Genomic DNA, 277,654 nt, shown 5'->3' on the forward strand with positions numbered 1-277,654 from the left:
TACAGAGCTTGGGGCTGCCTTCATGCGGAAGCTGATATGGTGCTGTGTTTGGGTGTTGGCAAAAGAAGGCCGAGGCGCCCCACCAAGGCAGAGGAAATAATGAATGGGACACTGGGACCCCGTCTGCGGGAGCTGCGGGCCAGAACTCTGGGCATCCTGCACAAAGCTGCAGCTTCCTGCTTGCTGTTCGGTGCTCGCGCTGGGAGGCGGCAGGTCGCAGCCTGCCCGGTGCTAAGCTACACATACCTCCTCGGAGCAGGGGCTGGTTCCCCTGCGCTGACTGCCTGCAGCTTCGCACAACAGCAGCACCCACAACCCCCCCCTCTTCCGCGCGGGAGGGGGGAGAGGTCATGGGCACTGGGCACTGTGTGTGGGGAGAACAGATAGATGCTTATGCCAATAGCCCAAGGGCCGGGCTTAACTCTCTTCAGAGTTGTTTGCTTAGCCACTAGGCACCACTCCCCTGCCAGGGAATCCAGGAGCCCAAGCCTCGCCCTGCTCTAAGCCAGAGAACACTGGCTCCCAGAGTCCTTTCCCCAGGCTGCCTGCCCAGCCTAACCCTGCGACGAAACAACACCGTCCTCCCCCACCCCAAGGGGGCTCGATCCCCGATCCCTCTGCCCTGCCCTGTTTGAATTCCAGATTGTTCCTGGAGACCCTTGAGCTTGCAGCCCCTTCTTTTTCTTCCTTCCCCTTTGGTAGGGAAGGCTGGAGTTCTATAATCATAGAATTATAGGGTTGGAAGGGACCCCGAGGGTCATCTAGTCCAACCCCCTGCAATGCAGGAATCTCAGCTAAGGCATCCATGGCAGATGGCCATCCAACCTCTGCTTAAAAACCTCCAAGGGAGGAGGGTCCACAACCTCCTGAGGGAGTCCATTCCACTGTCAGAACAGCTCTTGCCATCAGAAAGGTCTTCCTGATCTTGAGTTGGAATCTCCTTTCTTGTGACTTGAAGCCATGGGTTGAAGTCCTGAGTTCTGGAGCAGCAGAAAACAAGCTTGCTTCATCTTCCACATGGCAGCTCTTCCTCCTTGCTGAGTTTATAGATTGTAGAATTGTTGAGTTGGCAGGGACCCTGAGCTGGATCATCTCGTTCAACCCTCTGTAACGCAGGAATATGGCAGATGTCCCATACAGGGATCGAACCTGCCACCTTGGCATTATCGACACTGTGCTCTAACCAACTGAGCTATCCAGGGTGAGCTCTACCATGGCAACACTAAGGCTGAGGAGGAAGAAGGTGGCAGCTGGTGCCACCCCGTGGACAGGGTGTAAGAAGGCCAGTCAGGTAGACGCTGGCTGAGGTTGTGGGTCATCATTGTCCCATCTGCCCTAATGGACAAACTTCCACTGTAAGGGGCCCTAACTACGTCCCAATTCCTTCCTTGCTCCCCTTAGTCTGCCCATGCCTTTCTCTGGATGTGGGAGTTCAGGAGATGCCAGTGCAGTAAGTGGAAACCCACGTCCCGTGTGAACGTGTGCTCACACGCTTTGTGCCTCACACAGCCTGATCCCCGTAACCCCCTTCCATGCAGTCCCTCCCAGTCCTTCACGTGCAAAGAGATGACTTATTCCACCGGACGCCTCCTAGTCCCTAGCCCTCCCCCCCCCGCTCCACCCCATTCTCCTGAGTTCCCCCCAGGATGAATGGCAGGGGTGAGGAAGGTAAAGGGATATAGATTCAGCTCAGCCCAGATTGGCTGCTGAATGATGGCAGGGGGTGGGGGGAGGAAAGGGAGAGTGCGGGGGGGGGAGTTAGAGCTCCATCAGTGTCAGTTTCAAAGGCGAGAGGGATTAGCTACCCTCCCAACCCCATCCCCCACGTGGCTGTCCTCCCCAGATGTTGCTACATCTGGATCCCATTCCCCTGGCTCCCGGCAGCAGCTGCAGGATTCACAGGCGTCACCTGATGTATCCCAGCTGCCCCTGGGGTGGGATGGGGCAGCAGGGAGCGTTTGAGCTAAAAAGGTGTTTCGTAAGCCTCTATCTCCACCCGGGAAGTGGCTTAAGACAGAATCAGGCCATTGGTCTGGCTGGCTGCAAGGGTTCCAGACAGGGGTTCCCTCAGTCTAAACCACTGAGCCTCTTGGGCTTGCTGATCAGAAGGTCAACGGTTTGAATCCCCGTGACGAGGTGAGCTCCCGTTGCTCTGTCCCACCTCCTGCCAACCTAGCACTTTGAAAGCACACCAGTGCAAGTAGATAAATAGGTACCGCTGCAGCGGGAAGGTAATCAGCGTTTCCATGCGCTCTGGCTTCCGTCATGGTGTTCCTTTGTGAGAAACACTTTAGTCCTGCTGGCCACATGACCCAGAAAACCGTCTGTGGATAAAAGCCAGCTCCCTCGTCCTGAAAGCGAGATGAGCGTTGCAACCCCATAGTCGCCTTTGACTGGACTTAATCGTCCAGGGGTCCTTTACTTTTTTCTCTCGCAGCCTTATGCCGAAGACGCCTGGGATCAAACCTGCAACCTTCTGCATGTGAAGCAGAGGCTCTACCACTGAGCCAGTCTTTGGGTGGAAGTGGATTGCTTGTGGCATGAGCTTAGACTTCAGCGCCAGCTCAGCATCACAGCATTTCACTTCCAGGAGGTGGAAATGAATTTCAGTTCTCTCGCTGCCTCCATTTCTTCCCCTTCTTTTTGCCAGGAGGTGATGGGCCCAGTGGCCATGATCTTAGTTTTTTTCCATGTTGAGCTTCAGACCATATTTTGCGCTCTCCTCTTTCGCCCTCATTAAGAGGTTCTTTAATTCCTCCTCACTTTCTGCCATCAAGGTTGTGTCATCTGCATATCTGAGGTTGTTGATATTTCTTCCGGCAATCTTGGGATTCATCCAGTCCAGCCGTTCGCATGGTGAATTCTACATGTAAGTTAAATAAGCAGGGAGATGATATGGCAACCAGACCTTCTGTTTTGGTGACTGTAACCCTGCTTTAAGGAGCCACTTGGCACCTAGCTTATATATCTGAGTTTCTAGCACTGCTTCTACCGTATGTCATATTGTGGTGCTCCTTTCCATTGTCTGGGAGGGGAATTGTGATCAACAAACGTAACCCAGATAGTTTTGCGATGGTCTGACGATTATCAGCTTGCGGTAACACAGAGGCAGGATATATCCCTCGTGGCACCAGCGTTGTGAGTTGCTCTCCCTGCCGAAGTACAAGAGACCCCCGTCGGTATTGGCAACCTGCCAGCTCTTGACAAAAGACCTGTTTAGACAAGCGTTTCCCCGATCTCCTAACCCGAACCTCCTGTTTTAACTGCTTTAATGGACTGGTTTCCTCACACATTTTAATTGCGGATGTTTATTTTAATGTTTTGGCAGGATCGTTTTATTGTGTCTTTTAATTACGCGTGCTTTTGTAGTTTCCGTAATTGGTTTTATACTTGTAAACTGCTGGGTAGCCACTTTGGCAATTACAAGCGGTATATAAATTAATTAAATCGTCATAAATGAGGGGTATGTTCTGCACGGTCTCTTGGGTGTCTTCCAGCGCCATTGGAACATAAAAGAATGGTTCTTGATGTTATCATGTGGATTAGAGCGGAGGTCGCCAATGCGCTGCATTCCAGATGTTTTGGCCTCAGGCAGCATGGCTAATTATAGAGGATGATTGGCAGCTGTAGTCCAGAACATCTGCATGGCACCATATTGGCTGCTGATGGATTAGGAACAAGAGCTGGGAAGGGCACTTGCATTCTTATGTTCTTTGCAAGCTGGGTGGGATCCAGAGCAGGTGTTATGTAGAGCCATCCTGAGTTCTTGGGGAGGAGAAAGATTGAGTGAGCTTTAGCCATGGGACAGAGATCCAGAACCTTCTGGATTCAGCAAAAAGGCAAGAGATACCGCAAGGTTCTCTGAAAACACAGAACACCTGTTGCACTGTATCCTTACCTCCTAGTAGTTCTCCTGTTCAGTATTCCTGTCAGCCAGCCATACCCTCCCTGAGGTAACTGGGATAACCAGCCTCAGACAACCAACATGCTTAATTCTATTTGATGCTTTGTTGTTGTTGTTGTTTAGTCGTTTAGTCGTGTCCGACTCTTTGTGACCCCATGGACGCCAGGCACTCCTGTCTTGCACTGCCTCCCGCAGTTTGGTCAAACTCATGTTCGTAGCTTCGAGAACACTGCCCAACCATCTTGTCCTCTGTCGTCCCCTTCTCCTAGTGCCCTCAATCTTTCCCAACATCAGGGTCTTTTCCAAGGATTCTTCTCTTCTCATGAGGTGGCCAAAGTATTGGAGCCTCAGCTTCACGATCTGTCCTTCCAGGGAGCACTCAGGGCTGATTTCCTTAAGAATGGATAGGTTTGATCTTCTAGCAGTCCATGGGACTCTCAAGAGTCTCCTCCAGCACCATAATTCAAAAGCATCAATTCTTCGGCAATCAGCCTTCTTGATGGTCCAGCTCTCACTTCCATACATCACTACTGGGAAAACCATAGCTTTAACTATACAGACCTTTGTCGGCAAGGTGATGTCTCTGCTTTTTAAGATGCTGTCTAGGTTTGTCATTGCTTTTCTCCGAAGAAGCAGGCGTCTTTTAATTTCGTGACTGCTGTCACCATCTGCAGTGATCAAGGAGCCCAAGAAAGTAAAATCTCTCACTGCCTCCATTTCTTCCCCTTCTATTTGCCAGGAGGTGATGGGACCAGTGGCCATGATCTTGGGTTTTTTGATGTTGAGCTTCAGACCATATTTTGTGCTCTCCTCTTTCACCCTCATTAAAAGGTTCTTTAATTCCTCCTCACTTTCTGCCATCAAGGTTGTGTCATCTGCATTTCTGAGGTTGTTGATATTTCTTCCGGCAATCTTAATTCTGGCTTGGGATTCATCTAGTCCAGCCTTTCGCATGATGAATTCTGCATATAAGTTAAATAAGCAGGGAGACAATATACAACCTTGTCGTACTCCTTTCCCAATTTTGAACCAATCAGTTGTTCCATATCCAGTTCTAACTGTAGCTTCTTGTCCCACATAGAGATTTCTCAGGAGACAGATGAGGTGATCAGGCACTCCCATTTCTTTAAGAACTTGCCATAGTTTGCTGTGGTCGACACAGTCAAAGGCTTTTGCATAGTCAATAAAGCAGAAGTAGACGTTTTTCTGGAACTCTCTAGCTTTCTCCATAATCCAGCGCATGTTTGCTATTTGGTCTCTGGTCTCTATTTGATGCATGAAGGGGTTAAGACCATAGAGCAGAGCTTTCCAGACTTGTCATGCTGGTGACACACTTTTTAGATATGCATCATTTCATGACACAGTTTTATTAGGAAACCAGAGGTTAAGCTAACCATTTTCCAGCCACGGGAGGAGCACAGGGAGCGTTTGCATGACACACCTACACACTGCAGCCGACGCACTAATGTGTCATGACACACAGTTTGGAAAAGCTCTGCCATACAGTAAGTTGGCCTGCCAGGCTTAACTCGCCTTGATAGGGACTAGATAATCAACGTGTGAGGTCTGAGCTGCTTGCTCCAGCTTAGACCGCATGGCTCTCACAAGCCAATAATTTAGGAGCTTTCATCACTTTGGAACTAAACTAACAGTTCCCAGGATTCTTTGGGGTGGAAGTAAAGTGTGTTAAATGTATGGTGTGCCTCCCTCTTCTTATTTGGCAATCACTTGTAGCCAAATAAGATTGTCTTCCATGAATATGGTCTTAACAGTGTGTCCGTAAGTGATTGTGGAGGCCAAGTCTGGATCTCCACACGTCCTTCCACAGTGGGGACATAGATTTCCGGGCAGGAGTTGATCACGGTGAGGATTTGCCAAACATGCCTTCCTCTTAGCATGTTTCGTCCTGAGTTCATGTTTATGGTGTGTACACAGCCACTGAAACAATGGTAGGTTGGAATATGTCACAGAGGGGATTTTATATAAAGGAGAAGGTACTAAACCCCCTGAGTATTTTTGCAAGGAAACTTGGGACTCCTCAATCTTGTGACCAGGGGTCGGCAAGGTTTACCTCGCCTGAGCCGGTTCACTCCAGCGGAGATCCCTCTGTGGGCCGGACTGCATGTGTGTGTGAGCACACCTGTCCGCGGTTTCCAGCTTTTGCGTCTGCGCAGATGCGATTTCCGGCGCCGCGGAAGCGAGTCCCAGGTTTACAACAGCGCGTGGGGACTCGCCGAGCGGGCGGCTCGGTCAGGGCCAGCACGTCCATTTAGGCGAACTAGGCAGTTGCCTAGGGCGCCAAAATGGAGGGGGCGCTGGCCAGCCTGCCAGGGGGGTGGGAAGGAAGCCTACTCTTGCGAGAGGCAGCGGCGGGATGAGTGCCCCGAAAGGAGTGCTTTCGGGGTGCTGATCCTGTCGGCACCTCTCGCAGGGGCGGGCGGCCACGTCTCCCTTCTCCCCGGCTCACTGTGGGGCGGGGGAAGGGAAAGTGGCCCAGACGGGTCTGGGAGCCCTCCCTCACCGCTCGCTGCCACCTCTCGCAACAGCAGCCTTCCTCCCCCCCTTTTCTCTCTCCCTTCTCTCTCTCTCTCTTATCCACCCCTTCCTTCTCTCTCTCTTCCCTTCCTCCCTCCCTCCCTCTCACTATTTCCCTCTCCCCCCTCCTCCCTCCCCCCTTTCTCTCTCTCTCTCTTTCCCTCTCACCGCCAGGGGGGTGCCAGAAGGTGATCTGCCTAGGGCGCAAAACCCTAGCACAGCCCTGGGCTCGTTTCGGGGGCGGCTCGTGGGCCGGTTAAATGGCCCCAGTGGACCGCTTGTGGCCCATGGGCCTTAGGTTGCCTACCCCGATCTTGTCCATTGAAGAGTTTGTTTTTTGGTCTCCTCTGCCAGATGCTGTGATTGGCACCAAGCCCTCAACTGAATGACACCCCCGAGCACCTTCCTGTCCTCTGAGACGGAGACGAAAGACTTGCTTCCATGAGAAAGGTGCCTTCTCCTTGCTCATTCCGTGGAGAAGCAAAGATGCAGCGTGAGATCTGCAGACGCCCCAAGGAGCCTAGACTTCTCGGCACGTGAGCTGCGAGGAAGCGTCAGTGCCCGTTAAGGGACAGGGCGGCAGAAAGCAGCTCCCGCTCAGGATCCCCTCCTTCCCAGGCTGGCTTACATCAAGGAGCATCGCAGCAGGACGGCAGCCTGGAAGGTCATGATTAAAACCTGGAATCTGCTTGGTTGTGATTGAAGAAAGCATTGAACCCACAGGTAACCGTCCCATCCCCCCCATCTACTCCCATCACCATCTATTGAATTTACCATACTTTTCCATGTATAAGACGAGGTTTTCTTCTTTAAAAGTTATGTCCCAAAACTGGGGTCATCTTATACTCAGATAGCGCATAGGGTGGGACGTCAGCAGCTATTGGGCGTGTTGTGACAAGGGCTGGGGTTGATTGGCTGCCGCTGTGCCAATTGGGCGGCAATTTGCGGCTTTCTGTGTCAGGCAGACGGGTGAGCAATTTTCGGCAATCTCTGAAAAAAAGCTCAATAACTTTATGCCGCCACCCCCTCCCAAAAAAAGCTCAAAAACTATGGCAATCCTCGCCCAAAGAAGCTCAACAACTCTTGCCAATATCCCCTCATTTTCTTAATTTTGAGTCCCCCAAAATAGGGGGCGTGTTATACAAGGTCTTATACAAGGGGGGTGTTATACATGGGAAAGTATGGTATATGTCACTCTCTGCCCAAATAGGCTTCTGGCAGTGCAGTTTCTAACCATGTCTGTCCAGAAGGAAGTCCTGTTGTGGTGCAGCAATAAAACTGCAAGTACATTTGCAAAGCTAAGCAGGGTCTGGTATGGTTTCAAATTGGATGGGGAACTACATGTTGAAATTCCTGCATCGCCGCGGCCCTTGAGGTTCTCATCCAATGAATACAGACATCCTATTCAATAATAATAATAATAATAATAATAATAAAATTCCTTCAGTAGCACCTTAAAGACCAACCAAGTTTTTATTTTGGTTTGCATGCACACGAAAGCTCATACCAAAATAAAAACTTAGTTGGTCTTTAAGGTGCTACTGAAGGAATTTTTTTATTTTGTTTCGACTCAGACCAACACGGCTACCTACCTGTAATAATAATAATAATAATAATAATAATAATAATAATAATAATATGTACACCCTGTCCATATGATTGGATTGCCCCAGCCACTCTGGGTGGCTTCCAACAGATATAAATTCATAATAAAAAAATTAAACATTAAAAAACTTCCCTATACAGGGCTGCCTTCAGATTTCTTTTAAAGGTTGTATAGGTACTTATCTCCTCGGCTCGGGCGTCGCATGACTCCCTACCCTCCAACATTTCCCGGATGAAAATAGGGACATCGTAAGGAAAAGAGGGACATTCCGGTATCAAATCAGAGAAGGAGAACAGCTTCTGTAAATCTGGGTCTGTCCCTGGAAAATAGGGACACTTGGAGCATCTCGCATATACAATGTCTATCCTAGCTTCTAGTTCTGGTTGATATCCATGGTCATTCCTGACCCAACTCCTTGAAGCTCCTTAGCTGGAGATGAATGTGCTCCACTTAGCCTTCTTTGCCCCAAGTTGGCCTTGGCTGCTTTTAATAGGTCGAATCCAGCCTGCCCCGTGGCAGATGCCCACCAGCGTCTGCACTCTGGGCACCTAGTAGCTGCAGTTGCAAATGTCCAGGACATTCTGTTGTTCTGTGGCATTGTGGGTAAAACAACATGGCTGCCGACACGCTTCTGTGGTGGCTGGGCTTGTGCGCTTTTTGTTTTACCCACGGTGCCAAGGAATAGTGGACCTTCTGGGACTTGTAAAATGATCAAAAATGTATTAGGAAATTATCCATAATCAATTGAAAAAAAATGTTTAAAAGTACTTTCCCCGAAAAACCAGAGTCCTTTCTGTTGGGGAGAACTTAGACGGAAATTCCCAGGTGTCAAAAAAGGTTATTTATGTATGCTACTATTGCAGTGTTTTGTTAGTTGAAAAATGGAAAACGAGCAATGTCCCAACCAAAGAAGAATGGCAACTTAAGTTGACAGAATATGCACAACTCACAGTCTTAACATATAGAATAAGTGAACAAGAAGAACATTCGTTTAAAAAAGATTGGAAAACGTTTATTGAATATATGGGAAATAATTGTGCACAGCTGAAAACGCTGGCAGCATTAAGACAAACTGGCAGCATTAAGACAAAGTGTAAACATGTTTTGATGGATGTAATGAGGGAATACTGAATGGTATAGTTTTTTTGGAATATATGCAGAGATTTATGATATGTAAAATGAACCATGGAAAGAGAAGAAGGGAGGTCGTTGATATCTTAAGGATGTAAAATGAGTATTTTAAATGGTAAAACAGAAAATTTACTTTATATATATACAAAATTTACATCCTTAAGGTATCAGCGACTTCCCTTCTCTTTCCATGGTTCATTTTACATACATACCGGTACGTACATGAATAGTGGAACTTCTGGTGTACTGCATTTTGGGAAAACTAAGATGGCAGCTGCACCTGCTGTGGGACCCTCAGGCAAGCCCCTCCTCAACCCTGGAGTTGGCCCTGGCTAACCCCCCCCCCCCGCCACTGAGGCCCTGAGGTAAATGAAGTGACAGTGCAAGGAAGTGATGGGGTGGAATGACGGGGATCCACTGATCTGTTACGTTTTCCGTGCAGCTTTTCTGGAGACTCATTTCTCTCCCTGTCTTCCCAGGTCCCCGCCGCGCAGAGAGTGATGCTTGTTCTGTTCCATGCCATGGTCACGCCACTGCTCTGCGTCATCCGTGCTGCCCCCCTTCCCAGCGCCAGTACCCAGTCCAACGCCACTGATGTCCTCTGGGCCGAGACCCCCCTGAGGGACTGGGACCTCTTCTCTCCGCGCGTCACTCTTTCCAACAGCGAACCCGCAGAGCCGCCCTTGCTTTTCCTCACGGAGGACTCCAGCACCCAGCCGGCGCAGGCCGCAAACCGGACTCTCAAGTCCAAGCGGTCGTTGGACGGATCCCTCCGCCGGGGAGAAATGTCGGTGTGTGACAGCGTCAACGTCTGGGTGACGAACAAGCGGACAGCCGTCGACATCCGGGCCAAAACCGTGACGGTGCTTTCCGAGGTCCAGACGCTGACTGGCCCGCTGAAACAATATTTCTTCGAGACCAAGTGCAACCCGGCTGGGGGCACAGCGAGTGGCTGCCGGGGTGTGGACCGCCGCCACTGGATCTCCGAGTGCAAGGCCAAGCAGTCGTACGTGAGGGCCCTCACCATGGATTCTGACAAGATCGTGACCTGGCGCTGGATCCGCATCGACACCGCGTGCGTCTGCACCCTGCTCACTCGTACTGGCCGGACGTAGGGAGTGCCGGGAGGCAGGCGACTGGTAATCGACCTTTGCCACTTTGGCTACTGAAGAGATGGAGATGGAGCAATGGGACCCCTAGGCCCAAGATGGCCGCCCTTTGGCCAAGGGGCATGTGCATGGTTCCCATTGGACAGGAAGAAGGGTGTGTGGTCCTGGCTTGATTGGCAGGCCCCAGGGTGCCTTGTCCGGCTCTCCTTGCACCCCCTTGAAGTCGGGGTTCCCTGTCAACAAGGCGCATCGTCGCAAACGTGTCCATTTGCTGGACGGGAGACACATTGCTGCTGCACTTCTACACAGAGGCGGAGAAGTGAACTTTAAGCACTATTGAGATGCAGCCAGGCAGATTTTGTGGACTCGAAGGGCCATGAAGTGGTCCCTAGTGGTCAAAACTTCATATCTACCACATATGACAGGGCACTGGGTGCTGCTTTAGAGTCACTCAAACCTGCCTTTGACTGCCTCTCACACACACCCCAATGCTCCCATTGCACCCTTGCGGTGCACAGCGGACTCCGGAGTCCTTCCCTCGGCGCAGTCTGCGAGATCAGGGCTTTTCCGGCTGCCTACCCTCGGGGGAACCTTTTCCATCTCGGCGCATTTGCCAAGGATTCCCTGCGTGTGCGCGGCGGGTGGATCCTAGGGAATGTTTCAGGGTGTGTTGTCTGTACACGCGTGGCCACCAACCACGGAGCCTCCTCGATGCAGGCGCTGAATCTGCAGCTTTGCATGCGCCCCACTTTCCCTTTCAGCTGCCGATTGGCATCGGAGATCCATTGAATCTGAAGTTGCATCACGACTGATATATTAATCGAGGAGCCTGGGATAAGTGTCTGAGGGATCCCTAGAGTTCTTTTGGAACATACTTTCTGGAGAAGGGGGGGGGGAATTGCTAGGTGTAAGTTTCCCTCTGGAATCCCCCTTCCCTCGTTCTCTTTCCTCTCTTCATATTTATTACCTCCCTTCCCTCCAGCTACAGTCTTTGTATGACCTGATCCTGTTGTCTTAATTATTAACTTATTTGCGTTCATTACTCGCGGGGGGGGGGTGATTTCTAGGAAAGTGTGTGTGGAGGTGGGTGGGGAGGATTAAAAAACAAAAAGACATGTCTGCCTGCTGCTTGGATTTCCTGTGTCCTGAATGTCTTCCTTTTGGCTGGGGGGGGGGCAGGCGTCGGGGGGGGGAGAGGAGCGTGTGGAAAGCAAGACTCATGGAAAAGAAATGTGGGTGGCGGACAGCTCCCCCCGACAGCCCAAGCCTTCCTAGCACCTCTCTCAGGCTGCGTATGCAGCATACATCTGAAGCAGGCATAGGCAACCTTGGCTCTCCGGAATGTTTTGGAACTATAACTCCCATGACCCCTGACCCTGTTAGCTAGGGATCATGGGAGTTGTAGTTCCAAAACATCTGGAGAGCCAAGCTTGCCTATGCCTGATCTAAAGGCACCTTTTGCAAAGCCCCCAAAGAATCCTGGGAACTGTAGTTCGCACCATGCAGAGCTACAATTCCCAGCACTCTTAACCAAGTACAGTTCCTGGTATTCTCTTTTTCCCTTTCAAATAATATTTATTGATTTTCTAACATTCCAAATTACAAAAATTCACAAAAAGAAGGAAAAAAACGTAAAGAAAAAACCCAGGAATAAAAACATGACAGGGGAAAAAAACATATCAAATCTAACATTTTAATTAACATTGTAGACTTCCTCGATTCCCCTCACACCGGGTCCATTTTTAACTCCAAATTAAGCAATTTTCATATTTTTTTTTTAAATTTTAAATCATTCTAACACATTTCTTTTTGGGTGGGGAGCCTTTAAAAATATGGTGTATTATCTTCGAAAGCTGTGTTTCGCACATCCACACTATAGTCCTCACCTGCTGCGGCCTTGGACTTTGGAAGGGGAAAGTGTCCTTTGGCCCTCAGCGCCACCTGATGGCTTGATGTGGAGTTGCAAGGTCTTATGTAGAGGTGGATTGCCTTTGGGCAATGGTCCCCAACTGTTTTAGACCTGTGGGCACATCAGTAAACCAGAGAAACCACTGTGGGCACCACACGCATGCCTGCAGTACCTGCCAGCCTCCCCAGCTGTAATCTCCATGAAATGCCCGAGCTGTCATTCAACAGAGGCAAGTGCCTCCATTATAGCCCAGCTGCCATGCCATAAACCCCTATACCAGGCATCCCCAAACTTCGGCCCTCCAGATGTTTTGGACTACAATTCCCATCTTCCCCGACCACTGGTCCTGTTAGCTAGGGATCATGGGAGTTGTAGGCCAAAACATCTGGAGGGCCGCAGTTTGGGGGTGCCTGCCCTATACAGTCGTACCTTAGAAGTCGAACAGAGACCGTAGGACTTCCAAAACATTCAGAAACCAAAGCACGGCTTCTGATTGGCTGCAGGAAGCTCCTGCAGCCAATCGGAAGCCGCGGAAGCCCCCGTCGGATGTTCGGCTTCCAAAAATAGTTTGCAAACCGGAACTGTCACTTCTGAGTTTGCGGCGTTCAGGAACCAAAATGTTCGAGAACTAAGCTGTTTGAAAACCAAGCGATGACTGTACAGTATGCATCTAATACGTTCCGTCAGATTCTAGTTTAGTGGAGCCAAATAACTTCAGGCCCCCTAGCCTTGAGGAATTCTTGAAACTACCCAAATGTTCTCTTTGGAGATGCTATTCAGCCACAGAGGACAAAGTCCTAAAAGACACCATATCTGGGTACTTTGACCTCTTGTTTGCTGTAGCCAAAAGAGAGAGAGCTCTGTTGACTTACGGTGGTTCTGCAACGGCAGCACTGTGAATGTCATCAGAACAGAAAGGGGAGAGAGTGATAGAGCAAGAAAGGGAGAGGAAAGAAGCGTGAACAAGAAGTAGAGAACAGATCCCAGTAAGTAAAGGTTTAAAAAAAATGATTTGCAAAATTCAAAAGAAAATTTCCCCCAGTGCAGGTTGCTGTTGTTAACAATTGGGCCCTGGGTCTGGCAGAAAGGTTGGGAAAATCACTGTTATAACAGGTGGGAGGGATGGATACAGTCTGCACCGTCATTCCCTCTATTTGTGAAATTCAGGAGGATGTAGTGCTGGAGTACAGGATTAGGATCTGGGAGGCTGGGCTTCAAATCCCTGCTCAGCCATAAAATTCCCCAGGTTCCCTCGGGACAGCCGCAATCTTTCAACCTAACCTACCTCAAGGGTTGTTGAGAGCCTAGGAGCCAATTCCTAGGGGGCCAATATATCTTTGTCTCTCTCCCCACCCATAAAATATTTGAGGGGGCTGCTCATCCCCCAAGTTGGCACCTTGGTTAAGATGGGGAGGGAGAGAACCATGTATACATTACCTTGAGCTCTTTGATGGAAAAGTGAGATATAAATGTAATTCGAAATTATTTAAAAAAGAGGTATCAGCAGGTTTAGGGGAGCTCCAAGGTTTGCGAAAGTACGAAAATTATTGGGGGGGCAGGGAAACAAGGAATTTCCATAAATGCATGGGGTGGATGCGGCCTTTGTGGGGAACCATGTGCTGGCAACCTGTGTTGTGGATGGGACCTTTTATTGGCGGACGCATTTTCCCAGGCTTGCCTTTTCCCACTTCCTGCACAGGTTCCCCATCATAGAGGAAGCCATGCTGGTTACTGTGGTCACTGCATGGCTTTGCGTCGTCTCTCATGCCACTCCGCTCCCCAACGCCGCCGATGTCCTCGGCACTCATGCTCCTCCAGTCAGGGATGAGGAGTTCCTGTCTCCCCATGTCGTGCTTTCTAGAACCGAGCCGACCGTCCAACCCTTGTTGGACGCCGCCGAGGTGACGTTGGCCGTGTGTGACAGCACGAGCAATTGGGTGGCAGACAAAGAAACAGCTGTGGACATCCGTGGCAGGAACGTGACGCTGCTCTCTGAACTGCAGACGCCTCGCGGACGGCTGAAGCAGTACTTCTTCGAGACCAAGTGCACACCCAGAAGGGGAATTGCGGGCGGTTGCCGCGGGGTGGATCGAAACTACTGGATCTCTGAGTGCCAGACGACGAAGAGCTATGTGAGGGCCTTCACTATGGATTCCAAGAAGACTGTTGCCTGGCGCTTTGTCAGGATAGACGCAGGGTGTGTCTGCAAAATACGACCGCAGCAGCAGCAGCAGCAAGATGCAGCGGAATATAGCGGGCAGGAGATATCGTAACAGGCTTTGCTGGGGCAGCGGGCGACCCTAGGAGGCCTTAGCCACAGGTCTTTGGGGATAGGGCCCCACATCCCCTGCCCCTTTTGAAACAAATAAACAAATGGGGCCACCCCCACCCCCATCTGTGCCAAGCGGTAGCCAGATTCCAGAGTCATGCTTCCATTGGGAATCGAGACGTGTCATGTTTTAAGAAAAATGGCTTCTTAACACCTATTCAAGCCCGGGTCTCCTTTGGAGAGCATTAGATCTCAAGAGGGGCTTGTTTCCCCAGCAACACAGCGATGGATTCCCAAGGCCTCATGGACCCCATCTCCCTGCCTCCGTCCCAAGCTGCCAAGATGGCCTTCATTCCCGCCCTCACAAAGTTCTACCTATTTCCTCCTCCTTGTTCCCAGAACACCTCTTGCCCCAAGCAACTCCTTCTCACCTATCTGCTCCCCCCCAATTCCAAGCCTAGTTTTTCAAAAGGGCATGTTTTTCCTGTGTGACATCACACCACAGGAGCCAACTCTTAGGGGCCGAGGGGGTCTTTGCCCACTAATAAAATATTTGAGGGGGGGGGGCAAAGTTGACGGACATTGCCATGAAAATAGTGCACATGCACCGTGTCAATTATGTGGGGTGGGGCTTACCTGCCCCCCCCCCCCGGTTTTAATTCAAGTTGGCCCTCACTGGCAGAGAATCTCTTGCACTGGTTCTCATGCTAGGAATATGCATGAGACCCCCTGGGTATAGGGCGGTATATAAATAAATCAATAAAATGCACCCCACCCTTTCAAAATCCATCCCACCCACATGGAACTCCAAAAGTGAAAGTGTGCAATGGCCCTGAGTGCCATTGGATGGCTGAGAGTAAAATGGCAAGTCTTTCTTTTTGGGGGTGTGGGTTGCAGTTGATTGGTGCTCCTGCACATGAGGCTTGGGCGCCAATCAGCAGGCTTGGGGGAGTCCCTCGGCTTGCAGAAGTAGAAAAGCCCTCTAGAGCAAGGGTCAGCAAACTATTTCAGCAGGGGGCCGGTCCACTGTCCCTCAGACATTGTGGGGGGCCAGACTATATTTTGGAAAAAAAATATGAATGAATTCCTAAGCCCCACAAATAACCCAGAGATGCATTTTAAATAAAAGGACACATTCTACTCATGTAAAAACACCAGGCAGGCCCCACAAATAACCCAGAGATGCGTTTTAAATAACAGGACACACTCTATTCATGTAAAAACATGCTGATTCCAGGACTGTCCACGGGCCGGATTTAGAAGGCGATTGGGCCGCATCCGGCCTCTGGGCCTTAGTTTGGGGACCCTGCTCTAGAGTAACATCATAAGGAACCCTGCCTCCAAGTAGCCTGCATGTTCACTGACCATTGTTGTTGTTGTTTAGTCGTGTCCGACTCTTCGTGACCCCATGGACCAGAGCACGCCAGGCACTCCTGTCTTCCACTGTCTCCTGCAGTTTGGTCAGACTCATGTTCGTAGCTTTGAGAACACTGTCCAACCATCTCACCCTCTGTAGTCCCCTTCTCCTTGTGCCCTCCATCTTTCCCAACATCAGGGTCTTTTCCAGGGAGTCTTCTCTTCTCTAGAAGTGGCCAAAGTATTGGAGCCTCAACTTCTGGATCTGTCCTTCCAGTGAGCACTCAGGGCTGATTTCCTTCAGAATGGATAGGTTTGATCTTCTTGCAGTCCATGGGACTCTCAAGAGTCTCCTCCAGCACCATAATTCAAAAGCACTGACCGTACGGACGATTGATTGATTGATCAATCATATTCATATCCCACCCTTTTTCTCCAAGGAGCTCACGGTTTCGTCCCCCCCCTCACTTGATCCCCACAACAACCCTGTGAGGCAGTGACTGGCCCAAGGTCACCCCCGTGAACTTCATGACTGAGTAGGGAGAGCCAGTGCGGTGTAGTGGTTAAGAGCAGTAGACTCGTAATCTGGGGAACTGGGTTCGCGTCTCCGCTCCTCCACATGCCGCTGCTGGGTGACCTTGGGCTAGTCCATAGCTGCCAAGTTTTCCCTTTTCTCGTGAGGAAGCCTATTCAGCATAAGGGAAAATCCCTTTAAAAAAGGGATAACTTGGCAGCTATGGGCTAGTCACACTTCTCTGAAGTCTCTCAGCCTCACTCACCTCACAGAGTGTTTGTTGTAGGGGAGGAAGGGAAAGGAGAATGTTAGCCACTTTGAGACTCCTTAGGGTAGTGATAAAGCGGGATATCAAATCCAAACTCTTCTTCTTGTCTTCTAGGGATATGAACCCTGCGCTCCCAGGTCCTAGTCTGATGCTCCAACTGCTACAGCACACTGGGAAAAGCAGGGAGGAAGGGGAAATGGAATGGAGCGGATGGGATTCTGAAATTCAGCTCTCTACCCTGCAAAGTCCCCACTTCCCACAACATCTTCCACTCGTTAAAAGATATTCCTTTCACTGGCCCCAGCAGCTCAGCAACATCTGGAAGGACCAAGGTTCCCCGCCACACCTGTGATAGCTGGAAAACACACTATTTGAAGAAAGCACCCAACTAGAAAATTGCCAAAGGTTCTCCTTTTTTCTAGGAAGGATTAACTGCAATGCTCTTTATTGCAAGGCTGCCCTTTTAAAAGAGTCCAGAAACTTCAATTAGTACAAAGCGGCAGATTGTTATCCGGCGCTTCAAGATCAAAACTGATTCCATCTGTACTGATTGCCTGTTTGTTTCCGGGCTCCGTTTAGAAGTGCCAGCAATGACCTTTGAAGCCCTAAGAAATGGCTTAGGACCAGGTTACCCCAGAAACCATTTCCTCCCTGTAATGAACGTGTCCTGGCTTTTAAGATCCGTGCAAGAGGCTCTGCTCTCTTAAGCCGTCCATACCTGAGGTGGCTCTCTTGCAGCCCTAGCAGACGCATTGTTTAAACTGTTCTTGCTTCTTTTGTTGCATTAAAGAGCTTTCTCCTATCGAGTTTCTTTGAGCAGGGCTGTCTCTGCCGGCTGCCCCTTGGAAGGCCTACACAAGAGTATCCATAGTGCATGGCGTCCTGCTGACGCATCTCCCCAGGAGCTAACAAAGCTTGGGGAAGGTTGGAAGAGCTGACTCATCTAGGTTTCCACCCACATACCCTCCAACACTTCTCCAGTGAAAATAGGGAAGTCCTCCCTAATGATAATAGTAATAACATTATTATTTATACCCTTCCCATCTGACTGGGTTGCACCATCCACTCTGGGCGGCTTCCAACATGGTTAGAGAAGTTTAAAAATGTTTAATGTTTCATTACCGGTATTTATATATATATACAGTAGTACCTCGGGTTACGAACACGATCCGTTCCGGATCGCGGTTCGTAACCCGAAAAGGTCGCAAACTGAGCGCCATTTCTGCGCATGCACGAGACGTGCGTGCGCCGAAAACACTTCCGGGGTTGTGGAGTTCGTAACCCGAACTGTTCGCAACCCGAGCGGGTCGTAAACCGAGGTACGACTGTATATAATAATAAAACATTAAACATTTTTAAACTTCTCTACACAGGGCTGCCTTCAGGTGTTTTCTAAAGATTGTATAGTTACTTATCTCCTTGGCTTGGGGGGTTATGCATAACTCCACACCCTCCAGCATTTCACTGATGAAAATAGAGACATCCTAAGGAAAGGTGGGACATTCTGGGATCAAATCGGAAACTGGGAAGGCTTCTGTAAATCCAAGACTGTCCCTGGAAAATAGGGACACTTGGAGGGGCTGTCACACCCTCCAACATTTCTCCAGTGAAAATAGGGATGTCTTACTCACAAGGGACCCAGGTGGCGCTGTGGTTAAACCACTGAGCCTAGGGCTTGCTGATCAGAAGGTCGGCGGTTCGAATCCCCGCGACGGGGTGAGCTCCCGTTGCTTGGTCCTAGCTCCTGCCAACCTAGCAGTTCGAAAGCACGTCAAAATGCAAGTAGATAAATAGGAACCGCTACAGCGGGAAGGTAAACGGCGTTTCCATGTGCTGCTCTGGTTTGCCAGAAGCGGCATTGTCATGCTGGCCACATGACCTGGAAGCTGTACGCCGGCTCCCTCGGCCAATAATGCGAGATGAGCGCCGCAACCCCAGAGTCGGTCACGACTGGACCGAATGGTCAGGGGTCCCTTTACCTTTACTCACAACAACAAAAACAACAACAACAACAACGGGCTTGCCGATCATAAGATCAGTAGTTCGAATCCAAGCGATGGGGCAAGCTCCTGTTTCTTTGTCCAAGCTCCTGCCAACCATACCAGCATGAGTAGATAAATAGGTACTGCTGCGGCAGGAAGGTAAACAGCGTTTCCATGCACTCTGGTACTCTTCTCTGTGTCCCGTGTGCCACAAGTGGTTTAATCATGCTGGCCACATGACCTGGAAAATCTGTCTCTGGACAAACACCAGCTCCCTCGGCCTAAAGGTGGAGATGAGCACCGCACCTCATAGTCAAATTTGACTGGACATAACTGTCCAGGGGTCCTTTACCATTACCTTTCAATAATAATATTAACAACAAGAAGAAGAATGTCAATAATAAATAATAAAACTTCCCTATACAGAGCAGCCTTTGAATGTCTTCTAAAGGCCTTTGGAACTACAATAACCGATTGCTTTGATCAGTGGCTATGGGAGGCAGGCGGTGGTGCATGGGGCTTCTGGAGACAGAAAACGGAGGCGGGACGAGACCGGATGTCCTAGAAGAGGCTGATGAGAGTTGGCGTCCAACACCAATGGGGCAGGCACAGGTTCTCTGCCCCTGCCATACAGCAACATTTTGTTGCAGCTCCCATTTATGCACGCATGCATGCGTGAATGAAGGATGATAAGAACCACCATCCTCCGACTGAAGTTACAGTCCCGATGCACGCTTACCTGGGAGCAAGGTGGAAAGGTCTTAGGGACCGGGTAAACACGAATAGGGTGGGCTGCACACAACAAGAGCTTGCACCCCAACCGTTCAGCCACGGTCTTTAGCACTCAGTAGCAACGATCCTTAGCAGGCCTTCCGGCTCCCAGGAAATCCAGGTGCAGTCCTGGCTCCCCCTCCCACAACGGTCCAGCATCCCATTGGGACTCGTTAGGACCGGACCGGATGGAATCCAGGGCTCGATCAAAGGGGGCGCTAGAACGCCCGGCTGCCGAGCGTTCCATCTCCATGGCGACGTTTGTCGCTAACGTTCTGGGGGCCCCGCCTCTTTCCTGGTGCCCAGGGTACCAGCCGCCGCCTCCTCCTCTGCCCGGCCGCCCGGCAACCATGTCCAAAAGGCGGAGGCGGACATGGCGGGCACTTTCTCCGCCTTCCCCTTCGACTGGGAGGTGGATTCCCCGACGCTGGTGCCCCGGCAGGGACGCAGGCGTGACTGGAGGCTGACCAGCAGCGGAGTGGGGCTCAACTACATCCCCCCACTGCCCTTCCCGCCGCCCTATGCACGAGTGAGCCAAAGCTGGTGACTTTAAGGGGGGTGGCTGGCTGGTGCAATTCGGATTAGTGGAAGCGATGTGGTTTGCAGCGGGGGACTGACACTCCCTCCCGCTACTTCTAGGTACCCTGCAGGCGGGCTAATGCTGCCTGGAACCAGAACTCCTGGGGAATAAATGGGTCTTGCGGGGGGAGGAGTCTTGGTTCTGTTTTTCATCCATGCACCCACTTTTCCGTTTCCTGATGGTTTGTCCCATTGTTGCCCTTTATGCTCTTTCCCCCACCTCCTCCCTCGCACCCCCCACTTCGCTCATCGCCAGTCTACGATCTATGAGCCACTGCCCCCAGCATCTGAGAAAGTCTTCCAAGATGAGGTCATCCCACGCTTGACAACCACCTCACAACTCGCGTATGGCCCGAAAATCCACGGGGGAGTCCTGGCTCACCCCCGCTACTCTGTTGCCTATCCGCACTGGGACGTCCTCTACAACAAAGATCTGAGAGAGAAGGTAAAGACAAGCAGGAAGCTCTGAGATCTGGGAACGGGAATAGAAGCTTGAACGCTGGTCAAGGGTCACATCCAGATGGCCAGTGTATTGAGGATTTGTCCGCATTTGTTTGCAGGGGGATTAGACAAAGTTGGCAATTTAATCTGCTTTTGTCATGATTTGCTTTCAGGTAGGTCAGATGATGTTGTGCCAACCCAAATGTTATGGGAACTCCCAGTGTATTTTCCCCTGTCACTTTCCTTCTTGCAAAAAGTCCAATCTTTTGCAAAAGCAGGTTTATTGCACAAGAGTTTCCAGCCAACTAAGCTGTACAACCTGAATTTGTGATTGAATCCACCCCCAAATAGTGACAGTTCTTGAAGTTCCCTAGGAATAAGGCTTGGTGGTTTTACTGAGGAGGGAATGGGTGGAGTGAATCCAGTCTATAAATTACAGCCTGGTTCTGTGTGAGCTTACTCAGAAGTAAGTTTGACTGAGGATTTACCGTATATTCCAGCATATAAAACGACTGGGAGTATAAGACGACCCCCAACTTTTCAGGTTAAAATATAGAGTTTGGAATATACTCGCCGTATAAGAAATACAACCCGGCGTATAAGACGACCCCCAACTTTTGACAAAATTTTCCTGGATTAAAAAGTAGTCTTATATGCAGGAATATACAGTATGTTGGGGGGGGGGGGCAGGACTGAGCTACCTGCACTGCAATTGGCCAGTTCGTGGAAGCCATGCCTATTGCTTAGGTTGCCAGTTGCATCGCTAGAACGTGTCACGACATCACCCAAGTGACCTCAGCGAGAATTTCAGTTTCAAATATTCTGATTATTTCTACTTTCAGCTAAGTATTTTTATTTATTTACTTGCAACCTACCTGCTCTGAAAAATCGCAAGCCCCCCTTTCTGTTCATTCCGAAACATGACAATAATAAGATTAGAAGCATTTGCTCTTGTATGCTTTTCTCGGGTTCCTTTATTTTAATTTAAAGATGTATGCAAATGGGTACAGAAGTATTCGCATGCATGCCCAGTAAAGTTAAAGGCAGGGGAGGGGGAGGGGAGAAGTGACACACACACACTTAAAAATCCCCACATGAAAAAACCCAATTGGACACATTCTGTCAAACTCCACCCGCTAGTGTCAATGAGCAAGCACTGGTGGAATAGCAGTGAATACCTGTGCCTGAAAAAATGGGTATGTGTGCCAAATACAAAACACACAAAAAAAATCAGACCTGAGGAACAGGTTTGCCGTATAAAGCCCCCATCTAGAAACACACTGAATCAGCTGAAAATTCAGGGAGTAATCTCGAACTATCATCGATGGAGCCCCACACACCCCTCACTCAGTGACTGCAATTTAGGCAGGAGAACGGGATGGGGGGGGTGAGGATTCTGCAGATAAGTTCCCAGAAGCCCCTGTTCAAGGAGAAGAACAAAGGGCCCCAAGTGACAAGGTGATGGCGAGACAAATAATCTTTCCTCCATGGCTCTGTTTGAAAACACTTGGCTGAAGGAGGCAAACCCCCCCAAGGCAAATGAAGAAACATTTGCACGAGAGCGTGTCCTCGTGCAGTCATGGTGACCGTTCCCCCAACCCCTTCTTCTCTGTAGCCCTGTTTCTGCTCTTCTCCCCGACAGTTGAAGCTGAGAGCATGGAGGTTCCCGCTGACCATGGGCAACCAGAAGAGCGAGACGAGGGAACGCTACCCTGGCTGGCCCAATCTCCCACAAGAGCCCACTTTCCATGCTGGGCCTCAGCCTTTTGGCTTGGCTGATCATCACCTGAATGGACCATCCAAGGTATCTGGTGTTTCCGGGGCAGGGAGAGGATATCCCAACTATGCTGCACATCTTCTTCCTTCTGGCCAAGGCATCTTTGTGTTCTGTTTTAGGTTAACCAGTGTGACAATCTCTATGTAAAGGATGCTTGGTTTTGCATATCTTACAAACGATTGCTTGCATATACAGGTGAAACTCGGAAAATTAGAATATCATCGAAAAGTGCATTTATTTATTTCAGTAATGCAACTTAAAAGGTGAAACCAATATGTGAGATAGTTGCATGACATGCAAAGCAAGATACGTCAAGGTGTTATTTGTTGTAATTGTAATTATTTGTCGTTAGGCAGGTCAATTATAAATGGAATGTAATCAATGAAATGTAATAGCGATGTTTATTTTTATTTTTGTATTATTGTAACTACAGTGGTATCTCAGTTTAAGTACAAAATTGGTTCCGGAAGTCTGTACTTAACCTGAAGCATACTTAACCTGAAGCAAACTTTCCCATTGAAAGTAATGGAAAGTGGATTAATCCGTTCCAGATGGTCCGTGGAGTACTTAACCTGAAACGTACTTAACCTGAAGCAAACTTTCCCATTGAAAGTAATGGAAAGTGGATTAATCCTTTCCAGACGGGTCCGCAGAGTACTTAAACTGAAAGTACTCAAACCGAAGCGTACTTAAACCGAGGTATGACTGTATTTGTTTTATTACTGTGGAATTTCTAAAAGAAAGCATTTGTAAATAAATAAAAATAAAAAATAATAAGTTGCATTACTGAAATAAATGCACTTTTCGACGATATTCTAATTTTCCAAGTTTCACCTGTATATTTAGGGTGTTAGGGGAAGGGGTAGTGCCTTTGGTGGGGGACACGTCATGCTACTTCTGGGGTAGTTTGTCCACCTTTGGCCCCCACCTGCGCTCAGCTCTTACCTGTGGCTCCTAGAAGCTTACAGTATACAACAGTGGCCACGCCCCAGGAACGCCTTTGACTGGCCGGCTAAACCAGGTGAGGGTTGGCTGATGGGTCTCAAAGCCCCAGTGTGTTAGGGACTTTCCATGCATGCCAAGACAGGCTCTGGCAGATTGAAGAGATGTGACCAATCGTGGGTCCAGCGGTCAAGAAGGTAGTTTCTGCACAATCTGTAGAAGGAAGTGAGAGGCAGATGGGACTTGTCAGACTGGGAAGGCAGCCCTTTCTAGGAGAAGGAAAACTGATCCAAACCTCTGCTGCCTTGTGGGATATCTTCAAGAGGAGAAAAGGCTAAGGAGTAAACTCTACACAAATCCAGAGTGGAGTCCTTAAGACACCTTGTGCACCTCCTTCCGGCAACTTCCGGCCAAATGTCTTGCTCTGCTGTCCATCAGCGAGGCTGGGGTGTGTGTGTCTTGTCATCTGGGCAGCCCAGGACCTCCATACGCACTGCCCAGGCTTGTGCCCCAGGGAAGCCATTTTGGCTTCAGCCCCAGAGGTGCACTCCATTGTCTCTTGAGACAGATGGATTCCAACAAAAGCTTGCGCATCTTTGCATGCTACCCAGTGGCGGAGCTTCATGCTCTGGCACCGGGGGGTGGAGAGCAGGCGGGGGCAAGGATGACGCTCGTCCTGGGGGCGTGGCGTGCTGCCCGTAGGGTGCGATGGCACCCCGCCGGGATCGCGCTGCCGGGGGCGGTGCGCTCCCCTCGCACTCCTCTTCCTCCGCCAGTGATGCTACCCATGGAATCATTGGACCAATCAGTATTCATTATTTCCTTCCGTGTGGGGAGTGTTTGTGCTGCCTGCTTTTAGTGGGAAGGAAAACCTGTGTCCCTCCAGATATTGTGGGACCCCCCAACTCCCATCAGCCCCTGCCAATGCAGTCAAAGATGTAAGAGGTGGTGGGAGCTGTTGTAGTCCAACAACATCTGCAGTTCCTTCTCCATCCCTGGCCTAAACTGGGTTATCCTCGGTGCCTCTGCAGCAAGTTCGAGGTGGGATTCTGATCTTGGTATTGGGCCTCATATTGGGCCTTCCCTATCCCTTCCCCACCATGCCTGGTCTTTCCTTTGACATCCTTCTTTATTTTGCTGGCCTGCCCATCAAAGAAAGCAGGTCATGTGCTTGAGACCCAAGAGCTCTAACTAAGGCTGGGGTCAAGGATCTGAGGGAGTTTCCTCCTGATTCTGGCAGGTTTACTTGGCAGTGGCAGCAGCTACGAGGAGCCACCGCGTTTCCTTGCCCCCCCCCCAATGTCCTTGACATAGCATTGCTCCAGGAGCATTGTGGGAAATTAAAATGGTGGCTCAGTCATTGCTGGGCCCTGGGAGGCACTCAAAAGAGTGTCATGTGGTAATACCTGTGGTGGGCTGTGGTGGGCTGAGGAGTTCAAGACTTCCATGCACAACAGTGGCTTCGTTACTTTGTTCTTCGCAGTCCGTTGTGGCCAGCACACGGAATGAAGAGATGGCAGGCAAACCCTTCTACATCCGGGACAAGGCAGTTCTGCGACTTAATGACCCCTATATCTCAGTCACCAGCCGGGACTTCCATCCCTTCACAGAGTAAGTAGCATTTCCAAGGTTCTCTCCCCATCCCTTCACCCAACCCAGACACCTCTGCCACTGCCTACACTCCCTTCCCATAATCCTCTGGGGGTGCAACTGCGAGAAGTGAGGTTACAGGGAACCAAGCAGAAGGCCTTCTCGGTAGTGGCGCCCGCCCTGTGGAACACTCTCCCATCAGATGTCAAGGCAATAAACAACTATTTGACTTTTAGAAGTCCTGTTTAGGGATGTTTTTAATGTTTGATCTTTTATCGTGTTTTTAATACTCTGTTGGGAGTCGCCCGGAGTGGCTGGGGAAACCCAGCCAGATGGGTAGGGTATAATTTTTATTGATTGATTGATTGTCTCTGAACCCACATTCTACTCTTTGACCCTTGTTTGCTACTGCTTGTTTACAATGGCACAGAACTTGTATTTTTTTAGGTTGGCAACCATACTTAACATGTCTTGACAGCTGGATGTCTTAGCTGGCTGGAGCATTGTGCTGATAATGGCAAGGTTGCAGGTTCGATCCTCATAAGGGACAGCTTGTATCTTCCTGCATTGCAGGGGGTTGGACTAGAAAATCCTCAGGGTCCCTTCCAGCTCTATGATATGATACAGAATTCTATGATATGGCAGATGTTGGCTATTGCCTGATTTATATATGGCAGGGTGGCCAACTTCCAAGAGACTGTGATCTACTCACAGAGTTAACAACTGGCAGTGACCTACCCCTTTGGTGGGGTTCAGGTCAAAGTTGTTGAGCTTTTTTTACGAAGGAAAGCCCTGTTTTTTGGAGTTCATGTAAAAGTTGTTGAACTTCTTTAGTCATGAAGCGATATTGAGCTTTTTTTAGGAAGGAAAGCCCTGTTTTTGGTGGTTCAGGTCATTTTAGGGGTGCAGGGCAAAGGTGTTGAGGGTTTTTTTAGGGGAGCCAAAGTTTTTTAGCTTCTTTGGGGGGGGGGAGCCACTGATCTACCGGTGATCTACCACAGACATCCAGTGATCTACTGGTAGATCACGATCTACCTGTTGAATATGCCTGATATATGGTATCCCTTTTGCTGTTGAAATGTATTTTTACTGATTTTAACGAAATACCAATGATAAAATGGCTGTGTGCTACCTGAGCGCAGGCATGCAAAGAAAGTATGGCATATCACAGGATCAAGAAAAAGGTCCTTCTTCTTTGGCGATCACTCGTAGCCGAGTAAGATTGTCTTCCATAAACACGGTTTTAACAATGGGTCCGTAAGTGACTGTGGAGGCCAATTCTGGATCCACACATCCTTCCACAGTGGGGACACTGGTTTCCAGGCGGGAGTTGATCACGGTGTGGATTTGCCAAGAGTGCCTTCCTCTTAGCACGTTTCTCCCTCGCGTCCTGAGAGTTCGAGTTTCTTCAAAGCCCATGGCACCTTTGGTAAAGGCTGTTCTCCAACTGGAGTGCTCGCTCCAGTTATTCCCAAACAATACCATATTCTGCAGCGCCAAGAGTAGCAGTGTGTACACAGGGAGCCCCTTCCAGACAGTATTCTCTCCTTTAAACTGTGGGTAAATGCCAGGATCTGTCCAGGTCTTCTTAGGCCCCTATGCCTGGGCAGGACGTCTGGAACACCTTCAGCATACACCCGGGAATCATGGACTCATAACTGGGCTTTATGAGCACCAAATCAGCAGTGAACAGCAGAAGCATTTGTAGAGGTTTCAAAACATTCCTCATTTATTTCTATTAACTACTGCATATTTACAGATCTGGCTTTGTGAGTGTTACAGCCTCTCACTTAGCCATCTTGTCTACAGAAGATATTAAACTGCACACAGCACACAGCAGAGAGCAGAGTCAGGAATGAAAAACAACAAAGTAACAATTCCTAACTGTTCCCTCCCAACAGCAGATATCACCAGATTTTCAGAATGGGAGGGGTGAAAATGCTCACAACCTCCCCCTTTTCATTCTGACCATTATGAAAATCTAGCACAAAAGCAATTTCTTTACATATATACCAAGTTGTTCCTTATTAACAGCTTTAGTCAAAGCATCAGCAGGTATTTCTTTCCCTGGCATATATGAGACTTTTACAACTCCTTTCTGAATGCATTCTCTGGCACGGTGCAATTTGATTAGCAAATGTTTTGTTCTTTGCTTGCACCCTTCTGAATGGATTAGTTCTATGCAGGCTTTGTTGTCCTGATAAACTTGAACTGGACAACAAATTTTTACTCTCATATCCTCACATAGTTGCAACAACCACTCTACATTCATGAGGGAAAAATTTAAAGCGTTGAGTTCTGCTTCACATGAACTCATGCTTATTGTTGCCTGTTTCTTACAAGACCAATCAAATAGGCACTGATTGTACAAATAACACACACCTGAGGTGCTCTTGCCATCAGTTGTATCACTACCAAAACTGGCATCGGCATAGATCTCAAGACCTCCAGATTTTTGGCTAGTAAGCTTCAACCTGTAATGCATAGTGCCTTTTAAATACCTAACTATGCGTTTCAGTGCCTTCCAGTCTTGCACTGTAGGTTGATTTACATATCTGCTGAGCAAATTTACGCTAACAGCAATGTCTGGTCTTGTGCACCTTGCTATAAAACTAAGTTTACCCAAAACACTTCTGAACAATGTAGTGTCAGGAAAAACATTAGCATTAGTATCATGTTGGTACCCTGTGACCATGGGGGTGTCTACAGAATTGGCATCTGTCAGATTTAATTTTTCAATCACATCATTGATCTTACGTGATTGATGCAGCAAAACATCACCTTGCTTATTTCTCTCTACTTCCAGTGAGAGATAATTGCTGACTTCCCCTAGGTCTTTCATATCAAAATGCTTTTGCAGTTTTGCAAGAGTGGTTTTGTAAATATTTGCATCCTTCCAGAAAAACAAAATATCATCCACAAAACAAATGCAGTACAATTTGTGCTGGTTAGATTCTTTAACAAAAACACAAGAATCAGCCTTTCCTTGCTTGAAACCTAAGGAAAACAGCACTTCTGTCAGTTTAGTGTGCCAGCATCGAGCGCTTTGTTTTAGACCATACAAGGATTTTTTTAATTTACACACCATTCCTTTTTTTATCTGCACTCCATCTGGCGGTGACATGTAAATACTCTCATTGAGAACTCCGTACAAAAACGCAGTATTTACGTCGTGATGAGATATGGTCATGCCCTCTTCTGCAGCAATTTTCATCAACAGCCTAACTGTCTCAAATTTGACTGTCGGTGAATATGTCTCATGATAGTCCTGATCAGGAACTTGAGAAAAACCACGTGCAACTAATCTGGCTTTATATCTGACCACTTTACCAGTCTGATCAGTCTTGGTTTTGTAAATCCACCTGCTGTCTACAAGTTTCATGCCTGGTTCTGCTGGAACCAATTCCCACGTGTCATTTTGCTTTAGGGAATTCAATTCAGCTTTCATGGCGTTAAGCCAAGGTTCGGCATCTTTTTCAGGTAAATTTTGAACCTCTTTGTAGTTAGTTGGTTCAAAAACTGAGTTTGTGTTGCTAGTGGCAGCCATATCTGAAATAGCAGCTTTAGCAAATTCTTTAGAAAATCGTTTAGGTGCTTGTCCCTTGGTAGTTCTCTCAGATCTACGCAATACTCTGGGATCCTCTGGGTCTGGTTCCTCCTCCTTGGGAGAATGGTGACCTGTATCTGGCAAAGATTCTACCTCTAGATCAGTGTCAGACCCATCTGATTTCTTAAAAGAGGTCTTTTCATTCTGATCATCTGTATCAGTGTCAGAATCTGTGCTACCATCAGCATCAATTACAGGTTTTGCCTCTTTGTTAATTGGTTTAACCACCTCATCATCTGAAATGGGATGACATTGAAAAATGCCAACTTTGTCCCATTTTGGATTACAATCCATGCTTCTGGTCAGCCTAATTGTGTTTGTGTCTGTCATCAGCACACGATAGGAACCTTTTTCATAACCTAGAAAAATGCCATGTTGACCAGATTTGCTCAATTTGTCACCTTGCAGAGTATGCACCCAAACTTCAGAACCGAAAATTTTTAAATGTTTTACAAACGGTTTCCTTTTGAACAGCATTTCGTATGGGGTGCAATCAATGGCTGATTGATATCTGCGGTTGTAAATATAGGTGAAACACGATAGAGCTTCAGCCCAAAAGGGGTTGGGTAGGCCTGAATCATGCAACAGAGTTTTAATTCCTTGTTGCAAGGTCTGGTTTACTCTTTCACATAAACCATTCTGCCATGGAGATCTGGGCGTGGCAGTCATGTGCTCTATGCCCTGTTCTGCAGTAAAGTTTTCAAACTGTTCTGAACAAAATTCTCCACCCCTGTCAGTGAAAAGACAACGTACATGCTCATCGTGAACATTCCTGAGCCATGCACAAAATTTTTGAAACTTAGAGAAGGCTTCAGACTTCTTTTGTAACATATAGACCCAAACATATCTAGAATAGGCATCTATCAGAACCAAAAAATAACATGAGTTTCCTCTAGAGAGCGCTAGAGGTCCAACCAAGTCTGCATGCACAATCTCATAAGGTTTCTTAACCTCCCTCCCAGATTTTGTACCTTTGGGAGCTTGCTTAATTTTGTTCTCTGCACATGAGACACATTTCATATGATAAGGACACTTTTGAACTTTCATGCCCTCAACCATATTTTGCATTTTACCTACTGCCTGGAAATGCAAATGACCAAACAAACGATGATAATCATGAATACAATGGTTATGCAATTTCTCATTCTTATCTACTGATATATTACAGCACGCCTTTTCAGTTTCTTTAGTTGCTCCAGCAGCTGTACCTGTAACAAAAGGCAATACATATAAACCATCAACACACTTAGCATAAAGAATGAGTTTGTTGTCTCGAAGAATTTCACACCGAGAGTTTGCAAACACCACTTTAAATCCTTGAGCGTCTAGCTGAGAAACACTCAAGAGATTATCCTGCAAATGAGGAGCATACATAACATTTTTAACTGTTGCATTAAGGCTCTGCAAAGAAACCGTTCCCTGAGCCAAACTTTTAATAGTCGTTCCATCCGCTTGATGAATTGCTCCTCCCTGTTTCTCAAGATGAAGAAAGAGATTTTTATCATTGGCCACGTGCCTTGTGGCTCCTGAGTCGACAACAAAAACAGAACGTGTGAGTTGATTAGAACTGCGTGAAATCAAAGCCTTTGATGCAGCTGGCCCTTGGGGTTTTCGGCCTCCTCCCCCTTTGCCTTTGAAGTTGCCCTTCTTCTTTGAAGAGTTTTTACACTGATTTTTAAAATGGCCGACCTCTCCGCAAGAAAAACAGCGGCGCATTTTAAGAGCTTTTGCAACACTTTCACTTTCCCCTGTTGAAGGCTTGTAGGCATTTCCAACAGCCTTGTCCCTGCTTTCTCTAGCAGTCTGTCTGCGATCCCACTCATTCAAGAGCACGCTAGACACATAATCTTCTGTTAGACGGTCATTGGGCAAAGACGACAATTGAGCAGCTACAGCATCATAAGATTCATCCAAACTGTTTATGATAAGCATTGCAAAAACAGCTTCTGAAATATTTAAGTCTCGCTGGACAAGATCCTGTCTGAGACGTTTTAATTGGGCTAGATGGCTGGGCAAATCACCATCTTTCTGCAATTCCAGCCTACACAGCTTTTTAAAGAAAAGCACACTGGATCCTGCATTTTGTCTTAGATGCATATCTCGAAGTTTATTCCAAACAGCCCGTGCAGTCTGCTGGTTCTCCAAGTTGACCAACAACTGGTCCTGGACACTCAGAATAATTGTCCCCCTGGCTCTCATGTCTGCCTCATGCCACGCTGGCCATCCATCATCATCCTCATTAGGGGGGTCATCTTCTATAATATGGTAAAGCTTTTCCCTTTGTAAAAGTGCTTTCATTTTGACCTGCCATGTAGGATAGGTCTCTGGTGTAAGGAGAGGAAAAGATAGAGACATCTGGCCAGAATGTGCAGAAGCCATGCCTGTGTTTAGTTAACAGCAAGACACTTCCCTTCATGCACCCCAAATACTCTTGACTCTCTCAGCAACTTCTCTCCCCACTCAGCACAATTAACAGGCAAACTGGAAAAGCGTCTCTGCTGTCTTCCTGGCAGCCAGCAACATACCTTTCTGTAAATCAAACAGCAGCTTGAAAAACAGCTTCAGCTCACAGCTCAACTCCGATGTGCAGCATCAGATGGAAATGGATCAGAAACATCCAATTATCCAACCATCAATAGCCATCTGCAACCACCAGTCTGCTACCAGCAACCATCCGCCTGCTACCATATGTGGGTAAATGCCAGGATCTGTCCAGGTCTTCTTAGGCCCCTATGCCTGGGCAGGACGTCTGGAACACCTTCAGCATACACCCGGGAATCATGGACTCATAACTGGGCTTTATGAGCACCAAATCAGCAGTGAACAGCAGAAGCATTTGTAGAGGTTTCAAAACATTCCTCATTTATTTCTATTAACTACTGCATATTTACAGATCTGGCTTTGTGAGTGTTACAGCCTCTCACTTAGCCATCTTGTCTACAGAAGATATTAAACTGCACACAGCACACAGCAGAGAGCAGAGTCAGGAATGAAAAACAACAAAGTAACAATTCCTAACTGTTCCCTCCCAACAGCAGATATCACCAGATTTTCAGAATGGGAGGGGTGAAAATGCTCACATAAACTGCTTGGTTTCACCCCACTTACAGAGAAATGGACGCTTTTTGATCCCTCCCTCCCTCCCTCCCTCCTCTCTCTCATGCAGCAAGGAACGACAAGGCTATGCCAGGAAGGATGTTCTCTCGCTCCAGCCGGGTGGTCCTGTGATCCGTGATCCTGAACCAATGCGGGACATCAGCCTGTTCTTCAACGCAACCCGAGTACCCCGTCTGGGGCCACACATTCCTGCCGTTCCCCACCGGGGTCTCCTTCCCCTGACCCGAGAATCCTACCAGCCTCCTCACGACTACAAACGCACCTGGGACCGCTTCTGCCCGGTAGAGAAGCCTCCCACCGTCTCCTGCCGGGTGCCTGTGGTGGAGATCCTGTGCGTTCCTCGCATGTACGAAACAGAGTATAAAAACTACGGCAGTGGCAAGCCCATGCCAGTGTGAGAGGCCAGGGGCAGCGAGCCATTTTGCAAGGATCAGGCAGGGCAAACCTATAGAATCTATCTCACCTAGCATTTGCTTCTGTGTTCATTTTGCAGAGATGACCACAAAGTCTGTATTGATATTTTGTTAACACGTATGGGCAACAATTGGGATGAATTAAAAATGAACTCTTCTTTGAAATAAAAATTATCCAGTCCAAAAATATGGTTCGGAAAGCTTTACTTACAGAACTTAAACTCCAATCGACTTAAAGCAATAAATTTACATTCAGTTAGATCAGGCATCCCCAAACTGCGGCCCTCCAGATGTTTTGGCCTACAACTCCCATGATCCCTAGCTAACAGGATCAGTGATCAGGGATGATGGGGATTGTAGTCCAAAACATCTGGAGGGCCGAAGTTTGGGGATGCCTGAGTTAGACGCATTATATACTGATGCCGGCATAGGTGAAATGTCTTAGACTATGAATATCTTCCGGAACTAAAAATCAAAGCTCTGTCTCTTCTCCACTAACCTGTGGCTGTTCTCCCAGAGGGAGAGAGCAAAACATCCATTCTCTCCAGTAGCTTGAGAACAAAGACACACTCCTCCCAAGATGGACGCCCACAGATTAGCATATGCATAGACCGTGTAACACTATATATTTCAGGTGTTTTAAACACCATGTGACAGAGCCCCATAGATATACAGTAGTCCCACTAATGATTAACTTGTTAGGCTCTCATCACAGTTTTCTTTAGCTTCAATGGAAATTTTCATGCCATGCTTCACAGTATACATGCAGACACATTTTCCATTTCAATATTAATTCAACAATTATGCTTAGCAGTCTGGCATTTAGAAGCATTCAGAAAACACCACATTTTGGGCTGTGCCTTGCAGTGGTCTTTCCCAGATGATCTGAGATAGAAATATTCAGTTGTTGTTGTTGTTGTTGTTGTTGTTGTTGTTGTTGTTGTTGTTTTCCATTTTGTAATTTATACTTTTAGCTTTAGGAGGGCTGTCCTTGCCTTGCTTATTCACCTGCCCATTTGAACTCACACAGGTGGGAGTGGAAGGAGGGATGGATTTGACAAACGAGCAAATCATGCTCAAATCCATCATTCCAGAGCCAATATGAGGTTGTGGGCGCAAGTATTGGATAAGGGCTGGTGTGGTCCATGTTTACATCTTGACTGCTGTGGATCTGATTGGTTGACCGTGATCCAATCACATGCACTCACACACCCTTTCACCTTCTTCACGGGGTTGTTATGACGACAGTGTGAGAGGAAGAACTATGTATGCTGCTCCCTTGAACTCCTTGGAAGAACACCCATCAGCCTCGGCTGGCAGGGGCTGATGGGAATTGTAGTCCAAAACACCAGAAGTGAGTTAATAAATATTTTATGGAAAAATGATTTGAAATTCACGGCATGCGTGAAAGAAAATTATATGGAAATGATGTACCATTGGTATTTAACACCAAATATGCTAGCAAAAAGGGACGTGGGTGGCGCTGTGGTCTAAACCACTGAGCCTAGGGCTTGCCAATCTGAAGGTCGGCGGTTCGAATCCCCGCGACGGGGTGAGCTCCCGTTGTTCGGTCCCAGCTCCTGCCAACCTAGCAGTTCGAAAGCATGTAGATAAGTGCAAGTAGATAAATAGGTACCGCTCTGGCGGGAAGGTAAACGGCGTTTCTGTGTGCTGCTCTGGTTCACCGGAAGCGGCTTAGTCAGGCATCCCCAAACTGCGGCCTTTCAGATGTTTTGGCCTACAGCTTCCATGATCCCTAGCTAACAGGATCAGTGATCAGGGATGATGGGAATTGTAGTCCGAAACATCTGGAGGGCCGAAGTTTGGGGATGCCTGGGCTTAGTCATGCTGGCCACATGACCTGGAAAGCTGTACGCTGGCTCCCTCAGCTAATAAAGCGAGATGAGCGCCACAACCCCAGAGTCGTCCGCGACTGGACCTAACGGTCAGGGGTACCTTTACCTATGTTAGCAAAAATATATGACAGGTACCTGCTGAAGATGTAAAGAAAAAGAAGGCACCTTTTACCATATGTGGTGGACGTCACATGCAAGTTAATAAAAACATTCTGGGAAATGATGTATAATGAATTGGAAAAAGAATTTAAAATACCCTTTATATAAAAAAGAGGCTTTTCTATTAGGAATTATAAGTGCCGAAATTCCAAGAGAGCAGAAAATACTTTTTATGTATGCGATGACAGCTGCGCGGATGCTGTTAGAGATGGAAACAAGATAAAGCCCCTACCAGAGAAGAATGGCAAATGAAGCTGTCAAACGATGCTGGAATGGCAAAACTGACCGAAAAGCTCAGGAACTAGGACAGGCACCCTCAAACTTCGGCCCTCCAGATGTTTTCGACTACAATTCCCATCATCCCTGATCACTGGTCCTGTTAGCTAGGGATCATGGGAGTTGTAGGCCAAAACATCTGGAGGGCTACAGTTTGGGGATGCCTGAACTAGGAAGACCAAAACTTTAATAAGGAATGGGGGGAAATTACAATTTACCTTAAAGACCACGAAAGCAGTTGAAAACATTAGCAGGACTGCAATAACACTAGTAATGTAACGAGAGCTGTGGACACAATGGAGTTACAAAAAAATTGGATTATTTTTTAAAAAGGTGCAGTAGAAAAGGTTTATTAACAGAACCCATGGAAGGGAAGGTGGGAAGTCCAGAGATTCGGGAGATCCTTGTAACTTTGGATGCATTGTGGTATGATTGTAAACTTGAAACGTAAAACCAAATAAATATATATATATAAAGGTAAAGGTAAAGGGACCCCTGACCATTAGGTCCAGTCGTGACCGACTCTGGGGTTGCGCGCTCATCTCGCATTATTGGCCGAGGGAGCCGGCGTATAGCTTCCAGGTCATGTGGCCAGCATGACAAAGCCGCTTCTGGCAAACCAGAGCAGCACATGGAAACGCCGTTTACCTTCCCGCTGTAGCGGTTCCTATTTATCTACTTGCATTTTGACGTGCTTTCGAACTGCTAGGTTGGCAGGAGCTGGGACCAAGCAACGGGAGCTCACCCCGTCACAGGGATTCGAACCGCCGACCTTCTGATCAGCAAGCTCTAGGCTCTGTGATTTAACCACAGCGCCACCTGGGTCCCATATATATAAAAGAAGTGAGTTAATAAATACATTTTAGCTACTACATCACTTTGGCATTCATTGCTTCGGTGTGTTTTTGAAGTACTGCTTCGGCAGGTACCAGCTGGTGGCCCGGGGGGGGGGGAATCTCTTAAAAAGCATCCAGCACAAACTCTTCCATACTGCTATGAATGTGTAGTTTAACTGTTTCCAGACACAAGCTATAGCGCCGGCTCTAATCAACAGCGTGTGTTTTGAAACGACCTTTCAAAAGGTATGTGTGCGTGGTAGATAGACAGCTATAAAGGCATCCAACGGCACTTTGCACAAGCTTGCTCCGGATCCCTTTGGGGACTGGGATTTAGTTAAGCGCTAAAATAATATATGTGTAACTGTGATTTAACAAAATCGGGGTTTTATTGATGTGGCAAACTCTTTCAGCTTCAGCCTTTGTCAGACACGTTCTTCCAAAACCATTTGTGTTTTGTTAATCACATGTGTTTTGAGTGCAAACAAACATATACAGACAAGTTTCATTGCATTTTTAGAGCTAGCTAGGCCCAGCGTTCACTTTGGCTCTCTGGGAATGTAGCTGTGTAAGAAAGCTACTATAATAAACCGAAAAGGAAGACAGGGAAGACTGGTGGGATATCGGTAAGACAGCAACAGTTTCCATTGTCCATTCCTTGTTACTTTCCCATCAGAATTTGAGTGCCCTCTTTCAGGGTCATTTTTTGCCCATCATTGTTCCATCCTGTTTTATTTGCACTCTACCCATCTGCCAAAAAAAAAACCTCACAACAGCATACACAGGGTAATCCAATTTTAGGCTGAGAGGAAGAGAGAAGCTTGCCCCAAGGACATATACTAAGCTCATTGCTGATAAACAGCCCACTGAAGAGGTGCCTGTTCCAGAGGGGTGACCCTGAACCAGCTCAAAGTCTACTTTTCTTTCTTTCTTTCTTTCTTTCTTTCTTTCTTTCTTTCTTTCTTTCTTTCTTTCTTTCTTTCTCCATCTTTTTTTGTAATATTGAATTTATTCTATGTTTGTTAAATTTATCTCGGTCATTTTTAAGAATTTACTGACGTGCTCTGTGTTTCTTATATTTGTATTTCGATGTTTTGAATGTTTGCTGTAAGCTGATTTGGGCACGGTGGAAAAGCAGCAAATCAGACCCTCCAAGTATCCCTATTTTCCAGGGATGTCCTTGATTTAGAGAAGCCGCACCAGTTTCTGATTTGATCCCAGAACGTCCCACTTTTCCGTAGGTCGGATGTCTTTATTTTCATTGGAGAAATGTTGGAGGGTATGCAGTTATCCGGCCCCTGAGCCGTCCAAAGGCAAACCTGTATAGGGATTTTTTAAATAATAATATTTATTATATGTTGGAAGCTGCCCAGAGTAGGGTATCGTGGAATGGGACGTCCCTATTTTCATCAGAGAAATGTTGATCCCATCCTTGTCGCCAGTGAAATATACTCGGAGTCGAGAGTGAATTTCATGCTCTTTATTCAGCTCATAGTCATCAAGGAGAAGAAGAGGAGAAGAATGCCCTTTTCCCAAAACCATTTGCTTATATACATTATTTACACAATGGGCTTTGTGTGATTGGCTACTTCAGGGCTACACCTGTGGGCCAATCAGTTTGTGGATTGACTTCTGCCAGCCTCCTGATTGGCTGCTCCTGCAGGCCAATCACGTTGCGGATTCACTTCCACCTGGAGTTGGATTGGGTGGCTCCTGAGGACCAATCAGACTGCTGATTCTGGATCCTATTGTTCTATGATTCAGCTCAGTACATAACATGGCGTATAAGTAAACTCACTCAATATATTTTATCCTTAAAATTCGTGATCGCTTTCCCATCTGGCATTGCCAACTTACTTTGATCTCTTCGTGGAAAAAGCCCATCGTCAACCATCATCAGTTCATCTCTGTTAAGGGGGTCTCAGCCCAGCACCGAGCAAGATTGAACTGTTTGCATCCCAATGGGCTCATGTCTCTTAGGAAGCCAAGCTCAAGATTAGTTGGCACTTGGCTGCTTTTCAAGGCAAGCTGCTCTCCCGCTGCTCTTTCCACCATGGCAAGGACATGGCTCAGGGACACCACTCAGGTAGAAGGGATGTGTCAAAGGAAGCAGGGATTTGTCACCTAGCAACACACCTGGTGTAGCCCAGAGCTAATGGCCTTGGACAAGAAATAGGAACCCACGGCCTAGGAAAAAAATCTCTAGCCACTTCATTTGTTTTTTGTTACTGCTGCTACCAAGCTGGCAGCACGAGGTGGAAGCTGGTTGACTTCATCTTGAAATGCAGATTACATTGTCTCCAACATGTTCTGAACACTTGTGGGGTATGAAATTAGTTTTATTATTATTATTATTATTATTATTATCCACCAGCACTGCCGGGATTAATTTGATCCCTAGCTAAGGGATCAGACCAAACTGCATAAGGGAGTGGAAGACAGGAGTGCCCGGCATGCTCTGGTCCATGGGGTCACAAAGAGTCGGATACAACTAAACGACTAAACACAACATCTCAGGCCTAAACAGGGCTGGCCCCACCATTAGGCAGAGTGAGGTGGCTGCCTCAGGCACCTGATTTTGGGTGCCCTGAAGGGACAAGAAGGTGGGGTTTTTTTGCAATTTAACTTATTGTAACTTTATAAATTAATATTTTATTAAGAAGGTTTCAAATATGAAGAAATAAAGTGATGCAAAGGAAAAGAGGGGAGAAATAAAAATAAAAAGCCTTAAAAATGTGTAGAAAGAAGAAACACACTGATATATACAATATATGAGAAATGTCCTAACCCATATGTTCTTATATAAATTTGATATTATTCTCCTAATACATATGTAAATATCAAAAGCCTACATTTTGCATAAACTCGTTCCATATATTGTCATATTTATCCAAACGAAGTCTACGTCTCTAAGCAGTCTATTCATTAGTGGCAAGTGTTATCATGTTGTCAATCCGTTTATTAAAGGGGATCATATATTTATCCTTCCATTTCATCAATATCAGTCTCTTGGCTACCATTAGAGCACATAGAATCCATTTTTGTTGTCCCACACAATAGGTATATAGTTCAGAAGATTGTTCTCTGCTGAAAATTCCAGCTTTTTCTGGACAGTCATAATTATACAAACCAGCACTTTATCCCAAATTTAGAGCACGGTACAAACATATGTTTCAGGGAAAATGTGGGGTGTTTTTTGGGGGGGGTATTCTGTTGTTGTTGTTGTTGTGTTGTTGTTTTTTATTATGTATTTTGTGGTTTTATATTTTGATTGAATTCTGTGAACTGCCCTGAGACCTCCGGGTATAGGGCGGTATATAAATTCAATAAACAATAATAAATAATAAGGGAGACATTATTATAACTGTATATTTATTGCCAGAGAGCGGGGAGGGGGATTGTGGGATTCGCTTCCTCAGACGCCAATAAAACGTGGCTGTGTCAGCAGTATGGGCAGGAGTCAGGCTCTGGGGCCTGTAGTGCTTTGCAGGACTGGGGCCTGCCTCAGCTTGTGCTGGACAAGCAAGGAGTGGCCACACAGGTGAAGACCTCAGCTTGTGCTGGAGAGGCAAGGAGTGGTCACTCAGGTGAGGCCACTTGATACCTCACTGCACCTGGTAGCAGGAGCTGGGAGGGATAAAAGCTCAGCATTTCCCTTCAGCTCTTTGCCGCAGCAACGCTATCCCTGCCTGGTCGCCTCTGGCCTCTTGCTCCTTGACCCTTGGACCCTCGCCTTGCCAACACCTTGTTCCTTGGACCCTCGCGTTGCCGACGCCTTGATCCTCGACCCTTGGACCTCTGCCTTGCTGACACCTTGATCCTCGACCCTTGGACCTTTGCCTTGCCGACGCCTTGCTCCTTGACTCCCAGACCTTCGCCTCTGCCTTGCTCCTTGACCCTGACACTGCCTGCTGCTGGACCCTCAGCCCTGCACCTGCTCCTGCTTCTACACCACCATCTTGCCTCTGGTCCTGACGTCCTCAGCCAGGGCTTCAACCGCCTGCCGACCAGACCGTGACAGGCTGGCCTTAGGTACCAAATGCATTGTAGGACAGATGGCATTTGTGGCACTGCTACAGGCAGCTAAATGTTTTGAACTGGCCCTGGTCCCAGAACCTGCTGTTAACCTGCTGAGCCTTTCTGTCATGAGCAGTGGTGTAGCAAGGTCAGGGGGTACCCGGTGCAAAAAATTTATTGACACACACACACACACACTGAAATCTAGTTGGACTCCCAAGAGTTTCCTGCTTGGCAAGGGGTTGGACTGGATGGCCCTTGTGGCCTCTTCCAACTCTATGATCCTATGATTCTATGAGACTGCAATCTGCTCAAAGTATAAAAAATACAGGCTGTGATCCATTGTCATTGCCAGGAGTTGTTGAACTTTTTTAAGGGAAGGATTGACCAAAGTTGTTGAGCTTTTTGAGGGAGCTTCTGCTTCTCTTCTTCTCTCCACCCTCCACATGTTTGTTTGCTCGCCAGCCTCCTTCCCGTCATCTCCCTGCCTGCCTGCCTCCTCCATGTCAAAATGAAGGGGGAAATGTCACCCCCCTCAGTGATGACACCCAGCCAGGGCGGTCCACCACCACCTGCTCCCACCTTGCTCCACCCCTGGTCATGAGCCCTGTGGAGACACCTTGGTGGGACCAGTTAGAGAGGGAGGAGGAATGAGCAGGAAGTGGCTGGGATTAGACTCTGGAGATGCCCCCAGCAGGCGGGGGAAGTTAACTCGGACCCTGGGGAATGGGCAAAAGGACTGTCAGGGCCGAAGCCCACCTTGGGGCCTTCATGCACCTTGGGCATCATATCACATTGCCATGGCCTTTAAGGCTCTGAGACCCTCCAAGTTAAGGTTGCCATATTTTAAAATGTAAAAACCAGGACAGCCTGGGCTTTTTTAAGGAAGAGCTTTATTATTATTATTATTTATTATTAGCCGCCGAAATTGTTGAGCTGCTTAAAAGAAAACCCGAAAATTGTTTAGCTTTCCCACTACAAAAACGCCACCCAAAAAACGGTGATTTTTTCTATTGCCTTGCCTAAGATGCAGGACAAAGCGCCACATTTTGGAAATTCTCTTTGGCCTTTGAAATCCCGGAGGTATGGCAGACCTACTCCAAGTGTCCCTATTTTCCAGGGATTTACAGAAGCCAGCCTGGTTTCTGATTTGATCCCGGAATACCCCACCTTTCCTTAGGATGTCCCTATTTTTCATTGGAGAAGTGTTGGAGGATATGGTAGGACACCCCTTATTTTCATCGGATAAATGTTGGAGGGTGTTGTTATCGGCTGAATGGAAAGGAAGAGCCGAAAAAAGCCGCTTCCCAGGAGAATAGTGAAAGTGCCTTTTTAGCTTCGTTTGATGCTGCAGCCTGCAGCTTTGTCCTTGAGGCTTCTGTGGGTTGGGTGATGGGAGGGGGAAGACCTTATAAAAGGATGTGCAAGGTAGGGGGCGGAGGTACTCCGATCCAGGCCAGCCCAGGAGACGTGATGAAGTTGATACAGGTAGGTGTAAATGAAAAAGGCGCCTGCTGAAGCAGAAGAACACGGGATCAGTGTGCGATTCTTGCTCATTCACTGCTGAGGGAAGCAACTGGAGAATAGCATGAACTGTTTATTGAGGTTGCAATGCAATGGTTACTGCTTGGGTCTTTCGAATGCAAAGTGGGTTAAGCATTTCAGGGAGAGCGACGGCAGCAAGGGTACCATGCAAGCTACAGGCAAATCAAATCCTCCAAGTGTCTCTATATTTATTTCCCAGGGACGGTCCCAGGTTTGCAGAAGCCGTCCTGGTGTCTGATTTGATCCCGGCATGTCCCGCTTTTCCTTGGGACGTCCCTATTTTCATTGGAGAAATATTGTAGGGTATGGAGTTATGTGACCCCCCCCCCCAACAGGCCAAGGAGATAAGTAACTAGACAACTTTTAGAAGATATCTGAAGGCAGCCCTGTGTAGGAAAGTTTTAAAATGTTTATTTTCAAAAAAATGTTTTCATATGTGTTGGAAGCCACTCAGAGTGGCTGGGCAGGGTATAAACAAATAATAATGATACAGTGGTACCTCGGTTTATGAACACAATTGGTTCCGGAAGTCTGTTCATAAACTGAAGTGTTCATAAACTGAAGCGAACTTTCCCATTGAAAGTAATGGAAAGTGGATTAATCTGTTCCAGACGGTCCGCAGAGTACTTAAACTGAAGCGTTCATAAACTGAAGCGAACTTTCCCATTGAAAGTAATGGAAAGTGGATTAATCCGTTCCAGACGGGTCCGCGGAGTACTCAACCTGAGGCGTACTTAACCCGAAGCATGGGTGTAATTGGTTCCGGAAGTCTGTTCATAAACTGAAGCATTCATAAACTGAAGTGAACTTTCCCATTGAAAGTAATGGAAAGTGAATTACTGTAATCCGTTCCAGATGGGTCCGCGGCGTTCGTAAACCGAAAATTCGTAAACCGAGGTGTTCATAAACCAAGGTCCCACTGTAATAATAATAATAATAATAATAATAATAATAATAATAATAATAATAATGACGTTCCTATTTTAATTGGAGAAATATTGGAGGGCATAGTGAAAAAGACACTAAGGGAATCTTAAGGTTTACAGAATTACAATTTTTTGTTGAGGAAAAACCCTCAGGAGGCAATTCCCTGCTCCAATCTCAGTGCCCTAAAGCATGGCTGGCGCGCCATTGAGGCAGTGTGAGGCATGCTCTGAGGGGGCGAGAGATCGCAATCCAGACTCGGTTTCGGGTAAGCCAAAGGAGGCAGCTGAAAACCGAAGAACAGCGGTAACAGCTAGTGGAATGGCCCCTTTCTGCCCAGAGTCAGTGGCTGCTTTGATCCTGGTCTCCTCCCATGCTGCAGGAGTGTGAGCCTGGATCTGGGCTTGGGCATCCATGGCATGCCTTGCCGCGGGCGTCTAAATGTGTTGGACCAGCCTTAGAGTGGGAATAATTCCTGTTCGCAGTGGTATGCTGCTGCTGCTGCTGAAATGGTGCCTCATTTTTGCCCTTGTAGAACTCGGCAGTGAGGAGAGCCCAACACCACTCTAGGTAATTGGTTGTGTTATAAGAAAAACTGCTCCCTTTCCTTTATGGCAGGGCTTCCCAAACTTGGGTCGCCATTTATTGTTGAACAACAACTCCCATCATCCCTAGCTAGCAAGACCAGTGGTGAGGGATGATGGGAATTGTAGTCCAAAAACAGATGGAGACCTAAGTTTGGACAACACTGCCTTATGGGGTATTCCAGAGCCCGTACAGAGATCTTAAGTGGGTTCCCTATCGGTAGGAGAAAATCGGTAGCCTGGCCATTCCTTTATGATGGTAAATACTTAGTTCCTGAATCTCTTACGCATCTTGATAGTGTGTTCAGCTTAACAGATACTTCCCAAACTGTATTGGAAAAGGGAGTTGTAAGCCCCTACAGTCAAAAGACAATTGGAAAGCTTTCCCCATTTCCTTCCTCTTTGCAGAGAAATATTTGAGGTCGATTTGGGAGGGTCAAAATGGCTTCAGGATTGTTCTCCTGTACTAGTTCTGACATGTGGTTTATATCCTTACATATGTACATATACATGTTTGCCTTGTATATTTATGAACATTTGTTTTACAGGTGAAACTCGGAAAATTAGAATATCGTCGAAAAGTGCATTTATTTCAGTAACGCAACTTAAAAGGTGAAACCAATATGAGATAGATGCATGACATGCAGAGCAAGATATGTCAAGCCTTTATTTGTTGTAATTGTAATTATTTGTCGTTAGGCGGGTCAATTATAAATGGAAGGTAATTAATGAAATGTAATAGCGATGTTTATTTTTGTGTTATTGTAACTATTTGTTTTATTACTGTGGAATTTCCAAAAGAAAGCATTTGTAAAAATAAATAAAAAAACAATAAGTTGCATTACTGAAATAAATGCACTTTTTGACGATATTATAATTTTCCGAGTTTCACCTATATATCTGAGACCTTAGAATTCTTATAACAGCTGTGTTGTCGCGCCTGCTGTCAAGACTTTTCTCCTGATGCTCAAGCACTTCCTGCCTCATTAGCTCTAACCTTGCCTCCTTCTGGTACCGCCACCCACCCACCCAACCCTTTAAAACCACCATGGCAACAATTTCACCAACACCTGGTATAGACGTCAGGCGTCACTAGCCTCGCTCTCAGACTCCTCAATCCCTGCTTCTCACCTCTCCCTCCTTTTACAACCAGGGAAAGATCCGCTTGCTGGCAGCATTCTTACTGTTGGTGGCTACCCCCACCGCCAGCCGCAGCAGGAGCAACGCGGGCAGCGCCAGCGACACCCCCATATGCCGCCCCATCAATGCCACCATCGCGGCAGAGAAAGAAGACTGCCTCGTCTGCATGCCCATCACCACCACCATCTGCAGCGGCTACTGTGAGACCAGGGTGAGTGCGTGTGCGTGGTCGTGTGCATATGTGGGGTGTTGTGAAGCGAGGGAATGGGAAATGACATCCTAGGAAGCCAGCAATATCAAAAGCAACACAATGGCCGGAAACAATGACAATGTTTAAAAACTTTATGGAATGATTCAAAACATCAAAACGCACAAACTGAAGTCTCTGAAGGTCCTTAAATGAATCACGGTGCCAGACAAGCTGCGAAGCTTCATATAATCGGCAAATGTCCAATTCTGATGTCCAACTCTGACCTCTGCTGAACAGTGTTCCCGGATAACAACTACTGTTTCGCTGAATTCTTCATCAGCCAATTAGTTCAACACTCGTAAGTAGAAAGATATGTAATTTCTTCATGTGACTACATAATCGCATGAGCACTGTTCCAGAGTATTTTTCATTCGCATGTATATTACAGTATATCTATTCGAGAAAAGATTGGTTAATGAAGAAATCACATATCTTTCTACTTACAACTGTTGAACTAATTGGGTGATGAAGAATTCAACGAAACAGTACAGTGGTACCTCGGTTTACAAACAGTCCCGTTTACGAACGCCTCCGTTTACGAACACCACAGACCCGGAAGTGTTTACATCTGGGTTCCGCGGCATCGGATGCGCAGATGCGATTTGCGCAGCTCACGCATGCGCAGAAGCGATCTGCACAGTGCGCACATAGAAGCACTCTGTCGGCGCTTCGCACATGTGCAGAAGCCTGCCTTCGGGGAGCGAATGCCTCCGTTTACGAACACCTCTGTGGAACAGATCGTGTTCGTAAACCGAGGTTCCACTGTAGTTGTTATCCAGAAACACTGTTCAGCAGAGTTCAGAATTGGACATTTGCTGATTATACGAAGCTTTACAGCTTGTTCTCCTTTTGGGGGGGCTTTAGCACTGAACCCCAAAGTGCGTGAGCATGTCACTGTGCCTTCCAAAAAGCAGTGCTAAGAAAAGGGCAGGTGAGATCTTTGTGCTGGCACTACGCCTCAAAAAAAAACAAAAACAAAAAAGGTAAAAGGACGCGGGTGGCATTGTGGTCTAAACCAGTGTTTCTCAACCAGTGTGCCTCCAGATGTTTTGGGACTACAACTCCCATCATTCCTGACCACTGGTCTTGCTAGCTAGGGATGATGGGAGTTTTAGTCCCAAAACATCTGGAGGCACACTGGTTGAGAAACACTGGTCTAAACCACTGAGCCTCTTGGGCTTGCCAATCAGGTCGGCAGTTCGAATCCCTGCGGTGAAGTGAGCTCCCATTGCACTGTCCCAGCTCCTGCCAAATGAGCAGTTTGAAAGCACGCCAGTGCAAGTAGATAAATAGGTACCGCTGCGGCGGGAAGGTAAACGGCGTTTCCATGCGCTCTGGTTTCCGTCACAGTGTCCCATTGTGAAGCGGTTTAGTCTTGCTGCCCACATGGACCGGAAAGCTGTCTGTGGACAAACGCCAGCTCCCTTGGCCTGAAAGTGAGATGAGCGCCGTAACCCCATAGTCGCCTTTGACTGGACTTAGCCGTCCAGGGGTCCATTACCTTTACCTTACTATGTCTCACCATCTGTGTTTGGGGTTGCTACTTAAATCTGGCTCAGCCACGGCCAATAGCCAGGGCTGAAGGGAGCCACAATCCAAAACTTCTGGAATGAAGTTGGGAAAGGCTGACTTATAGGGGAAAGAACACACCTGTCTCTAAGAATGGCTTGCACTGAGGATCTCTGTACCTGCAGGATGTAGCAGGCATTGGGAGCCCATCCCTGTGCCAACCTGTTCCATGCCGGCTCTGCTCAGTGAGGAGAGAGGCTAAACAGGATGGAATTCAAATGTGCACTCAAGGCCAGGCCCGTATATGACAAGGTGCTAACAGCGGGCAGAAGAAGGCCGAGCCAGTGCAGTACTGGTAGTTAAGGGTGCTGTATAGGGGAAACCTGGGTTCAAATCCCCACTCGGTCTTGAAGCTCACTGTGTGGCATCAGGCCAGGCACTTGCTCTCAGCCTGTCCTACCTCACCGAGTTGTGAGGGGGGAAAGGGGAGAACCACGTAAGCCACCTTGACTGCCTTGGAAGATGGGAGGGATAGAAATATGTTAAGTGTGGCAATGTTAAAGGCCGGTTTATTTCATAAAATTCGATGGTAGAAAAGAACTTGTTTACGAAGTTCCCTGTAAGGTTTTCCTTTTGGTTGCTGCCCTGCTACTCCTATGTTAGCAAGGGCGAGTCAGCAATGTCTGTAACTTCCCTTTATTGTCCTCCCTGCCCGGCGACTTCCTTTACAGGAGATGTCGCTGAAGGACGAGCGAATAGTCTTCAACCAGAGAGTCTGCACCTACAGGGAGGTCCGCTATGAGACCATGCTGCTGCGCGGATGCCCAGCAGGTGTCGACCCGATCTTCACATACCCTGTGGCTGTCAGCTGCCACTGCGACCTCTGCAAAGTGGCCTCCAGCGATTGCACTGTTCAGGGCACTGGGCCCAACTCCTGTAGCAACTCAAACCCCTTTGTCTAAATTGGGGGGGGGCAGTTATAATAAACACCATCCAGGACCAACAGCAGCACATGCGTCTCTGTGAGTGATTCAGTCAAGAGGTACAAAGAACCCAGGAGTCCTGACTTCTAGTCTGTTTCACTTGTTCTCTGCCCATTCTGTTTCCCTTTCCACTCCTCTCTAACAGGGCACACCTTAGCTTTCCTAAAGAGCTCAGGAAACTCTGAGCTCCAACCTCCTCCTCTCTCTTAGTTTTCACCCACAATGAAAACTAAATTAACTCCTTAAAAAATGGTGGTTCTTAACCTCCTTTCTCAATCTACTGTTATCCACAGAACTAGATTTCTACACTAAGAAACCTCAACATTTCAGAAAATGGGCAACACGACCCAGTTAGGCAGTCTGAAAACTGGCTTGAATGCATATTGCGATGTTTTGTGCAGTGATAGTGGAGAATGAAAGTTAGGGACACAGGATAGTTCCGTTTTTGGAGGGATAGTCAGGCTAGTAACTTGAAGGAAAAACAAGAAGTATTGCAGCACCTTAAATACTTAACAGAATTATTAAAGTGTAAGCGAACTGCCATCTATTTCATGCATGTATTCAAATTTGAAATCCCTGCCTGAGTAACTTCAGGTCATGGATTCGAATACAAAACACTAAAACCGGCCAGCAGAATTGCACAACAGCAACCATTTAAAACTCTTTATTTTACAGGTAAGGAACACTGAGGCTGAGAGATAAATGATCATCACAAGTCTAGCAGTGGCACAGAATACAGATCCCGATTTATCACCCCTGCTCTTACTCATTCAATCCCACTTCTCGCTCTGGGAGCCTCACAATTCTGCGGCGCAGACCCTCAGCAAAGCTGGCATGGGAACTGCTTCTTATCTGCCCCCTCCATCTTCACCCTCCCAAATTCTGCGAAGGGCCGGCTGCTGAGTTAATGCTCAGGGTCCCTGAGTCCACTCCTCAGCTCTGAGCCTGGTTGGAGGAGCAAGGGAGGGGCAGGCAGGCAGAGGAACTGGCAGAGATGCTGTGGGCATGAACCTGTCTCAGAAAAGACCAAGACATAAAGGGAAGAGGATAACATTAACAAACCGGGGGGGGGGGAATATTACACACAAAGAAAGGAAGATGGCAATGTTGTCCGGAAGAGCGGCACTGTCCACAACGCAGAAACAATCTTCCACCCCAGGTGGTGTTGGAGCAGGACCCTCCGCCATCAGATGAGGTCCCGGAGGATGTCGTCCTCCATGATGCTGGGGGCAGGAACCTGCTGCAAACCTGGCTGGGAGACTGGGCCCCGGGGACCAGCGTTCATCAGCATTTGACCTGGGGGGGGGGGAGATACAGCAGGGAAGGCCATTATAGACGAGGAGGGAGGAAGCAGATTATCTAGACCTACTTCAGCCTGGTTTTGCCACCGAGAAAAGCTTTGGTTGCCCTGACTTGAGAGGAACAAGGGGAGCGTAACTCTTGCCGATTCTTTCTGACCAACCGTGGGGGGTATCCTCCTGTATTGGCTCTGTGGTTTGGGGTGGGGTGGGGGCAGTGCTTCTGCTTGCGGGAGCAGACTCCGTCCCCCGGCAACTGTGTCGTGGAGTTCTGCAAATATCAGCTCCTTATCCTATAAGAAGTTGCTGAGTGCCAACATTGGGGAAGTTGGGGTGAGGTGTGTCATCAAGATGCTGGTGATCTCCCGGTCTCTCCCCTGCCCCTCTCTGGGCCAAAGCCTTTGAAAACAAAGACCCTCCCCCCCCCAGCTCTTAGATACAGCTGCTTCCGGAGTGGGAAAGGCACCTGGCTGTTTGGTTCTAGGCAGATTTCGCACACCCTACCTGGCAGTGCCGCCCGCGGCCCCATCTGGCCTGGCCACGCTTGCCCTGGAGCTTGGTGCATGAGGCCCTGTCCAGCGAGCTGGAGCTGCTGCTGCCCGGGAGGCTGATGCCCCAGAGCTGTTCCCATGGGCTGGTGCGGCAACATTCCCGGAGAACCTTGCTGGAGGTGGTGGAGGGGCTGCTGGGATTGAGGAACTCCTGCCTGGGGCTGCATAGGAGGGAAGGTAGAGGAGATCAGAGGGCAGGAGAGGATTCGTTCACAGGGGAAAGAGGAGACGAGTCTTCGAACAGGTACACCTTCTTAGCAACGCTACAGGGGCGACAGTGCAAAGCGATTGCTCCTTTCAGTCTCGCCCCCAGCACCCCACCTTCCGTCTGTAGAAGTCTCCCTCTCTGTCTCCAATATTCTCCTAGGTATCAGGGTCTGCCCTGAGTGGCTAAAACAGGGCTCTCTCTCCACATATGAGAGGCTGTGGGGCTATTTTCTCCCTCCACTAGAAGGTGATTCCATTCCCATCACCTACCTGGCCAGCACCTCAGGTGTGTTGCAGTGTGTACCTGCTCAGAATAGGCTTTAGATCCGGGGTCAGCAACCTTTTTCGGCCATGGGCTGGTCCACCGTCCCTCGGACGATGTGGTGGGCCGGACTATATTTTTTTTTGGGGGGGGGATGAACGAATTTCTATGCCCCACAAATAACCTAGAGGTGCATTTTAAATAAAAGCACACATTTTACTAATGTAAAAAACACCAGGCAGGCCACACAAATAACACAGAGGTGCATTTTAAATAAAAGGACACATTCTACTCATGTAAAAACACACTGATTCCCGGACCGTCCGTGGGCCGGATTTAGAAGGCAATTGGGCCGCATCTGGCCCACGGGCCTTAGGATGCCTACCCCTGCTTTTGACCCTGGTTCCTAAAAGAAGCAGGGGTGGGGTGGCCCTAGATGAATATACATCTAGGTTAAGAGTAAAAGCTTCGTGGCCGATTATACAAAATCTGGAGATTATACAAAAGCTCTCAGTTTCCTCTGCCAGTGAAGACAGGACAGAACCCAACAGGGAGATGGTGGTGGACTGACCTCTACTGGAGAGCAGTATAGCAGTTTACTTGGCCCTGCTTTGGATATTGCTAAGGAGGAGTCACCCTGTCCAGCAGGCTTCCTCCACTGAGAGAGAACGCTTGGTTAGCATACGGTGCTGGTAACAGGTTCGATGCCCGTATGGGGACAGGTGCCTATTCTTGCATTGCAGGGGGTTAGACTAGATCAGGCATGTCAAACCTGCGGCCCTCCAGATGTTTTGGACTACAATTCCCATCTTCCCCAACCACTGGTCCTGCTAGCTAGGGATCATGGGAGTTGTAGGCCAAAACATCTGGAGGGCCGCAGGTTTGACATGCCTGGACTAGATGATCCTCAGGGTCCCTTCCAACTCTATGATTCTATATCCAAGAGGATTATGGTATACCCTCCTATCGTCAGAGCTAAATGGGGGAATCTTGCCATTCCCATAACAGAAGGATCCAGCTCTTGCACGGTTCCAGATCAATCCAGATCCTTGGTGAAATTGCCTGGAAACAGCTCAAACGCTGTTGTGCAGAAGATTGAACCGACTCATTCTCTTGCACCAAAATCACAGGGCTTCAACTGAGCAGGGTTGGCTATTATTATTATCATCATCATTATTTACTAAATTTGTAGGCCACCCTTCATCCATAGATCTCAGTGCAGTTCACAACATAAAATGAACAATATATATATATAAAACCCAAAATACACAATAAAAATAAGAACACAAGCAAACCAATAATCCCCACTCCCACAACACATTTATTACTATTATTATTTATTAAATTTGTACACCGCCCTGCACCTGCAGGTCTCGGCAGGTCACAAGATAAAAACATATAAGTACATAATAAAAACAAAAACAAGAGCAACCCAATAATTGCCCACCCCCCAACACATTTTAAAAGAGCATTGGCTGTCAATCAGCCAAAGGCCTGGCTAAAGAGGAACATTTTCGCCTAGCGCTAATGACCCCAATTCGAAAGTTCTATGGTTCTAAGTAAATGAATGGACTTTTTTAGAAGCAGGATGCCACGGTGGAGAGGAGGGAGATCGCTCTTACCGGCTGCTGGCTCAGGAGGAGGCTGCGGAGCTGAGGATTGGCTCCAGGGTTTTGGGGTCGAAGCATGGCGCCTGCTTGAGTGGCCTGGGGCCCGGACTGTGGGGGGCCTTGTGCTTGTGGAGGCTGGTTGGTGGCTGGAGCTGCTGGCTGAGGCTGCTGCACTCGGAGCTGCAACTGGGGGGGGGAGAGAAGGAAACATGGTCAAGCTTGCCGTTCTGGCCTCCCAGGGGTGAAGAATCCCCTTTTGGCGCTTGAGGTGAATCAGGCCGTGCCCTGCCATTCCCACCCACTGAAGTGGTGCTGTTGGCTTCACCACCCCACCTCAGGGTTAGGTTGGGCCTGCATCCTCCACATAAAATCTAGCAGTGCCTGGCGAATGAGAGACACGTGAAAGGGCAACGCAGAGATTGACCCACAAGACTGGTTGACACCCAGAGCAGGTGTGCGAATTATTTGCAATGCTTCTGCAGCGGCCAGATTGCAAAAGGGTATTATAGGTCAAGGTAAAGGACCCCTGGATGGTTAAGTCCAGTCAAAGGCATCTATGGGGTTGCGGCGCTCATCTCGCTTTCAGGCCGAGGGAGCCGGCGTTTGTCCACAGACAGCTTTCCGGGTCATGTGGCCAGCAGGACTAAACCGCTTCTGGCACAACGGAACATTGTGACAGAAACCAGAGCTCACGGAAAGGCCGTTTACCTTCCCGTCGCAGCGGTACCTATTTATCTACTTGCACTGGCGTGCTTTCGAACTGCTCGTTTGGCAGGAGCTGGGACAGAGCAATGGGAGCTCACCCCGTCGCTGGGATCCGAACTGCCGACCTTCCAATCGGCAAGCCCAAGAGGCCCAGTGGTTTAGACTACAGAGGTTTGCATGAAGGGAAGACAGGCTGTTGCAAAAAAGTACTCATGGGTAAAGGAACGGTCTTATTATCTCACACTTAGCCTGTTTCTGCCAGCTTGAGACAGCAAGAGGAAAACAAATGTGGCAGAGATAAAATTTAGGCCTGTTGGTGTTGCTAGAGTCCTGAAGCACCACATCAGTTGGATATTCGGCAGCTGGGTTAAACTCCAGAGGTTTCCCCCTTACCCTATACATCTCCCCCTTGGGTTTTAGGACTCGGCCCCATGGGGTGAGGTTGAGCTGCATGAAAGGGCTGGGGCTCTGAGGGTGGCCTGAGCCACCCCTCTCAAGACATTTCTGCAAGCTGACTCACCAGGCCCTGTTGCCGTTGCTGCTCTTCCATAATCCCCACCTGAGGCATGCCAGGGCTCAACTGCTGCCCACCAATCTGCAATAAAAAGGGGTGGGCATTACGCAGAGAGGTGGCCAATGAGAAAGGAGCGCAGGCAATGCGATGCCAAGGTCAGGTTGCCAACGGATAGCCTCTCCTCATTGCTCCTCATTACGTTTGCTTCCCGCCCTCGCCGAGCAAACAACTAGAGCAAACTCTCTTTTTAATTTTTTTCTCCCTTTAAGATTTTTTATTAAGATTATCCCATAATACAATAAAAACACAACTGCAGAAAATACAAATCGAATAAGTAAAAACAGAAAAGTAAGGGGGAATAGAAATAAAGAAAGGAAAGAGAGGGGGAAAGAAAAAGAAGAAAAAATTAACAAAAAAAGGATTTTCCAGCTGCTGGTTACATTAAAAAAACCCAGAAAATATGATTACAGTACTTAAAACTTTCGATCCATACATCCACTTTCTGTTAAACAATATTTCTTTTAAGCCAAGGTGTCTCATAATCATTCATTTCTTTTTCCTACGAAAAGTCTAATATAGGTTCCCTAATTATATCATCATCGTTATTGATAAATGTTAACTTTTTTTCTCTTTTAACTTTAACTTCCCACCACCATTGCTCCATATTGAATAATACTACATTCTTCTACAGCAGGCATCCCCAAACTTCGGCCCTCCAGATGTTTTGGACTACAATTCCCATCATCCCTGACCACTGGTCCTCTTAGCTAGGGATCATGGGAGTTGTAGGCCAAAACATCTGGAGGGCCGCAGTTTGGGGATGCCTGTTCTACAGCCTCTCTCTCTCTCTCATATCCCCCTTCTTACCTGCTGCTGGACCCCCTGTGTCACTGGCAAAGCGCCAGGCTGCTTTGCCAGGAAAGGCTGTGCGCCGGCCGTGGAACCCAAGGGCTGGGACCCCCCCATTTGCTGCAAAGAGAGGAAGAGACAGGAGAAGGATGAGCACTTGAGGAGAGGGGTGGGACATGCAATGGGAACGAAGAGACCGGGGAGATTCCAAAGCCAGGAGAGAAGACCACCTAAGTTGGCCGGGCACCACCTAAGCAAAAATAAAGAAATAAAATAATAGCCTGTATCTTTCTGTCACTAAACGCTTATGGAGATCAAATGGGCATTTGAGCAAATGCCTGTGCAGAGAGGCATGAATCTCCACCTCTGCACAAGGAAGTACGCATTTCATTAGCAAACATAAAAGCCATGCAACAAATAGTTGGAGGGAGGCTAGAAACTCCAACTGATGTGCCCACAAGTCATTTCCATGGCCAACGTTGGAGGGACTTCTCCCCAGGCTTACAGGTCAGAGGCAGATGTGGAAACACTACTAGAAATGGCCTGTGATGTTGGGGCTTTTGGGGGGGCTGTGGCCCCCAACTTCAGCTGGAAGACAGTGCGTGATGAGGTTAGAGAGAGTTATACAGATTTCAACCTGTGGCAATCCAATGTGCCTTTGGGTGGGGGGAAAGAGAGAGACACGGAGAGAGAGGCTGTAATACACACTATACCAGGCATCCCCAAACTGCGGCCCTCCAGATGTTTTGGCCTACAACTCCCATGATCCCTAGCTAAGAGGACCAGTGGTCAGGGATGATGGGAGTTGTAGTCCAAAACATCTGGGGGGGGCGAAGTTTGGGGATGCCTGCACTATACCTTTAAAGTCCATTTGAACTTGTGGACTTTTTGTACGAAAGAGAAAATGAACTTGTAATATCTGGATTTGAAGATCGAAAAAATACTGGCTTATAGATGATAGAATGGTTGGATCCTAATGAGTGAATTCTACATTTGGCTGCTGGACAGAGAGCCGGAGGAAGTCCTTTTATCTTTCTTTCTTTATCTTTCTCTAAGCTTCTCTCTCTCTCTTTCTTCTCTCGCTTAGGGCTGGGTGCTATATCATCCAAAACCAGTTTGAAATCCAAACCATGATATCGGTTTCATAGTTTTTGACCTGGCAATATACAGTCATACCTCAGTTTAAGTACGCCTCGGTTTGAGTACTTTCAGTTTAAGTACTCCGCGGAACCGTCTGGAACGGATTAATCCACTTTCCATTACTTTCAATGGGAAAGCTTGCTTCAGGTTAAGTACGCTTCAGGTTAAGTACAGACTTCCGAAACCAATTGCATACTTAAATCGAGGTACCACTGTATTGTGAATTATTATGTGTGCATGTGCTTTGCAAAAATCACAATGTGGGGAAAACAGTGAAGCCAGCCAATGCCTCTGCATAGCTCCATCCTTATTTCAGACACAGTGATATATCAATATATCACAATGGTTAGCTGGTGATATACTGCCATGTTGAAAACCAGAAATCGCCCAGCCCTACTGTCTCTGTACAGTTATACCTCGTGTTGCATCCACTTCATGTTGCATCTTTCCGTGTTACGTCCCGCGGCAACCCAGAAATACTGGAATGGGTTACTTCCAGGTTTTGCTGCTCATGGATGCGCAGAAGCGCCAAATCGCGCCGCATGCCTGCGCAGACACAGTGCTTCGAGTTGCGGGCATTTCACATTACGGGCGGGCCTCCGGAACGGATCCCGTCCATAACACGAGGTACCACTGTATCTCTTTAGGTTATTCTTTTCCTTTTCTCCTTTCTGCCCTTGTTCTTTCTTTATATTAAGCAGCTGTTTTGTTTCTGTGTGTTATAAAGAAGATACTTTTGCAATATGTATTCATTTCTGTATATCTTTGAACAAGTATCAATAAATAACTATTAAAAAGCACATTTGAAGCATGTTTTTCCGCTCAAAGAATTCTGGGCCTTGCGGTTTCCTCCTCACCTCGCTACAGTTTCCAGAAATCGCTTCTGAACCAATCGCCGCACCCAGAATTCTCCGAGGAGAAAAATGCGCTCTGAACGTATCGTGCGCATGCAGCCAAAGAGAACAGAGCAGTGCCTTGAGGGGAACAAAAACTGAAATAATGGGCTAATGCTGCCAATTTCTTCAAAAGTCCAATACTGTACAATACAAGCAGCACGCAAGGGCACAAGATTCAATCAAGTTTCAATCAAGTATTATTAGTACAAAAAGAAAACAATTAAGAGAACCATATACAAACGCTGACACAGAAGCCAAAACCAAACGTCAGGCAGATAGCATATACAAATAAATACCGAAAGGCAAACCAGTCTTTATGGTCTTTGAGGCTATGTAGCGGTCAGCAAAGTGGCAGCAGGTCGAACGAAGTGTCAATAATAGACAGGCTGCCGGCGTTTTTCGCCTGTTTCGCTCATATGACGGGCTTCTTCAGTAGTTTCTCCTTCTGCTTTCAGTTATGTTTAATGCATTCAAATTCGCATGAAACCACTTATCTTGGCTTAGGCCACAATGCTCAAGTTCTTATTTCAAAAGGTTCTCTCATGCGGCTTTGATACATTTACATATTCACTGGTGATATAAATACCTTTCGGTATTTATTTGTATATGCTATCTGCCTGACGTTTGGTCTTGGCTTCTGTGTCAGCGTTTGTATATGGTTCTCTTATTGTTTTCTTTTTGCACTAATAATACTCGATTGAAACCTGATTGGATCTTGTGCCCTTGTGCGCTGCTTGTATTGTATTGTATTGTGCCTTGAGGGGAAGCATCAGGCCGTACCTTTTGCTGCTGGACTTGCTTGTGGTTCGTGATGACCTGCCGAATGCCGTTGACAAAACCACTCTGGTCGTAGGGGATGAGGCCCATGAAGATCTTCTTCTTGGAGGAGTAGAGCAACATCAGCACCCGCACCTCGCAGGGCGTCGTGTGAGGGAAGTGGACGCAGCCCGCCTGCTCATGTGACGACGAGAAGAATGCATCTGCTAAAGCAGGGGTGGCTAACCTGCGGCCCTCTGGGCGCAGCTGAGGCGCCAATTCCCAGCAGCCCCCGGGGCCAGCAGGGCCAATCGTCGGGGCGGTGGGAGATGGAGCTCAGCAACGCCTGCTGGGAAGCCGCAGGTTAGCCACCCCTGTGCTACAGAATCTGGCCCACAGAGAAAATTATCTCCCCCCCCCCAAATCTCCTCCTCTCCACCCCCATCGTTCAGCCTGGACACTGAAATCCAGCTCCGAGGGTCTTCTGGCAGCTCCCTCACTGCGAGAAGTGAAGTTACAGGGAACCAGGGAGAGAGCCTTCTTGATAGCGGCACCCACCCTGCGGAACGGCATCTCGTCAGATGTCAAGGAAATAAGTAACCATGCAACCTTTAGAAGACCATCTGAAGGCAGCCGTGTATAGGGAAGTTTTTAACGTTTAATGTTTTGTAAGGGATGTTCAAAACTGAACAGCCACTCCGGCAAGTAAGAAGTGTGGTGGGGGCAACTGTGCATCAACCCTGCATTTACCTTGTGTTCTGTGTATCCTCAAAGTTTGGTCACAGAACCACAGAATGGGAAGGGAATCCCAAGGGTCATCTAGCCCAACCCCCTGCCATGCAGAAATCCTGCCCGCAGCCATCCCTGGGTGGGCTCCTACCAGCAACCTTCTGGTTAACAGCCAGATGCACTGGTTTGCAGAGAGAGATGGGAGGCTTGTATAATAATGTTGACTGGCCTGAATTGACCGGCCTACCCTGAGATGCCACCCAAATCACTTGAGTTACGCCCCACCCCCTGTAGTGCCTTACAAATCCGTTGCCCATGATGCGGTAGAGGCCCTTGAGTGATTCCAAGTCCTTGTTGGTGAAGTGGAATTGCACCATGCGCGAGTTGCGGAAGAGGTGGCCCAGAGTTGTCTGCAGGCGAAGAGGAAAAGGGCAGTTAGGAGCCTGAGCTTGTGCATGCAACCAAACGTTTTTGGGCTCGGCGAGCCCCTCCACTATCTGTCCCCGCTTTGACAACCATGGGCGTACCCAGGATCAAAACTGGAGGGGAGGGGCACGCCAGCCACGCCCCCCACCCCAGCCACCCGATTGGCTGGCTGGCGATGACATGGCCAGGATCCCCCCAGGAGGCATGGTCAATGCCCACGCCCCCCCAGAGGGGAGGGGGCCGTTTCCATTGTGGGGCAGCACTTTCTGTGCTGTGCTCGCTGTGACTTGAAGGAGTGTGGGCTGAAGTTAGCCCAGGTCTAGGTTTCCCTCGACGGAGGCAACTTTGCTGCAGCTGCTGCCGTTTCGCTTCAGACGAGCAGGCTGAGGCGGAGCACAGCTGGCAGCGTCCCTGCCTGTAGTGCTGTGCTCTCCCTTTTTTTGCTTCTGGGGGGGCAGCTGCCCCCCTGCCCCGTGCTGGGTACGCCCATGTTGACAACCCACCTGTGTCCCATCGTCTGACATCACTACATTGCAGGATAACTGGCAGGTGGGCTGTAAGTCTCTTGCATGGTGCTTCCCAAGCACCTGGCAGCCAGCTCGTTGTTGGGTGCCTGGGAACTGCAGTGCAAAAGACCTAGGACTCGCCAAGCAAGAGGGGTGGCCTGGCTGTTTTCTGCAGGGATTGGCTGCACAAGGGAGTTCCAAAGTCAGCCGTGCAGCCGATCGAGCCTCGCACCTGATGAGGCATAGGTGCAACATTTGTTGCTCCTGTTTGATCTCTCAGTAGCTTAAAGATACCGCTGACCTAGATGGAACTGGCTGAACTGATCGGGAGAATCCGTGACCAGAGAGAAGAGTCAGTGGAGGAAGACTGGAAGAAATTTAAAGAATATCTAGGGCTTCTGGTTCGCCGCGCGAGCGAGAAGGCGCAGAAGCCTCGAGTTCCGAGGCTTCTGGCTACTGTGGAGGGGGGGAAATCCGCGGGGGCGCGCGGATCCCCGTTAAACCCCGGGTTGAGCTTCCCGGGGGCTTTTTGCCCGGCGCTGCTCCTCAACGCGACTCCTTCGCTGCCCAGGGAGCTCGGCAGAGTCCCTGAGAGTCAGCGGGGTGGCAGTCGCGGGAGCCATTTTGGGCATAGTCACCACCTCCAGCAGCGAAGCCCTGAGCCTTCAGCCAGTTAGCGGCGGATGCCTTCCGAAAAACATTGGATTGGGACAAGAACTCCACGTGAGTGAAAATTTTGATTGGCATTAATGATTAATTGGACACGGTGGGAGACTCCAAAATTCGGAAGTCGGTCTCCTGCATTGCTTTGCAACAACGCAGTAATTTGATCTCCAACAGGAGGAGTGAGAGGAAGTAACTAATTTGCCAGAAATTTGACCTCCAGGAGATTGGATCCCGGTCCCTGGAGTGATCAGCAAATGGATTTATAATTATTGTTGAAATCATGATTGGACGACGTTATGTATTTGGATTAAGGATTTAACCAGAACTGGACTTAAAATGGCTTTCATTGTGGAAATTGACTCCTGCCATATCCGGTCTTCCTATCTTCTGCTTTCCCACGGGGTCTGAGAAGCAAGGACAATGGCAGCCACAACATCAACACAAGACTTTTACTATCAACAGATTTACTCGGTACTTTTGAACATTAAAGACACGTTGGACAAGAACAATTTGCAATTGAAACAAACTAGTAAAAGATTGGATGACTTAAGCGGTGATACAAAAAGTGACAAGGAAAGAGAAGAGCCTAGTTCCGAGGATCCAGAGGAAGAATTTCAAACATTCGACAATAAAGTCAATTTTGAAGCATTTCAAGACTGCAAAGAAGAGGAGAAAGAGGGAGGGCTAAATGCTCCGCAAGTGAGAGATGTGGGGCAAATTCAGGACTTGAAAAAAGAACTCCTCAAGGGAGACCCAGGGGGTTCTCCTGACCACCCAGTGAGAGAGGGGGGGCAGGGAAATCGCTGGGAAAAAAGGATGGAAGAAGGGTGTTGGGAAGTAACAAGAGGGGGGAAACAACAGGTTGGTTTTAAAAAACACGACTGGAAGTTTGCGGAAAGGGTAGGTGTGGGATAAAAAGATAAAAGCATGTGTTTATAGGCTGGATTACACGGAAAGTCCGACACTGGTATGAATTATGGAATTTGCTGAGACACCTGGGTAACTGGGGTCCAGGGGAAGGGGGGAGAATAAGGTAATAAAAGGGAATTTCATTTCTGGTAAAAACTTAAGTTTGGGGAATTATTAATTAGATTTGTATGTATATTAAAATTGAGATATTAGAAAACCTTAAAGGTGATAAGTAGAAAGGAAATTCAATTAGATTTTAAAAGAATTGTTATTTTGTGAAAACTGCTCTGTAAGGAATGGAAAGAAGGAACCAATGAGGGGGGAACCGGGGGAGTCCAAATGAATTGATGAAGATATAAGATTATTGGATATTATTATATTTTTTTTCTTTTTCTTTTTGCTGTTGATGTTTTTTGTTTGTTTGTTGCGCTTTTTTCTTTTTCTTTTTTGTGCTTATTTTTTTTTGCTTTTTGTATTTCATGTGTAAAATGAATAAAGATGATTTAAAAAAAAAAGAAATTTAAAGAATATCTAAAGAAATATTGCAATGTTTGAGTGTTTGAGATAGATTTGGAAGTATTATAGGTTGTAGTTTTAGAAATTATGGTTTAAGATAAAAATAATATGAGTTGATGATATAAAGGATGAATTTATAGAAATAAGGTTAAGTAAAATAGATAGCATTGGAATAGAGTTAAAGTATAGAAGTTACTAAAGATGAATTAAAATGAAACACAGATGGGAGTGATCAGAGGAAGTCATGTTAAAATGGTTAGAAAATAATAAGAATTGGAAAGTATAGATTTTTTCTGTTTGTATCGATGTGTGTATTGTATTGTATTGTATTGTATTGTCTTTATTGTTTTTTATGTGTTGTTATAAAATGAATTAAAAAATTTTGGGGGGGGAAAAGATACCACTGACCAAATTGAACAAACAAAAAACAAAAATGATAAGTCTGCAAAAACACAGATGGTCAACATATGAAAGATTTATGGAAAACAGATAATGGAAAACTGATAAAGGTGCCAACAAAAACGAATGGCATATTACATTGTTAGAATATGTGGAATTAGCAAGAATGCCCACTAGAATAAGAAATCAAAATGATAAAAAGATACAAGGAGGATTGGATCTTTTTTTTATTGTGTATATATGAAAAAGTATTGTAAGCAGACAATTAACCTAGCAGGGTGGTCATATTCTCAGAAGTCTGAGAAATAACCAGAGTTAACATGAGGAGCTGTGATAGACGGGGCGAACCAAGGAAACGCGAGAAAAAGAGGAGATCTCAAGGAATGTTTTCTGGATTTCTGTTCTTCCGTCATTTCTAAATCTTCATTTTATTCACTATTTCAGAGATTCTTTTATTTTTGTTTACACTTTGCCTGTATTGAAATGTATTAGAAATGCTAAAAGAGAGAGAGAAGATACCGCTGGCCATGGTATCCTCCGGGTCTGTCTCCGTGAGCTGGGGGTTGGCAGCAGTGTTGCAGTGATTCTGCTCCTACCTACAGGGTTCCAAGAACAGCACTGGGGGATAATAGGTTTCTCCCCTGGGAAGGTGTGCTGAAGAGTGCCATGGGGCGCTACCTTCTCCCCAATGCTGCTCAGGAGTGGCCATTAGGAGATTGGGGGCATGATGTCATCAGTGTGCTCATGGCACCAAGCTCTCTCTCTCTCTGTGTATGTGTGATTTGAATCAGGAGAGGAGGCCGTAACAGTTTTAAACCGGTGCTTGGATGCATTGGTGGGCCTTTCTCTTGCACAAATGAATGACAGGGAGGGATGCGCAGCTGTGTGTTGAAACCAGCATACCTGAAGAAGCGTCTCCACCCCCATCGTTCAGCCCGGACACTGAGGTCCAGCTCCGAGGGCCTTCTGGTAGTTCCCTCACTGCGAGAAGCGAGGTTACAGGGAACCAGGCAGAGGGCCTTCTTGGTAGTGGCGCCTGCCCTCTGGAACACCCTCCCATCAGATGTCAAAGAAATAATCAACTATCTGACCTTTAGAAGGCATCTGAAGGCAGCCCTGTTTAGGGAAGTTTTTAAAGTGTGGTGTTTTATCAAGTTTTTAATATTCTGTTGGGAGCTGCCCAGAGTGGCTGGGGAAACCCAGCCAGATGGGCGTGGCATGAGCAAATTATTATTATGTACAATGGCAAGGTTTAGTAGTTGCACTGGCTATTTTTTTCCCTGTGACCTCGCCCACCTCTGGCATGCGGCCCCTGAAAGGCTGCACAGAAAGCAATGTGGCCCTTGAGCTGGAAAAAGTCCCCCGCCCCTGAGTTATAGCCTAATACTATGACAACCTCCGCCTACAACCACCTCAATCTCGTCCCTTACCAGGAGCTGCTGGGGGATCAGCTGCATGATGAGCTTTTGGGGCCACTGTTCCGCCTTCCTGGAACGGAGCAAAAAAGAGGCAAGTCAGCAGTGTGCCCCCCCCACAGCGACGCCACATTGTATTAACCTGGTGTACTAATTGCCCCTTAAAATAAGGCTATGCCGGGCCGCAAAATATCTAACACGTTTAGTAAGCAATTAGAAATGATAAAAATCCAACGAGGAAACACACCGATGGGAGATATCACAAAGCCACCAAATTCAGCTTAAAACTCCTGGGGAGTTTGGAAGGGGGACGACTCCTCCTTGGGATTCCTTAAGGAGGCCACTCGGCAGCTGCAACCACCGAGAAGGCCCCGCTCCAAGCACCCTGATGAGATCTACCGTATTTTTCCGTGTATAAGACTAGGTTTTTTCCCTCTAAAAAATAATGTCCAAAATTTGGGGACGTCTTATACATGGGGGCCATCTCCCCCCATTTTCTTAAATCTGAGTCCCCCAAAACAGGGGGCATCGTATACATGGGGGCGTCTTATAGACAGAAAAATATGGGTAATTTCTCCAAAAAAGGAAAGGAGCCTTATCCAGCGGCTCTCAAGACTGATAGCGTTAGTGGCGAACTTGTGGAACGTCCAGATTTTTGAAAAAAGACTCTGTCTCCCATCAGCCCCAACCAGCATGGCCAAATAGTCAGGGATGGTGGGATCAGGACTTATATTGCCACCCCTGATTTAGAAGCTCCCCACCTCGGGTTACAACAAATGTACCCTTCCCCCATTAATTTTCACAAACCAGGGAGGCTGCTATTCTTTTGGAATTTAAAGACAGGTGCACCCGTTCTTGCCCCCAGATCCTTCCCAAGCACCCTTAAGAAACAAAACAAGAGCATGGCTGAGGTGGCATCAGATGCTTCTTGCCAACTTGCATTGCTGGCATGCTTTTCCAAAAACCTACCGTAACTCTGAACCGTGCCCCCATGCCCATTCCTCCAGCATCTTAAGTCTGTCTTTACTCCAGCTTGGCTGTCTCACCACAAACAATGCCTCTCAAACTTAGCATTCGGAAAAGCCCCGCTAGATCGGGCCAAATGCTCATCTGGTCTCCTCACAGCGGCCAACAGAAGGGCAGAGCATTTGACCGCAGATCGAGAGGCCCCTGGTTCAAATCCGGGTGCCTTTGAGAGGCAGTGCAGTACAGTGGTTAGAATGCTGGACTAGGGCCTGGGAGATCCTTAGAGAGGAAGGTGGGATATAAATGCAACCCATCAATCAATCATATAATTAAACAATACAGTCATACCTTGGTTTAAGTACGCGTCGGTTTGAGTACTTTCAGTTTAAGTACTCCACGGACCCATCTGGAACGGATTAATCCACTTTCCATTACTTTCAATGGGAAAGTTCGCTTCAGGTTAAGTATGCTTCAGGTTAAGTACAGACTTCTGGAACCAATTGTGTCCTTAAACCGAGGTACCACTATATGCCTATGGGAAACCTTGCAAGCAGCCCGATCACAGCTGCGTTCTCCCTACTTCCGGCGCCCAGAAACTCGGTGCCTCTTGACAGTGGAGGCAGAATATCGCTGTTGTGCCCCGTAGCCATTGACAACCACACTCTTCCCCCTCCTTTGGTGACACGCAGACAGGCACTCACAGGTTCTCTCCTTGATTGACGTACACCTGGCAGGGCAGCGAACGAGTCAGCTTGGTGTTGGAATCCACTGAAGCTGGCTTGGGCTTCTGGGGGAAGAGGGATGGGGCACACTGTCAAAACATGCCAGGCAACACCGGTTCTGTGTTCTTGGCTCACCCTTCCCCCCGTGCCACGAGTCAGCTCTCACCTCCTGCCACTCCAACACGCCGCTCCACGCTATCACCTTGTTCGTGACCGACTGCTGCGTGGCCCCGATTTGTGCCTGCGCTGGCTGAGCCACGTTCATGCTGTTGGGAGGGACGCCACTTGGCTGTGGGGTGGGGGAAGAAGAGAAGAAGAAGAAGAAGAGTTTGGATTTGATATCCCGCTTTATCACTACCCGAAGGAGTCTCAAAGCGGATAACATTCTCCTTTCCCTTCCTCCCCCACAACAAACACTCTGTGAGGTGAGTGGGGCTGGGAGACTTCAGAGACGTGTGACTAGTCCAAGGTCACCCAGCAGCTGCATGTGGAGGAGCGGAGATGCGAACCCGGTTCCCCAGATTACGAGTCTACTGCTCTTAACCACTATACCACACTGGCTCTCGCCAGTGGGAGAGCGAGAGAAGGGAGAGAGAGACATAATGTTTGGGAGCCCAGGCTGTGTTTTATCAGGGTCTGGAGCCCAACGCTCTAGAGACCAGGCCCTGAGGCCGCTGATTTCCGTAGGGCTGTCGCTCACGTCTGTAAACTTTTGTTCTCTTTTTATAATGATTTCCTCACCCCCCGCCAATTTGTTACTCAATGATTATACAGTTGTACTTTGGCTCCCGAACGCCTTGCGAGTCGAACGCTTTGGCTCCCGAACGCTGCAAACCTGGAAGTGAGCGTTGCGGTTTACGAATGTTCTTTGGAAACTGAACCTCCGACAGGGCTTGCTGCAGCTAATTGGAAGCCGTGCCTTGGTTTCTGAATGTTTTGGAAGTGGAACGGACTTCCGTAACGGATTCCGTTCGACTTCCGAGGTACCACTGTCCTCCAGTTCAACAAAACAAGTGACTTCCAGCTCACCCAACATCAATGTCTATAACCCAAATTACATACAATTGTGTCTTAAGGTTCCACCTTATTTCATTTCATCCTTCTTTATCGTGTTTCTTAATATGGGTTTCTGCTGTTTTCTAACACTTCAATCCCCGCTATGGTCTTCGAATGTGGTCTTTTTACATAGGCTAGAAAGGATTTCCAGTCTTCTTTAAAAAATTCTAAATTTGTATCTCTTATCAACGCCATCAATTTTGCCATCTCTGTGTATTCCAAGATTTTCATCAAACATTCTTCCTTTGAGGGTGTTCTCTGGTCCTGCCATTTGTGAGCAGGTGTAGTCTCAGACATAAATACTGTCGAGGCTTCCTTTGGGACTTCGCTGTCTAGTATCCCCAGCTGCAAGGATCCTGGCCTCTTGGGAAAGTCACTTTAAGATTGTCCTTAATTTCATTATACAGTGGTGCCTCGCTAGACGAATTTAATTCGTTCCACGGGTCTTTTCTTATAACGAAAAATTCGTCTAGCGAATCCCATAGGAATGCATTGAATTTTTTTGAATTTTTTTTTGCCCATAGGAACGCATTAATTGAATTTCAATGCATTCCTATGGGAAACCGCGATTCGCTAGACGAATTTTCCGTAAAACGAATTCGTCTAGCGAGGCAACCTCCGCTCGAAAAATCCTTTCGTTAAGCGGAAATTTCGTTAAGCAGGGCATTCGTTAAGCGAGGCACCACTGTATATGCCTTCCTGCAAGTCCACCACATATGACCGAACGACCCCTCACAGTGCTTAAATTTGAGGTAGCTTCTTTAGGGTTAAATACCATCTATATATCAGCTTGTAAGTAAACATCTGTTCTCAATGAAGTTTTATTATTAATTTATTATTATTATTATTATTATTATTATTATTATTATTAGAAATTATATACTGACCCATACCTGGAGGTCTCAGGGAAGTTCACAGAATAAAATCAAAATGTAAAACCACAAAATACATAATCAAAATAAAAACGACAACCCTATAACCCCCTTTGGACCGTCTCCCTCTTTTGTCTCAGCTTCAATATTTCATACCTGGTTTCTGCGATTTTGTTCTATTCTTGATTTTGCATTTTAATTAAGAATCAACAAAGAAAAGAAAATGGATCTCTTGGCATTATGTCCTGTGCACAGGCAAGTGTGGGTAGGCGGAATAAAGCAACGGCAAAATGAACCAGTTGCTTGCAACCAGTTTGAGAGCCAAGAGAAGAATTTGGCACACTCCCTTCCCAAAGCATTCCCTGCAAATTGAGTGTTCTGATAATGTTTTGCCTGTCACCCTTTGCACGAAGCATGCATCTCACAACCACTTCTCGAAGGACAAGGCGGCCTCCCCCCCCCCCAAGATACACACACCTCTCCCCTCCACACGCATCTCAGGCAAAGACCCCCGGGGGCCTACCGTACATACCATGGCCGAGGCCCCAGATGGTGGCGGAGCCTGTACCGGTTGTGGGACCAGGAGGCCGGACCCTGTGGTTACCGTGGAGACCAGACTGGCCTGCGAAGAAGCAGGAAGCTTGGGAGGCAGGGCTGGCACAGAACCTGCGGGGAGGGTCTGTGCAGGGGCTTGGCTGAAGGCGGGCTGCATGGGGTTCAAGGAGGCAACTATGGAAGAGGAAATACAGTCTCGGGAAATACAGTCTCGGGACCAGCCGTCATGAACCCCAACATCAGGACATTTCCTCTCCCTACCCCAATGGCCCTTGCAAGCCGACACCTCTGGCCCACCACGAAAAATTCCGCTGCCTCACCCTTCTTTAGCCTGCACCCTCCTCCCCTCCGCAAGAAACCCCAATCCTGGGGGGCAGATGAGGGACTCACAGCGGTTGCTCAAGCTGGCTTTCTGGTTCTTGGCAGCCTCCACGGCAGACTGAGCTGCGGCTTGGGCCGCAGTGAGCGTAGCCGATGGCGTCACCTAAAAAGAAGAGGTGGGCAAGGTTATGAACTTTCAGGAGGCGGCATCCCGCCACCGCCCCCTACCGGGGCAAAGGATGTACCTGGTATGGCTGAGAAACTGCCGGCAGGGCCTGAGGTGGCGTGGGAGGGAGCTGGGGTGGAACTGTGGGGAGCTGAGGCTGGGGCACGGCTTGCTTGGCCTGCAGCGCATTGGCGGCTGCTCCTCCGCCTACTGCAAATGGAAAAGATAGGGGAGATATTAGTCATCAGCAGGAAGTGAGCAACAGACACTTCTCTCCACCCCACCCCCATACACCAGGAAGTGCGCACTGACTCAACCCTCCTGCTGGCCCGGGAACCCTTCTGCTGCCGGTAACAGAAGAGGGACTAACATTCCCCTGCGCCAGTTTCTTTTTTTGAATTCCTTTCTAAAATAAATTAAAAAAATAATTACTGTATACTTTTCAAATTTATACATTTCATTAGTTTTACAATCAATTTAACATTTCAAAATCTGACTTCCTCACCCCTCTTTCTGCGGTTTCTTAAATTTATTTTTTAATATCTTCTGCATATCCAAATTCCCTTAGCTTGCTCATTTAATTATCTACTACTGTAGATATATACTCTTATGAAACTGCAGGTTACTACAATAATCCTGCTAATGTTTTTATCTGTTTACAATTTATCTGTAAATATTCGATAAACCATTTCCATTTCTTAAGTTTTGCCATCTCTGCATAAGTTTTTGTATCCATTCTTCCTTTACTGGGACCTCTGCTTCTTCCACTTTTGGGCAAGTAACATTCTTGCTGCTGCAGTAGCATACATAAATAAATTTCTATACAATTTAGGTAGTTCTGTCCCTATAATTCCCCGCCCCATTTTCTACTGTTAGAATTACTGTATATTCCTGTGTATAAGACTACTTTTTAACCCAGGAAAATCTTCTCAAAAGTCGGGGGTCGTCTTATACGCCGGGTCGTATTTCATACACGGCGAGTATATCCCAAACACTATATTTTAACTGGAAAAGTTGGGGGTCGTCTTATACGCCCAGTCGTCTTATACGCTAGAATATACGGTATCTTGATCTTCGTTTAGGTTTAACCCAACTACTCTAGTCCAAGTACAGTGGTACCTCGACTTACGAAGACAATCCATTCCGCGGCTGTCTTCGTAAGTTGAGGTTTTCGGATGTCGAAGTGCCGCTACGGCGCATGCGCGAAGCACGATTTTGTGCTTCCGCGCATGCGCCAACCGCACACGCCACTCTGCGCAGGCGTAGAACGCACGCGCCCAGCGCGCGCGCACAAAAGGACTTCTGGGGGTTGTCGACTTCGGAAGTCGAGGTATGACTGTACTGCTTGACACCCCGAGTGCTGGGGATGTTTGAGTCCTTAGTTCCTTCTGATAGGGACGGAGCTGACACACACGTCCCAGGCCCGTGTGCGGATCAGAACAGTTATCCAAATGTTGCAATGCAGTTCTCTGCTCAAGAAACGTACCAAAATGCATACTAGAATGGCTGTTGTAGGGTAAAGTATGTTCAAAAGCTGCGTTTAAATACGCGTTTTGGTGCCGATTAGACGGTTTGTGGCCGATCACTGCAGAAATGAGTAAGAGCAGAGTTCTGAATTGACAGATGTGAAACTAGCACAGGCTGGAAGGAGACTGATCTGTCCTCCTTGAGCACAGATAATAATAGTGGAAAGGCAAAAAATATCAGTAAAACAGAGGGTTTACCAAAGAGGGTTTCCCAAACTTGGGTCTTCCAGTTGTTTTTGGACTAAAACTCCCATCATCCTTAGCTAGCAGGTGGTCAGGGATGGTGGAAATTGTAGACCAAAAAACAGTTCTCTGTTGTAGAGCACAGTCCTAGAGCCTGATGCACGGCTATCACCCTGCAGTAAACAGACTTCCAAGACCCTTTCTCGACTCAAAGGGTGTGTGTGACGCTTCTTGGCGCCTGCCCACCGCTCATTCCCAGGCCAGTTCTTACCTGGAAGAGCCATGCCGCGTATGAGGATCATATGCCGGGGGTCCTGGCTGTAGTCCTTGAGCTGGCCTTCCATCATGCCCCCCGTCACGGCCTTTTCAAAGAGAATGCGCAGCGCAGGGAGCTTCCGGGGAGAGATAATGGAAAAGTGGATCCCACGCTGTGGAATAGAGGCAGAGCAGGTGAGCAGAGGAAGCATCCATTCCCACATTCCCATGTTGAAAGGAGACTCCTAAAAGCTCTCCAAATCCCCCCCCCGAACTGTCTAACTCCAACTGGCACGTGCGAAGCAATCCTGGTACAGTGATGGGGGGGAAAGTATTTGATCCCCTGCTAAATTTGCCCTGGTTGATAGGGGATCAAATACTTATTCCACTCATTATAATGCACATCAATCTCAAGACTTTTTGTCTTCTGGGTTTATGGGGTTTTTCCCTGTTGTTATTCTGTCTCCCGCAGCTACAATAAACCTACCATTAAAATTATGGGACTGGTCATTTCTTCGTCAGAAGGCAAACGCGCAAATTTAGCAGGGGATTAAATACTCCCCCCCCCCTCACTGTAGGTGACCGGAGGAGGGCACATGGTGCAGCCCAGCTTTCATTTCAATTTCATGGCACGTTTGATTTGTATGCCGCCTTTCTACATTGCTACACGCAGGGCGGCTGCCTCATTACAAATCTGATCCAACACACACACAAAAAAAAGCCACAATAAAAATGTAATTTTAAAATAAACAACTTAGATCAAATAAAGCAATATTCAATCATCCATTAGCGTTCAACAGCAAACGGTAAAATTGACTATCGGCAAGTAACAACCAAATAGTTTACACTTAACAGTTATGACAAAGGCTAAACTATATATATATATGAAAAACCAAGTCACAATGCATAAAACACCACAAAAGCTTACGAAGATACAATTAACACAAAACGTACAAAACCACGTAAAAGGATCAAATTGAGAAACAAGGACGCATGACTTATAAAATTATTTTTTTAAAAATATCCCCGAACTAAGCCTATCTTGGTCTGGTTGTGAGGATGAAGAACGATAGACACCACCTTGATCTCCTTAGAAGAAAAGGCGATATGCAAATGTAAGAATGAATGAATGAATCTGGAGAAACAAGGAGTCTAGTTTCAACCAAGCTTTTTCTACTCACATCACCAATCTTCTGCACCAAATTCTCTGTTGTGTAGCCAGAGTATGTGGTACTCTCCACAGCCGGAAGCAGGTAGGGCGGGGAGTTGCAGATTAGGATGCAGACTTTATGTGTTGGACCTCTGTTGGGGGGAGAACATGGGGAGGGGGGGGGAGAGAAACAGGTGAGCTGTGGGGACCAAAAGGTCCAAGCATGCAGTGCTTTGATACAGTTAGGTTTTCAAAAGCAATGTAGCATTCTGATGGCACTACAAAGATGCTCAAAGAACCCACGTGGGAATAAAGTGAGAAGGGATCGTGAGGAGGTGTACATCAGCCCGTTTGCAATGTCCTTCTGACCTCAGCCTCGAGTTTCCCACCCAGAGATTCCCCAATCCTAGCTTTCAGGAAAGCAATTGTCTTCCCTTCAGCTTTCAGGGATGTGATTGCCTTCAACTCTGCTTCGATCTTTGTAACTAAAGCAAGTGCAGTCATAGCTTGGAAGTCAAACAGAATCGGTTCCGGAAGTCTATTTGACTTCCAAAACATTTGGAAACCAAAGCACATCTTCTGATTGGCTGCAGGAAGCTCCTGCAACCAAACGAAAGTCGCGGGGGCTCCGTCGGACGTTCGGCTTCCAAAAGAACGTTCAAAAACCGGAACACTCACTTTCGGGCTTCGATCTTTCAGGAGCTAATTTGTTCAGGAGTCAAGGCGTTTGATATGGAAGGGCAAGAAAAAGCTTTCATAGTTGGCACAGAAGCTCAAGCGCCACCCCCACCCATGAGACCTTTCATTTCTAGGTATCTTATGACTTTCCAAAGGAAATCGCAAATGGTTCTGAAAAACACCATGACAAGAAGCACAACTCAGTAGAGTCATACCGTGGTAGTCGAACGCCTTAGTTGTCGAACAAATCGGCTCCCAAACGTTGCAAACTCGGAAGTGAGCGTTCCGGTTTGCGAACGGTTTTTGGAAGCCAAACGTCTGACGCGGCTTCCGATTGGCTGGAGGAAGCTCCTGCAGCCAATCGGAAGCTGCACCTTGGTTTTCAAACCATTTGGGGAGTTGAACAGACTCCTGGAATGGATTAAATTTGAGAACCAAGGTACGACTGTAGTGATCAAGGTTTGCTCTTGGCTTACTGCTTGGGGTCTGCTTGGAGTTCAGACGTCATGACAAGCTGGACTAACATTTGTATCCCAGCAGCAGGAGGAAGGGAGTAGCAGAGCAAGAACAGTAAAGTGTACCAGCACACTGCTCATTCACATTAAACCGTAGTTTGTTTTCAATATGACATGCAACCTGGACTGATGTTTTTGCCCTTTTCCTGCAAAACAACTCCAGATCTAGGGAAACCACAAAGCAAACCGAAAAGGTTCCACAATTTCAAACATCTAATGTTCTGTAAATTTTAAACACAGGTGCACACTCATTGTATCCTTTCTGCCCTCCCTTCACACAAAAAAACCACTTACATTTGCTCTCTCATCTTTTTGAAGTCATCAAAGAGCTGCAGAGCAGTGCTGAGCCCTTCTGAGATGAGACTGCAGCTCTCGCCGCCACCACCCACAAATCTGAAATTAGGGAAACCAAAATGATAAAGAGGACCAGAGCAGGGAACCAAAGGTCTCCTTCTCAAACCCCAGACCCCAGGCATACACGAAACTGCTAAATACCATCAAGCTTTTGGTCCAGTTAGTCCATGATAATAATAATAATAATAATAATAATAATAATAATAATAATAATAATAATATATTTATACCCCGCCCATCTGGCCGGGATCCCCCAGCCACTCTGGGCGGCTTCCAACAAAATACTAAAATACAGAAATCTATCAAACAATAAAAGTCCAGCATTGGCCATTCCAGCCTTCCTCAACCTGAGCCTGATCGCTACCAAATGTTTTGAAGTACAACTCCCATTATCCCCAACCTTTTGTCTCGCTTGCTAGGGCTGAGAGGAGTTGCACCTCAAACCATCTGGTGGGCACCAGCTTGAAGAAGGCGGGTCCACTCCAGTTGGCAGTGGATCTCCCAAGGTTTTATGCAGAGATTCCTTCCCAGGTCTACTACCCAAATCCTTTAAATATGATTAAGTTTAAATAGCTAATAAACATTTGTGAAGCCATGGAGTCTTCATGATTCATATACTTCATATGTTTCCCAGGAATCTTGGAAGACCTTGGCTACCAGTCCTAGAAAACCCAGAGGCTTTTCCCTTCCATTCCATCATCCAGAATTGGATGACCCACCCCTCTCCCAACCAGGCCATTCTATTCAACTTGCTGTCCCAAAGATACAGTCATATAGATGAACCTAGGCCTCAGCATGCTACACAAGCAGAGGAGAAAGATAATTGTGAGGCAGGCCATGGACCCAAACTAAGGGCAACTGAACCTTATTCCTCCATAACATTTGCTGTGCCGTTTTCCTGAGGTGTATTTCCTGATTGCAAAAAGCCCCAAGGCGGCATCAGATTCCTCTTCAGTTCTAAGCCCTTACACACCGAAAAGCGACCCTAGTGTAACACAATGCAGCCAATAAAAGAACATAATGTGCTCTCCCAGACTCACTGAATGCTATCGAGCCACGTGACAAACTCGAAAGCGCTGCTAGTTGGTGCATGGCACTGCACATACGACTCAGGGGCGCAGTCCACCGTATTGAACACCACCAGGCTGTATTGGGTGCCACCATACTGCAGGATATGAGGGTGGGAGGTAGTAGCTGGTTAGACAGAGCAGCTCTGAGCTTACCTTCCAAGTCCCGGACTGCAGAATCCGGGACCAGCAGCCGTGTGACACCGGAAGTTGTGATGACGTAACTTCCGGTGTCGCTTTGCCCTTCTATGGGCACCAAAAATGTCCGCCGCCGGCTTCGAAAGTCGCTTGTACGCATGTCAGGAAGTGCGTCAATGCAACTTCCGGTGTCGCTCCGCCCATCTATGGGCACCAAAAATGGCCGCCGCCGACACCGGAAGTCGCGTCTATGCACTTCCGGACATGCGTAGATGCGACTATCGAAGCCGGTGGCGGCCATTTTTGGTGCCCATAGAAGGGCAAATTGGAAAGAAAAAAAAGGCCGCCGGCAGGAGAAAATAACGGAGAAAAACAGGAGACGAAGTGATATGGGGGACCACCGGGAAAAGGTAAGTAAAAACGGGGGTTTCCTGGGGAAAACGGCGTACTTGGCAGCTATGGCTCTGAGCCAAATGAATTTTCAGTACCCTGACTATCATAAGCAGGGACATTGGTCTTCTGCTTGGCTGTGACCGTGTCGCACATCAGGAGCTTGGGCTTCCATTAAAGCGGGAGTAACCAACATGTGCCCTCTAGATGATATTTAGGGTACAGCGTCCATCATCCCCCGCCAGTTTGGCCAATGGTCCGAGGTGATGGGATCTGTAGTCTATAAAATCCAGAGGGCACCATGTTGACTATAACCCAGTGCCTTGATCAATCTTCATGAAAAGGGAAGCTGTCCGTTCTCATTATTGAAAAGGCCATTTTAAACAATGACAACATTACCAAAATTGTAGGATTAGAGATTCAGGCAGCCAGGGAAAGAGACTTCATTACAGTGGTGCCTCACTAGACAAATTTAATTCGTTCCACGGGTCTTTTCTTATAGCGAAAAATTCGTCTAGCGAATCCCATAGGAATGCATCGAATTTTTTTGAATTTTTTTTGCCCATAGGAACGCATTAATTGAATTTCAATGCATTCCTATGGGAAACCGCGATTCGCTAGACGAATTTTTCGTAAAACGCATTCGTCTCGCGAGGCAAGCTCCGCTCGAAAAATCCTTTCGTTAAGCGGAAATTTCGTTAAGCAGGGCATTTGTTAAGCGAGGCACCACTGTACTTGTCACAGCTCCTGTCACCTCCCCATGACCAAAAACCTCCAGAGATAGGATGATGACTGAATGTGGATCAACACACAGGCTGCAGGAATCTACTTTGGACATGCAAGAATTCTGGCATTTGAAAATTAACTGTTACAAAATTGTGGAAGTGTGTCCCTGTGCCAGGTGTATGCACAAACTTCATGTGGTTGTTCGTATAGATTAGAAGAAATTGTTATTAGTTACGTCTCACATTTTTAATTTCAACCCCCGAATATCCATATTTTTGAATACAGGAAAAACTAAACTAATACCAGCCGACCGGCAGATCTCAGGAAGCTCACTGGCTGCATTTGGATGATTCTCCACAGGTTTGGAAATCATTGCTGTGTTCATGTGCTATCTATTTTCCCTTTGACATGCACAGCTTAATGACTTAATCAATTACTTCCTCCTCCCCTCCCCGCAATATCCCTTTTCCTTTGACATTGTGTCATTGTGAGCTTTAGGGTTGGAACTATTATTTAATATTTTCAGTTGAAAAGTAGGGTAAAAATGCTTTAAGTAAGCAAGCAAGCAACTAGGTGAGTAAAATAGGTATACTCAAAGAGAGGTGATCTTCAGAGCCCACAAAATCCCCTGAATTCATTAACAAATTCAAAAGTGCATCCACACACTTACGTCTCCTCCAAAGTCTGTTTCAGCAGGGGGACCACCGTTAAAGTACCTGGAAATAAAAGAGAAGATTTGACAAAAATTCAGAATGGTTTTTTTCTCCAGAATGGAGAAACTGGAATGCACTTTAGGAAGATGATGTGAAATCACAGAATTATTTTTTCCCATTATCACTATTCCCAATTTAGTGACTTGCCATGCTCTCCTTGCCTGGTTGCTAGGGGTAAACATAAATAAAAAAATTTCTGATAGGTTTAATTCTGCAAATGGGTTTTTCTTTTAATTTAGATTCCCCTCCATGCCCCAAAATTATGTCATTTGAGATCAGGAAAGTTAATAAATCTTTCTACTTACAGTTGTTTCTTCAGCTGAGGAAAAACCCTGTTTGGACTATATTTTATTCCTGCAATCCCTGTTCCAATGCCTCTTACTGAGCATCAAATCTCATCGATTTCAGTGAAGCTCATTTCCAAACAGGATGCAAAGTTAATGATTGCAGTCCTTCCCATGAAAGGAGTATTCCCCCAACATTTCCTTCCCTAGGAGGGTCTCCCAAGAGCCTCTCCTTTCTTGCAACAAAGCTACCACTGCACAGTTGCATCCTGGGGCCATGCAAAACACTCACTCAATGGCAGGAAGAAGGTAATGCTTGCGCAAGGACTCGAAGTAGGGCCCGAGATTGGCAGTGCCCTCGATGACGAAAACCACATCAGCAACCATCCCCATGGGCTGAGCAGGCATGTCCAGGGTTGGCACCACCATCTCCTCCAGCTACCCGTGGTCAGGTAATGTGGCAAAAACATTAATGGCAGAGGCAAGGTTGAAATCAATGGCTATTTAACATTTATTCCATAGCAAAGGCACACATGCTGTATAAAACGTGGAACCTTGTGGTCTCTTTAAGGGGGGTCACTGTCTTTTGATTAAATAAGCAGGGCATAAGAGGAGGAGGGGAATGAGAAATGAGTAAAAGAGAGAGAAGCAAGTCAAATGGAAGTGGATCTGAAGGGAAGGTAGGGTCAGGCAGGTAGGTAGTAGAGGCAAAAGATCTGCTCAATCACAGCAAAATTCATCTAGTCCAAGGGTGGGGAAACTCCAGCACATGTGTCAGATGCAACCTAAGGGCCTTTCCTTAACCCCAACCTCAGCCCTCCATCGCCCCCCCCCCTTTCCTGGGCTGTAATCCAAATAAGGTGGTGGGGAGAGAAGACAATTACAGAGAGGGAAAGTGACAGCTCAGCAGTAACAAAGGAGCTCCCCATGTGGTGAGAAAGGGATTCTAATCCAACATTCCACTTCCCACACTGGCCCATGAGCCTAGAAGCCTCCGACACCAGAAGAATATATTTTAGGACCCACCCTATTATTCTAGCTTGCTTTTTAAACTGATTTCAGCATAGCCTTTTTATATTGCTGTAACCTCGCGGTGCTAGGCAGATGAGAAACTTAATAACCACCCCACCCGAAACCGGTTTTCAGAAACAGCCTTCGTTTAGGGGGTGGGGCAACAGCCGCCACTTAGCTGTCATGCTTAGCACCAGTTGACAGTACCCCTCCCTTGTCACACTTTTAAAAAACCACATTAAGCCATCCATTTCTGTTTAAATAAAACTGCACTAGTGTAACCTTTGTGAACAAAGGCTCTGGGGTGGGAGGGAGGACACACACCCCACTTTCTCCCCAATGTGCAACATTTATATTTTTATTTTGAATATTTTTATTTGATTTTACAAATATAAAGCTATACCAAATACATATCCATATTTAGAGATTTCTCTGAATCTCCAGACTTCCCACCATCCCCTCCATGGGTCCTTTTGTCAACCTTTTCAATTGCATATGATTCCATAATCCATGTGGGTTTTTTTAAACTCTCCATTTTGTCCATGATAATTGCTACTTTACAAGTGTTATGAAAATCCTGCTAATGTTTTCACCTGCTTACAGTGGTCTCCTAAATAAATTATAAAGGGACATTTTGGCTTTGCCTGGAGAAGAGGCGAGTTTGGGGGCGAGGGAGGGACGATGGGGGGGAGGTGCGCCTACTAAGAAAAGCAGGGAGGGGAATTGTAGCTCTGTGTTCTCCTCGGACACCCCCCACCAAAAAAAACAACCCACCTGTCCTAAGCAACGGCCCCCACCCCCACCTCGATCCCCCTCCAATTCCCATACCCAACGCAGACATCCGGCTTCTCTTCCTCGCTCTCCCTCTGAACCGCACCGGAAGCTGTTTCCTTCTGGTCCGCTCCTCGGCGCGCGCCGAGGACGCAACACGGAGGCGCCCTCCCCTCTGGATTGACAGCCCGCCTCCCGCCCCCGTGTCCCGGGAGGACCGAATGGAAATGGAGAGGGGGCGTGGCGTGGGAAAGGGAGGGGAACGGACGAGCCAATCCCTGAGAGCGAGGTGTCTGTTGCCACGGCGACGGCGTCGCTCGCGCCCCAGCGTGCAGCGGGCTCCCCAAGATGGCGGCTGATGTTGTTGCGCTGGAGGAGCGGAAAGAGCGGCGGGGAGACCTGACGGGGCGTTGGCGGTGATCAGGGGGCTGCTTCTTCCTCCGTTGCACAGAGCCGCTTATGGAGAAGAGCGAGCGGAGGAGCCCCAAGATGTGGGACGAAGCAGGAGGTTCCGTGACTTTGCTGTGCCTCACGGCCAGCAGCGGAGTGCCTTTGTATTGCCGGAGCCGAGGTGGCGCTTCGAAGCAGCAGGTGGGGGACTGTGGCCTCTGCTCCCACCCCGCTGAGCCCCTGTTTTTATTTATTAGGTTTATATACCGCCCTTCATCGCAAGATCTCAGGGCGGTTCGCAGGCGGTTCATCAAACAGAGCTCAGTAATAATAATAATAATAATAATAATTTATTATTTATACCCCGCCCATCTGGCTGTGTTTCCCCAGCCCCTCTGGGCGCCTTCCAACAGAATATTAAAATCTATTAAACATTAAAAGCTTCCCTAAACAGGGCTGCCTTCAGATGCCTTCTAAAAGTCTGGTAGTTGTTTTTCTCTTTGACATCTGATGGGAGGGTGTTCCACAGTAGAGCAGGAAACTCTTAATCCCAGGGTCATGGGTTCAAGACCCCTTTGGGGGCTAAAGATTCCTGCATTGCAGGGTGTTGAACAGGTGACCCTCATGGTCCCTTCCAACTCTACAGTTCTACGATTCTTTGTGGGTACAGCATATACTTTGTTTATGGAATTAGCTTTGGGAAAGAGCAATGCCTGAAAAGATGATGTCAGTCAAAGTAGAGAGCCTTGGGGTATGTGACCCAGTGGTATGACATAGCGACATCATAGGTTTGTACGGAAGATCAATTTTCAGCAGTACAGCAACATGCCTTGAAGGTGGTTCCTGCTACAACCCTTCACAATCTGCAGCTAATTTCAGTTGGGTAGCTTGGGAAAGACATCTCTGTCTCTCTCTGCCTGATATATTGCGGGGGTCATTATCAGTCAGTCCATACTGAATGATCTGATATGGCATTATTTGCTCATCGCCTTCTACCCAAAAAAGTATCAAGGCAACTTAAAATCAGAGAGGAGCAATTCAAATACAGTACAAAGATTACATAACAGATTTAAAACACAATAAAGTTAAAGCAGCTTTCACCAAACTATAGCCCTGCAGCTGCCTTGGACTACAATTCCCATCAGCCCTGGCTACCACTGGCTGGTGGGGGTGACAGAAGTTGGAGTCCAAAACAGATGCAGGGCACCAGGTTGGCAAAAGCTGATAAAAAACCCCTTCTATTAGCAAGGCAAAAAAACCAAAACCCTCCACACCAACTGAATTGCTACTGTCAGTCTGACTGGGGAAAAATAGGAGTCTGACTCAGTATATAACAGCTTTGCGTATTAATATATAGAATACTAAAGCTAAATACTAAATACCTTTATCCCACAGCTGCCATTCTCTGTGATTGGCTCCCTGAATGGGGTTCATATGTTTGGCTCCAACCTGGATGTCCTACTGACAGCTGCCTGTACAGAGAATACTCGAGTGGTGTGGAAAGTGTTTCATAACAGGTGAGGTTCCATGCCTTCCTCAGGGTTCATTGTGGTAAGAGGGGTGCATTTTGCTTCCAGCAGAGGGCAGGAATTTCAGTCTAGCAGGAGCAGTGGGGGCAGAGGGACAAACCCCTCTCATTTGTAATGTCTCATAAGCCCTGTGCAGCCTTCTTATATATTTTATTCAATCCAAGGGGGCCTTCTTCAAACCCCAGTAACTTTACTGTATTTCATTCTTGCTTTCATTGTTGCAGAGCTCTGTTCTAAAATGTAGCACAAAAATACTAAAGAGCTGAACAGAAACACACACACAAGCTTCTTTTCATGAGGCTTTTCAACCCTAATGATCATTTTTAAAAATGTAGCAGCGGATACCTAGTATATAAGGGGCGACAGTTGCTAACTTACATAATTTTTGACTAGCCAGTTGCGGCTGTCAGGGGAAAGAAAGTGGACTGTGTTACTATGCTTGTCCTCTTTCCTCTAGCAGCCTTTTCACTTTCCTGCACACAGTGCCTTGCCGTCTGTGGCTAGCAGGCTACCACATAAATACAATATTGTTTTATAGGGTTCACTCAAGATTTTCACATCTTCTTTTGTGATGGCAAACCAAATCAAGTTGCTAGCCATCATGGTTGTGGACAGCTGTTTGTATAGGCTGCATCTCTGTTGAACATGGTGGCATTTAAGGTGAAGACTTCCTGTAGATTTCCTGTCTATATTTATATCATTAACATTTTTGTGTTTGGTGTTCCCAGCATCACCCTCATTGTCCTGTCCTCAGATGAAGGTGCCAGTGACTTCAGCCTTGGAAGACTCCTTGAAAATGTCTTCAGTGCCATGGTGAGCAGTCAAAGGTGGCGGAATGTCATTTCGGCCTTAGTCTATAACAGGAAAGTGGGAGGCAAGCCAGTGCATTGGAATGGTACATAATTCCAAAGGGAGCAGCTGTCTCAGTTGAGTAGCATTCAGTTTTAAGCAACTGTGCTTTCTAGTGTTTGTGTGTGTTTGTTAAATAGTTATATGAACTTCATAGAGTACTGATCCTCTTCAGCCAAGATTTCTTAGTTGTGTGCCTGGAGCTACTGCTGCTGATTTAGAGAAAACTTTGGCAAACTGGCTTCCTCCAGATTTTTTGGACTACAGCTCCTTGTGCTGGCTGGGGCTGATTGTAGTACAAAACATCTGGAGAGCAACAGGTTGATGAAGGCTGATGCGGAATGACAAAAAAAAAAAACAACAACAACCCCAGTCTGGTGTCTTACAGGAAATGGTCCTTTTCAGCAAGATTTGGAAAGAGAAAGTTTGTCTCCCCTAAAACCTTCCCAAGAACTCTCATTTCCCAGCTGCTTACCTGTCCTACCTGCTAAACCTTTTGTGCAGTTTGATTGCTAATTGTGCATTAGTAAACCATAGCACACCTTAACCATCCTTTAGCATTTGTAGAAAGAATGGCAGGGAATACAAATTTGGAACATGGAGGGTGGGCACCACTTCCAGGGCACCCTTAGGTGTGGAGAGGAAACTTGCAGGGGGTTATTTCTAGATAAGCTAATCCGAAGGCATAAAGTTTACATATGAGGCCAGAGAGAGAAGTCAAGAGTTTTGGCTCCTAAAATACATGGGTGTTCTGTCGCCACATCTTGTGATCTACTTGAGCACATGCATACCAAGCTGTGTCTAGAAACCTGCTTGGCTTATGCAGGAACTGGGTGCTGTGCTTCTTTGGCAGAAGGGATAACCAGAGGATCTTTTTCTAAGAATCTTTAAGCAGAAGGAATAGCCAGAGGATCTTTAGGAGGCAATTGTGTGTTTTACTACAGGTGCTGGTGTTGGGCCTGGAAGAGCTGGTGAATGCGCGCAACATTGAACGTCTCAAAAAAGACCTGAAGGTAACGCCTGACCTGAAGGAAGGCTAGCGACTTGGAGGTTGCTGTATCAATTGTAATAACTTAAAAAGCTCTTCCCTCCGAATGATGTTGCTGAAAAATATTGCAGAAGGAGTGGAACCAGTAGTGGATTTTGTCATGGAACAACTTGGTTCTTGTACTGGTTGCAGATTCCTGGGTTTAGCATATGCTCAAAGGCACCCTGCTTCTTCCCTCGTACCTAAGCTGCCTTGCCCTGCCTCTAATAGGTGGACCTCGGTGTTCTAGTAAAAAATTAGGCAAAGCCTGAATTCTTAGCTGCAGATTTCTTTTTATTTCACACGTTAACACTTTTATCACTCAGATATTTTAAAAATGGATTTCATTACCTATTCCATGTGTTTGGTAGTCGGTTTTTATCCCTGGTAGCTTAAATATGAAATCTCTCCCCCCCCCCCCCCACAATTTAGGCATGTTACAAATTGATTGACAGTTTCCTGGAGCCCGGCAAATGCACTGCGGACCTGACCCAGTGTGCGGAATGCACAATGGTGCCCTCTAGGGCAATACTGCAGGTGAGACTGGCTTGTTCTTCCCCCCCTCCTTCAGCCAGAGCAGTAGCCCATGAGCCGCTGGGGTAAAGAACTGGCCTTAGCTAACCTTGGACCAATTACTGGGGGGGGGGGGGCTCTGTCACTGCAGGGAGGACTCAGCACCTGCCTGCCAAACAGCCTGCCCAAGTTTCCTGCAACAACCAGAAACCTAGTTCATGCATTGGCGGGCCGTTTTCGTTTCCTCAACCAGACTGAAGGAGGAAGGTGAGATGAAGGGAGGAGGTAGCAGAAGGCGGCTGAGATGGGGAGGATTGGGTGGGGAAGAAGCAGTAGACTGCAGAAGAGAGGAAGAGCCAGGGACAGTTTGAGCGGCAAAAGGCAGTGAAGAACAAAAGGATTGTCTCCTTCATTTACCACTGACTTCCCCTACAATTCCTTGTGGGTCCCCTCCTTGAAAATCATATCCTGCTGCACCTGCAAAGTTTGTTTCATATAAGCCACCTACCCACCCCCCCTTTGCAAATGAGCATCCCCACGTCACCATTTACTTGCTGGTGTATTGTGAAGCCCCGCCCACCCTGTTCAATGAAAGCAGGGGTGTTTTCCACAAATTACCGCCTGCACTGTTCCCCCCCCCCATCATTTTGTGAAACACTTCGCTGACTCTGAAGAATCTCTTCCGCAGAGGTAGTATTTGTCATCCATGAGCTGGACAGAGGCATTCAGGGAAACTGGAGATTCCATTCTGGTAAATGTCACAGCCCCTTGGTGGCGGGGCGGGCATACTCTCACCTCTGAGAGGAACATACGGATTCCTGTTGTTTTCACTGAATGAGACATGAAAGGCAAATGCAGGCATGGTAACGATGTGCCAGTACAGAGCAACTGGTAACAGCATAACGGTCGGGCTTGAATTTTTGTCACGTGTATATTTGAAGTAGCTCCAGATTCTGCTTGTGTCTATAGATGAGCTGCTATGTAAAAATTAATTAATTAATTATGATATCTACCCTGCCCATCTGGCTGGGTTTCCCCAGCCATTCTGGAGGGCTCCCAACACAATATTAAAAACAGGATAAAACACCAAATATTAAAAACTTCCCTAAACAGGGCTGCTTTCAGATCTTTCCAAAAGTCAGGTAGTTGTTTATTTCCTTGACATCTGATGGGAGGGCATTTCACATGGTGGGTGCCACTACTGAGAAGGCCCTCTGCCTGGTTCCCATCTCGCAGTGAGAGAACCCTCAGAAGGCCCTCGGAACTGGACCTCAGTGTCCGGGCTGAATGATGGGGGTGGAGACACACCTTCAGTTATACAGGGCCGAGGCTGTTTAGGGCTTTAAAGGTCAACACCGACACTTTGAATTGTGCTCGGAAATGTACTGGGAGCCAATGTAGGTCTTTCAGGACTGGTGTTATATGGTCTTGGCAGCCACTCCCAGTCACCAGTCTCGCTGCCGCATTCTGGATTAGTTGTACGTATATATCAGAGGCTGTATGTCTCTCAATGACAGTTGCTGGAAATCGCTCATGGGAAGAGTGCTGTTGTGCTTGGGTCCTGCCTGGACGAGAACAGGCTGCTGGATCAGATCAGATGGAACTCTGGTCTAATTCGCGGGGCTGTTCTTACATTCTCTCTGTTGCCTTGCTCTTTCCCGATTCAGGAGTGCCTGGAAGTCTTTGCCTCTGCAGCAGAGTCGCGGTTTGGCAGCCTGTTGGTGGGCAGTCAGGTGCTGTGTGCAACAGAGCAGTGGTGGCAGCTGGCAGCCTCGGAGGCCATGCTGCTGGTGTGGCTGGTGTGCTCTCTCCCCCCTCACACCTCCCGTGACCTGCCCGTTTACCTTCCTCATGGCAGCCCCACGGTGAGCTGGCTGGCGATTCAGGGAGGGGCCAGTAGAGGCGTGTAGCTTTCTGACTCTCCGTGTCCCTCACTCCCAACAGGTCCCCCATCGCTTCTTGACCCTCCAGCTCGTGCCTGGTTTGGAGGTGCTGCTGCTGTGTGGACCTAAGCCCTCCTTACAGTTCTTGGCTGATGAGGTGAGAGAGAGCAGCGTACAGACCTTGGAAGTGAAGCAACTTGGTCTCATAGGATCATAAAATGGTAGAGTTGGGTGGGACCCTGAGGGTCATCTAGTCCAACCCCCTGCAATGCAGGGATCTTTTGCCCCCAACATGAGGCTCAAACCCACGACCCTGAGATTAAGAGTGCCATAGCTCTGTGGACTGAGCTATCTGTTTCCTGGCCATTGCCTTTAGGCAAGAACGAGAAATTCGGTTTTTTGCCCCTCCCCTTGCAAAGGGCTGACCCACCCATTGGTTGCTGTCCTCATCCCCCACTTCTGCTGGTCTGCATGGGGCAGCATCTCCCGGTATGCCCCACAGAGGACCTTACAGTCCGCAAATAATAACATCTTGGAGGTCCCAGGCCTCAAGGAAATTAGATTGGCCTCGACCAGTGTCAAGTCCTTTTCGGCTGTGGCCCCGGCCTGGTGGAATGCTCTGTCACACGAGACCAGGGCCCTGCAGGATTTAACATTTTTCCGCAGGGCCTGCAAGACCGAGTTATACCGCCAGGCCTTTGGCCGGGGTCCAGTCTGACTCCCCCCTCTCCTTATAAGAACTTGAATGAAAGCGGCCCCCCAACCTTTCTCACAGGCTCATATAAGATCAGTATAAACAGTTAGGCCTGGTGAGCATTTAAGGTCCCCGTCCCTATTTTGTGGGCTGCCATCTGATTGGATTTCACTTTGATTCTCACTTGATTTTAGGATGTATTTTAATTGATAGCTTGGTTTTATGGTAATGTGTCATATATTTGATGTTAGCTGCTCTGAGCCCGGTTTTGGCTGGGGAGGGGGGGTATAAATAAGTAAGTAAGTAAATAAATAAATAAATAAATATTATTATTTATTGGAAAAAGGGAGACTTTGGGTTTTTCCTTGTTTAGGGCATGCTCTCTGTCCCTCCAGAGAACTGGAACCGAGTGGCGCTATCAAGCCTTTTCTCTTTCTTCCTATAGTTAGTGAAGCGATTTTGGCAGCCGCTGCTGGATCTTCTGAAGGCAAGTGCCAGAGCCCCTCCTCGGTGCCTGCCTCCTGGCATCTCTCTTGCCCCTGGGATCCTGGGGTGAGTCTTCTGGGAGAAGAGAGCGCTTTTGAGGATCTGAACCCCTGTAGGGGCTGGGTTCACGTTTGTTCCACACTTTTGGAAATTGTACTGCCAGCCTTGCCAGCATTTCCCCTGGCCCCATTATAACCAGCTGTTGTTCACAATCTCATCTCCTGCAGGCTGTTGCTGATCAACCAAGATCAGAGGAAAAGCCTCTTCACCGTGGAGCCTCAAGGCACTTCAGCTGAAGGTACGGCTCAAGCTGCATTGCGCTGGGGAAAGCCGGAGAGAGCCCGGCCCTTTCTCTCTCAACAGAGCATTTAAATATGTATCTTTCTGCACTTTTACAGGATCTGAGATGCCCCTGAAAAATCGCCTCTCTGCCCTCCGTTCCTTCTATTCCCTCACTGTCTCCTTGTACTTCCCTTGTGAGAAGTTCGAAGAGAGTGCAGGTGAGTTCTTGATTCTTTATCCCTTTTGTCCTGTGAATCAAAAAGTTCTTCTGTGGCATCTCAAGTTGTGGCAAGTATTTGCATGTTGGAACATTTTATTATTATGCAAAATTCAGGTTCTTGTGACAGGGGGAACTTCCTGGTGACTGAGCGAGGCAGTGGCCCTAGGGGCCTTTTCCAAGTATTTTTTTTTTACTGTAACTTCAAAGGCTTAAAGTTAGTTCCCCTACTTTTTTTCCGTAACCAAAGCCGACATTCCCTGGTGGTAGAGTGCATATGCACAGCCTGGGAGTCATTTTGGACTCACAGCTGTCCATGAAGGTGCAGGTCAATTCTCTGTCCAGGGCAGCTGTCTACCAACTCCATCTGGTACGCAGGCTGAGACCCTACCTGCCCGCAGACAGAGTGGTGCATGCTCTAGTTATCTCCCGCTTGGACTACTGCAATGCGCTCTACGTGGGGCTACCTTTGAAGGTGACCAGGAAGCTACAACTAATCCAGACTGGTGACTAGGAGGGGTCTCCGAGACCATATAACACCAGTCCTCAAAGACCTACATTGGCTCCCAGTACGTTTCCAAGCACAATTCAAAGTGTTGCTGACCTTTAAAGCCCTAAACGGCCCCAACCCAGTATACCTGAAGGAGCATCTCCATCCCCATCGTTCAGCCCAGACACTGAGGTGTCCTCCTGGCGGTTCCCTCACTGCAAGAAGTGAAGTTACGGGGAACCAGACAGAGGGCCTTCTCGGTAGTGGCTTCCGCCCTGTGGAACGCCCTCCCGTCAGATGTCAAGGAAATAAACAACTATCTTATTTTCAGAAGACATCTGAAGGCAGCCCTGTTTAGGGAAGTTTTTAATGTTTGGTGTTTTGTCGTGTTTTTAATGTTCTGTTGGGAACCGCCCAGAGTGGCTGGGGAAACCCAGCCAGATGGGCGGAGTATAAATAATATATTATTAGTAAATATTATTATTCTGCATCTGGGGCCAAACTTGCCCTCCAGCCTCTGTTGTAGCCCGTGGAGCTTGATCTTCTTCGTCCTTTCCTCAGTCCCTCTGCAGGAGGAGTTCCAGGCTGGTTTCTCCCACTGTCCTCAGCACTGTTACCTGGTCTATGCTACGTACAAGGCCTATGCCATCCACGGGAAGCGGCACCAGCTGTTCCTGATCGTGAAGCCAGATGTGCCTACCTTTGCTCTGCGGTCTCTGGCAACCAGCACCCTCCAGACCCTCACAGCTGAGGACTCGGCCTTCTGAGGGGATGTTCCCTACTGAACTCCCAAGATGAAATGTGGGCACTGAGACAGAGCCCTTGGACCTCCCAGGCAAGCTGCGATTACCCTGCATTGGACCAACCTGCATTTATGTGGGGGAAAGCAGGAGAGATTCTACAGACAAGAGTTAATCCACTCACTCCCTGCTCTTTATGGAAGTGAGAAGCCACTGGACTAGCAATGGCGATGAGTTTAGGTCTTGCAAAGCCACCATTGTCTAGACTTGTTTGTATTAAGGCATCAGTGGTGGCTGGGAGGAAGACCAATATTAGGGGCGGCCAAGTAAATTCTAGTTTTGTCTCCCACTCTCCTCACTGAGTTCCACAGGGGCAACAATGAAACTGAGGAGGAAGCTGGTAGCAAATTCTTCGCCCCGGAATGGTTGAAGCAAGAAGGCAGACAGGTGGGGCAGTGCCGTAATAAACCAGTCTCTGCTAGAAGGCATATCAGTTCAAATGCTGCATCCATAAAATTTGTTTGTACCTGATTCTGGGGAGAGTTGAGATTGATTTTTTTGAACTTAACCTGTGGCAGAGGTAGGGTGCTGAAATGATGCTTTCTATCCAGTTAAGTGGGACCCAGGTGGCGCTGTGGGTTAAATCACAGTCTAGGGCTTGCTGATCAGAAGGTCGGCGGTTCGAATCCCTGCAACGGGGTGAGCTCCCATTGCTTGGTCCCAGCTCCTGCCCACTTAGCAGTTTGAAAGCACATCAAAGTGCAAGTAGATAAATAGGGACCGCTCCGGTGGGAAGGTAAATGGCGTTTCAATGCGCTGCTCTGGTTCACCAGAAGCAGCTTTGTCATGCTGGCCACATGACCCGGAAGCTGTCTGCGGACAAACGCTGGCTCCCTCGGCCTATAGAGCGAGATGAGCGCCACAACCCCAGAGTTGGACACAACTGGACCTGATGGTCAGGGGCCCCTTTATCCAGTTAAGTACACCTCAGGACGGCCACTATGTCTAGTCTGTCGCATGCTGAATATTACAGCACCATGGGATGGTTCGATAATGACTGAAATTTGTGTTTCCAGCTTTCAGTGTGGTATTTATAGCACTGTGCCTTTGCTGCTGCTTTCATTCATTTGCTTCTATTTATTTCCCATACTTTTCCTTCTTAATTTCACCCTTTCCGGTAGGAATAGCTTTTTCCTGCTGTAGCAGTGCAGCATCTTCTGATACACACACACACACACTCTCTCTCTCTCTCCCTCTAAGTTGATGTGCTACAGTGGCCAAGGCTGAACTGGAAATCCCCAAATCTTGCCCATCATTAAGCAAGTACTGATTCCTTAGCCTCAATCACCATAACTACTTGACCTCTATTACAAGTCTACTGTGCATATTAGTGAAATGATGGCTATGAGGCACTTTGAACACTCTAAAAGCAGGGCAGGCTAATCTGTGCTTCTCCAAATCTTGGACATCAGCTCCAGGCAAATAATCAGACATGGTGGGAATTGGAGTCAAACATTTGCCTCTAAAGTAATACATAAATATTAAATTCCAGGCAGTGCTTCATTGATCAGGCTAAATAAAAATATTCCTTCAGTAGCACCTTAAAGACCAACTAAGTTTTTATTTTGGTATGAGTTTTCGTGTGCGTGCACACTTCTTCAGATACACTTGAAACAGAAGAGTCAGACCCTTATGTATATCAGAGGGTGGGTGGGAGGGAATGGGTGATGGGCTGATGGGAGTGGTAAACCTGTAGATGGCTGTTAACGACTGCTGATGACTGCAATTGGTCCTGCGGGGAAAAAACAAGGGCTGAGGCGCTAAAGAAAGCTTGATCATGCATAATGAGATAAGAATCCTATGTCTTTGTTCATCCCAGGTGGCTCCATGCTTTTAAGCTTGGTAATGAGTTCCAATTCAGCAACTTCTCTTTCCAGTCTGTTTCTGAAATGTTTCTGTAATAACACAGCTGCTTTGAGATCTTGTATAGAATGTCCTGGGAGATTGAAGTGTTCTCCTACTGGTTTCTCTGTCTTGTGGTTCCTAATGTCAGATTTATGTCCATTTATCCTTTGGCGTAGGATTTGGCCTGTTTGTCCAATATAGAGAGCTGAAGGGCACTGTTGGCATTTGATGGCATACACAATGTTAGAAGATGAGCAATTAAATAGTCCTGAGATGGTATGTTGGATGTTGTTGGGGCCAGTAATGATGTTGTCCGGGTGTATGTGTAAGCAAAGTTGGCATCTGGGTTTATTGCAGGCTCTGGTACCAGTGTCCATGTTAAGTCTGGTGGTTGTATTATTGTGGGTGAGGAGTTGTTTAAGATTGGGTGGCTGTCTGTAGGCAATGAAAGGTCTTCCTCTCAGAGCTTGAGAAAGGGAGCTGTCATTGTCCAGGAGAGGCTGTAGGTCTCTGATGATGCGTTGTACTGTTTTAACTTGGGAGCTGTATGTGATGACTAGTGGTGTTCTGTTATTTTCTTTTTTGGGTCTGTCTTGCAGAAGGTGCTTGAGTGGGAATGCAGGTTACTATGGAACACTTCTGCAGTTCCTCCCAGACATATTCTTTGGCATATGACTCCCATTATGGGCAGTGAGGATCCAGCCAGCTCCCATAGGCACGGCCTTCAACTTGCATTGAAACTGACTAGTTGCAACCTGGATGCAACTGGCAATAGCAGAGAATGAATCATTTTGTGTTTTTTATATCGTAATTTTATGTTGCGAACCACCCCGAGATCTATGGATAAAGGGCGGTATACAAAAAGAAATTTCCTTTCTATTTAATCATATCATGTGGTACAGTCAAGCACAAGGTAATAAGAAAAAAATAACTTAAATATAACACATATGTGTATGAGTAATAATAATAACTTAGCTTATTCCTCCACTCTTATATACCTTGACTTTAACCCCCCCTTCCACTCTTTCCCTGGTTTCTTATCTGAGATATTTTCAAACTGCATTTTCTGATTCTACTAAATTGTTTTCATTACCACGCACTATCCCACTTTGTCACATCTACTGCTGAGTATTTTTTCAGTCTGTTACACTTATTTTATGGTTAAAGTATTTTTCCATAGAATCTATATATAATGTCCAGTCCTTTTTTAGTTTCTTATTGTCCTATATAATCTAACATTTTAAGGTGCCATTCTTTTTGTGATGGTACTGCATCGGTCCTCCACCTTTGTGCTACCAGAGTTCAGGCCGTTATAGTCACATACATCCATAATTTAGTGTGATTGTTTTGGGATTTCTGTTCGTTATTATTCCCAGAAGGAAAGCTTCTGGGTTTTTAGGAAACGTTCTTTTAAACATTTTCTTAAGTTTGTTGTAAACCATCTCCCAGAATTCTTTTATTTATTCTGCAGAAACCACCATAGATGATAAAATGCGCCAGTTTCTTTACATTTCCAGCATAGGTCACTTTTAGATCTAAACATTTTAGCTCGTTTATTTGGATCATTTTTAAGCAGTTCTCTTTTTATGTGTAACTAGCAGTAAATTTCCACAAATGCTGGCGGTATACAAATTTTAATAATAATTTGTTCTGCTGCCACTGTGCCTATGATGTTAGGTAGAGCTGTTCTAGTGGGGAAATGTATCCTGGGAACAGAGTTGTCCAGTTGACATCCACTGATCTGCATTTGTCACTTATATGGCCCATAAAATAGCTGCCTTTCAGCTGTAATTTATTGGAATTCAGTTGTGGTGGGTAACAAAATGGTGGCTGAAATTCAGAGGAGTTGAATTTCAAGGGTGCTTGCTGGGGAAAAGCTCTTTCTCCAATCCAGATGGCGCTGTGCTCTAAACCACAGAGCCTAGGTCTTGCCGATCAGAAGATCGGCAGTTCGAATCCCTGCGATGGGGTGAGCTCCTGTTGTTCGGTCCCAGCTCCTGCCCACCTAGCAGTTCGAAAGCATGTCAAAGTGCAAGTAGATAAATAGGTACCGCTCCAACGGGAAGGTAAACGGCGTTTCTGTGTGCTGCTCTGGTTCGGCAGAAACGTCTTAGTCATGCTGGCCACATGACCCGGAAGCTGTCTGCGGACAAACGCCGGCGCCCTCGGCCTATAGAGTGAGATGAGCGTGCAACCCCAGAGTCGTCTGCGACTGGACCTAACGGTCAGGGGTACCTTTACTTTTTAGAAGCATAGTTATTTAATATTGGAATAGATTAAAAATAATTAAATCCTGAGCAAAATACTAATTTATTTTGCTCAGGATTTATTTATTTTTAATCTATTCCAATATTTTAAATGCAGGTTTCTAGTCTTGGCTTGCAGACCTTTGATGGCCAATCCCTCTAATGACGAGGCTCTTCACTTAGTTTGCAATGTCTTTCCTCCAACTCTAGCCTTCTCCCGTCCTTACTGAGCTTCTCAACTTGGTAACCAAAATAAGAGGCTTGCACATCAGATACATTTATGCAGGTGATCTGCATAATTTATTCACACCACAGAATTAAGGGAGGGGCTTGTTACAGATTTCAACACCCACCAGAAATGGTATATCTTAGGGAAGCGAACATGGTCTCCTAATCTTTAATCAGCCCCCTCCATTCCCCACTGCTTTTAGGCTTTGCAGGAAGGTGAGAGATTACAAAGGTAAATGCATTGTGCTTCTGAGGAAGAAGTGGGCCTCCTTCCTCTTTTTAAAAAGTCTTGCCTTCAGTCCCACGGCTGGGGTACCCTAGAAAGCACCCCTGCATTCTAGCCCCAGCAAAAGCACACACTTTGTGTCTTGTGCCATTGACATAACGGAATTGTTCCACTTCGGCCGCAAAGTGTTTCGACTGCTTCCCAGCCTACCAGTGCTGCTTCCAATTCCATACAGCTGAACCCCCCTCTTCTGCGGGTGTCGGGGCAAACCACCCCCACCCGAAACATAGTGGGTTCCAACTGTGAAGACAAAGCTGCCCTCGCATCACACTATAGAAGCCCGCATGGAACGAATACCAGATTCTGTCTCACACAGTCATGGCTACTCTGCTCCAGGGGGTGGGGACACCCTCCCGCCCTGCCACTCCCGCTATGCCATTTATCCACATATTAAAAAGCAGCACACAACGAGTCAGTCAGCGGTGTGGGGGTGACCCAGCCTGGCTTGATCCTGGCTCTCCCCCGCCCTCACGGCTTTATTAAGAGTCACATGGAGATAGATACAGGCATTCAAAACCCAGATAAAACTAAGATGCGCTAGATAACACCTACACAGCAGAGTAACATGGAGCCCGGGCCGGCATGGAAGCTGGGACACCCCCAGAATAGCATGAACTGAACCTTCCCTCCCCGCTTTCCCAAAATGCACGGAGGGCAGCATTCCAGAGTCTCCAGGAGGGAAGGGTGGGGTTGAGGGGAGTCGGGAGAGGGAGAGGAGTCGATTAGGCATCTCTTCCTCACAGCCCTCCCCACCTTCGTGCAGTTTTTCCTTCTAGGCAAGAGAAGGGGGGGAGGCTCTCGACTTATGGTTACTTCCCCACAAAAACACACGCAACTGTAACACTGGAATGGTCCATGACAAAGGAAAGGAAGAACAGCCAGTCCCGTCCCACCCCGGGGAAATACACAAGGCAAAGAAACACAAAAACAACCCCTTACGAGCAGTTCCCTCCCCACAAAAAACCCCCACGCACCCCATTCCTCTCCCCCACCCCACCCCACAGCCAGCTCAGGGGAAGGCAGGGGGAGTTGAGCTCTCCCACAGAAAGGCCTTGTCTGGGGAGAGAAGGGGGCGAGGACTGTAAACAAAACCCAAAAATGCCGGCCGATATTTGTGGGGTAGGGGTGGGGATTGAGACCACAAATATCAGCCTCACCCCAAGTTGGAAGGGACAGGCAGATGGGATGGGAGAGGTCTTGGCTTTCTTCTGGGGGGGAGGCACCCTCTGGGCAAGGGGAAGATGACTCCCAGAAGGATGCCCCGCCCCCACGCAAATCATCCCACCCACCCCTCCCCACCGTCCCAATTCTACTTTGTCCATGCCAGGGACCCCATTTCTGCTCCCCACCCCGCCCACCTTGCTTTTTATTCCTTGGTGCTGGCCCGGGCTAGGCAATGAGAACACAGAGGTCATCACAACAACAGGCAAGGGAGCAGTACAGTCTTTCCAGAGGCCCCTGGTCTGGAGGGAGGTGGGAGGGGGCAGGTGTAGGCAGCCACATGTGCAGGAACAGCCTCCCCTCTCCCCGGTGCACCCCGCCCTCCCCGCCTCCTCTGGTGCGGCCAATGTCTCAGAACTGCTGAGAGAGCAGCTCGCAAAGGTGCTTCGAAACGGACTCCTTGCTGGTGCGGAGGGTCAGACGGTACATCTGCAGGGAAACGTAGGCAGGTAAACAGTCAAGCCAATTCAGCCTTTAAGCCTGGCTTCAGTTTTGCTATCAGAAAGCACTCTTGGGGCAGCAAAGCTTTCAACTTCTCCCCGCTCCCTCCCTCTTTGGACAACCCAGGCGTCCCAACTGCCAATTCTCTCCCACCGCAGCATCCTCTGCTCCCAGAGCTCAAGCATCCCGGAGCTCTTGCCTCCTCACCTGTGCCTGGGCGTTGGGCTCCAGCCGCAGCAAGCATCCCACCTGCAGCGCCTTCGTCTGGATGATCCCAGCTCCTACGTAGTTATCGGGGTTTGGATCCACCTTCTCCAAGAGCGCACTCCCGAAACCTAGCAGCTGTGGAAAGAAGGAAATGGAGCTTAGTTGGGCTTCTCTGCTTTACTGCCGTGGGGAAGGCAGTCAAGGGGAAAGATGTACAAGGCGAGGGAACAAAATAGGGTAGGAAGATGCTGGCATCCTAGCCGGCAGTGCAGCTCATGTGGTCTCTAGCTCTACATCCACCTGCCACCCAACAGATTTCAGTCTTGGTAACACAGGTGTCCTGTACACTGTGCAAAAGCACTCTTTGTTGGATACCAAGGAATGGGAAAGCCTGGATATCTTATACCCAGTCTACTGACCCTGATCTCCACGCCTATTTATCTCTGTCACTATTCCAAAGAACATTTGCGTTTCATGTTTATTTGCCCAAGCCTTAATTTTCCACGCTTCTCACAGCGAACGCAAACACATGTGAGCGTGCTCACCTTGGCCTTGGTAACTTCGGAATCCATGGGGTGGTTTGCCTTGAATATCTTCTGGGCTTCCTGCTGCGGCCTGCAGAAGGATTTGGAAGGGGTAGCATGAGATCAGTGACAGCGCAAACCTTTCTCTTCCTCATCAACCTGCCACACACCTTAGTTGCGTCTCAGCCATTCACTGTGGCAATTTTTAAAATATGTGCCTCCAAGCAAGGCAAAAATAAGTCTCCAAGTACAAGCAAAAGCCCTTGGGCCTTGCAGGAGAGTTCTGGGCACCTGTTCTAGGCAGGTTGTTTGATAACCAATAGAAATGTTCATGGTGCAGCAGTATCTAGGCCATATTATGCAGTACTAGAGAGGTTCTAAGCCACCCTTTGTCATCAAGTACAGCTGAGTTGTCTTGCTGCTCATAATCCTTGCTCAGGTCCCAAAAGATGCACCTTTCTTGAAAGATGGCTTGGGAAGCCTATGGAGCCCTCCAGAAGTTGCTGGACTACAACTCCCATCAGCCCAAACAATTAGTTGTGCTGGCTAGAGCTAATGAGGGGTTGCAATCCAACACAGCTGGAAGGTAGCACCAGGTTGGGAAAAGGAATTCCAAACAATGATCTCTCAAGTAGGCCAGGAGAAGTGGGGTAGATCTCTCAAAGTGTCCATCTTTCGAGACTGACTGATTTCAGGTGATATGGAAGGAAAGGAAGGTGCCACAAGCAGGATGTAACCAACAGTCACTCCAAAAAGCTTTACACTACTAATACCTTAAAATCTCTGACTATTTCTTTATCACACACACACACACACACACATATAGGTGATTGTTGGGGAGAAAAATTGCATAGGCAGCAGCATGCAATTGTATGAACAACAGACGCAATTAAAGCAATCCAATTCACACGGCTTTTGACTAGCTTGCTAAAAACCTCAGCATCTGCTTGCAACGCTGCTGCTCTTAATCTAAAGGGCAGTTTTTGCTATAGGTTCTTGATAGAGGGCCAGCACTTCTACTGAGCAAGTCTCACCAGCACAAAACAGACCAGCTCACAGGGTCATGCCCACCTGATAAGACGTGGCCAAGTACACATTAGCTGGTTAACTGATCCCATTGCAGGGGTAGGGAAAGGCACAAACTTTCAATCTTCCAAGCACCTGTGGTGGTGGTGGCAGAATGGCTGGGGTGCCACCCCCCCCCCATAGTAGTTCATCTGGAAGTAAAAATCTTGTGCCATTTATGGACACAGGAAACTGTCTTATACTGAATCAGACCACTGGTCCAGCTAGCTCAATATTGTCTACTCTGGCTGGCAGTGCCTTTCCAAGGATTCAGGCAGGCATTATTCTGCAGCCCTGTCTTGAGGCACCCAGGATTGAAGCTAGGACCTTCTGCACGCAAGGCAGGTGCTGTTCCACTGGGCCGCAGTCTTTCCTGAACATAAACTTGGTAAAGATGACGACTGTTGCACACCAACAGCCACCTAAAGAGACTTTAAGGCTATACCAAGCGGCTCAAGAAAGGAGAGGGTTTCTGAGATGGACTAAGCAAACACAGGGAGGGGAAGAAAGCACAAATGATGGGAAATATGGTAAGTCTTACTGAGGAAGCCTCCTGAGTTGCTCCCTCAAACGCATAAACAGGTGCTGGTGAACCCGGCTTCTGATATTAAAATCAGCTCCACCGATAACACTTCTCAAAACTCGGTATTATATATTCTCCCACTTACAGGCTGAGCTGTTTCCAGCGCTGGAAGAAATCTTGTGATTGCATCTCTGTTGCCTGGAAAAATTTGTTGACCGTTACGGGCAATTTGAGTGTGAGGTTCTGCAGCGTCCCACCGTACCTGGCAGAAACATGGAGGAGAGAGACCCATGAAGGGGGGGTATGGGGTGGGAGAGAGATATTGAACTCCCCATAGCACAGCTGTCCCTTCACTTCCAAGAGAATCGGCTGGAACATGGCGCAAAAGAATTAATTCCCCAAGTCCACTGAGCACAGGATCGCCTAACCGCCAGTTATGAAACACAGCAATTGCTGGAGGTCCGACGTTCATGGGGAAATTGGGGAGGGAGGATAAGGTTTGTCAGTGGCTACTAGTCATGATGGCTATTGCTTTGCCTTCTCAGTTGGAGGCAATATCCCTATAAATGCCATCTGCAGGAAACTGCAGGAAGAGCAAGTGCTCTTATGCTCAGCTCCTGCTTGCGGTTCCCCCCCCCCCCAGGCATCTGACAGAACAGAAGGGCTATTGGCCTGATCCAGCAGGCTCTTCTTACACTCATACGAACAGAGGAAATAACAGGGTAAGGACTAACCATGCAAATGGAAACTACCGGAACTATGCCATGGATCTCACTCAGCTCTGCTCATGTACAGAATTTCTCCGCAACACTGAGGGCTAGAAACATTTCATGTGCTTTTCAAACCATTACGGAACCGTTGTGAGTCATCATTCCCTGCTCTGGTGCAGAGATGCGGCTGGTCATGCAGGCTGCCCCAGCCGCAGCCACTTCTCCATCCATCCAATTGCAACAGCCCCTCTCTTCCGGGTACCCATGGCGCCCCGAGATCCTCTCAAGTTGGTGACAAAAGGGGAAGTGGGGAGGGAATTGAGATGAGACACAACGCTGGGCAGGACTGAAAAGCTTAAACCTCTCTATCCAGGGCAGCAAGGGACAGATAGGAAAGCATATGACCCTGTTCAACAGATCAATCATTTTTGACAAGCCTGCTGGCTTGTGTCTTGTGTGTGCAAGAAACCGAGAGCGAAAGTGGAAGCCATGCCAACAAGCTGGCATTCAGCTCCCAGAGGGATGCTTTGGACCACAGTACCGGAATTTTATGTTGATGAGGGGTGCCTCTGTGAAGTCACTCAGGCACTCGATGTTCAGGACCTGCTGCACTTGAGCGCCTCCCTCCACCAGAGGCTCCACTGCTTTTGTCTGGATGTTGAGCTGTGAACGGTGCTAAGGAAACGAAGTGTTATCTTCCCCGAGGAGCAAAGGGAAAGAAAGCCTCTAGTGCCACAAGTCTGCCCCCTGCCCCCAGTAGATGTTTACAAAAGGATATGGCTCTGCAGGTCTCCTGGGTAGCTGACTGTAGGGGTAAAGCTCTGGAACTGGATGGACGTTTTGTTCCCGTAGAAGAGATACATCCGGCCTGGAGAGAAGTTTTTTTTTTTTTTTAAAAAAAGTGGAGCTACTCAGCATCTCACCTTGGCTGCTCACAACACCAGCTCAGGGCCCCTTGACACCAGGCATGGAGAATCTGTGGCCCTCCAGATGTTGCTGGACTGCAGATCCCATCATTCCTGCCTACCGTCCATGCTAGCAGGGGCTGATGTGAGTTGGAGTCCAACGACATCTGGAGAGCCACAGGTTTCCTGTCTGCCCCACACCAACAAGTTTAGCCTAAAGGCCAATAACCAGCACAAAGTGTCTCTTCCAATCTTCTCCTCAAGAGACACTCGTGCTGACATGACAGCATGCACCCCTCTCTGATGTTGGCAGGAGGAGATTTATTTATTAACTTTTATATCTGATTAATATCTTTACACCATGTCTTCTTCCTCCGAAACAGAGCACAGGGAGGCTTCACATAAGAAAATATTCACCGACTGTCTCCTGGAAGCAAGTCTCACTAGAACCAACAGGAGAAACTGTGTGCCTCCCTTTGTCTCCAGCAAAAGGCAACACATACATTACAATCAATTTATACAAGCAAACGTTTACGATTACAGGATCCCCCAAATCCAAGTGCCACAATTTGTCAGAGACTTAGGTACCTACTGCCCCCTGCCCCACAAGCAAAAATCTAATAAGTGTCAACATACAAAAGGAGCTGAAGGGAAAGGCTTAAAAGTTTTGTTTAGAGAGGTGGGGAGCCCATCAAGGAAGCTGATGTGGATGGGGATCGTCTCCTTGAAGTAAGGCCAATGAAATGCAAAGACCAGGTTCCTAATATGCAGCTTGGGGGAGCTGGTCACCATCCTGCCCACTGTCCCAAACCCCACTCACCCAGGTTCTGCCGGAACTCTGATTTCACCCCGATCTGCAGCAGCTGGTTCTCAAAGAGCACTCCGTTGTTCTTGCACACAAACCTGCAATGGACCACGGAGGGTTGGTTAGAGGCAGGCAGGTATCAAAGGTCTTCCTCCCATTTTGGCTTGTAGCACCCAGGGCTTCCCTACCCCACCCTTTCCGCTGCTGCTGTTCTCTTTTGATACGCAGCCAGCCGACTCTAGCCTACCTCCCACTATCTAAGGGCTCAAGGCTCAGCTGACAGCGGGTCACTGAATTGGAAATACCCCTTTGTTCAGAGGAGACCCTTTTCTTCCCAACTGCCATGCCTGGGAAGCAGAGGAACTTCAGCACATACGAGAGAGCGGTGTCAGGTGAAGCTAAGACAACACTGGAAACCTCAGCCCCGGGGCCAGGGCCTTTCTATCTGGCTCTTGGGGAGCCTCCCCAGGCCACACTGTGTTGAACCAAAGGTGAACTGTTCTGAAAGCTGTGCTTAATGCCACCTTGGTAGTCAAGATAACCCCACCAGTAATTGGTGTTGTGTTGTAGCAATGAGCTTCTGCATATTCCCTTGCTTTGATATATAGGCTAACTAACTGGCTTGCTTTGATGTTATCCTTATCTGTGGATTTCTGAGCCCAGAAAGGGGAGCTATCTGTAAGGTTCGGGTATTTGCCACATAGGCCCTCATCTTGTCAGGTTGGTGAAACAATAGGAAGGTCTGCCCAAAGTGACATATGCTGCTTTGTGCATAAAGAATACATGAACGTTTGCTTGGGCACGAACAAGCCATCTCCTTGCTGCGGTGTCCGTCCCACGTCTGCAAAGGCTGGGAGACCTGAAAGGCTGCTTTGCTGTTAAGTCTGCACTTTTCCTTTAATAAACCACTAGAACTGATTACTCTGGTGTGGTTGGACATCCTTTCTTTGGTATCCCTGCACCCAACCATTCCCACAAGCCCTCCTTTGGGCCTGAGGTTCAGGACACACACCCCTTAACGGCCTGGCCCTGCCCCCTCCTTTGCTGCTTTTTCCTGGCTGAAATGTATTCCTAAACCATGGGTAGGCAAACTAAGGTCTGGGGGGCCGGATCCGGCCCAATCGCCTTCTAAATCTGGCCCGCGGACGGTCCGGGAATCAGCGTGTTTTTACATGAGTAGAATGTGCCTTTTATTTAAAATGCATCTCTGGGTTATTTGTGGGGCCTGCCTGGTGTTTTTACATGAGTAGAATGTGTGCTTTTATTTAAAATGCATCTCTGGGTTATTTGTGGGGCACAGGAATTTGTTATTCTCCCTCCCCCCAAAAAATATAGTCCGGCCCCCCACAAGGGACAGTGGACCAGCCCCCTGCTGAAAAAGTTTGCTGACCCCTGTCCTAAACTGTGACGATCTCACTTGCTTGCCTAGATGAAGGTGTGTGGGTGTATGTAGAAAGCTTCGCTGTACAGAGGTTAAGAGCTGCCTCTGTTGCCCCGCCCACTTTCACCTCCACCCACATGGACCCTGGGAGGTTGCCCATGAGGAAATGCGACCCCCCTGGGCTGAAAACGCTTCCCAACCCCCTGAGCTAATAGCACAGATGAGATCAGGCTGGTAGACAAGAGGAAGCCTCTTGTGCCAAGGGGGAAGAGACTTCCAGTCCGCCTCCTCCTCCTCCGCCCACAGCCCCAGCCTCTGGGAGCCATAGCCCCACTGCGGGATCTTACTTGTTAAGCAGTTCATCGGCCTCAGCAATAGGCAAAGCGGGGTCCTCAGAGACAGATGCGGCAGCCCCTGAGCTGAAGGTGGTGGCAAAGGCCATAGCAAAGGGGACCAGCAGTTGGCAGGGGGGGGGGAGAGAAAGAGAGAGCAGAAAAGATGAGTCACCGGGGCGCAGCGCCAGGTTAGTACCAGAAGGAGGCAGAGAACAAACACACACAAATATATAGACACCAAGCCAGCATGCAACATAGCAGGTGAGGAGGCAGCGGAAGGACCAGGCACCATTCCTAAGCAGATTCTAAAAGAAAAGGTTGGGAACCTTTGGCTCTCCAGTTGTTGCCGAACTGCTATGTCCATTATCCCATTGGCTATGCCTGCTGGGGGTGGTTTAGCAACAACTGAGGCAGGGGGCAAAGTTTTCCCCTACACACACCTGGGCTAAAAGGACAAGAGCAAAATGTATTTGCATCGTCATCACCTTTGCTAAGATACACATAAAGGAGAGCCCACTGGATGAGGCCATCACAGCCTTGCATCCTGGTTCCCCAGTGGCCAAGCAGGTGCCATGGGGAACCTGCACAACACTATCAAACCAATAGTTACGTAAATTCAACTAACAAATATACCCACAACGTAACTGGCTGTGTTGGACTATATAAATTCTTTATACATCGTATAAACGTAACTCACACAACTCTTTTCACATTATCTAATTGAGTAGAAGCAATTAAGGACCAACATTTAGAACAGGAAATACAAGCAGATCAGTTGTTATATACGTAATGTCCACCTAGAAGCTTTTGTGTACCACGTATGGTTTCCAAAAGCACGCTGCCTCTAACAGTGGAGCGATAGCACATCCATCAGGGTTAGCAGCCACTGCTGGCCTTATCCTCCGTGATTTTGTCTAATCCTCTTTTAAAGCCATCCAAGTGAGTGACTTTACGCATAGGCAGACTCTTCTTCCTCCAAAAATCAGGTCTGCAAGCAATTTAGGTGCCCTGACCTGCTAAGAAGCTTGCCTTCCCCTCAAAGCCCAAGAAACCCAACTCTGCATTCCTTGACTCACAAGATACCTGCTACCACAAGGGAACCCACGATTCCTTTGTGGTAGGGCCAACATCTGCTGCCACTGATAGTCCGGGAGATCTGGCCACCTGTGGCTTGAACCCACCTGCTTTCTCAAATAAGCATGATATTCTAGCCACGGGGCCTCCACCCCCTGGACCCTGTGGTCCTCGCTCACCTGAAGGATGTGAAAGGCTTAAGGCAGTTAAAAGTAACTCCCAATTCCTCCACAGCCCCGGGATGCAATGGCCTCTCTGGCCTTTGCAGTCTAGAGGCCCCAAAGGTGACACTCAGGTCAGGAAAGAGAAATCCCCTTTGGGCTGTTCACTGCTGTTCCACAGCCACCTCCGCCTATCTGCTCGCTTGGAACCATCTGTGTCCATGCTTCTTTGGAACACAAGAGCAGAGGGTCCCTGCCCCAAGGAGCATCCAATCTCAAAATTCCACCCACAGGAGAACATAAGAGGATAGTGAGGCAGTTGTTTCGGCTGCCTGTGCATAGGCTTGGTTACAGCGTGACGTGGGGGACGAGGGGAATGGTGCAGGTTTCGTAGGAAGGGTTCGTAGCAGGCAAGAAAGGTGGTGTCAGGCAGGTGTTCTGGGACGCTGTTGCAAGCGAGAAAGGATGGAGGCACTGACGTTCAGATGATGGAGGGCGGTGAAGCTGGGAGACCGAAGATCACTGGCAGAGATGTGTCATGATATTGGGGGGGGGGGCAGAGAGAGATTGCGGGCAGGACAGCAAGGCCAGGGGGTGGGGGTGGCTTTGAAGCCAAGGATAAGGAGCTTGAGCTGAACTAAGGCTCTTTCGCTGATACAGCACCAGACAAGGAAAGAAGCGCCCTGCTCAGACCAAAAGCCCATCGCAGTCGGGCATCCTGTTCTCTCAGTGGTCAACCAGATGCTACAGGGAAGCCCCCAAGCAGTGCTCTTCCTGCCTGGGCTTCAACTCCCATTGGCCAAGATGCTTGGCCTGATAGAAGTCGGGGTCCTGAAAGACCAAAGGTTCCCCATCCCTGTCACAGAACATCATTTCAACTTCCATCACCATCCTCCTTTCACAGAGAGCTGAAGTCTAATCAAACAGACAGGTGGGTTTTTTTAATTGCTAGATGCCCTCTCCTCCTTTCAGCTGATGGGAGTCCTAACAGAGAACCGGGACTCGTTGAGGGGTGCCCCTGAGGAGGTGGGGGAGGTGGGGGGTAAATAGCAGGGTGGGCAGTATTGGCAGAGAGAGAGAGTTTCAGCCCCTTACTCTGCAGGCAGGCCAGCCTCCACCAAGAGGGATGAAGGACTCTCGGGAGGAGCCTCCAAGTCACTGCTTCGTCCAAGGCAGAGCAAGAGAGAGAGAGAGAGAGAGAGAGAGAGAGAGAGAGAGAGAGAGAGAGAGAGAGAGAACACCATTCCCAAGAGGCAGCAGACAGAAAGAGAGAGATATATATACACAGACACACAAAAAAGAGGGCAAAGAAACAGAGAGCAAAACAAGGCCACGAGGACTAACACATGCCCCTCTCCCAAAGGACAGAGAAAGCCCATAAGGTCCCCACCGTCTTGGAAACAAGCACCCTCAAAATCCATCTAGCCTGCCCAAAGCAAATATGAACGCGGGGGAAATCCACACCATCCCTTCTGAAGCACAGGACCACATACCAGGCCAGGCTTCTTCTTGACTTTCTGAGCTAGCTGTGGGTCAGTTACTATACCCGGCAATGGGAAAGGCCCTATATCCCCGTTCTGCAAGTGAGTTCCTTTCCTCCAGAAAAAAATGCTTTGCACCCTCTTTTGACGGAGAGAGCATTCGGTGGGCCTTGTGTCTACAGGACTCCGCCGTTACTCGCCGCAACACCACTGCCCAGTTCCCCTGGGAAAGCAGAGGGCCAGAAAAGCCTGTGCCAACAACACCCCACCGGGGCCCCCCTCACCTCAGGAAGTTATCTTCTGCGCCAGACACAAGGCCAGTTGCGGATGAGGGGCTGTCCGAGAAGACGTCCACTAAAAGGTTGCCAGCGCTGGATGGGACGCCGGAGGCAGCTGCTGGGGTTGCCCGGAGGCCGAGGAGGTCGGCCGAGGGGGATGGCGTCGACTGCGGGGAAGCGGGAGGGAGGGAGAAGCCAAGGTGAAGGTCCTTCCATGCACCTGCTTTGAGAACTGAACCCAAGAACCCTGGTACCTACCTTGGGGGCAGAGGAAAAGGCACCGGGCCCTGCGCTGTGGGAGCATGCTTTCTCTCTACTCCTGCACTAAAATGTGTCCAGAAAAAAACAAATTCTGCAATTGGAATAATTGTGCAAATTGGACACATTCTTACATCAGATTCATTAACACCTCCTCATTTCTGCGGGGAAGGGACAAGCCTCTCGGCGCTGCCTTTTACTAATTCCATTTTCTGTATCTATTATTTCTTTACCATTTCTAATTTACAAATCTGCATTTCCTCACTAATTCTAATCTCTGGATCTATATAACTCTCTACAGTATCCCCCCCTGCTGTCCAACTCTCAGATTTGTATTTTATCTTTTGGGCAAGGCCCAAGGGGAGGGAAGAGGGGTGCACTGTGTGCATGGCAGAGGCAGGGCACCAACCAGCTTGAGACATCACAACTGCATTTCTCCTGGTTGGCAGATCTGGCAACAAACCGACAAATTCTTAACGGGATTTGTCAGCCGTCGCAGAATCCAACCACCCACTTTCCTTCCCGCTTTACAATACCACAGGCTTTCTGCTAAATGGTTCTCACCCTGGGCTTTGACTCCCGAGTCCTCCCTTCTCCACAGAGCCCAGGTCTCCCACACACAAGGCACCATTTTCCTGTCAGGGGACACCCCAAGCCTCCAACCCCAGACCCCCCTCTGCCTTTGGCACTCACGGCAGTGCTGGTTGAGGGTTCCATGCCCCCATTGATTTCGGAGTTGGGGTCCTTCTTGCCGTCGTCCAGCTCGCTGCCAGCTCCGGGGCCCTTCTTCTTCTTGAGCTTAGCCAGGATGGAGGACTCGCGCTCAGGGAATGGAGGCATCTCTTCCAGCACCGTTGCCTAAGGGGCGGAGTTGGGGAGAGGGAGAAGGGTTCAAATGACGAGTTATTCGTCCGCTTTTCATTTATGGCTTGGTTATGTCCGCAGAATGGAAAGGCGGCAGGATTCCCAAGGAGGTGCTCTAGGGGGAGCTGGCTTCAGGCACCAGGCCCATTGGCAGACCAACTCTGTGCTACAAAGGATGTCTGCAAATGTGATATGAAGGCTGGCAACACTAACCCCACCATGTGGGAATCCCTTCCAGACAACCACAGTGCCTGGAGGCAAGACAGTCAGCAGTGATCAGAGGAGGAATGACTGCTGGGCGGAGCACAGAGAGAAGAAACGCCGTGGTGCATCTGCACTCGCAAACTGGACGCCTTCATCTGCCCCAGCCGCAACAAAACAGGTATCTACAGCCACAGCAGGGTGGCTGTAGATAGTTTGACTTCACCCCCAAAGGCACATTGTCTCCGGGGCGGACGGACGCTAACAACTTTTCATTCATGACGCTTCTATTCTGCCCCATAACCACAGTTCTCTTGCCAGCATCCAGTTTTGTTTTTAAATGCAGCAAAAAGAATAAAATACCAATCCAGTGCCCAAAACAAGCTAACGACAGAGATAAAATTTTAAAATCCCATACAATTCCTCTCGGAAAAGGCAGATCTTACAAAAAAACTTCAGAGAGGCAAAATGCTGGAATCCTCAAAGGCTCCAGAGCCCTTATAGACTCAAAGGTCACATTCCTTCATGCGTGATGGACGTATGGCCCACCCAGTGTTGTTGGACTACAACTCCCGTAAACCCTGATCATTGGGTCACACTGTCTGGGGCCGATGGGATTTGGAAAGAGAGCTGTGGCTCAGCAGCAAAACGTCCGCTTTGCATGCAGAAAGTTCAATCTCTACCATCTCCAGGTTGCTGAAAGCTGCTGAAACCCTGGAAAACCGCTGCCCATCAGTATAGACAGCAAAGGCAGGGAGACCAGAGGTCTGACCTTGGTACTATAAGGCAGCTTCCTATTCCTGGCTCCCCATTCGTGGCCTATGGCAAAGGGGCAGAAATGGGCTTCTGGCGCAGCACAAAAAAAATTCCCAAGAGCTGATTTCAATTCACAGATGGAAGCCTTACGTTTCCCCTTATTTGATGCAGCTGCAACCAGTTTCTCTTTCAGATCAGCCAACTCTCTTCCCCCACCCAGTCTCCCCGAGATGAATGGCTCACTTAGCTTCCAGCCCACCGGCCTCTCACAACATTCCCAGTTTCCCCCTCACCAAGACATCGGTGCTGGCGATAGAGCTGAGCTTGAGGTATTCAACCGCCCGCTGCTGCAGCTCTACGTCGGCGTTGCGGATCTGGCTGTCGGAGCGCAGCACTTCCTGGATGGTGCCCTTGGTCTCAGGGAAGAGGTTGATGAACTTGATGTAGGTGGAGAGAAGCAGAGCCCGGGTGGAGACGCTGCAGAGGTGGAACTTGGAGTGCAGGAGGTTGAACTGCACCAGAGGGCTGGAGGAAGGAAGGAAGGAAGGAAGGAAGGAAGGAAGGAAGGAAGGAAGGAAGGAAGGAAGGAAGGAAGGAAGGAAGGAAGGAAGGAAGATAAATAATACAGTGGTACCTCGGTTCTCAAACGGCTTGGCTCCCAAACAAAGCGGCTCCCGATTGTCGCAAACCCGGAAGTGAGTGTTTCAATTTGCAAACGTTTTTCAGAAGCTGAACGTCCAACATGACTTCCAATTGAGTGCAGGAAGCTCCTGCAGCCAATCAGAAGCCGCGCCTTGTTTTTTGAACCGTTTTGGTAGTCGGACGGACTCCCGGAACGGATTAAGTTTGAGAACCAAGGTACCACTGTATTATACTTTCTTATACCCTGCCCATCTGACTGGGCCCCAGCCACACTGGGTGGCTTCCAAAAAAAAATTACAGGAAAAATAACGACAAAACGACGACAAAATCAAACATTAAAAGCATTCTGAAACAGGGCTGGCCTTCAGATGTCTACAAAAAATTATACAGTTTTTAACATCCGCCAGGAGGGCATTCTGCAGGGCAGGTGTGACTACAGAAAAGGCTTTCTGTCTGGTTCCCTGTAGGTTTCACTTTGTGCAGTGAGGGAACCAACATAAGGCCCTTGGTGATGGACCTCAGTCTCTGGGCAGAATGATATGGGTGGAGATGCTCCTTCAGGTATACAGGAAGGAGGCACAGGTTGAGGTGGCACCATTTTTAGCTACCCCACTCCAAGTCAGCAGAGCAGAGGGAAGGGGACCTGAAGCAAGGCGTGCTAACATGCCTCACCAAGCTAAGAAAATAAGGGGACAAGCCCCTGCAAATAGAACTAAGCCCTAGTTCTCCGTGAGCCTGCTAACCTGTCCCTGGGCTGTACCATTAATTTCAGACTGCTGGTGGAGGCTCACGTGTTTGAAGGATCATACCAAAAAAAAAATATTAAATATAAATCCCACCTCCCAAAAGAATCTACATGCCAGAGTCCTAGTCTTGTTTCCCTGACATGCTTGGCCTAGCGCCCACTGGAATGGTAAAACGAGGGCTTCCAGGGTTGAGAACTCCCGGGTGGCTGCCACAGGGATTGGAGAGAACCACTCCACTAATGGGGTGGTTGAGGAGGCATCTCACTTAGGGCTGTTTCGAGGATGGGTGGATGGAGAGAAAGAATCTGTCACCGATAAGGTGGGTTAGTGGGTCCCTCTCCTAGGCGCTGCCCACATCCCTTCCTCCCACAGTTCCCAACCTTGAGCGAGGATCTCCAGCGATGAGGTTCCCAAACTCCCCTAGGATGTAGCCGCCAACTTTCACCATGTTCTCGTGGCAGGCGGGAGCTTGTAGGGCCTATGGAAAAGAAAGGAGAGCTGCAATGTGCTGTTGGGAGGCAGGGAGAAAAAATAAGCTCCCATTCAGGCAACTATCAGGCCATGATTTAAAGAGAGGTCTTCAATAACTCTGTTTAACTGCAATTGCCTCAGGCTCTTTTAGGTTCTTTCTGGGTCTCTAACCCAGAACTATGGCTGAAACGAGATGCTCAGGCAACTCCCAATTTATGTGGGGGTTGCGTTCCAAGGCACCACGCGTTTAAGTGAAACTGCGCATACTTGAAACACCATTGAAAAAGCCTGCAAGCACCCCGTTCAGCCCCTGCCCCCCTTTTTAATAGTTATGATTTTCAGGTTTATACATTTCAATAATTGCACAGTCAGTTTAATATTTCAAAACTTGGCTTCCTTCCCCCTCTTTCTGCGGTTCCTTAAATTTATTCTTAATGCCTTCTGCATATCCAAATCAATTTGTTCATTTATTCATCTACTTTAAATACATACTCTTATGAAATTGCAGGTTATTACAGTTACAGGCGATTGCCCCCTTTTTGTGACGTTTTCGGGTCACTTCCAGGTTTGGGGCACAGTTGCGCACAGACTGCACATGCTTAAAACGGTCGCCACCCGTACATAAATTCAGTGGTGAGTCTGCTGTAGAAGTGCATTCATCACAGCTTGTGACACATGGACTGCCATCTACCCAGAACTGAGCTTAGGGCAAACTTCTCTCCCTCTTCTGCATTTTGTGACAAAGACTGGTTTCCACAGAGCTGATTGGCTGGCCCTTGTGATTATAGGTTTTGAAACTGCTCCCCCCCCCCTCGCTCCTGTTGACAGATACATCTAGATGTAGCCTTTCTTAATACTGCGAAATCAACTCACCTAGATCTGCAGAAGTCCTCCCAGGCCGTATTGTATTGATGAGCGAGGCAGCCGGACACGCATCTCACCCACCCACAGAGCAAGCAGCCCTGGGGAAACTGTGGCCCTGTGGATGCTGTTGGACTCCAACCCCCATCATGCCTGACCGCTGGCCATATGCTGGCTGTGGCTAATGGGAGTTGTAGTCCAACAACATAGAGGGAAGGGAAGGCTTCTCCCCAGAGCGACAGGGCAGGCAAAGAAGAAACGGTCAATGACTCTGGCCAACCCCACCCACCTCAAAGACCGTCTTGGCAGCATAGCCTTGGACATCGTCTCGGTTGATGACAATCTGGATGACACGGTACCAGACCTCCTCGCTCACATAGTCCCCGGCGATACGGATCAGATTGAGGATGGTGTCCACATACCAGCTGTAGTCCACTGCGTACTTCTCAGCAAGGATAGCCACCTTCAGCACCTGGGAGATATGGAAAATGAAATATTTCCCTGCCCTGCCAGGTTCTATCAGGCTTTAGGCCCCTAGGGGCCACTCCCCAGTACCAGCAAGGCTGACCTGACACCTTGGTGCAGGTGGTGATGTGCCCCCTCTCCTCCCCACCATTCCACATACAGAAGCTGATTAGAATGGTAGCTGAATAGAACTTCAACACTGGCGAAGGGAAAACACCTTCCTATGCAGTTGAGCGCCCACATCTCTCTTCTCCAATCAAAGGGAATGGCTAGTGGTTGGGAGATCTCAGTGCAAACAGCCAGCAGGGCTGCCACTATCGCCTCGCTCCAAATTTCCAGCATATGCCAACTGAGGCAGCTGCCCTGCTCTGCCCAACAGTAGGGCCACCCTGCACGCCAAATCCCTCTAAGAGGACTTGGAAACTCCTGGCCTCCCTTCCCCCCTTCTTGCTGCTTCACAGAAATCTACCCAGATGAAGAAATAAGCTCCCACAGCCTCTTTCCCACGAGCTGAAAAACCCACTCACAATCTCCTCGCGGATGGAGTAATCTGCCGTCTCCAGGTAGCTGAGCATCTCCGAGACGATCTGCTTGGCGTTGGTGCGGTCGCACATGGCGTAGAGGAGATCAGCAGCCCGCTGGCGGACACTCACATCCCGCTCCGTCTGGGAAAAGGAGGCCGGGAGTGTGAGACCGGCAAGTTCTTGCCTGCGGCATAACCCCAATCTCCCCTCTTGCCCCGCACACTTACAAAAGGAGCATTTTCTGCAAGCCCACTACAACAACCAGCAGTTGGATAGGATGAGATGAGCAAGAAGAGAATGCAGGTGGTACCAGGCTGAAGTGATGCTCCATTGCTTTCCTGCGGCTCATTCCCTGCTACGCTCCTCAGCCCAGGGATGGGAGGCTGTGGCCCTTGAGATATTGGCAGGCTCCATCTCCCAATGGGTAACACTCAGTGAAATGCCCCCCCCCCAATTTCACCACCAGCACACGGGGGGAGGATTTGGGGAGACCACACTCACTCAGCCCTTCAATCTTCAAGCTACCTCACCCATTTGTTCTGCCCGTGCCCTCACTGGTTCTGACCTTGAGGGCATTGATGACGGTCTCAATATGGGTCTTGACGGCCTCGTGGGAGAATTCAGAGCTGGCCAGGGTGCACATGCTCTCAAGGGCCAGGTATCGGAGGTTGGTCTCCCGATGCTGTAGGAACTGGCCGAGTTGATTACATGCCCGCACCAACAGGTTGGGTTCGCTGTGGGTCAACAAAGTTAAGCCTCATCTGAGCATGGGAGGAGGGACATCCCAGTGGAGCTCAGCTGCTGACTGCACACTTCTCAATTCAACCAGATTGTCATCCAATGTCCCCCAGTTTGGGGAAAGGCCATAGCTGCATATCATAATTATTCTATGCCTTAACTCCTCCAGGACGTTCTCAAATATATATATATATTACTGCTGTTTACTCAAAACCTACTTCCATTTTAACATGTTTAGATTGATTTTTTAAAGTAATCTACATACATTTTCCAATCCTCCTTAAACACTGCCTCATCTTGATATCTAATTTTACTAGTTAAGCTTGCTAATTCTGCATATTCCATCAATTCCAGCTGCCTGTGTTCTTTAGCTAGATACAACCTCGTTTCACCAATTTTGCACATCTAACATTCTTGCTGCAGTTGTTGAAAATAAAAATAATTTTGTCTGATTTGCTTGGCACATCTGTCCCAGTTATCCCTAGAAGAAAAGTTTCTGTTCTTTTGAGGAGAGTTGCCTTGAATATTTTCTTTATCTCATTATAAATCATCTCCCAAAATCCCATAGCCGCTTTACACGTCCACCGCATATGGTGAAATGTAGCTTTTCGCATACCTGCCCCTTCTCCCCTCTGGTTTTGCCCTGGTGCTGCCATCTAAAGGCTGCCAAAGATCACTGAGGCAGTGAGAGATCTTTGGAAAAGCACCAGCCATTTCCCCCCTCACCGTCTCATTTAAAGGGCCTTCATGCTAAAGAGGAACAAACGAGGGTGAGGTGCTCACCTGTCGTAGTGGATGATGAGACTGATGGCTTCAAAGAGGATAGCATTCTTGGCATTGGAGTGCTGGACCTTCTTGGACTTGGGTGGCTCCTGGGCCTTGTTGAGTATAGTCTCCAGGCACTCAACCAGACGTCCTTTCACTGCTGCATCTTCTGCAGGGAAAAGCAGAGGGTGCAAAGGCCAGGAAGCAGCATGTTAGAGCAGTTCCCAGCAGGAAGAGAACCCAGGGTTCACGGCTCCCAAGGACCATTCACATCTCCTTAGACTTTCCCTCTATTTCTGCATTAATCTGGGCTGCTTTTTAAAAATCTGTACAAAAAAATTGTCCTTGAATACGTACCACAAAATACATCTTTAAATACATATGTTTCATCTCAGTGTATGGATTTCTAACTGCTTTTCATCCTAAACATGCATTTTGGGTAAGATTTTTTGAGACAAGTATTGAAAATCCAAAGGTTAATGATGTTCTGATCCGTGTACTAGTCTGGGAGGTGGGAATTAGGTTGGTTCTTGGCTCCCAGACAGCCTCCAAGTGTGTTGAAGGCCTCCTATAAAGATATTTGAACAAAAGCTATGACATTTTGCGATGCTATATAAGTGTTAGGTCTCGGTCGCCTCCTCTGGCATGCAGAAAAGGAGATGGGGAGGGGAAAGGAAAGGAAAGGAAAGGAAAGGAAAGGAAAGGGGAGTAGCGTAAGTTTGCAAGAGACTCATTCGCACAGCAGGGAACTGGGGTTTCCTGTTACATCTGAGCCAGGCCTCTGAGAAAGAAGAGATGAGAAATAGATAAAGTGACCTCTTTTACTGGGTCAATTCAAGGCCAGCATTTCATCAGCTAAGCTGGTACCAACTGAGGTCAAGCTTTCAAGTACCCACCCAATGAGAAGTTCTATAGAACAAGGAAGTTCATTCTTTCTCACCTACTAGAGTATCGGGCTATAACACCAGGACTGGATGCAGTAATGCCTCCAAATAGCAATTGCTGGGACTCACAAGGGGGGAGAGTGCTTTATGGAGTCAGACCGCTAGTCTATCTAGCTCAGCAACGTTGACTGTGACTAGCAGGATTTCAGATCGGGGTCTCTCCCAGCCCTATCTGGAGATGCTGGAGGTTAAAAGCTCAGACCTTCTGTATGCAACGCAGATGCTCTACCACTGACCTATCGCTCTTCCCCTTGTGTTCATGTCCTGCTGGCAGGCTTCCCATAGGCATCTGGTTGGCCACTGGGAGAAGAGGATGCTGGACTGGTTGGGCGTTTGGTCTGAAGGGCCCTTCTCATGCTTTGAAGGCCAACATGAAAACCACTTAATTTGATTTCTGGGATTTAGAATGAGATGGGAGGAAAGCGGGACTAATGGGAAGTACAAGCAGCGTCCAGCACTTCAGAACAGCGACATCTGATAACCTTGGCAATGAACTTCATTATATTAGCAGAGAGATCTGGATATACCTGGCTGCCAGATCCCATTAATCAGAGAATCCAGAACCCCCAGCTTTCTGTTAACTAAACAGAGCCTACAGGCAGCCTAGAATAATTGCCTAGAGAGAACTACTGAACACAGCCTTGCACACAATCCATCTACCGTATTGGCCCGAATATAAGCCACACTTGTAGTGCCGGGAGTTGGTAGTGCGCAGCACGCTCGGAATCGAGTGCTGGCGCTGGCTTGGGGAGCGGGGTGCCGAGCGCTGGCCACCCCCTGTTTAGGGTTGTAGTGCCGGGAGGCGGGCCACACTCTCAAGTAAGCCTTGAATTGTAAATATGCATCTTATATTTGGGCCAATACGGTATAATTATTATTATTATTATTATTTATCCCCCACCCATATGGCTGGGTTTCCCACTCTGGGCAACTCCCAACAGACTATTAAAAACACGGTAAAACATCAAACATTAAAAACTTCCCTAAACAGGGCTGCCTTCAGTTGTGTTCTAAAAGTCATGTCGTTGTCTATTTCCTTGACATCTGGTGGTAGGGCGTTCCACTACCTCTAGCATAGAAGGCTTGAGTGCCGCCCAAAGTGGCTGCCCTTCCACCCAGTCCCCCAATTCCAGGCCACCTCTTACCTGGGGGAGGATAACACTGAAGCAGCCGCAGGAGCTTGACCGAGAGCCAGGGGGCTGGCACAAAGTAATAGGTGTAGTCCTGGAGGTCTGTGGAGGCCGATGACACAATCTGCCAGAGGGGCGGGGGGGGGAGGGAGGGATGCAAAAACACAGCAGCACAAACCACCAGTGAGTCAGTTATATTGGAACATCCGCATTGTTCATTAGTCCAGGGGTGGGGAACCCTTTTCAGTCCAGGGGCCACGTTCCCTTCTGGGAAATCTTTTTTGGGGGGGGGGCACATGGCAGTGGTGGGTGGGGTCAGTGGCAAAAGTGGTTGGAGCAAGTGGGTGAACTCCATCCAGGCAGCGTACAGTCCAGCCAGGCAAAAACATCTGGGAGTGAGAAGCAGGGCCAGTGAGCAGCATGGGCTGCTAAAAGGTTTCAAGGACCAGACAGAGAGGCCTTGGAGGGCCGCATTTGTCCTTTAGGCCTGAAGTTCCCCACACCTACGTAAACCCGTTACCACAAAGCCCTGGCGTGGGGACTGGATGTGCTTAAAAACAGTCATGGGAAGAAGGGGGAACCAGATCAGAGTCACTTTGCCAGGCAGTGGGGTTCATTCCCCCCATGCTGTTTTCCCAGTTTAAGTACCCCAGCTCAAATCTGTACAAAATACAGCAAAACAACAAGAGAGAGAGAGTCATAGCCTTTGTGGACAGATGCTGAGGAACTGATGCTCTTAATGCATCACTTCCTGCTCCATGTTTCTTTCCTTAAACAACTGGAAGCAGGTGCAGAGGAACCACTATTTTCACTGGGGCTGCAGCAAACAGAGGGATTTTGTGCGGGTGGGGGGGGAGGCTAACCCTTTCTCTCCCCAATGTAATCCAGATGAAAATCACTCCGTGCCTGCTCTTAGGCCTGGGAGAGAAGCACCCACCTAGTTTAGGGGAATCCTGGTTCCCAGAAATAAGACTTGCACAAGTACAACCAACAGGAGCAGAGTAACTAAAGGGCAAAATAATTGGTGCCCTGGTTTCTTCTGCGTACACACACACACACACACACACACACACAACCCCAGACCTCACCCTGCTGAGCCTGGATACTGCCAATGAAACGCACGTCTTGAAGTCATCAGGATTCTTCTTGCAGAGGCAGGCAATGAGGCTGACGGCAGCTGTGACCACGCCCTGTGTTTGGGGGGGGGAGATGGTGTGCCAAGTGAGACCACTTCAGCGAGGGCTAAACAAGGTACAAATGCATCGCTTTCTGGCTCCCACTGGGCATACGATAGAAGGCATCTTGATGGGGAAATAAAGGATGTGGTTGCAATGCTACTACGTAGGAGCATTTCGGAGCAAACAGCATGCTTTAGTCAAACAGGGGTCTGTTGGTGGCCAAAGCTTTGTACACTGCCCCTGATCCGTGCATCTCAGAGTCACCATATACAGACCAATAAAACCTACTGTTATGAAGAATCTTTACACTCAGCAGCGTAAACGTCTGGCTACTCTTATTTTGAGTCATTTTGGACTCACAGCTGTCCATGGAGGGCGCATTCTGTGTCCAGGGCAGCTGTCTACCAGCTCAATCTGGTATGCAGGCTGAGACCCTACCTGCCCACAGACTGTCTCACCAGAGTGGTGCATGCTCTAGTTTTCTCCCGCTTGGACTTCTGCAATGCGCTCTATGTGGCCGCCGAGACCATATTACACCGGTCCTGAAAAGACCTTTACTGGCTCCCAGTACATTTCCGGGCACAATTCAAAGTGTTGGTGCTGACCTTTGAAGCCCTAAACGACATCGGCCCACCCCCATCATTCAGCCCAGGCACTGAGGTCCAGCTCCGAGGGCCTTCTGGCAGTTCCCTCCCTGCAAGAAGTAAGGCTTCAGGGAAACAGGCAGAGGGCCTTCTCGGCAATGGCGCCTGCCCTGTGGAACACCCTCCCATCAGATGTCTAAGAAACAAACAACTATTTGACTTTTAGAAGACATCTGAAGGCAACCCTGTTTAGGGAAGTTTTTAATATTCTGTTGGAAGCAGCCCAGGGGCAGGGTATAAATAATACATTTATTATTATTATTATTATTATTATTATTATTATTATTATTATTAGCTCTGGTTACAAAGGCGTAAATAGCTCTCAGTATTCCCCAAGCGATGGGCCATGTGATAGTGACTGAGTGGGTGTGGAGGACGTACCATACGTGTATTATTGTGGGGGTAGTTCCATACGTTGGCCCCTAGGAAGCAGAGGCCAGGGGTAACATACCATGTGCTGATCATTCAGAAGGTGCACCACCCGCGACGTCCACTCTCCCATGGGCACCAGGTCGGGTGAGGTCTTGTAGAGGCGCAGGAGGCAGAGGGCAGCACTCTGCTTCACGCTATCCATGGTGTCACTGAGGGGCAGTCACAGACAAACAGGTGGGTCAAGACGGGTGAAGGAAGGAGAACAGATCAATAGCAGAGCAATTGATGATCCATAATGAACTGAAAAAAATGTTTTAAAGTACTTTCCCAAAAAATCCAGAGTCCTTTCTGTTGGGGATAATTCAGACGAAAATTCCCATGTGTCAAAAAACGTTATTTATGTATGCTACTACTGTGGCCTGTGTTTTGTTCGCCTCAAAATGGAAAATGAGCGAGGTCCCAACCAAAGAAGAATGGCAACTTGACAGAATATGTACAACTTGCAGACTTAACATATAGAATAAGAAAACAAGAAGAACATATGTTTAAAGAAGATTGGAAAATGTTTATTGAATGTATGGGAAATAATTTGTGTACAGCTGAAAATGCTGGCAGCATTAAGAAAAACTCAGCAGTGTAAATAAGTTTTGATGGATGCAATAATGGAATACTGAATGGTATAGTTTTTGTAAAATATGCAGGGATTTAAGGTATGTAAAGTGAACCACGGAAAGAGAAGAAGGGAAGTCGTTGATAACTTAAGCATATAAAATGAGTATTTTAAATTGTAAAACAGAAAATTTGATGAAATAACTGCGTTAGCAGTGGATTGATATTAGGACCATCCACACACTGTTTCACTTTGTTAGTTGTTCTGCGATACTTTCCCTGTGTTATTGCTGTCTAGAGTGCAAAACACGGGCAACAAAAAACACCACCCTTAACATTTGCTGCATAAAAAGGTTCCAGGGTTTTGGGAGGAATCTACAGGACAGGCACCAACCGGGAATGAAGCAGGATGGCTGCTACAAAACCTTTGGAGGCACAAAGAGCACTGTAAGTGGGATTGTGCATAACCGCGCAGATGGCACTGGGAGCTCAGATCACAATAAAAAGGATGCCTGGAGACACAAACCAGACCCAGCCTTGTATATGTTCCTTGACTCTTGTGAATAGACTCCCTCTGAGCAAACACTTTTCTCTAGTGGGACTGGCTTACCCGGCCACCAGGATGCGGGGGATCTCAGAGGCAAAGGCCTCGGCCATCTCACGGCTGCCCACATTGGCAATGCAGTGCAGGGCCAGGCACATGAAGGTGGGGTTGCGGCTCGCCAAGTCATTCTTGATGGCGTTGTTGATGAGGCGGATCAGCTCGCTGTTGCAGTTCACCAACACTGAAATGAACAGGTAACCCTAGGGGCAGCAAAGAGGCATATAAATGCACATGCAGGCACATTCTGAGCTGGGGGAGAGGCATGGACACACAACCCACAACATCATAGAGGCTTTTTTCCACTGTCCCACAGCAGAAAAGGGGCCAGAACGAAGTTGGCTGGCGCTCTCGAGGCAGACAAAGATTGTGTGCACACTGTACATTAAAAGCACGTGGCTTCCCCCAAAGAATCATAGTTCACCACACAGAGAACTACAATTCCCAGCACAAACTACATTTCCCAGGATTATCTGCGGGAGGGGTGGGCTGTAAATGTGCGGCAATGCATGGTGTGTATGCAGCCGTATAATGTGCTGCGCAGTTCAGCAAACAGGAACTCCTTTCTGCACTACAATTCCTGCAGCGACACACGCTGGCAGACAAACTGTTTCCATCCAAAGCATTTTGAGAGTTGATTGTCATGTGCCACTGGTCACTTTTTTCTTCAGCCATCAGCAAATAGAGCTACGCCTTTATTTAAGAGGTATGGTACTTCCTGCATCATCCTCATTGATGCAAATAGCTCAAAATACAAAGAAGAAAAAGAACAAAACCATGTGATGTAAGTGAAATAGTGGGGAGAATTGGAATGTTGTGGGTGTGGATAACCATTGGCCCAGAGACCAATGCTGCTGAACTTCAACTCCCATCATCCCTGGCCATGCTTGCTAAGGCTGATGTTCAGCAACATCCAGGGAGCCAAAGGTTCCACACAGCTGGGAAACAGAGGACTAGATTGAAACCTCCATCCAGGCGCAGTTCACAATAAACACCTGAAAAGGTGGAAAACGTGTTCCTGGATGACACCAACACAGAGGTGTATGTATGTTGCACAACGGAAGAATGCTTGTCCGTGTGTGTGTTTTTTTTAAAAAAAAATCCCCAGATGTCCCGGCGGAGCGGGGAGGACTATATGTGAGATATAATATCCTGACCCCCTTGGAGTGAATAATGTAATGAAAATAAATAGCACAGCTTTCCCTAATAAATTCCTTACAGACTTGGCACTCTGACGTTTGATGATAACGTTGGGAGGTAGCTGCCTGTTGCTCCTTTTTATCTATTTATACAGATGGGAAACTGAGACCAAGGGAGAGCTGGAGCCAGTTTAACAGGGGGGAAGACCCCCACCCTCCCTCCCCAGGCCCCTCAAGCCTACTCACAATTTGCTTCTCTGTGTATTTGTTGGAGCTGAGCAGGTTGACAGCCTCCATGTGACCAAAGTCGATGTCATGGCCCAGCAGGAATATGAAAAGCAGCTTGCAGACATATTTTTTCTTGCTGTAACCATCCAAGGCTTTATCTCCTGAGAGGGGAAAGAGCAACAGGGAGAGGGGAGGGGGGGGGTCACTGGCGCTGCTGGAAGGAGAGAGGTGTCTTGCAAGGCAGGGGCATGGGAAGGGGGGGGGGGAAGCAGTTGCAAAAGCTTTCCAGCCTTGTACTATCAACGCTTCAGAATGCTTTCCTATTTTAAACTGCCCAGGGTGGGCTTGAGAAGGAGGCAGGCGTTCTCAGATTTCCCCCCCCCCAACTGTTGCAGAGAATTTCGGAGAAGAGAAACCTGTGAAACACCCCCCCTCCAATGTCATTGCTATTAAAAGAATTTATGTGCTACCTTTCAAATACAGTGGTACCTCGGGTTACAAACTTAACCCAAGGTACCACTGTACCAAAGAGGTCCACAAACAAATGAAAGCCTACTCTCAAAATAACATGAATAAAACCAATAATAAAAATACACAGCTGCCACTAATTGAAACACATAGGAAAACAGCCACATTAAAACATTCATAATTGATCAACAAACCCATTAAAAGAGCATGGCAGTTAAAACGACAATCAAAGCAGGAGATTCGAGTCAGGAGATCAGGAAAAGGCTCATCTCAACAGGGGTGTCGACGTGCTGTTGGATTCAAACTCCCATCAGCCCCAGCCAGAATGGGCAATAGTCAGGCATGATGGGTGACCACTGGCCCCCCACTCTCATTTTACATGGTCCCTGCAATTTCACTCTGGCCCAGAGCAGACCCTTTTGCTGTCTGAGGTGCGGCAGCAAATGATGCCCCCCCCCTTTAAGGAAAGGTACAGTTTATTCAAGGCCAGCCATGTTATTTTAGCAGTTGACGCAGCCAATCCCACAAGCCCCTTTCTCCAGCTAAAAGTACAATACTAATAAATTAAAAATGCCGGCCATTTGCTGCTCTTCCATAGCACCCAGAATCTGCTGCCCGAGGTGGCCACCTCACTCTGCCTAACAGAGATGCCTGACCTGCTTAATGGGCATAGCAAGTTTCCTTATGGGATCCCCTTACCCCACATATTCACTGTTACAGAGGGCAAATAATGCCCATTCCACACTTGTAAGTAATCTATATTTTTAGTGTGGCAGCACCTACACTTTGGGATCTCCTTCCTCATTGATACCAGTGAAGACGTCTTCACTGTACACTGGTGCAAGTGGGTTCATAAGTGCCAGAAGTTCGGTCCACAAAATCTCTGGATTAGATTCCCCTTTGGCCTTTTCAGGTAAGGGAAGGAAGACTAACCAGCACTGCAGAGAAGAGGAGAACTCTCTTCTTTTTCTCCAGTCACTTTCCAACAAAGAAGGAATTGCTTAGGAAGCTGCCTTATACAGAGTGAGGCCATTGGTCCATCTGTCTCACTATTGTCTACTTTGACTGGAAGCAGCTCCCCAGGATTTCAGGTAAAACTGTCTCCCAGCCCCATCTGGAGATGCTGCAGATTGAACCTGGGACCTTCTGCACAAAAAGCATGAATGACTTGCCTCCAATGTATGCAGGCATGACTCAGTGTGTCTGCATGCACACATGCAAGATGGGAAAAAATACGGTGCCCAGGAATATCATAAAGCACTGTGATGCAACCTAGGGGGCAATTCTATAAAGGCAATGGAGCTCCCGGAAGATCCACCCACCTCCTGCAACACTAATGCAGAGAATTATGACGACATATCATAAAAGTCTTCGATCTGAAATTCCAAAGGAACTGCTCATGGAATAGAAGGTCAAACTGCTGTCCCATTGTGTGTGCCATTCATTCTTCTCCCCACCATCTGAGCTATTCTTGATCTGAACCGAGGAAGATGTAACTGTTTCGTAACACACGAGGACGGGGAGCAACAGGGATCCAAACCAACACTGAGCAAGGGAACTCTACCTAGGTAACCATTTCTGGCAAAAGACAACATGCTGCCAAATAATGAGAGCTAGAAACTTTCCCCTTTGAATTGAAATGAACACTCAGGTTCAAAGGATTCTGCAGGCAATTTCGAAACTGCAGCATGCAGTTAACATCCACAGAGATTCCACAGAGATTTGAGAAAAGAAGGAGGTTTGGTAGAGACGGCCAGTGTAAGGAAGGAACCAAAACTGCTGGATTTTCTGGGATGGGGTTCTGGGAACCACAAGGTTCTCTGGAAGTAGCCTAGTGGGAGTTTGGTGGTATAAAGAGGATCTAAGCAGTGTATACATTTGTGGTAGTCACTGCTATCTGCCACATGACACACAGTGAAATAATTGGGGTTGGTTGTCTGGTCCTTAACAACATTCTTGTGTTCCCATACAGTTGCAGGGGGTGGGAGGATAAGTGGATTGTACCTGAAGGATTGCTGGTTTCTGCCATGCTCCTAACTCAAGCATGCTCCTCCTTTAAAAGAAACTTGTCACAAATTGCACAACTGTGCACTTTTGACTGCCCTACCCCGCCCTCTTTGTTGAATGGCCTGACCACAAAGACTGTAGAAGAACTAAGCTTGTTAAATTCTGCTAAACCGACCAGGAACACAGTTTGGGTTTCTGTTCAAGCCTCCCCCTCCCCTCTTTTGTTTTGCAGTGGAAGCAGAGAAAATAGCCTTTCTCCAGCAGCACAAATAGCCCAGCAACACCCACCCACCCCAGCATATTCCAGAAGCTTCAAATATGCAAAGATCAATATCTGGATCCAGGTTTGGGTGGGGAGGGAGTTCAGTGGATCAGAAGCAAAAGGTTGTTGGGAGAAATTAATTCCTGGGCCACGTTGGACGAGACTGGCTTTAAACAGGACTGTGCACGGTGCTGGCACAAGCAACTCCTAGATTTTCGAGGAAGAGAAAGGAGGGCTACCAGTCAGAGCAGAGGGCCTGGGAATCAGACCTTTTCAAGTTCATTTCAATGTCCCAGCTGGAGACAGTCCAGCTTGTGGAGACAGTCCAGCTGGGACAGTCCAGCTGTTTAGCATTTCGACCCTGAGCACAGGGTCACCCCTCATCTGTTGCCTGCGGACAGACTACATAAAGCACCTTTCTGCAGAGCATTGCTGACAGGGTATTAGGAAAAGATGGACGGCAAGAGCTGAACCAACCTGGGCAGTGACTACAGATAAGCACAGTCGTGGAGGAAGAAAGAAAAGAGAGAGAAGGGAGGAAAAAATGAGAAACTGTGAGTAAGTCAGGCTGACTCATGGAGCTGCTGTCGGGATCTATGGTGTGAAATAGCATACCCTGCAGATTGGAAGAAGGGGGAAGGGGGGAGAGAGGAGAGATAGCAGAGGAAGGACTTACCCTTGAATTTGGACCGGATATTGGCCAACTCTTTGTTGATTCGTTTGATTTCAGCCTCTTTGCTCTTACCTGGAATCAAAGACAAAGGCATTCAAACAAGGGACAAGTCAGCCTTCTCTATACAACGCCCACTCAACTCACCTGGATATGTGCTTGGTACTACTAAATGCCTACCAGTACATCAAGGGAACAAAGAAATAATATTAGGGAAGAGAGAGCTTGGAGAAAAATACCAGCAAATGGAAACGTTCATGAACAAAACATCATCCAGCAATACACCAAAAGGAAAGAGTCCATAGCCATTTTGCTGCTTTGCCATCACTTAAGGGCCAAAGTACGCGAGATGCAGACCACAAGATCTGTGATCAGAGCTCCCAACTCCCCCCCCCCAGAAATGACACCTTAGAAGCCACCAGGGAACTCTGATTTTGATCAGAGCAGTAACCCTAGGGAAAAGATGGGATTCAACCCAAGACAGCTATTTACCCAAACAAAATCTAACACAAACACACTGAATAAAGCTGCTGCTCTTTGCCCCGATAGAAAACACCCATATTTGGGAAGTGGTATAGGAATAAAAGATTAATACCCACCCACTGCTCTGATCCAATTTTGGGGTCTGCCTTTAAATGAAGGGAGGGGGAATTGGACGATTCAGCCACGGACCTCCCACATCTGTGGGCCCTTACAGGGAGGGGGGGCAGAAGCCCACAGAGGTCACCCACAAAAGGCAACTTGTACCACTTTGGAGGTAGCTGTGTGAACCAGTCAACCCCATACTAGAACTGGCAAGAGAGGGCAAACAGATCTGTACACGGAAGCACCTGAAGAGTAAACACTCATTTTCCAGTTGGCTCCTGAGTGAGCGAGAGCAAGATTGAAGACAGTGCCACCCTCAGAAAAGGGAATCCCATCTCTTATTTCCACAACAGCCACTTTTAGTGACAGGACCTAAGACCTAAGAAGGATTTGCCAGGTGAAGCACAAAACAACCCAGAAACAGGGGGTGGGGGCAAGTACACATGGATCCCTTGCATATACAGGTGAAACTCGGAAAATTAGAATATCGTCGAAAAGTGCATTTATTTCAGCAATGCAACTTATTATTTTTTATTTTTCTTTTAATTTTTACAAATGCTTTCTTTTGGAAATTCCACAGTAATAAAACAAATAGTTACAATAATACAAAAATAAACATCGCTATTACATTTCATTAATTACATTCCATTTATAATTGACCTGCCTAACGACAAATAATTACAATTACAACAAATACCCTGTTTCTCATATTTTAAGGCATCCCCATAAAATAAGCCATAGCAGGATTTTTAAGCATTCGAGGAATATAAGCCATACCCCGAAAATAAGACATAGTGATAGGAGCAGCAGCAATGCCGGCCGCGGCAGGAGGAGGAGGAAAAAAATAAGACATCCCTTGAAAATAAGCCATAGTGTGTTTTTTTGAGGAAAAAATAAATATAAGACGTGTCTTATAATATGAGAAACACGGTAAAGGCTTGACATATCTTGCTTTGCATGTCATGCTTCTATCTCATATATTGGTTTTACCTTTTAAGTTGCATTACAGAAATAAATGCACTTTTCGACGATATTCTAATTTTCCAAGTTTCACCTGCCTAACTTGTTCTGGTGTGGGGCTGCTTTTTATATATGGGACACAGTGATTGACCCCTTTTGGGGAAGCAGGCAGGTGCACAATGGCAATAGTAGGTCACCCACTGGGATTGGAAGGCAGAGAAACCAGCAGAGGGTGGAGTCAGAGCCAATGATGGGCAGAGCCAACTCATGCATACGGAAGCTTTGCAATCCCATCCTCTTCCCTGCTGAGTACTGCAATACTGAAACTGAGGAAGAGGAAGCTGCCAGCTGATGCCACCCCTGGACTGATAGAAGGCAGATAGAGGTTGGTTGGGGGGTGCCCCATTCACCATAATGGGATCGTCTCCACTGGTCCTTCCTTGCTCAGGACTGAAACATGGTAAGCTCAAAGCTAGGAGCAAGCATTAAATCGAAGGGCGAAAGACATATGGGCTTCCTAACCCAACAAAACAGAAAGCCGGAGGAGTTACCCTGGAGGGTGGTTAGCTGGGTGGAAATTTTTATTTAAACTACAGTGCAGGGTGATGCTCTCTAGAGCAGGCATCCCCAAACTTTGGCCCCCCAGATGTTTTGGACTACAATTCCCATCATCCCCGACCACTGGTCCTGTTAGCTAGGGATCATGGGAGTTGTAGGCCAAAACATCTGGAGGGCCACAGTTTGGGGATGCCTGCTCTAGAGAGAGTGTTCCCTTCTATCGCCACCATATGTTTTAACTTAAACAGGGGACAAATCCAAACTAGATGCTCGCTACCTCTTTTACCTGACAGGTAAACACACAACTCCTTGCATTTGTTGTGAATGAAGCAGGAAAAACAACAAAGTTCCTTAGTCCAATTTCATTGCCAGGAGTCTTTTTTTAAAAAAAAGTGTATAAAAATAGACAGTGTCATGGAGTTAAACAGTCTGGATTGCTCTCTCCTTTTGTCCTAGTAAAAACCCTGTCAGAAATGTGTGAACAGTGCCAAGTGAATGATCCAACATCGCAATGCTTAAGAGGTGCAAAAAGAAAGAAAGAACCTGAAACATAAGGGCCCATGACCCCCCCCCCAGGGGTGGTTTTCCAGATGTTATTGGACCTGGACCTGCACTCCCACCTTTCCTGGCTGGTGGGAGGGGAGCTGGAGTCCAGCAATGTAGGGAAGGCCACAGGTTTCCCAAACATGGTTTTCCACGAAGATCCATCACCTCAAATAGAAGACTCACAAGACTATTAATACCTGCATGACTGTATAATATGAGGAAATCAGTAACAAGCAGGAATGTCTTTGCGACAGACCTGTGAAATGTGTTAACTACTGCATCCTGCTCTTGCTTTACAAGCCCAGAGATTTTTCCATGAGGCTCCCACCCCCATCACTGATCTCATCCACATCTCCTTAGCTTCCCCACTGATGCAGGATTCAGTGTCCCACTCCCAAGGCCAAGCTCTCTCAGCCCATTATGGAATTTCAGATTTCACAGGTCTGTGGCCACCAAACCCTCTGCATTAATGTTTCCCACATGACATCCACCCACATATGCAACTGCTGGAAGGACTCCTACATCTTCAAAAGCATAACATATCAACTGGCGCTGAGATGCAGCCTCCTTTCCAGCTCAGACGCAGCACTGCTGCCCACACATTCCCCGGTGCTTCCCTGGCTGCCTGTTCCTTCTTTCGCTGGTGCTGGAGAGAGCCTCCGGAAGCCTGAACTGTTGCTCCTTTCAGAAACTTCTCTAGAATTCTCCAAACCCTCAACACACATTTCTGTCATGTCAATACAGTAAAAGAGACACCTGAGACTCAAAACATTTTGCACACAACATCCCGTCCCAAAATATTCATCCTAAGGCCTTTGGAAACACCTCTCTGACATTTTCTGAACACTTATGTCTCTGTTAACAGTTTGTGGCTTGCCAACTGCAAATGATTTGGCCTGCTTCGCTCATTCATATGACCTTCAGTCAAAGTCCCCTTCAGTCTTTGCCCATTTTACAGATGGAAATGGAGGATAAGGGTTCGCTTTTCACAAACAGGGATGTGGGCTTTCCTGAGACTAGAATGGCTGGCCTCCTGCACCTTTAATAGTTGTTTGCCAGGGATTTTTGGCAGCTGCTGCTTTTCTCATTCCTGCAGGACATGTTGCACCTGACAAAATGCCCTCTTGCACACAGTTATTAAAGAAGCAAGAGGAACCACTCATTTAATTTGGCTATTTTTTTAGGACATAAGCACTGAGGAGGTGTGTCAACACCACTTCCAGAAATGGACCACCCACTTCCAGGTTTTTATTCAGAGAATACTGGTGTCTCCAAATAGTCAATGTGATACAGTAGGCATGTGGGTCTGCATAAAACCACCTCAGTAACAGGCCCAATCTGAGGCTTAAGCTGAGATTCGAACTCTGATCTTGCAGGTTTTTATCCTTAGAAACATAGAAGATGCCTTACTTATACCAGGTCTGACTGTTCATCTAGCCTGTATCATATACTCTGATTGGCAGCAGCTTTGTACAATCTCAGGCAAAAAAAGGCTCTCTCATCATCTGCTACCTTATTTGTTTTTAACTAGGATTCTAGCAATTGAACCTGGGACCTTCTACACACAAACATGTGCTCAACCACCGAATTATAGTTACTTCCGTACTATTTATTTACAGAGGTGCCAGGGCCACCTACGATGTTCAAAGGCAGCCTCAAATCTAGAACATCATACACAAAGAAAACTGCCATCTCCAAGCAAAGACACAGGGAAAGAGGCCTGTGTCTCCACTTAAAGGTAAAGGGACCCCTGACCATTAGGTCCAGTTGTGACCGACTCTGGGGTTGCGGCGCTCATCTCGTGTTATTGGCTGAGGGAGCTGGCATACAGCTTCCAGGTCATGTGGCCAGCATGACAAAGCCGCTTCTGGCGAACCAGAGCAGCGCACGGAAACACCGTTTACCTTCCCGCTGTAGCGGTACCTATTTATCTACTTGCACTTTGACATACTTTCGAACTGCTAGGTTGGCAGGAGCTGGGACCGAGCAACGGGAGCTCACCCCGTCGTGGGGATTCAAACCGCTGACCTTCTGATTGGCAAGCCCTAGGCTCTGTGGTTTGGACCACAGCACCACCCGTGTCTCCACTTACCCATTGCCAATTCAGATAGTCTTTAAGCTATGCTGAATTTCCTACAGCAGGGGTAGGGAACCTATGGTCCTCCAGAAGTTGCTGAAGCGCAGCTACCACCAGCCCCAGCAAGAACCACCCAATGGCCAAGGAAGATGGGAGTTGTAGTTCAGCAATAGCCAGATTGCCAAAGGTTCCCCACCTCTGCACTGCAGGATGATTCTCTCCTGCCCCCCCCCCCAATTAATTTCCAGTGAAATGAAGTTATCTCAAGAATGTTCCAACATATCACATAACTACATTTTGTCACGGCCTGGTCAAATTCACTTTTTAATAATATTTTCTATTATGGAGATGGGTTGTGCTCTTATACTCAGATTTCTTTGCTAAACCTCAGTGGTGGGAGTAGAAGGGAGAAGAATAGGTTTTAGGAGATCTGCTGTCTAAAAATGACGATATGACATTAAGCCTGCAAGTTGTCACCCACAAAGTATTGTTCTGGTAACCGCTACTTGTATTGTTCTTGCAAAATTGATGTTGCACAACACTTGTGTCTGTGGGTTTCTTTGCCAAGGAGAGGAAGGGTGGAGGGGAAAACTAGAATCATATAATTCTAGCCTCTGGCCACAGAGTATCCCCATATACTGGTAAGCAGATGAAAGCTGGATTGGGATCTCCTCGGTTTCAAATATAACACCCTTGTTTCCGTAACCACTATAATCTCTCCTAAGATCATAAAGGCAGTTTGAAAAAGCCCAGCGACTGGAAATTTATGTGCTCGAGTGTCAAATAATGCTAGGGTTTTGTAATGAGCCACAAATGTGTACTCAACAGCCATGCTCTAACAGAGCCACACATTTGACCTGTTACTGTTGCTCCTCTAGACGCCAGCCAACAGCCATTGGGTACAAACCCCATGGAAACAATGTCCTACCCAACAAGAATCAGAAGCCCTGACACAATTTATTTTGTCATTTCAAAGCAGAATCTCCCCCCCCCACCATCCTTTAAAAAACAACAACACCACAACACCACAGGATGTACATAGCTGTTCCTCATTTGCTGGCAACAACATTCCTTACGGTGCCAGATCCGTTTCAACCCTCCACAGCCCTACATGCAACACAACACTCCCAAAAGAAAAGGCAATGCATGCAAAACATAACTCAGCCCAAGGGAAGTTCTGGAGCCAGTCCATCCAATCTGCCCAATGACAAGGCCCGAGTACCGGCGCCTGATTCACCTGCAACCTCTTCGGATGCCCTTGCTTTAGCAGGGGAGGAGAACCCCAACTCCCGCCTGGACAAAGCGGGGAACCCCTCCACAGCCCTCCTGCCTCTCTCCTCTTCTCATTTCCCCCAAAGCCTCACCTTACCCCACCCCACCCCACCCCTGCCTTGCAACTTCCTGCTCATCACCCCCATTCGCCTTTCTCCAAGGCCTTAAGTCCTGGAGTCAAGGAACACCTGGCGCTGAAAACTGCACATCCCACTGGCAGCATCACCTGCGTAGCCCTTGGGTGGGGGAGTTCCTCCAGCGAACCCGGCATCCCCCAGTCATCCAGGCCACTTCTGTCTCCCTCCAGCTGCACCCCCCCAAAAAAAAATCCCACGACGATGCCCATTTCTCACAGTGCCCCACGCGGCCCACTCTCTTCGCGAAATGCCAAGCGTGTCCACTCTTAACCCATCACCCTACAGTGGCTCGCTCGCTCGCTCCTTTCCCCCCACGCCCACACTCGCCACGACCCCCTGCGAGGAGCCTGGGAAGAGCCCCCTCCGTCCCTGCCTGCCTCCTCGCCACCCAAGCCAGCCTTCGCCCTCAGCCAACGGCCGCCCCCTCCGCCGGCTCGCCCACCGCCCTGGCCGCTGTCCGACCCGGCCCCTCCCGAGTCCTCCCCGCGGTCCGAGACCCACCCCGACACCCCACAGCGTCTCTCTTCCCCCTCCCTCGCTTCCAATGCCTCCCTCCTCCCCCCCTCCACACCCCGCGGTACGGTCTTCCCCAAGGTCCGCGTCCCCTCACAGTTTCGGATGTCGGAGATGAACACGGCCAGGCCCCGCATCCCGTCTCCCTTGGAAACGGCCGGCATGGTTGCGGTGGCGGATCGGGACCCCCTCGAGCGACGCTCCCCCCCGTTCCGCTCTCCGCTCCGCGGCCCCGAACCTGGCCCAGCAAGCAAGCAACCGAACCCGACCCGGACCGACCCGATTGGCCGCTTGCTCCGTCCGTCGCAGGGACGCTTCGCCGTCCTATTGGGCCGCTGTGCCGCCCCTCAACTCTATCCCTGCCTCTATTGGTGGAAATCAAACCAGTCTCCCCGCGATTTGCCCGGCAGGTTTAAATCCCGCCTGCGCTCCGCCCTATTGGTTCCAGTGGGCTCCTTATGTCAAATAAGTCCCGGACTGCTCGGCATTTTCCATTGGGCGGGAGTCACCGCAAGTCCCGCCTGCAGCTCCTTTCCTCCCGCCCCTTCAGATAGTCTCTCTTTCCCGGTGGCCTCTCATAAATGTCGCTCAACAGATGCTCCGCCCTACCCCTCCTCCCAGCTCCCCTTTTCTGGCGCTTCTTGCGAAATCAGCAAACTAGAGGATTTTTTTTTCGTAAAAGAAAAAGAAAGAAAACCTCCGCCCAACTGACAGGCGGTCAACACTTCTTCTAGGCTCTTATTGGACGGAAAACTCCTTGTCCTTCAAGCCAAATTCCTTGTCGCATTGGCTGAATGGGCTGACAGGAGAACGGCGGCAAAAGGAATGGTGGGGAGCGGAGGCTTGGAGACTGGTCTGCATTTCCGGAGAGGCGGTGCGAATGTCGTCACTAAGTTTGAGCCAATAGGCGCTAGGAGTAGAACGTAAAGGGGAAGAACGCGGTGTGTGTTCTAATCCGTCACCTTTCGGGGGCTGAGTTTGAGTCCTGCGCGCCACGTTCCGACGCGTTCTTTTGCTTTAACGCTAGAGAGCATTGGTCCCATAAAGAAGTAGGTGAGCCATTAAAGTCCATTTTTTAAATAAAAGTCATAGTAGGGTAAATCTTTATGAAAAGAACTAACGTGTCATAAAATACGTAGTGAGCAAACTTTTGCCTCTTCAAACTCCCCTGCTTCCAGGGATACACTCCTGGCAATTCCCCCAATAAAGCAGTTGCAGGCACAGGTATAATTGCAAAAGGCCATAGCCTTCCTGGGCTGTTTCCACACATAATGAAACGGAAACTATTACCATTTTATTTTATATACCGTACCCCACTTTTTATACCGAAAAGGCTCTTGAGTGCAGTAAAAGATTCTCAGCATAAAATGAGGTTGGAGTCTAGAATCAGGGCTGCATTTCCTTCTCTAGACATTGGCCTTCCTTTGGCCCAATGCCGGCACGCTAGGCAAGTCACTCCTACTAAGCATCTCAGAGGCAGTGAGTAAGTGCTGAGTATCTGAAACTTGCTCAGCTGGTGGCTGAAGGATGCCTTTCCTTGCTCCTCATAGGTACTGAGGACCTTACAGTCAAAGGCACCTGCAATTGGTGTCCATTGGAACCTGTAGGGTGGAAGCCAGGGAGACCCAAGAGCAAATGGAGCCCTTGCAAATGGCAGGACGAGCCAGCTTAATTCTAGTTTTGTTCCCATCCTGCTTATTGCCGAGTTCTACAGTGGCACCGCTGAGACTAAGGAGGAGGAATCCAGTGCCACCCTTAAGTCTGTTTGTGAGGCAACATTCACACTGTATCACCACACTATGATGCCACTTTAAATAGACATGGCTTCCCTCAAAATTCTGGGAGCTGTACAGTGGTACCTCGGTTTACAAACACAATTGGTTCCGGAAGTCTGTACTTAACCTGAAGCGAACTTTCCCATTGAAATAGTTACAGGTAGGTATCTGAAGAAGTGTGCATGCACACGAAAGCTCATACCAAAACATAAACTTAGTTGGTCTTTAAGGTGCTACTGAAGGAATTTTTTTATTTCCCATTGAAAGTAATGGAAAGTGGTTAATCCTTTCCAGATGGTCCGTGGAGTACTTAAACTGAAGCGTACTTAACCTGAAGCAAACTTTCCCATTGAAAGTAACGGAAAGTGGATTAATCTGTTCCAGACGGGTCCGCGGAGTACTCAACCTGAAGCGTACTTAACCCGAGGTATGAGTGTAATTGGTTCCGGAAGTCCGTACTTAACCTGAAGCATACTTAACCTGAAGCGAACTTTCCCATTGAAAGTAATGGAAAGTGGATTAATCCGTTCCAGACAGGTCCGCAGAGTACTTAAACTGAAAATACTCAAACCGAGGCATACTTAAACCAAGGTATGACTGTAGTTTGTCAGGAGGACACGCCCTCCCCTATTTACTTCACAGCTGCAGTTCTCAGAGTGGTTTAAAAACCAACCTTGCTTAAAGTGCTTTCATGGCACTTTAAATGTATTGTGTCAATGGGGCTGAAGTAAGAAGGCAAAGAGGTGTGGGCAGTCTGAGGTTGGGCCAGTGCCCCATAAATGAGATAGCCTTCACTTGTCAAAGGGATGGGACTGAGCAGCTAGAACTCCAGCTATTTTGGACTGCAACTCGCATCAACCCCAGCCACTCCATAGAATAGTCAAACCTCGGCTCCCGAATGGGTCTGTTTTCAAAAGTTTCCGCTCCCAAACGCTGAAAACCCGGAAGTTAGTGCTCTGGTTTTCGAACGTTTTTCAGAAGCTGAACATCCGACACAGCTTCCGCTTGAGTGCAGGAAGCTCTTGCAACCAATTGGAAGCCACGCCTTGGTTGTAGAAAGTTTTGGAAGCTGAGCGGGCTTCCAGAACGGATTATGTTCGACAACCGAGGTTTGACTGTACAGTAGTACATCGGTTTCGAACATCTCCGCTGACAAACATTTTGGTTTTTGAACGCCGCACACTCGGAAGTAAATGCTTTGGTTTTTGAACACGCCTTGGAAGTTCAACATGCCACATGGCTTACTTATTGAGTTTGTTTTTGTTTTTCAACGTTTCGGAACTCGAACGGTCTTCCAGAATGGATTACGTTCGAAAACCGAGATACTACTGTAGTAGAAAGCATGTGGAGTCAAACCAGGTGTCTGTCTAATCTGACTCTGGGATGTTTTGCACATATAGTATTGCTAAACCATGGTTTAGTGTTACAGGGGCACACTGCAGCAAGCCTCTGGCTTCTATGCTCCTTTCTCTGGCGTAGCGCTGAGGAGGAAATCAGAAGTTTCCATAGCTTGCTTTTTAGGCTACTCATAGTTTAATGTTGCATCCAACCCCTAAACTGTGGTGAATCTTAACTGTTGAAGCAAGCCAGCTTTTTAAACTATGGGTTGAAATTTTGGTTTTAAAGTTTGTTATGTTTTGATGACATCATCATAACCATGCCAAGGAGGGAGCAGCGGCTCTTTCATGTAACACTAATCTGTGTTTAAGTATTCGATGTGAATCAGAGTAGTGTCTGCAGCTCACAACTGATATTGTTGTTGTTTAGTCGTTTAGTCATGTCCGACTCTTCGTGACCCCATGGACCAGAGCACGCCAGGCACTCCTGTCTTGCACTGCCTCCCGCAGTTTGGTCAGACTCATGTCGGTAGCTTTGAGAACACTGTCCAACCATCTCGTCCTCTGTCGTCCCCTTCTCCTTGTGCCCTCCATCCTTCCTAACATCAGGGTCTTTTCCAGGGAGTCTTCTCTTCTCATGAGGTGGCCAAAGTATTGGAGCCTCAGCTTCACGATCTAACTTTCCAATGAGCACTCAGGGCTGATTTTCTTCAGGATAGGTTTGATCTTCTTGCAGTCCATGCGACTCTCAAGAGTCTCCTCCAGCACCATAATTCAAAAGCATCAATTCTTTTGATATTTGATAAACAACTGATATTAGTGAGTGAGAAACTCTGGTCCCTGGCAAAGCAGATTCTGTGTTGGCGTGGAAGAGCATAACAATAACTGGCTCCTCCAACACGTAGCTCATGTGTGGGTGTGAGACACAAAGCACTGTGTCATTCACTATTTACTTACTAAAGGCTTAATAGCTGTGGCAGTGAAGGCAGATGTGATACAGGCAGATGGAGCACAAATCTCAGAAATAAATGCAATACCTGTGACTGGTTTTAACAATCCAGAATTCACCCGTTCAACTGCCAAAAGAAATATATTCTCTGATGCTATCGGCGTCACCAGAGGAACTCTGCCAACTTAACCTTAATGCCAAAACAGATGGTTGCCAAAAGTTGTTAATCATCTCCATCATCTGGTGATCAGACTCTGAAATACACAGATTCCATTTCTTGCTGTTCTGACTGATGGGGGAACTAGGCTGGGTGAATACTGCACATTTAAAGCACATCCCTCCAAAAACAAGAATCCTAGGAACTCGCAGAGCTTCAGCCCAGTACCCTTAACAAAGAGTTAAGTTTCCAGGGTGTTTTGTGGAGGGGAAATATGCTTTAAATGCATAGTGTATACACAGCCTTAGACTCCATTATTTTATCTGATCCTGCTTTTAATGGTACTACAGCTACCTCATTGACACTTATGAGTCTTGCTGGTCTTCTCTAGTGTGCATACATAACGTTTTGCTCGGCTGCAATGTGAAGTCTCCTTCCTTGCCTCACAGGTAATAAACTTTCAGGGGGGGGGGGAATTCCTGCAGGCTTGTCTCCAGAGGCAGCCTATGACATGACTCCTATTGCAGTGGCAAGTAGGTTCTTCTCTGCGTTCTGGTTCGGCCTGTTAGGCAGACGAATCCTGACACCGAGCAATTTAGTAAAAATCCTAAATCAGCAAATGAAAGGCTTGTCTGCAGTTGGCAGTTTTGTTCTGCTCTTGTACCTTTCGAAGAGGTAACAAAACAAAACAAAATCTGCCAAATATATAAAGACAGAGATTTTTTTGTACAGCATGAAGGAAACAATTAAGATTTGAAAAACAAAGCGAGATCTTGAAAATTCAAGAGGGGAAAAGATGGAGATCAAACCAGAGCAGAGAAACAGTAGCTTGTTAAAAGTTTTGAGAGTTGTTAGGAGAGCTCCCTGGAAAAGATTGATTATTAAAGCAATTGGGGAATTTCAGTTCTGTGAGGGGAACAGTGGGTTTCCTAACAACTCTCAGCACCCTTAACAAACTACAGCTCCCAGAATTCTTTGGGGGAAGCCATGCAAATTTAAAGTGGTATGATACTGCTTTAAATGTATAGTGCAGATAGGGCCTTAGTGTCCTCCAGATGTTTTGGACTACCACTCCCATCGCCCCTCATGATTGGTTGTGCAGGCTGGGGCTGACGGGAGCTGAAGTCCGAAAAACTAATTGAGAGCACCAGGTTCTTCTTTCCCATGGCGACAGCATTGACATCACAGAATGTTGGCGGTGCAAGGCAAAGATAGGAAGGTGGGGGGTCATGTGATCATTGGTGCCATGGCAACTGTTGTGAGGTCATGGGGAGCAGCTGGGAGGCCCCCGCCCTCCCTGGAGTGCCGGTTGGCTTGGAGGCGGTAGATGTTCCCTGTGGTGGCACAGGAAAGAAAATCCGCGCTTGAACCAGATAATCCATACCCAACCCAGGAATGGCCAACATTGTGGTGAAGACCATCTGGCAGTCCAAGGAAATAAACGAAGCTGGAGACACATCGACGGGGACGGAGAGTCGGGCTCAGGGCAGCAAGGAGCAGCTGGGGAAGTCGAGCAGCCTGAAGGGCTTCCCCAAAAAGAAGAAAGCCGTCTCTTTCCATGGGTGGGAGCCCTGGGAAGGGAAGGGGTGGAGGTGGAGTTCAATGCACTACTTGGGAACATGCTGGAATCTGTTGGGTGGGACTGGAGATCAGTGGTGGAGTCCATCTCCACTGGCGACCCTGCACGAGATGTGGCCAAACTACAACTCCCAGCTGCCCAAGCAAGCATGACTGGTGGCCAGGGATGATGGGAGTTGTAATTCAAGAAAAAACAGACGAAGAACTCAGGCTAATAATAATAATAATAATAATTTATTTATACCCCGCCCATCTGGCCGGGTTTCCCCAGCCATTCTTAGTGGCTTCCAACAAAACATTAAAATACAGAAATCAATCATTAAAAGCTTCCCTAAACAGGGCTGCCTTGAGATGCCTTCTAAAGGTCTGGTAATTGTTGTTCTCTTTGACCTCTGGTGGGAGGGCATTCCACAGGGTGGGTGCCACTACCGAGAAGGCCCTCTGCCTGGTTCTCTGTAACTTGGCTTCTCGTAGCGAGGGAACCGCCAGAAGGCCCTCGGAGCTGGACCTCAGTGTCCGGGCAGAACAATGGTGGTGGAGACGCTCCTTCAGGTATACTGGACCGAGGCCGTTTAGGGCTTTAAAGGTCAACACCAACACTTTGAATTGTGCTTGGAAACGTACTGGGAGCCAATGTAGGTCTTTCAGGACCGGTGTTATGTGGTCTCGGCGGCCGCTCCCAGTCACCAGTCTAGTCACCTAGAATAACCCTACTGACAAATCAAATATGAATTGATATAAAAGGTGGTAAATTCATTCTCAACTTTAAGACACGCAGAGAATCTCTGGATACACATTGATCTTCTTAAACTTAGTTCTCTCTGAAAAACGGAGAAAACAATAGGATACACTTATATGATCTCTTTAAACTTAGCTGATGAAGGTAAAGACGCTGAAACAGGGCCCTGTTCTGGCTTCTGATTAATGATTGAGACTTTAAGACTTTTACATCAAACAGGACATTGATAGATCCTGATTTTGGGCTAGCATGAACTCGACCCAATTTAAAGACTCTCACATCTGATGCTGCAACAGATTATTGTTGTATATATATATATATATATATATATATATATATATATATATATATATATATACACACATACATATCCTTGTAGCTTTGAGTTTACAGCTTCTGTATGGCTATATGTATTTTTGTCTTTGCAATTCATATTTGATTTGTCAGTAGGGTTATTCTCACTATTGAATCTTATATTGGCCTGAGTTCTTGGTCTGTTTTTTTCTTGGTGCATTTACTAATGGGAGTTGTAATTCAGCATCATTTGGAGCGCCAGAGCTCCCCCCACCCCTGGTGTAGACAGTCCTGCGCTAGATGGAGAAGCAGCCTTAAGGTTCCCTCCAGACATCCATTTTATTGTGCAGCCATGACGCTTCGTGCTTGTGATAGTGTATCAGTTCGGTTTCCCTTTCAACATGCTTTGCGCCTGCAGAGGTTTCAGGGTGGCCATGCTGCTTCGTTCCCAATCAGTGCATGTGCTGTAACATCCTGCTGAAATCCTGTAACTTTTCATACCGCAAAGTATCGGCATGGTGGGGTTGTCCCCGCTGTTGTCGCGCTGTAGCTCAAGAGTTCCCTTCCAGACACCAATGACGCAATAAAACGGCAGAAGCTTCATAGAACTAATAAAAACAGAAGGGTGTGTGAACAGCCTGGTACAAATCCTCCACTAATGTGTTATTCTTGCACCGCCGACATGTTGCAGAATGACCCCCCCAAACCCACCTAGAGTCTGGAGAGGCCCTAAAGCATTTCCCCACGTTCCTGTGCAAGGGGTTTTGTCTACAGCTCTAGAAAGCTGGGTGGGTGAGTGTGCCACACCAGAATTAGTGTGGTCTGACTCCTGATCGTTCAACAAAGATAGGTGCTAGAAATCTTCCCTCCTCCGATAACTCAGGGACCCAGGTATCCCTGCTCCAGTACCCTGTGCCCCCTGAGCCCTTCCCATGGAATCAAAGATTTCTGCCTCCTAGAAAACCTTGCTCTAGCCACCTCAGTTCTCGCTGAGCCACCTCAAGCCTGTTCCTCTCTCCTCTATGCTCTTAGCCAGCCCCATGCCTCAAGCAAGTACAGTATGGTTCTTGGAAAGGAACATTTGGCAAAGATGCGCTCAAGAGAGTTGTTGTCACTGAGAACCCATAAAGCCTGGTTTTGTGTCTGCCCCCTCCCCTTTTAACCTACCTGGTGCCTTCCTCTCGAGACCTAGGATTTCTGCCTGCTTTCCTTAGGTATTTGGCTCAGAAAAGGGGTTAGGACTTGGAAACTGTAGTCTTGGGAGACCAAATTGTGACTGGCCAAGAGCCAAGAGCACCCTTCTCTTAGAAAGCGGTCCCCTTCTCTCCCCCCCCCCCTTACAACTGATGCCACAATAAATCTGTTAGCCTCTGAGGTGCTGCGAATCCCTTTTTGCTGCACCAGACAAACCCAGGTGCTTCACTGAAATCTGAAAGTGACCGCGTCTTGGCTAATGTATGTATTTGCCCTTTTCTCCCCCCACACACCTCAGGGTTGAGCCCACCGTGACCAATGAAAACCCCAACCTCAACTTGAAGCGTTCCTCCGCCTGCACCAACGTTTCACTCCTGAACCTAACGGACGGGGAGCGTGATGACTCCACCACCACTGAGAACGAGTCCACAGATGACGGGGGTCCTCCGGGAGGAGCAGGTGGCGAAAGAAGGGATCCCTTGCTCCCCATCAAGTCAGCGTGGTCCGAGGATGAAGATGACACCTCCAGCCAACAGGTAATGAGAGCAGTTGTAAAGACACGTTGTTCTGTCGTGAGGGCGACCAGTTGAAACCACACTCTTCCCAAACAGAGACTCTCGCCCTTTCCGGGCCTGGTCATACATTTCGGATCCATAGCCCAGCCTGGATACGTTGCTCCCAAACCATACATACCATAGAGCGTGGTTCCCTGAACTCATCCCCAAATGCCCCATACATCACCCTATAACAAAAGCATAACGGTGTGCACAATCCGCTAAGGAATAAAATTACAAAACACTTAATTGCACACTTATTCAAAACCCAGTTAAAACTGCGGTTTAATTCATTCAATGAAATTGAATCGACTTGGTCAAGTGGAAACAGCTTTTCAAAGTCTGGTAGTCATTTGCATCTCTCTGCCACCCTCTTGCCTCTCCCTGGTAATCTCACTGCCCCCTGGCGGGCGGTGCACCCCACTCTGGGAACCACAGCCCTAGAGCACTGCACATGGACGGGGGTTGATGCTGCCTGAAAATTTGGGCCGAAGTTCAGTTGCAACAACCAAGCATAGGGTGGGCTGTTTATTATGCATCACCCTAAAAGGGGAGGTGTGTCACCAACCCCTTCGCCCACCCCACAGACAGGCATAAAAATTTGCACGAGGTCGTCTATATGAATTAGATGCGAGTTTACAAGTAAGTGGCATAATTTAGATGCAAGGCATCTCACCGTAGTGGGAAAGGCTGTGACCTGGGGGAGTTTGTGTGCCTGCTTGATCTTGCTAGGCTGTCGACGGGCAACTTTGAGGTCCCTGTTGCTCTCCCTTCATAGAATCATAGAATTGTAGAGTTGGAAGGGATCCTGAGGATCATCTAGTCCAACCCCCTGCAATGCAGGAATATGCAGTTGTCCTATAAGGGGATCCGACCTGCAACTTTGGCATTATCAGCACCGTGTTCTTTGTTGTTCAACCAGACTTGGACCACACAGCCCTTCAAACAGGGCCACCCTTGCCAAGCATGGCCAGGTTTTTAAAGCTGAGCAGAAGCTACTCTGAACAAACGTCAGGCGGACACAGAATCCGTCGCTGGCGGGTGGTGCTGTTTCTGCAATGCACCTTGGTCAGAGGCTGCAGGGGGTGCAAAATGTGGCGTTTCCCCTCCTGTGGGTGCGGGCTGTTGTGGGTCACATAACTCAAAGGCTGTAGATCAGGCATAGGCGAACTCCGCCCCTCCAGATGTTGCTGGACTACAATTCCCATCATCCCTGACCACTGGTCCTGTTAGCTAGGGATGATGGGAATTGTAGCCCCAAACATCTGGAGGGCCGGAGTTTGCCTATGCCTGCTGTAGATTTCAGCTCCAGGGGTCAACATAGGCATCTTCTTCCAGCCATTTGGGAAAGATGCCTTTATGTAAGGGCTGACATTTGCTTAGTTGTGAGCTTAAGCAACTCGGAATTTTGGTTTATCATCATCATCATCATCATCATCATCATCATCATCATCATCATCTATTGGTGACCCTGAACCTCCAGGATAAGATGGGATTCTTGTCTCTGGGCCAGATCAGAGGTGTCGGAGCAGCCACAAATATTTCTGCATGCATCTGAAGCATTCACACATAAGGTGCAGATGGGTTTACCCCTTACATAAAAATGAGGGTGGGGGCTGAGGGAGCTGAGTCCTTCCACCACCACCTCATTGCATTGGGCTACTTGTTTTTGTTTTGCTTTTTTTTTTTACTTATATAATAAAGCAGTTTTCTTCTCTGCCAAGCTAATTTCCAGCAGGAGAGCTGGACTTGGAGCAATGTGCTTTTCAGGCAAGGCAGTGTGGAAAGGCAGGGCTGGGCAGATCTGTCCATTTTTCCACCTTAATTTGAGTTCTCGACCCAGGTGGCGCTGTGGTTAAACCACTGAGCCTAGGGCTTGCTGATTAGAAGGTCGGCGGTTCGAATCCCCGTGACGGGGTGAGCTCCCGTTGCTTGGTCCCAGCTCCTGCCAACCTAGCAGTTCGAAAGCATGTCAAAATGCAAGTAGATAAATAGGAACCACTCCAGCGGGAAGGTAAATAGCGTTTCCATGTGCTGCTCTGGTTTGCCAGAAGCAGCTTTGTCATGCTGGCCACATGACCTGGAAGCTATACGCCGGCTCCCTCGGCCAATAATGCGAGATGAGCGCGCAACCCCAGAGTCGGTCACAACTGGACCTAATGGTCAGGGGTCCCTTTACCTTTACATTTCCATATCAGTTTGCAATAATAATAAAAGTCCTTGTGAAAATTCTTCAGCATTTCTAGTGCAAATTTCTCCTAATATTACATGTTTTTTTTTTTTGCAAAGCTATTTCCCCCAATACAGTGCATTTTTGTATGCTATTTTTTCACCAGTGCAGGCATTGTGAACCGTCTTGAGATCTATGGAGGAAGGGCTGTGTACAAATTTAATAAATAATACCACAATAATTTTAACGCTCACTTTACCCTAATACATGTATGCATTTTTTTTGTCCATGTAACTTGGCTGGGGAGACCTGCGTTGCAAAATTCAGAAAACTGCTAATTTCAAAGGACGGCTGTTTCAGTTCACATATTGTTTCGGAAAGTTTGAAATAGGGAAGTTCACCTTTAGCTGTGAACTGAATTGAATTTACCCCACATCCCTCGGTAAGGCAAGGCAAGGCGGGAAATGAGATGGGTAGCCTCTCTCTGTCAATGCACTCCTCTGGTATTAAAAAAAATAGACTCTCACACATGTGCATAGAATAACCACTTTTGGAAAGCTTGAAACACACTTGTTGAATTCAGGCAAATGTAAAAACCGCACCTGGTTTAATGGTGCATGAATATGCATAGAACTAAGAAAGGGCTTCAACTGGCATGTCACCCTCACTTTCCAGGGTGGCAAGATCATAATGCAGATATTGGGACAGTCACTCCACCCCGTCCCGCTCTCTGTTTTTTGGAAGAATAAGGGGGAATGGGAAAGGCAAAGTGCACAGAGGTTAGGATCCCTGTGTTAACCATCAAAACTCCTTTCTTGGATTTTGGTTGGTCTTAGAAATAATAAGAATGTTGTTTAGAAATAATCCAAATGAGCAATTCCAAGGATGTGCCTTATTGTTAGGAACACTGCCGGATTTACGTATAAGCTAAACAAGCTATAGCTTAGGACCCCACTCTCTTGTGGGCCCCAAAAAAATTTAAAGGGGGAAAAACTTAAGTTAGAGCTTAATAATTATTTCACTATTAATATACTTCTTCTTAATTGTATTTCACTATTAATATACTTCTTCTTAATTGTATTTCAGTTCAACAATTACTTTGATAAAATACACATTTTGTTATGTGCCAATGGCTTTAGATACCTATTAGGTCCATCAGTTACCATATAGCATATATTCAACACAAAAAACAGTGACAGTTTGTTGTTGACAAAGGACAGCTGGACATATAAAGGGCCCCATTACCTTCAGTAGCTTAGGGCCTCGTCAAACTTAAATCTGGCCCTGGTTAGGAACAAATTCCAACATTGTATTTTAACCCCACTTTTCTTCCAAGGAGCTCAGGGTGGCATCCACAACAAGCCTATGAAATAGACTGGGCTGAAACGCAGTGAAATAAATCCCCCACCTAGTCCAGTACTCTAGCCATTGGACCACACTGCCTTGCACTGCACCATAACTGGCCACCCCTGCCACCCTCTCTCAGGCCTGTCCTCTGCAAACTGGTTGAGGTGGTCATCCTATTCTCTTTCTTCAACTAGCATCTGGTATCAACTGATAAAATGTCGTCTAATCATAACTACAGTGGTTACTAATTCAAATATGTGCAACGGTGTTATTTGGGGTGTCATATATTCCTTGTACGTAAACCTAATCAGGGCACATATTTGTAATGAGGTTGTTGTCGCTCTTCTCTTGTGCCTTCATTAACAGGTAAAAATGTAGCAGGTGTAGGTTTTTTTTATTTTTTTTTTAAAAAAACATATGTTCCCAAAATGTTTTGCATCTTCCAAATTTCTGCATGTCCCGTTGTTCGTGGCACGGTGTTAGGAAAAAGTTGACCACTGTTTCTGATGGAAATGTGTGCTTCTTGTGTCCGACGGCTTTGGGGCTGGGTTGAACGTGGGCTGGGTTGAACGTGGACAAGTGGTAGGTCGGAGGTGTGGCACCTCTTGCCTTTCAGGCTATTGCTGGCCTACCACTCCCATCCTCCCTGACCTCAGGCAATGCTGGCTGGGGCTGATGGGAGTTGGAGTCCAGCAGGCTCTCTATGTTAGGGGTGCGGTCAGTCCAAACTTGCAAATTCAGGCTGTGCCGTATTCTCTCAGATGTAGGGCTGTGCTTGCGTGCGTGATTCTGAATTACCTTTCTCTGAGCAAGAAACCCTGCCACCCTTCCCCCAATTCTGCAATGGTTACCTTTAAGCACGCTTTTAAAAGCCTTGCCTTTAATATATAATTAAATGTCCGAATGTTATTTAGCAAATTCTGTGAAGATAATATTTCCTAGAGCGGTAGACTCGTAATCTGGGGAACTGGGTTCGCATCCCTGCTCCTCCACATGCAGCTGCTGGGTGACCTTGGGCAAACACAGAGTGTTTGTTGTGGGGGAGGAAGGGAAAGGAGAATGTTAGCCGCTTTGAGACTCCTTCGGGTAGTGATAAAGCAGGATATCAAATCCAAACTCTTCTTCTTCTTCTCCTCCCTTGAATTCCTTCTCTTGCCTCTGCCACCTGGGTTGGAAGCCTTTTGAACTGCCCCAGTCTCCTCGTTCCACTAGCTTCACCCTGAATAGCTGCCCCTCGCTTTCTCTCATTCGATTGCAACACCAGAAAATTAACCACTATACAGTACATGAATCGTGCTCTTGCCACCTTGGGAGCATGCAGCCTCCCGATGATGGCTGGTGGCATCTGCCTTCAGGCGCCCACCAGCTTTGTAAAGCCCTCGAGTTGAAATAAATGCCCAGGAAGTGTGGAGAGGTCAGGAGTTAAGCTGGACTATTCACCTGACCCACCCCCTTCTTACGCTCTCCCCCAGCAGGTAGTGAGCAATAGCGGCCTATTGCGAGCCAAGGACTCCATCACCAGCCTCAAGGAGAGGACGTCCAAGGTCAACCGCCATGTTCAGAACCTGCAGGTCTGGAGATTGTCCCCCCTCCCAACGCCAGTTCCGGCATAGGCCACCCAAGCTAGCACCACCCCGAGCTTCCCCTGTTCTTCTCATGCAGCCATGATCACTGGTTCTTTAATTTGGCTCTTTTAAGGGCTCCTAAGCTGGTTTGTCAAGTTTCTGTGCTGACCACATTTTGCTAGCTTCTGTCCTGTGTCGGGGGGCCCAAAAGGCTCCTGAATTTACTATCCACTGCTGTGCCTGGCACATGTGGTCACAGTCCGGGGAGCCAAGCATTTTTATCCCCCCCCCCAATAAATTGTTTTGGGGGCCCCTCTCAGTGTTCCCTACTGTCAGGGAGCAGAGGAGGCCAGGTGCAGACCTGAGTGCAGCTTCAGTGGCTGGCTGGCTCCTCCTCCTTCTGTGGAAAGCAGACAGATGGGCAGGTTATAATTATCACCATCAACATCACTGCATTTGGCTCCGCCCCCTGGCTCCTCCCGAAATGTCATATCATGCATGACATCACACGGACAACCCGGCCCCCTCAATATTGGGCACAAGTTGGTGCCTCTGTTGCAGTCCAACAAAACTCTATGCACAACCAAGGAGAACAGCCCGCCCCTTGGTGAACTTTGCATTGCAGCTGCTTGTACTGCTGAAGAGTCGAGCCGCTTTTCATTTTTATGTTCAAAGTGACTTGCCCCTTCGGCCTACGGTGTCTAGGCCGTTGACTTGGTAACGATGCCCCACCCTCTTGTGATAGCAGCCTGATTTGCATGTAATACTAAACCATGGTTTGTAAAGCTGCGGTTTATCAACCATGGCTTAGTGTTATGTGTGAACCCACCCGTTTATTAACCATGGTTAAAGGTAACCTATTAACCAGGACTTGTAGCTTGTTTATAAACTTCAATTCATATTAACCATAGTTTAGCATTGTGTATAAACTCAGACATTCTCCTTAGCTATGGTTAAGGGGCTGTCAATGCCCCAAAATTACAGAGTTGCATGTGAAGACTTGGCTTTTGTCTCCATTAACAGGGAAAGGATGTAATAAACCAAGGTTTAACTGAATGGCTGTCAGTCACCTCAGATTTAACTATGGTTTTTGAACTATGGTTAACATTAACTGTAGCTTAACTTTATGTGTGAACAGGCCTGTATGTGTGTCGAAGGGAGGTTGTGATGCCCAGCATTCTTCAAGTATCATAGGCTATAAGCTGACTTCTAAAAATCAAAATTGCTTCCCTGACACCATTAAGAATTCTGTCACAGGAAGCAGTGGTCAAAAAATTTCTTGGAAAAAAAGTGTGGATTCTAATTTGGTAATTTTGATAAGAACATGATTGAATTTCAACTGTTCTATGAATTTGTGTGTCTTGTGTTTGCCTGTTTCATATGGGGGTGGGGACACACGGTAGTTCTGTCTTGTTTAGCCTGATAGAATATACACTCAAAATAGCAAGCTCTTCTGTCGCCAGTAGAGCTTCTCTATAAAGGGAAGATGGAACAGGGGTTTTCAAAATGTCTTCCCTTGCAGCCCACTTGAGAGAGCTAAACAATAACTGAGGCCCACCAGTCGCAAAATGGTAGCAGTTAAGGATGGCATATAGAATAACCAGCTGGCAATCACTGACATCATTTTCTAATTCTTCGGAAATGTCCCCTGTCCCCCCCAAGAGCAATTTCCTTGTGGCAAGGATCTCCACAGTTCAGCTTTCCTCAAACAAAGTACAGGCATTGGCTCTAGAAGTAACATGTCTCAGCCTCCCCATTTTAGGCAGAATTTGCTGACCCAGAGCCTCTATGTGGGGCAGGCAATTCATTTCATATTTTCCCTCCCCACCATGCCTCACCCAAGCGATTTGTACCTTTGCAAACCGAAGGTTCATTCCTCCTCCTCCCTGCCCCTTTTATGTTTCACTTCTTCCTTGTTTTTTTTTCTATTCGTTTATTTCCCCGGCTGTTGCTATTACCAAAAAATATCAACCTTCTCTCTGCCTTTCTCATTTCCTTCAACATTGCCTCTGGTCCTTTCCCCTCAGAGGAGCAAGGCCCTCCATTTCCATCTCTCCTCTGCCCTCCTACTACCTCGCAACTGATGGCAGACGTGGGGCTTTTCAATTTCAGCAACGCCAATATTTGGTACTCTCCCCACGCCTCTCCCTTTCCGTTGTCCGGCACCTGGTTGCGTCCCCCGAAATCTGCCTCTGTTACAACTTCTCACTCTTCCGAACCTCTTCAACTGGCATGCAAGGAGTTGATTTTTAGCAAGCAGCAAATCTAGCGTTGGGCCAAGCAACATGGCCAGCAGACAGGGTGGGCGAGCGAGCGAGTGAGGAGGCAACTTGGGTGCGTGGTGGCGCTGAGGCCTGCCACCGCTTGAGAAACACTGTGCTGGAGCGATTTGGCCACAAAGCTTCTGGAAAGGGAGAGAGAGGTAGGGGCTGCTTCTTCGCAGGGACAAGGCCACCTCTAGCACATTTGCTTGCCGTCGAGAACACCCTCTCCGCCTTCTCAGCCGTTCCCCTTCTGCTCTGTGTGCAGAGTGAGTGCACAGTGCTGTGCGAAAACCTGGAGCGGCGCAGGCAGGAGGCTGAGGACCTGGAAGAGTACTGCACCCACCTCAAGGTGAGGGATGTGTTAGCCGGCTCAAGACATAAAATCATCATAGACTTGTAGAGTTGGAAGCGATATAGAAAATAAATAGGGGTGGTTGGCTTTTGCTGCCCAGCTCCCCAAGGGACTGAGTCCCCTAAGTCCATGATCGGTCAGAGATGAATGGATGGAGGCAGGATCCAGTCAGCAGCAGAGCTAGCCGCTCGGGCACCCGGGAGCAGGGCGATCCGCCCGGGGGGGCGATCGGCGCAGTGGAGCTCCTCCTGGGGGGCGATTGGCATGGTGGTGATCCACCCAGGGGCGGGGTGATCTACCCAGGGGAAATTTTGTCACACCCACACCCACACACCCACACACCCAGGGATGACACCCGGGGCAGACCACCCCCACCTACGCCCCTGGATCCAGCGAAGGCAAGGCAGATCTTTATTTTTCTGTTGCAACAGAGTTCCCTCCTCTCCTGGCAAGGAGGCGAGAGAAGCCCCGAACCAAGAAGAAACATCTCTTTTCAAGGGTTTGCATTTTTGCATGGAGAAGGGCAGTCCCCTCTACAAACAGCCAGAAATTACATCCCACATCAGGTGGGGTTACTGTGGCTCAGGCAGGCCAACATGTGATATCCATGAGGATTTTAGCAAGTTTTACATAGTTCCAGACTCAGTTTACACAAAACGTTAGCATTTGATAAGAGCAGGCATCCCCAAACATTGGCCCTCCAGATGTTTTGGACTACAAATCCCACCATCCCTGACCAGTGGTCCTGTTAGCTAGGGATCATGGGAGTTGTAGGCCAAAACATCTGGAGGGCCGCAGTTTGGGGATGCCTGGATAAATGCCCGTCAGACATTCCCCAATGCAGAGCATCTGGGCAAACAATGACAATTAATATATAAAGGAGGTTCATAGATATAGGAGAGGAATTCCTTCAGGAACTTCCCCTGATTGCTGTCTGCCTACCTGTTCTCAGGCAAGGGAGATTAAGGAGGCAGAGGAAATATTGAGAGTCTTTAGGAGAGCGAAGATCGCTTTAGGATTGCTCTGTACTAATTTAGACATGTAGGTTATATACTTATGTATGTGTGTTTACCTTGTGAAATTATCAACATTTATTCTGTATTTAAGACCTTAGAATTCCTGTAACAGAAGGGACCCCGTGTTCGGGTTTGGTGGGTGGGAAGCACCCAAGCAACCATTTCTGCTCAAATGAGGAGAGATCTTTACTAAGAAAGGACATGAGAAGAGACCAAAGGTCTGCCTAGTCCAGCATTTTGCTTCTCAAAGTGGCCAACCCCTTTGGGAAGTCCACAAATAGGTATGGAAGGCAACAGCCCTTTCCTACTGTTGCCCCCACAACAGCCAGAATTTTGGGAATACGCTGCCTCTGAACAGTGCCACTGACTTACCAATTTGCTGTGAATTTGTCTACTTCCCTTTTAAAGCTGTTGAAGCCAGTGCCTGTTGCCACACCTTGTGGCAATGAGTTCCATATAATAATTATGCACTGTGGTCTCTTGTATGTCTTGAACCTGCTACTGCTGATCAGATTCATTGGAGGTCCCCAAATTGTAGCGTCAGAAAAGGGGGGGGCTGCATCTATTTTTTTCTACACCACACATAATTTTTACAAACCCCTATCACGTCTGTACTTAGGATCTAACTACGTGCACCCATCTTATATGTGCCCCCAAAACGTTAGCTTTCTCTTGCATAGAATGTGCTTCGACCTTTCAACTCGTTTTAGGCTACAATTCCGTGCATGCTTATCTGGTGCTACCAATCTCAAACGGGCTTACTTCTGAGTAGGCATGGAAGGAGTTGCACTCTTAGTTGCCCTTTCCTGCAACATTCCCTGCCAGATGCTCTCCTTTGGGGGGGGGGATTGGGACCAGAACAGTACACAGTATTCCAAGCATGACCTAGGATGGATCTACACACAGGAAAAGAACCACTTTAAATGAGTTGGAAATTAAATCGTTATAACAAAAGGAGGGGAAAAAAGCACTATGTAAAAATGACATAGAATTTTTTTTGCTCTCTGGCGCCATCTGGTGTTGCATGTTTATGACACATTCAAAACATTGATTTCGGACTAATGTAGCTGATTCCCCAGGCTAGGATGTGCCTATGTATTGGGCTCAAGGCTATTCTGGGTGCCAGACTGACCAGTCACCTTTGAGCAGCGACACAGCCCATGAGTACGGTGCTGGATCTGAACTAAGTGAAGATCCAGGTTCAAATCCCATCTAAGCCTTGAAGCTTGGGCCAGTCGTTGCCTCGGCCTAACCTACCTGGTGCGGTTGTTGTGAATATAAGTCAAAGGGGAAGACTTGGGCGCCACCCTGAGCTTCTTGGAGGAAAGGGCAGGGTAACATGCAATGATTAAAGTGCCCAACAGCCTTTCCGACCTCCCCTTTCATCCTCTCCCCTTTCATCCTCTCATTAAAACCAATAGTTGAATCAGAGCGGCTTACAAGGTCATAGTTTACTTAACAAGGAAATAAAAGATAGGCATTGGTGAACGGCGGGTAGAGCGCTTCGATTTTGCCTCCATTAGAATTTTCAAATGAAGCTGGAAAATGATGCTCTTTCAGGGGCATAGCCAAGGGGCAGCTGCCCCCTCCCCAATCAAGTAAAACAATAGAAATATTGAACTAACTGACCCATCGCATCCGTTCTTCCCCCTCCCCTCCCCAAAGTCCTGCGCCACCTAACAAAAATCCTGGCTACACCCATGTGCTCTTTGCTTTTGTCATGCATTTAGCAAGATGGTCTGAAAGAATGTCAATATGGAAGTAGCCTTCCTGTTTTATTCCAATTGGTGGGGACTTGTAAGTTGAGGAGGAAGGGGGTGGGTGCATATGGACTTAATTCTTCTGGCTCTGCCAAATCGGCAAGGATTACGCAACTAGCTAGATTTTAGAATGACATCTGTCTGAATGAGTTGGCGGGACAGCCTCAAGGCAGTTTGTGTTTGTTTCCATGGCAGCAGGAGTACTGCCAGAGGCCCAGGACAAATGGAAAAATGCCCTTCTTTTAATGCAGATTTTCAGGGGAATCAACATGCTGCTAACAAAACAAAACAAAAAACCAACATGGCATTATTTGTATACTTTATGAGGAGTAGAGATGGAGTAATGGGTACCATTCATTTAAACTATTAAAAAAACATTAGCGGGATAATTATGGTTAATGATCACATTTTTTATTATATCGTAATGTATTCCGCTTTGTTATTGTAATGCCATTTCGCTGCGCTTTATTGTGCTCTGTGCTACTTCTTTTATTTTAATTGGTATTATTCTAGAATTAATCTAAATAAGAACATACGGAGATGGAAAGAAATTGAGTGAATTATTGGGTGTGGCCAGGTTTTTTTTAACAGCCTGCGTGCGGATGTTCAACGTGGGTGTGCTCCAAGTGCTAATAAAAACCAGCGCCAAGGCAGTTCCTGCCCTCAGGCTCACAATCTAAATTCTAAAGAGACAGGGCACTTGAGGAAAAGCGAGGAGGAGGGAGGAGGGAAAAGCAAACTCAAGTCACAACTCTTATAGGGCAGTCCATGGGGGCAAATGGGGCAGTGCCCCACCGCCTCATATCTACCCTTTTGCAGGTGCCACATAATATCCACACTGCATCTGTAAAAATTTGGTCATTCAGGGTGGCTGGCAGGAACTAAACTTCGGAACTCCCTGCATATTGATATCAGACAGGCACCTTCACTGTATAGTTTTGGGGGCTTGCTGAAGACATTCTTGTTTAGACCAGCCTACTCAGATGTTTCAAAAAGTTTGTATGAGTATTCGTTTGTTTTGGTCTACTTCATTGTGGTTTTAACTTTCCGTATGTTAATGGTTGTAATTTATTTATTCTTAGTGCCACGTTTGTTGTTTCATGTTTTTTTTGTACACTGCTTTGATTCCCCTACCCCACAATCAAGCGGTATATAAATTTTATGAAACAAATAACGTAAATAAACCTCAGGTAGCCTTCAGGCCAGCGTTTAAAATTCACCAGGTGCCAGGCAATTTTGCACCTGGCATATTAGCCACTTGTGACCAAGTGAAGATGCCCCGGGCACCAGGATGGCGCCCTAAATCCCCACCATTTGGAGGTGCCTGCCTCTGCATCCTTGGATCTTGACAGTTTTCATACGCACATCCAGGGGCGTACCCAGGATCAAAACTAGGGGGGCAGGGGGGGGCCAAGGCACGGGAGGGGAGGGGCCACAAAGTGGGGGCGTGGGCGGGGCTACGGAGCCCAGGTGAAACTGACTCCGGTCTCACGTAGGCGCCGCAAAGCTTTTTGCAGTCGGAGGCGCCGGGGCTCCACTGACAGCACGCAGCCAGGGCACTCGCTCTGGCCTGCCGGGCTGCCCCCGGTGCACTATGGCCAGGACCCCGGCGGAGCGCACAGCCGTCGGCGAAACAGTGGGCAGAGGCGGAGGTGGAGCACAGCCCAGCGGAGTGCGAGTTCGGCGTTCCCACCTGCCTCGCCTCGCCCTCCAGCTTCCCGTCGCACTCTCTGGTTCCCCGCAGTGGTTGGCCTTGCAGGAGGGCACGACAGGGAGCTGGAGGGAGGGCACGGTGCAATGGGCGGGAACGCCGAACTCGCGCTCCGCCGGGCTGTGCTCCGCCTCTGCCCACCAGCAGCGCCGCTCTCGCCCATGGCTGCGCCGACCCTGTTTCTGGGGGGGCGATTGCCCCCCTGCCCCACGCTGGGTACGCCCATGCGCACATCCTGTAAGATTCTATCCATGATATTTTAGCTCAGGCATCCCCAAACTTCGGCTCTCCAGATCTTCCCCGACCACTGGTCCTGTTAGCTAGAGATCATGGGAGTTGTAGGCCAAAACATCTGGAGGGCTGGAGTTTGGGGATGCCTGTTATAGCTGCACAGTCAGAATGAATTTCAGGAAACGAAAAGTATTGTGAGAAATATGACTTTTCAGCTGTCTGGCCCCCAAAATGGCAACTAGACGTTCCGTTTTGGCAACTGTAACCCTGGTTTAAGGAGCCATTTGCCACCTAGCTTATACAGTGGTACCTTGGTTCTCAAACGCCTTGGTGCTCAAACAACTTGGAACCCAAAAACTGCAAACCCAGAAGTAAGTGTTCCAGTTTGCGAACATTTTTCGGATGCCAAACATGCTCCATTTTTAGTGTTATGCTTCTGTTTTGAGTGCCACACTTCCGTTTTGAGTGTTACGTTGGGGTCTGTCTGTTTTTGCTATTTATTTGCGTTTCTGCGGTTCTCTTTTGTGTGTGTGTGACTGTGTGGAACCCAGTTCAGCTACTGGTCTCCTTAGATAGTAAAATCCATGTTAAATCGCTGTTTTAGGGGTTGTTTTTTAAAAGTCTGGAACGGATTCATCCACTTTGCATTACTTTCTATGGGAAAGCGTGCCTTGGTTTTGGAACGGACTTCCGGAACAGACTAAGTTTAAGAACCAAGGTACCACTGTATACCTGAGTTTCTAACACTGCTTCAGTCAGCCCATGCCCTGCCTACCTGCTTGCTTTCTTACAACCAGTTTAAGAAATGGCACTTCCTTTCAGCTTCCTCCTCCTTAGTCTCAGTGTTGCCCTTGCAAAACTCAGCAGGGAAGAAGAGGATTTGCTATGCCTGCCTCCACTTACTCTCAATCAACACCAGCCGCCAGAGTTTCGAAGTCAGAGATCTAGTTCCTTCTATGCAGAAGAGCAGCAACTTGTTGGTGATGTCAATTACATTCTGGCTTTCCTCCTCTTGATGAAGACCAGTTCTTCTCCAGCAGCAAAGGAGGTGACATTGTCCAGGCCAGGAGAACAGGGTAGCTTCTGCCGCACAGATCTCCCCTCGGATAGCTGGCTTGAAGGCAGTTGATTGGATTGTCTGTGTCATCCAGACCAGTCGTTTTGGATAAATGGTGCACGGATTGATTGAATTAGTGTTCTCTTTGTATAACGTGCCGGGTTGTTGTTTTTCCATGCAGACTTAGCTAGATGAAATGCGTAGGTTTCGTAATTATTAATACATACGATTTACAAATTAGTTGATTCCGTTTTCTTGATAAACGACAGTAAGCCCACAATTTATACACATTTAGCGTGCATGCAGTCAGCTTGGCAAATTAAAAAATGCAAAAAAAATTAAAGGGGGCGGAAAGTGCCGGGTGCCCGGGAAAAAATATTTCCACAGTCCCACCCACCATTGAACCCAATGTGTTTTGACTATATGTGATTTTGGCTTTAGGCACGATCCACATAATGTAATCCCACATAAATTGTGGGTTTACTGCAATACTAGCAACCTTGTTCCTGGTGCTGCTCAGGAATTCTAAGAAAACAAAAACCCCAAAAAACAAAAACAGTGCAGTTTAGAAAGGTTCAGTCCACCACCTTCAGTCAAAATGGCATCCAGTTCTATCCGAATATAGACAAATACCAGGCCCTCCAAGTGTCCCTATTTTCCAGGGACGTCCCTGATTTAGAGAAACTGTCCTGGTTTCTGAAATTTGGTTTTGATATATCGAGAGAACATCCAAATGCACAGAGAACAGGCAAACGACTTTCCAAAATATGTAGTATAGGTTTAGGAAAATGAAGCGTTTTGGGCTTTATCAGTAGTCATAGTTACGGTATGTAGTGTACTATCTTATGCACATTTTTCCTGGGAGTGAAAACGAGATACAGTGGTACCCCGCAAGCATAGCTGCCAAGTCTTCCGTATTCCCCGGGAAACCCCCGTTTTTCCTGCTGTCCCCAGCCGAAAAAACCTGATTTTTTTGTTTCCCCCCGGTTTATTCTGGTGCGGCGGCCATTTTGGAACTGGGCGAAGCATGCTCAGAAGAGACTTTTGATGCTGCTTTGCCCAGTTCCAAAATGGCCGCAGCGTGACTTCTGGTGCGGTGGCCATTTTGGAACAGGGCAGAGCAGCATCAAAAGTAGCTTCTGAGCATGCTCCGCCCAGTTCCAAAATGGCGGCAGCGCTACTTCCGGTCTACTACTTCTGGTCCAGTTCCTTATTTCTCAGGCCGGAACTTGGCAGCTATGCCCGCAAGACGAATGCCTCGCGCAACGGAAAACTCGCAAGACGACAGCATTTTGCGTTGCACAAGGCGCCTCGCAAAACCAAGTGTTATATGGCCGTGCTTCGCAGGACGAATAGGGACGCATTACAGTCAGTAAAGTCCCTTGCCCTCACTGCTCGCCCTCGGGGATCTGCTGCCGCCCGCTGCCGTTGCCGGCCCAGAACCGGCCCCCTCAGTGCCGCCGCAGCGGCACGCTTTCTCCTGACCCTCAGGCCGGCCCGGGATCACCCCCTCAGCGCCGCTGCTGCTCCATCTGACCCCGTTCAGTCCAGTCCCACTGGCTGTGCGGGCTGCCGAAGCGTACGGCTGGGTGCGAGCGGCCGTCTGGTTGGGCGTGAGCGGCTGCTGGGGAAGGAGAGAGGGAGCCTCTCCCTGGCCCTCCACCTGCTTCCCCCTCCCCAGAGCCTTAAAAACATCCGGAGCGGCCATGGCGGGTGAGTCGGCGCCTTTTTTGCACTCCCCCCCCCCAGGAACGCATTGATTAAATTTCAATGCATTCCTATGGGAAACCGCACTTCACAAGACGAAATTATCACAACACGAAATGACTCGTGGAATGTATTAATTTCGTCTTGCGAGGTACCACTGTAACATTCACAGGGTTGCACTGTTAATGATTGTGTACATAGCCAGTTTGGTGTTGTGGTTAAGAGTGTTGGACTGGGAGACCTGGGGCCTACTCCACAGGGTTGTTATGGGGAGAAAAAGGCGAGCAGGGGCCACCTTGAGCTCCTTGGAGGAAAGGTGAGATATAAATGTGATGGTAAATATTCTTACGCGTGTCCCTATCTCCAAGCGGCGGGAGGTTTCAGGGATACCAAGCACACACCTTTGATTTGGTTCCATTGGAATGAAGGCCACTGGAGGCTGGTGACATTTTCTGCAAAAATTTGCCTATGCATACAGACTGAGCATACGATGGAAGGACTCATCGCATCAATACTTCAATAGATCCTGCTCCCCCTATTAGGTTTCCGGGGGTGGGGGCTTTGCAATGCCACAGCACTGGATTCTTCGCAGAGAACAAGCCAAGCTCTCTGTATCTTTCCCAGTTGCCAGTTTTCGGCTCTTTCTTAGACACATCTCAAGATGACATAGGGTGGATCTACACACAGGGAAAAAACGCTATACAATGGTACCTCTGGTTACGAACTTAATTCTTTTTGGAGGTCCGTTCTTAACCTGAAACCGTTCTTAACCTGAGGTACCACTTTAGCTAATGGGGCCTCCCGCTCCTGCCACACCGCAGGCACGCAATTTCTGTTCTCATCCTGGAACAAAGTTTTTAACCCAAGGTACTACTTTTCTGGGTTAGCGGAGTCTGTAACCCGAGGTGTTTGTAACCCGAGGTACCACTGTAAATAAGTAATAAATTAAATCAGGGGTTGCCAACCTGGTCCCTACCACCCACTAATGGGCATTTCAGGATTCTAGGTGGGTGGTAGGGGGTTCTACGGCACAAGCTGAATCCTCCTTCCATCGAGCACTGATGGGCAGTAAGGAAATTTTACCACCAAGAAAGATTCATTAGTGAGCGGTAGGTATAAAAACAGCCATCCCCAAACTGCAGCCCTCCAGATGTTTTGGCCTACAACTCCCATGATCCCTAGCTAACAGGACCAGTGGTCAGGGATGATGGGAATTGTAGTCCAAAACATCTGGAGGGCCGAAGTTTGGGGGAGCCTGGTATAAAAAGGTTGACTACCCCTGAATTAGATCATTATAACAAAAGGGGGGGAAACCCTATGGAAAATAGCACATAAAAAATTTCCTGCTCTCTGGTGCCCTCTGGTGTTGCATATTTATAGCACATTCAAATCGTTGTTTCTTTGCTAATGTAGCTGAGTCCATAATCTCCAGCTGGTGAGGAGCAGGTGAGAGAGAAACCCATGTCCCTTTCAACTCACCTTTCCAAAGTGTCTCCAGCTTCTGTACTATATTTCTGTCGCAGCGACATTTCCCCCCAAATTATGTAACAAAGCAGATACTTAGCAGACCTGACTGGCAAGGACCAATTTCTTCAACAGAGAAACGGGTGTGAACATTTCAGCAGTCCCCTTTTCTGCAGGCATTGCATCTTACAGCTCTAAGGTCACAGGCTTGGAGGCGACCCCAAAGGAACATTTAGTCGAACCTTATTCTCTGCACTGAATGAAGAATCATGTTAGCTCACTCTGTTCCTTTCCTGTTAGTGGGCTAGTGTTTGAATCTCTGCGATCTTCTCCCCTAGGAGAGTTGCCGGAAGGTCTCAAAATCAGTAGAGGATGCTGAAATGAAGACCAACGTGCTCAAGAAGAACTCGGTGCTGCTGGAGGTGAGGGGGAGGCCAGGAGGTCCTAGAATAAATGGAGGACAAGGCTGCAGTTTTGCATGCCATGCTCATAAAAATTGCCTATATGTGTGACACAGGGCCAACAGGAAGATCAGGTCATTCACAGGTCAGAGAGGGAGACCCGAGGCTAACATGCAATTAGTTTCTTTAGTAAGGGGGGAAAATACAAGGAGGCTCATAAAGGCACCCCCCCCCTAATGAAGAAGTTGCTTGAGGCCCTTTTCTATGTCCCCCATCCCAGATAGGTTCGGAGGGTGGCAACAAGAGATCGGACCTTTTCTGTGGTGGCTCCCAAACTGTGGAATGCTCTCCCCAAAGCGGTTTGCCTGGCACCATCATTTCATGTCTTTAGGTACCAGGCAAAAATATTCCTCTTTACCCAGGCCTATGGCTGATAAATAATCTATGATCTGTGAAAGTGTGTGGGGGATAACTATTTTTTTATTAGGCTGTCTGTCAATATGCTTTTTATTATTATCTTCTTATGCTTTTATCACTGGCGTTCTGTGATGTGTTTTTAATGTTTTACACCATCTTGGGATCTTTCGCTAAAGGGCAGTATATAAATTGAATTATTATTATTATTATTATTATTATTATTATTATACATTTTTGTTGTTGTTCAGTCGTTTATTATACATTAGGGTTGCCATATTTCAAAAAGTGAAAATCTGGACACAAAAGTTATCGAGTGTTTGTTTGTTTGTTATTTAGCCAAAGTTGTTGAGGGTTTTTTTTTTGCCCAAAGTGGTTGAGCATTTTTTTGCAAAAAAATAAAAATCCCGGACATTCCCGCCATTTCAGCCCAGACTGCTTAGGAGGGCCGAATACTGGCCTTGTCCAGGAAATTCTGGACGTTAGACAACTGTATTACACATGAATTTTATTCACTTGCAAACCAACAAATGAATAAATAAGCCAAGCAACAAACAAGCATCATTTCCCCCCTGTTCCCCAAACGCGGCCTCCATCTAGGAGAAGCTGCGTTTCTTACAGCGGCAGGTGCAAGCGGAGGATCTTGGCCGGCAGGAGCGAGAGTGGCAGGAGCTGGAGCAGCGGATGGCGTCCGGGGTCTCCAAGCAGCTCCTCGACCTGGTGGGCAGTGCAGCAGCCTCGCCCCTGAGATCCCCCAGCCTGGAGGAGGGTGACCTGCAGCGGGCCACCGCTGCGATCCTGGCGTCCATCAACAGCCTGCGAGGGGCGCTGGAGAGCGGGCAGTCACGAGGAGGGCCAGGGGACGAGGGGGCCTGCGACGGAAAGCTAAACACAGTCGCCACCTTGGCATGCATGGAAGAGATCAGGTATCGTATGGAGTAGGAGCGGGAAAGGTGGTGCCTCGCTAGGGAGAGCTCTCCCTGCCTCCCAACACGGCTGTCTTCCCCCCACCCCCACGTTTTAGGAAATGCGTGCTGGAGCTAACCGGGAGGTCTCAGCGGGATGGGCTGACCCAAAAGGAGGTGCTGCGGTTGCTGGCCCAGCTGGGAGTGCGCTTGGAGGGGGTGCTTCCCCAGTGGGAGAGGACGCACCTGGAACACGGCCAGGCGCTCAGGATGCTGCGAGAGGAGCTGGATGAGGTCTCTGCCACGTACGTGTCTTTCCCGAGCCAAATCAGGGCCCCCTTTCTCTTTTTTTTAATTTTTTTTTAATAATAAACTTTATTTCTCTTTAAACACGTTACAAAAAAAGGAAAACAGTTTTAAAATAGAGCTACATTGAAAAGTAACTCATATCAATCATAAATGCAAAAAATAACTCAAACATATCATAAATACCATACAGTCACTCATCCAAAATTAAGATACAAATAAAGGCCAAGGATACCTACTGGATACATACTAAGAAAAATATAAAAGATTCATCCATATAGTAGTTTCCAGTCTCCTTGGCATAGAAAAAAAGAAAAAGAGAGATGAAAAAGGGAAAAGAGAAGAAAGAAAGAAAAAAAGGAGGGAAAGAAAAAAGAAAAGAGAAAAGAAGAAAAAGAAGAAAAAGAAAAAGGAGAGAGAAAAAATGGTTACTTCCTACTATTTACAATACGCTTTACTTTATATACTCATTATCCCTTACCGTACTTCTATATCTTCTTGTTTCTAACTTTTTTTTTGTATTATCATTTCTCCTCTCCTCTTATATCTCTATTCTAAGCATGTCACCAAGTTGTTCTCTATATTTTCTTTTTCCAGGTATTCCTGTACATACCTCCATTCCTCTATTATTTTTTGCCTAGGTACATTCCTTATTATTGCCGTCAGGGGCCCCCTTTCTCAAAGGACCTCTGGCCCACGGGACAAAAGGTGGCCCCTGAGGTTCTCTCTCTGGCCCTCACGGCTCTCCCTGGGCACGACTCTCCCACTCTCCTTGGACCCCCCACTCCTCCTTGGCCTTTCCCAAGTCCTTTGGCCAGCTAAGAAGTGCCCTTGAGGTGTTGGTAATGCCCAAATGGAGACGGGAATGAGCATGTAGCCGCCTAAATGTTTGTGCGGCTGGAATGTTGCCTGATGTACCAAGGCAACCATTACTCCACCCATTAGGGCAGGGGTAGGCAACCTATTTGGAGCTTTTGTTCTTGCTGGGGGGGGAAGTTTTGTTTGGCTTTTTCATTTTTTTTTACTGCGACTTGTTCTTCGTTTTATGGGACTGACTTGTGGCTGTGGCTTGTTGCTTCGTTTTTGTGACTTGTTTTTGTGACTGTGTGGAACCCAGTTCAGCTACTGGTTGATTGTGTGACTGCAGAAATGGATAAAAGCCCCCCACACACACACACCAATCCAAACAATGACTAACATCAGTGCATGTAAGGAGGGGGGGGGAAATGTAATTTTAATTTTTTTTCATCTACAATACAGTGGTACCTCGGTTTATGAACACAATTGGTTCCGGAAGTCTGTTCATAAACTGAAGCGTTCATAAACTGAAGCGAAATTTCCCATTGAAAGTAATGGAAAGTGGATTAATCCGTTCCAGATGGTCCGCGGGGTACTTAAACTGAAGCGTTCATAAACTGAAGCGAACTTTCCCATTGAAATTAATGGAAAGTGGATTAATCCATTCCAGATGGGTCTGCGGAGTACATAAACTGAAGCGTTCATAAACTGAAGCATGGGTGTAATTGGTTCCGGAAGTCTGTTCATAAACTGAAGCGAACTTTCCCATTGAAAGTAATGGAAAATGAATTAATCCGTTCCAGATGGGTCCGCGGCGTTCATAAACCGAAAATTCATAAACCGAGGTGTTCATAAACCGAGGTTCCACTGTACTGTCTTATTTTATAATACAGTACATTGATTATTGCCTTCATTTTATGGATCAATGGTCTTGTAAGTTACAGTAGTAAAATTCATGTTAAATTGCTGTTTTGTTGTTGTTTAGTCGTTTAGTCGTGTCCGACTCTTCGTGACCCCATGGACCATAGCACGCCAGGCACTCCTGTCTTGCACTGCCTCCCGCAATTTGGTCAAACTCATGTTCGTAGCTTTGAGAACACTGTCCAACCATCTTGTCCTCTGTCATCCCCTTCTCCTAGTGCCCTCAATCTTTCCCAACATCAGGGTCTTTTCCAATTTTCCAAATTGCTGTTTTAGCGGTTGTTTTTCATCACCTGGAACGGATTGATCCGTTTTCCATTACTTTCTATGGGAAATCATGCCTTGGTTTAAGAACGCTTTGGTTTAAGAACGGATTAAGTTTGCAAACCGAGGTACCACTGTAGTTGAGTTTACAGCAGCCGCCTTTCCCCCCTTTCCCCTTTCTTCCTGTGCCAGGGCCAAGCGGACGTCTGTCTCTCTCACCCAGCTCCGCGCTGACCTGGATGGCCTGTGGCAAGTGAAGTCACTCATGGAGGATGTGTCGCGGCATCTCTCAGCACTCAAGCCCCTGGAGACGCCTGACAGGCACCCTGCTAGCTGCGCCAGATGTTCCAGGTACTGGCTTCAGAGACACACAAGGGTGGAGGGGTCAGGATGGGGGGAATATAAGCTGAGCCAGGAGCAAGGAGGCTGGGCACAGGGCATTGGTAGAAGGGCTCCAAGACCGTTCAAAGGATACAGCGGTGGCAGACTCCCACCATTTAGAAATCCCTGCACACGCATGCTATACGTCGGAGCAGCGCAACAGCAGGGCCACAAACGCTCTCAAGATCACAAGAACACTGGAAATTCATGGAAGAGAAGGGGACAATATAGTATGCAAGCATGCAGGCTGTTGCCCACATTAGAATTGGCTGCCGCCAGAGTTTCAGAACAGACTTGGCAGTTTCCTACAAAATCAGGTGTTAAGATTTGGATTCTTGCTTCCGTTTCTTCACAAAAATAACGAAGCAACAAACCTCCAGTCTTCCTGGTATTGGTATGTAGGTTTGGAAGTACTAAGAGGAGACCAAACCACTGTGCCTTGAGCGGCTGGTTATTTTCCTGGTCTGCGCTGCTAGAGATAGGAAGAGCTTTGCTAGATCAGACCAGTGGACCGCCCAGTCCTGCAGCCACAATGTCGTGGCTAAACAGATGCCTGGGGAAATCCTGCAGGCAGGACTGCAGCGGAACAGCACCATTTGCTGTTCCCAGCGACTGATATCCAAGGGCAGTCAGTCTAAAGCCGCCACGACCAGTCGATCGCCTTATCCTCCCTGAGTGGGCTTGTACCCATCTAGTCAGCCTGGATAGCTCAGTGGGCTAGAGCGTGGTGCTGATAACGCCAAGGTTGCAGGTTCGATTCCCCCCCCCCCATATGGGACATCTGGATATTCCTGCATTGTAGGGCTTTGGGCTGTCCTCAGGGTCCCTTCCAACTCTATGAGTCTGCCTCCTGGTAGATGTCGATAGCCACCACCTTGCAGTTTGTCTAACCATCTTTTAAAGCCATCTAGAACTGTGGCCATGGCTGCCTCTTTTTTTTTTTTAACCTATTAGATAAATTGGAGTTCTTGTTATCATGCACACCAGTAAGAATCAGACCAAGAACTCAGGCCAACAATACCATTCAATAATGAGAATAATCCCTATTAACAAACCAATTGTGAACATAGAAAACAAAATTACATGCAACCATACCATACAATTCATACCTGCCAAGTTCCGGCCTGAGAAATAAGGGACTGGACCGGAAGTAGCAAACGGAAGTAGCACTGCCACCATTTTGGAACTGGGCGGAGCATGCTCAGAAGCGACTTTTGATGCTGCTCTGCCCTGTTCCATAATGGGCGCTGCAGCCATTTTGGAACTGGGCAAAGCAGCATCAAAAGTCGCTTCTGAGCATGCTCCGCCCAGTTCCAAAATGGCCGCCGCGCCAGAATAAACCAGGGGGAAACAAAAAAATCTGTTTTTTTCGGCTGGGAACAGCCGGGAAAACGGGGGTTTTCCGGGGAATATGGGAGACTTGGCAGCTATGATACAATTTCTGTAATAAACAATGTTTAAATAATATTCGCAAACTAAAAATTTCTCGGTTCAATAGTATCTAATTGAATAATTCAGGTTCCAGTTCCATTAATTTTGACGCAAAATATCAATACAGCATTTGATGTAAGAGTACAGTAATTGTAATATTCAATCCTTTCAGCTGATGAAGGTTAAAGACACTGAAACAGGGCCCTGTCCTGGCTTCTGACTTTGGATTATTGTGGACGCTACCTTATTTTAGAAGGCTCTTACATCAAACGCAGTATCGATATATTCTGACCGGATTATTGTGATTTCTTTCTGACTCTAAAAGACTTCTACACCAAACGCTGTATTGATATTTTGCATGAAAAGACTCTTTTAATGGAACTGGAACCTGAATCATTCAATTAGATACTATTGAACTGAGAAATTTCCAGTTTGCGGATATTATTTAAACATTAAGTTTATTACAGGAATTGTACGATTGCATGTAATTTTGTTTTTAACCTAAGCAGGCAGAGATCCTTCAGGGAGCGCAGGATAGGAGAAGGGAAGGAGCTCCCAACCTCTTGTCCTTGCATGAACCCTGCCTCATCTTTTCCCTCCCGGCCACAGCTACAGCTTTGTGAACACGGACACGCTGAGACAGATGGTCGAGCATGCCATGGCGCCCGTCCTGGAAGAGCTTAAGCAGAAGGCGCTCCCCCCGGGCCCATGCCCCAGCTGCCAGCGCTTGCAGAAGAAGATAATGGTACCGTCATCCCTCTGCGCCCCCCCATCTCACCCCCAATAAAAAGATTCCAGAGTGCAGCCTCGCTGGAGCGTTCTTCTGCCCTTGGGCCAGATAAGATGGCCTTGGACCTCCAGAGATCTGGGCTCAGGTAGAACGCCCCCTTTGGTGGGCTCACTCCCCAGAAAGCTGCCTTACATACCGAGCCCAGTATTGTCAACTCTGATGGGCAGCAGCCCTCCAAGGTCTCTGGGCAAACAGGTCTTTTCTCCATCCTGATTACCTGGGATGCCCTGAACTAACAAGACCTTGTGATTGAACCCTGGGGCCATCTCCTCCAGGGCTGGGCCTGCTCTCATAGCCTGTAGGGCTACTGCTTTTCCTGTAGCCACTTACTGGGCGACTGCCTCCTCCACTGCATCGCTCTCTTCCTTGTTTTTTTTTCTGGTTTCCATAGAAATAATAGTGACCTTACCGTACATCTTTTTAAAAAGGGAGGATATTCATTCTAGCAGGGGAAAGGGGTGGGAATTAAAACAAAGGGGAAAGTATCGACTTCTCACCCCTAAAAATTCCAACGGTTTGGGGTGTGCGAGATGAATTTACATTCAATGGTCGGGTGGAGGGGAACGCAGTATTTTGGGAATGTTTTATTCCCCGGCCCTATGCTCTTCATTCTGTGTGCAAGTTTCAGGTTTTCTGGAAAGCAAAACTGGGATCTCTTTTTAAAAGGGTGTGCTTGTGTACGTTATACCCTCAGCAGTTGCATCTAGCGTGGTCTTCTGGAAGTTGAATAATGGGTGCGCCTGAAACAAAGTGAAACGTAGCTCTTGCCCTCTGTAGTTTTGGACTATAACTCCCATCATCCCCAGCCAGCCTAAGGGAGAGAGCGTTTTTGTTTCCCCTCCAGCAATAGGTGTCAAGCCAGTGAAATTGCCAAGTCCTGGTGGCACAGCCATAGGGCAAGGGGCTGGCTAGCCTGTGGCCTTCTGGGTGATGCTGAGCTGCTGTCTCCCTTCATCCTCGGCCACTGGCTTTGTTGGAGGAAGCCAATGGGGAGTTGTACCTTTTTGTGCAATTGCAGGAGGTCACAGGTCAGCCCCCCCCCCCCTTGCCTGTAGGGCTTGAATTGGGAAGGTGCTAAATTCTCGCTCAGCCTTGACAACCGGAAAGTGGCATTTAGCAGCTCTGGCATTTAGCAGCTCGCCTTTCCAGCCAGAGATCTTTTACAAGGTGGCTGCAAACATAAAAAAAATGCATCAAGGCTGCAGCCTGATTCTTACTTACCTGGGAGGAAGCCCTACTGGGACATCACGGTAGACCTGTATAGCAAGGGGTGTCATTGGGTACCTATGGGAGCAGTCGGTATAAAAAATTTTAAACAATTTTTACAGCCGGGGGGGGGGGAGGAATTGAGGGGCCTTTTAAAAAATACTCTGACATCACAGTGGGAGATGCATAGGAGCAATTTAAAAAGGAAGTGGTTTTTTAAATTAAAAAAAATAGAGTGCAAGGGTTTTTTGGGGGGGTGGAGAGGTGGGGCGGGGTGGCCACCAAAATCTCTGTTGGGGGCACCTGCCACCTGTGGGTTTGCCACCTGTTTTTAAAGAACAACTTTTCGTTTTAGCCCTTACAAGTGCCTTTTGGGGGTTTTCCCCCTCGGGCACAGCTTTTTCACACGGCTCCTTTTCAGCTGCAGCACATACCCCAGCTGCACCGGAGAAGGAGGCCTCTGTGGTTGCCATGGTTCCCCCTTGCCCATGCTGCTTAGCCCCCTTGAAGGAAGCAGACCCACACAGCCTTCCTTAAAATAACCTGGGCAATGCGCTCGGTGCTCCGCACAAGCAGGTATCTGCCTCAGGAGGCGTCGCCTGGGCTCACATTCTCAACAGCACATACCTGGCTGCTGAAATAACCAATACGGGACATGCAAAATGTCTTTTGCAGTAACTACCAAACTTATTTCTGCCCCTCATTTGTGGCCAAATGAGACAGGTGGCAGAGCTTGCCAGACCAGCAGCCTCTAGCTGTGGCTCGCAGCCGCATCTTTGATACCAAATTATCTTGGCCCGGCAACCTTTTGACCTATCAGCTGCTACCTTGCAGAATCTTCTGGCCCTCTGCCCCTGCTTTTCTCATCCTCAGCTGGCATCCTGTTGCCTTAGGATCATGCACAGCCACCAGGGGGCGCCGGAGAAACGTGCAGGGACACAAGAGTCTCGGTAAACTTCCTACTGAGATATCTCTGCCGTTTCCAAGTGAACCCCTGTCCTACCACCATCTCCTAACAGCCAAAGCATAGCAAGCCAGTATGGCTTGCCAAATCAACAGCTGTAGTTGGTCGCGAATGCCGGCAGCCCTAAATTGCTGGCTTGCCCCTACCCTGGTTGGCTGATGGCTCTGTAGTCCTTTCTTCTCTCTTTCTCTCTCTTTTACCCACCTCCACTTGCTCTGGTCACTGGGAGGCAGGATCTGGAACACACGGCTGTGGACACTCGCGCACGAGCAAATGCCCTGAGTTCGAATGTACGCCTGGCCCAGGATGATGCCCTGAGAGCCAAGAACTATCTGGAGCGGGCCAAGATCGCCACGGAGTGAGTAAGCAAGGGGGGAAGCCTCCATGGACGGTACCTGCTCTGCCTTGCACATTCTACAGGCCCATGAAACTCCCTGATCCTGGAGCCAAACCCTTGCAAAATTCCGCCTCCACCATGATGAAGGTGTCTCAGCCCAGTATACCTGAAGGAGCATCTCCCACCCCCATTGTTCAGTCTGGACACTGAGGTCCAGCTCCAAGGGCGGTTCCCTCACTGCGAGAAGCAAGGTTACAGGGAACCAGGCAGAGGGCCTTCTCAGTAGTGGCGTCTGCCCTGTGGAACGCCCTCCCACCAGATGTCAAGGAAATAAACAACTAACTTATTTTCAGAAGACATCTGAAAGCAGTCCTGTTTTAGGACGTTTTTAACGTTCGATGTTTTATAGTGTTTTTAATATTCTGTTGGGAGCTGCCCAAAGTGCCTGGGGAAAGCCAGATAGATAGGCAGTGTATAAACAATAAATTATCATCATCATCATCCAAGGGTAAATGCATAAATTAGGGCTATCAGCTGATTGAAGATATTTTAACCAACTAACTAAATGAGTTTTACTTAATGATAAATTAAATCTGCATGCAACTAAACTTAACTTGGGTGGTGGTTGTTTAAGATAATGCTTAGCTTTCCCCACTCAAAATTTAAAGCGCATGGATGCTCACACAGAATCCTGGGAGCTGTCGTTTACTCCTCACAGGGCGACGGTTCCCAGCACTGTTCACAACTACAGTTCCCAGGATTCCTTGGGGTCGAGTGCTTTCAATGTGCGGGACGCTCTCTCCCCCACTCTGCTCTTCCCAAACCACAGAGTGGCTGCCTGAGTCAGCGCTCGTGGTTCATTCTCGCCAATGAAACCACCCCTGGGATACTGAAAAGCAAACCTCGACTTTGGGTTGTGGTTTGTTTAGAAATAAAAAACAAGCCACAAGTGCCGGTTCGGATGTGATGGTAAAAGCCAGCCACTCTGCGGTTTGTTTCGCTCTTCAGCTAAGGGAAGCGGGAGAGTTTGGGCTCCCTGCACCAATGCACATCATCAAAACTCATGCATGGTGCGGTTAAATGACAGACTCAAATGATGGGGCAGGAAGGACCCAAACAGCTCACGATGGGGTACTGGTTAGTAAGGCTGCCTATCAGCCGGGATCCGGTGGGGGGGACAGGACAGACACACACACAGAATGGCAGGTTGTGGGTCTACAACCCTAAGCAGCCGTCTCGCATGCTTCTCCCTCTCCCTTCTTGCAGGGATAAAGCAACTGCCCTGGATTACCTCCAGAACAAGCTGAGTTCCCTCCACTCGCAGCTGTCCCTGGTCTCCCAGGAGGGAGGGCCCCAGTCCTCAACGACCTCCACCACTTCCTCTATAAGCCTCGCCAAGCGGAACTCCTGCCCGTCTGAATTAAACCGTGACCCCCAATAAAAGAGAGATGGCTGTGACTTAAAAGCTGCCCACCTCGTCTGTTTGGAAGCCAAGGAGTGGCTCCAGGGGGAGAACTAGAGAGGGGGGGGGACCTCTTCTCTATTTGCTTCGCTGCCGAGTCCAAGGAAACTGCCTGGAGGGAGCCAGCCGAGGGAACTGGCTGTAGAATTTGCAGGTGGAATTCAGTGCGTCTTTATGATTTGATCATTTGCTGCCAAGCATAAGCATTTCCATTTCCTAGGCAGAGTGCTCTCCCATCTTTTTTCCTCCTGCCGGCTTTCTGGGGGTTCTCCAACCAGCATGAATTTGGGGGAGACACAAGGGTAGCAGGGTGGCGGAAGCCCACGGCGCCATTGGGATGGGGTTAGTTGAACCTGGCCCTATGTGCTGGGTGCATAAATTTTTATTCCAGCAGACCACAGCTCAATGCGGGAGGGTGGGGGGCGGGAGCCAAGGGGATAGATGGATAGCAAGGGAAGTTGGGAGGGGGTGTAGATGCATGGAGCGAGATCAGAGAAGTTGCAGGTAAAGGCTGTATGCTTCAATCTTCCTCTGCTTGCTGCTGCCCTGCTCCAAATCCCCAGCAGCTTTTGCCCTGTGCCTCATTTTCCAACACAGGGAGCATGCATTTTAAACACTGCCAGGGCGTCCACTTGAGTGGGGGGGAAACTTAACACTCACTGCTTCTCTAATCTGCTCCCTCTGGGAGTGGCTTTTCCTCTCCGAAAAAGAGCAGAAGCTGCAATTGCATCTTTCTCGCAATATATGCAGTTTGAGCCTCTGAATTTCGCGCAGTATGCCGTTTGCTGCATTCACAGTGTCTGGGGAAGGAGTCGAAATGCGGGCCTGTTTTCCTTTGCTTGATATACCTCGCAGAGAGATCTGCACCTGACCTGTCAAGCAAACTGGTACCCACACGTGGTGATGGCAGTCGAGCCGGCAGGAAGCCAGCAGGTCCCTCTGCAGGAATGGCTTTTTCCTACCCTTGCCTCCTATGAAGGCCGCAGACCAACTTTTCGAAAGCTGGCTTGGCACATAGTTTCACGTGGACGTAAAGAGACCTGAAGGATGTGTTTTGCTACGAACTTGCGTTCTCAGAAGACAAGGCAGTGTGGTGAGGTCCTGTGCAAGCACTTCTCCTGGCAGCTGCAACAGATAGTAAATCTGGGCATTTGGGCACATATGAAGCAGCTGTGACTAGTTCCAAACACTCAACACTTTCAACCTGCTTTGAGCTGAAATTAGGGTTGCCAGACTCAATGGAGGACAGGACTTCTGTGCCTTTAATTGCCCTTGCTCTCTTTTGAGTCTGGAAACCTTGAAGAGAAACCAGCAGACCCTTTGCTTGGAAATTAAACAAAGGGTCTGCTGGTTTCTCTTTAACGTTTCCAGACTCAAAAGAGAGCAGGGCAATTAAAGGCACAGAAGTCTTGTCCTCTATTGAGTCTGGCAACCCTAGCTGTAATCACAAAGGCAAACACCGCTTCTAAATACCCTTCACTACCCGTGATGGCAGCCTAGAAGAACCCAGAATTCCCAAGATTCAGGCAGCAGCAGAGGTATATAAAGCACATACCACTTTAATTAGCCCATGGCTTCCCCACAAAGAGTCCTGGGAAATGTAGTTTGCTAAGAGTGCTGAGCGTTCTTAGGAGACCCTTGTACTTGGAGAGATCCACTTCTCAGAGCTCCCTGGGAAGAGGGATTGATTGTAAAAACACACTGGGAACTGCAGCTCTTTTGAGGAGCATTGGGGTCTTCGTAACAACTCTCAGCACCCTTAACAAACTACAGTTCCCAGGATTCTATGTGGGGAAGCCATGGCTGCTTAAAGAAGCACGATAGAACCTCAGACTCTTCCCGTTGAATCACAGCCCTCCATCTTACGCTTTTCTACTGTAATAAAAGGAACAGGACCATCACTTCCTCACCCCATCCTCCCATACATTGGGCACCAACATTCCATTTCACATATTGCAGCATCCAGACCTTGCATTGAAAACAGGCCTTTGGCTTAAAACTAAGCCTAAATTGCAAAACGGACTGGAATGCTGAGCAGCGTTCTCTTGTGACAGAAGCTGCAAGCTGCCACATTCTGCCACACGCTTCCCGGAAGCAGAAAATGCTAAACGGGCTCTGTCCCTCCTCTCGGCTCACGCCACCCCCCCCCCAGCCGCAGCTGACAAGCTGCACCGACCATCACCTCCCAGTTGACAAAAGGCCACACGTGATTCCGTTTTGTAAGATCTCCTGCCCTGTGGTTTTATTCAGGTCTGTGATGCTAGCAAAACAAAACAAAACAAAACAAAAGACCCACCACCCATTGTTCTTCTGCCACTCCTCGCAACTCAAATTTCCCCAGAGGCATACAAAACCCTGCAATAAATGAAGACCAACTTTCCCTCCCTGCACCAACTTTGTGGGGATTCCTGGATCCCCAGAATGGGAGGAGAGGGGGTTCCCCTCTAAATATCACCCATCACCCCATCCACAGTGCCTCCGGGGGACAGAGGGGCAGCAGCAGTCACAGGGAAGGAATCCTTTGAATAGGAAGTGTTAGGGGACGCAGCCCAGCTGCTGTGGGTTGAAGTGGGAAAGGAAAAGAGCTTCTTAGCTGCTGGAGAGAAGGGGAAAGGGAACTGCTGCTTCTAAAACACCCTGGGATGGCCACAATGGGAGCACTTAAGATTTCCCGAGAGCCAAACTCTTCTGTTCTAAGCGAACCACAGTCCTCCATCCACACAGGTGCCCTAGAAGAAGCAAGATTTTGCTACCAGTCGCAACCCGTTTTAGACTTCCACCAACCCAAAAGCAGGGAGATGCTGAGCAGAGGGTGAGGGTCATTTGCCTACATGGCATCCGGCACAGGGTCCAAATCTCCCAAATCCGAGAACGGAAGAGGGGCATGCCCGTCCATTGTGCTTGTGGGAATCCTCAGGCAGGCCCGGCCCGTTCATCCCCCGCTTCAAAATGTTCCTGTGGATCAGAGGACAGAAAACACACACGCACACTCCAAAGTGTGTCTGGGGACCTGGCTGTGTAAATCCCGCTGGCATTTATTGAGTCACTGGCCGCGACTTGACGGGGAAGTTTTTGTCCAGTTGGAAAAGGGCCAAGATGTCCACCATGGCTTTCTGGATATTTTGTCCAAACCGGTGTGCGTCCTGGAGAGAGAAGCAGGGGAGGTGAGATCGGGGAACTCAACACACCTAAAATATTTCAAAGCCTGAGCTTACTTAGAAAATGGAAAATCTGGTGTGGAAGTTTCTTGCTCTGAAAAAGGAGAGCGGGTTGCCCCAATTATCCCTCCAGATGGCTCAAGCAAGTAAGCAGTGGGGAAAATCAAGGGAATCCTCAAGAGTTACTAAGCAATCTAAGCCAAGGGAGAAATCAGACAGGAGCGAGGCAGCAGTAAACCACACTGAGCAAGTTGGAGTTAACTCTTCATTGGCAAAAACAGGAATATCAGGCCAATGAGCACAGCAACTCTTTGGTACGGCGTCTTGCCCGCATGAAGCAGTTGCAGAGATGGAAGCCTTCCCACAGCTGCCCAAGTCTCCTCCTCTTCAGGGTTTCCCCGTGCAATCTGAGATACTGCCCGTGTGAAGCTAACTCCTCCGCCCTTTTCATGCCTCTATTGGTTCTGGGAGACCGAGGAAGAGAGGAGCTTGTTGCAGCAGGAGGGGGAAGACACCTGGGACTCTTCACCAGCCAGATTCCTCTCCTGCTTCAGCTTAGTCTTCTGATTCTGGACTTCTCTCTGCCACTGCCACAGCTGCCTAAGTCCCCTCCTTCCCAGGGTACTCCCCCCCCCCAAGCATTCTGAGACTGCGTCTGTGTGCCTGGCCTTTGCTACCCCCACTTTATGCCTCTCCTGGTCCTGGGAGACAAAGAGGAAGGAGAGCTAGTTGCAGGAGGAGGAGGAGATACCCATGGCTCTTCACCAGCCTGACTCATCTCTGCCTCTTGGCCTCCCTCATCCCACTCTCTGTCTGCTTCTGGGCTTCTCTCTGTCACAGACTCTCCCTTCTCACTAAGCCCTGTCACCCCTTAAGCTTCTGACTCCTCCTCCTCCCAATCTGCTCCCTCTTCTCCCTCTGACCACTCATTGCTGTCCCACTACCACTCCCCAGACTCTGAGCCTTCTTCCCTTGGTGGTTCCCTAGCTGGTTCCTTGCACCACTGCTCCACAGTCAACCAGTCCGCGACAAAATATTCCCTGAGCCAGTGCCTCCCCGCAGACGATACAAGCAGCTTATAAGACTCTCACTGCCTATCAAGCCCTGCCTGCTGACCATCCACTGAGGCACTCTATCACCCCAGCATGGCTTATGCGCCCCTCCTGGCAACCCACTTACCGTCTCCTTGCTGGAGAATTTGCACGACACGTGGAAGTTTATGAGATCTTCGCCCACGATGACGTACGACACGCCATAACCGTCGTCAGCGACCTGCCCGGGGGGGGGGGGGAGAGAGAAAGGGGAAAAAACAGCCTGAGAAAGAAACTCGGATTGCAGACCTCTGTCCTCTCCCACATCCGACAGAACAGCGTTCCTAGAGGATGCAAGAGAGTCCTGGCTCTCAGACCACCAGCTCTAAGTCACTTGGCCACCACTTTCCACCCCCCGAGAACCCTGGAGGCCTGAGCTTAATATTTATTTATTTATACCCCGCCCATCTGCCTGTGTTTCCCCAGCCACTCTGGGCGGCTCCCAACAGAATATTAAAAACATGTTAAAACATCAAACATAAAAAGCTTCCCTAAACAGGGTTGCCTTCAGATCTCTTCTAAAAGTCAGATAGTTTTTTGTTTCCTTGACGTCTGATGGGAGGGCATTCCACAGGGTGGGCGCCACTACCGAGAAGGCCCTCTGCCCGGTTCCATGTAACCTCACTTCTCGCAGGGAGGGAAGCGCCAGAAGTCCCTCGGAGCTGGACCTCAGTGTCTGGGCTGAACGATGGGGGTGGAGACGCTCCTTCAGGTATACTGGGCCGAGGCCATTTAGGGCTTTCAAGGTCAGCACACCAACTCTTTGAATTATGCCCAGAAATGTACTGGGAGGCAATGTCAGTCTTTCAGGACGGGTGTTAGTGGTCTCAGCGGCCACTCCCAGTCACCAGTCTAGCTGCCGCATTCTGGATTGATCGTAGTTTCCAGGTCACCTCCAAAGGTAGCCCCCATGTAGAATGCATTGCAGTAGTCCAAGTGGGAGATAACCAGAGCATGCACCACTCTGGCGAGACAGTCTACTCACCGGCCCAAATCCACCCCCAAAAGAAATGTAGTCTGGGTGGTTCTGGAGGTCAAAGAGCTCTATCTGCTGAATGGGAGTCTGGCTGGTAGAGAGTCGCCACGGCTCAGACAGCACCTGGCAGAGGGGAGAAAAGGGCCGAGGATCAAATGGGTGAGGGGCTCTGCCACAATGGGTATCCTCTTCCCACCCCCACCCCCCTTGCTGCTCTCCACAGAACCTCTCCCCTCAAAACAGTATACAGGTGAAACTCGGAAGATTAGAATATCGTCGAAAAGTGCATTTATTTCAGTAATGCAACTTAAAAGGTGAAACCAATATATGAGATAGATGCATGGCATGCAAAGCAAGATAATGTCAAGCCTTTATTTGTTGTAATTGTAATTATTTGTCGTTAGGCGGGTCAATTATAAATGCAATGTAATTAATGAAATGTAATAGTGATGTTTATTTTTATATTATTGTAACTATTTGCTTTATTATTGTGGAATTTCCAAAAGAAAGCATTTGTGAAAAGTAAAAGAAAAATAGAAAATAATAAGTTGCATTACTGAAATAAATGCACTTTTCGACGATATTCTAATTTTCCGAGTTTCATCTGTATTTCAGGAGGGCCCGTGACTCCTCAGCCCAAACTGGTCCTCTTATGCATTGCTAGGATCAGCAACGCTCTTTATTTTTATTTTTCAAGACCCTGCCTATACTGCTTGAAGTTAACTCCCAGCTAAAAAACAGCAGCAGCAAAGGTGCACAATTAAACCATCAATGCAAATGACTGATAAATAGATATGTATATAAAGTTCCTTCATCTGATACATGTTCCCACTCAGCTCTTCTCAAGTTCCTGGCTCTCGCCCAGGAGCCACCCCACCCCACCCTGGTGCTCGCTCAGGATCCAACAAAGTCACTGATCACCCCCCAAAAAAGAGGGTTCCTGGAACCTACTGGCCATCACCCAGCTTCCTCACCCTAGGCTTGCGTTTTACACCACTCACACTGTGAGCTGTAGCATCACACCCAGGTCCCTGTGACCACCAGCTTTCCAGATTTTGTTTTCAATAAGCAATGTTCTAGCTCTCAACGTTTCAGGGGAAGAAGATCCTACCAGCAACCATTGGTGAGGATCTCTCCTGTTCCCTTCACTGGGGCAACAGGCTCTTGCTGCCACCTACGTGGGGGAAGGCCCCACCTCTCGTGCACATTACTGCGTGTGCAGAACAGTCCCAGTTCTGCACACGCAGTAAGCCCGACCTGACATGCACTATTAGCGGCGACTCTTGCACAGAAGCTGCTGACATGGGGAAATTGGTGATACGAGTGTTGGATTAAAACTTCCCCTGCTTCCACAGTGCATCCCAGCGAATATCACTCCTGTAGATCCTTCTTTTTTTAAAGAAAAAAACAAAAACTTTGGTAAACTTCTGAAACATTCCTGGACAGGGTGTAGGGTGGAACTGACTTATGGTGAGGAGGATTTCTAGGGGAGAATCCGTGGATGAGGACAGGTTCACTAAACAGTCCTCCCTATCGTAAGCCCTACTGCTGCATTTTTTGTCTGTCTCAGCTGATGGGCTGGACCACACCGTTGCCCAGATAACATCTGGTTTTGCCTAGCTGCTGTTCAACAAGTAAGTTACGCCTTCAGGGTGAAGGTTTGTGTTTCCAACCCTTTTTGCACCTGCCTATGCTTCCCCGCCCCCCTCCCCAAATTTTTTTATTCATTTTATCAACAACTACATAAACAAAAATAATACAACACAACAAAAAACAGCAATACAACAAACATAACAATACAAATAAACTCTTATTTTTCCATCTATTTCTCTAATCATTGTTATATGGACTTCCCCAAGTCCCCTCTATCTGATTTTCATTTAAACTCATCTTTAGAAGTTTCCTCAATCATGATTTAAAACTTTTTTTTACAACTTAACCATTATTATATTTTCCTCTCCTTGTTGCACTTATATATATCCCTCTTATATTCTAACACAAACATCTACTTCTAATCCTACAGCCTAAAATTTACTTCCAAGAATATTCATAAGATTAAATATAACAATATCTTTCTAAATAAACTTTAAGCTTCCTCCAATCTTCCTCCGCCGTCTCTTCCTTCTGGTCCAGGAGTCTCCCAGTCAGCTCAGCAAGTTCCATGAAGTCCATCCTCTTCTTTTAACATTCTTCTATAGTTTGGTAATTCTTGTTTCTTCCAATATTTTGCTATTAATATTCTCGCTGCTGTCATGGCATACATAAAAAAGTAACATCCTTTTTGGGAATTTCTTCCCCCACTATTCCAAGTAAAAAGGTTTCTGGTTTCTTAATAAATGTGTTTTTCAACACTTTGTTCAATTCATTATAAATCTTTTCCCAGAAGTCTTTTACTTTCGGGCATGTCCACCACATATGGTAAAAAGTTCCTTCCACTTCTTTACATTTCCAGCACTTATTATCATGTATATGATAAATTTTTGCTAACTTAACAGGTGTTAAATACCATCTATACATCATTTTCATCATGTTTTCTCTCAATACATTACATGCTGTAAACTTAATTCCCTTTTTCCACATCCTTTCCCAGTCCACCATCATAATATTGTGCCCCAAATCTTTAGCCCAATCTTTACTGATTTCACTTGTTCATCTTTCGTATGCCATTCCAACAATAAATTATAAATTTGGAAATATTTTTCGTTTTTGTATCTAACAATTCCGTTTCCAACTTAGACTTCTTAATCTGAAAACCAATTTTTCTATCCATCTTAAACACTTCATTTATCTGGACTTATTGCAACTAATCATTCATTTTATCTTTAAGCTGTTCATAAGGTTTTAACTTAAATCGGTCCTCTACTTCCATCAAAATGTCTTTATATTCCAACCACTTATCTTCCATATTCAACCTTTTATGAGTCTTAGCTTCCTTTCTAACAAGTCCTTATATCTTATTCACACATTACACAACAACTTCCTAATTATATGATTTTTAAAACCTTTGTGGACATCTTACCGTACCATAAATATGCATGCCATCCAAATGCATTATCAAAGCCTTCCAAATCTAACACATCTGTGTTTTCAAGCAAAAGCCATTATTTCAACCAGCAAAAAGCTGCTGCTTCAAAATAAATTTTTAAATCTGGCAGTGAGAAGCCACCTCTCTCTTTCGCATCTGTCAATAATTTGTACTTAATTCTAGGCATTCCCCCCTGCCAGATAAATTTAGACAATGTATTTTGCCACTCCTTAAAAGAATTCAATTTATCAATGATCAGAAGTGCTTGAAACAAGAATAACATATTTGGCAATACATTCATCTTTACAACTGAAATACGGCCCAACATAGGTAATTTCAGCCTTGTCCATATATCCAAATCTTTTGATTTGTCATAATTATCTTTATACAAATTCAAACTTTTCACAGTCATATTTACACCCAGATATTTCACCTTTTTCACAAATTTCAAACCCATGGTTTCCTCTAACATATGCTTTTCCTGTATCATTATGTTTTTCTCCAAAACGTTGGTTTTACTCTTATTCAGTTTAAAACCTGCAACTTGTCCAAACTCTTGTATTATCTGCAGTGCTTTAATTGCACTGATCTCAGGGTCTTGTAAGGTTAACACCAAATCATCTTCAAAGGCCTTTAACTTATACTGTTTCGTCCCTACCGTTATACCTTTTACCTCCTCATCTTTCCTTATCCTGTTCAACAAAACCTCAAGGATAGAAATAAAAAGCAGGCGGGAAGTGGGCCCCCTTGCCTGGTTCCTTTTTCAATTCTTATTCCTTCTGAAACCACATTATTAACTATAATTTTTGCTTTTTGCTCAAAATAAATTGCATTGATACCATTTTAAAAAAATTGGCCGACCTCTATATTACTTAAATTTTGCTTCATAAAAATTCGAGAAACATCATCAAAGGCCTTCTCTGCATCTATGAACAATAGCATAGCTTTAGTATTCTTTTTTTACCTCTAATCTCTTGAGCACATCAATTATATTCCTAATATTATCCTTCATATGTCTTCCAGGCAGAAATTCTGCCTGGTCTTTATGGATGTGTTCATTCAAAACCTTCTTTAATCTTGCGGCCAAAATGTTAGCAAATATTTTGTAATCCACATTTAACAAGGAAATCGGTCGATAGTTCTTTACTCGAGCTCTATCTGTATCGGGTTTTGGAATCAGGGTAATAAATGCATCTTTCCAGGTTTCAGGTGCTTTGTCCCCCATTAAAATCTTGTTGCATACATCCATCAATGGTTGGATCAGCCAGTCGTTTAATATTTTGTAATATTTGGATGTCAAACCACCAGGTCCTGGGGCTTTGCCTATTTGCATTTGATTAATTGCCGTCTCAACCTCTTCTCTTGTGATCGTATCATTCAGTAGGATCTTTTTTCCCGCTAGAATTTTCTGCGAACCATTCTTGTCCAAGAACTGTTCTATTTTCTCCTTCTCCTCCTTATCTCTCTTGTACAGCTGCTTATAGTACTTCTGAAAACATTTCCTTGCTCTATTGGGTTCTCAATATTTTTTCCATCCAACAAAATGTTTGTGACTGTACTCTCTTTTTGTCTCTTCTTCAATCGCCAAGCCAATAATTTCTCACATTTATTTACAGATTCAAAAGTCTTTTGTTTCATCATTTTAATATTCCATTCAATTTCTTGATTTATTAATTGAGAAAATTGTACTTGTAATGCTTTAATCTCTTTTTGAATCTGTGACTCTTCGGATTAATTCTTATTTTTTTCTCTTTCTCCTTTAATTGAGACAAAATATTTTCCTTCTTCTCATTTTGAAGCTTTTTCCTAATTGTGTTCTGTTGAATCAGAAAGCCTCTCATAACAGCTTTACTTGCATCCCATACGACCCTTACCTCCGTCCTACTGTTCAAATTCAAATCAAAATAATCCTTTAGGGTCTTTTGGGCCTTACTGATGGTTTGTTCATTTCTCAGTAAAGCATCATTCATCCTCCATCTGAAGGAACCTTGCAGAGACAACTTTAATTCCATCAAGACAGCATTATGATCAGAAAAAGTCCTTGGGCAAATCTCAGATTTAGTCACTCTTGGAGTCAAGTCTTTGGTTATCCATATGTAGTCCAGGCGGCTGCACAATTGCTTAGAATCTGAGAAGAACGTGAAATCTTTCTCCACTGGATTCCTCAGTCTCCAAACATTCACCAAATCAAAATTTTCCACCATTTCGAAAAATGTTTTTGGTAATCTTCCATCATTTGTAAGCTTTTGTCTTTGAGTTCTATCCATCATTGTTGAGACCACCCCACTCAGGTCTCCCTGAATTATTTTGTAATCCAGACAGTCCAGCAGTACAGCCTGTAGGTTTTTAAAGAATTCTGACTTGCCCTCATTTGGCGCATAAATTCCAAGCATCAAAAGTTTTTCGCCTTGTACAGTTAATTCCACTGCAACATATTTTTCTTCCTCCTCGAAGAAGCCAAGCGGCAATTCAAAGTCCTCTTTACAGCTATTCACAAGTCTTTCAAGTAAATTCCCTCCCCCCTTAACTGCTTCTGGGGGGGGGAGGTGAGACTCCTTCTTGGGAAGTTTAAAAGTCACAGAGATACTTTTCCCGGCTTCGGTAAAATTACTGCTTTCCAACTCAATCAGTGGAAAGGGGCTGGCTTCCTTTTTTAAACCCCTATTCCATGTCCTAATTTCTTCAAATTAGTCCAAATATCAGAAGTACTCACGCTACAATTCTTTTTGTAGTTTTTCTTTTGGATTTGATCGCTGGTGATTCTCAGTTCCGCACTGTCAAAGGAAGCAATTTAGTCTGTTGCGCAGCAGCTCCGACCCCCTCGCTCTCGGTGGCTCAAACAGAGCCTTACCAGGGAGGGAGGAGCTCGCTTTCAGCGCCCGCCAGACGACCATGTCCCCAAAACACCCTATTTGGGGTTCTTCTGGGGGTCTGCTGCGCTGGAGCGGTTTCCCCTGCCTTTGACGTGCCGAGGTGCCTTCAGCCGAACGGACCTCCGACTGTGATGGCTGCGCGATCAACAGGAAGTCCCTGCACCTGCCTATCCTTCACCTGACTCTAGATCTGGGGTTGTCAAACCTTTTTCTGCTCACAGGCACATTTGCAAAGTATAGAAGCTGCCATGGGTCTCCACTACCACCACCACTGCAACCTGCTCTATTGACTACAACAAAATGCTTCTTTCAAGCCTAAATCCAACAGGGAAAGGTGACCCTGCAGGCACCAGAGAAAAGGCATCTTCGAACAGCCACATGTGCCAGCAAGCACCACACTGGTAAATCTCTGCTTCGGATTCTTTGTGGTTCTTCACATCCCAGCAAGGGGTTCCCAAACTCTCCGGCAGACTAAAATTTGAACCAGTCAGCTGTATGAGTCAAATTGCTGGGCGCCCCATGGAAAGTGGAAAAATAAGCAGACTCGCTAGCATTCCGAGTATGCCATGACCCACCCAGACAACAAATTTGGGCATGCATGACTCTCAGCTCGTGTTGGCAGCGAAATTCAACACTGGTTGAAGACGAAAAATGCAAAATTTCAATGTGGATGACTAACAAAAAATAAATAAATGACCAAGCCAGATATGTGTCTGGTAACACCTCTTGATAACGAGCAGCCATGGCATGTTTTAAAACTCCTGGGAAAAGGAACCAGAGCAAGCAAAATAACTTAGTAAAAGACAGTATTTTTTTTTGTTAAAACAAACAAGGTAATTCCAATCAACAGCACAGTGGAGCCAACTCTTAATTTCTTCGATTGGGCAGGAACATGTTAGGTGAGGACATTCACACTCCTGATTGGCTCAAAATATATCCTGGGAATAAAAGGGTCACTGACTACGGCCACATTTCCTAGCCTTACTTTTACATGCACGTACCCTAGCACCACACACATACACACCCACCCACCCCTGACTCGACAACACTTACCTCACGCAGAAAGGGGGAGTCTAGGCCGAGATATTTGGAGACGACATACAGACAGAAGAGATGCCTGTCAATGCCAGCACCTGTCATGGCTTTCCGGTAAAGGTTCTGGTGCCTCTCAGCTGCCATGCGGAACAGACGTAACCTTGTGCCATCCTGGGTATGAACAGCAGATGAAGATGCTGAGAAAAGCTTATTCTGCACCTTCCACATTTTCTAGCCTCTGCTGATTCCTCCTTTCCTATTGACCTGAAGGATCACCTCTCCCCATGTGGCCAACCCACAAAAGGCTCTTCTCCGCTGACACCTCCCCAGGCAAGGGGAAAATGGGTGGCTACTGGGGACAGGGCCTTGTCGGTGGTGGCACCCCAATTGTGAAATGCCTTCCCAAGAGGGGCTCACCAGGTGTCTATGGTGTAAGCACACACTGCTCTTTCCTCCCTAACAGGGTCCTGTGCATCTATTTGGTAGTAAAGACACTGGGAATGTGGATGGCAAAAGTCACAACATCCAGCAGAGCATTTAATCTGGTGGTATTGGCCTAACTCATGAGAACACCTGCCTCCCCCACTTAGTATCAAGTTTCTAGTCCTCATTGAACTAGAATTGGCACTTAGAAGATAGACGGCATCTGAAGTGGCACTGCATGTATGGGAGAGCAGCTCCTAATCCTCACGCTATGGTCTCCTATGTCAATCCCTGATCCCAAACTTTAAATATAAAATCGAAAGTTTTGAAAGGAGAAAAAAAAAGAGGCAAGGAGGAGAAAATTAGTACTGAAAACATTAAAGTGCGGCTCATTTATGCAAATTTGACCATTTTGCTTACTTCATTCCAGAAGGCAGGATTATTCTTAACATACATGACATTTTAGATCGGATTGATTCCTCTGGCAAAGGCTGCATTTCAAGACTTACGTTCTGGGTAGGATCCATCATGGCCTTGACAAAGTTGCATGACTCAATGGTGCACGAACGGACTGTTTCTGTGCGGCCCTCCCGGAAGAGACGGGTCATGGATGCCTCGTAGGTGAGGCAGAACTTTTTCCTGTCCTAAAACAGGGAGAGAGGAATGCTTGGCTGAGTATACGGGACAGGCTTGCCTCTGGATCAGTGGGTGGAGCGATATGGGAAAATACTTAATCTACAGCTGAGCTATAATGCATCTGCCACAAATTGTGGGCACAGAACAGCAGCCCTGCTAGGCCAGGGGGAAGCTGAGATGTCATCACAAAAGAACAGAACTCAAATTATAACATCCATACAATCACAACAGAACCAAGAGAGGTGGTGTACTCTACTGCAGATATTAATATTGTACAGCCTGAAGCAAACGGATGCATTAAAAATACTCCTCCTGGAATAAAAATTGTCCAGGCGCATAAATATGATTCTGAAGCTTTACAGAATCTTCTTCTAAACAGGTACAGAAACAGATAATGATACACCCAAATAGTTCCATAAGACATGTGTTTGTCAGACTATAGGTTCACCTTAGTGCCATTAGATTAATCCAAACAGACCTAAAATCTCTATAGCCTCCATTAGCCTGGCGCTGTTTTTCTCTCCTGGACAGACACCTTTGAACATCTTTGACCCACTGTGGTTGGGAATGAAAGGCCCTTCAAAATGGTGATTTGCAATTAAATACCTTACTCACGTGATCTAAAGTCAAACACCACGTGAAAGAGCAGAGAACATCAACAGTTAATTGTCAATCCATCTAGGAGCTTAGAGCAGTGTTTCTCAACCAGTGTGCCTCCAGATGTTTTGGGACTACAACTCCCATCATCCCTAGCTAGCAAGACCAGTGGTCAGGAATGATGGGAGTTGTAGTCCCAAAACATCTGGAGGCACACTGGTTGAGAAACACTGGCTTAGAGAGCTCTTCCTAACTTTAGTACAGTGGTGCCTCGCTTAACGAATGCCCTGCTTAACGAAATTTCCGCTTAACGAAAGGTTTTTTTCTAGTGGAGGTTGCCTCGCTAGACGAATTTGTTTTACGAAAAATTCGTCTAGCGAATCACGGTTTCCCATAGGAATGCACTGAAATTCAATTAATGCGTTCCTATGGGCAAAAAAAAACAACCAATGCATTCCTATGGGATTCGCTAGACGAATTTTTCGTTATAAGAAAAGACCCGTTGAACGAATTAAATTCGTCTAGCGAGGCACCACTGTATACCTTAACGAAATTTTCCAGTGTTAAATCCTTAGTAATACACATACTGTACAGGCATTTTCCATTTTGGTGTGCACTTAAACAATTATACTGAGCGCCGCACCCCATAGTCGCCTTTGACTGGACTTAACTATCCAGGGGTCCTTTACCTTTTTTTTATACTTAACATACTCTCCTTCCTTGGAGGTTTTTAAGCAGAGGTTGGATGGCCAACTGCCATGTATGGTCTAGTGGAGATCCCTACATTGCAGAGGGTTGGACTAGATGGCCCTGGGAGTCCCTTCCAACTCTACAATTCTATGAAAGGCTTTAAAAGTAATAAATAGCTCTGGCTGGTTCCTACTGATGGGGGGAAAACCTCACCAGAGCTACCAGCCAGTCTGGCCTGGGGAGAAGAGGCTTTGGCCCCCATGCATTTGGCTGGTGGTTGTGACACTTTGGGGGGCAGCCAAGCCTAGGGACTCTGCCTGCTTGCCTGCCTGCCTGCCTGCCTGCCTGCACCTTCATCTCGCCAAGCGACATACCCGAAAATGTGCCAACTGAAGGCAGAGCTGGATGAAGCCGTCTGGGCTGGTGTGGCATTTCTTGATGAGGCCTTTGCCAAATTCCTTGAAGGGGAAGGTGTTGAAGTCTATGTCATTAGCCAGGGCCAAGGCGACGGACAAGGACTTCAGGATTACCTCTTGGCACTGTGGACAAAAGGGGAACAACAGGAGGAAATGAGGACACAGAGCAGACCGTAGGGAAAGCAGTAGCCAATGGCCAGGGCTCTCTGCAGCATTTTTTACCTTTGATGCTTGAGATGTGCATTTTTCAGCATGCACCTTATATATTTTTTTGTGATTTTGGTTAGCTTTTGAAAGTGTTTTAATGCATTTCAAAACTGTTTTGTTGTACAGTGGTGCCTCGGAAGCGCAAGTCCGTTCGGCTTCCAAAAGGTTTGGAAACCAAGGCGCGGCCTCCGATTGGCTACAGGAAGCTCCTGCAGTCAATCGGGAGCCGTATTGGATGTTCGGGTTCCAAAGAACGTTCGCAAACACTCACTTCCGGTTTTGCAGCGTTCGGGATCCAAGGTACGACTGTATTTTAAATCGTCGTAACCCACCCTGGGACCTTCGTTTGAAGGGCGAGTAAATAGTAGTACTTGTTGCCATTGCTTTCCTTTTGTATTGTAAGCCAGTTTCTACACAAACTCACACTCTATTCTCCACCCAAACACTATGCACTGTTAAGAGTTTAAGGACACCTTGCAGTCCGGCAAAAAAGGAGGGGGTGGGGAAGGGCCTGTAGGAAGTGTGACCTGGGGAGGTTCCTGCTGTTTCCTCTGCCCATGTTTTTTGATGCAACTCTGTCACCAGAGGCCCAAGTGACATATTTGGCATTGCACCCTTAGTTGCAGCCCTCCAGGACAGAAAACTCCTGGCCATAGTTACCTTCCTGGTACCTATTCATTACTTTTCTTGCACTGTGCAACCCCCCCTTTTTATTATAAAAATATTGAATAGCACGGGGATAAAGATAGAGCCATGTGGCACTCCACTCAAGCCATGGGTAGGCAAACTAAGGCCCGGGGGCCAGATCCGACCCAATCGCCTTCTAAATCCGGCCCACGGACGGTCCGGGAATCAGTGTGTTTTTACATGAGTAGAATGTGTCCTTTTATTTAAAATGCATCTCTGGGTTATTTGTGGGGCACAGGAATTCATTCTCCCCTCCCCAAATATAGTCCAGCCCCCCACAAGGTCTGAGGGACAGTGGACCGGCCCCCTGCTGAAAAAGTTTGCTGACCCCCGATTTAAGCTCTGCCTCCAGGCTGACAAAGCGTCAGTAATTAGCATCCATTGGCTATGGTTGTTCAGCCAGATATGGATCCACCCAATCTCACTCAACCCACATGTTACCATCTTGTAAGAAGGTTATCATGGGAGACATTGTCAAATGCCTTCCTGGAATCAAGATATACTGTGTCCACAGCATTCCCATGATCTACCAAATTAGCAAATATCAAAAAAAAGAGATAAGATTAATTTTGAATGATTTGTTATCCGTAAACTAAAGCAGGCTCCTAATAATCGATGCGTTCTTTTCTAAACGCTCACAAACTGACTGCTTAATCATCTCCTCTAGATGTTTGCCCAGTTTCAACATCAAGGATGGCAGCTGCCGATTTTCCAGGACCTGCTTTGCCCCATCTTTTTGAAGATAAGGACAAGCTTTGTCCATCCCCTGTCTTCCAGTGAATGGATAAATGCGCGATTGTTACAGTGACACTTTTTAATTTTAAAAGCATGATCTGCCAATGAAACACTGAAAAATGTTCTGGGTGGAGGGGAGGAGGGAATACTGCTGTCAACAGCCAGTTCACATTGTACAGTACTGGCCATCAGCCAAGGGCTACTGTCTGCAGACAGCCCTGTAGCAAAAACCTCAGAAACAGTAAAGATGAGTGAAAGCCGTTCTCACCTCGACAGAAAAGATGGAGATGACTGCCGGGTCTGTATGTACCCTTAGCATACCGCAACAGTAACAGAAGGAAGAAACCTCTATCTCTCTCTCGCATCTCCAAGCTCCCACACTGCTCATAACCACATCTGTGTCCTTTGGCACTTCCTCAGCTGAGCTTAGGCTACTCAACGCGGGTGGCGCTGTGGCCTAAACCACTGAGCCTCTTGGGCTTGCCGATCAGAAGGTCGGCGGTTTGAGTCCCCGCGACGGGGTGAGCTCCCGTTGCTCTGTCCCAGCTCCTGCCAACCTAGCAGTTCGAAAGCACACCAGTGCAAGTAGATAAAGAGGTACCGCTGCGGCAGGAAGGTAAATGCCATTTTCGTGCGCTCTGGTTTCCGTCATGATGTTGCGTTGTGCCAGAAGCAGTTTAGTCATGACCCAGAAATCTGTCTGTGAACAAACGCCGGCTCCCTCGGCCTGAAAGTGAGATGAGCACCGCAACCCCATAGTCGCCTTTGACTGGACTTAACCATCCAGAGTTCCTTTGGCTTTACCTTTACTCACATGGATCCATGTTGTCCTTCCTCAGCCAAGCTCACCTGTCTCAGTTTTTCTTGTCCCAATACCTCTCTGCACTCACCTCTGGTGGGATATCCCATTGTAATTTCTGGGGCGGGGGGATGCTGGAATCCTTGTCCCCTTTGCAGTTCCCGTTAGCATCGTACCCCAGCGTAAATGCATCTGTGGCAATGGTGTACTGTGGGGTGGGGGGGGGAAAGAGCGTCCGGGTGAGAACTGTTTTGCTTTTCATCCCTGCACCTCTTCCCCCCCAAGCCCCCCACCCCTTAGAGCAGGCTTCCTCAAACTCAGCCCTCCAGATGTTTTGAGACTACGATTCCCATCATCCCTGACCCTTACCTTCCAAGTCCCGGACTGCAGAATCTGGGACCGGCAGCCGTGTGACACCGGAAGTTGCGTTGACGTAACTTCCGGTGTCGCTTTGCCCTTCTATGGGCACCCAAAATGGCCGCCGCTGGCTTCAAAAGTAGCTTCTACGCATGACCGGAAGTGTGTCGATGCGACTTCCGGTGTCGGTGGCAGCCATTTTTGGTGCCCATAGATGGGCGGGGCGACACCGGAAGTTGCGTCGACGCACTTCCGGTCATGCGTAGAAGCTACTTTTGAAGTCGCAGGCGGCCATTTTCTGCGCCCATAGAAGGGCAAATCAGAAAAAAATGGCCGCCGGCAGGAGAAAATAACGGAGAAAAACGGGAGACGAAGTGATACGGGGGACCACCGGGAAAAGGTAAGTAAAAACGGGGGTTTACCGGGGGAAACGGGGTACTTGGCAGCTATGTCCCTGACCACTGGTCCTGCTAGCTAGGGGTCATGGGAGTTGTAGTCCCAAAACATCTGGATGGCCGAGTTTGAGGAAGCCTGCCTTAGAGCTCACCTTCAGAGGATCCAAGAGTCCTTGCTCTCAGTCCTTCACACACCCCACCCCTCCAATCCCATCCAAAGTTGGGCCTTTACCTCCCAGAGATGTGCCACAATGGGGGCGTCAGCCCACGAATGCTCTGCATTGATGCCGGACTTCCCATTGCGGTAAACAATCAGCGTGAAGGACTTGTCAAACCACCTGTCGGGTAAAACGGGCTTTGAGTGAAAGGATGGACGCCATCCTGCAAGCCTTACTCTTCGTACCATGATGCCATTGCCACCCAAATATGCCCGTGAGGTCTCCCGGGAAAAGGGAACCAAGAGAGGCTCAGCATGAGTCAACACACCCAGCCTTACATACCCCTGGCTGGTTCTCTCGAGGTGGGGGGGGGCAGCAGAGAAAGAACCATGTGAATGCTCTAGTCATCCCACGTAAAAGAAAGGAGGAGTAATTGAAAGGAAACAAGACTACAGTGTGAGAAAATGATGCTCCAATCAAACCAGAAAATTCGTTTGCTAGGTGAGCAAAGGGTTAGGACACGTGGAGTTCCTTGTGCATTCCTAGAGAGGGCACTCTGTGAGGTCATATCCTCTGTATGCCCAGGCAGATATTTCTTATCACTTCCTCCCATCTCTCTCTTTTTGTCATGTAGCTGTAGGGATAGGAGGCAGGGTTTGTGCCCTCTTGAGCAGAGGCACCATCTTCGACCCAAACCATGCATTTTGTAACACAGAAAGATATTTTGCCGGATTTGTTTCACTGCTGTTTTCCGCTTGAATCAAGCCTGCAACTTTATGTAAGTAAACACTTATTTTTATAATCTTACATTACAGACTTCTGTCTTGTTATTTTGTTTAGCGGGGTAATCCAGGCATCCCGGGTAATTAGAGAAAGCTACACAGCTTTGTCACATGTTTCCGTGTTTTATGCTGCAAAGGATGGTGTTTTTTTAAAAAACTCTGCTAAACCAGACATTAAACTTACTCAAGTAAGACAAAAGAGCATGCCATGCAATTTTAGGCAGCCCAGAGAGCACCCACCTGTCGCAGCAGCGCCCGTGCAAAAGGGACTTTGAGTAGGCATCCAGCGCCTGACTTGGGTTGGGTCCCTGGAGCCCCTGCTCGCTGGTGTCCAGGGTGACGAAGAAGGCGGCTTTCTCCACTATGCTCAGCGACTGCTCATTCACCCCAGACCGGAAGTAGGTTTGGCGGGCGCGGGCCCAGGGGTCTCTGCAAAGCAAAGTTAAGGGAACCATGACTTGGGGAGGTCTGCCTGTCACGGGACTGCCAGTTCGGGTGGATAACTGACTGGCTTGATGGTAGCAGGTGGAAAATCACCGCCCATCACCTGGAATATAAAAACCACTCTATATCTGGCAAGGTTGTTGCGACTACTCTTGAGTAACGACCCTCCGCATGCTTGTCTTTCAGAAGTTTTTATTTAGTGCACATTATTTACAGTGAAGTGAGCTGCTGGTTGCATGTCTTGTCAGGCCGAATCAGAATCCGGCACTGCCCCCTTTCGTGACCTGGACCAACATAAGAGACGCGGGACAGCGAACCTCCTCCCCTTTCTCCTCCTGCTTAATTCGGGGGGAAAGGTCTGTGTCCCGTTTGAGTCCCATCCTCTCTTTCCTCCTCCCTCTCTTCCTGCATGAGGAGCAGTGGCTCTTGGATGTTGCCAGAGCTCTGGCACTCCCTCTCCGTCTCCTGACTTTCCCCTTCTGACCCTTCGCTTTCATTACTGCTGGGAGATGGGCTACTCCTGATAAGGGGAGGGGCTGTTCCCTATAAGCCCTCCCCCTTACAATATCCATCCCCTCTTTTCCCCCACCCCCACCCAAAGTCTGCAGCACTTCGTGAAACTCTGTGAATAAAGTAACAGCACTCCTCCAGCAGATCTCAACGATCAAGCTGAAGGAATCCTGGACCCAATATGTTACAGGCTTTGTAAATTAATATAAAAGCCCTAAGTTTGGCTTGGTAGCATATGGGCAGTTAAAAGTTCTCTCCTTATTCCTGATTGGACTCAAACATCTGGATGGCAACAGGTGGTCCATCCATCATCAACATTATATTATTACTACTACCAGTACTACCACAGCAAACTATGGCAAGTTCTTAAAGAAATGGGAGTGCCTGATCACCTCATCTGTCTCCTGAGAAATCTCTATGTGGGACAAGAAGCTACAGTTAGAACTGGATATGGAACAACTGACTGGTTCAAAATTGGGAAAGGAGTACGACAAGGTTGTATACTGTCTCCCTGCTTATTTTACTTATATGCAGAATTCATCATGCGAAAGGCTGGACTAGATGAATCCCAAGCTGGAATTAAGATTGCCGGAAGAAATACCAACAACCTCAGGTATGCAGATGACACAACCTTGATGGCAGAAAGTGAGGAGGAATTAAAGAACCTTTTAGTGAGGGTGAAAGAGGAGAGCGCAAAATATGGTCTGAAGCTCAACATCAAAAAAAACACTGGTCCCATCACCTCCTGGCAAATAGAAGGGGAAGAAATGGAGGCAGTGAGAGATTTTACTTTCTTGGGCTCCTTGATCACTGCAGATGGTGACAGCAGTCACGAAATTAAAAGACGCCTGCTTCTTGGGAGAAAAGCAATGACAAAACTAGACAGCATCTTAAAAAGCAGAGACATCACCTTGCCGACAAAGGTCTGTATAGTTAAAGCTATGGTTTTTCCGGTAGTGACGTATAGAAGTGAGAGCTGGACCATAAAGAAGGCTGATTGCCGAAGAATTGATGCTTTTGAATTATGGTGCTGGAGGAGACTCTTGAGAGTCCCATGGACTGCAAGAAGATCAAACCTATCCATTCTGAAGGAAATCAGCCCTGAGTGCTCACTGGAAGGACAGATCGTGAAGCTGAGGCTCCAATACTTTGGCCACCTCATGAGAAGAGAAGACTCCCTGGAAAAGACCCTGATGTTGGGAAAGATTGAGGGCACTAGGAGAAGGGGACGACAGAGGACGAGATGGTTGGACAGTGTTCTCGAAGCTACAAACATGAGTTTGACCAAACTGTGGGAGGCAGTGCAAGACAGGAGTGCCTGGCATGCTCTGGTCCATGGGGTCACGAAGAGTCGGACACGACTAAACGACTAAACAACTACTACTACTACTACTACTACTACTAGGGGCAGTTCACACCCAAAAAATAGAAAACGAGACTACAAAATCTCTATATATATAAATGTAAAAGGTGCATGTAGGTGACACAGCACCTTTCTCAGAAACCGCTTGTCCGATTCCGCTCAAATTTGGACACAATATTCCATTCCACTGTGCAGAGGTTCCTATACAGGTTGCGTGGACAGATGTCACACCTCTGGCAGGTGGAACCCCAAAAAAACCGTGTTTCAGAACTCACAAATCATACGAAAGTGCATGCTGGGAGTACGGGAGAGATTGAAACACAGTGCCCTCTAGCTACAGCTACACTGGTACTCTGCACCTAGGAAAGCTTCCCTCTCCACAGTATCCTGGTTCGCCTTTGCAGACTAGGCTGCCTTCCAGACTAGGCCGAGTGGAGGTAGGGGCTTGCCTGGGTGGGGGATGGGGGCGGGATAGGTCATGGGGCGGGACAGGGTGGGCCCAATCACAGGGATGAGCCGGGGTGGGGGGAGGAGGGGCAGGGATAGGTAATGGGTCGGAATAGGGTGGGGGGAGACACAGGGATGTGCCTGTGTAAACATAACACACGTAAAACAGGTGGACTCTGAAGGTGAGGGGAGTTTGAAGGGGGACTCTGAGGCTCCATTTAACAGACTGAACCACAGAAACGCGTGGCAGGGCCAGTTACTACACAATAAAACAAAAGCAAACCAATAATCCAATGCCACGAAGACACTTAAAAGGCCATAGAATGTTAATTAGCCAAACTCCTGGTTGAAGAGAAATGTTTTCGCCGGATGCCTAGGGGAGCCTACCCGGGAAGAGCATCCCACAAACAGGGGGCCACCACAGAAAAGGCCTGCTCTTGTGTTGCCACACTCCACTTGTGGAGAAGGCGCACAAAGAAGGGCCTCAGAAGATGTTCTCAGCGTCCGGGTAGGTTCATATGGAGAGAGGCGGTCCTTGAAGTATTGTGGTCCTGAGCTGTTAAGGGCTTTGTAGGTCAACAACACTTTTAACTGTAGGCATTAACAGGGTAGTGGGGAGGAATATAAGGGAAGGCTGTGTATGTCTCAAGTTCCCGCCCGCCCCAAATCACTTGGGTTGACCAAAGTCTTGTGTGATCAGAGTCAAGTGAAGGGAATTTAGCCTCACCTTTCGGCTGCAGTCAGGGCACCCAGTTTTTCCTCGCCAGGCAGAGGAGGCGTGGGGTCATCTAGGATCAGCTGGAACTGTGCCTGAAGCTCGCGTGGGCGCAACAGCCTCCCTTTGTGGTATAGCCAGACCCGGAAGAAGCGGCCAGCATGGTACACTGCAATGTGCTTGCTATCCCTCAGGTGCTGGATGGTGTCTATGGAGCAAGGAGCATCCCATCAGGAGAGTTCTGCAGTCTCAGATCAGAATCCCAGAGGATCACCCACACCATACACTTAGGGAGACCCCTCCCAGCACCCTTAACCATCCACAGTTCCCAGGATTCCGAGTGGGGGGGGGTGCTCCACGCAATAAAGACAAGGCTGAAGCTGGTGCCTGGTTTCCTCTTTGCAAATCCTGGCTGCCCATTTGATTTAATGCCACAAATGAAGCCATCTGGGTGTTAAATACACCTGTATTTAAAAGAAAAAAGGGTTTTTGAACCATCACAAATCATATGTCCTACTTCCCAAAGACTGTTCCCATTCGAGTTCCTGCAAAGCACCACCTGGCCCCCAAACCCTCCTTGGGTGTAAACTTCCCTCAAGTGGGTTGCTCCCATCCAGAATAAGAAAAAGAATAATATTTTTAGGCACCAGGCAAAAATGTTCCTTTTCAACCAGGCCTTTGGCTGATTAATATTCTACAGCCCTTTTAAATGCGTCTGTGGGAAAGGAGGGGAGGGTTATTGTTTTGTTGTTTCGGTTTAATTATTTACACTTGTGTTTGATCTTGTATTTTACTCCATGAACCGCCCCGAGATCTCTTGATGAAGGGTGGTATGTGAATTTAACTGATAAATAAGTAAAATAAGAACTGCAAATAAGGAGCCGATCTGTCTGCTTGTCCCCCGTCCCAATGATGCGGGGCAGTCAAAGCAATCACTGGGGGGCCAGTGTGCCAGTTTTGTGTATGAATATTACAGATTTTAAGGATGGGCACAGAGACCTTAGACTTAGCCTCCAGCATTTGCTCACAGAGGGTAGTACAGGTGCTTTGGGAGGCACTAGCCACAACCTTGTTTGCCGAGGGGCATTAATAGCACAAGAGCCCTGCGGGGTCAGGCCAACGGTCCATTGCTGGCCAGCCTTCTGCTCTCACCATGGCCGACCAGATGCCCAAGGGAAGCCTAGAAGCAGGCGGGGCCCAGTGCAGCAGTGTTTCCCCCACTCGTAATTCCCAGTGGCTGGTATTCAGAGAGGCCTACTGCCTTAGGCAGCAGAGGGAGAACATAGCCTAACCTGGCTAATCTTCATTTCACTGTTTTCTAGACCAGTGTTTCCCAACCAGTGTGCCTCCAGATGTTTTGGGACTACAACTCCCATCATTCCTGACCACTGGTCTTGCTAGCTAGGGATGATGGGAGTTGTAGTCCCAAAACATCTGGAGGCACACTGGTTGGGAAACACTGTTCTAGACGACATTAGAGAATCACCACCCTGGCACCCAATGTTGGCCGACTATTCCCAGGCAAGATTCTCCCACCTTCACCCTAAATTCCACTCAGTGATCTATTCTAATGCCACCCGCTTCAGTGCCACCCATTCTGACTCGGGTCTCCCATCTGCCAACTTTGTCCTCTACAACTTTGCCTAGTACTCAAAGTCCTGTGAGAGTTCTCCCCAACTCAAGAATCATAGAATTGTAGAGTTGGAAGGGACTGCGAGGGTGATCTAGTCCAACCCCCTGCAATGCAGGGATCTTTTTGCCCAACGTGGGGCTCAAACTCACAACCCTGAGGTTAAGGGTCTCCTGCTCTACTGATGGAGCAACCTAGAAGAGGTGGAAAATTCTTGCCCTCTGAAATCACCTCTGCTGCTTGGCGGAAGGTGGACAATGGAAGACATTGCCCTGCATCTGTTTCCCCACCCCCAGGATGCTCCTGCCGGGAGGTTAACTAAATTCCCTTCTCCTTGTAAAAGGTAAGGTAAAGAACCCCTGGATGGTTACGTCCAGTCAAAGGCGACTATGGGGCTGCAACGCTCATCTCGCTTTTCAGGCCAAGGGAGCTGGCGTTTGTCCACAAACAGCTTTCCGGGTCATGTGGCCAGCATGACTAAATCGCTTCTGGTGCAATGGAACACTGTGATGGAAGCCAGAGTGCACGGAACCATTCACCTTCACACCACAGTGGTACCTATTTATCTACTTGCACTGGTGTGCTTTTTAACTGCTAGATTGGCAGGAGCTTGGAACCAAGCAACGGGAGCTCACTCCACAACACAACCTGCATCCCTTCTTGTAACAGTTAAGGTTACAGAGAGGGTTAAATAGGAATGGTACGTGCTTCCAAGCACCACAGGCAACAATGAGTGTGGATCCTTTGGGGTGATGATGTTAGGGAAGGGAAGCAAGGGGTGCGAGAATATCCTACCTCCCTCCATGCCTGGGACACGGGTTGTATTAAACATGCGTTCGTACTGAGCTGAGCACATGGGACGGCCGCCTTGAATTATCAGCTGGAGAGAGGTGGGAAGCGAAGAGAGAGAAAGAGAAAGATTGAGAGAGAGTAGCAGCCAAACGACTTGGGGAAGAAAGAAAGAAAGAAAGAAAAGGAGGGCAACCATCAGCTTTGAGCAACATCGAAAGTCCTTCCAACACGGAACCAAACCAGGTAGGCAAAGCTCAGATTGCAAATTCCAGGGCGGCATTCCTGAAATAGATCCTTGCAGTAAGCAGGAGCGAGAGAAAGACTGCAGTGACCGCTAGACCAAAGAACTTCAAAATCCAATAGGAGGTTCTGAAATCCCAGAAATGCAAAGTGTTGAAAAAAGGTGTTAGGACCTGGACTAGGTCAGAAAACCCACCAAGAGACACCATGAAGCAGACTCGCCCTGCAAAAGGCCCCACAGTGGGTGTGGGGGGTGTTTCATAATCCCCCCTGATTCACTTACCCTTCCCCACCCCAGGCAACCGGGTGGTATTGAAGAGACGTTCCCATTGGGCAATACAGAGAGGGATGAAGGAATTTGGGGTGATGTTCTGTTTTCAGATGGGAGGCAAGTTCAGGTTTAGATGCAGAGGTTGGGGAACCAAACATGGAAGAAATCTGTGGCTATTTTTTAATACACTCAGTGAACCTAGCTTGGTTAAGGAACCTAACAAAAAATTAAAAATCCATACGTAGATACATTTCTTAAAAGGAGGGCTAGGTTATAAAACATGTGGGAATTCCATGCCAGACACTAAGAAATAGGAAACTACAAATGCATCCTCACATGTGTGTAGCTTTGATAGTAGCACGACTGGCAAGCAGATCATCATAGGAGCAAGCACCTAGGGCAGGCATCCCCAAACTTCGGCCCTCCAGATGTTTTGGACTACAATTCCCATCATCCCTGATCACTGGTCATGTTAGCTAGGGATCATGGGAGTTGTAGGCCAAAACATCTGGAGGGCCACAGTTTGGGGATGCCTGGTGTAGGAATACGGATTCCTTTATCCCAGGGGTGGGGAAGCACAGGCCCAGGGGCTGAATGTGGCCCTTCAGGACACACTATCTCGCTCTCTGAACTTTCCCGAGGCCACACTCCTTGCTGGCCGTGCTTGACCCCCCCCCCCCGGAGTGTTTTGACTTGGCTAGACAACATCATTGAACGCCTTTTGCTTGTCCAGATAGAAAGGGCTGGGTGCAGAAACAAAGCCTAAACAAAGGTAAAATTTGCATATGTCATCCTGCCCACTTTTGCTTCTGGCCCTGCCCACCTGTCACATGAGGCCCTTGGGAGGCTGCCCAGAATGGCATAGGGCCCTCAAGCTGGAAGGGTACCCCATACAGACTGCATGCCCAGTGCCTTTTGCAAGACACTGTCTCTCAGCTCAGCTTAACTCACATCCTGAGCTCCTTGAAAAATGGGCGGGATGCAAGAGTATTAAATATAGAGCAACTCTACTGGCTGCTGCTATGCCACAGCCAGCAACGCTGGTGTTTGCCAGCCCAGTAGTCCAACCTGCCAAGCCAACAAAACATTCTATATCTACACTCTGCCACACCCCAAGTTCTTGCATTTGATCCTGCTTGCTCTTTTCGCAAGCTCGGCCACTCACAGCATGGGACCAGGAAGAGAAAACAATGAGAAGGAGCCAATTGCATTCCATTGCAATGCAAGGTGCAATTTAATGCAGGAGAAGGGTGGTTTAACAAAGAGACGTGCACTAGCATTAAAAGCACCCTTGTACCACTTTAATGGCCACAGCTTCCCCCAGAACATCCTGGGAACTGTAGTTAGTTGAGGTTCTCCTAAGCACGCTTAGCACCCTTTAAAAACTACAGTTCCCAGGATTCTTTAGAGGCGGCTATGACTGTTTCAGTGCTAGAAGAGTGCTTCAAAGGTATGGGTGTGGTCTGGGTTTATAAAGCTATACTAGCCAGCTAGGCTTCTGCTATGCTTCAATCCATAGCTGCCAAGTTCCGGCCTGAGAAATAAGGGACTGGACCGGAAGTAGCAGACCGGAAGTAGTGCTGCCACCATTTTGGAACTGGGCGGAGCATGCTCAGAAGCTACTTTTGATGCTGCTCTGCCCTGTTCCAAAATGGCCGCCGCACCAGAAGTCACGTTGCAGCCATTTTGGAACTGGGCAAAGCAGCATCAAAAGTTGCTTCTGAGCATGCTCCGCCCAGTTCCAAAATGGCCGCCGCGCCAGACTAAACCGGGGAAAAACAAAAACAAAATTTTTTTTTTGATGGGAACAGCTGGAAAAACGGGGGTTTCCCGGGGAATACGGGAGACTTGGCAGCTATGCTTCTATCCCACACCCACACCCGCAAGTTGACAGCAACCCCATTTGTCCTACTTTTCAATCTGACTTCCAGTTCCCCATTTAGGGAGAGGGAGTTCACGCAACCTACTGGCTGTGCCCTCCCATCCCATCATATATTTTGATCTTACTTACCGGTTTGATCTCTTCCCGAGTGAGTTTCCGTCGGTACAGCAACATGGCGTGGACCAGATTCCCAGCACGAGCTGCCTGGATCGGGGTTGGGGTTACGTAAATGAAATCCTAAAAAAAAATGGTACGCAGAAAGTTGAAATTCACAGGGTGTTATACGTTGAAAGAAGATTATACGAAAATGATGTACCGTTGGTATTTAACTCCCAATAAATTAGCAAAAATGTATAAAACGGGGTCAAATGTATGCTGGAAATGTAAGGAAAAAAGAAGGCACCTTTTATCATACGTGGTGGAAATGTAAGGTAGTAAAAGAATTTTGGGAAATGATATATCATGATTTTTTTTGGGGGGGGGATGTTTAAAATAACCTTTTCTTAAAAACCCGAAGCCTTTCTTTTAGGAATTCTAGGTGCTGAAATCCCAATGGAGCAAAAAATATTATTTATGTATGTGACCACGGCTGTGTGGATGTTATTAGCCCTGAGATGGAAAGAAGTTCCTACCGGAGAAGAATGGCAGATCAAGTTGATTGATTATGCCGGAATAGCTAAAATGACCAGAAGAATCAGAAATCAGGAAGACCCAGATTTTAATAAGGAATGGGGGAAATTTAGAATTTATTTTAATGGGGAATGGGGGAAATTTATAATTTATTTTAAAGACCATTGTAAACAGTTAGTACAGTTAGTAAATCGTTAGTAGGATTGGAATATCGCTTGTAGTTGAATGGTGAATTTTGGAGACAATGGAGAGGTAAAAGATTTGGATTATTATAAAAGATGCAGGAGGAAATGATTAACAATGGGACCCACAAAGGGCAAGAGGGAAGTCCAAGAGATTCCTTGGAATCTTGTTTTTATGTTGCATGCTGGACTGTAAAAATTTAATCTGAAAAACCAAATTAATATATATATATATTTAAAAAATGGTACGCAGAAAGGGTGTTGTGTGTGTCAGCAGAGACTAACGAAAGGCACCCCTCCCCTCCCAAAAACATTCTTCTCCCAGGGTCTGAAACTCACCATGCCATAATAGTTGCTATTTACCATCAGGGGGCCTCGGCTACGGAGATAGACGTACTCTTCCCACCAGTCACTCACCTGGGCAGGGTATGAGGTTTGAAAAGGAGAATTAAAAAGACCCATGCGTTCTCCATGCGCGGCACAACACAGCTGAAAGAGGCCCCCCCCAGCCCCCGCCCTGCAATCCCATTTTAGGGACCACTCACATAGTTAGATGCCCACCAAGACTTAAGCCTCAAGTACCACTGCAAGCGCGGCCCCAGGGTCCGTTCAAAGTCGCGGGCGAGACCCGCCATCCGCTGGAACTCGTCATCTGTTGTCAGGGGTCGTGCGGACTCTAGATACTAGTGGGGCGAGAGAATTATGGGATTAGGAGGAGGCCATGTTCGGCAAGGGTTCTGAAATTGCTCTTGCTCCACAGTCTCACGTTCTAGAGAGAACAATGGCTGTCGCGTGGTTGCTTGCTCTCGGGAGATCCTCTGCAAAGGCCCTTTCGACGGGAAACCCCCGTAGAACTGAAAACGAAGGTCCCTGTGAATGTACGGCCATTCAGAGAGAGAGGGGAAAGGAGCGCAGAGGCTTCGTATCAGAAAGCACCCAAACATTCAACCCTCCACTTTCAGCCTGATGTGCTAGGAAAGCAGTGGCAGATACTATTTTTTTGCATCCTCGAATCACAGCAGGAAAGGGGAAACAAAACCAGACTCACCCTCTGCATTGTGTCCTTGAGGGCTGGAACAGGCAAGCGAGGCAGCGAGGCTTGGTAGCTGTATAGCATGGGTTTCCGCCCAGCAAAGATTTTCACCAAAGCCTGTGATTGGGGGGAGGGGGGGAGTGCACATTATTCTACTGTGCTACGTATTTGTGAGTGTCCTTGAGGTTTCCTTGGAAAAATTGGGTGAGATTTTTAAAGAGGAGACATAAAATGTGGAGCCACAAAGTCTGAAAGAGGATTCTTTGACCACTCAGGTGAACATAATTAGAATTCTCCCTACTATCAGGAACTAAATGCACTCAGCGGAGCATGCTTAGAATCCTGCTTGAAACCGTCCCACTCAATGCATTAAGTCCAGGGTGGAGCTAGTAGAGATGGAGACTTTAGAGATGAGGCTGATACATGCAGCCTCTCCACCCATGATGTGTACAGATGTCCTTTGAGTGCATGAATCTTGCCTCTCTCACGCCACTCTGGCCCTGTTTACCAGCCATCACCATTCAGCTTTCCTGACATCTGTGCCCATTAGCGGCAAGGATTTTCCAGCCCCACTGGCACACTCTAGCCCAGGGGTCAGCAAACTTTTTCAGCAGGGGGCCGGTCCACTGTCCCTCAGACCTTGTGGAGGGCCGGACTAAATTTTGGAAAAATCAATATATCACCCAAAGCCAGTTTGAAGTCCATATTGTGATATCCGTTTCGTAATTTTTGACCTGGCAATATATCGCGAATCATAATGTGTGTGTGTGCGCGCGATGCAAAAATCACAATGTGGGGAAAAAAATGAAGCCAGCAAATGCTTCTCTCGATTCCTGCAGTCCCTGTTAACTCTGCTGGGTCAGCTCTCCCCTGCCTCCTGCAGGGAACAGTGAGATGAAGAAGAAGAAGAAGAAGAAGAAGAAGAAGAAGAAGAAGAAGAAGAAGAAGAAGAAGAAGAAGAAGAAGAAGAAGAAGAAGAAGAAGAAGAAGGAGGAGGAGGAGGAGGAGGAGGAGGAGGAGGAGGAGGAGGAGGAGGAGGAGGAGGAGGAGGAGGAGAGGAGTTTGGACTTGATATCCCGCCTTTCACTCCCCTTAAGGAGTCTCAAGCAGCTAACAATCTCATTTCCCTTCATCCCCCACAACAAACACTCTGTGTGGTGAGTGAGGCTGAGAGACTTCAGAGATGTGTGACTAGCCCAAGGTCACCCAGCAGCTGCATGTGGAGGAGCAGGGAAGCGAACCCGGTTCCCCAGATTACAAGTCCACCGCTCTTAACCACTACACAGAGCAGGCAAAAATCATGTTGCAGGAACAACCATGAAGCCAGCCAATGCCTCTACATAGCTCCATCCTTATTTCGTACATTGTGATATATCGGTTTAGCTGGTGATCTACCACAATGCTGAAATCCAGATATCGCCCAGCCCTACGCAGCCTGCTCCCTTCTCTCAGCCTGCTTCCCAATAGTACACCTTCTTCTGCGATACATACCAGCCAGATCTTGGTGGTGTTGGATATCTTGCCGTGCTCTTCAAACATCCAGCCATGGTAGCACAGCAGCATCTTGAGAATGCTACGCATGGTCACGATGAGGGCCAGCCATAGCGCTGTGGAAAAAGCCAGGGCACTGAGGACTGTCAGGCCTTGATCTGACAGGTAGTCACTGAGGACAACAAGATGGGGAAGGGGAGGAAGAGAGAGGGAGAGGGAGAAAAACATACAGGCCTTAAAATTAAAACCATCAATTTCCCAAGAGAAGAAAACCTAATTCTGTCTTCTAGTCCGATGTCTCCAAACTAACACACATGCACACAAATGCTTAAGGGTTTAAAATTTCGACTTGCTGTTTTAAACTAAAGGTCAGTCTTGGCAATGAAGTCATCTCTCTCCAAAAGCAGCCAATCAAATGCCCCCTCTCTGTGAATATGGAGATTCCATCATGTTAATGCAAGACAGAACTATCCTCCATATGTTTTTCTAAACAAGTCATCCAAGCAAGGGGCCATTGTTTTGGCAATGAAGTAATGTACTTCCCAAAGCCTGCTGCCAATCGGAGATGTTATCCCCTTGGAGGGAACCCTAGGTGCATACATCCTTACATGAGTCAGGCCCTCTTCAGGCTTGAGGCTAATTCCATGGTACTATGGCTGGCACATGGGCTATCCTATTCAGGCATGAAAACCCCTTCACGTGTTCATATACTGAACACCTCAAGAGGACTCTTTTGTCACTAGAAAATTGTCTCCCAACCACAGCACCTCTGGCCAAAAGGACCCTGGCAGTACCCTAGGTGTTTCTGACCTGAGGACAACTTCCAGAATCAACAAAATGCACTCTCTCCAATGTGTTTGACATGGACACAACCCTGGACTGCATTTGAGAGTGGTTTTCAAGCAACCCTCCAAGAAAACCATTTAAAATAACACGGAACCATGATTTCCCACTATGTGAATAAGCCACAGCAAGCCTCGGATTTGTAAGCTCCCCAATCTTCCTCTCTCATTCTCCAGGGGAAGGAGTTTGGAAGCACCTACTTCCAATTTTAAACAAACCATAATGCCCCATCATGTCTAAACACAGAGAAATGTAGCTTGTTTAAACAGTGTTTTCAGGACAAGATGGGAAGTAAGTCCACAGTTTGATACTGGGTAGTTCTCGTCAGTGTGAACAAACCACAATTCTCTTAACGTTTCAGAGGCCACCATAAACAAGGGTTTGTCTAAAAGCAAAGGCTTCCCATTTCCTCCTCATTGGCTTGAAAGGCGACAAGAGGGGTTGGAGAATTCACACGAGCCTGAAATGTGCTGCCGCCTGTTCTCGTAGCAGGAAACCTTTATTTCCCAGAATGTATGAAAACCAGGCCTTAGTTTTAGTCTCCCTCCCCCTCATTGATTCATCCGCACCCTTCTCCCTTTCCATCTCCATACCTGACTGGCAGGTGTTCCTTGATTTTTCCAATCATGCCCATGGAGGGGTCAAGTCGAGAGTACTGGGTTACCAAGATGGCAGTAACCATGAACAGCCAACTGGATGGGCTGGCAGGATACACGCCTGTCACAAAACTGTTCTGTTAGGGGAGGTCACAAAAAGATGAATGTGAACAGATTGCTGCTATTGTCATGAGTCAAATCTTCTGTAGTTTTGAAGGCACATTGCCCTTTCTTTGGAAAATATGGTACACGGACTGAACTTTGCCCAGTTCCCTAAACTGCCCACTCACTTCCTTTCCCTAAAACACTTGGCAAAACTGCTGGTGTGCACTTTTTCTTGAAGAAGCAGTGTGGATTTGTGGAGAGCAGGGAGGCTATACTTGACAACATAGCTATTTCAGTCTTAAAAATCAACCAACACATTGTTTTCTCAGAATGTAAGCTGCATTGAATGCGCTTTGAACTGTTGGATGCTGATTAATTTTATAAGCTGGCTTTCTCATTTTTGCTCCAAACAACCCACTCCCAATTTCCAAGCTACACCTCAGCATCAAACATCATTTTACACAAGGGCCCTGTTCGCATGCCCTTCACATTAAACGATAGTTAGGAACAAACCATAGTCTTAACAAGTACGAGCAAGCTGCTCATAAGTACCAGCTTCTGTCTTGGCTGTACTGGGAGGGAAACAAACTAAATTGTGGTTTAGTATGATGTTCAAATAAAGTAACTGAACTGCTAAGATCACCTGCTGAGTTCATGATGGAGATGAGATTTTAACAAGGACCTCCTAATTCATAGCTCTCTTTTATCCTTACAACAACCCTGTATGTCACCGCTCCATAATACAAATGGAGACAGCATCTTCACAAGGACACCCAATAAATTCATGGATTGTTGACTAAAAAGAAACAGGTTGTCAATGTTATTGATCCTTAATTATTGCACCGTGATCTATCTCTCTCTCTCTCTGCACTTGGGCACTCTCCACTCTCAGTTAAACCCTTGACTGTGTTCCATGAGGCCTAGTTCTAAAATGGATCCTAGAACCACCTGTTCCGATTTGGCCAAACAAACTTTCATTCGCACCGTACCCTGAACCTACTGGACTCAAGTCCTTTCTGATAACCCAGGAGGCCTTACTCTCATGCCTAACCCTAGATTACAGTTTAATTCTTCCTAAGGCTACAACATGGAAGGGTTGGGTTCCCAAGAGTAAACTAAGAGCTGGGCTCTCAAGACATGAATGTCACCGAATTGTAGAGTTGGGACCGAGAGAGTCATCTAGTCCAACCCACTGCAATACAGGAATCTTTTTGTCCCTTCACGGGGCTGGAACCTATGACTGTCTCATGCTCTACCAACGGAGCTATCCCTCAGATACAAATTAATTCCAGAGCATTTTGAGCAGGTGCTTGTCATCCCTATCTTACCCGCAACTGGTTGAATTTCTTCTTCCAGGACCGCAGGCCTGAGATGTAAACCTCCTTGAGAGCTGCATGGCTCAGCTGGAGGTCGATACCCTCTGGAGAGACCGTGAATTGGAACGCCACAGCCTGGTGAGCCTCCGCCATCTTGGGAGGGTGCTAGCTTGTTGGCTAAGACAAGAGAGAGAACAAGAGGATGCACATATCCCATTAAACCTGTACCGAAAACCCCTCAAATTTATACGTTGACAAATTATTTATACCCTGCCTTCCACCCCCCCCCACCCCCCCAACAGGGACTCAAGGTGGCTTACAAATTAAAGGCAGAAAGGTATTGTGCCAGTAGTTAAAATGGAACAAACAGCACTAGGTGGTGGACTGCATTCTGGGGACTCGGACTATCCTCCACTAGTATTGCAGTTTTACCTGGCAAAAGGCTGACATCACAATGACAAAGGCGAGTGTCATTGGCTGAGACCTGGCCAAACAGATAGCAAAGGTTTGGTGGGTGCTCTGGGAGAAGCCTTGTGTTGCCTACATTCCCTTGCTATAAATGAAGAACTCGAGGAGATGTGATAGAAAGATGGGTCTTCTCTGTGGTGGCACCAGGGCCGTCTTAGGTGTATCTGGCGCCATGGTGCAATGATGCCTCTGGCGCCCCTTGCGCTCTGCCAGGCAGGGCCAGGCACAGCGGGCAGCCAGAGGGTGCGGCGCGACAGGCAGGGACGCTGCCAGCTGTGCTACACCTCTGCCTGCTCGGCCGAAGCGACGGAGCAACGCTGCAGTCCAGGGAGCTCTAGCTGCCTCCGTCGAGGGAGACATGGACCTCATCGCATTATGGGGCAGCACTGTCTGTGCTCGCTGTGACTTGAAGGAGTGTGGCCAGAAGGTTGCCTATGTCCAGGTCCAGGTCCCCCTCGATGGAGGCAGCTCCGCCGCCACTGCTGCCGCCTCACTTCAGCCACCGCTGCCGGGAAAGGAGCGAAGTGGGCGAGGCGGAGGCCAGGCCCGGCTCTAGGTGTAGTCCCAGTGGCGCGGGGCCGGCAGGGGGGGGGCGCTGCGTGGTGATGCCGCGCTGCGAGGGCAGGGGCGCCAGAGCGATCTCCGCGCCCCAGCGCCAGGGCGCCCGACCTGCTTGAGACGGCCCTGGCGGAGGCGGAGGGGGGGCAGGGGCGGAGGCGCTGGCGGCTCCATGTGCCTCCTTGATGCGCCCCCTGCTGGGCGGGCGCCCTGGCACACCGCGCCAGTCAGCCCAATGGGAAGGACGGCCCTGGGTGGCACCGCACTCCCTATAGGATCCTTGCTTGTCACCTTCGCTTTAGTCGTTCTGGAACTGGCAGTTCGAATCTGAGCTCCTATTGCTCTGTCCCAGCTCCTGCCAACCAAGCAGTTTGAAAGCATGCCCGTGCAAGTAGATAAATAGGTACCACTGCGGAGGGAAGGTAAACAGTGTTTCTGTGCGCTTTGGCTTCCGTCAGGGTGTTCTGTTGTGGCAGAAGCAGTTTAGTCATGCTGACCACATGACCCGGAAAGCTGTCTGTGGACAAACGCCAGCTCCCACGGCCTGAATGTGAGATGAGCACCGGTAGTCGCCTTTGACTGGACTTAACTGTCCAGGGGTCCTTTACCTTTTTACCTTTACCTTCTGGTACTAGGTGAACAACTTTTTATTTTCTCAGGCTTTTAAATCTTGAAATTGTCTAGTTAACTATAGGATTGGACTAGGACCTCAGCCATGAAGCTCACTGGGTCACCTTGGGCCAGTTACCACCTCTTAGCCTAACCTACCTCACAGGGTTGTTGTGAGGATGAAATGGGGATAACCATGTACACCACCTTGAGATCCTTGTAAGATAAAAGTGGTATATAAATGTAATATAATAATAATAATAATAATAATAATAATAATAATAGATCTTTTGATATTTCTGAAGTTTGTTTGTCTTTGCTTCTACTTTTGTTTGATACTCTGCTGCTGTTTTTACACTGTATTTATTTATTTATTTTAATTTAAAATACCTTTATTGAATATTCAAATAAAACACATACAACTAATATAAAGAAAAGAATAAGCAAAACAAAGCATACCTATTATAAACCATATACAAATTAAAAACCTATCAATACATGTCTATCTCATAAACTAATTCAATCTAACTATATCATTTATTATTCATATTTATAAAATGATTTCTTTTAACTTCACATAAACTCTTCTCTAAGTCGACTTCCACGTGCCTTCACCCCAGGCTTATAAATTTACATACATTTAGACTGCATTCCTTTACATTTTATCTTGGGATCTCTACTGAATATTAAAAATAAATCCAAGTCTTTATCAGGGGACACTGCTTCTTCAAATATTCTCCAAACTTTTCCCAATTTTGATTGAGTTTCTGATTACTGCCACCTCTGATCAAATTTGTCAATTTGGCCAGATCTACATAATTACAGTGTAACCTCGGTTTATGAACACCTCGGTTTATGAATTTTCGGTTTATGAACACCGCGGACCCATCTGGAACGGATTAATTCACTTTCCATTACTTTTAATGGGAAAGTTCGCTTCAGTTTATGAACGCTTCAGTTTATGAACAGACTTCCGGAACCAATTACACCCATGTTTCAGTTTATGAACGCTTCAGTTTAAGTACTTTGCGGACCCGTCTGGAACGGATTAATCCACTTTCCATTACTTTCAATGGAAAAGTTCCCTTCAGTTTATGAACGGTTACTCCGCGGACCGTCTGGAACGGATTAATCCACTTTCCATTACTTTCAATGGGAAAGTTCGCTTCAGTTTATGAACGCTTCAGTTTATGAACAGACTTCTGGAACCAATTGTGTTCATAAACCGAGGTACCACTGTAATCACTTTTTCCTGCCATTCTCTGATGTTAGGAGTCTCTTGTTTTTCCCCAATAATTGGCAATTAGGATTCTCGCCGCCACCACTGCATATAGGAAAACCTTTTCATCTTGTTTATTTATGTCTTCATCTACCATCCCCAGTAGAAAAGACTCAGGGTTTTTTTCAATTCCTCAAATACCCCGTTACAAAAAGGTTTTAGTTTATCGCAGTGCCACCAAGTATGTATAAAGGTCCCTACCTCCTTTTGGCATCTCCAGCAGAAATTGTCTTTAGTCTCATACATTTTGTGTAATTTGACTGGCGTCAGGTTGTTACACTGTATTTAGATTTTATGGCTTTGCCCTTTTTTATGTATGCTTTATTTCCACTGTTAGCCACCCACAGCATATATACACTGAGTAAATAAACAAGAAATTATTATTTTTTCCAATTTGAGTTGAAGGGATATTTACTTTGCCACCAGCTTTACTTATTTTGCCACCTGCTTTACTGCAGTTTACAACAGCGGTAAAAACAATAAAATACAATGAAGGAACTACAAGAACCTTACCTTCCAAGTCCCGGACTGCAGAATCCGGGACCGGCAGCCGTGTGACACCGGAAGTTGCATCGCCGGCTTCGAAAGTCGCTTCTACGCATGTCAGGAAGTGCGTCGACACAACTTCCGGTGTCGCTCCGCCCATCTATGGGCACCAAAAATGGCCGCCGCCGACACCGGAAGTAGCGTCTATGCACTTCCGGACATGCGTAGGTGCGATTTTTGAAGCCGGCGGCGGCCATTTTTTGTGCCCATAGAAGGGCAAATCAGAAAGAAAAAAATGGCCGCCGGCAGGAGAAAATAACGGAGAAAAACGGGAGACGAAGTGATACGGGGGACCACCGGGAAAAGGTAAGTAAAAACGGGGGGTTTCCCGGGGAAAACGGGGTACTTGGCAGCTATGACAAGAACAGCAATGAAACCACAAAATAAAAGCAGCAGAGAAAAGAACTAGAAAACCTTTCATCTCAAAAAGGGTTCAAAGTAGAGAAAGATATAGCTTTTCTCTGGTACTCAGGGGAAATGAAGGTAATGCCAGGCAAACATACCAAAAGAAGCGCATTTTACAATTTTGCACTCCACCACACAGGCCTGATTTGCACATAATGCTAAACCATGGCTTATTAAACCACATGGTGTATTGAACCATCACATATGTGTTAGTGTGAACCCTACCAGCCACTTGAAAACCCTTGGTTGTAATAAACCCTCATTTTTAAAAAAAGATTTAAACAGATAACGTCGTGGTATTGACCTAAAAAAAAGGCAGCTGGGAAAAGCAATCTCCACAAGCAAAGCAGCTCCACTGCTTCAGGCAAGAAACATCTGGAATCCCCTCCCTCCAGGGGAAAAAAAATGTTGGTTTTCACTTAGGGAGAAAATGGATGAATCGCTTCCAAAGGAGGGGTGTGGGCCCTCTGCACAAAATTTACCATATACCTCATTGCATGTTGCCAAGGCCCAATACAGGTTTGGCTGCTATGACAACAGTTTTCTGTTGCCAGGGAGTTAAGGGGAGTGGCAGGAGAGCCCGCCAAAAAAGAAGGGCAATAACACCTGGCGTAGTAACTCAAAAATGCGAGAAGTCTGAGCAGTTTTAACCCACTCCTCATGTGCGGGCTTGGGAATACTCTCCCTTGTCAACAAGAAGATACTATCCTCTTACCAGAGAATCCAAAAATCTGGGCTACCAACCACAACTCTAACCACTGGCCCTCACCACCCCAACTGGCTTTCAGCTCCTTCAAATCCAGGCATCCCCAAACTACAGCCCTCCAGCTGTTTTGGCCTACAACTCCCATGATCCCTAGCTAACAGGACCAGTGGTAGGGAAAGATGGGAATTGTAGTCCAAAACATCTGGAGGGCCGAAGTTTGGGGATGCCTGTTCAAATCACTACCCATCCCATTACCACATATGTTCCAGGATTAGACTGGAGATTGGGGGGGGGCTTTCCTACCTGTGAACAGATTGGGCGGGGGGGGCATCCCCTAACCCATGGATTCCCAAACTTGGGTCTCCAGCTGTCGTTGAACTACAATTCCCATCATCCCTAACCACTGGTCATGCTAGCTAGGGATGATGGGAGTTGTAGTCCGACAATAGCTGGAGACCCAAGTTTGGGGAGCCCTGCCCTAGGAGAGCTCTCTATCAGTTTGTATGGTACAAAACGGCTGATTGTGTTTTCATCGGCAACTCCAGTTGCAATATAAGGTCTGGAAGGTGTGAGTGAAGAGATGGGGAGGGAAGGTAAGCTGGCTCCAGGGAAGGGCTAGGGAGCCTGTGGTCCTCCAGATGTTGGTGGACGGCAACTCCCTTCCTCCTCGACCTTTGGCCCTACACCTGGGGCTGATGGGAGTTGGAGTCTAACAACAGCCAGATGGCTCCAGGTTCTCCTCCCTTGACCTAGGGAAGAAAGATCCTACTAACTTGCAGCCCATGCGGCCCTCAGTGGCGGCCCTCAGCAACATTTGATGCCCCATACTCCCTTCCCAAAGCCAAGATAGCACTTCCCCAGCTTTGAGGAGGTGGGAGGGCTCTAGAACCCTGATGGAGCCTCACACCTTCTTCCCAAAGCCCAGTGCCTCGCTTGGAAAAGCAGCATGAGGGCTGAGGCGGGGAGGCGTCAAATTTTGGCCTCCTCCCCCCCATGCGACAAGGCAACATGCAGACTGCAGGTTCCATGTTGGAGTACTTTTTCAGCCCACTTGGTGTGAAAAGTTGGAACCGACCTGATCCGGGGAAGCAGCATGGAATGAATGGGCGGGCGAGTGTCCTTTCTCACTGAAATAAAATTGCCTCCAATGTGGGAGCCAGGTTTGACCCCAGGGGTTCCCAGCTGGAAAGAGAAGGACGCTCGGGGAGACTGCCCAGCAGCACTAACGTGGGAGCTATATTAGATTCCTGGGATCCATGCTCAGAAATGTGGAGACAGACCAAGTGAGAGTTAAGGGTAGGAGGGAGCAGACCAACAGCGGTGCGGGGAGAAGGGGGAAATGTTACGATAAACGAACAAGCAGAAAGGTATAACAGCTCGCCTATTCAGCAGATCATTTCTGTGTGTTTTATATACACTGGTTTTACATTGGGTTTATCTGGAAAACGTTCAACAAAAACGCTGTTTTAAAGGGGCAAGGGAGATGGAGGCAGGATTCGGAGGATCAGCTCCCTCGCTGCTTGCAGCTGTGCTCCTCTACTACCTCCCAACAGCTTGCTCTCTCAGGGAACTGTGAGGCTCTTCCCATGGGAGCTGCCATGCTGGGGATAAGCTAGAGAGAGATCCTAAGTGGGTCACTGCATTGCCTTTCCTCAGATATCAAAGCAGGAGGCCATGCTTTGATGGAGAGGTTTCCACACCATTAGAGCGATTCAGGCATGAGTTAAGAGAAACAATTGGCAACCAACCATGTAGCCAGGGGCAGATTTATGTTCTATCATGTTTTTAATATTCTGTTGGGAGCCTCCCAGACTTGCTAAGGAAACCCCGCCAGATGGGCGGGGTATAAAGTATGATGATGATGAGGCCCTAAACTACACCAAGTCGAAGGGGCCCCATAGAATCTGTCCATAACGCTAATAGCAAGGGCAATGGAAATAGAAACGACATCGTTTTACATTTATATATGCACACAGACAAGGATGCAATGAAAAACTAAAAATCTCGATACCAGTGTTTCCTGAAGCTCTTACAGCAGAGGCATACGATCATATAACACCCCCTTGCCAAGGTTTTTAGAGGCTCGCCTTATACACATCTGTGTTAGTCGCTATTCTGGGAGTGCCACCACGTTGTGAGAATGCAAGATCGGAGAAGCAACTCATGCAATACGCAGCCTCCCCCAAGGGCAGGAAATCATGATAACACCTTTGCTTAGTCTAAATTATTGATTTAATTACATCGGAGGGAAAGAAGAACTAGAACCTTTCGATTCTCCGCTCCACCCAAACAAAGCACAAGCTGTAATCAAGTCTTGATAGCAGTGTGTTTCGGTGAAGTACACCACAAGCCCAGGTAGGGCTGGGCAATACTGTATGTCAATACCTTGTTTGATCCCTGTTTGATCAAAACCAAGACCTTGTTTGATCAAAACCAGTTTGAAGTCCACAGCGGCAGAGCTTCATGCTCTGCCACCGGGGGTGGAGAGCAGGCGTGTTGCTCCCAGGGACACAGTGCGCGTTCTGGGGACGGGACGCACCATGCACAGGGGCGGGATGTGCGTTTTGGGGGCGGGACGCACCACTGCAGGGGTGGGACACACCTTTTGAGGTCGGGGCACACATTTTGGGGCGGGGCGGGCAGCCGCGATGGCGCCCCTGGGATCGCGCCGCTCGGGGCGGCCCGCCCCCACCGCCCCTATCTTCCTACGCCCCTGGAAGTCCATATCATGATATCGGTTTCATAAAAAGGTCAGTCAAAGGTAACTTTGGGGTTGCAGCGCTCATCTCACTTTTAGGCAGAGGGAGCCGGCCTTTGTCCACAGACAGTTTTCCAGGTCATGTGGCCAGCATAACTTAAACCACTTCTGGTGCAACAGAACACTGTGACAGAAACCAGAGTGCACCGAAATACCATTTACCTTCCCACTGCAGCAGTACCTATTCATCTACCTGCACTGGCGTGCTTTGGAACTGCTAGGTTGGCAGGAGCTGGGACAGAGCAGCAGGAGCTCACCACCGTCACGCAGATTCGAACCGCCGACCTACTGATCGGCAAGCCCAAGAGGCTCAGTTTAGACCACAGTGCTCCCCACGTCCTGGCAATATATTGTGAATCATGATGTGTGTGTGTGTGTGCGCGCTATGCAAAAATCACAATGTGGGGGAAACTGCGAAGCCAGCCAATGCCTCTGTTAGGGTTGCCATATTTCAATAAGTGAAATTCCAAACACAGAAGTTGTTGAACTATTTTATTTTTTTTAGGAAATTTGCCAAAAAGGCAACACTTCCACCATGAGAACAGGATGCTGGACTAGATAGGCCACTTGATGAAGCAGGCTCTTTTTGTGTTCTTTATTTCGTACGGCAGAATGATAAGGAGGGATGATGTGCATCTCCTCAAAGACCAAAAAAAAAGGCTTCCAAAGCTCAGCAGGGCATTAGGAAAATCTGATCAGACTGCTTCTGTAAGATAAGAACCATGGAGAGTATCCACAGTCAGGATCCACAATTGCTTTCCCAGGGAAACAGGGCGTGAGCCCAGGTGTTCTGGCTACATCCCAACTGGGCGAAAGTTGACAACTCTCCGATCTTGATACCTCCCCAAAGTGTGCCTTGCACAATCCTGTTCTTCTCGAGGTGTTTCGGCTGCATAATCACAAGCTAGAAGAAGCGCACCTCAGATCATGCGACCAGAATGGAATGGCAGGGCCTGCCCCACTGCAGTATGCCTCTCCGGCCCCACTGGGACCGCAACCACAGTGCGCCCCTCGCTGTCCAAGAGGAAAGACTTCAGCATCGTCTGTCTGCTCAGGCCTAGGCATAGTCTAAGAGGCATGACTTATTGTCGTCTCTCCCTTTCCATCAGAACTCGTAGTAAAATGGATGGGGTGTTACGAGACATGGGTACCCTGGGACAAGCCGGCACTGGGACTCTTGAGCGATGTGGAGACCTCTGCAGGCAGCAGGACTGGACTGTCACCAGCTAGTGAGCAAAGAATCATAGAATTGTAGAGTTGAAAGGGGCCCCAAGGGTCCTCTAGTCCAACCCCCCTGCAATGCAAGAATTTAAGCTAAAGCATCCATGACAGATGGCCCCATCCAAACTCTGCTTAAAAGCCTCCCGAGGGAGACCGTTCCACTGTCGAATAGGTCTTGCTGTCAGAAAGTTATTCCCAATGTTTGCTCAGAATCTCCTTCCTTGTAACTTGAAGCCATTGGTTTGAGTCCTACCCTCCAAAGCAGGAGAAAACAAGCTTGCTCTATTTCCCATGTGACAACCCTTTAGACCAGTGTTTCCCAACTGGAAGCCATATGGCCCCGCTGGGGTGCCCCAAGATATTCCAAGGGAGGCTATGGAGCCACAGAAAGAAGTGAGAAGAAAATAAAAGATTTAAAAAAAAGAAAATTCTGATTGGCTGGCGATATGCTTGGCCAATCACAAGTAGGTAAGGGGGCGGCCCACCAGGGGGCAGCCTAGCGCTTCTTTTTGCCACATGCATTTTCTTGAAGCAGTCCGGGTTTGTTTCCAGCAGGAGAGGGCGATCTCTGAGGCAGAGGTTAGATGGCCATCTGTCATGGATGCTTTAGCTGAGTTTCCTACGTTACACGGTGTTGCACTAGAAAGATGATCCTTTTAGTCCCTTCCAGCTCTATGATTCTCTCTTTTTTCTGCTTCAGCAGTATTTCATTAGGTTCCTATCATTTTAAGGAACTGTATTTTTATAAATTATAAAAATTATATATAAAAAACATGTTCTAATTACAAGCAAAACATTTAAATAGCTACCATTAGGATGGGGGGGGGCACAGGAAGGAAACAAGTTCGGAAGGGGGCCACTGCTTTTCTATGCCCAGCTCCTTCAACCGTTCCTCATAAGGCTTGCTTTCCAGACCCTTGATCATCTTGGTCTGGACTTCAATCCTGTTTTGTGCTGCTTCACCAGCATGTTCCCTGCAGGATCTCCCACCCTACATTAGTAGATCTAGGCTGGTGAAACTGGTTCGACTCACTGCTGAGCTAGAGATATCCGGAGTGGCCACGGACAGACTCCTCTTTCTCAGCCTCAGTTTCCCATCTGTATGGGAACAGTAATATAATCTACTTCGCACGATCACTGTAAAGAGCAACAAGTGCTATATAACAAGCCTGCCTTTTCCTTAGACCCCCACCCCCAAACACAATGATGTGACCTTGCATAAAATCTGATGCTCTCTACCTCAGAAGTAGCTGCTGCTGAGCATTTGGTAGGAAAACCACGGGGTGTTAATTGGTTAACGTCTGTTGCACACTGCCTGCCAAGGACCGGATGCAGCTGGGCATGAATATAAAGGAAGAAACTGGGGTTTCCCTCCCCCCTTCTAGCATAAGAAAATATTGTTGCCTTGGGCACAAGCTGCAACTCCAGCAGATTTTAAAATAGTTAATGCTTGCTGCGCGATAGCAGGGTGCATGCAAACTATGAGCCAGCGTGGGAGTCTAGGGTGTTAGAAATGGAGGGCCCTTCAGAAAGAAAGGCGGGGTTTAAATTACAACAAACAACAACAACAACAACAACAACAACAACACAGGCACCTTTTAATTCAGGTAAACTGCCCACTTTTCCAACTCCAAGCAAGATAGCTTATGTTGTTGTTGTTGATTAGTCGTTTAGTCGTGTCCGACTCTTCGTGACCCCATGGACCATAGCATGCCAGGCACTCCTGTCTTGCACTGCCTCCCGCAGTTTGGTCAAACTCATGTTCGTAGCTTCGAGAACACTGTCCAACCATCTTGTCCTCTGACGTCCCCTTCTCCTAGTGCCCTCAATCTTTCCCAACATCAAGGTCTTTTCCAAGGATTCTTCTCTTCTCATGAGGTGGCCAAAGTATTGGAGCCTCAGCTTCACGATCTGTCCTTCCAGGGAGCTGATGTTAGGAATTTGTATTTTTCACAGTGTTAGATTGCAAACTTATGTCAGGGACAGATTGGATGAAGAAGTCTGGTGGAAGCCTGCCTCCCAAGATCCCCCCAGGGAGGGCTCCGAAGATGACGGCACCTTAGAGCCCGGAGCCTGGTGGTGGGACACAGTGGAGCCATCAACAGAAGGGAAGAGCTGGGAGCGGATAGAAGCAGGAGACTTGAGCGATTCAGGGGGCTCAGGGTCTTCCAGGACAGGATTAGAATCTGAGAGTCACAGTGTGAGCGCAAACAGTCCCTGTTATGCATTCAGTGGCCTGCGTTTGCCTGAGCTTGAGTCTGGACTAAGGATTCTGAGCTCCTGTGTTCTGATTTTCGATACATGCTGTCCAATCACAGAACATTTCAGGATTTGGGCCTCTGCCATTGGCCCTTGGACTCTGAGTCGTGATTTGCAGCTTGGAAGTTTAGACAGCCAATCACGTTGGGAGTGGGAGTGGCCCAGGCTTTCAGAAATATATAAGCAGTTGCTTTGCCTCTTTTCCCCAGTTATGCAGTTAGATAAAGGTTATTGTTGTTATCACTGTGTCTTGCCTCGTGGGAACCCACCTACACTTCAGTCCTAGTCCTCCTTATTCTCCTCCCCCTGGCTCCCCATTCCAGAATGGCCCGGTCCTGCACAACACGCCTGACATACCCAGTCGCTCAACGCAGTCTTTGTCTGCTTGGGAGGCATCCAGAGTGAGAGGCTAGAGGGGAAATGGCATGCCTAGAGCTTAGTTTCAGCAACACCTTTGTTGAGTCAAGGCTAACCAGGGACATTGCTGCATTGTTGTTTTTCTGCCAATAAAAAGCTAATTGCATTCCACCTTGCGTGTGTGCGCCTGGATGACCTGGCTCCTTGACAGCTTCCTTGACACCTTAGTTAATGGCACCATTAATGACACCTTAGTCCCATTGTTCTCAGTGGAGAAGCAAGTCTGCAATCGTAACCCCATTTGCCTGGGAGTAAATCGCATTGAGTTTAACAGCACTTAATTCTGAGTGGACATGGGTAGGCTTGAACTGTAAGTCATTACTAAGTGATCCCATTAACTCCTATGGGACCTATGCACAACTAAGGTTGCGAACCTGTAGGCACTCTTGCTGGAATAAGTCTCATTGATTTCGATGGGAATTTAAATCTAAGTAGAAGTGCCTGGAATTGTGCTGTTAGTCTAGGCCCAACCCACAGAGTTTGGCAATGCTGTGATATCTTGATCTTAATTAACCCTTGAAACCTCTGAGAGAGTTGGGAGGTTAATGTTAAGCGAGATGGGAGTTGCGATGAGAGGGAAGAATCCCTGGTTTCCTTAGAGAGAAGGTGGGGAAATGCAAAGATTCTTGTTAGAATAAGGAGGATGTGAGCACTGAACTACTGAGCTAGAGCAAGAATGCAGGGAAGAAAAGAATATCAGCATTTTCCGAGGCAAGAATGGTGGTAGTTAAACTGTTCCTCGGGAGGCAGTAGACTGGAGCACAGAATCATTTGGATACAGGGAAGGTGGAAATGCAGCTCAGAATCATGCACACACACACACCTCACTCAGAATCATACAATTGCAGAGTTGGAAGGGACCCCCGAGGGTCATCTAGTCCAACCCTCTGCAATGCAGGAAAAAATTTGTGCAACGTGGGGCTCATACCCACAACCCTGAGATTAAGAGACTTGTGCAATACCGACTAAACATTCAGATGTCATTCTAAGGCAGCAGTCCTAACCCTACTTCACTGGGAGTAAGTCCCATCGAATTTAATGAGACTTGCTTCTGTGGGAGAGAGTTAGGACCGTCGTATAAATCAGCAACAGGAACTACCCAGACGGGAAGCGCCTCACGGTTGCAGGCTTTAAAGTTACTGTCGCTGGTTTAAAAACATAGGAAGCTGCCTTATACTAAGTCAGATCATCGGCCCATCTTTCTCAGCGTTGTCTAGACTGAATGGCTTCATCAGGGATGCAGGCAGAAGCCTTGCTCGGCCCTGCATGGAGATGCTGAGAGTTGAACCTGAGACCTTCTGCATGCAAGGCAAATGCTCTGCCACTGAGCTATATGGCCCTGCCCTGCCGATAGATCTGTCTCCCATGCAAATCTTGCTTCTCCATTGAGGACTTTCTCCCTTTAACATTTGGATTTCGCCGGTGTTCAGCACTCTGATTCACAACAGGGGTCATGCGCAAGCACCTATCTGCCCTGTGGCAAATCCACCCTGAGTATCGCACTCTCAAACTCAATGATCCTCTGTTCCGTTCAAAGTCCACCAAGCTCAGCAGCTGCCTCACAAAGACAAAGAACATCATTTCCCAAACAGAAACTAACCACCATCCAAAAGTGGGTGCTCTTTTCTTTCCCCATTTTTTTTTGGGGGGGGGGCTCTTTGCAAAATACCTTTGAAAAGTAACTTTTGCATTATGAGAGACTTAAAATAAAGGTTTGCAGAAGCTTTGCTCATGCGGGACCCTTTTCATATGCAGAGTCAGATCTGTTAACATGCTACTAGGTGCAGATCTACTTTGAAATTAATGCTTAAGCTTCAAGGGCCCCAGAAGTAACTACCATATAGTCCACATTGCTGGAAAAAGTGCATATACTGTATATATATAATTTTTTTCTATTTTTCACCTCCCCAAAACTCAGAAACTATGAGGCATAGGGAATTTTAATTCACACCAGTGACTTTGACATGTGAGATAATCCAATCCAGTGGTTTTAATCAAAATCTGAGATGTAGTACGGTAGTTAAATTTTTTAAATATATATATAAAAAGGTGGAATAACCCCATTGAAGAAGATAACAGTGGTTATTCATACCACGTTGCTGGTTGCGAAGGAGTCCCCATAACAGTCCAAGCTTCAGGGCCCCCAACATGTAGGTCTGCCACTGCAAGCTATCTGTAGATATGTAACACCAGGCTTCTACAAATGCCATTTTTCCCCTCCCCTATATGGAGATAATTTCAGCATAGGAGAACTGTTTCCCACAAGACACAAACAGATCTATTTATGCACAGCAAGGCTTCATCATAAAGCCATTGCTACCCAGCAACAGGAAGAACACCCTGGTAATTACTGGCCACGCATGCCCCCCCCCCGGCAAAATATAGTTATGGGTGACAGAACCAGGGCAGTCACTGCCAGAGGGCAATTTCTTTAGGCAGGGACAGCCAAAGGGGAATATGGCAAATTGTAGAGATACTTAAGAAACTGCATGTGGGTTAGAGACAGTGGCCAGGTAACAAGTTTTTAGTCGATGTGCTTTGGAAATGAGAAATCCGACAAACTGCACATTTCAGAGTTATCCTTTTCCTTGCATCCCTATTTGTTTAAAAAAGCACGTCGTTGCGCCTGCAACCCAAATACTTGCTCTGTTGATTGTACATCTTTTGCAACCAGGTCAGTGAATTTTTTAAAAAATAGTAACAACAACTCCAGGCATGGAGGGCAATTTCCATGGGGATTGCAAAGCACATGGGTGGGAAACTTAACCCTCCCCAGCTGTGATCCCAATAAAAAAAAAATCTGCCCCCCAACACCTGTGCTGCAATGGCACCAATGAAGGCTTTATAGTAATAATAATTTATTTTTTATACCCCACCCAACTGGCTGTGTTTCCCCAGCCACTCTGGGCGGCTCCCAATCAAGTGTTAAAAACAATAAAGCATTAAATATTTAAAAACTTCCCTAAAGAAGGCTGCATTCAGATGTCTTTTAAAAATAGGATAGTTGCTTATTTCCTTGACATCTGATGGGAAGGCGTTCCACAGGGCGGGTGCCACTACCGAGAAGGCCCTCTGCCTGGTTCCCTGTAACCTCACTTCTCGCAATGAGGGAACTGCCAGAAGGCCCCCGGAGCTGGACCTCAGTGTCCAGGCTGAACAATGGGGGTGGAGACGCTCCTTCAGGTATACAGGACCGAGGTGATTTAGAGCATTAAAGGTCAACACCAACACTTTGAATTGTGCTCGGAAACGTACTGAGAGCCAATGCAGGACCAGAGTTATATGGTCCCGGCAGCCACTCCCAGTCACCAGTCTAGCTGCCGCATTCTGGATTAATTGCAGTTTCCGGGTCACCTTCAAAAGTAGCTTTCCCTTCCCCTATAGTTAATTGCAGCTTGTGGTGCAGGGATGGGGGCGAAATCCCTTTGGGATTGTGGCTGAGGATACAGCCCAGGTGAAAATTACTCCCTCCCCCCTCCCCCCCGCTGGGTGCCTAACATTGCATTTATTACCGTAGTATTAATTTTTATGGGAGATGTTCTTTTGCAGCATTGCATTTTAAAGAATTCTGGTGTGGCTAAGAACCACACAATTAATACAGCACGCAGTTAGGCCCTGAGTTTTCTAGGTCCCTCCAGCCCTCCGTCTCTCCAGTCAGCATTTGCTTGGAGCTTTGTTCCATCAGCACAACCAGACTCGTTTGGCCTGTCCACAGAAGACGGACGTTGCATGCTTTGTAGGGGGTGCTGTCCACAAGCAGCTAGTGCTGATCAGTCCCAAGCACTGTGTGCCAATGCACCATACTGAACTAGCTAGCTTGGGGAGAGGGGGCAGATGGTGACAAGGGCTTCATCTCAGCAGTTGCCTCTAAATGGGTTTTATTGCGTTGCAGCAAAGCACCTCAAATGGAATTTGGCAAGCAGAGAAAAACCACATAAACAAAATTACTCCCGTACTAACAGATTTTCCGGTTCTGCTTGGAGTGAGCAAAGAAGCCAGCCTGTTTCTGTTTTCTCCGAGGGGGGGAGGGGAGGTAATTGAATATTTCCCAATCCCAAGGGTGCCTTTTCTTGGGTTAAAGTGGCTGGAAAATCAGGAAGAGTTGCCTGGTCAAAGAAAAACACAGAGGCTTTCCCTAAAAGCTGTAGATCAATGAATCAAAACATCACACCGGCTGCGAGGATCCAGGTTGAGTTACAGCCGCCGCACTCAAATTCTCCTGATTTTAGCAGTTTGCTTCCATCTAGCACACAGCTAGCTCGCTCCTTTCCCCTGCAGGGTCAGCCTCAAAATATGCAATGCTGAAACAAGATGCTATAGCAAAGGCGTAGAGGAGGAACATAGCTATATAGGTGAAATGTCAAGCCACAACAGGAAAATGTTAGTATCGCTTGCCGTTTTGCCTGGGGGCCCAGACTATCTCATCACCTAGGTAGAAGAAGAGTTTCAAAGGACCCCAGGATTCCAGCCTACCTAATCCAACCTGTTGGTCCACTAAACAGCACAGTATATATAATCTGCAACCCCATAAAGTAACATAAACCTGTAATTTCAAATGCAATCTGGGAATAGCTGTCTTCTTACTAAGCACCAGCAAAACAACCCAATTTCTGAAAACTTAATTACCTGTGTCAGGTTTGCAATAACAGCAGCAACAAATTGAGGCTCATTTGCTTATTGCAGTCCTTGTTCTACCCTGAATTCTTGCAAAACTGCCCATTTTTTGTGAACATTTTCTGCTGTTTGCCTGGGGGGGGGGGGAAATGCTCCCAGCACTAGGGCTGCCTTATTTTGAAGAGCAAAAAAGAGGACACGTTTGCCGACTTCTGCTTTTAACTACAGATTGCTACGACAACTCTTACCCATGAAAAGGAGGACGTGTCCTGGGAAAAGGGCAACCCAACGTAGGCACTAGACCGAATGACAGCTTGTTTCCCCTTGCAAAGGGAAGGCGTGGGGCTCCCCTTCAGATGTGGGACCTCAGCAGAGGGCAGAAGCTTAAAGCCCCCCTCCCACCCCCCACAAACACACACCAAGATCCTGATCCATGCTGGACATTTTGAAAGGAAACTACTGCACTCAAGGGCAAACAGTGTAGTTAATGTAATGTGTGGTTTTACTCTAATTCTTTGGGAAGTAAATCACGCTTCATAGTTAGAGCAAGTCATTAGGCTGGGGGATAACCTGAGGCTCTCGTGGGCTCCAGCCCTCTCCACTGCTATGGAACAGTGACATTGCCAAATGTTGTTCAGTTTTTCTCTCTATGAGTCCCACCCAGTGAGACAGACACTTTGGAATGAGTTTAAATCAGGAAGTGCGCTTCCTTTGAGGCATCCACCAATCAGCCTCCCACTCACAAATGAACAAACAAACGGACGCAAGCACACTTTGCAAGAGAAAGCATGGGGGCAGAAACCTAAGGCAATGACAGGGAAGAGACATACTGGGGTGCAAGTTCTGAACTCTGGGACCTGGGAATCCTGGCAATCGGCTCTTTGCTAGACTCCACCCAAGGTGTTGGCAAGAAACCACTTTTCCCCATACCCATGTGAACCAAAACAAAAAACCAATGACACACACAACCCTGTTTTCCACCAAAACATGGAAACCAAACATCAAAAATATATTTTTACAGAACCTAGAAGACTTCAGTCCCTCCCAAATATTGCTGGACTGCAACTTCCATCACGCCCAGCCCGGCGAATTGTCGGGAACAATGGAAGATTTACAGAATCCACCTCCTAGTCTGTTTCCGCCATTCTAAATAATCCAGCTCTCCCTTCCGCTAGATCTGGAATCGCAGCCCTGTTTGCTCCAACCTTCACACCCTCCATCCCTCTCGTTCCTTCTCCCATACAACTGCGTTGTGGAAGAACCACCAAGGAAATTCCATTGTATCTTCTGAGGCTGCCCTAAATTCTATCTCAACACAACCACCCATTCCCTGATCCAATTTCCTGCGTGTTCTTTGCTCCAGTACCCAATCCTACCTGCGTACAGCGCTGGATCGCTTAAGCACAGACACAATCTGCTCCTTGCAGCCTCCTCTAAGAAATGTGCTGGCTGACTCTTCCGCTCAAACTCCCTCCCACTTCAAAACTGGTTGTACTGGTTTGTAATCAGCTCGGCAAGTCAGTGAAGACTTCCCAATTCTTGCCATGGGAGCCTACATGGAACTAAATAATAAGGGCCAGAGGTTTACCTCTTGGAACATCCCTCTAAAAGAGGTTCAATGGGCACCTTCTGTACCAGCTTTTAAAAGCATGCTGAAAACATTTCTGCTCTACATTCCAGACCTACCCAGGCAATTAATGGTCTACTGATGTTTGCTTTGAATTCTTCTGTTTTTAATTGGTTTTAAATATGATGTTACTGTATGGCTTGTTTTAAACTTCTGTGGCATATGCCTATGATATGGGGATATATAATGATTTGTATAAATATATGCCACTGCACCCCAAAAGGCCAGCTCTTAGGGATGACTATTTGGGGCACAGTTTTACAGTGATTCCCCTCCAGTGTGGTGTAGTGGTTAAGAGCAGTGGACTCGTAATCTGGGGAACCGGGTCCGCGTTTCCGCTCCTCCACATGCAGCTGCTGGGTGACCGTGGGCTAGTCACACTTCTTTGAAGTCTCCCAGCCTCACTCACCTCACAGAGTGTTTGTTGTGGGGGAGGAAGGGAAAGGAGAATGTTAGCCGCTTTGAGACTCCTTAGGGTAGTGATAAAGTGGGATATCAAATCAAATTGAGTTTTGGCCTCACGATCCTTGTGCTAAAGTGTTCCACAGGGCACTTTATGACCACCAACCCCTGCAATGCAGGAATCTCAACACGTGGTCTCCCATCCAATTTGAAAACATATCAGACCCTGCTTAGCTTTTCAAATGTACTAGCAGTTTTTTTGTTTGTTGGTTGTTGTTGTTTTATAAAAGAAGGCAATTTAAGTTCAGCTTTCCTGATTATCTTTTAACTCATTGTACGCAGCATCTCGTGTATCCCTCCTGTACCTATTTGTACACCGCTTTTAAAGGAGAAAAATTAAAATAAACAAACAATAATAATAATAATAATAAAGCTTTGGCCTTTCCTATACCAGACTGGGGACTCTCCCCATTAAAACTACAGCAAGCCCCAAGTTACACACATTTTACATGTGCACATTCAGCTTTATGTGCATGGCAAAATAAAAAAAATAAAAAGGGGCCAGAGTTCTGGGGGAAATGACATTGGCAATCCCTGCCCCGCTCCCCCTGCCATTGGATTCAATGGGTTTTGACTATATGCGATTGTGGCTTTAGGCACAATCCACAGAACATAACCACCGCGTAATTTGCAGGCTTACAGTACGCAACACTTTTTCCTAATCAAATCTGTTTTTCTTGCACACCACAGAATCATAGAATTGTAGAGCTGGAAGGTACCCTGAGGAGCATCTAGTCCAACCCCCCTGCAATTCAGAAATATGCATACGGGGATCGAACCTGCAACCTTGGGCGTTATCAGCACCATCCTCTAATCAACTGAGCTGTCCAGACTGTCTCTAATCAAACCACTTTTTAAAAAAATGCATAAAGACTCCAGATGAAATTACATATAAGAAACTGGGGTTTGCAACTCAACGAACTGAAATCATATACAGCCACCTTGGGGGGGGGGCTTTGCAAGCTGGAGCTAAGCCAACACTATGCTTGAGAGCTAGACACTGCTAAACATGTTGCCCCCGTGCCAATAATACTCAGTGTAAGTAGAAACAAATTAGGACCCGGAGTTTACATGCACAAACATCACTGAGCCCCAGGAGGGTGTCTCCTCGAGAGTGCACAACTTCACATCCAGCCCCTAATGGTTTGCGGAAGAAGGAGAGAGGGAGAGAAGGAAAGAAAGTGAGGAACCCACTGGAGAATATCTTTCTTTTTCTTTTTTAATTTAAATTTTTTTATTCACGGTAAATCACCAACAACCAAACACAAACAGTGAAACCCCCCGGCGGCCGATACATTAGGTGTACATAAACAATAAAAAAGCATATTTAAATCAACCATATGTACAATTCTATATATACCGGTATCAAGCTGCACACTCCGCAAGGTTTATTTAAGTTTTAACATTTTAATTACCCCAAATTGTTCAAACCTACCCGAATAATTCAATATCTTTTCAAACCAATCCTCCTCTTTCTCATTGACCTTAAACCCTTTCATTTTATACATCTTCACTGTTAGGTATTCTAAAATTATATTATTCAATTTCCCCCTCCATTTATTCACCCCTAGCTCTTCTGCATTTTTTCCAATTGCTCGCTATAACCTGTTTAGCTGGAGGATATCAAACCAGGGATGAGGACCCTGTTCAGAGAGCCACATGCCACTGGTGGGCAGGGCCAGAGACAAAAGAAAGCGGGGTAATGGACGGGACTCTTGCCTCTGTTGAAGCAGGCTACAGTCCTCCAGCCACACACAGTCAGAGGTTTTCAGCATACACACAAATCCTTCTGCCCCCCCCCCATCCAAGCGAGGAAGAGGCATTATCTCAGGCCAAGAACAGGTCCCAGACAGGCAAAAGCACTCGAATAAGATGCACAGCAGAGCTGGTGAGAAATGCGGCCTGGAGAGAGGCCCAGGGAGACCTGTTGGCCAGCGAGGTCTCAGGTTCCTTGCCCCTCCTTTAGGCAGAGATGCACGAAGCAGAAGCCCTCCTCTAATGCCATCGCAGAAAGAAGTGCTGCCTGCTTTCTAACCACCAACACCTCTCAGGTATATTCGCTTTATTCCTGAATGACATCCTTCCATCCACGAGAGTCTTATCTTTTTACGATGAACAATTAAACCGAAATGCTAGCTGCTTAAGAACACCAAGACACGGACTATATCCATTAATTATATGGATATGGTTTAGCCTAGTTCTTCTGCCCCCACCGAGCCTTCCAGGAAGCAAATCTCTCTCTTTTTAATCTATTACCTGAAGCAGAATTAGAAAATAGCCTGAAAACTAACATGATTTTTAATAACTCTCTAGGTTGCATGACTTCTGAGGCCCATTTCAGATTGCTATCTAGGTGGCACCTAGGATATGTGTCAGGGTTGTTATGACTACTCCTGAGTAACGACCTTCCACATGCTTGTCTTTCAAAAGTCTTTATTAGTGCACATTATTTACAGTGTAGCGAGCTGCTGGTTTCATGTCTCCTTATTCTGAATCAGAATCCGGCACTGCCCCCTTTCGCGATTTTGACCAACATAAAAGCCTCGGGACAGTGAATCTCCTCCCCCCTTTTCTCCTCCTTCTCAATACCGGTGTCGGGGGGGGGGGTCTACGGTCTGCCCTATTCCTGTCCACTCTTCCCGCCTCTCTCTCTTCCTGCCTGTGGAGCAGGGGCTCTCCAGTGCTGCCAGAGCCCTGGCACTCTTTCTCCGTTTCCTGACTCACCCCTTCAGGCCCCTTGCTCTCATGACTGCTTGGAGACGGGCTGCTTCTGATGAGGGGGAGGGGTTCTCTGTAATCCCTCCCCCTTACAATATGTATTCCTATTGACCCACGTGATCAACTAGACTCCACACACACACACACACACACACACACACACACACACAAACCTACATGCCTGATATTCCGGGTTCTATTGAGTAACAGCTGTCCACCAAAACTGGCATGGCTAGTGCTGTTGTTTAGGTGTCGAGCCATTTCTCTTTCTCTCTCTATCTCATATGCATGAGGTGCACATTTGCTGGTTTCCTTACTTAAGGCTTTCCACTTATAGGTTTAGGGAAAAGGTGTGAAGTGATGAAGATGTACAAGTGTATGGCAGCCAGCCACAAAAAAATGTGCTTTCTGTGGTATCAGGAAGTGCCTTTTAAAGTTAGGTATTTCACTGCCTGCCACTACAGCCCATGGAAATGTCTCACTCAGTTAAACAAGACTTTGCTTAACACAAGCAAGCACCAAACATAGCAGGCAGGCAGACCATAATTAAGAACAAAAAGTCAACCATAGGTAGCTACAAATATGATAAAATAAGTGGTGTGGGAAGCAGCACTTAGACCAGGCATCCCCAAACTGTGGCCCTCCAGATGTTTTGGCCTACAACTCCCATGATCCCTAGCTAACCGGACCAGTGGTTGGGGAAGATGGGAATTGTAGTCCAAAACATCTGGAAGGCCGAAGTTTGGGGGTGCCTGACTTAGACCTTCCCCACTCATGTTTTCTTCTGAGTGGAAAAGTAATGTTGGGAGGCTGATTTTAATCATGAAAATAACCTGTGGGAAAATGATTAAGCATCAACCTTCTGGTTTAAATTTGCAGGCTCTTATGGCAGATTTTCATTTTTCTCTTATTAAAAGAAAAGTTTGACCCTTTAATTTATTTCAAGTGGCAGAACAAGGAAACATTTGCAAACTTTAAAAAGAGGGAGGGGGTTTTCTTTTTCCCCCTGGCTCCCCTATAGTCCAACAGTATTGCCACAAATAACTAGCAGAGGAGGAATCTAAAATCAGGTGAGCTAGTAAACATATTTGTCAGCTGGTAATTTTTATGGAGTTATATGTGAGGCTGCATGATCCGACATGAAATAAAAGGGTGTGATCCTTTGAAGATACTTTGGGCTACCAAAATTGCTTTTCCACCCACAAAACATGTTTGCTAAAATTAAAACGATTACAACATTGGAGGAGGGGTGTGTGTACGAGAGGAGCCAAGTGAGGAAGGGAAACAGAAGACATCCACTCCCCACACAAAAATGTTTTTACTGGCCTTCACATTATTTTTGACAGAGAAAAGGATTGGCTAACATAAGTTTTTCAGAGGTCTCACTTCCAGGCACTGCCCATCCCCACACCCACTTAAAAGATTGTTGTTGTTATTATTATTATTATTATTATTATTATTTAATTTTTACACCACCCTATACTTGTAGGTCTTAGGGCGGTTACAGCATAAAACCACAGTATAAAAAACACAGACGGCTGCTTCATGTGACCTCAGAGGATCCCCTGTGACCTATAGCCTAAAAGGATGGAGATATCCAAGGCCACTAACCTCCTTACCTTCTCGAAAGTTGAAAATGACAGACACTGTTTCTCATCTGGTGGAAAGACTTGGGAGTGTGTGTGTGCGTGTGTGCGCAAAGTGGCATAAGAAAAATCCTATTTGCCATTTAAGTTTTGGAAGCAAGCAATTATCTCTGCCTCCATCATCTCATTACAGTAGCAAGCCAAGCAAAAGCAGCAGAGATATAAATCGATGCCTGCTGGAGGGGACGGCCACTTGCCTGCTTGCCATTTCCTCCCCAACCCCCCCCCGCCCCGCCCCCCCTCCAATCTCCATTGTGCCAACAGATCATTGATCAAACCCCTGCCTCGGTATCTGCGCAGGCTTGTCTATAAATAGTACCCCATGTAGTGGATGCCCTCAGGAAGCGACGGCCAGCTGTACACACACGGGTGTCCATAAACCTTGGCATCCCACCCGACCCCCCCCACGGAGACCACCTTCCTTCAGCTATTACATACCTGTTCCACCAGCAAGTCTCTCACGCAAGCTCATTGGGCTCCTCCGTAGGGGTCAGGCTGCCAACTCTGGGGAAATTAAAAAACAAAAAACCCTGCCTTTGGTCCTTTCAGAAGAAGGCACACCCACCCGGACGCCCCTAGCCCACACAGCTACTCCCACTAGGCTCCACTGCTCCCTCAAAGAACCCATAACTCAGCACCACTAACCCATAAAACCCCACCCCGTCCCAGTGCCTCCCCTCCCCCCTCCAGTTTCTGCTACTCCGGACCCGGGTTGGTCTCGCCTCCCCAGCAGCACCCAGAAAGGAGCCTTGTCTTGCCAGCAGCACCCACTAGGCCCGGGGTGGGGGAGGGGAGGGCTCACCTTGCTGCCTCTCTGGGGTGACCCCCCAACCCGACCCAATTCCGGGGCTGAGCCATGCGCCGAACCTCAGGGCTGGGGAGCAGGACCCCCCTGGCGACGGGCAGCCTTTCGGGGGTCCTCAGCGGCACCCCGGCTCCTCCTCCTCCTCCTCTCCATCCTTTCCGTTTTCTCCTCCTTCCCGAGCCGTTCCTTCCTCGCTCCTCCAGGTCCTTGCCCTTGGCGGCCCCCTGCTCCTCTACCCACTAGTCCGCCTGTCCTCGCCCGCCTGCCCGCCGGCCTCCAGCATCTCCCCTCCTCGTCACCGCCCAGTTGGCCATGCCGGCTCCGGCCGTACAAGGATTTTCCCGAAATGCACAGCGCCGCTGTATTGATGCTGATGCTGCTGGAGGTGGCCGGGGCTTCCGGAGCTCCCGCCTTGAGGTTCCGGAGCCGCCGCAGCTGACCCTCTTTTTTTTTTAGCTGGAGGGCGGGGTGGGGGGAAGGTTTCCCCAACCCCAGATTTCCAGTCGTCTTCCCCCCACCCCACTCCTCCACAATAGCTTCAAGTCTCCCTGTTTCACTACCCACGGAGAGCTCCAGTTTTCTGAACCTCGTTTCATTTCACTTTTCATTGCCTTCTTGTTAATGGAAGCAGGAGTTGCAAAATGTGTAGAACAGGCACCCCCCCCCCAAACTTCGGCCCTTCAGATGTTTTGGACTACAATTCCCATCATCCCTGACCACTGGTCCTGTTAGCTAGGGATCATGGGAGTTGTAGGCCAAAATTCTGGAGGGCCGCAGTTTGGGGATGCCTGGTGTAGAATATGTTAACGTGTGGTGTGCATAGCTGCCAAGTTTTCCCTTTTCTCACGAGGAAGCCTATTCAGCATAAGGGAATTTCCCTTAAAAAAAGGGAGAACTTGGCAGCTATGGTGGTGGTGGTGGGGTTCGTTCGTTTGTTTTTAAAAATAAAAATAATCTTAATCAATTTTGTTTGTATATTTTGTGAACCGCTCTGGAATGAGTCAGATCATGCCTTCATGCCTAAGGCCTGGATCTCACCCCCCGCCCCCCCCCCCCCGCCCCAGAATCCAGACATTCCACCAACCTGGTTTCCCAGTCCTCCTATGCACTTGTCCTCGCTCATCCTTCATCCTGCTATCCTTTTTCTTTTTCTGTCCCTTCCCTCTTTCTTCCTGACCCTCTAGTTGTCTTACAGCCTTCTTCCCCCACTTATACAAAAACAGAGAGAGAGAGAGAGCTGCTGAAGTGTGTGGAGAAGAGACAGGGCACTTTTAGTAGACGTCTGATGTGATTGCTTGCAGAGGATTCCCTTCCCTTCTTGCACCACCCCCTCCCCCCACTCCACCTTGGCCTTCGGGGTCCCTCTGCCCCCACCATCCACATGAAATTAAGCCAAAGAAGGCCACAGGCACTCTGCCTGGCCGTTGACTGATGGGATATGGAGTGCAACAACATCTGGAGCCCACTACATTGGCTAGCCCTGGGCTTGATTAATTACCATCTCTACCTTCCCAAGAAACCAGCAGATGTGGCTCACAGTTCCATTGATTCTAAGCCAACAAGGTGAACCTCTCTTCTTTAGGAGGAGATGGGGCATCCTAGTATTTTCTCATTCTTTGCATCCCTTTAATAGATATATTTTTTCGGTGGTTACAATGGCCAACCTGGACTGGAGATACCCAGGTCCAAATCCCCACTCATCCATGAAGCGCCCTGGGCAATGCTGGGCCACCCTAACCTACCTCACAGGACCGTTGTAAAGATAAAAGGTGGAGGCATGAACCATGTATGCAGTTCCTTTGAGGATGGAGGCGATTAATTTGCAAATAAATGGTAATGGTTTGTGGAATATAGCCATTGATGACAAATTAACATGTGCCATTAAGGTAAGATGGGGAATATGCAGGATAAATTATTCTGAGGAGATATGGAAGGTGTTTGTAGAATTTGTCCTGTTAAAACGGAAAGGGGCCAAACCATCGCTGGTGGTGTTGAAATTTTGGGAGGTTGGATAGTTACAATGGAATGGTCTCGGGGGTGGGGTGCACATTATATTATTATTATTATTATTATTATTATTATTATTATTATTACTTTGTCAAAATAATAATAATAATAATAATGGTAATGGCAACATGGGCAGAAAAATACAGAAGCTCCATCTGCTTATAGCTCTTAGTGATCAACAAAATGACAGCACAGATTATGCTCAGGTTATCTTCAACCAACCAATGGCTATTTTAGGCGAGTGAAAAGCTTTGTAACCCCCTCCTTTGGGAACAACAACCAGCTCTGAGCAACTCAGAGGTCCCAAGAGCCAAAGCAGAGTGCTCAGGAGCCCGTGCCATTCTGTAGTCGTTCAGAACAACCAAGGCTTGTGACAGGATCTCACCAGCTCGCAGCAACTCCTTCACTGAATGAGGAGTATAACCACACCTCTGGCAACCAAACATGGGACTTAATCCACATTTCCTAGCTCCACCAAGGCACAAACCGGGCTACATTGGTGCCTGCAGGAAGCGCAACAGGGCAGTACCAGGAAGCCTGGGATCTCTGAGAGAAGTGTGCAGTTTAATTAACACCAGAGGGCGGGGGGGGGGGGGGGAGGAATTGACATACATTCCCAACCACTCATTTCGCCTAGCACACATAACAACCTCACCCCAGCCAAAGCACCAAATAACACCCCAAACTATTCCAGGTGGATAAATCTTTTTACTTGAAATCTCCTCTTGATGCACAAATGAAGAACAGAAGCCAGGAATCCCCAGGAATCCCACCACCCTGCCTGCAATGTCGCATAGCCGGTAAAGTCCATTTGTACTTTTGCAGAGGAGCTATTCCACAACGCCGAGATGTTCCAGTGTTCTTTTCCCGGGGGGGTGGGGGTGGCGCATGACCGCTTTCCCGTCCGCTTCCTTGGCTTCTATAGCATCCTCCTCCTGCATTCTGGCAAAGAGCTTCTGCCCCGTTGGAGAGGGGGGCTCTTAGCTGCTTGACCGCCGCTGAACACACAACTCCGTTGAACTCCTTGTGAGCTGTAGCAGCTATGCGCTCTACAACCTTGCATCCCTATGAAGCTTTGGCTAGGCACCAGCGGCCCAAATCTTGAACTGGGATGGGGGGCACTAAAACGCTGGAGACAGAAGAAGACCCAAAACCATCCCACGCCTCGGATGGTGGCCACACTTGCAGTTGGCCATTGCCTCCGAGCGCTCGGGGTCACTGAGCGTGTTCGGTTGATCCTTGCGGCTTCCCAGAGCCTGGTTCAGTCGGTGCCCATCTTTCCCCTCGTCAGCATGGTTTCTCTTAAGTGGGAGTGGGCAAGCCATGCCCAGCCGCCCGGCGTCTCCTGCGCCCATAGCCCATGGGATCGGCTGTGTCCTTGTTGTTCTTGCGGGATTCGTCCTTCTGGCTGTTGCCCCCATAACGGTACAGAAGGTTGGCGAGGTTCTGCACCTGGCAGGTGCCAAGCTGGCACCCACGCATGGAAGGCGAGGCCAGCAGGTGCCGAGGGACACGGTGCCCAGGAGCGGAGCTGTAGGTGGGGAAAAGACGTGTGAGGAACGCTAGGGTCTTGTAGAGGACCTAGATAGGGTCTGGGGCAGGAGGAATGATCTCCTGAATGGGAGCAAGGCAGTGCAGCCAGTGATAGGGGATGATGTGAATTATAGTCCAGCAATATCTGGAGAATCACAGGCTCCCTACCCATGCAATACTAGAGCTGAGGCTTCGAATCATAGAGTTGGAAGGGATACCCCGAGGGTCATCTAGTCCAACCCCCTGCAATGAAGGAATCCTGCCCACAGCAGTCCCTGGGTGGGCTCGAACCACCAACCTTTTGGTTAACAGCCTGGTGCACTGACCCATCGCACCACCTGAGGGACTCAGGCTAAGATTGTCATAGGGCTAGGAATTGGTTTTTGCCAAGCTAAGAGATGGCTTCATCTCGGTCTGATCCAGTTTGGGGGGGGGGTGATTAAAAACAGAATAATAGTTAAAGGCTTATTTCACACTGGGGGAAAAACTTACTCTTCACTACCATCCAAATAACTACACCCATATAGGGACACAGGAAGCTGTCTTATACTGAGTCAGACTATTTGTCTACAGTATTTAGATCGGTATCATGCAATTGCAAATCAAGATTGGGTCATACCCCAAACATGTGTAGGTGGAAAATTCAGTTTTGCCAGTGAATTCCCCCCCCCCTTTCTAACATGGTAATGAAGTGTCACGATACTCCTAACTGCATCCGCTGTTTTAATAGGAAGAGTCCTCATACGTTATTTCATTACTGCATCAGAAAAAGCTTCACCAGCAAAATTTCTGCCTATTGGGAAGCAAAACACCTCCCGGGTTAATTAAAAGGGGGGTTGGGGATGGTTTAGCAACTTCTGTCTGTGGAATGCATTTTACATATTTTCTGCCTGACACAAATAGGTGTTGAATGGTTAGATGATACGTTTAGCTTGCCAGGCTGTTTCACAAGCTCTAACCCCAAGGGAAAAAAATGAAATTTAAGTTGTAATATGGAGAGAGCGAGTTTGTTCTTGTGAAATGCAGATAAAGCAAAACCAAGATATTATATTCTAGATCAGATATAGCCAGCATGGTACCCTCCAGACTACAACTCCCATCATCCCCGGCTAGGGGTGATGGGATTTGGAATCCAGCAAGATCTGGAAGGCAGCACATTGGCTGGCCCTGTTCTAGATCTATTGTCACACAGGTTTGATAGGTTGAAAGACCATGCCCTGACTCCCAGGTTCTCTGGAAAGGTCTGAGGTCCACTGTGCTGGAAGACACAGCTCTAGAATCATAGAATTGTCGAGTTGGCATCCGTGACAGATGATCATTAAGGGCCATAGCTCAGTAGCAGAATGTCCTGGGCCCAACCACCAACATCTCCAGGTAGGGAAGAGATTATCTCCTGTCAAAACCCCAAAAGACCTGCCGCCATTACTAAGCAAGATGGGTCGATGGTATGACTCAGTATAAAGCAGTTTCCTGCATTCCTTGACGGGTGTGAGATGGAAAGCTGAAGGCAGTGTTCTCTGGAAAAAGAGGGTGATCTAGTGGCTATATCTAATGTAGTATAAACACTGACAACTGGGAAACACCGGCCTGCGAGCGCTCCAGTTGGAGAACAGCCTTTCCCAAAGGTGTCATGGGCTTTGAAGAAACTCAATCTCAGGACGAAAGGGAGAAACGCGCTAAGAGGAAGGCACGCTTGGCAAATCCACACCGTGATCAACTCCCACCTGGAAACCTATGTCCCCACTGTGGAAGGACGTGCGGATCCAGAATTGGCCTCCACGGTCACTTACGGACCCATTGTTAAAATCGTGTTTATGGAAGACAACCTTACTCGGCTACGAGTGATCGCCAAAGAAGAAGAAGAAGATCTAATGGGGCTAGTCTGCTCTGAGTGCAGGGATGCTGTCCTTCCAAGGGAGACATCATGCGGCCGGTGCCGCTTACCTCTTCAACAGGTTCAGCTGGCTTCTCACTCCCTCCACCTGCGCCCACTGGGTGGACCTTTCTGCTGCTTCCAACCCAGGCTCCTGCAAGGCTCTGCCGTCTGCTCCTTCGCGTATCTTCAGGAGCTGATTCAGGAAGGAGGCAAAAGGAGGCGGCTGCCGCCTGCAGAAAAGAAGGTACCAGGGAAGGGGTGGTGGTGGTTATAACACATCGATGGTGGCCATAAGGTGAGGGGAGGATCCCTCACTTTCTCATCAGAACATCAGAACCAGGCCAATGGCCCATCTGGTCCAGCCTCCTGTTTACACAGCAGCCAACAAGCAAGACCTAAGTGCATGGGCATGCCCCATGATTGCGATTCTCAGCAACTGGTATTCAGAGGGACACTGCCTCTGACAGCAGGTATAGCACATAGACATCATGGCGAGCAGCCATTAATAGCCATCAAGTTGCCTAATCCTCTTTTAAAGCCATTAATGTGCCGAGACCACATAACACCGGCCCTGAAAGGAACAGACCAGATCTCTCTAGTTCATGGACCTACATTGGCTCCCGGTAAGTTTCTGAGCACAATTCAAAGTGTTGGCGCTGACCCTTAAAGCCCTAAACGGCCTTGGCCCAGTATACCTGAAGGAGCGTCTCCACCACCATCGTTCTGCCCGGACACTGAGGTCCAGCACCAAGGGCCTTCTGGCGGTTCCCTTGTTGCGAGAAGCCAAGTTGCAGGGAACCAGGCAGAGGGCCTTCTTGGTAGTGACGCCCTCCGACCAGATGTCAAGGAAATAAACAACTTTCTGACTTTTAGAAGACATCTGAAGGCAGCCCTGTTTAGGGAAGCTTTTAATATTTGATAAATATTAAATATTTAATTAAAATATTAAATATTAAATATTTAATTAAAATATTAAGTATTTAATATTTAATTAAAATATTAAGTATTTAATATTTAATTAAAATATTGAATTTTAATATTTTGTTGGAAGCCGACCAAAGTGGCTGGGGAAACCCAGCCGGGTGGTCAGGGTATAAATATTATTATTATTATTATTATTATTATTATTATTATTATCATTATTATTATTCAAGTTGGTGGCCCCATTGCTACCTCTTGCGGGGGGTGAATTTTGTGATTTTTGCATTGCGTTGCCCTCCTCCTTACTCGAAACCAACCACCCTGAATCGCCGCCTGCCCATTTCCCAGCTGCTCACCTGTCCATTGTTCCAAATGCCCTCCAGGGCTGACATGAAGATGTCATCAGAAAGCAAAGCATCACAAGAAAACTTCTTGAATCCATGATCCTGACCTGGGAAGAAAAGGGGAAAGATGAATCTCCACTATAGTTCATTCTGGCTCCGTTCTGGATCCTGGGTTCAAGGGGCACTTGAAGTATTAACAAAAACACATCTGAGCAGACTGCCTTTCCTTCCTCACCAACAACCACAACCCCCCACATATATTGGATGAGGGTGCGATTTCAAAAACAGCATCTCTCCCTTACAGTGAGGTCTACAACTGGATATGAATACATGTAAATAAGACTTTTAAAAATGAGCTGAGACCCCTGGCAGGTAATTACTGCAACATTTTGTTTGATCAATCAATGAGATTGATCAATTTTTTTAAAAAATGAGCGACAAAAATGCGTCCCCAATTAATTTTTAATTCAAGTTTATAAATTAAGCCCCAGAAAGGAATTTAATTCATCTGCTGGGAAACAGTGAGCCAATTTGAACCTTCTCTGATCACCCTAGAAGTAGCCAAGTGATGCTCACATCCAGCTCGTACGCTTCCCTCCCCAAACCTAGAGCTATTGATAGATCATCACAGCCCAGCTGATCAGTTCCATTCCATCCACGCTTCTAGGTTGATAACATCTGCTTTACCTCCCAAAAGCCAAGAGAGGCTCACCAAAGCCCTTCTTAACGCAAGCCTATCAGCTACCCGAGAAGTCACAAAGCCTCTTTAAATCCCAGAGCACGCAGAAGTCCTGAGGAGATGGAGACACTGACCTGATCTCTCCAGGGGTCCAGTCGAATCGAGTTGGGTCTGGTCTGGTCACTTTGATTCTGAGGCTCTGTCCAGCAGTAGTTGCTTAAGTGTTGAGCCGCTGGGGTGGGTGTGTGGCTTTTATGCCACTGTTCAGGGGGTGGGGCCTTTGGGGGAGCTTCCGAAACCTTCACAAGCAGACAGGATGGGGGTGGGTCTTCCCGGTTTGTTTGAAGGCTAGGCAAAGGGCTGTATCCTATCCCTTCCCACCCCCCACCCCCCAGCCTATGCCTTCCTTTTCATGCTTTCTGTCATGTATCACATATTCACACCGGCTCATCCTGTCTGACTCTGCAGGGATTCTCCCCCCCCCCACCGGCTCCCCGCCCTCTGTTGACCTCCCAGACAGACAGACAGACACGTCCTCAGACACACACGCACACACACAGGTCTACACCTATTCCCTGGTATTTTCCCTCCTCCCATCTTGAGATCTAAGTGCTCTTGTCTTCTCGATTTCTCCCACCACCCGTTGCTATCCTTCCCCATTCCAAAGGACCGCTTAACATCAGCGGCCAACTGATGAGGAAGGGAGTACGAACACCTTGCCCAGTTTTTGTTTTGTGTCACCAGAAAAGCAAGGGGGCAGGTTTCTTAAAAACTGCATCAGGTGAGTGGGCAGTTTTGCATTGGTCTCAGCTGTTAGGTTGTTCTGAAATCTGCACTTTTCTGAATGTTGCAAAGCAGTTCCCCAGCCAAGACATGTGCAGAAAGTCGCATATGCAGTGGCGTAGTAATAGGGGTGGGGCGCGCTGCCCCGGGCAGCAGGCTGGACGGGGGGGGGGCAGCAGGCTAGACGGGGCTGACCACGTGGCCACTGCCATGGAGGAGAAGCCCTGACTGCCTCACTCTGCAGCTTGCTCGTGGGGTTGCCGCACCGCTGCGGCACATGCCTCCTGTGTGCGCATGCGTTGCGCGTCGTGGCACATGCATCGTGGCGCATGCCTCCTGTGCCCGCATGTGCCATGCGTCAAGGCGCATGCACCGTGACGTGTGACGCATGCGCGAAACGGACATCCCGCCCCCCTGGCGGGGTGCCTTCGGATTTGCCGCCTCGGGCAGCCAGGAGGCTAGCTACGCTGCTGCGCATATGCTAGGTAACATTGGCAGGTAAAAAGGTACACTGTTGACTGAACACCCCCTGCTGTGCAGATAATGGAGAAAGCTCATAAATTGTATCTCTTCTGGTGTCCTGACCAACTCTATTATGCTAGTGTAAACCCTGGTGCACCAGGAGCCCAGAATAGCAGCAAATAAAATCCGCTCATACTTCAGCGACTGATAAGACTTGTCAACCAGTTCTTCCAAAGTCTTCCTAAATTATAAAGCTCAAAAATACAGGCCAGAAGAGAGCAGGTCTGGGAAGAGTGAGCCATACAATGGGCACCACCAGTGAAAAGGTCCTGCTCCGTGTAGCTCTTGCCCTGTCATTTGATAAGGTGCCCACTTGCCCTCCTTCTTGACATGGAATGCTCTCTATTGGAGTCTCCTGGTCCAATATAAAGACCAGGCATCCCCAAACTTCAGCCCTCCAGATGTTTTGGACTACAATTCCCATCTTCCCCGACCACTGGTCCTGTTAGCTAGGGATCATGAGAGTTGTAGGCCAAAACATCTGGAGGGCCGCAGTTTGGGGATGCCTGATAAAGACCATAAGAAGGGAGAGCAGGGACCTTGAGGTTCCCAACAACTGTTAATCAAGCAAGCATACAGGTCACCTTTGTCACAGTCAGGACGCCTATGTCCTGGCCAGGCCTGTGACCAATCTTGTTTTTGTACAATCTTGTTTGTTCTCAGTAACCAAAATAATATTATCAACATACAAGCAGAAAAGTTGTTTTCCTTCATTTGCAATGAATCGTACAAAACATAGTGGCACTAATAAAGAAAATTCCAGGATGGCTACAGAAAGCAAACTAAAAATGCTTTTGCAGTTCATCAGAACTATCCAGCAATATCAAGTTATAGGAAAACAGTAGCCCTTCTAGTTGGTTAATTGATTTGGCAACTTCCATGCACATGACGTCTGATGCTAATCCCCCCAAAGAGTTAAATGATAACTCATCAGAGGCAGCTACAGTTGCAAATGGAAACAAAACATCTGTGAAAGGAAGAGGAGCAGGTTTGCTCAAGTGTGTTGCAGGTAGAAATACTGTTTGTAATGAAGTGAGAGCAGTAGTTGCTCGAATTAACAAATAAGAAAGTTTTGAGAATTTACATCTTAGATTAAAATTGATTGATTCATTGAGAAGGGGATTGTAAGAAAAACATGGGGCCTAATTTGAATAATAGAGTGCCTGGAATCTGGTGGGCAATCTCCTCCTTTATTTCCACACTGTGGCTGCAAACCAAATCACCTGTCAGGAGAGCTAGAGCTATGAGATTCAGGTGAGGGTCATGTGCCTTGTCAATCCCAGCAGGTATATAACAGGAAAACCGGCCTGCCCAGGCCCCATAAAAGGTTGCTGCAGGAGACTTCGGAAGAGAACAGGAACTTTGCCCACCTGTCAATCACCTGATGCTGCAATGATGTTGGGTGATCCTTTTTGCCAGCATGTCTCCCAAAGCCCTCTGAACAGTGCTTTGCTTAGGGGTTTACAGGCACCACCCACCATCTGATCAGCAAACCTTTTTTTTTGGCTAAGTCAAGTTTTTACTGGCTTTGCAGACCCTCCAAGTGTCCCCATTTTCCAGGGACAGTTGCAGATTTACAGAAGCCGTCTGATTTGATCTGATTTGATATTGGAATGTCCCGCTTTTCCTTAGAATGTTCATATTTTCATCCAACAAAAGTTGGGAGGATATGGAATAGGACATCCCCAGGGCTTTTTTTTTTCCCCAGCCGAAACTCACCAGAACTCATTTCCGGCACCTCTCAGGTGGGCGGCATTGCCATGCTAAGAGAACAAGGGAGGTGTTCATGGTGAGTTCCAGCACCTCTTTTTCTAGAAAAAATAGCATAAAGGTAAAGGGACCCCTGACCATTAGGTCCAGTCGTGACCGACTCTGGGGTTGCGCGCCCATCTCGCATTATTGGCCGAGGAAGCCGGTGTATAGCTTCCAGTTCATGTGGCCAGCATGACAAAGCCGCTTCTGGCAAACAAGAGCAGCACACGGAAACGCCGTTTACCTTCCCGCTGGAGCGGTTCCTATTTATCTACTTGCACTAGTGTGCTTTCGAACTGCTAGGTTGGCAGGAGCTGGGACCGAGCAACGGGAGCTCACCCCGTCACAGGGATTTGAACCGCCGACCTTCTGATCACGAAGCCCTAGGCTCAGTGGTTATTTTCATCAGAGACATGTTGGAGGGTATGATCTCAGGCCAGTTCTGGATGAGGCCTGTGAGGAGCCTAAGGAAGGTTGCCCAGCTGCAGACAGTGAAATTAGGTGGCCACAAATCAAGCCTTTTAGTTCAGATTCCTGGGATTCTCAAAGAGAGGATCTAGCAGTTGTTGAACACCAGGATGTGTAGGTTTCCCCTTTTCCCCTTCAACCTATTCTTAGCCGTGGGGACGTGCAGATGTGCTGGAAGCTCTGGCCAGCTGCTCGTGCCTGAAGGCTGACTCACACCTTTGTGAGCAGAGGGGGCACGTTTACTAGATGATTAACCTGAAAACACAGCTCACAGCCAGTAGCAGAGGAGGAAGAAGAGGAGCTATGGCTATACAGTATAGCAATGGGAATAGGGCCAGGCAAATGGGATAAAGTTAATCAATCAGGATACAGGATGAATGCAGGAAACAATGAAAGCCAGAGCCAAGACTTCTGTTCAAAAAAACGAGGTGTCAGAACTCAAACCTACCTGGCAGTTCTGCTCTCGGGTGGGAAGCCTTTTTCTTTTATCCCAAATGCAAGGATGCTGGTTGTGGTTGCTCAGTGGGTGAGGTGAGGGAAAGGCCCTCTTCACGTCGTCAGGAACAACCTTTTCTTTTTTCATGATGGATCTCTGTGGTTAAATACAGGTCTTGGACCTCAGCCCCACCAGGGCTCTGTACACACCATACATTTATAGCACGTTTAAATAATACTACTACTACCACTAATAATAATAATAATAAATTTATTATTTATACCCCGCCCATCTGGCCGGGTTCCCTCAGCCACTCTAGGCGGCTTCCAACAAAATATTAAAATACAGAAATCCATCAAACATTAAAAGCTTCCGTAAACAGGGCTGCCTTCAGATGCCTTCTAAAGGTCTGGTAATTGTTGTTCTCTTTGACTTCTGGTGGGAGGGCATTCCACAGGGTGGGTGCCACTACCGAGAAGGCCCTCTGCCTGGTTCCCTGTAACTTGGCTGCTCGTAGCGAGGGAACTGCCAGAAGGCCCTCGGCGCTGGACCTCAGTGTCCGGGCAGAACGATGGGGGTGGAGACGCTCCTTCAGGTATACTGGACCGAGGCCGTTTAGGGCTTTAAAGGTCAGCACCAACACTTTGAATTGTGCTCGGAAACGTACTGGGAGCCAATGTAGGTCTTTCAGGACCGGTGTTATGTGGTCTCGGCGGCCGCTCCCAGTCACCAGTCTAGCTGCCGCATTCTGGGTTAGTTGTAGTTTCTGGGTCACCTACAAAGGTAGCCCCATAAATCACATGAATTTGCCCGAATAACCATGGGAACTGTAGTTTAAGGGTGCTGGGTGGGATCCTTACAACTCTCAGGATTCTCTGGGGGAAGCCATGTGCTTTAAATGCATGGTGTGTTCTCAGGGAAGGTGCTTAAGTGTTTGAGGGATCCAGGGGGAATAGATCTTTAAGGATTCTCCAAACAGAGCCCCGTTCATTTCTAAGTAACACAAAATCCGACTTCATTCCTGCCAGACTCCTCTGTTGATTTACCTTCTCTAAGAGGGCCTTAGCTTCTCGTTCTGTCTGTCCCGATCTACCGTAATGAGTTAGAGAAGGACACCTCAAGAGCATTACTAAATATGAAATGATGAAGCATTTAGAAGAAGTCCAAACCCTCCAAGTGTCCCTATTTTCCAGGGATAGTCCTGGATTTACAGAAGCCGTCCCAATTTCTGATTTGATCCCAGAATGTTCCGCTTTTCCTTTCATCAGAGAAATGTTGGAGGGTATGGAGTTATCCGACCGCTGAGCCATGTGAAAGCAGCCCTATATTGGGAAGTTTTTTTTAATGTTTAATGTTTTATTATGTTTGTGGCTGGGTCAACTCAATCAGGTGGGCTGGATAACTGTTGTTGTTGTTGTTGTTGTTGAATAGGACACCCCTATTTTCATCAGAGAACTGTTGGAGGGTATGAAAATCTCGCTGAAGCAGGACTAGTGTGGCTTGTTCAACTCTAAGCCCTGTCTCACTAAGCTTTGAGAGTGCAGCAAACATTTGAATATGGGTGATCTAGGGGACATTGTGTGCTAAATACCTCAACAAAAATTCCTGAACTATTTAAGCAGATATAAGATAAGAGGACAAGCCCTTTTATGAAGCGGTAATTAGTTGTAGAACAGGAAATACAGAATAATAAAGAGGAATAAATGCACAGTTCTCATAAAGAAGAGAGATGTAAGAAGTGGACTGGTGGTTTCTAGCATTCATAAATGATCTGGAATGAGGTTGGAGCCAGTTTGCTGATAGCACCGCATTATTCAGAGTGGTTAAAAAAAAAAGATTGCAAAAAGCTGCAAAAGATTTCTCCAGCTGAATTGGCATGTCATGTGATTTATTATGAGTAAGAGGTGTTGCATGTGAGGTTGCGAATCCTAACTTCACATGTAAACTGATAGGGTCGGATCCTGTGGCAACTGACCAGAAAATGAATCTTAGGATCATCATGGGAAGGCAGTGAAAACATCAACCCATGCAGTACCCATGAAAAACACAGATTTCATGTTAGCAATCATTAGGAAAGGGATCAAAGGTAAAACCCTCAATATTGCAACGCCTTTACATGTACAGTACATGAACCTGAGCAGCGACCACACTTTGAATATTGTATAAAATTATGGTTGCTGTATCTCAGAAAGAACATAATAGAACTTGCAATGTTGCAGAAAAGGTGAATGAAGAAGCTGGAACAACAGTTCCCCGATGAAGAAAGTCGTCAGCATTTGGGCTTTGTTAGTTAAGAAAAATTGTGAGTAAGGGGGACATGATAGAGGTTTACAGATGTATGTGTGGTATGCCGAAAGTGGATAGATTTTTCTTCTTCTTTACACAGCACATTGTTAAACTGTTGAATTCATTACCACACACAGTGGCTATTTGGACACCTCACTGTTCATTACAGCCAGCCTCTATCCCTTTGAGGGCGATATAAATATTAGGTCCTAAGTAAATACATATTTTAAACACACAAACACACGCACACGGCATGTGCCATTTGGCAATTGGCACTGGCACCCAATGGGAGTTTCTTTCCTAAGGCAAACTGCTGTTTAGACGTGTTAATTTCACCAAGCGTGTTGTCTGAGAAGCAGAGGCTTAAACCTCCTCTCTGGGCAACCTGTAATCCATATTACAATCTCCCCAACCCCTCATCTACTACTTAATAGTTATTTTAAGAACCACAGGGTGACTGCTAACCGCCTTCTTATATCTGTGAAAGGAAATGGAGCAAATTCCAAGGAAGATTAATGCTGTCAATTACAGCTATATATAGTGCCTCCACTGGTTGCTGGGAAGCCAGAGTAGGAAAGGCTATTGTGCTGTTGGCTGACTTATGGGCTTCCAAAAGGTATCGGGGTTGGCCACTGTGGGGAAAGAGGATGCTATCCTGGATGGGCCTTTGCTCCAACCCAGAGTTTCCCAAACTTAGGTCTCTAGCCCCGACTCGGCCCGGACACACTGACCAGAAGTTTGGAGTCTGTGGCTGGATGGCTTCATGGGAACCGACTGAAACTAAATCCTTCGAAGACAGAGGTCCTCTGGCTGGGTCGGGATGGTATAGGGTTGGGGGACCAACTCCCTTCTCTTGCGGGGGATCAATTAGTGCCAGTGCCTTCCGTTAAGAGTTTGGGTGTAATCCTTGATGCCTCCCTTTCCATGGAGGTGCAGGTTGCAGCAACAGTCAAGGAGACATTTTTCCATCTTCGCCGTATCAAGCAGTTGGTCCCTTACCTTTCCTGCCCCAACCTGGCCACAGTGATCCACGCGTAGGTGACCTCCAGGCTTGACTACTGTAACTCGCTCTACGCGGGGCTGCCCTTGAAGCTGTCCCAGAAACTCCAGAGGGTGCAGAATGCTGCAGCGAGGCTCCTCACGGGGTCCTTGGCATGGGAGCATATTCACCCAGTGCTCTACCCGCTGCACTGGCTCCCGGTGGAGTATTGGGTCAGGTTTAAGGTGCTGGTTCTGATCTTTAAAGCCCTATGTGGCCTAGGACCCTTGTACTTACCCTTGTACTATGTGTCCCGCAGAGGACCCTAAGGTCCATGAATAATAAAAGCTTAATTGTCCAGGGCCCTAAAGAAGCCAGATTATCCTCCACCAGGGCCAGGGCTTTTTCAGTGATGGCTCCGACCTGGTGGAATGCTCTGTCCCACGAGACTAGGGCCCTGCAGGACTTGACCCCCTTCCGCAGGGCCTGTAAGACAGAGCTATTCCACCTGGCCTTCAATTTGAATTAGCCTGATCCTCCATTCCATTTTCCCTTTCCTTTTTCTATGAAGAAACCCTTTTGGGACCCCACATTTAAACTCTTCCCTGGTCTCCTTGCTGGCCCTAGCAGGACCAAACATGGCCAGTTACCCCGGCGATTGATTACTTGACATTTACTAAACTGGATTTCCCCCAAAAAAATGACCCCGAATTTTTTGAATTTTATTGACATGGATGCTACACTTATGTTGTATTTTATGCTGTTTTTAAGTCGCTTTTAATTAATGTTTCATATTTGCTGTTAGCCGCCCTGAGCCCGGTTTTCAAATCAGGAAGGGTGGGGTATTCATCATCATCATCATCATCATAGCCGTTGTTGGACTACAACTCCCATCATCCCTAGCTAGCGGAACCAGTGGTCAGGGATGATGCGAACTGTAGTCCAACAGTAGCTAGAGACCCAAATTTGGGAACCTAGCAAGGTTCTCCAACCTAGCAAAGTTCTTCTGATGTTCTTAACTTTTAGATGTATAATTAAGACTTTTAAAATGTACATTTTCAAATGTGGAATGATATGAAACACCTATCATGTCGGAACCAGGATTAAACAGCAGCACCCCATCAACTTTACACTCGGGTGCAAATCCTAGGCCCCAGCTGCACCACAAATTTAAAATAGTACCATACAGTCCTGGGCACTGTAGCTTGTTAAGAACACCAGGAGACACTTATTCCCCTCACAGAACTACAGTTCCCACAGTGGTTTAACCATCCATCCCTCTTCCCAGGGAACTCTGGGAACTGTAGTGCTGTGGGGGGAATTGGGCGTCTCCTAACAACTCTTGGCACCTGTAACAAACTATACTTCCCAGGATTCTTTGGGAGAAGTCATGGCTGTTTAAAGTGGTACAGTACTGCTTTAAAGGTTCCTTTGGTGGGAGCAAGAGAGAAACATAAGGCAGTTTGTTTTTCGTTCTGTCCTTGGCTGTTTATGATTTTCCTTAGCATCTGGAAGGAGCCGGAAAAAATATATATGACGTTTGTGTCGATGGAACAATGGGGGGGCAGGAGGAGGAAACAGCTGGTGCTCAAAGTGGGGAAGGGGGCAGGTGTGGGTGAAAGACCAAACAGGGAATATTTGGGACTGGGAGAAATCTGAGACAAGGACACTGGTGTATACCTCTTCCCTCCAGCAAAGGATACTGAAAGAATCAAGGAGAGGCTTCGTTTTTTGTCAAGTGGGTGATGACAGAAAGGAGATCAGGGTGGGGAGAAAGAGTTGATCATTATCTGAGAAGATGGGGGATAAGAGGTCAAAGGGCTCCTAGGAGCCTTGTTTAGCAGCAGGCCAATGACCAGAGGTTACAAGTTACCCTTTTTGTGCCTCATCCACAAGTCCAGCTTACTCATTGCTTCTCGAAATTCCCGTGATCAGGAAGCCAAAATATCAGACAGTAGGACCAAGCATGTAAACAACCAACTCAACATTCGTCATCAAAAAGAGAGTAAAACCCAGAGGAAAGGCACGAACGATGGGCGTGTCGAGGTGACTCACCTGCTCTGCCAATTATTAAATGTTTGCTTAAACACTTTTTCATTTAAGCCCGTCAATCTATTTTTCTTTCATAATTCTCGATGGAAAGACTTTTTAGCACAAAGATGGAGTTGCAAACAAATAATTCAGTTGATTGGCATCTGTCTGTTTCGGGAGACAGTGGAAGAGTGCGCCTTTGCAGGTGAGGTCAAACCACTGGAGAGTTACAGCGCCTGCTGTGTACAGGAGAGACATGTTTTGTTGCAGCTGAGGCAGACAAAGGCTGCTGCAGATGCACCGTGGCATTTCTGTTAGAGCGGGCTCTCCATTCATGGAAAGCACGTGTTGCGGAAGGGATAGCAGGACATCCCCTGGGTTGCTGGGCAGATTATTCTAAAGGGCCTCAGGGGATTGGGCAGTTTGTGGCTGAGGGGGCGGGAGTTATGTTGCCAGTTAATGATTGATAGTTTTAGCCATTATAAATTCCTGCACGCAGAATTTGGTTTCACTTTTGCCAAATGCAACAGTTAAAATTGGTTGGGGGAGGGGTATGGAAAGGCTGTGCCTACCCCTCAAAAATTGCTGCTGCTTATAGGGGTACTGTATTCTGTTAAAGGAATCCTGGGGCTCGGCGGCCTCTCGTCTGTACCCCCGGATGGGGCTAGGGCCATGCAAGAGCCTCGGGGAACATTCAGGGAGAGGGGAAGGGTCTGATACACAGCTCCAACCTCTCTCAGGGGGTGTTTACCTAGTCACTTCCCTAGATGGCTAGGGATGACAGATCTGTCCCAGGGCGGGGGACAGATGGATGAACCAATGCCTAAGGCAGTGTTTCCCAACCTTGTGCCTCCAGCTGTTTTCGGACTACAATTTCCATCATTCCTGACCACTGGTCTTGCTAGCTTGGGATGATGGGAATTGTAGTCTCAAAACATCTGGAGGCACAAGGTTGGGAAACACTGGCCTAAGCAACCACTCACAACTGGTTGCATTTTAAATAAAGTTGTGGCCAAAATAATGCCCAAAACCTTAAACTTAAATTGATGTGTGATGTGTGAATTATTAGGGGGGGATGGTCTGTGACCTCGGCACGCAATATTTCACGCCTCCGCTGCTGCTGCTGATATTGGTGTAAATCACATGTCTGTCTGGGATGTATGTACTTATTGTACTGTACTTTTGCTTTTACTTGTTCCTGTTCTTCTCTCAGAGCTGGAGAGAGAAGATGCCACAATTCCTTTGTCTGTACATAGTGTGTAAATAAATACGTAGATTAGCTCTACGAGGTCTCACGCTTCTTGCTGTGTTATGCTAGAACAGGCATGTCCAACAGGTAGATCGTGATCTACCGGTAGATCACTGGATGTCTGTGGTAGATCACTGGTAGAAGCTCAACAACTTTGGCTCTAAAAAAGCTCAACAAATCTGCCCTCCCCTCCTAAAAAAATGGGGCTTTCCTCCTCCCTAAAAAAGCTTAACAACATTGCCCTGCTGAACCCCTAAAAACGGGGCTTTCCTCCTCCCTAAAAAAAGCTCAGCAACTTTGTCCTGAACCCCCAAAATGGACCTTCCTCCTTCCTAAAAAGGGGGGGCAGATCACTGCCAGATTTAAACTCTGTGAGTAGATCACAGTCTATTGGGAGTTGGCCACCCCTGTGCTAGAAGATTAGTGTGCATATATCATTTGATATATGTCGCTGAAGCGCACTGGAGAAGAAGGGAAATGCCTTTTCCAGAGTTGCACATACCGGAGGACGCTCGGAGTTCGGGGGCTGCAGGGGCCGGGCCCCCCAGGGTGTTTTTCAACGGTTTCTTCTCTCTGCGCTCCTCCTAGCGGTCATTCCTCCTCTGGTCACTACTATGGATACACGACTTGACTGCCTGTCTCCAGGCACTGCGGTCCTCTGCAAGGGATTCCCCCCACATGGCAGGGTTGATGTCGCCAGCCTTCACGTCCCATTTCCAGACATCTTCGTAACCCTGAGCTGGTCTGCCAATGGGCCTGATTCCTGAAGCCAGCTCCTCACAGAGCTCATCCTTGGGGAACCTGCCTTCTTCCTTTCTGTGGGCACGTCGCTGAGACAGGAGCGCAAACATGCTGAGAACGTGGGCTTGGAAGTTGAACATCTTTGTTTGAGGCTGCGTCCTGCCGTGCAATGTGCAAAATCTTCCTCATAAATCACAAGTGGAAGGCGTCGAGGCGTTGCTTCCTGGAAGGCTTCGGTTGCCCACATCTTCACTGCCATAAAGTAGCCTGCCCAAAATGGATGTGGCAATTCACATTTCAAATGAAGCCGCTCAAGTATTGAGCAATTCGCACATGTGGCCATAAACTTTGCCATACGTTCTGCCATCACCCTCTCCTAGTGCTTTCAATCCCAGGCTATCACCAGCCTTGGGCTTTGGGCCAAAAGCGGAGTCAACCACAGAGGGGGGGGGAAATTTAAGTGTTTGCTTCAGGGCGAGGCGAGCAGGGCCTCGGGAAAGGCTGCAGGAACTGGGGGAGGTGGACGGAGGTGCACACACAGTGGCATAGGAAGGGGGTGCAGGCCATCCCAGGTGTCATTACTGAGGGGGGTGACAAAATGGCAGCTCCCAGGCTGCTTCCTGGCGGGGGGGCGGGGAGCCACGCTGCTTTGCCGGCGGCCTTCCCCCCTTCCACCCATGGCTTGGGAGTCATGGGTGGGCTGCGTGCCCCACGCTGCTCTCTGGGAGTGGGGGAGCCGTGCCGCTTCCGAGACAGTTTCCTCCCTTCCCCCTTCGTTTGGACAGCTTGGGAGAGAAACCCCCCCCCCAGCAAGCAGCCCGGGAGAACAGAGCAATGGCGCGCCCGCGACCCCCAAGCCTCCCCCGAGCTGTCAAAACACCAGGAAGAGCTTTCTGGCAGGCAGAGCTATTCGGCAGTGGAAAGAACTCCCTCGGGAGGAGGTGGCCAAAACCACAACCCATCCTGTAGATTTAAGTACAGTGGTACCTCTACTTACGAATTTAATGCGTTCCGAACACACATTTGTAAGTCGAAAAATTTGTAAGTCGAATCCCATAGGAATGCATTGGGAGAAAACATTCGTAAGTCGAAGCAACCCTATCTAAAAATTCGTAAGTCGAAAAAATCCTATCTAAACCGCATCCAAGATGGCGGACGGAGCTCCATTTGTAAGTAGAAAAATTCGTAAGTAGAGTTATTTGTAAGTAGAGGTACCACTGTATCTGTCCACAGTCGCCAACTTGAGGCCCAGAATCCACATTCCTTTGTAAGAGAATGTTAAATAAAGTCAAACCATTTTTGCAGGCAAAAATAAATAAAAGTCAATGTCCGGGGTGGGGAGTGACAAGAAATTTTCCGCACCGGGTACCACCTGACCTTGCTATGCCACTGAGCACACATACCAGGTCACCTTTTCCTCGGAGGCCTTTCTTTGCCGGGTACGACACCTTACGAGTCCCAGCTCATGTGCCGTAAGTGACACATTGCTCTCCAGAAACTGGGAAGGAAGCAGAGTGCCCTTGTTGCTTCCTCCATTTAGAAACCACCTGCGTGTTTAGTCACCCGTAGTATTGTGGTGGCTATTTCCAGAGCCCGGGACCTTGTCTATATTTATGTTGACTCCAAGTGTGTCCCTTGAACTTTAAAAAATGAATGTTTGGAGGGACAAAGGAGTGGAAACGGATGAGGAAACTTAAAAAAAAAAAGCGCACCAAGAGAGAGCCAATTGTGTTCAGCATAGCTTCTCGTAACCGGGGGACTCTTAGAAGGAGACATTCCAGCAAATGCAGTGTGTGAATTTTGGAGGGTGGGGGGCATTTTGTAGGGGTTGCACAAACTTGCCACTTAGACATTATTGTCCTTTGGGAGGAAACACCCTAAACGTGCATTTTTAAGAAATGTGATTGGATGTATTTTTCTTGATTTCCCTCCCCCTTCAACCTCCTGACTTTTGGACTCCCTCCAGATATCTATCTATCTATCTATCTATCTATCTATCTATCTATCTATCTATCTATCTATCTATCTACAGTATCTATCTATCTATCTATCTATTTATTGTGGATTCACGATGATTTGTGCACATGATGGTGTTGGGGCAGTTGTAAGTGATCCTGCTTTCAATACCCAAGGAGTGAGGAGTGGGGATTTGAACCCTGGTCTCCTAAGCCCTAGTCCAGTGCTCTAACCATTACACCGCACTAGATGCCATTAACAATTATAAAGCAGCAAGCTAGAACACCACTATCTTGGTCTATTTTCCAGATTTACAGCTGAGCAGGCAATGAAGACAGATGCTGCTTCTATAGGTCCTAATAGAGGATTCCTTCAAATAGAGGACTGTCCTCTGAGAGCCCTACAAAGTCAGTCCTCTGTAAAGTAAGACACACCCAACACCCCAGGAAGGTGATTCTGAGTGTCATGAAAGGGCAGGAAGTTATTTCATTTATTATTCTTGGATTTTGAAGCATTCCCCCTTCTTCTTCTTTTGCAATACAGTACCTAAGTGTCTGTCTAACAGTAGGGCCGGCCACCTTGGGAGGGTTGGCCAGCTCAATCAGGAGCCCTTTCTTTGTAGGCATCCGGCCATCTTATTTCAGATCCTATTGCCAAAACTGGAGGTGGGAAAACAATTGCAATGCACAATATACAACACCACATGCCCCATTCCACACAGATCCGGTAAAAAGGGTTAGCAAGACAGTAGGAGAGACTGAGTTGATGTTGATTCAATAAAAGGACGCAGCTCTAGAAGGTGAAGTGGCTGGAGCTTTTTTGTTTGGAAGAAAAGGGAGTGGGGGGGGGACAGGATAGAGGTGCATAAAATTACATGTTATGTGGAGAAAGTGGAAAGTTTTTCTCCTCTCATAATCCTAGAATCTGGGGCTATTCTATGAAATAGATTTTTGGAAAATCCAGGGAAGACATAAGGAAGTACTTCTTCAAACATCATGTTGTAAAACTGCAGAATTCACTGCTGCAGGGTGTACCACAGTTTTTAAAAAATTAGAGTTTATAAAGAAAAATACAAAGATTGTTTTCAAATATATATATTTTTTGTCCAAACTGAAACATTAATCCAGAGGCAAAAAAAAAAAGGGGGGGGGACAAGAAAGAAAGAAAGAAAGAAAGAAAGAAAGAGGAAGAGATATATTTAAAAGGCAGTGATTTTTTTCTGGGGGGGACGCAGGGATACGCATATCCCAGAACATTTTGTGAATCTAATTTTGGCCTCATCTAGGGGCAGTATTTCAAAATGAGTAGGAAAATGAGAGTACACCTAAACATTTTTTTTAAAAAAAGCACTGAAAAAAGGAATAGAAAAGGAATTAAAAGATAGCCAAAGGGGGGGGGGAGAGAGAAATTAATAAGCTAAAGAACTTCCGATTCTCTCTCTCTCTCTGCTATATATTAAGTTCCTCCACTCCAGCGTAACACCTAATAAAGGCACTTTCCACAAGCCATTATCGTCAGTTCTCAAATCCGAATGTCATTCTTTCATTTTCTTTTTCACCCAAATTATTCATTATTTACTTTTATTTTCCCCCACTGCCACAGGACGTAGTGATGGTCGCCAATCTCGGTAGCTTTAAAAGGGGGTTAAAACAAATTGACCGCTTTGATGGCGGTGTCCTCCCTCTGCGGTCAGAGGCCTCAAGAATCCCAGTTGCTGGGGAATGTCTGTCCTCCTCATGCCCTGCTTGTGAGCTTCCCAGAGGCACCTGGCTGGCCCCCGTCGTGAGGCAGGATGCTAGCCCAGATGCCACCTTTGACCTGATCCAGAGGAGCTCTCCTTACATCCTTATGTAAGAAGTGGGAAGAGCAGCCAACAAGACAGCGTAGATTGTGGAGGAAATGAGGAGGATGCAAAACTGGTCTCCCTCTAGGTCAGGGCGCCTGGTCCTCGGTGTCATGCTCCCTGTTTTTTGGCAAACTGCATGTTTGCATGTTCCCCCTTCCCCGTAACATTTCCCAGAACCAAGAGGAAACAAGTCACGACGTCTCAGATCAGCTGTATCCAGAGGATAAATATTTATTCTAGGTGCAAAACATGGGACCTGACTCACAGGATGCCAGGGACGTGTGAATATTGGGCATGCGTTTCCCCATTCAAGACCAGTTGAGATAAGGAAGCATTTTCCTCATGGAAGAGACGAAAACACACACCAAAGAAATCACGTGTTTTGAGGGCAGAGGTAAGCGGAACTATTGGTATACTATAGTTGTCTCGTGACTGTGAAGTGTGTTTCTGGAAGGCCTCCTGAGCGTACTCTGAGGCCACACACATCTCTTTGTCCAGGATCCAGGTAAGCAAAGAGGCATCGTCTCAGTCAGTGCAAGGACAAGAAATCCAGTCAGACAAATGCATTCGAAGGTGCAGCTCAGGGCTGTCACCTGGGGAGAGGTGTGGCCAAGTGAGAGTCCCAAGGCCAGACATATAGGCCAGAACCAAAAGGAGATTGCACACAATCACACACTTATAGATTGTTATACAGGTTTTTTTTGGGGGGGGGGCTAAAACCTAATGTTGGGGCAAAATTCTGGGTGCGAGAATGCTCAGCCACCCAGCTCATCAGGCAAGGGCCTGTGGTCGTTGCGGAGTATAAAAGGAAGGAGTCCAGCCTCGATCCGGAGTAAACAGCAAGGTTTATTACTGCACAGCAGGTTCAATGGTTCAATGCCAGATTGAACACCGTGAACAGGGCTGCAAGAACTTTTAAAAGTTCCCACCACCACCCCATAATGCACATCGAAAGCATCATACCTACATCACTTGTGACAGGGTAAAACGTCAGAAAAGGGGGAGGTGCAAGGGGCATTAGCATACAGGTAAACAGGAGGTAAACAGTTACAGGTAGGTAGCCGTGTTGGTCTGAGTCGAAGCAAAATTTAAAAAATCCTTCAGTAGCACCTTAAAGACCAACTAAGTTTTTATTTTGGTATGAGCTTTCGTGTGCATGCACACTTCTTCAGATACACTGGAAAAAGAAGTGTCAGACCCATATATATATATATATATATATATATATATATATATATATATATATATATATACAGAGGGTGGTGGGGGTGGGTGGAAATCGGTGATGGGCTGATGGGAGTGGTAAACCTGTGGATGGCTGTTAACGGCTGCTGATGACTGCAATTAGTCCTGGGGGGGGGGGAAGCAAGGGCTGAGGCGCTAAAGAAAGCTTGATCATGCATAATAAGAATCCGATGTCTCTATTCACCCCAGGTGGCTCCATGGTTTTAAGCTTGGTAATGAGTTCCAATTCAGCAACTTCTCTTTCCAGTCTGTTCCTGAGGTAAACAGGATTAACATAAGGTAACAATGCACAATGTCCCAGGACATTGATAAGCAAGTACCAGTAAGTATCTGGGAGGGGATCCTTGAGTACCTGGCGGGGGGGGGGGGAAACAATGGGTCCAGGTGTGTGTATTGCCTCTGGCTTCAGAGGGTGGGGAATGGCAGGAGATGGTACCTGAATGTATTATGGATATGCAGAGCAGCACCACCCTGGCTACCTGACCTCTTGCTTAAAGGATTATGGCTGTTCCCTGCATCCCTGAGAGCCCTTGGCCAGAGTAACAAAAGGGGGTTTCATTTAGAAATAAAGATACACGGTATTCATTCATAAAGAAATATGGTTACATAGAGTCTCAGGCAACAGAGAAAGGGTAGGAAAGGGAGCCTTTATTACACAGGGCTTGATCTTGAGGTGTTCGTGTTGGTGCGATACTAGAGTGGTGTTGTAGGATCAGACGGGGTCCCCTTGAGGGCATTTGTGCCAATCTTGATTCCCAAATGAAGCCTCGTTTGGGTGCCCCCCCCTATAAAATTCCCTAACACCTATAAATTAATAAATGGTAGGATTTTTATTAATTGGGATGTGGAGGGAGAAATACAAGTTGCAGAGGAATTCCTGAGCTAGCCTATGCAAAACGTAAAGGGACATGGGTGGCGCTGTGGTCTAAACCACCGAGCCTCTTGGGCTTGCTGATCGGAAGGTCTCCGATCGGCGGTTTGAATCCCCGCGACGGAGTGAGCTCCGATTGCTCTGTCCCAGCTCCTGCCAACCTAGCAGTTTGAAAGCACACCAGTGCAAGTAGATAAATAGGTACAGCTGTGGCGGGAAGGTAAACGGCGTTTCTGTGTGCTCTGGCACTCATCATGTGTCCTCTGTGCACTAGTAGCAGTTGAGTCATGCTGGCCATATGACCCGAAAAGCTGTCTGTGGACAAAAACCCATCAGGTTGTCTTGATTCTCTTCAACAGTATAATTCAGGGTGGAGAAATCGAAGAAGCATAGGATTGTAGAGTTGGAAGGGATCATGAGGGTCATCTACGTCATGTCCAATTCCCTGCAATGCAGAAATCTTTTGCCCAACATAGAGTTCAAAACCACGACCCTGAGATTAAGAGTCTCATGCTCTACCGACTGAACTATTCCAGCTCGCTCAGCTCATTTTGTTGTTGCCATGTTAAACATCTGGGCACCAGAAATAACTGCTGATCACCCATTGATCTACCAGTAGATCTCAAACCTGCCTTCTACCCAGTGCCGGATTTACGTATAAGCTGGACAAACTATAGTTTAGGGCCCCACTCTCTTGGGGCCCCCAAAAAAATTAAAGGAAAGAAAACAACAATGTACATTTCCAAAATATAAGAGAAAAAAACAAATAAAATAAAACCTACATACAGCAACAGTGTTTTGTGTTGTGTATGGACCTATTAGGTCCATAAATTACCATATAGCATATATTCAACACAAAAAAACGGCGACAATTTGTTGTTGACAAAGGACAGCGGGACATACAAAGGGCCCCATTACCTTCAGTAACTTAGGACCTCACCAAACCTAAATCCGGTCCTGCTTCTACCAGCAAGTGAGCCTGCTCCCCTGAGGTACACTGTTTCGTTGCCAGGGCTGAAGTAAGATGCAAATTGAAATGGGGGAGTGGGGCCATCTTGTCGTTTGCCTCAGGCGGCAAAACATCTTGAGGGGCCCCTGCTCCCATTGATTGCAATGGGGTTTGCATGACTGCTTATGTGCTTAGGAGCACAGTCTGAACAGATCGGGGCCTTGGCCGGCAGTGAAAGCTTTGCTATTCTTCTGAGCTCATGATGAAGGCCATTTGGGGAAATAAAAACGCGTGGATGATGTTGGGAAATAAACAGAACATTTTGCCCAAAGCTGGTGAGAGAGGAAGAGCGTACAGTATTATCTCCCAACCCAACCTTCTCCCTATTTGCTTGGTCTGGAAAGCCCCTTCCGAAGGGGAATGGACTTGGAAGCAATTGTTCTCGATTCCCAGAAAGGTAATCGGGAAATGGACTTTGAATAAACTCTGCATTATATGTACAAACACACACGAGTCCCCATGGAGGTTGGAAAACTACCTACAGTTACATTTCTTATTACTGGGAAAATCAGTTTCCCCACCACAGACCTCTAGTTGCAAGTAGCCTTAACAAACTACAGTTCCCAGGATTCTCTGGGGGGGGGGAGGTTATGCGCTTTAAATGTGCACTAGATGCTCTTTAAATGTATGGTGTACAGGGTGGATTTGATTTAAATCAAATTGATTTAAATCACTAATCAGCAAGACTTGATTTAATCCCCCCCCCCCCCGGAAAGACTCATTCTTGCTGGTATAATCTTAATATTTACAACCAGATGAAGGTTTCATTTTTGGAATAATAAATTTTCAGAGTAGTTTTTACAGTTATATCAAAAATTACTGATATAAAAAAATGTTTAGGGGGTACTCTCATTTTCCTACTGATATTGAAATACTGCCCCTCAATGAGGCCAAACTTAGTTTCACAAAATGTTTAGGGCTATGCGTACTCCTGCGTCCCCCCCAGGAAAAAAAAGAGCACTGCATAGACAGATAATTATGAAACTATCGCGAGGTTTAATAAGTTAACCGTTTATACAGTAGTACCTTGGTTCTGGAACAGAATCTGTTTGACTCCCAGAACCGTTCAAAACCAAGGTTCAAAACCAAGGTGTGGCGTCCGATTGGCTGCAGGCGCATCCTACAGCCAATCAGAAGCCCCGGAAGCCGCACCAGATGCTCGGCTTCCAAAAATCGTTCAAAAACCAGAACACTCACTTCCGGTTTTCGATCGTTCAGGAGCCGAAACATACGTGTTCCAAGGCGTTTGGCAAGCAAGGTATGACTGTGTTTGAACAACTTTTCTCCTGTACAGTACTTTATTGGAAGGAGGAAAATAATCATTTCCTTAATTACAATTTAAACAATTTATTTAACTATAACAATAACATTATAGCATATGTATCCTTGTTTGTTAACTGATGTGGTTAAACAATTTTTTTGTAAAAAAAACAACAACAAAAAACAACCACTTAGACTGAGTTTTAGCAAACATTCGGGCCACCGGGCCTTGCACTTATTTGTTGCAGAGTTTGCATTTTGAACGCATGCCTGCCTTACCCATAGGAAGAGGAACGTCATTAAAATATTCCCAAACTGATATTGAAGTACAATGTAAAAAAGAATCCTGAAATTTTTTTATTAGGAATGGTAGATGAGGGAATTAAAAAACAGGATCAAAAAATATTCTTATACGCAACTGCAGCCACAAGAATATTAATAGCCACGTATTGGAAAAGACAAGATATACCAAAAATTGATAAGTGGCAGGAAAAATTATTTGGATACGTAGATTTAGCAAAATTAACCAATTCGATTAGAGGAGGCTGTAAACAAAATTTTGAACAAAATTGGGGGAAATTCGGAAATTATTATAAAGATTATAAAATTATTATAAAGATTATAAAACAAAAGGAAACACAGGCGAAACATTGGGTGAGGGAAGCAGTAATCAATTAAAAACTTAAAGAGACCAAGATCAAGGCAAGAGGAAGTACATGGAAAAAGAGGAAAATTTATCTGTTAGATATGTTTAAGAGAAATATTAAGTGTATGTTTTTTATTTGGATGTCATAGAGGAAAAGACTAGACAGGAAGGTTTAGTCAAATTATGTATTAGATATCAATTACTTTTCAGATGCAAATTTGGAAGTATGATATCTGTATGGATTTTTATATTTTGAGTTGATTTGTTTTAATTTGTTTTGTTATGATTTGATATGTTTTAATTAAAATCTCAATAAAGTTTTTTTTAAAAAAACCACCTTTAAAAAATAATTAAAATAAAATAAAATATTCCCAAACTGGGTCTCTTTTACGGCCTACTGCCATTATAGGTTTTCTCCTCCAGGGAGAGAATATTGTGATAAATCTCAGGCTAGGTAAAGGTAAAGGGACCCCTGAGCATTAGGTCCAGCCGTGACCGACTCTGGGGTTGCGCGCTCATCTCGCATTATTGGCCAAGGGAGCCGGCGTATAGTTTCCAGGTCATGTGGCCAGCATGACAAAGCCGCTTCTGGCAAACCAGAGCAGCATGTGGAAACGCCGTTTACCTTCTCACTGTAGTGGCTCCTATTTATCTACTTGCATTTTTGACGTGCTTTCAAACTGCTAGGTTGGCAGGAGCTGGGACCGAGCAACGGGAGCTCACCCCGTCACAGGGATTCGTACCGCCGACCTTCTGATCAGCAAGCCCTAGGCTCAGTGGTTTAACCCACAGCGCCACCTGGGTCCCAGGCTATATACACACAAATGTACTGGAATCTCAGAGGGGCTATATTTCCCAGCAGCCCTGACTTCGGAGAGGCTGGCCTCCCTTTTCCTATAGGAGAGGAGGGAGGAGAGATAGAATGGAACAGGTTTGCAGAAAGAACAGGCCGAGGAGAAACAAGCTGGTGGAAAGCTGGAAAAGGGGAACCAAGAACTGGAGCAGAGAAATGCAGGGATTCCTGCTGCAGAATTGAAGTTATTGTTTGGACATTGTCAGGCCAGCCCTGGGAAGAAGAGCCTGGAACCAGTGAACTCTTTTATTAGTTGACTGGCAAGCACTTCAAGGTCTCGCCAAGGACCTGCAAATCCCAGTTACTCTTTCCACCACCACCACCCCTTTGGGTTTGCTTCTACATTCAGGAGCCTATTCTGTACAGCTAAGTGTAAGTGCAGTTGTTGGAACCCAGCGGGGTTGGGAAGACGTTGCCAGCCCTGAAATGCCTTCAGCACTTGCTTCAAGTCCTGAGTTGCACAGACATGCAACTGACTTGCGCAATTATTACGCAAAGATCCCAAGACTTGTGGAGTATTCTGCTCACAAGGCTGCACTTTCATTTTTACTGCTTCACACTTAGCTACTCGTCATAGCTGCCAAGTTCTCCCTTTTTTTAAGGGAAATTCCCTTATGCTGAATAGGCTTCCTTGCGAGAAAGGGGAAAACTTGGCCGCTATGCTACTCGTGCAGATCTATTCCACTCCAAACAATCTATTCATTGAACCTCTTGGAACTTAGCATTTAAGCTTTTAATGGGAAGCTTTTAATGTTTGATAGACTATTGTATTTTAATATTTTGTTGGAAGCCGCCCAGGGTGGCTAGAGAAGCCCAGCCAGATGGGCGGGGTATAAATAATAAAATTATTATTATTATTACTAGTGGATTTTAGCCCGTTTAAAAACGGGCGCTAGAGGAAGCGGCCTGCCGGGACTGGCTTGGCGGTGGCGGGTCTTCCCGCCACCGCCAAGCCAGTCCGCAGCGGGGGCTTTTCGCCGTTTGCCTTCCCCTGGGGGAGGCAAACGGCGAAAAACCCCGCCGCGCCGCAATTCGGCTCCGGGACTGGCTTGGCGGTGGCGGGTCTTCCCGCCACCGCCAAGCCAGTCCGCAGCGGGGGCTTTTCGCCGTTTGCCTTCCCCCGAGGGGGAGGCAAACGGCGAAAAACCCCGCCGCGCCGCAATTCGGCTCCGGGACTGGCTTGGCGGTGGCGGGTCTTCCCGCCACCGCCAAGCCAGTCCGCAGCGGGGGCTTTTCGCCGTTTGCCTTCCCCCGAGGGGGAGGCAAACGGCGAAAAACCCCGCCGCGCCGCAATTCGGCTCCGGGACTGGCTTGGCGGCGGCGGGAAAAAGGGGAGGAATTCCTCCCCTTCTTCCCGCCGCCGCCAAGCCAAAGCGGGCTTCCCTCCGCGCCCGCTGCCGCTTCGGCTTCCTCGGGTTCCCCGAGGAAGCGCCGTCCCATGCCGGAGGTGTGCGGCAAGGCTGCCGGGGGGGGGAGCGCTTCTCTCCCCCGCCGCCTCACCGCGCACCTCCAGCATGAGACTGGGCTTCGGAGCGGCGGTTGGCGGAGCGGCAGTTGGCTGTTCCCTGTGTCCCGAGAGCGCGGGTCCAATCCCTGTGTCCCTGGTTGTCCCTCCGTCCAATCCCTGTGTCTCTGGGGGACATGCGCAGTACCCCAGGGACACACGGGACAACTGGACGCAGGGACAACATGGACATTATTATATAGGATTATTATTATGTAAGGGGTTGGTTCTGCGTATATAAATTTGCAAACAATGGGATTGAGGTTTTTTCCTCTACTCTGTATGTTAATTTTATAACATTTTTCCCGTGAAGAAAAGGCATGTTATCCCTGCAGACAGAAATTCACACTTTTGAGAACAGTAAAAACAAGCATCTTCTTGTAAGAAAAACTGTGCCAAATAATCATACAGAAACCTCTGGAAGAGCATGACATTGTGAATGGATGAATGGAACTCATTTACCAAAAAAATTAAATATTGAATATAAAGCCTCATGCTACATAATTAAAAACAAATCCTTAATTCCCGATGAATAGCCTTTGGACTATAGTGTAACCTAAATAGAAAACTATATTTAGAAAGGTTTTACCTCCAAAAGCTTTTTATTTTTAAATATCCGAACTATTTTTTTTAAAAAAAACACCGATTTAAATTGTTTAAAAAAACGATTTTTAAATTGATTTTTATCCACCCTGATGGTGTGACTCTCATACCAGAGAGGGAGAAAATATTTTCTCTATTTCACTTTCTGAACACTGACCCTCCAAGTGTCCCCATTTTCCAGTGACAGTCCCGGATTTACAGAAACTCTCACAGTTTCTGATTTGAACCATGGAAAGAGAAGAAGGGAAGTCACTGGGATGTAAAAACGAATACAGTACTTTAAATTGTAAAACAGAAAATTTAATAAAAAATTATATATATATAAGGTGGGTTGCATATAAATAATTAAATTATTGTGTTAGAAAATATTATTATTAAATTGCCAATTCCAGTTGAAGCCTGGGACTGGAATTTGGGACCGGAACAGTCCTCCTGGTGTCTGCAGGGAACTTAACTTTTCTCTTTTGCTCTTAGGCCTCTCTCTCGGGACATTACGGGAAATTGGGCCGGTTTTGAAGAGCGTAAGAGCGTGGTAACAGTGGCACTTTGAAGCCATCCCCAGACTGCAGAAGACTGGTTTTTTCTACTTGGATGGAAACGGTCTTCACAAATCACCTGTCAGGCTTTTCCCCCCAAAAAAACTTTTTATTCATTTTATAATAACGAAACAAAACACAACACAAAATACAACACAACAAACTAAAAAACAACACAAACCAAACAAAACACAAACTAACTTATTTTCTCAAAAATTCCCCTAAACATTGTAATATGGACTTCCTCTAATCCCTCCATCTGATTTTCATTTTAACTCATCTTTAGCAGTTTCCATACATCATATCTTTAACCGTTTCAATCACCTGTCAGTCTTATGCTTATGGGTCTTTTACCTGTGACGCCCCAATCACTAGGAACTTGTCCCTGATGTCAGAAGTAAGTGCGTCGATGGCATCAGGGGTTGCTTCACCTAAGGAGAGCCTTGCAGGGGGAAGCTACCACCTGGCACCCACCATGCGCTCCTTGGGCCTGGCCCCTCTTAGCAGGCAAGCTGAGCATCACCATGCCACTTTTCTGGTGACAGACAAGGAGTCAGCATTGCAAAGGCCCACCCAGAGGTAGATGGCGGTGGCCTGCCTCTTTGGCACCACCAGTGAGCCCCCCCCCGACGCTGAGCTGCTGCTTCCTCCCACAGGACCTGAGCGGTTACACAAGCAGCAAAAACAAGTCGGGAACCCCTGTAGGCTTCAGGCACAATATGGCCAACCCAAAGGCAGACGTTTCGCCTTTATTTATTTGGAATCCTTGCATCTCACTTCATAGCTCCAAGAGGCTAGAAACTGGCTTACGAAAGATACTCCCAGTAGTATCAGGAACACAAAAAATGACAGTGCCAGGATTATTCCGGTGGCATTTTGTGCCATCTTTCTTGGTGTTGTTCTGCAACCTCAGCCTACTAGGCCCCGGGGCCTGTTGAGGGTGTGGGCAGCGGCGGAGCTAGCCTCTTGGGCACCCGGAGTGGCACACCCTCTGGGGGGGTGGGGAGTAAGGGATTGGGGCCAAGCAGATGGATCTCTCACCCTGTGAAAGAGAGAAGTCTTTCTTCGAATCCTTCCTATGGCTTGGTTATGTGTCGGTGTTTCCTTACACCCATTATTTGCAAAAGCTTGCCAATTTTTCCACTGCCCTGGAAGACCTTTGCAATGACACTTGAAGCAATCTTCAAACTGAGGTATATTGTTTTTATGCATATCTTTTTAATCTTATAAACAAAATTTGATCCAATATTGCATTCGTCCTTATGATCTCTGTTGTGTTCGTTAGATGGTGATGCTTTGGGTGGCTGTGGGTCCTTGTCCACCAGGGGCACTGCTGCAGCCTCCAAAATGAATGAGATGCTTAAATGGTGGGACAAAACTCTTGTAACCTTTGATACCTCTTTTACGAACGTTTCCCAGTTCTGCAATATACCCTTTTGAGGTGCAGCAGCCAGAAAATTACACGGCATTCCAAGTGTGGTCACACCATGGATTGGTATAGAGACATTATGGTATTGACAGTTTTATTTTCAACCCCTTTCCTAAGGATTATCAGCATGGAAACCAGCTTTTCCACAGCTGTATTCAGCTATCATAGATAGCAGTTGTTGGCCAAAGATCTCCAGTTTCTTTTAAGAAAAAAATAAAACGCATCTTGCAAACTCTTCAAGCTCCTATGCTTCACAAGAAGCCAAAAAGTTAGGAACCCCCCCCCCGAGTCTCTTAGAACTCAGATATTTGCACAAAAGTATCTTTAAGTTTCTTGAGTTTGATAAAAGCAAGGATTTGCTTAACTCAAAACCTGTTCTGCTTTTCCTGCTCAGCCACGAAGGTCCCTGGGTGACCTTGGACCAGCCACAGTTTTAGCAAGACCAACCTCACAGGACAAAATGGAGAGGGAGAGAACTAGGTATTCCACCTTGAGCTCCTTGAAGGAAAGGTGCAATATAGATAAAATAAATAAGTAAATGTTCGTCAACCATTCCCTCCTAGCTACATAGATCAAGACATCATTCCATCTCTCCATCCAAGGTCATATTGAGGCATGGAAGTGAGCAACAGCCCTGACGGAGCTGGCCTGGGGAAAGAAGAAAGGTCTGCTTATGGAAAGTAACTGCGGCGCTTACCAAGCAATGGTCAGCGGGACAGAATGAGAGGCAAGGAAAGGTTATGTTGGGATCCACCTCTGAATTACCTGATGCAATTTGCCAGGGAGGCCACTGGGTGGCAGCACATTACAAGAGACTGAAGCATAATGTCTGAGACATAAAAAGTGTGTGCCTCGATAGTTTGCATTTAGCTGCAGTTTAGCTGAGCTCTTTACTTTGGGACCTGTGAGCTTAGTGCCAGGACTGGAAAAACAAGTGAATAACACAGCATCAATGTTCTCCTGTGCATGTACAGAGTGCATCCCCCCCACCTCTGCACAACCTATCCATATACAATCTGGCAGGTGATGGGAACGTCTCAGTGGGCATGAGGCCCAGACATTAAGCTGAAGAGGAGGAGGAATTAACATTGTGCTCTCTCTATGGTTTTCTGTGGCATTTGTTTCTTTCTGAGAGCCCAGATCGAAACACAGTCCTGGGGAGGGGGGGGGTGTACATCTGCTGTGAACTGCCAAAGCAGGATCTGGGCGATCAGATGCAATAAAAGGGGTGCAGGGCAGGTGTTCTCCCCTTTAACACCTGTGTAAAAGCAGGTGTAGGCTTTCCCTAGCTTTCCAGTAGGTGATGTAGAGGGTAACCCAAAAGAGGTCTTCTTTTCATAGCAGGAAAACTCAGAATTTAATTGAGGGATCCTCCTCCTTTCTGTGGCTAATGAATGAGTTGATAATGAGACTTTCAGGTTTCATTATTGATTGTGACAGATTAGCATCCAGGAAGTGGGGCTGGCAGGGATAAGCAGAGGTTGGATAGCTCTTTTATTCAACGGGGTTCCTTCTTCACCTTAGCAGCTAGTAAAAGGTAAAGAACCACTGGACGGTTAAGTCCAGTCAAAGGCAACTATGGGGTTGTGGCGCTCATCTTGCTTTCAGGCCGAGGGAGCTGGCGTTTGTCCACAGACAGCTTTCTGGGTCATGTGGCCAGCATGACTAAACCGCTTCTGGTGCAACAGAACACCATGACAGGAACCAGAGGGCACGGAAACACCGTTTACCTTCCCGCCACAGTGGTACCTGGTGTGCTTTCGAACTGCTAGGTTGGCATGAGCTGGGACAAAGCAATGGGAGCTCACCCCATTGCGGGGATTCGAACCGCTGGCCTTCTGATTGGCAAGCCCAAGAGGCTTAGTGGTTTAGACCACAGCGCCACCCGCAGCTCCTTTGCAAGATTGTTAGCATATCTAATTAAACGGTTGGGGGGTGGGGCTCAAACTCATCAGCTGGAGCAGGCATGCATGGCCAATGAAGTGGATAGTGAGAGTGGCAGTCCAGCAACAATGGGAGTGTAACTGGCTCCCCGATCCTGAATTAAATACTAAACGTTGAATTTCAGCTGGCTGAATATCTTCCTTTAAAGTTCAATGTATCTTACAACAAGCCAAATCTTCGTAGTCATAGGTTGCTAGCATCAGTGAGCTATGTGGCTTACACCCAGGAAACTTTGCATAGGACTGCAGCCCTGCAAATAATAATCACAGTGTGTGTTGTGCTATGTCCGGGGCCGCCAGTGTAGTGCCCTCCTGGTGCTGCCGGACTACAATTCCCATCAGCTCTGATCATTGGCGCTGCTGGCTGGCACTGAAGGCAGTTGGAGTTCAACATCTAGATGGCACTTCCCTTCCATATGTGGGTAATCATGGATCAACACAGCTACGTGGATTTTCAGATTTGGGGTGCCTGCCTAGCACTGGGAGCTGTCAGGATGAGCTCCTGAAATTCAAAAACACACCTCTTTGCCACCAACGGTGCCATGGCACATTCCCCACACCAAAGGCTGTTTTAATTAATAAAAAATTCATTTTCCAAAATAATAAAACTTTTAAGGACAATAACTGGATACAAGTGTGTAGTTATACCATCTCCACACACAAAAAAATGACATTGAGTTTGTGGTGTCATTTCAAGATTTTTTTTTTTTACCATTAAATTTTTATTATTTTCCTTTAGCATTTTCCAATTCTTAGGTATAATACATGCACATTTATAGAACATACAGCTTTATCAAGCTCTGACTCCCCCCCCCCCCCCGTCCACAGGTAAAATATATCAATCCAATCATGCATTTACTTAGTTTACTTAAGATGTAGGTTTTACGTCAGTCCCGCTAGTGTCTTCATCTCTCTGTAATTATCTTTTACAAATTTACTCCATTCCTTCCGAAATCTCCCGTCGTTCTGGTCACGGATTCTGTGGGTCAGTTTGGCCATCTCCATGTAATCTATCATTTTCGTCCACCACTCCGCTATCGAGGGTACCTCCTGCAATTTCCACTTTTGGGCTATTAGCGTTCTTGCTGCTACAGTGGCATACATAAACAATCTTTGGTCCGATTTTAAAATCTCATTACCCATCAGGCCCAAGAAAAAGGCTTCTGGCTTTTTGGAAAAGGTATATCCAAATATCTTTTTTAGCTCATTATATAGCATTTCCCAGAATGGTTTAATCTTATCGCAAGTCCACCACATGTGGTAAAATTCACCATTTCAAGAATATTCTTAAGACATTAATAGTTATTATAGCGTCTCCACAGACAAATTTGAGTAGTTAACCACCAAAGTTAAGTTTTCCTAGAGCACAGGGCCTCCTAACTTCTATGTCACCCAGTGATGCTAAACATGCTGACAATTTCGATTGCTTTGTGTTTCTCATTTGTTCTGATCTTTAAGTTCAAGTCCACATCACTTTGCATTATTTATTTAAAAAAAAATCCTGGTGTGAATTTCTTCTACTATCCACATTTCTGTATGGACTTCTGCCTAACACAACACATTTCTGCAAAGCAGTTTCCTTAAAAAATGCATTTTTGTATATCATTTTAACACGGACACAAACACACACATCATTTTTCTATGCATTTATTGAATAGCAAACTGAATTTTGAAATAAAAAAATTCCTTCAGTAGCACCTTAAAGACCAACTAAGTTTTTATTTTGGTATGAGCTTTCGTGTGCATGCACACTTCGTCAGATACACTGGAACAGAATCCACCAAACCCTTATGTATATTCAGAGGGTGGGGGTGATGGGAATGGGTGATGGGCTGATGGGAGTGGTAAACCTGTAGATGGCTGTTAACGACTGCTGATGACTGCAATTGATCCTGGGGGGGAAAAACAAGGGCTGAGACGCTAAAGAAAGCTTGATCATGCATAATGAGATAAGAATCCGATGTCTTTATTCATCCCAGGTAGCTCCATGGTTTTAAGCTTGGTAATGAGTTCCAATTCAGCAGCTTCTCTTTCCAGTCTGTTCCTGAAATTTTTCTGTAATAAAACAGCTGCTTTGAGATCTTGTATAGAATGTCCTGGGAGATTGAAGTCTTCTCCTACCTGTAACTTGAATTTTGAAAGCGAACTATATCTTGGTTCACATTTTTGTTTCAGCAAGTATGAATCGGTGGCTTTTGCCTTTAAATGCGAACTGAACCCAATTCCTCCCCCATCCCCATTGGCAGCAGAGGATGACTGTGACAAAAAAAAAAGCAAGGGAGCCTAAGTTAGAACAGTCACAATGTGCTTGGAGCAGGGCTGCTATTTAGAGCAGCGGAAATGGAGGCTGCTAGGAAGAGTTCATAGGGGCTTGTCAGCATGGAACGGAAAGGTAAGCAGGCCTGAGAGATGCATGGGGGTGGGGATTGCAATGTTTTGAGCCAAAATGCAGAGACCATTGGAACCCAGTGGAAGTTATCCCACAGTTGGGACTACAGTCCCACTAGGATGGAAACTTCCTCCAAAGCCAAAGGGGCTGGTAAATCCTGAAAATTATTCTGCTTTTTGAGAGTGATCACCCCGCCAGCATTTGCAGAATGCCGTCCACTTAAGAGTGCGACTGGAGCCAACACTACAATCATTTTGGAGCCGGGTCAGATCATATTAAATTAATCAGCCATTTTCATATTAAAGTCTGCTCCACCTGTTTTTCATAGAGCAGGGGTGGGGACTGTGTGATTCCCTGCCTCCAGGTTGCTAGGCAACAACTCCCATCATTCCTTAAGGCTGGCGATGGTTGGCTGGGGCTGAGTCGAGTTCCCCACTGCTGGTGTAGATGGGAGGATGGCTCAAATCTGTCGGGGAAAATAATAATAAATAGTCCTCGGCCCCGACACCCTGGGATTCAGCTCCACACTGCCTCTATAAACATGGAGGCTTAATTTAACCATCCAGGCCAGGAGCCGCCAGTAGCCTTCATGAATTTGCCCAACCACCTTTAAAGCCACATAGGCCAGTGGCCATCGCCGCTTCTTGAATTCCACCAATCAGGGATGAGGAACCTGTGGCCTCCGAGGTGTTGGCTGGACTTCAACTCCCATCAGCCCCAGCAAGCAGGGCCAATGGCAATGGATTATGGGAGTTGTGCAGTCTGGCATAAGTTACCCCTACCCCAAATGATGCATTTTGCGAAGAAGTGTTTCTGTGTGGGGAAGCAGCCCTGAATCCGTGGCCAAGCCATGCCGCTGGATGACCTTGAGCCCTAAGAATAACGAGAGAGAAAAGCATATCCCCAACCCACTTCATCCAGAGTTTGCATAATAAAACCTCTTTCTCTCCCTGCACACACACACGCACACATACACACACACAATCCTTTTTTACATCTGTTCTCCTCAGTGCTTTATTTCTGGGGAGACGCAAGGGTACGCATACCCCTAAACATTTTGTGAATTGTTGTACTTTTGTCCATTTGTCCATTACTGTATTTCCCCCCCGATTTGAACTATAAAATGGTGATTTTCTTGAGTCAAAATGAGAGTACCCCTAAACTCCCCCCCCCCTGAAAAAAGCACTGGTTCTCCTCAAGAAGCTGATTTGGGTGTCATGAAAGGGCAGGAAATCATTCTGTTTATTTAATTTTATTTTATTGTTGTTGATTTTTTTTTTTTACTGCCAGAGAGGCATGCGTGATGTTTTCTGCCTCAGCCGCCAAAATGACTTGGCTGGCCTTGAGTACTAGGCATCTTGACTTTGTAGGTGGCGCCGTTCGGTTTTCCGCCTCAGGTGGCGAAATGTCTTGGACGACTCTTCTACCTTGCCGTCTTGCAGTCCCATCTTTCCCATCCCACACTCCTGGTTTTATGCCTGGCTGCATTTCCCCTCCAGCTTCCCCCACAGAGAGAGAGCGCTTCTCCCACCCTGCCACATACTTGCAGCCACTAACAAAACAGGCTGTCACAAACACCTTCTCCAGTCGCCCCATTCCCAGTTACTCTCACTGCCCTCTCTCTAACCCCGGTCGGATCCGCACCGTTATACCTCTTTAACAATCATGGCTGCCCCCCCAAAGGATTCTGGGAACAGTCACCCCTCTCTCTAACCCCGGTCGGATCCGCACCGTTATACCTCTTTAACAATCATGGCTGCCCCCCCAAAGGATTCTGGGAACAGTCATCCGTTAAGGCTGCTGAGAGCTGCTAGGCCACCCTATTCCCCTCAAAGAGCTACTATTACCAGCATTCCCTGGGTGGGAAGAGGGATTGATGGCTAATCCACTCTAGAAATGGTAGCTCTTTGAGAGAGAGAGAGGAGTCTCCTAATAGCTCTCAGCATGCTTAACAATCTATAGTTCCCAGGATTCCTTGGGGGGAAGCCATAACGGCTAAAAGTGGCATCATAGCGCTTTAAATGGCGAGGTCCAGATGTGGTCTGTGATTGTGTTTCATATCCTGCTAGAGTCCCCAGTGCAGCTCCGCTTCTCCCTCCCAAAACCAGTCTGCAATAAAATGACAATCCTTCCGATCATGTTGAGAACAATTTTTAATTTGGCCAGCCAATACAATCTCAGAAGAAGAATTCATGTGAAGCTAGGAAGAGATGGCTTCCTTTGGCTAAGGCTGGGCTTAGCAGGCAGAGGTCCCTATTTATTATTATTATTATTATTATTATTATTATTATTATTATTATTATTTTGTGTCCTGAGTGGGGAGGGCGGTCACATTTGGAAATCGCATTAGCTGTCATGGGTACCACAAAATTTCACAGAAGAAAAAGTGCCAATGCAAATAAAAAAATAAGCAAGGCTCCTATACCCCTTTCCCCCACAAAAATCCAGAAGGCAAAAACAAAACAAAACAGGCAACTCTCCAAGAGAAGGGCAGGAGGCCTTGATAGGCTCCAAAGATGTCTGAGGACCCACATTGGGAACCCCATCAGCAGAGCCAGTGGTTATGAGTGAGCACAGAGAGAGGATGAGGCCGCCTGGCTTTCAGAGCTGGTTGAAGGGAAGAGGGTGCTAGAAGATGCTGGCTTTTGGCTGTCATCAGAGTTGGGGAGGGAGGACTCCAAAGAGGACTGAGTCTCTGCACCACCCTCCCTTCCATCCTCTGTACCAGTGGGGGACACATCTGGCACTGGTACAAGGGTTGGGAGAGAGGGGGGCCAGAGTTCTGCACACTCCCTTTCTTGTGCAGTGGGCGGGAAGAGATGTCCGTCCGAGTGTCATGATCTGTAGGGGGTTTATAAAAAGAGAGAGAAGAGTTGAGTACGATTAGCAAAGTCCGGGCTGCAAGAGAGTAGCTGCAAGGGCAAAACGAAAGAGGCAGAACATGGCAAGCACTCTTTAAATGCCAACAATCCCATGGCCCTCCAAATGTTGTTGGACTACATAGAATCATAGAGTTGGAAGAGACCACAAGGGCTGTCCAGTCCAACCCCCTGCCAAGCAGTAAACACCATCAAAGCATTCTTGACATATGCCTGTCAAGCCTCTGCTTAAAGACCTCCAAAGAAGGAGACTCCACCACACTCCTTGGCAGCAAATTCCACTGCCGAACAGCTCTCACTGTCAGGAAGTTCTTCCTAATGTTTAGGTGGAATCTTCTTTCTTGAAGTTTGAATCCATTGCTCCGTGCCCGCTTCTCTGGAGCAGCAGAAAACAATCTTTCTCCCTCCTCCATATGACATCCTTTCATATATTTTACAACTCCCACTGTCCCTAATGGTTGGCCATGCTGGGTGGGGCTGATGGGAGTCCAACAGCATGTGGAGGGTCTATTATTATTATTATTATTATTATTATTATTATTATTATTATTATTATTATTACTACTACTACTACTACTACTGCTTTCACCCTAAGGTCCCAGGGCAGGTTACACTCAATAAAACACAATCTTCAAAGAGCTCAAAACAATTTACAATTACAGAAATAAGGGTGGGTCCTAAATATTTATCTAAAGCCAGGTTAAAGAGGTGTCTCTTCAGCATTTGCTGAGAAGCTGTGCAGTGGAGAAGCCAGGCACACCTCTTTTGGAAGGTTTGCCACAGAGAAGGCTCTCTCCCAGGCCGTTGCCACCACCCCAAGTTTCTGAGGGTGCTGGGACAACCAAGGGAGACCCCTCTGTCGATCTTAACACCTTAGTATTATTGGACCTAGGATTGGAGAGGCCCAGATTCAAATCCCCACTCAGGCGTGAGGGTCAGTGGCTGGCTGACCCGGGTCAAGCCGCTTCTGGACTTCAACTGAACCACTCATTCAGATGAACACCACCCACGTGTTACCTAACCTCGCAGTGTCCTTCTATTAGAAAGACGGCTGGGTTTTCTCCACCAAAGGTCAGCGAAGCGTAATGAACTTGGCACAGATGTAATATGGGAAACACTGAGGGGGAAACCACAAGGTTTCTGTATGAGGTCAGATCATTTCGCCACAGATGCGTTTAAATTCTCTCCGAGGGCCAACCTTGTTATTCCAAGAGGATTCTGGGTGAAGGAGATGGACCAGGTGGGGAATGAGAAGAGAATAATTGTTTAGGAGGTCTTCAGCCGAAACCCTCCTTGATCCAAAATCACACCGCAATTCAAATCTTAAAGGGTGTGTGTGTGTGTGTACAAGAGAGCGAGAGAGAATGTGCAGTTATGCAAAACTGTCTCTATCTCTAGATCTCTGTGTAACCTGGCCCTTGACTGTGAGCCCCAGGTGTTTCCTTTAGGGCTACTAAGAGCATATCAGGCGAGGCTTTTGTTGTTTTTTTAATTTTGTTTAAAAAACCCAGTTTGGAAAATAACTGAAGCACCATCTACCTTCACGGTGGGGGAACTGAAAGGTTTGAGAGTTATAAATTTGGCAAGAAGAAAGAGAAAGCAGCTCTACGATTCTGCTTTATTTTTTTTTAATAGCGTGTGCTAGGAGTGCTGCTGCAATCGCCACTTTGGGCTGGAAGCTCTGTTTGTCTATACAGTGGTGCCTCGCTAGACGAAATTAATTCGTTCCACGGGTCTTTTCTTATAGCGAAAAATTCGTCTAGCGAATCCCACAGGAACGCATTGAATTTTTTTTGGATTTTTTTTTGCCCATAGGAACGCATATTCGTTTAGCGAGGTAACCTCCGCTCTAAAAATCCTTTCGTTAAGCGGAAATTTCGTTAAGCAGGGCATTCGTTAAGCGAGGCACCACTGTATATTGCTTATTATGCTTCTTGCGTGTAGTGCTGCAAGGCAGGTCACAGCTTCTTGAAAGAACATTATTATTATCAGTGCTATTTTTCCAAAGAAAGGTGCCAGAACTCACCATGAACACCTCCCTTGTTCTCTTATAATGGCAATGGAACTCACCTGAGAGGTGCGGGAACTGAGTTCTGGTGAGTCCTGATGATGATGATGATGATTCTTATTATTTAGATTTATATACTGCCGTTCATCATAAGACCTCACGGCAGTTCACAGAATAATCAGGGCGGTTCACAGAATAAAATCTCAACAAAATAACCAAAGCTAATGAACATTTAAAAATAAACCACACACATTAGTAAAGGATCCTAACACGTCAGAGTAAGAACAAAATGCTTCAATTAAGTTTTGGTTTGTTTTTTTTAAAAAAAAACATTGTTAAATGTCCAGGCAAAAAAAAACATGCTGGTGCTTAAATGCTAAGGAAGTAAGTTGCTCTCTGCCTATCTGTGCAGCAACAGATTTTAAAAAATCTGGAAGATTCCTTCGCTGCAAGAAACTGGTCCTGCACCCTAGAATGCTCTGCCACCCAGGGGAACATGAAACTGTATACGTACTCAGTAAGATTCAAGAAGTTATTAAATTCATTTGATACATAAACCAGTTCAAATTACTACAGTAAAAAACAAAAGCAGATCCAATTGAGCCAATTCATATTGGACCATAAAACCGAAAAGCAGGCTAAAAGAACTTCGCACAAAAGCAAAGAGTTTCGCCCATATTAACAGCTCTGCGGTTTATGCTTAAAAAAAAAGATATTAGTTGCTCTCTTGAAGTTCAAGAGCTATTTCTGGGTGGGATTCAGTCACATGCCGGCAATCTCAGGCTGTGCAATTATAGTTGTTTGGGAGTCTTGCTCAGTAAACCTCCTACCCCAAAAAGATTGGTTTTGCAATAAGCAAAGGGATGGGAAGATGCCCTGGAAAGGGTGGGATAACACTTTGACCTCGCTGCAAATAAATCAGAATGACCCCCCCTCCAAAAAAAACCAACAACCAGGTTGTCTAGAAGCAGCCTAAGACAGAAGGAACAGACCAGATCTCTGTAGTTCATGGTACTGTAGGAAAGAGGTTGATGCTGGTACTATATATGGGATTTTCTTGCGAGGGAGGGGCAGGGTGTCTCTCTTGCAGAAGATAATGGGTGGCTTTATGCAGAAAAACTTTGTCTTTCTGCCAGATGGGGGAAAGGATTCCAGCCTTGCTGGGACGTTGCCAAACGGGACCAGGATGTAAAAACTCAAAACATCCCATTTTTAAACAAAAAAAGGATGGGGTGGGGGGAAACACCAGGATTTTACAAAGCAGGTCTTCCTGTAACCATAAGAATTTCCTGTAAAGTCATGCTCCAGTCCAAGAAATTTACTGTATTTATTATATTTAAAATGAGTCATCTCCCCCCCCCCCCGGTTCTACCATGTAACAGCTTACAACTAAGGTTAAAACCCAATTAAAACAAATTAAAATTGATTAATTGTAGGAGTTGAAGGCCACAGTCAAATGCACACTTATCTAGGAATAGGTTGGCTGAGTTCAACAGGACTCTGAGTAAACATGCATAGGATTGTGCTGTATGTATTTAATGCAATCTGTGATATATCTACTCAGAAGCAAGTTCCATCGAGTTCAGTGGGGCTTACTCCCAGGTTAAGTGGCTATAGGATTCCAGTAGCTTATTTCCCTCATATTCCCCTGATTTCACAGAAAGGACAAATTGCTTCCTTTTAAAGAGGTTTCCTGCCATCGGCAGTTTTTAATAAGCACCGCTGTAAAACAATTTGGGGGAGGGGGGGCGGAACAAAAAAATCTGCCGTCTGGTTAATTGGGGGCAACCCTTTGGTCGATAAACGTGTTTTGCATTGATACACCAGTGAAAATCAGCCAACCGCACGTCACAGCCCTAGTTGTAATGCACGTTCAAGAACTATGACAACAAATACTTACGCTTACCTCCCACAATCACAGGGAAGTTACGTGCTCTCCCAAAGAGACAGGCTTAAGTCCAGAACTCTGCTGGGAGGCAGGATAGCCCCAACTCGAAATCATCTCTGGCAGGTTAGCCTTGCGAAGATGAAGATGCCGCAACCGCCACTTGGGAACTGACCAGCTCTCACGATTTAGGAAATCCTTTCTGAGCTATTCAGCTTAGAGGTGCAGCACCGAAAGAAATTCTTGCACTCCCAACCCTCCGCCTATAAATGCAAAGGCAAAGCCTGCGTTGGCTAGCATGTAAATTCGAGGTTTGGTTTGAAATAAACAACAACAACCACTTTCTGTCCCGCATTCGAAACAGTCTTGCATGTACACAAATAGATCCGAAGACTTGCCTCTAGTGAGCTCGCGGCAGAGGTGAGATTTGAAATGTCACATGTATGAAAATGCTTTGCAAGCATAATAGCTCTATGCACACGGGTCCCAAGTCTTGGATTGCCTACTACACCAACGGTAGCCAAAGCCGTTGATGGACTCCAGCTCCAGCCAGCACAGACAATGGGCATGGAGGATAGACTCTGAAGCAGAGCTGGGATAGCTCAGCAAAAGAGCATGAGGCTCTTAATCTCAGGGTCGTGGGTTCGAGCCCTGTCTTAGGCAAAAGATTTCTACATTGCAGTGGGTTGGACTAAAGCAGGCATCCCCAAACTGCGGCCCTCCAGATGTTTTGGCCGACAATTCCCATGATCCCTAGCGAAGAGGACCAGTGGTCAGGGATGATGGGAATTGTAGTCCAAAACATCTGGAAGGCCGAAGTTTGGGGGTGCCTGGACTAGATGATCCTACAGGGTCCCTTCCAACTCCACAGTTCTATGATGGTTGCCCATCACTTGCTATCTGTCCCTCTTAACTGAAGATTTATTTGTTGTTATTACTTTTACCCCATGTTCCTCCAAGGAGGTCAGAGTGCATACACAGTTCTTCCACCACCACCCCTTTTGTTGCATTTAATCCTCACAACAACCCTTTGAGGGAGGTCAGGCTGAGGGACAGGGTCAGGCCCAAGGCTACCTAGCAAGCGTGACGGCCAAGTGAGGGTCTGAACCTGGATCTCCCTGGTCCTAATCCAAACGCTCTGCCCACTATACCACACTGCCAGGGAGTTGAGCTGGGGGGGGTCTTCTGCATGCATGGCATGTGCTCTGCAACTTGAGCTAGGAACCCTGTTCTCGTGGCATGGATCTGCACTGGCATTCACCCTGCACATGGGACCCTCTGGGTTCAGCCCCACAGCTCAAGTGGGTCAGGAATTGGATGCAAGCCGGCGGCAGGTTGGAGCTTTTAAGTTTGGGCAGGCCGAGGGGAAAGGAGGTTTATAAAATTTTGCATAGCATGGAGGACACACAGAACAGGGAGAGCCAGGGTGGCGCCTTCGAGACGCTGCGGGGCTCCAACTCGTGACGAAGGAGGAGGGCGTTTCCTGCCCTTTTCACTGCCCAGCGGCAAAACAACAACCCTGCAGTGCTGCTACTTGGTCTTAGCTTTCCAGCAGTTTCCTGCCACCAGCCTCCCACTTACTCCTGCAGCCCCAGATGGGAGGGATCCGGGATAGTATACGACTACTGTAAAGCAATGACTTCTTTAAAAGTTTTGAGGCTGTGCCCCAGCACTCATCAGCTCAACCTGCACCTTTGTGGTTTAACTCAAGACCTCGGAGAAGACTGCGCTGGCCACTTCCACCTCCAGTCATAAACTTCCAGTAGCCCAAATGCCAAGCATCGTGGGGATTCTAACACCCTGAGGTTGCCAAACACACACACACTTCAGGATTCAAGGTAGAGGGGGAAGCAGGCAGAAGGTCTAAACCAGGGTTTCCCAAACTTGGGCCTCCAGCTGTTTCGGGACTACAAATCCCACCATCCCTGACCAATGGTCCTGCTAGCTAGGGATGATGGGAGTTGTAGTCCAGAAACAGCTGGAGGCCCAAGTTTGGGAAACCCGAAACAGAATGCAAAATAAGCCCAAGCACTGTGGCGCTACGACTGAACAAATCCTAGTCTATTCACTACATTCGCCGAAGTTCAGTATCCTAGAACTGCAGAGTTGGAAGGGACCACGGGGGTCATCTAGGCCAACCCTCTGCAATGCAGGTTTCAGACATGGGTCCCTCCCAGCCCTACTTGGAGATGCCAAGACCCAAGACCTTCTGCATGCAAGGCAGATAGATGTACTTTTTGGACAGTTAGAAGATACCCTGCTTCTGGATTTCTTGCAACTGCCCGATTCAGAGGTTAGAGACAAGATGGAAGACTTGGGCTGTCTGCCTCTCTCAGTTTCTCTCTCTCTCTCTCTCTCTCTCTCTCTCTCTCTCTCTCTCTCTCTCTCTCATACACAACCATTTTTGAAGATGGGGAAGATAGTGATGTGCTAGCCTGCCCTTCCTCCACACTTTGCGGCTCCCCACATCTTATTTTTAGCAATGCACACAAGGTGTAAGCAAAATGTGTTTGTGTGTGTGTAAATTTGTGTGTTGCAAACACAGGTTGTGCAGCAGGGCCCTGAGCAATTGTTATTTGCCTCCTTCCCCCACCTCAACCACAGAGCACCATTTGCCTAAACACTCACGCTTGGCTTGCCAGGGGGGCAGAACAGACCTGACTTCCAAGGGCTGCGAGGACCAACAGGAACAGGAGGAGAGGGGTGGGTGGGAGGGAGGGAGGGAGGGATGACAACCCTTCCCCACTGCATTTCATAGAATTGTAGAGTTGGAAGGGACCCTGAGGATCATCTAGTCCAAGCCCCTGCAACGCAGGAATATGCAGCTGTCCTATACGGGGATTGAACCTGCAACCTTGGTGTTATCAGCAACATGCTCTAACCAACGGAGCTATCCCTTCTCCCTCTCCCCCAAGCCGCAGAACCCCAATGATCGGCGGCGGCGGGGGGAATATATGGGCATGCCTCCCCAGGTTCTACTGCAAGTTTAACAGTAACTTAGGGGTGAGAAGGGTGGCTCTAATCAAAATGGAAGCTCCCCAACATCAGTTCAAAGATAAAAAAAAGAAAGTCAGGAGGTCCAGTCACAGGACTTCAGCATCTCCTCTGTGTCAGACCCCAGAAGCTACTTTGTTCTGCCGATTTCAAATCAATACAGACTGATGCACACAGTGTGGATTTGTACAAGACGCGCCATCATTGTGTTCCAAACCAGCCCTCTGGTTTGAAATTACTGCCAGATACATTTGCTGAATTTGCTAGAATCTAGGACAGGCATAGGGACCCAGGTGGCGCTGTGGGTTAAACCACAGAGCCTAGGACTTGCTGATCAGAAGGTCGGCGGTTCGAATCCCTGCAACGGGGCGAGCTCCCGTTGCTCGGCCCCAGCTCCTGCCCACCTAGCAGTTCGAAAGCACATCAAAGTGCAAGTAGATAGATAGGGACCGCTCCGGCGGGAAGGTAAACGGCGTTTCCGTGTGCTGCTCTCGTTCACCAGAAGCAGCTTTGTCATGCTGGCCACATGATCTGGAAGCTGTCTGCAGACGAACGTTGGCTCCCTCGGCCTATAGAGCGAGATGAGTGCCGCAACCCCAGAGTCGGACACAAATGGACCTGATGGTCAGGGGCCCCTTTACCTTTAGGACAGGCATAGGCAAACTCGGCCCTTCAGATGTTTTGAGACTACAATTCCCATCATCCCTGACCACTGGCCGTGTTAGCTAGGGAATGATGGGAGTTGTAATCCCAAAACATCTGGAGGGCTGAGTGTGCCTATGCCTGATGTAGGAGATGCTAAGGATGCAGGTGAGAGAGAGCAGGAAGAGACAGGAAAGGCTGGGCAGAGATGGGAGACACTGGGCAGATACAGATGAGTGATGGGGAGGGCATTGCCCTTCACATGTTGCTGGACTACAACTCCCATTAGCCCCACCCAGCATGGTGGGAATTGTAGTTCAAGAACAAGTTCTCCACTGCCTGTGATAGACAATCACTTCTGTATTGACACACACACACACACACCCTAAAGAGAGCACGGGAAGGTGAACAAAGCAAAGAAGTCAGGTGAGAGCTTCCAGAAACCCCTTTGGCTGGCATGGGTGCCATCTACCTTGGTGCACCTGGAAGACGGGGACCCAGGTGGCGCTGTGGGTTAAACCACAGAGCCTAGGGCTTGCTGATCAGAAGGTCGGCGGTTCGAATCCCTGTGACGGGGTGAGCTCCCGTTGCTCGGTCCCAGCTCCTGCCAACCTAGCAGTTCGAAAGCACGTCAAAGTGCAAGTAGATAAATAGGTAAATAGCAGGAAGGTAGATAAATAGATAAATAGCAGGAAGGTAAATGGCGTTTCCGTGTGCTGCTCTGGTTCGCCAGAAGTGGCTTTGTCATGCTGGCCACATGACCTGGAAGCTGTATGCCGGCTCCCTCGGCCAATAATGCGAGATGAGTGCGCAACCCCAGAGTCGGTCACGACTGGACCTAATGGTCAGGGGTCCCTTTACCTTTACATGGTGTGTGGGGACGCGGGTGGCGCTGTGGGTTAAACCGCAGAGCCTAGGGCTTGCCGATCAGAAGGTCGGCGGTTCGAATCCCCGCGACGGGGTGAGCACCCGTTGCTCGGTCCCTGTTCCTGCCCACCTAGCAGTGCGAAAGCACGTCAAAGTGCAAGTAGATAAATAGGTACCGCTCCAGCGGGAAGGTAAACGGCGTTTCCGTGTGCTGCTCTGGTTTGCCAGAAGCGGATTTGTCATGCTGGCCACATGACCTGGAAACTGTACACCGGCTCCCTCAGCCAATAACGTGAGATGAGCGCGCAACCCCAGAGTCGGTCACAACTGGAGCTAATGGTCAGGGGTCCCTTTACCTTTACATGGTGTGTGGGTATGATTTCAACCACATATTTACATGCAGATGTCAGGTGGTGCAATGGGGTCAGTGCGCTCGGCTGTTAGCCAGAAGGTTGGTGGTTCGAGGGACGCCTGTGGGCAGGATTCCTGCACTGCAGGGGGTTGGGCTAAATGACCCTCTGGGGTCCCTTCCAACTCTACAGTTCTATGATTCCTACACTAAGCTGCTCCAGCAAGGGATCACTTGACATTTGTTGCCCGTGCGTAGACTGGGAATTATTCCTTGGTTGGTTGCAGATAATAAGGCCCTCCCCATGCCATTTAAAGAAGAAAACACCACCACCACTAGAATTTTATCCTTGCCACAGCATTTGCACCAGCCCCAGTCTTGCGGCAGCTACCCATGTTGGTCTCTTTCCCACCCCTGCTCCCAGTCAACAGAGACATGCAACGCAGCACTGGGAGGTTGTATGACGTGGAGCGGCCTGCCCTCAATAGGAAGGGAAAGGATAAAATGGTACATGACAGAGATTAGTCGGAGATACAGGGCCAAAAGAGATGGAGCCAGGATGAGCTCTAACAGGCGTGGGAAACAACGGGCCCTCCAGATGTTGCTGAACTACAACTCCCATAATTCCTGGCCTTGACTGCTGGGGTTGATGGGAGCTTCAAAACGAAAAACCAAAACTTTTCTTATTTCGATTGAAGCAGCGATACTGGAGAAGGGGGTATTAAGCTCTTCCCTCACACTCACACACACACACACACACACACACACACACACACCATAGTTTTCCTGAAATGAATTGCACTCCTAAACCTGGTATTAGCCTCGCTAGGGGTAATTAATACAGAACAGACAGACAGACAGACAGACACACACACACACATAGTTTCATTATACAGGAACCTGTATCATTCTTACATGATTTCCCTCTGTGAGGATAATAGATCACGGAGGGGAGTGATTCAGAGCAGGAAAATAGAATGGGGTGTGTGTGAAGCAGAGGCTTTTTAAAAAGTAAAACGGGGGGGGGGGGGGAGATTCAGGAATTTTAACTGAATTTTAACTGCTGCGTATTCCTGCATTGCAGGGGGTTGGACTAGATGATCCTCAGGGTCCCTTCTGATTCTGCAGTTCTACAATTGATTGATTCTATAACGTTATCCCACCCCAGCTTCTTGTATAACTTGCTGGCTTAACAGTGAACAATAGGCATTTATTTCATAGTCACTAATGGTGTATCTTGGTCGTCTCTAGCTTAGGGTTGACATATTTCAAAAAGTAAAAACCAGAACACCCCGAAAGTTGTTGTTGAGCTTATTTTAAGAAGACCTCAGAATTTCTGAGGAAACCACAAAAAAAATTGTTGAGCTCTTTTTAGGAAAACCCGAAAGCTGTTGAGCCCTACTCTAGCTAAACCAGGGTGCCTAAAACCTGTGACCCTCCCAAAGTTAGACTCAGCCTCAGCCAGCAGGAATGATGGTCAGGGATGATGGGAGTTGTAGTCCATCAGCAGTGGAAGGGCCCCTGGTTCCCCATCCAGGGTGGATAAAAATCAATGATTTTTTAAATGGATTTTTAAAATTTAAATCAGATTTTTTAAAAATTTAAATCGGATTTTGAAAATAACATGCTTTTGGAGGAAAAATCTTTCTAAAGATAGTTTTCTATTTAAGTTACATGATAGTCCAAAGGCTATTCATCAGGAAATAAGGATTTGTTTTAAGTTTTTCATGTGTGCTAAAACTCAGTCTAAGTTTTGTTGTTGTTGTTTAAAAAAAAGTTTAACCACATCAGTTAACAAACATGGATACATATGCTATAATGTTATTTTTTCAGTTAAATAAATTGTTGAAATTGTTATTAAGGAAATGATTACTCTTCTCCTTCCAATAAAGTACAGCAGAAAAGTTGTCCAAATATAAACAGTCAACTTATTAAACCTCACAATAATTTCATAATTATCTGTCTATGTATTTATAATAGTTTAACCAAATCAGTAATTTTTGATACAACTATAAAAACTACTCTGAAAATGTATTATTCCAAAAATGAAACCTTCATCTGGTTGTAAATATTAAGATTATACCAGCAAGAATGAATCTTTCGGGGGGGGGAGGAAAGAGAGATTTAAATCAAGTCTTACTGACTAGTGATTTAAATCATTATTTAAATCAATTTGATTAAAATCAAATCCACCCTGTCCCCATCCCAGTCTTAAATTAGAGAAATGGAACTGATTATTTGGGGATGGAAAGGGGGTTTTGAAGCTAGATGGTGACTTAGGGACCAATGTTACATCAGGACCAAGGCAGCCTGCCTGCTGCTGCTATTCTGTGCTCCATCACCTATGTGCTGTGCCACAAAAACCCTACAAGCATTCAGTACTCTTCCCTTGCAACGAAACCGACTTTGAACTTCCTAGCTCTTGAGGAAGTGGGGTGCTCAGCAAGACGATTGCTGGGTGTTAAGCCATGCTTTACTCCCTCCCTTTTTAATGTGGCTCGGCAATTTACCATGTTGAAGAAACAGGTTTCCAAATGAGTCGTCTCTGTTGCTATAGAGCAAGCTGCGTGAGAAATATCTGGCAGAACTATCCCAACCAGGAGAATTTGGCAAACCTGTTCACTTCAACATGGCACATTTCTCCAGCAATTAGAGAACACACTATTTTTTGGGATCTATCTAGTTGTTTAGTGGTCCATCCAGATATGTCTCTGAGACTTTTTAAAGCTTCCAAAATCTGCAGTCTAGTAAATTCTTAGATCTCATACATCAGGAAGGAAACAGTGTGTGTGTGTGCCCTTTTACGTAAATTCATGTGAACATCAGGGACCCAGGTGGCGCTGTGGGTTAAACCACAGAGCCTAGGGCTTGCTGATCAGAAGGTCAGCGGTTTGAATCCCTGTGACGGGGTGAGCTCCCGTTGCTTGGTCCCAGCTCCTGCCAACCTAGCAGTTGGAAAGCACGTCAAAATGCAAGTAGATAAATAGGTACCACTACAGCTGGAAGGTAAACAGCATTTCCGTGTGCTGCTCTGGTTCGCCAGAAGTGGCTTTGTCATGCTGGCCACATGACCTGGAAGCTATACGCCGGCTCCCTCGGCCAATAATGCGAGATGAGCGCGCAACCCCAGAGTCGGTCATGACTGGACATAATGGTCAGGGGTCCCTTTATCTTTTTATGTGAACATTATTTTTCAGCTGCTGGAATCTATACTGTTGTTTTATTTCTTTAACTGCCCTGTGTTTTCATATATATATTTTTGTACTGCTGACATTTAAATTATCTAGCTTTCTTTTGAATTGTGTTTTTATGCTGTGTCAGCCACCTTGTAAGCCCAGAAGATGGTTTGAAAATAAGTCCACTGAGCCATCGAATATTACATCTATATCCCAGCCAGGGATACATGGCTCTCCCCACCAATTCCATCCTCACAACAACCCTGCGAGGCAGACTAGGCTGAAATTTTGTGATTGGCTCAAAATCACACAACAGACATCACAGCAGAGTAGGTCTAGTGCCTTCAACAGTAATTTAGCAAGTGACACTTTTCACAGGGTAAAGAGAAGAGTATCGGGGAAAACGATACCTGATAGGTTTTGGTACATCAGGCTGCCGTCAGAGACACAGGACCAAGGCCAGAGGCAAAAGGTGGCAACAGTAGCCATCATCTATGGCTCAGGTCCTAGACAGGGGACTACTGCAGCTCCCAATCTTTACATCTCAGTTCAAGGGAACCGCAAGGAAAGGCAGCACAATTCGAATGTAGAGCAGGGTTTCCCAAACTTGGGTCTCCAGCTGTTTTGGGGCTACAACTCCCATCATCCCTTGCTTGCAGGACCAGTGGTCAGGGATGATAGGAATTGTAGTTCCAAAACTGCTGGAGACCACCCCCCCCAATAGCGAGAAGCTGCTCATTACACCCACACCGTAAACGGTAACGTACACTTCAAGCACACGTCTTCCCCCACAGAGTCAGGGAACCCCGGAGCTACATTTCCCAGAAACCCCAGCAAATGACAGTTCCCAGAATTCTTTGGGGTGGGTAGGTGGTAAGCTAAATGGGCAACAGATGCGCTCTAAATGTCTGGTGTGCAAGGAGAAGGATCTAGTCCAGGGTTTCCCAAACTTGGGTCTCCAGTTGCTTTTTGAACTACAACTCCCATTATCCCTGGGCTAGCAGGACCAGTCGTCAGGGATGCTAGGAATTGTAGTCCAAAAGCAATAATAATGTATTGAGTACACTTCTGCAAATAATATATTGTTCTTGCATGGGAGGCACACATGAGAGTCATGTGGCATAAGCGTCCAGACACTACAAGCCTGCTTCTGATGCAAGAGAAACTCCCATTCCAGGCATAGCTGCCAAGTTTTCCCTTTTCTCACGAGGAAGCCTATTCAGCATAAGGGAATTTCCCTTAAAAAAGGGGATAACTTGGCAGCTATGATTCCAGGGCTTACTTGCAGCTGTGCAAGCAGCCAGGCATGCACAGAGCATTTGCCTGAAACTGCAGGGAGCCAGAGAGGAAGGGGACGCCCACTTGCTGGCAAAGCTCCATCACCCACTAGGAATGGCAAGATCAAGGTTGATGCCCAGAGAGCAAAATCACTGGTGCAGTTCTATTCTGAAGCTGAGAACTGCTGCCAGTGAATGTATTGGCCACATACTAAATTAGGTGGACCAATCATGGTCTGAATGAGTATAAGGCAATTTCTTATGCTCCTCTTGCAGTAGGACAGGGCTGGCCAGCCACACCCCCAAACCCCAACCTGGAGTGGATTATGTCTGACCATTTGAAAGAAAGAAAAAAGTCGCTTCCAGCTTTCACCCAGCTGCCTGGCTTTGGGGAGCCTTTTTGCAGAATTTGAAATTCCATGCTCGGTATCAGCCGTCGGGGATGCTAGGAACTGTAGTCCAAAGAGCAAGAACTGGAGACCCAAGTTTGGGGAACCCTGGTTTAAAGGCCGTGCAACAGCTGTCCCTGGCAGCAAGCCCCACTGGGGTAATAAGGCGCTGCTGCAAAGGTGCGACCCTAGAGCACCTTTTCAACTAGGGAAGGAAGTTATTTCCTCGAGCACAGCGACAAGGTTTTACTTCTGAGAAGGCAGAGAGAGAGAGAGAGAACTGAAGGCACCATGGAGGGGACACCCCGCCACCCAACGTCCTGGGCAAGAAGGGAAAGCAGCCACCCCAAGTCCCCCCCCCAGCCCAGCCCAGCCCAGCCCAGCCCTCCAGCTCCTCTTACCCTTCCTGCCTCCTCCAGCCTTTGGCGGAGCTGCTCCCGCATGGCAGCAAGGCTGCGAGGCTCAGCCCTTTAAAGTCCGCCCCCCCCCCAGCTCCTCTGCCCTCTACCCCACCCCGGGGTGGCGGGATGGGGTGTGGCGGGAAGCCGTGTCCTGCAGGGCTTCCTGTTGGGGGGGAAGTGAGCTCAGAAACCCACTGATGAAAGGCTCCCGCTTCAGCTGGTAAACAGGAAACAGCAGCTGGGGAGGGGGGAGCCAAAGGGGGGGGTGAAGGGCAGGGCGGGTTAAGCTGTGTCCTCACAAGGGTAGGGGTGGGGAGCCCCAGGGGTGCCTCTGCCTGTAAACTCCAGGCTCCAGATTTTATTTTATTTGATTTAACATGGTGTGTGTGTGTGTGTGTGTGTGTGTGTGTGTGTGATAACAAAACATATAAAAAAAGCAATCTAACACATCATATTTGGATTACAAAAACAAAAACAAAAATAAAAAAGAACATGAAAATACATCACTCATTCTTATACTCCATATCTTTGTCAACTTCCTCCTTTCCCTCCTTTCTACGTTTCTATATATCACTTACTTAGCACTTTCTAAATCTTAAGGTAAAGGGTAAAGGGACCCCTGACCATTAGGTTCAGTCGTGACCGACTCTGGGGTTGCACGCTCATCTCGCATTATTGGCCGAGGGAGCTGGCGTATAGCTTCCAGGTCTTGTGGCCAGCATGACAAAGCCGCTTCTGGCAAACCATAGCAGCACACGGAAACGCCGTTTACCTTCCCGCTGTAGCGGTTCCTATTTATCTACTTGCACTTTGATGTGCTTTCGAACTGCTAGGTTGGCAGGAGCTGGGACCGAGCAATGGGAGCTCACCCCGTCACAGGGATTCGAACCGCCGACCTTCTGATCAGCAAGCCCTAGGCTCAGTGGTTTAACCACAGTGCCACCTGGGTCCCCGTCTAAATCTTAATAACATTCTATTTCTTGATTATCTATTCCAAATATTACTCTTAATCCCTTTTCTATCAATAATTTCAAAAAACCTCATGATATAATTTTAGTCTTAAGAGCTAAATAACATCTTATCATATAACTAAATCTTAACACATAATACAATAATCTAACTTTAACATGGTGTTTCAATGCTGTCACACACCCCTGGGGCTTTGGGTGGGCAATGAATAATGATAATGGATATGGATGCATGCTATTTTATTTTGGGGTGGCGGAGGCCAATAGCAAAAGTAATACACAAGACAGAATGAAAGGACATTGCACGGTTAAAATAATTATTAAAAGCCAGGCATTCCTAAGAATGTTGACTTATGGTCGCCACAGACATCTCTCCTTGAAACTGCCACTCAAAAGGCAAAAACACTCTGATGAGGTTGGTTTTTGGAAAGTGGTTTTGTTGGATGTTATGTTGGAGAGGATGAAGTGACTATATATAGCAGATAGATGGAGAATCAGAAGTTCTTTAATTTCTGTGTTTTCTCTTTTCTATTCTCTCTTTTAAGTTCTTTTCTATCTTTCTTCAAATCGTTTCTCTTTTTCTCTTCACCCTTCTTTTTCTCTCCCCCCCCCCCATTTCTCTGTGTTTTAATTCTATTTAGATTAATGTTGGACAAAAAAAGATATTTGGTATTAGATTTTGTATCTCTCTTTATAAACACTTTGCTTTTGCAGAGGGGTAGGGGCACTTGTCCCCTAACTGAAAGCTAATCTGATACCCAATCGATCTCCCAAATGGGAAATTTAAATCTTTGAACAAGGCTACTTAAGTCATTCCAGTTTGAGCAAACCAGTGGGGTAAATTTTCAGGCGCATTGCGTGTGGATTGAGACCATTCTCCCCCTCCCCTCTTTGTGTAGGCTATGTGACTTTTTAAAATAGAAAAAAAGCTGCCTGATACTAATTAGGAATTAGCATGTACACTGATGTGTTCAAAGTCCGTGTACATAATGCAAGTGACATGCAGATGCACACCAATAGTTTAAACCAGGCTTCTCCTCTCCAACTTCCAAGAGACTGTGATCTACTCCCACTATTAAAAAAACAAACTGCTGCTGATCTACTCACTGGATTGACCAAAGTTGTTGAGCTCCTTTTAGAAAGTCAAACTTGTTGAGCTTTTTTGAGAAAGTCAAACTTGTTGAGCTTTTTTGAGAAAGTCAAACTTGTTGAGCTTTTTCAGGGAAATCTAAGTTGTTGAGCTTTTTGGGGGGGTGGGGGTGGGAGGGGTCCCATGATCTACCAGATGCATCCGGCAATCTGCCAGTAGATCGCGATCTACCTATTGGCCATCTCCCTGATTTAAACAATTTAATTCGACTTAAAACACTTAAGATTGGTTTCAAGCCTGCCACATGCGGGCAAAGAGCACAGGCGCATGTATGCACCTAAAGGCACACAGCAACGGATGTGTTGTCTTTCACCCTGGAGTAGTGGGGGCCACATCTCGGTGGCAGAGCATGTGATTTGCATGGAGGAGGTTCCAGGTTCAAATCCCTGGCCTCTCCAGGGAGGGTTAGCAGTGTCCCTTGCCTGAAACCATGGAAAGCCGCTGCCTATCGAGAATGGACCAATGCTCTGACTCTGATTGAGGTGTCTTGTGTTCCCGTCCTTGCCAATAGCTGATGGGGCAAGAGCTACAGCCCAGTGCTAGAGCAGGTCTCAGAAGGTCCCAGGTTCAGTCCTTGCCATCTCCAGCTGGGGCTGAAAGCGTCCCTTCTGAAATCATGGGAGATCCACTGTCTGTAATCACCACCACTTGTGGTAGCAAATTGCATCGTTTTTAACCTGTGTGCTGCTGTGTGCTTTCTCTTGGGAACCTTTGAGTGGCTTCTAATGAAGAGTCATATCCTAGAGCACATTAAAACACATAGCTCCCGCCCCCAAGCATCCTGGCAACTGTAGTTTGTTAAGGGTACGGGGAATTGTGGTCCTGTGAAGGGTAATCTACAGCTCCCATGATTCTTTGGGGGAGCTAGGTGCTTTAAACTTATGGCATGGGTGTGACCAGAGTTAAAAAAAACTTCCATCCATTTTCTCTACATCATGAATTATCTTACACACTGTCAGGAATATGGGCAGGAGTCAGGCTCTGGGGTCTGTAGTGCTTTGCAGGACTGGGGCCTGCCTCAGCTTGTGCTGGAGAAGCAAGGAGTGGCCACTCAGGTGAGACCACTTGATATCTCACTGCACCTGGTGGCAGGAGCTGGGAGGGATAAAAGCTCAGCATTTCCCTTCAGCTCTTTGCCGCAGCAACGCTATCCCTGCCTGGTTGCCTCTGGCCTCTTGCTCCTTGACCCTTGGACCCTTGCCTTGCCAACGCCTTGTTCATTGGACCCTCGCGTTGCCAACGCCTTGATCCTCGACCCTTGCACCTTCGCCTTGCTGACGCCTTGATCCTCGACCCTTGCACCTTCGCCTTGCTGACGCCTTGCTCCTCGACCCTTGGACCTTTGCCTTGCTGACGCCTTGCTCCTTGACTCCCAGACCTTCGCCTCTGCCTTGCTCCTTGACCCTGCGACTGCCTGCTGCTGGACCCTCAGCCCTGCACCTGTTCCTGCTTCTACACCACCATCTTGCCTCTGGTCCTGACGCCCGCCGACCGGACCATGACACACACTTACGCATGATTTTATGCACCTCTAGCTTATCACCAATTTTTTATTATTTCTGAAGGTTTTTAATTGTTGTTGGAAACTTGTTTTATTATTGTGTAATTCGCCTTGAGGTCTTCAATCAAGCAGCATATAAATTTTATAGGGTGGGGATTCCTTCCCCGCTTACTTTGATTTCTTTTTCTAAATTCGAACGCCCTAGTCCTCTCTGCTCCAATTCTCAAGAGAGTGCTCACGGAGGGCGCATTTCTGCCACAGCCCTTTGCAGCGACTCCCAAGTTGGCGGTACCTTTTGAGAGCTGGTGCCCAGTCCCCGCTTCAACCGCATCTTGGCGCATACTCAAAAACACATGCACAAAGTGGTCCCCACACCCTTGGCCAACTGCCTTCAACCACTTCCTGCTTGCAGGTGCTCCAATCTCAGGAGGGTGTGGTGTTTTGCGGTTCTCACATCTTGCTGTTGGGAGGACGGGGTAGGGTGGGGGGTCTGCGAATAAACAGGAACTAAGAATAGACCCGGCCATGAGAAGAAAGACATCACAAACAGTACCAAATTACCTTCGTTACCCTGCGCACAGACTGAGAGCCCAGGATTTGGAATTGCTGCTGTCATCGCCAATTCCCCAGTGCCCCCTCCACCTTTTAAAGGAATGCCGGCATTTCTGACTGGGCATCTTGTATTAAATAAGCTTGTCCCAGGTTGAAATTCAGCAGGTAGCGTTTTCCCTCCAGCATGGATGAGCAGTGATGGGAACAGCTTTACCTACTGAACTTCTGCTTGTTGTGTGACTGCTGAAGCCTAATAGATTATATCCTCATAGATCAAAAAGAATGGGGATTGGATGGGAGGAGATGTACCCTTCCTTTTATCCCGCTCTAGATTTCCTTGCTTGCCTCGTGGTCTGCAATACAATGTTGTCATTTTTGTAAACCGCTTTGAGGTTCTTTATTTGTACATAGCGTACAAATCTCGGGAAATGAATGAATGAATGAATGATGCAATTTTCCCCATTCCCCTGGAAGCAGCAGGTATGCTGTGCTTTATGACACTTCCAACTTCCAACTGCTTCAGTCGTTTCAGAGTTACTCTTCTCAGCAACCTTTAACAAACAGTGCCCAGAATTCTTTGAGTGGGGCGTGAATGTACTTCAAACGTGCTTTAAAGATGGTGCATGCCAGCTGTGTTACAAATAATTGCTACGAATCTTGCAAACTGCCTGACTAATTGGGGCACCCTTTTTAAAAGCTGCCCAAAACATTTATTTTTTTTTTACTGTAGCTGATCAACCCACCCCTTAAAGTTATCACCTAATTAAAGGTAAAGGGACCCCTGAACATTAGGTCCAGTCGCGAACGACTCTGGGGTTGCGGCGCTCATCTCGCTTTACTGGCCGAGTACAGCTTCCGGGTCATGTGGCCAGCATGACTAAGCCGCTTCTGGCAAACCAGAGCAGCACACTGAAACGCCATTTACCTTCCCGCCAGAGCAGTACCTATTTATCTACTTGCACTTTGACGTGCTTTTGAACTGCTAGGTTGGCAGGAGCTGGGACCGAACAATGGGAGCTCACCCCGTCAAAGCCCTAGGCTCTGTGGTTTAACCCACAGCGCCACCCACGTCCCATCCCCTAATTAGTCAAGGCTTATTTATTTGAGGTCATGCCACAGCCTACCACCGATTACCCGAGAGCACAAAAATGGCGTATTTGTAAGATGGCTCTTCTGACCTAATGGCTGTTGCAACGCAAGCACTGATTGTTTGAAAAGCAAAGAAATGTTTATATTAAAAACGTTTTTCTCACTTGAAAATTTAACCAGCTAACTAGTCTAGTAACTTCTTAATCAACTAAAGCTCACACGACTCACTGAAAAAGATGACTTTAATCAAGCAACTGTCCTAGAAATTGTGTGACACCCCCCCAAACTCTTTTGCAATATTCTCAAGATAAAAGGCTCACAATACCCAATACCTATAGGTTTTGTGTACCAGCTGCTGTTCCAAGTAATGTACTCCTTATACCCTATTTAGCATCAAAACTTTAGTGTCAAAAATCAAAGCAGCAATTGAGGTGGGCGCCAGGTGTTGGCATTACTGAACTTCCTGTCCTGCTGCTTCTCTTCCATGTTGTCACTTCTTGCCTACCTACCTTCTCTTAGCATGCACTGACAAGAGTGAGATGCAGCAGCATCTACTTGCCTTGGGTAGTTCCACAGCCCAGATTTAGAGGTAGAGGGCAACAGGGATGTGCACAAGTATGAGGTGAGGGCCCACTGAGGGCATCGTGCCCAATGGCTGCCCCAAAGCTTGGAGTCGGCACTGGCACCAATGGGGTGTTAATGGATTTCTCTTTTCACATTGAAGCTCTTGTTTGTGTCTTCACAGTGAGCTAACCAGGCACTTGTGTTACTGTAGAGTTGCGATTGTCATCTCTGTGAAACCTAGAAACAAACACCCCTGCAGCCAGGATACAAACTGAAATTTGCACGATTCAATTGTCTGTATTTGCTTTTCCTAATTCAGTCAAAGCTTCTCTGGGGTTGCATCCAAATTAAAATTAATGGACACAACTGACTTAGGCCTATCAATTTCAGTACAGTAAGGGCACAACTGAGTTGGCTACAACCCGACAAACTGAAAAATCTGGATTCTTCAATTGCACAGCTTCCTGAGAGTGCAGAATGCCTTAAACCTATCAAAGTCTACATGTGGTCCAGAGCCATGAGATGCACAGCCCTCGCTGCTATTTAGCACCCCAAAACCACAGGCGTTTGCTTTTCCTTCTCATGCGCTCAAGGAAAAAACACCACCCCCAAAAGTGGGGGGAGTGAGGGGCAGGATGCTTGCTGAGCAAAAAGCAAAGGACAAACAGAAAACACCCTTGAAATAGCTATAAATGTGTTGATGCACAAGAAGGCATCAGAAAGCGAACAGTAAACTGTAATAACGGCATGTAACGGACAGGGTTTTCTAAGTTCACACATGATAGCCAAAGCTATAATCCAACAGTATCCATCTCAAGAGCTTTTGAGTTTTGCTTTGTTTAATAAACCTTAAAACTTGTGTTTGTTAAATTTTGCTGCTTCCCTTGTTTTATCTGCTTTGCTACCATACCTTGTTGGGGATGGAATGATCTGCCAATGTGAGTTCTCTCCATTTCTCATTCCTGCCCCCACATCTGAAATTCAGTTCTCCACATTTCGGCAACAATATGCAATTTGTGTTTTTTTAAAAAATGCTCATGAAAATTATTCAGCGTTATTCTAATAAATACATTTTTTTGTATGCAATTGTGACAAGTGTGCACATTTTTGCGAGCAGCTTCTCTTAATAGGATGTGTTAAGGCACACTTTCCCCTTATATATACACATTTTGTAAACTCTGGTTGGAAAACTGCATCAGAAAATTCAGATAAGTGTGAATTTGGAAGAATAGGTGTGTTTTGGTTATCATATTGTTTCGGCAAGTGCAGATTTGATCGATTCTGCTTCAAATGCAAACTGAATCAAATTTCTTCTGCATCCTTATTTTGATCATCAGTACCTTTGTATCGGGATGCGGGTGGCGCTGTGGGTTAAACCACAGAGCCTAGGGCTTGCCAATCAGAAGGTTGGCGGTTCGAATCCCCACGAGGGGGTGAGCTCCCGTTGCTCGGTCCCAGCTCCTGCTCACCTAACAGTTCGAAAGCATGTCAAAGTGCAAGTAGATAAATAGGTACCTCTACAGTGGGAAGGTAAACGGTGTTTCCGTGCGCTGCTCTGGTTCGCCAGAAGCGGCTTAGTCATGCTGGCCACATGACCTGGAAGCTGTACGCCAGCTCCCTCGGCCAATAACGCAAGATGAGCGCCTTAACCCCAGAGTCGGTCACGACTGGACCTAATGGTCAGGGGTCCCTTTACCTTTACCTTACCTTTGTATCAGAGATGGGAACCTGCCCGCCAAACGTTGCTGTACTACAACACCAATAACCTTCGGTCATGCTGGCTGTGGCTGATATTAGCTGGAATCCTGAAACATCTGGAGAGCCAAAGTTTCCCCTCGCCCCTATTTACACTCAGGGTGTCTACAAACTCACTATTTCACAGGAGGGATTCAGAGCACAGTAATTTAGCTTTGCACAAATTAAAGCAGAATAAAGTGCAACAAACCTGCTTTTTTTTTTTAAAGGAACTCTTTGCAGATGGGAAACTGTGGAACGACAAAGCAATTAATGGGAAGATGTGTAAATATCCTGTAAGCAAATCAGGCTGAATGCTTATTGTCATAGAACTGCCCCATAAACAAACAAGAGTGAATGCTCA

General features: G+C 47.4%; 10 protein-coding genes and 1 long non-coding RNA gene across 23 annotated transcripts; 6 read left to right on the forward strand and 5 right to left on the reverse strand.

Annotated features, from left to right (window-relative positions):
- Positions 1 to 9,658: 9,658 nt before the first annotated feature.
- On the forward strand, positions 9,659 to 10,291 carry NTF4 (neurotrophin 4). Its single transcript, XM_035136224.2, has one exon. The coding sequence runs from the start codon at positions 9,677 to 9,679 to the stop codon at positions 10,289 to 10,291; it is 615 nt and encodes a 204-aa protein (XP_034992115.1). The 5' UTR covers positions 9,659 to 9,676.
- Positions 10,292 to 12,913: 2,622 nt separating this feature from the next.
- On the forward strand, positions 12,914 to 18,267 carry LOC118095898 (brain-derived neurotrophic factor-like). Of its 2 annotated transcripts, none has more exons than XM_035137220.2 (3): positions 12,914 to 13,180; positions 13,894 to 14,391; positions 16,716 to 18,267. In XM_035137220.2, exons 2-3 carry the CDS (start codon positions 13,916 to 13,918, stop codon positions 16,951 to 16,953), a joined length of 714 nt encoding a protein of 237 aa, XP_034993111.1. In that variant the 5' UTR covers positions 12,914 to 13,180; positions 13,894 to 13,915; the 3' UTR covers positions 16,954 to 18,267. The 2 variants fall into 2 exon arrangements, with proteins under 2 accessions (XP_034993111.1, XP_034993112.1); XM_035137221.2 differs by having other exon boundaries at positions 12,917 to 13,180; positions 13,894 to 14,326; positions 16,716 to 16,855.
- Positions 18,268 to 19,660: 1,393 nt separating this feature from the next.
- On the forward strand, positions 19,661 to 32,015 carry SAXO3 (stabilizer of axonemal microtubules 3). Its single transcript, XM_060281105.1, has 5 exons — positions 19,661 to 19,883; positions 20,190 to 20,378; positions 22,017 to 22,178; positions 24,577 to 24,704; positions 31,457 to 32,015. Exons 1-5 carry the CDS (start codon positions 19,728 to 19,730, stop codon positions 31,803 to 31,805), a joined length of 984 nt encoding a protein of 327 aa, XP_060137088.1. The 5' UTR covers positions 19,661 to 19,727; the 3' UTR covers positions 31,806 to 32,015.
- An 8,368-nt stretch (positions 32,016 to 40,383) lies between these two features.
- LOC118094597 (lutropin subunit beta-like) lies at positions 40,384 to 45,878 on the forward strand. The gene is made up of 3 exons (XM_035135137.2): positions 40,384 to 40,452; positions 43,171 to 43,368; positions 45,648 to 45,878. The coding sequence occupies exons 1-3, from the start codon at positions 40,384 to 40,386 to the stop codon at positions 45,876 to 45,878; spliced, it is 498 nt and encodes a 165-aa protein (XP_034991028.2).
- A 1,061-nt stretch (positions 45,879 to 46,939) lies between these two features.
- Positions 46,940 to 74,814, reverse strand: MED25 (mediator complex subunit 25). 6 transcript variants are annotated; one of them, XM_035135800.2, is made up of 20 exons: positions 74,730 to 74,814; positions 73,183 to 73,328; positions 72,564 to 72,609; positions 70,613 to 70,737; positions 69,513 to 69,611; positions 68,057 to 68,177; positions 66,892 to 67,048; positions 64,991 to 65,121; positions 64,815 to 64,908; positions 64,402 to 64,598; positions 62,108 to 62,230; positions 61,921 to 62,006; positions 60,269 to 60,326; positions 55,719 to 55,826; positions 54,712 to 54,882; positions 51,914 to 52,015; positions 51,053 to 51,127; positions 49,840 to 50,013; positions 47,702 to 47,909; positions 46,940 to 47,195 (listed from the first exon to the last, which is right to left on the reverse strand). In XM_035135800.2, the coding sequence occupies exons 2-20, from the start codon at positions 73,317 to 73,319 to the stop codon at positions 47,086 to 47,088; spliced, it is 2,322 nt and encodes a 773-aa protein (XP_034991691.2). In that variant the 5' UTR covers positions 73,320 to 73,328; positions 74,730 to 74,814; the 3' UTR covers positions 46,940 to 47,085. The 6 variants fall into 6 exon arrangements, with proteins under 6 accessions (XP_034991691.2, XP_034991690.2, XP_034991686.2 ...); XM_035135799.2 differs by having other exon boundaries at positions 54,712 to 54,885; XM_035135795.2 differs by having other exon boundaries at positions 61,921 to 62,003; positions 74,730 to 74,790.
- A 198-nt stretch (positions 74,815 to 75,012) lies between these two features.
- FUZ (fuzzy planar cell polarity protein) lies at positions 75,013 to 87,869 on the forward strand. Its single transcript, XM_035137053.2, has 11 exons — positions 75,013 to 75,263; positions 76,458 to 76,579; positions 77,320 to 77,404; positions 78,385 to 78,453; positions 78,900 to 79,004; positions 80,648 to 80,845; positions 80,925 to 81,020; positions 82,003 to 82,109; positions 82,271 to 82,341; positions 82,442 to 82,543; positions 83,594 to 87,869. Exons 1-11 carry the CDS (start codon positions 75,132 to 75,134, stop codon positions 83,797 to 83,799), a joined length of 1,293 nt encoding a protein of 430 aa, XP_034992944.1. The 5' UTR covers positions 75,013 to 75,131; the 3' UTR covers positions 83,800 to 87,869.
- Positions 87,870 to 88,196: 327 nt separating this feature from the next.
- On the reverse strand, positions 88,197 to 124,025 carry AP2A1 (adaptor related protein complex 2 subunit alpha 1). Of its 4 annotated transcripts, XM_060281106.1 has the most exons (24): positions 123,837 to 124,025; positions 117,098 to 117,166; positions 113,703 to 113,845; positions 112,327 to 112,520; positions 111,187 to 111,316; positions 110,002 to 110,103; positions 108,929 to 109,037; positions 106,858 to 107,008; positions 105,902 to 106,070; positions 105,340 to 105,477; positions 104,637 to 104,819; positions 103,396 to 103,493; positions 101,921 to 102,152; positions 100,500 to 100,664; positions 99,807 to 99,872; positions 99,555 to 99,715; positions 96,567 to 96,638; positions 94,854 to 94,936; positions 93,906 to 93,996; positions 93,670 to 93,792; positions 92,564 to 92,680; positions 90,852 to 90,921; positions 90,307 to 90,441; positions 88,197 to 90,087 (listed from the first exon to the last, which is right to left on the reverse strand). In XM_060281106.1, exons 1-24 carry the CDS (start codon positions 123,901 to 123,903, stop codon positions 90,010 to 90,012), a joined length of 2,946 nt encoding a protein of 981 aa, XP_060137089.1. In that variant the 5' UTR covers positions 123,904 to 124,025; the 3' UTR covers positions 88,197 to 90,009. The 4 variants fall into 4 exon arrangements, with proteins under 4 accessions (XP_060137089.1, XP_060137090.1, XP_060137091.1 ...); XM_060281107.1 differs by lacking the exon at positions 99,807 to 99,872; XM_060281108.1 differs by lacking the exon at positions 96,567 to 96,638.
- Positions 124,026 to 129,343: 5,318 nt separating this feature from the next.
- TSKS (testis specific serine kinase substrate) lies at positions 129,344 to 159,519 on the forward strand. Its single transcript, XM_060281110.1, has 9 exons — positions 129,344 to 129,519; positions 132,061 to 132,298; positions 149,299 to 149,382; positions 150,376 to 150,701; positions 150,800 to 150,985; positions 153,162 to 153,386; positions 155,397 to 155,526; positions 157,975 to 158,099; positions 159,345 to 159,519. The coding sequence occupies exons 1-9, from the start codon at positions 129,353 to 129,355 to the stop codon at positions 159,517 to 159,519; spliced, it is 1,656 nt and encodes a 551-aa protein (XP_060137093.1). The 5' UTR covers positions 129,344 to 129,352.
- A 2,896-nt stretch (positions 159,520 to 162,415) lies between these two features.
- Positions 162,416 to 217,379, reverse strand: CPT1C (carnitine palmitoyltransferase 1C). Of its 4 annotated transcripts, none has more exons than XM_060281111.1 (20): positions 217,253 to 217,379; positions 215,802 to 215,867; positions 193,083 to 193,247; positions 191,647 to 191,786; positions 190,211 to 190,382; positions 188,735 to 188,836; positions 188,232 to 188,369; positions 188,026 to 188,103; positions 187,004 to 187,111; positions 185,005 to 185,092; positions 182,072 to 182,267; positions 178,821 to 179,009; positions 177,873 to 177,978; positions 176,980 to 177,096; positions 174,419 to 174,583; positions 172,631 to 172,765; positions 171,717 to 171,869; positions 164,775 to 164,888; positions 163,878 to 163,970; positions 162,416 to 162,683 (listed from the first exon to the last, which is right to left on the reverse strand). In XM_060281111.1, exons 3-20 carry the CDS (start codon positions 193,221 to 193,223, stop codon positions 162,576 to 162,578), a joined length of 2,343 nt encoding a protein of 780 aa, XP_060137094.1. In that variant the 5' UTR covers positions 193,224 to 193,247; positions 215,802 to 215,867; positions 217,253 to 217,379; the 3' UTR covers positions 162,416 to 162,575. The 4 variants fall into 4 exon arrangements, with proteins under 4 accessions (XP_060137094.1, XP_034990941.2, XP_034990942.2 ...); XM_035135050.2 differs by lacking the exon at positions 217,253 to 217,379 and adding an exon at positions 216,166 to 216,266; XM_035135051.2 differs by lacking the exons at positions 185,005 to 185,092; positions 215,802 to 215,867; positions 217,253 to 217,379 and adding exons at positions 184,485 to 184,569; positions 210,287 to 210,382.
- A 1,427-nt stretch (positions 217,380 to 218,806) lies between these two features.
- LOC118094934 (pro-adrenomedullin) lies at positions 218,807 to 223,841 on the reverse strand. The gene is made up of 4 exons (XM_035135718.2): positions 223,663 to 223,841; positions 222,862 to 222,956; positions 221,653 to 221,814; positions 218,807 to 219,706 (listed from the first exon to the last, which is right to left on the reverse strand). Exons 2-4 carry the CDS (start codon positions 222,945 to 222,947, stop codon positions 219,478 to 219,480), a joined length of 477 nt encoding a protein of 158 aa, XP_034991609.2. The 5' UTR covers positions 222,948 to 222,956; positions 223,663 to 223,841; the 3' UTR covers positions 218,807 to 219,477.
- Positions 223,842 to 251,304: 27,463 nt separating this feature from the next.
- LOC118095390 (uncharacterized) lies at positions 251,305 to 269,810 on the reverse strand. The gene is made up of 3 exons (XR_004693820.2): positions 269,733 to 269,810; positions 259,659 to 259,900; positions 251,305 to 255,706 (listed from the first exon to the last, which is right to left on the reverse strand). It is a non-coding gene; the product is annotated as an uncharacterized LOC118095390 (long non-coding RNA).
- Between the last annotated feature and the right edge of the window lie 7,844 nt (positions 269,811 to 277,654).

Source organism: Zootoca vivipara, chromosome 13 (genome assembly GCF_963506605.1).
Source record: "Zootoca vivipara chromosome 13, rZooViv1.1, whole genome shotgun sequence".
NCBI lineage: Eukaryota > Metazoa > Chordata > Lepidosauria > Squamata > Lacertidae > Zootoca > Zootoca vivipara.

Coding starts and splice junctions, on each gene's coding strand:
- NTF4 (XM_035136224.2), top strand. CDS start 9,677: ATGCTTGTTCTGTTCCATGCCATGGTCACGCCACTGCTCTGCGTCATC.
- LOC118095898 (XM_035137220.2), top strand. CDS start 13,916: ATGCTGGTTACTGTGGTCACTGCATGGCTTTGCGTCGTCTCTCATGCC. Junction 14,392..16,715: donor TTTGTCAGGATAGACGCAGG/GTGTGTCTGCAA, acceptor CTTGTCTTCTAG/GGATATGAACCCTGCGCTCC.
- SAXO3 (XM_060281105.1), top strand. CDS start 19,728: ATGGCGGGCACTTTCTCCGCCTTCCCCTTCGACTGGGAGGTGGATTCC. Junction 22,179..24,576: donor ACCTGAATGGACCATCCAAG/GTATCTGGTGTT, acceptor TGTTCTTCGCAG/TCCGTTGTGGCCAGCACACG. Junction 24,705..31,456: donor GACTTCCATCCCTTCACAGA/GTAAGTAGCATT, acceptor TCTCTCATGCAG/CAAGGAACGACAAGGCTATG.
- LOC118094597 (XM_035135137.2), top strand. CDS start 40,384: ATGTGCAAGGTAGGGGGCGGAGGTACTCCGATCCAGGCCAGCCCAGGA. Junction 40,453..43,170: donor ACGTGATGAAGTTGATACAG/GTAGGTGTAAAT, acceptor TTTTACAACCAG/GGAAAGATCCGCTTGCTGGC. Junction 43,369..45,647: donor GCGGCTACTGTGAGACCAGG/GTGAGTGCGTGT, acceptor CTTCCTTTACAG/GAGATGTCGCTGAAGGACGA.
- MED25 (XM_035135799.2), bottom strand. CDS start 73,319: ATGGTGGTGCCAACCCTGGACATGCCTGCTCAGCCCATGGGGATGGTT. Junction 68,178..69,512: donor AAAAAGATGAGAGAGCAAAT/GTAAGTGGTTTT, acceptor TCCCCCCAACAG/AGGTCCAACACATAAAGTCT. Junction 62,007..62,107: donor GCGTGTTGGAGTGGCAGGAG/GTGAGAGCTGAC, acceptor CTCTTCCCCCAG/AAGCCCAAGCCAGCTTCAGT.
- FUZ (XM_035137053.2), top strand. CDS start 75,132: ATGGAGAAGAGCGAGCGGAGGAGCCCCAAGATGTGGGACGAAGCAGGA. Junction 75,264..76,457: donor GTGGCGCTTCGAAGCAGCAG/GTGGGGGACTGT, acceptor TTTATCCCACAG/CTGCCATTCTCTGTGATTGG. Junction 82,342..82,441: donor TCAAGGCACTTCAGCTGAAG/GTACGGCTCAAG, acceptor GCACTTTTACAG/GATCTGAGATGCCCCTGAAA.
- AP2A1 (XM_060281106.1), bottom strand. CDS start 123,903: ATGCCGGCCGTTTCCAAGGGAGACGGGATGCGGGGCCTGGCCGTGTTC. Junction 107,009..108,928: donor TCAGTGTTATCCTCCCCCAG/GTAAGAGGTGGC, acceptor TTTTCCCTGCAG/AAGATGCAGCAGTGAAAGGA. Junction 99,873..100,499: donor AACCCTCAACCAGCACTGCC/GTGAGTGCCAAA, acceptor GACACATTTTAG/TGCAGGAGTAGAGAGAAAGC.
- TSKS (XM_060281110.1), top strand. CDS start 129,353: ATGGCCAACATTGTGGTGAAGACCATCTGGCAGTCCAAGGAAATAAAC. Junction 132,299..149,298: donor ATGACACCTCCAGCCAACAG/GTAATGAGAGCA, acceptor CTTCTCCCCTAG/GAGAGTTGCCGGAAGGTCTC. Junction 153,387..155,396: donor GAATATAAGCTGAGCCAGGA/GCAAGGAGGCTG, acceptor CCACAGCTACAG/CTTTGTGAACACGGACACGC.
- CPT1C (XM_060281111.1), bottom strand. CDS start 193,223: ATGGCGGAGGCTCACCAGGCTGTGGCGTTCCAATTCACGGTCTCTCCA. Junction 191,787..193,082: donor AGAAATTCAACCAGTTGCGG/GTAAGATAGGGA, acceptor CTCCCCTAACAG/AACAGTTTTGTGACAGGCGT. Junction 172,766..174,418: donor TTCAGTTGGCACATTTTCGG/GTATGTCGCTTG, acceptor TCCCTGTTTTAG/GACAGGAAAAAGTTCTGCCT.
- LOC118094934 (XM_035135718.2), bottom strand. CDS start 222,947: ATGGATTCAAGAAGTTTTCTTGTGATGCTTTGCTTTCTGATGACATCT. Junction 221,815..222,861: donor GCATTTGGAACAATGGACAG/GTGAGCAGCTGG, acceptor TCTTTTCTGCAG/GCGGCAGCCGCCTCCTTTTG. Junction 219,707..221,652: donor CAGCTGAACCTGTTGAAGAG/GTAAGCGGCACC, acceptor CCCCACCTACAG/CTCCGCTCCTGGGCACCGTG.